Raw genomic sequence first — 288,358 nt, 5'->3', positions numbered from 1 at the left:
TAGATGTTTTCTTTAATTTGTATGTCTCATCTTCTCAATCTTTGCTTCCACTATTAATTTATTTTGTTGTTATTGTTTTATCAAAATCATTTAGTTGTATGTATTATTCTTATATTAAATATTTATCTGTTGAAACAATGATTTCTTTTTAGATTTTGATGCAAAATGGACTCACAATCTCTTAATGAGCCCTTTTTGGGTGGGTCTTTACAAATTAAGTTTCTAATAATATTATTATATAGCAGTTTTCTCTTCACAAATTGCATAGTAATTTTCTCTTAATGATGTAGACATGGTCTTCCCCTTATGCAAATTTAGATCCAAAGCAAATAGTATTTACACTTAAAAAATAAGTTGGTTTGCTTTGTTATCAAACTAATAAAAAGGCTACCATGAATATATTCATATTATCACAAATATTAGCCTTGCCAATATATTTTAGTTTTTTTCCTCTTTTCCAGCATATAAGTGCCATAAACTTGGATGCATGAGCAAAGTTTGGTAAAACACACGGATGAATGCCAAGCAAAGATGATGAAGATGGAAATACAGCAACAACCAGCAAGCATATATGCGTATATGCATCATTCAACTAGTTCCTTTTTATTTCCATATATTTCACAAAGTGTAAAAGTCCACCAGGGTACAAAATGTGAATAGAGAAAAAGAATACAATAATGACATACAATTTTTTGTGTTATTATTATTTTTCCTTAATGTATTTATCATGATGAAAATATATAAAAACAAAAACAAAAACAACAAATGCAGGGCCTACATATTATGTACTCAGGACTCGTAAGATTTTCTGATGTTGGGTGATGACTATGCATATTGGAGGCTGGAGCTTCATTTATGTTCAGTAGCCATAACAACAGGAGTGCTGGCATGCGAACCTGCTCTAGGGGGAGGCATGGCATGACCCGCAAACTTCATTCCATCAGTACAAGGTCAGCCTTTTTCAGGGATACGGCCGCATGAACTTGGTCCTGAAGGAGGGACAGGTCCTGAAAGCATAGATTTCAAAGGAACAATCCTTATCTTCATCCACTCTTCTTTCTCTCCATCAGGAACCCTACTCGCACTGCCGGGTTGGACACTCAGAATAAAAACAACTGCTGTGACAGCTAAAACAATGTTTAGAAATCTCATGATGATTTTGGTTGGGTTAAGCAAACATGAGATGATCAGATAGAGCAATATTTTTATGTGGGCAATATGCATATTGATGGAGGAGAACAATCACCGGTTATTTATACGAATGCAGCCAGTGGCATGACTAGAGTTCTTGGTAGTTTGGCTTAGTTGAAGGGGTTTTTTTTTACTCTTAGACTAAGGTGGTATTTGTTTTTTGACCGAATAGAAAAAATCAAAATATTTGGTTTTTTCTATTCAACTAAAAGTAAAATATTAACATCATCTAACATAACTAAATTGAACCTATTGATAACAAGTTCACTTTAATTATGTTGAATGATGTCAATAAATTACTTTTAACTATCTATTTAGCCAAAAAACAAACACCACTTAATAGAATTTAATTTACTCTAGGAGATTAGAAATTGAATAGGTCATAAAGAAAGAAAATATCTAGAATTACCCAAATGACTAGTTTTCTTGTGTAGTTAATTTAATTCCACATATGAATGCATCTTAAATCAATTACAAAGAAAATATATGATAATATGAATGCATCTTAAATCAATTAGAAGGAAAATATATGATAATCTTTCCAAGCTTTTTTAAAAATAGATACGAGAAATTAATCCATTCCCATTAATTTTAATTAATATTAAAGTATGTAATTTAGCTTGGTTAAATATCATTTGTTATCATTTCCGAGAAAAAGTTAGATAATTATCATTTTGGAGAGGAGGTTCCATTGTATAATTACATTTTTCTTCACCAACTTAAGCATACATGGCTTTCCTGTACCATATGAATTGCAGGAGGGGCTGCTAAAACTTATTTCATCAAAAATAATTTCCGAATTGTTAGCGTTAATCTATAGCAAAGTTAAGTATTAATTCAAAATTTTCTCACAGTTGCAAAGCACTCAATGGTAGAAATAAGGGTAGAGACAAATCTAGGTAGGTATGGTCTATGATGACTTTTGTCTTATATGATACGTACCATTGACTTTTGCCTTATAAATCAAGTTGTGGTAGGAACACGTTTGATTGAATTGCGGCATGAATGTTTGGGGCTTTTAGACGATATAATTCTATCAGATTCAAGTCATTGAACATAACTCTACTAACACGCATCAGCTTTTCGACCGTCAGGAGCCATGAGACGAAGTCCCTTCTATGTATATGCACATGTACCAACCCTCTTTATCGTGACTTTACCCATGTTGACATAGTTTAACGCATGCTCAAATTAGTAACTTAGGATGAAATTTAAGGCTTAAAGCTATATTATCTTGATAAATATGGTTAATTTGACCCATTATCCAACCGACTTTAGTTTTTAAATCAAAACGGTAATTTAACAATTACACTATTCGTGTACCATTAATTGGAAGGCTCTTCAAATCCCCTTCATAAAATCGAGAAATTAGTGATGTATCAAGATTTTACCAAAAAAAAAAAATAATAATCTAATATTTAAAAAAAATATAATAATTGAAAATTTATTTTCAAATCTATAATAAAAAATTATCTTTTGAAAAAACAATTACAAATTTTGAAATTATCTTCTAAAAATATATTTTTAAATAAATAACTTAATTTAGTCATAAACATAACCGGTTGTGAAACCAATCATATTGATTTAATTAAAACCTAGTTATTAAATGAATTGTTAGATGTATTATCCATTTAATAATTATATCATATTTTGATCCATATTTTTAACTCGTGTCATGTTATCCATACTTTTAACTCGATTATCAATGGTGTCATGTTTAGATTAACTTATTCAATAGAATGTTTGAATTTTGAAATTAATAACATGAATGTATCCCATCAGCACAAATTACAAATATTAGACAATTGTTTTTATTGCGATGTTACCATAAATCATATATAATTCACAAAGTTTTGAAACTTCAATCCATTTTTCATATATATAATATAACTTTATATTCTTAAAATGATCAGGTTTAGGTTTTTTTTTTTTCATTTTTTTCCAAATTAATATTTTATTTTAAGTAAATTTCCTTTTCCTTTACAATTTCCTTTTTCTAACTTCTTATATCTCAAACTACTATATTATTTTTAGTCACCAATGAACTAAATTCCTTCTTTTACAAGTTTCTTTTTCACTTCTTTTTATGCATCAATTTTGTGAAATCAAAGTTTGATTAATCTCGATTTTGATAATAACAAAACAAGATTTAGAACTAATTATTATATTTCAAGTGTGATTAGGCAAGACAATTTACAAAGTGACAATCACAAAGACGAATCAAGTCAAAGAAAAATAATGAAGAAAAAAAAGACATCAAAGATAAGTGTTTTTCAAGACCCAAGCTTCATAAGATCTCTTTGTAAGGTTGTTGGTGCACTAGCATTTTCATGCGTTACATTCTTTACTTATGCACCAAAATTATCCAAGAGTTATTTTGTTTTAAATTTTTAAAAATTTGATGATTTCATGTTTTTAATTAAAATCTTGTGTCAAATGTTTTCCAAACTTGTTTAAAATGTTTTAAGTTGAAAAAGTTAGTTATTGAGCCAAAAATGGCTCAACTAGTTGAACCGGATGAGGAACCGATCGACCCCCCAGCTCAATCGGTCAACCACCAGCTCAATCGATCGAGGGGTGCAAAAAATTTTCTCTCTCTTCTAGAACGGTTGTTCAATAGGTCAATGTGTGAACAGTAACCGGTCGAGGTCCAACGATCACCTGCCAAACATTAAATGCTAACAGCTAGTCAATCGGTCAACCCCCAACTCGATCAGTCGAACCCTCAACAGCTAGTTTGGCTTTTTTTTTCTCTATAAAAAGGCTTTAAATCTTCATTATTTATGAGTTTAACCTTTCCAAACATTTCTTGAATATATTTGAGCCTTGGAAGAGTATTTTTTAGTGCACCATTGTTCTAAAACTTGCATATCTTTAGTGCATCATTCAATCCTAGTTTTCTTGTATCATTTGAGCCTAAAGTTTTGTATTAGGATTTTATGAAATCATTTATAAATCTTTGAGAAGAAAAGTCTAAGTGTAAGGTATCACTTAGGGATTCTCAAGTGAGGAGTATCACTTGAGGGGTTGTTCAAGAAAAATGTATCTCTTGAGAAATGTAAAGAGTGCTTGAAGCCAAAAGTCCAAGATGGTGGATTGGAACCATAATCCAATTGTATTGCTTGAAGGATTAGTTTGAAAACTTTGAAATAGTGGAACCTCAAGCTTGAGATTGAAGCTAGAAGAAAGTAGATGTAGGCCGGGATACATCAAATCACTATAAAATCTTGTGTTTGTATTCTCTTTTCCCTACTCTTTTAATTTATATGCAATTGTCTTTATATTATTTTATTATATACTTACATATAATTGTCTCTTACATTCACATAGTTTGAATTTACAAAAAGAGACCATCACTCTTTTCACCCCCCCCCCCCCCCCCCCTCCTAGGGTGATTACCTTAGATTGGATTAGCCTAATTTTTCTAACAAATTTTATCATCCTCTATCTTCTTTTTGCTCCGTGGTATATCAAGTTCCATTACTGCAAGGATAGCAACAAAATCAGCAATCTAACTTATCTATAACAGAAGTAAAGAAAAAATTAATGATTCGCACCATCTCCAACACTGAATATTATTTCAAGATTTTATCATATTATATTTCATAAATCCTTGAGAAAAACATTTGTTCTCCTTTGAATAAATGGTAGTAAAGAGACCAAAATTTAAGTTGAAGACAAGAGAATGAATTATTACTGACGATAAGGTTTTCAAAGTTTTGGAAAATGTCAAACCATACGATTTGAATCTTGATAACCAACCTCAAAGCTTAACGATGAAGCATTTGAATTGGGTCTGAATCAACTTTTCAACCTTGTACCAAGTAAAGTTTTTCATGACAATGGAAAACAGGGAATGTTTGTTGTTGAACTAGAAGTCAAACCAGTACGCATTAGAGCAGGTTCATGGGAAGCTGCCCAAAAATTATGTACGCCAGAAGAATTTTTGTTCCTCTTCCACACTGTTGAACCTCATTTTCGGTCTTGTTAATTGTGGGGTAATTGAAATTGATCAGAAAAATAGGCGAGGGAAGGAAAAATAAATTGAAACCTTAAATGACTCTCTCCTCTCTCTCTCTCTCTCTCTTTCTCTCTCTCTCTAATTAATATGCAAGTAAATACATTATGACTATCCTGGACAAATACAGGGAATATAATTCAAAGGGTTGATCAGCCTTGATTTTGAAAATATAGCAATTAATACATTTTTTTTTCCACAAAACATCTCTCATAATTTTTGAGAAAAATATTAAAGTACTGATATTTCTTCATTTTAGTTCCTTCACTGTTATTTTTTATACTCGAAGAGACTATGAAAAGAAAATTGTATCCTCTCCTTCAGATGCAATGGCAAATCTCAAAATCTTCCTACAAATTAAATTGAAAATTAAATTTTTATTATATGACAAACAATTGAAGAAATTAAAGAGATATGAAGACTATGTAGTTCTTGTAATAGCAAACTTGGGTAATAACTCAAATTGCCGGCGTGCGCCCTGAATGTCAAATTAAGATGGTTGATGAGGATTGTAAAGCAGCAACTACCAGCAAAGATGGTTTCCAACTTATTCATTTATTCTCAATTTGTCCTAGTGTAAAAACCTGCACAAGGGTACGTACGTACCACATGTGAATAATAATCAAAATTACAAAATACGTACAATTGCCAGTATGTTCTTCATTATGTAAACAAACACACAAACTTTATCACAAGAATGACTAGATACACGACCTAATGAAAAGAATTTCTGATTTTGGGGGCTCCCATGGTGGAGCTTCATCTATATATATGTTCACTGTCCAGTAGCCATGACGAACGGAGGGGGAGGCTTGGCATGGCCTGCAAACTTCATTCCGTTATGGCAAGGTGGGGCGCCCTTTTCCGGGATATGGCTGCATGAACTGCTTCCAGAAGGAGGCACAGGACCTGATCTCAGAGATTGTAAAGGAACAAATCTTATCTTGATCCACTCTTCTTTCTCTCCATCAAGAACCCTACCAGCACTGTGTGGTTGGACGCCCAGAACAAGAACAAGTGATGTGACAGCTAAAGCAATGTTGAGAAACCTCATGATCTTTGACGGGTTAAGCAAAGAGGAGATGATCAAAGCAATATTTTTGTATGGACAAATTAATATGCATATACGGAAGAGAACGACCATCTCGGTTATTTATATGCATATATGCTCCTAATAGTATGACTGGAGTTTTCGGTAGTTGGGCTTGTTTGAAGGGTTTCTTTGACTGTTGACGACGTACTAATAGCGTTTTGCTTTTGAAGATTGAAAATTGAAGAGGTCATAGAGAAGAAACTACGTCTGAAATTACTTGATTACTGTGCACATGAGCATGCATCTTATGACCTTTTTGAACATCAAAAATTATGTGGAAAGGAAAATGATTTTGATGTTAAGTTGAAGAGTTGTCTTGGTTGTCCTTAATCATCATTTCCTTGAGGAGGGTTCACCATTAAACAAGCTGGCTAAATCTCCCTATTGAATTAGGTGAACATACTATTTGGTTAGAGTCATTTAATTAAAAAAATTAAGAAATATTTACAAACGAGGTTAGCATTAAATAAGAGTATATTGCCTGATCTAGGCATTTTAGAGGTTCTTTCTTATACCTTGAACTTCCTATAGGGCGCATTAGTTTTGAAAAATGGATGCATGGAGTGTCTTCACTTAAATAGGAGCGTTCTCATAAATTTTGAGGGAAAATGTAAGGGAAAGAAAATAGAGAGAATAGAAAGAAAAGGAAAAGTAAAACAAAAAATAAAAAATAAATTGAAAATTAATAAATTATTATTTTATGTTGTTTCAAATTCATTTGACTTATTTCAAAATTTTCATATTAATATTAAATAATAAAAAGAAACACATAAACTTCTAATCAATTTTAATTATGTTGGATTTTTTTCATATTTTTCACATAAAAAAGAAAACTAAATATGAGAAAATCATTTTCCTTACCATTTTCTTTCTATCCTTAATATTTTCCGGTAACCAAACATAATCTAAATGTTTGGCATTTGGGCTTAGTGCTTGTAAATGTAAAACTAGTTTTTATGCATATATAAATGTTTACTTGAGAACTCTTTTAGAAAATGTTCTAATCATTTTTGTTACATTTGAATAATGTTAACCTCATAAGCAAATTTTTGACAAAGTGGGAACATCAATGACAGGGCCACGAAGACCATTAATTTAAGATTTTTTTGAAAGATATTAGACTCTTAAATTCTTTTAAAACAATAGATTGTTTAAAGAATTAACCATCTAAACTCATTTAATCCTTTGGACCATAATATCCTAGTACGAAATTTCAAATAGATTGATTGAAAATAGAGAGGATCTGTTTGAAAATAGAGAGCAGCTTGGGTAGTACTTTTGAATCACTCGTATTTCTTAAAGTTGTAGGATGTTTTGGCTAGATTTAGACCCTTTGTTAATTTTACGTGTTAATACACTGATAATAAGATCAAAGAGTAAAATTTCACTCAATTTTGAATATGTTTGCATTAGGAAAGAATTTGGAAAATATAGAATAAATCTTGAGAGTTTTGTAATTTTTAAAACTCATTTGGCTAATGAAAAAAAACTGAGAAAATGAGTATCATTGTAGAATATTCTATTTTTAGCAAATCTAGAACCAATTTAGGTTGAAGCTTGGTTGATAGTCTTTTGGTAACCATTTCACTTAGTTATTAATCTTCAAGGTATTTAAATTTTATTAAGGTTGAAGTCATTTCAGAATGACAGAAAAAGGGGAGGAGTTCCCTTGTGTTATAAAAGTAGACATCCACCTCCTAAACTAATCATCCCAAAAAAAAAAAAGGGTTTTCATCCTTTTATAAATTTTTATGTTTTTTTTTTCTTAACTGAGAGAGATGTTGTAATTTTGTCTTCATAGTAGATATTTTTTCGATCTTGCCTTATAGAGGTTTCCCTCATAATTAAGAGGGTTTAATTACCATGTAAGTAATTTTACTCATTGTTTTATTTATCGCTCTATTTTATTTTTATTATTCTATTTTCAAATTATTATTGCGAGTAGAATCAGTTTCAAAGAACAAGTCACTAGGTACCTAACTTCGTGTTTTTCCATATTAGACCTATAGGATATGTATTTCATTTCCTTTATGTATTTTAGTTCTAATTTTGTCTTTAGGTATGTACCTCATCTTGTTAACCTTTGCTTTCAATCACTATTAATTTATTTTATTGTTGCTACTTTATCAACATTATTTAATAAAATGTATTTTTTAATACTAAATATTTTTCTGTTGAGACAAGAATTTCTTTTTAGATTTCAATTGGAGTGGACCTTGCCCTTTTTGGATAGGTCTTTACAAAATAAGTTCATGATGATATTACATAGTAATTAATTTTATCTTTATGAATTATATAGTAATTTTTTCTTAATAATGTAGACATGGTTTTCGGCTATGCGAATTTAGATCCAAAGCAAATAATATTTATACTAAAAAATAAGTTGTTTTGCTTTATTATCAAACTAATAAAAACACTACCATGAATACATCCATATTATCACAAATAATTAGCCTTGCCAATAGATTTTAGTTTGTTTCCTCTTCTCTAGGATATAAGTGCCATAAACTTGGATGCATGAGCAAAGTTTGGCAAAACACACGGATGAATGCCGAACAAAGATTATGAAAATTGAAGTACTGCAACAACCAGCAAGCCTATATGAGTACATGCATCATTCAACTTGTTCTTTTTTGTTTTTATATATATCACAAAGTGTAGAAGTCCACCAGGGTACAAACTGTGAATGGAGAAAAAGAATACACGAATGACATACAAGCAATTTGTGTTATTATTATTTTTTCTTAATTTATTTATCAGAAGGAAAATATATAAAAACAAAAAACACAAAAAAGGCCTACATACTTATGGTCTTATAAAAGTCCTAAAATACGTAGTTATGTGCCCAGGACTCGTAAGATTTTCTGATGTTGGTGATGAGCATGCATTGTGGAGGCTGGAGCTTCATTTATTTTCGGTAGTCTTGACAACCGGAGTGCTGGCATGCGAACGTGCTCTAGGGGGAGGCATGGCATGACCCGCAAACTTCATTCCGTTGGGGCAAGGTGGGCCATTTTCGGGGATGCGGGTGCATGAACTTGGTCCAGAGGGAGGCACAGGTCCAGCTCCAAGCATAGATTGCAAAGGAACAATCCTTATCTTCATCCACTCATCTTTCTGTCCATCAAGAACCCTACTAGCACTGAGGGGTTGGACACTCAGAATAAAAACAACTGCTGTGACAACCAAAACAATGTTGAGAAATCTCATGATGATCTTGGTTGGGTTAAGCAAAGAGGAGATGATCAGCTAGAGCAATATTTTTGTGTGGGCAATATGCAGATAGATGGAGGAGAACGATCACTAGTTATTTATATGCATGCAGCCAATGGCATGACCAGAGTTTTTGGTAGTTTGGCTTAATTGAAGAGTTTTTTTGACTCTTGACTAATAGAATTTTACTGTAGGAATTTAGAAATTGAATAGGTCATAAAGGAAGAAAATACCTAGAATTACCCAAATGGCTAGTTTTCTTGTGTAGTTAATTTAATTCCATATATGCGTGCATCTTAAATCAATTACAAAGAAAATATATGATACTCTCTCCAAGCTTTTTCAAAAATAGAGACGAGAAATTTTAATCAATTCTCATTAACTTTAACTAATAGTAAAGTATGTAATTTGGTTTGACTAAATATCCCTAGTTACCATTTCCACAAGAAAGTTAGACAATTATCATTTTGGAGACCGAGTTCTACCATATAATTACATTTTTTTCTCCAAATTAAGCAATGTTCGTAAAGCTTATTTGCATTATTAATTTGTAATTAACCTGTATTGGACAATGAAGAATGAAGAATCAATTTATGTGCTACAAGTGCAAGTGATATATATGGCCTTTCCTGTGGCATATTACTTGCATAAGGGGCTGCTAAAACTTATTTCATAAAAATTAATCATTTCAAAATTGTTAGCATTAATCTATAGCAAAGTATTTCAAATTTTCAGAGTTGTAAAGCACTTAGTAGGCAGGTATGGTCTACAAAGACTTTTGGTAGACCATAAATTTCAAATATACAGTACCCTTTACTTCATCTAAAGGCACTAATTTTGAACAAAGAATAAATTAAGTTATGGTAGGAACACGTTTCCTTCAATTGGGGCGTGAATGTTTGGGGTTCGGATGACATACGCCTAGCAGATTCAAGTCATTGAACGTAACTCTACTAACACGCATCAGCTTTTCCACCCTCAAGAGCCATGATACAAAGACCAATTCTATGTATATGTCCATGCACACGCACCAACCCTCTTTATTATGACTTCACCCCATGTTGACATAGTTTAACACTTTTTTTAGCCCAAATTAGTAACTTAATTAAGATGATATTCACCATCTTGATCATTTAAGGGAGGTCACATTTGCAAGCCCAAAATATTTGTCAATTACACTATTCTCATACCGTTAATTGGAAGGTTCTTCTTATCCTCCACTGAAAATATTTGGGATTTTTTATTTAAATAATAATATTATTATTATTTAAAAATATATATTAAAAAAACAGTATTTGTTAACACATTTGCAAAAATATGACATTTTTAAAAATTGTCTTTTTAAAAAACAATTTCTCTTTTCAAAAATTTAAAAAAAAAAAAAAAAAGATTTTCTTGTTGATGGATATCTTGTATTCCATCTCTTTTCTTTTTTCTTATTTATGGTAAAATCATTATTTTAAAATGGGAGATTGATATGAATATAATTTATAAATTTATATCAAGATCATTTCAATGGACAATTTTAATATTAGGAGTAATCTTTTAAACATATATATATAATTATTTTCAAATCTATAATAAGAAGTTATATATATATATATATATAATTATTTTCAAATCTATAATAAGAAGTTATCCTTCCAAGACACAAGTATTAAATTTTAAAATTATTTTTTAAAAAATAACTTTTAAGTTTAAAACTTACATTGAAATTATTGTTTCAAAAAATAAATTCCATAAATATAATTAGAGTGAGATTGTTACTTCAAGGTATAAAAGTGCAATTGGTATTTCATAAATTATCAAAGTTTCAAAATATTTTTTTCAATTGCTACCAATAAATATTTATCAAAGAGAGTAGTATAAATTATGAGTGACAAAGTTTGATATCTACGATTCTCAAACTTGGACATGCTATATTTTTCATGGGATTATATTGAGTATAATCATATTATGATTTGACCAAATTCGCATCAATTTATAACTCATTTAATAAATAAATTCTTTTTTGGTTATTCTGCATAAGAAGAATTTGATCTGACTTAACCTGTTTAATAATTATATTGATTAATATGATTATAATCAAAATCGATTTGTATTTGATTCGTATTAATTTTAATTTTAAAATAAATTAATAAACCACTTTAGTTATAAACATAAGGAGAGTTGGGAGATATTCATTTTGATTTAATTAAGACCAAATTATTAAATGAATCATACAACGTGTTACTCGTTTAACAATTACTTCATATTTGGGTTCATATTTTTAACAGGATTACTCTTCGTGTTGTATTTAGGTTAACTTAATACCTCAAGTATTTGAATTTTGAAATAACATGAACACACCCACCAACACAAATTACAAATATCAAAAATCATATTTATGATAATCTTACCCTATAAATCATATATAATTCACAAAATTTTGAAACTTCAATCCATTCTTTATATTTAATATAAATTGCTTCGTGATATATCAATTTCCACCATTGCAAGGACAGCACCAAAATCAATAATCTAACTTATTTAAAACAAAAGTGATGAAAAAATTATTCATACCATCTGCAACACTTGAATATTATTTCAAGAATTATCATATTATATTTCATAAATCCTTTAAAAAAATAAAATAAAAATAAAAAACATTTGTTCTTAAGAGTAAAAGGTAGTCAGGAGACCAAATTTGAGTTGATGAAGTCATGAAGAGGATGAATCATTACCGACGACAAGGTTTTCAAAGTTCTGGCAAATGTCAAACCATATTACTTGAATGTTGATAACCTTAAAGCTTACACGTTCAAGCATTTGAATAGGGTCTGAACCAATTTCACAGTGTTCTATACGTTCAAACCATGCTTTTTTCCTTATTTAAATCGAGCAATGTTTTCCATAACAATGGAAAACAAAGAAAGTTTGTTGTTGATCTAGTAGTCAAACCAGCGTGCATGAGAGCAGATTCATGGGAAGCTGCCCAAAAATTAAGTATTTCAGAAGAATTTTTGTTCCTTTTCCACACTGTTGAGCCTCATTTTCTGTCTCATCAACTGTGGCAGGAATTGAAATCGATCAGAAAAATAGGTAATCTCTCTCTCTCTCTCTCTCTCTCTCTACAAAACATCTCTAGTAATTTTTGAGAAAAATGTTAAAAGTCTTTGATTTTTCTTCATCTATCTCAGATCCTTCACTATAATTTTTTATATTGGAAGAGACTGAAAAGAAAATTGTATATAAACTCAAGTACTTTGCTAAATGCACCTTTTTTTTTTTTTCTTTTTGCTTCTTTGGTTCATAAGAAAATTTTCTCAAATTGTCAAATTCTTAAATGAATATTAAAACCATATTATTTGGTAAAAAAATAAAATAAATGATAACATTTTAAGTACTTTAAAAATGGATTATAATATTTTAAAAATAATGTTTAATTTAATTTAAAATAGATATTAAAATATAAAAAATAGACATAAAAGGAATGGATAATAATTTTTTAAATCAACGATACAATGATAAATTTTCAAAATAGTTATATTGATAATAAAAAACACAAATCAAGTATTTAAAATAATAATAATAATAATAATAATAATAATAATATTTTAATAGAAACTATAAATTTTATTTTGCTATTAAAATAAATAATAATATTTTACAAACTGATAATGGGTAGTGAATTCTTCATTTAAAATGAATTTTTTACAATTCATTTTTTTTTTAAATATGTACTTGTTTTGAGTTTAAACTATTTTTAAAAATTACTAGGTTTATTAATTGAAGAAAATAAAGGTAGTAGTTTTTTTCTTGATTTAGAATCTATTTTCCTAAAAAAAAAAATTATAATTATGTGCGGAGGATAAATTAGCATACTCATTTTGGACTAGTTTTGGTCCAAAAAATTATGATATTAATTAGTTGGCTTAGTTTTTTCATTCTAGACTATTTTAAAAAATTATTAACTTGGTTAATGAATCAAATATATTAAGTTTTGCTTGAATTTGAGTTGGTTTACCTCAAGAAAACATTTTTAAAAATATTATTATATGGAGAAGAGAAACCAAAATTGTCATTCTTGACTAATTTTGATATTAATTCACTCAAATTTTTATTTCCAACCCATTTTTAAAAGTTATTAGACATGTTGAACCTAAGCATTAATTAAGTATCATTTGATTTGAAGTTTATTATCGATTCATGCATGAACAAAAAGTATATAATACATACGTGTTTGCATTTACTCGTATCCAAATACAATTTTGCAAAAGAGTGGGTGATGTGATGAAATATAAGCTTAATACAAATGCAATGCAATAATTTTAAATAAATAGAAAGTAGAAAAAGAGGGGGGAAAGGTACAAATAGTAATTTTATCGTAATTTGATTGTCGCTTACATCCACTCCTAACTTCTTCCTTACCTTGAAAGTATTTCCATTAATTCAAAAGTCCCTTCAACAGAAGCTCTTCTACATCCTTATATACACTTAAGACTCAAGATTCTAGTAAACCATTACAACACACAAAGTGTTCTTCCAACATTGTAGATCACTCTCACTAGGAAATGAGGAAAGGACATATAGGTGATAAATTCAAGAGGTAACTATCATCAATTGAAGTGTAAAAATAAAATTGTTAAGTTCTAGTAGTGCAATCAATGAAGTATGCAAATAATGGAATAATTGCACTTTGAAGTTAAAGGTCTCTCACAATAATTGCAAATGAATAAATAAAACTTAAAAACCATTTATATCATGTTTGGGTAAAAACTAAGGGCGTTACTTGGGCGGACTCAACCCAACCCAACTTGATTTTAGGCAGGCTTGAGTGGCCTCTTTTGGAATTTGATTTCAGCTTGGGCGAGGACATCAAGCAACCCATATCCAATTTCAACCTGAATTGAGTTTTTAATAGTTTTAATTAAATATTTATAACATATTGTATGATATTATATAGTGGTGAAAGGTACACCAAGGCGCGAGGTGACACAGGCTGGTGTGTGCCTTGCCTATAGTCAGGTGTAGCTCATTCACAAAGGTGAGGCTTAGGCGCAAAAGGTGCGCACCTCGAGCCAAACACAAGGCACTTCCAAGGTGTGCACCAACTTTCCTTTTTTTTTTCTCTCTCCTTCTTTGGCTCCATATTTTCTGAACTAGTTTTAAAAAAATCAAGGCAAAACAACATTGTTTTGACTCCATATTTTTCTTTTAAACAACCCAAAATGACATCAATTTAACGAGGCTTTAAAAAAAATAAAAAAAAAATGCTCAAAATAAGTGCTTGATAGAGAGTAGAGACAAAGAAGAGGAGTGGTGTGTACCTACTGCACTCACGATGTCTTTTAGACATTTAAATTTTTATTTTCATATTTTTATTCATTTATTATGATGATGAATTGTGAAAGATGAAAAATACTTATTTATATAATTAATTTTTTTTTTACTTTTTAATTTATGATGAATTATATATGTTTATGATAATGAATTATCTATTTATTTATGATAATCTATTTATTATTGTAATTAAGTGAATACATTAGTAAAAAAAAATATTTATCTATTTATTGTGATATATTTATCTACCTATTATTATGATAACTAATTAATGACAATGAAGATAATAATTTTATAGATTTGGAGAGTGAGTGATGATTGATATATTTATCTACCTATTATTAGCAACTAGGCAAATTTTATAAACCGATGTTTTTGAATTTTGGATTGTAAACAAACATTTGAATATTAACAATTTCATATATTTATATTATAATTTTTTGCGAAAACTAGGAATTTGGAAATAGACCATGAATTCTTAGTTCACATGATTGGAGGTTTTTTTATGTTTTTTTGGTTGATTAAATAAAATTTTGGATAACATTTGATGATATGAACGTCTAGGACAAATTTTTTACATGTTATAATTTATTATATTATATATGTGATTTAAGATGCGCTTCACCAAGGCGCCTGCCTTGGGATATGCCTCGCGCCTAGGTCCTTAGGATGACTTCGTGCCTTAAATTTTATATTTTATTACGTAATTTGTAATATTTAAACTTTAATTAATTGTATGAATTTAATTAATACTTAAAAAAATTTATCTTATATAAAAACAGATAGATAAATTTCTTAAGTACTAGAATTAAGCAGTTTATTTATGGGCAAGCTTTCTTTTGGCTTACTAATATATTATACAATTTTTTGTATTTTTTATCTTAGTGTGACTTGACTAACCCACATCACCTGTCCAATCTGACCAACCCGAACTTGGGAAAAAGGTTTAAATTAAGATTAGGTTGGACAACTCAAGTTACAAATCAGGTTGAGTTGGGCTTCAAATATATCTGATTTATTCTTAAGTTACGACCTAACTTGGCAAAGTTGCACCTATATCATAAACTAGCCATTAGGTAGCAATACTTAATGAATCAATTAAGTACCCGATTAACCACCAAACTAACCATTAGTATTTAATGCATTTTATAGGTGACTGTTGCAAGCTAAACAACTTGACCAATCAGCCACCCGATCGACTAATCATTTGATTAGTCATTATCAAGAGAGCATTTTAGAGGCTTTAGGAAAATGGGTAATTAATTGACTCCCTAATCAATCGCTCAAGCAACTTTGATCAAAATATGACAAGCTTGAGTGTCCCAAGCAATTTGCATTTCCTGTACTTATGTGTAGCATTTTTAGAAAACCCTTAAGTTAAAATATATTATATATATATATATTTTAAGAAAGTTCTAGTTTTCAAAAATTTGTAAGATAGGCTTGGAGAAATATAGAATTTCATTAGCTTGCAAAAAATATTATACTTATTCATTCAACTCTTCATTTATATTTTTGAAAATCAATGTCCAGTAGGACAAAGTCAAAGGGGGTGAATGGGTGTGTTTAGAAATTAATATAAAAAGTGAAATTTATTAACCCATTTTTAAACCTACGAGATATTAGGGATAATTGATATAACTAAAATACTTAAATGATCAAACAAGTATGCAAAGGAAACAATAATTTTTTTAAGTGGAAAACTTTTATACTAACTGTGGAGATAAAAAATCACAGAGTCTAAGACCTCAAATCTAAATCTATTATATGAAATCAAGTCATACAAATTTATCTGATTGTTTTACCCTAAAGATTTACTCTTCAGCACTTATAACTTGATCAGCATTCGCAACGTGACAATCTCTAATTATTCTAGTGAATTCATCTTAACCTCACTAAAAGGATACAAGTCTTCAAACAACCCAAGATTCAGCATTATGAATCTTTCTTAAAAGATTGGGAATGGTAAGACAAGTGAAGTTGAATCTTTGTTGGTGTGTTCCAAAAAAAACACTTTTAGGTAGGGTCTATGTAGTAAAAAACCTAATGGAATTGGAATCAAATTAAAAATCATATTTTATTATTCAAAAATATTTTTATTTTAAAATTCTTAATTTAAAATTTTTTCCAAATCATTTTAATTCAATTAAAACTTCCAATTCAACTCTACCTTATCGGAAAAAACTAACTTGTCTTTACTCAACCCTTTTTAAACTTTCCTGCGACTTTCCAATTGAACGAACAACAACCTTGAATTTTTAATGAAAATCAAGTCACTATCTAAAAAGCTTTTTAAGCCAAAAAATAATTTAAACAAAATTGCCAACATGCAATGTAGACTCATTGTCCTTACAACTTTCATTAATGATTTTCTTTAAGCTCTTCCTTTTTCATTATGATTCATCTTACCTATACATTTAGTGAAAATCAGCAAATTCTAATCCTTTATTTTGTCAACATCAATATTCAATTGGTTAATTTCAAAAAAAAAAAAAAAACACTTGGGCTAATGACTAATGAGCTTTTGAGTTTTAAAATTACTAGATCCAATATAAAATCCAACACATCAAGTTTGGTCTGATTTGTAATCCGTTTATCTAATTAGAAATTTTAATTAGGATTAAGGAAAACTTATTAAAATTTAGGTATGACCAATAAATGCACATAAGTAATAGAATTTAGGTCTAATCATGTTTGGTCTGATTTGTAATCCATTCACCTAATCAGAAAATTTAAGGATTAAGAAAAACTTATTAGAATTTAGGAATGATCAGTAAATGTACATAAATATGTGTTATTTTTTGTTTACATATGTACTAATGTAGACCCTCAATTTTGTCCTCCTAGCACATGTCTTATTAGGTGTTTGTTCGATACTTTACAGAAATTCTTTAGTGGCCCATTACTACTCATGTACTCATCTTTCTGAGCCACCTCGGAGACTCTGGTTGAAGGATTTATCTGACCCCTTATTGTGACCCTTAGCAGCCCTAATTTAGACTTAGGCTTTTCCTTTCTTTTTAGGATAGCTTTTAGGTGCACTTTTAGGATAGCATACTTAGGCATGTTTAGGTCGCTTAGACAATGTCCCAATCACTTTAGGTCACTTAGGCACTATCCTAACCACCCTAACTCCACTTAGGCACTCTTGGCTCCTTAGGCCCATCTAGGTTTACTTAGGCCCACTTAGGCACACTTGGCCCAATAGGCACCACCTTTAGGCCCATCTAGGTTCACTAAAGCCCACTTAGGCACACTTGGCCCACCTAGGCCCACCTTAAGTACACTTGGGTCGCCTTGTAAGCATTCTTTGCCTGACTTGTATGGCTTATATAGTTCACATGATTTGCATTTTTAACACTTGCATGTGCTTGATTTATTATTTATTTATCTATTTATTTATTTAATTATTTGTTTAGCTATTTGTTTACTTTTATCTATTTATTTATTTTCAGAAAATTGCATGTGATCAATTATCTTATCTCTTTTTATGATTATTATTATTATTACTATTAAATGTTTTTATAAGTTATTTTTTATTTTTTATTTTTTATTTAATTGTGATGTATATAAAATAGAAAACCACTTTCCATGAAAATTAAAATACCACTTTCCAATAAAACACCACTTTCCATTACAAAAGAAAAAGGACTTTGTATATAAAAATAACACGTTGCCATATTGAAGGGGTTCGGGTTACTCATAGCTGCATTGGGAAAATTCTCTCTAAGGAATCACATCCGAGAGCATATGAAAGAAATATTAGAGGGGATTTTGGAAGGGGGGCATCTGGGTGGATATATGGACTGGATGCATTAGGAAAGCATCAGGCATCACCGAGGTTGCAGATTTCTTGGGACGGCTGCCACTCATGCAAAAAAAAGAAAGAAAAAATGCTTGATTCTTCAAGAGAGAGGATACACATGCGCATGGAGGATCACTTGCTACCATAAATATTAGTGGCTCATCCACAGCCTCACACACAGCCACACATATTGGAGAAGAAATAGCAAGCTGCTACTTCAAGATTTACCATGGGCAACCCGCGCACACCGTTTGGAGAAGATTTTTGGAAAGAGGATCACCAAGATTTTTTGACAAAGGAAAGTCTCCGCATTTGGGCTACCATCTCTAGAAAGAAGATCATGCTCTAAGGAAGAAGATCCACAGGCTACCATATGAAGACACAAATGATCCTCTACATAAGGATGATTTGGCGGTGGATCTTGGACTTTAGGTGGGGTATCTCAAAAAAAGAAACGCACCGCAACAATTCTGGATTCTTATAATGGGTTTCTATGTGTAGTTGATTTCTTTTATGGGTTTTATTCCCTCAAGCCCCCTCAAGAAACTAATCCTTTGGAACCCATCTACCTGACAATGCAACCATATTCCATGCCGTAGTTTTGTTGGTTACCAAAACTGTATGTATAGCTTTTTCTATGATCTTGATAGTGATGACTACAAGATTGTAAGGATTTTCACCTTTCTTGGTATGGACAGAACCGGAATCAATATTTTCACGCTGAAAACTAACAAATGGAGAACAGTTGAGGAGACTCATTCAAGTGTAATTGGATATTGGTCCGCAACTTATTTTAACAGGAATCTCCATTGGCTAGCATTCAAGTATGGAGAAGATGAACATAGTTCAATGGTTGCTTTTTCGTCTCAGAAATGAGAATTTCCAGGAGATGGAATTTCCAAGTCAACGTGTTGTCTTTGGTTTGAGGGTTTTAGGAAGACTCCTCTACGTGAATGGTTCACATACTAATGAACGAGTTGGGTGATGGGGTTGAGATGCCTCTTGGTGTTTATGGTGATATATATCATCATGGTTTTGGTTATCCATATAGAACTTATTCCCCACCAGGTTCACATGTTCCCACCATGGGACACGATGGTCAGTTGTATGGACCACAACATTACCAGTATTCTACTCCTTATTACCAACCTCAAGCTCCAAATGGTGGGCCTTATGCTCTCAACCAAGCCACTGCTTCCTAGGGGGATGTCTCTACTTCAGTTGCAGCCGACCAAGTTCCTTTATCTGTTGAAGCGGCTAAAAAGAATACAAACAATCTAGTAAACGATGGGAGTGTGAATGGAAATAATGGCCCAAAAGCACTTAGATCGAGCCACCAAAACTCATCTTTAAGTTCAAATGGTTCCTATGGAAGGCCATCGCTGCCAACAGGTGTTCCATCTTCAGGTTATCAGGATCCAATGTTTGGGTTTGATGGAACTAGATCATTGATCCCTTTGGCATATATGTTTTTCGATGGTCAATCCAAATATGTAGCGAGTGTGGGTTTCCCATCACCAGTTTCTCATGCCAACAACTTTCCATCTGGAAGGAATCAAAATTTTCGCCCTATTCCGCAATTGATGCATGCAAGGTCGGCATCTGGCTTGGGCCAAGCTTTTAGATTCATGAGTCGCATGTACCCAAACAAGAAGATGTATGACCAGTATAGGAATGCATTTCAGACAGGTTCTGGATTTGGATCTAATAGCTATGATTCAAGAACAAGTGGGTGTGGTTGGTTGACCGTTGATAGCAAGTACATAAACAAGAGTCGAGCCAATAGTGTCCTTGGCTATGGGAATAATTTATCTGGGAAAATACCTGATTTAATTAGGAACTGGACCAAACTTGACAAACTGTATCTTCTAGGCACATCAATGGAGGACAAACAGATTCACGCACAAACGAGATCCTATTCAAGGGGAGCACGCATTGCAAAACGAAAAGGAGACACAGCCACGTACTAAGGGAGACAACAGTCATGGTTATAGAGATTTCTTCAACTAGGTTTGTTGATAGCAAGCCTTGGCAATTGAATGGGCTGACTGGTTGAATCAAATCGGCTCAAATTAGGAAACAAATAGAGAAGACTTTATTTGGGTTCTGCTTATTTAGTACAATTTCTTTTGGATTTTCATGGTTATGACAGCTTTAAATTATCAGCTCAATAGATCTAAATTAGGGACCGTCAATGTTGCTTTATATAAGAAACTTTGGCATGCCTGTGCCGGCCTCTGGTTAATGTACCTCTTGAACAGGAATGTGTTTATTACTTTCCTCAAGGCCATATGCCTTCATTCAATCTACCATCTAAGATCCTATGCAGAGTAGTTAACGTTCACATTCGGGTTGAACTTGAAACTGATGAAGTTTATGCACAAGTTATATTATTGTCTGAACAAGACCAAAGCGAGATAACTTCTCTAGATCCTCCACTTCCTGAACCTCAAAGTTGCACTGTCCATTCATTTTGTTAGACACTTACTACTTCCAACACAAACACTCATGGGGGATTCTGAAATGGCTACAAATGTGACTAAAGAATTTCTATCAGTGATCCAAAAAATGAATGAGGTGTGAAAAACTACAGTTATGAGATCGATACTCCATTTATAACAAAATATCCCTAATTCACTTTCAACCCGAGCTCCATAAAGAAAAATGATAAGGTGATAAAGGCGAACCTCTAAAAAATCGTGAGAATGTGAAAACATGTCTTTCACCTTTTTGTAATGAAAATATCGGGTTGAAAATATAAATAAGCAAATCAACCAAAGAATGAAATACCGAGCCCATGATAGGTGAAAAATGTAAAGAAATTAGCCTAATCAATGAGCATATCCCAAAATGTCAAGCACGACAACAATCAACCGAAAGAATGTGTCAACTTAAGAAAAAAAGACTATTTGAAACCATAAAGAGAAAGTGTGTTAGACTCAACAAGCAATAAGAATAAACCAAAACCATACAACAAGGGGTAGTACAATTGATATTCAAACTCGCACCGATATCTAAGCATTCTCGATCAAAGACCAAAAGATAGAGTATTGGATCCAAACTGACTAAAGCAACCTTGAAGGCTCTTAGATGCACCCACATGTAGAAAGGGAAATCCTAATCAAAAGATCTAAGGCTCAACCTACAAGGTCAAGACAACTCTAAAAAGAAAAATGAGTGGACTTTAAAGGATCTCTAGCAGAAGCGATCATACCCTCCGGTGATCCGCAACCTCCTACACTCCTCCGAAGAGAAGAGCCCCTTCCATGCAAGGTGGTCATCACTTCTAAACATGCACTACCTCAACATCCTAGAGGGTTTCCTATGGTGAAAGATTTCACAACTCTCAGCACTCAGTTGTCAACTAAAGTGCATAGTGAGTGGTGTTGGTGCATTTAAAAATCCTATGAAGCTAAAGCAAAAAAAAAAACACACTGGTCACACAAATATCCATGAAACCTAGCTCTGGGCTATATAAGTCTTCAAATATCAGACTCCAATCAGCATCAGTATGTCCACCTCCTCTAGAATGCTCCCAAACATCGATATAGCCCATCATTAGACCCTACTCCTAACCACTAGCTCGGTCAAAGAAACAAGTACACACAAAGCCTGACATTTGCAAATGTAAGAATCGAAAGGAATGAAATGACCAAAACCAAAGGGTTGGAGGTAAGAGGATAGATGTGTGACCCATATAGACAAACAACATCACATAGAAGAAGACCAATCATGCACTAGCAATCATGCAAAGAAAAGGTATATCACTCATATCTACACACAAGCTAGGTAGAGATAAGATAAACAAAATTGGTATATAGCATAATGGAAAATATGTTGAGACAAACAAAATAATATACAACAAAGAGAATCAATCATGCCATGATGAATGAGATATACAAAAATGAGAATATACATGTCAAGGAAAGTAAGATAATCATACAATAAGAAGAGTCAATAAGCAAAAGCAGGTAAGAGAATCAATCGATATAATCAACATGTGAACATCTCTAAAGAACAATAATAACCAAACATACATCATAAAGAAGAAAATGGTAATCATGCAACACGTAGTCATACGAAACAGATACATGCAAACATAAGCAAATATATACGAACACACATGATAACAAGATTCAATGTATAATAAGGCACATGTAATATATATACAAAATAATCATCATGTCAACACTCATATACCTTAAAACATGCAAATATACAATAAAGGCACAATGAGGGGGTATCCACTAATCGATTAATCAAACGCCACATTTTCCTCAACTCGAGTTCAAGTTTGACCCTCTAAAATTCCCTAGTGGAGTCGCCATTTTGTGGACCTGCATTTTTCAAGTGCGTTTTCACTCAACGGCGAGGCTCGCTTTTTATTTATTTTGTGAAAATTTGATTTTTTGAAAAAAGACTAGGAGTCGCCGCTTGTTTTTATTTTATTTTTTTTAAGGGGAAAACAAAATAAGAAAAAAAAACCCTAAGTGTGACTCCTTATTTGGAAAAGACAATTTATGGAAAACCAAAGTCGGGTCTGGGGGTCAGGTTGCCTATTGGGAATGTACGGTGGTGAGCCATAGCACCCCTCTAAGCCCGTATACGTACAGCCTCTACTAAACGAATTAAAGGAATTATGATAATTAATTAATTAATTATAGATACCAAGAAAAATAATCAATGTACAAGTCATAATGAAAATCAATATACACAAAAATAATGATGAAATCTAATTACCAGAATACACAAAATAAATAACAAAAGAATTGTGCAAAATGATTTATTGAATTAAAAAAAATATTGAAAAAAAAATGTTTTCAAGAAATTTCATAGGATTTTATTAAAAAAACATTTTGAATTAATGATTTTAATTTATTTATCTACAAAAAAGAGTCGATTTATTTTCTCAATTTCATTTGAATTCAATTTTCAAAAAAAGTTATTTACACATATCGTATCAAAAGAATTTATTACAAAATTTCAATTTAGGCATAAAAATTATTTTTTGTTGTTTTTGTAAGAAAATAATGAATTTTTATAATTTTATTTATAGAAGTATTTCAATTTGTTTTCATTTAAGAAAAGTGACTTATACAAATTATTAAAAATATATATATAACTTTATTTGCAAAATAATTTTTAATTAAAAATTAATTTTTGGGACAATTTTATTTACAAAACAAATTTTGGACAATTTTTATTAAACAAAGAAATTTTTGGACAATTATTATTAAAAACAATTTTTCAAATTCTATTAAAAACAATTTTTTTTATTTTTCTAAAAGCATTTTTCTGAATTTTTATTAATGAAAAAATTCTTAATTAAGAAGAATATTTTAAAATTATTATTTTATTAAAACACATTTACTAAATTATTCATTTTATTTAAACAAAATTTATGATTTGTTCGATAGTCAATTGTGTACACACTCAATAAATATATACAAACAAATATTTATAAGAACTAATAAAAATAAAATCAAATAAAAGTGGGAAATAAAATGTGTACCCAAATATGCTTACAACAAACTCAATGTCTTCCTACAGCTTTTCGATTTCCACTTTCTTCCATGAAATTTCATGTACCACGTGTCATAAATTCGTACTCAGCCAACAGATTTGCAGAATGGATCCATGTAAAAACAAAAATAACTCAAAGTATAAATATCCAAAAATATGTAGATTCCAAAATAATTATTCAAGCCCAAATTCAAACTTCAAATTAGTCTTATAAATTTCACCAATTAAAAATTGGCTCAAATTAACAAATATAACCCAACAAAAATATCTCACATGTCATAGACCCTAATCTAAAATTTCCAAATTAATAACCAAAATATAAACTCAATTAATCAAACCCAAAACATGATAAATTAAAATAAATCTCATTAGGCCTAAATTTAATATCCCATAATCCAATGCCAATTTAATATGCAAACTTAAATCCACAACCAAAATCAACCCAATTTAATATGCAAACCCACATCCAAAATATATCACAATATTATATCTTATTCAAATTAAATAATTCAAATGAACACAACCATATAAATTATCAACTAATTTAACCCAAATTAACAAATTTCAAATTAATTCACCAACAATAAATTAGCTCAAATTTCATATTAATTCAACAATCCAAATTTCATAAACAACCATTAGTATTAAAATCAAAACAAGAAAAAATAAAATAAATCAAAATGAATTTACACTTTTTTTTGGAGACCATGCGGGAAAATTGGGGTTGGCAATGGTTGTGAGACTATTAATTCATTAAAAATAAAGATAAAAATAAAAATAGAATAAAATAAGCAAAGACAATGAGAGAGGGGGTATGAAGGGTGTCGGAAATGGAGATGGCGTCGACGGCGGCAGCTTGTCGACGATGACTGGCCAGCTATGGGTATGAAGATGGGTTTCACAGGAAACCAAAAGAAATAGAAAAAGAAAAAGAAATGGGAAAGGAAATAAAATGAAATGGAAGCAGGGAAGGTGTGTGGCAATGGGTGTGGTCGTGGAGGTTTTGTGGGGAGGAAGGAATGAGGGAAAGGGAGGAAGAGAGAAAAATAAAAATGGGGTTGTCAGGGTGGGAGATGTAAGTCTGGAAGTTGGAGGTGTGATGGAGTGGTTGTATTGTTGGAAGGAAGCCCAAAGAAGAAATGATGGAAGGAGGAGAGTAGAGAAAGTCTTCAAATTGATGAATGGTAGTTTTTCATTCATACTTTCATTTGTTCATGTACAGAGTATATATAGAGGGTAATCACCATTCTAAGAATGGAAAAGAATGATATAAGGAAAGAATAATATAAAGAAATAACAACTAATATCCTAATATCTCAACTTTCCTAATATCTCAATATTCTTAATATCTCAATATTCCTAATATCTCAACTTTCCTAATATCTAAACATTCCTAATATCCCAACACTGAATGACATAAGGAAATAATGATATAACGAAAGCATTCCTAATATCTCAACATGGTATCATTATTTCCTTATGTCATTCAGTGTTGGGATATTAGGAATGTTTAGATATTAGGAAAGTTGAGATATTAGGAATATTGAGATATTAAGAATATTGAGATATTAGGAAAGTTGAGATATTAGGATATTAGTTGTTATTTCCTTATATTATTCTTTCCTTGTATCATTCTTTCCCATTCTTAGAATGATGATTACCCTCTATATATACTTTGTACATGAACGAATGAAAGTATGAATGAAAAACTACCATTCATCAATTTGAAGATGGTATCAGAGCTTTTTTTTCTTCAGGATCATTTCCTGTAACTACCATGTCATCCACATATACGATAAGTGTCGTAATCTTACCATGTTGCTTTTTCAGGAACAAAGTGTGATCTGAATTACTTTGACGATAGCCAAAAGCTCTCATTGCCTTTGTGAACCTTCCAAACCATGCTCTTGGGGATTGCTTCAACCCATACAATGACTTCTTCAATTTGCACACCTTCTGACATTGCTTTTCTGACACCATGCATCCTGGTGGAAGATCCATATATACTTTTTCAGATAACTAGCCACGCAAAAAGGCATTTTTCACATCGAACTGTTGTAATAGCCAATCTAGGTTTGCAACTAAAGACAGTAATACTCGAACTGTGTTGATCTTAGCTACAGGTGCAAATGTCTTTGTGTAGTCAATTTCATAAGTTTGAGTGTACCCTTTTGCTACCAATCTTGCTTTAAATCATTCAATACTACCATCTGCCTTGTACTTCACAGTATAGATCCAATGACACCCAACTGGCTTCTTTCCTGGTGGACATTCTACGAGTTCCCATGTTTCATTCTTCTGCAATGATTTCATCTCTTCATTCATGGCTGCTTTCCACCTTGGATCAGCTAAGGCTTCCTGCACATTGTTATGAATAGTTACAGTAGATAATTGATTTACAAATGACTTATTTGATTCAGACAAACGATGGTTAGACACATAGTTGCTCATGGGATATTTGACTTTGGTAGACAATTCAGGTTCATATATGGGTTTAGGAATACCTCTATTATGACGGTGTGGTAACCGTTTCATGAATGGATCGGGTTCCAAATTAAGAACACCCTCAACAGACGACAATTTGTTTGGTATTTCAGTGAAGACATCTTCGGACCCAAATTGTTGACCACTCATATCCAACTCACCCGCTTCCTAGTTCACTAGTTCAGATTGTCCAGATTCCTCCTCCTCAGAGATATGATAATCATAATCGAGAGTCTGAATTTCCTTATGGTACTCCCCCTAAAGTTCAGACTCAGATGAAAAATACATCGAATCTTCATGAAACACCACATCCATTGTAATAAACATTCGTCGAGTTGGAGGATGGTAACATCGATATCCCTTTTTGTGCAATATATATCCAACAAACACACATTGCAATGCATGGGAAGTTAACTTGGTGTGTTGGTGTTTGTGTAGATGCACAAATGCCACGCAACCAAAAACACGAGGAGGTAGATTTGGGACGGTTGGGGCAACTATGGCATTAGTAAGAGCTTGGAAAGGTGTTTGGAAGTTAATTGAGCTGGAAGGTACCCAATTGATCAAGTATGCGGCAGATGTGATTGCTTCTCCCCAATAAGATATCGGTATTTTGCTGCTATCAAGGAAGCACGAACAACCTCTAACAAGTGCCGATTTTTCCGTTCAGCGACTCCATTTTGTTGGGGTGTATTGGAACAAGTAGTCTAATGAATGATGTCATGTCCTTCCAAATACTTTTGAAGATCAGAACTCTGATATTCTCCACCATTATCACTACGCAGAACCCGAACATTTGCATTGTACTGAGTTTCAATCATTTTATGAAATTTTTGAAACAACAAGTTCACTTCATCTTTGATCTTCATCAAGCATAACCATGTTATTCTGGTACAATCATCAATAAAAGTAACAAACCAACGCGAACCACTCAAAGTTGGGACTTTGGATGGGCCCCAAACATCATAATGTATAACCATAAAAGGAGACTGACTTTTATTCAAAATTAATGGAAATGAAGCACGATGGCTTTTAGCCAATTCACAAATATCACAACGGAAACCAAAAATATCACTCTTTGCAAAAAAACTAGGAAACAATTTTTTAAATAACCAAAGGAAGCATGTCCCAGACATCGATGCCACAACCAAATTTCAGACTTTTTCTTCTCCCCCTCAGATCCATCTGCCATCAAGACTTGTCGCAACTTATTTGAATCCTTTGACTGTAAGTCCAAATAATAGAGTTTTCCCCGCTTAACACCACAACCAATCGTCTGTCTTGTTTGGATGTCCTTAAAACACAAAATTCAGGCCAAAAAATGACAATACAAGATAAGGCTGCAATGATTTGAGAAACTGACAAAAGATTGTAATTTAAGGATGGAACAACTAAAATAGAATCCAAATTCAAAGTATCAGTAAGAGTTAAGGATCCTTCCCCAATGACTGGGGTTGTGTTACCATTAGCTGTGGAAACAATTTTTTGTGAGGAAAGTCTAAGGGGTGAGACCTGTCTAGAATCAAAAGTCATATGATCTGTAGCACCAAAATCAATTATCCATGCACTATTAATAACAGGTGTAAAAGTATTGTAGACCCTCAATTTTGTCTCTTTAGCACATGTCTTTAAAATTCATTTTCAATGCTCCACAATAGTTCCTTGGTGGCCCATGGCTACTCATACCACTTACCTTTTTCTGAGTCACCTCGGAGATTTTGGTTGAGGGATTATTTGATCCCTTATTGTGACCCTTGGCAGCCCTAATTTAGACTTAGGTTTTCTTGTTTTTTTTTAGGATAGCTTTTAGATAGACTTGGCTCATTAGGCACCACCCTAGGCCCACTTAGTCTCATCATAGGCTCGTTTAGGCACACTTGCCCATTTGGACATTTTTAGCATGACTTGTATGACTTGCATGGTTACATGGCTTTTGGGCTCGGCTTTTGTTTATTGGTTTATTTTTATTTTATTTTATTTTTTTTGTATTCCCGTCTACATTCTACTCTGGATTTTCTGGCTGTTTTCAAGAAGATATTCTTGCTGTTTGGTGTGGACGCTAAGGGCCACAGATTGATTTGTTGAGACCAATTTGCTTGCATATTTACGCTATTTTAATCTTCCTTTTAATGTCTTTGGTTCCATCTGAAAGCAATTTGAATATGAGTTTATCTTTGAATTTGATACTAGAGGTCCTGCCCTAGTCTATGTTCCATTCTCATTCTGAAATACCCACCCATTCCAAGCCTGTGGAAGTGGTGTGAAATAAGGCTTTGTAGACTTTTGCTTGTTCATTTTGTCGTCTTTCCCCTGTTTATTCTTTACTCTGTTTTCTTTTTTATTTATTTTTTATATTTTTCTTTTCTTTGTTATATGTTCCCGTGTATACCTTCTCGTGAGTCCTCTGTTGAAGTAGCTTGATGTTTGAGATGAAGAGAAGGCGTGCTCAGGTTATTGAGCGAATTGTTGAGGATAAGCTCGAACAAAAGAGGCCAATCCTTGTTCTGACTTAAGTGGTAGGTGTGTACGTATTTGGGAATTCCAAATTGGCAGAGGGCATTTCCTGAGTTTCTGGTAGATTCTGAAGTTCTTGGAATGAGTCTTAAGGAATTTTCAAGGCTTAAGAGAGAGATGAGTACTCAGGAGAAGGGGAATTTTCAGATAAAGGCGTCTAAGCACCAGATTGTGGTGGATCCGAAATATGCAGGGAAGACTTGGAATATTCTGGAATATGCAATCCATGAGATATGCAATCCTAATGACAGTTATACGCCCTGGCATGAGTAGTCCGGTTGCACTACAACTGGATGGTGTCAATGAGTTCGTTTCTTTTGTCACAGAAAGGATCGTCTACAACAGGGTGGCTGAATGCAAAAAATGATTTCAGAGAGTTAAGAACTTCCACTCACCGGATCTCTGTTTTATTCTTTCGTTTGTACATGTCCTATCGAAGCTTATACGAGCAGTCTATCAGCCTTGTGCCCCCAACTTCATCAAAAAGAAGAAAGATGTCTGCAGTAATGAGAGATTTCTATGTAGCACACACACTGGAAGGGATTGGGTGGAGAAAATTAATTGGACGGATCAAGGCTATTTTTCTTGGATTGTCCAACCTTCAGCTTCCCTTCCTAATATTATCGTTTGAGTATTAACTGCAGAACAATAATAAGCTAGTCCAAGAAAAGTTAACTGATGATGATGGCTTATTAGAGTTTCACGAAAAAAAAAAGCAGAAAGTGTAAAAGTTTTATTGCTATTTTGAGGGAAGAGACAATGGGCTTTACTGATTTCATGATGGGGTATGTCTCATTAGTGACCAAAAAAAAAAAAAAACAATAGTGTTTCTCCAGTTTTGATGATGCAACTTGTAAGGATACATGTGCCAAAGCTCTTCACGAAGATGATGCACGGGATTTGGATGTTTGTGCTGTGAATGAGAAAACATTGCCCAATGCCATTTGGTGGGTTCTTTGCTAAAATATTGATATTTGGTACACTCGTGCTGCAGAAGCCCTTGAAGAAGATGTTGTTTTAGCTTTGAAAAGAGTATTAGGAGAAGACACTTCAGAAGACAAGAAAACTGCGTCGTGTGCCCTTCATCAATTACTGAAAATTTTTCTAGTAGGTGATGTGCTCACAGGAAATACTCAGTGTTGTTTTGCTGTTCTCGCACTTGTGAATTCCTTAAATTCAATGGATTCTGATGGGACTGATGTTGCTGATGCTCTAGGAGTGGTTTCACTCTTGGCTGAGATGAAACAGAGTGTGAACTTCACTTTTTCTCTGTGGTCTGCTCGTGCTGAAAATCCTTCAAGCTTAAAACCCCTTGAGTGCTGCCTGGCCGAAAGACCTCATCTGGTGCAAGTTGAGGTAATAGAAATCCTATCTAGGATTTATGGGGATCAACTAGTTGTGCTTGGTGATCTTTTGGTTGTATAATCAAGACCCATTGGTTCATTTGCTAATAGAATAACGAATTCATCCAGTTTAGAAGAGTTAGAGAAACTGCCCTATTCATTTGTGTCGCAAAGGAACATAAACAGGCTACAATGGATGTACTTGATGTATCAAGATATTTAAGACCTCTTATATATGCTTTGGTTGATATGATGAAGCAGAATTCTAGTTGTTCCTCACTAGGAATTGAGGTGAGAATCCCTAGAGGATTTATGGAAAGAACTGCGTTTCAAGGAGGGATTGAGTTTGATGTTCCTGATCTAGCCATAGTCTCGGGAGGCGCTGTTGCTTTGAGGTTAATATCAATAATTTGTTCGTTTCATGCAAAGAGCAAAAATCACTGTGATGGAAGTTGTTGGACTTGAGGTCCTCTCTGACAAGCTTACAAGTTATGCTTCTAATCCACAAGTAGAGTTTAAGGATACTGAGGGTATATGGATTAGGGATTTGCTCCTGACTATTTTGTTCCGAGATTCAAACGTTGTTCTGGCCCCTGCAACCATGCGCATCATACCGTCACTTGCACTGAAGCCTGATGAAGTGATTGATAGATTCTTTGCTGCCCAAGCAATGGCAAGTCTTGTTTGTAATAGAAGCAGGGAAATAAATCTTACGATTGTAAATGCAGATGCAGTTGCTGGGTTAATAACTCTAATTGGTTACATAGAATCAGATATGCCTAACCTTGTTGCTTTATCTGAAGAGTTTTTGTTTGGTTCGGAAACTTGCCCAAGTTGTTCTTGAAAATCTTTTTGAAATTGAAGACATAAGAGTTGGTTCCACTGCTTGCAAATTTATACCTTTATTAATGGATCTTTTGAGACCAATTCCAGACAGATCAAGTGCCCCTCCAATTGCTGCTCAACTATTGACTGGTATTACAGATGGAAGTGATACCAACAAACTGATCATGGCTGAAGTTGGAGCATTGGATGCTCTAACCAAGTACTTGTCTTTGAGCCCTCAAGACTTTTCTGAAGCCACAGTGTCTGAGCTATTGAGAATACCTTTTAGCAATCTTGATCTTCTTCGTTAGGAAACATCAATCAGTTCCTTGAATCAACTAATAGTCGTGTTGTGTTTGGAGTCAAGAAATGCTAGATTCAGTGCTACTAGAGTTTCGCATGAGCTTTTCGATGCTAAGAATGTCAGAGATTTTGAGTTAGCTAGGCAGGCGGTTCAGCTCTTGATTAACGTGCTTAATGCTGCATCAGAGAGTGAGCAACAAGCTACTCTTGTTGTCTTAATCAAGTTGACTATGGGAAATTCATCAAAAAGCATCTTTGATGACGGACGTGGAAGGGAATCCCCTTGAGAGTCTTTGCAAAATTTTGTCATCTTCTACTTCATCCTCAGATCTAAAGGGAAATGTTGCACAACTCTGCTTTGCTTTGTTTAAATATTCCGAAAATTCGAGCTTCACCGATGGCCTCTGAGTGCATAAAACCCCTTGTATTGCTGGTGCAATCTGAGAACAGCACAGCTGTAGAATCTGGTGTTTATGCTTTTGAGAGATTGTTGGATGAGGCTACAGCTTCAGGGGACACAACAACAGATAATTTGATTCAGAAAACGATAAGAGGACAAACAAGTAAATGCACAATCCATAGTCATCTTTGCATCCTGGATGCCTCAACCCCATATTCAGATTGAATTACTGAGCAAGAAGCTAAGCGAAATGCAAATAATGCAGGACTTCCTAAAGCATGTCCTTATATATGCTCTAAAGATAGAAATAGGACTAATATTGAACACATGGCAGCAAGGTATTTACGATCTTGTAAGTGAAGCTACAAGAATTATTTTGTTTATCCTATTGGTAATATAAGAATCCAGAATTCAATTAAATGCTTGGTGGGAAGATTCAAATGAAGAAGTACGTGGTTCCTCTGAATGTCGTGAGAAATTAATCCAGTTGACAAGCACAGTTTTCTAGAATACGTCATCTACTTCAATATAGCAATATATAGCCAGCTTTGTCAAGATGACATGCCAATGGTGAAGAGATCTACTGCATCAAATCTGGGAAAGTTTGCTGCTACTATTGAAGCTGCTCATTCAAAGGCTGACACCATGTCAATATTTGAGGATCTGATACAAGATGATCAAGATTCTGTTAGGTTATTGGCTGTATAAAGTTGCACAATATTTTCGTAAAGAACTATCAGTTTGGGAGAATTGTACCCCTTTGCTGTACAACCACAACAAGTGGAGTTTGATTCACAGTAATGCTGGATGGATATTCCGGCAACCACAATTTATTTGCAGCCTTATGTACATCCTCATCGAGAAGTTAATAACCATGCTGATTGTCTTCGAGTTTCTCACCAGATGGGGGTCTTAAATCAGCTTCTGGCAAATTCTAATTCTTCACTAACCCATCAGCAGATCTGTGACAATGCTATTGGTGCTAATAGTGAAGAGGATATTCCATCCAATAATCGAAATTGCCTAATTCCAAAAGGTCTTTTGATCTTAGATGATACAATACCTGAAACAGTTCAAGCAGAACTTGTAGTTGTGGTTGTTGCTGTTGCTTCTGGTGCTGGCAGTAAAGATTGCATCCTTGAATCTGAAAGAATGACAAGATATGATAATCTTCAGTTCCTCTAACAGGATTCCAGAAACACAATGGGTTGAATCAGTCAAAATTCGAACCAATATATCCCCCTCCTCCGCTTTGTGCCGCATCGAAGAATCAAAATGCCATGTCTACCTAAAATAGGCATAGAAAAGAGAAGAGATCCTATTTAGGAACCAATTTTACTATATTCAGTCTGACAAGACAGCGAAACTGGTACTATGGTTCAGCCTGGTGATATTCCCATAATTTATGTTCGTGAATTGCTTGAGATAAAAAGGAAGTTCGACCATCAAAGGCCTACATCTCTTAGACTAAAATCTGGACCAAAACACCATGAATTATAGCTTGGAAAAATCAGTCCCTGATGAGATTACTACAAAAGGAAGGGTGATCAATCAAAGAAGGGGGAACATGGTAATTTGAGATTTGTGCATAGTGATCCCACCACACATTCAGACTTTGGAAAAGGAAGGGTGATCAATCAAAGAAGGGGGAACATGGTAATTTGAGATTTGTGCATAGTGATCCCACCACACATTCAGACTTTGGAAAAGGAGTCCGCGAAGAACTTTGAAATAGAATTTTTTTTTATAAAAATGAGAGAATGAATGTTCAAGTTGAAACGGATGTTGAGAAAATGCAGGCTACTGCTGTTAACCTTAACGACATTGGGAATGGGAATTTGTGCTCAGATAGGGATTACGAGAATGCTGCCTTCATATTTGGAGATAGAAACAAGGAGAGCACAACTTTAAACCCATGCTCGGAATAAACACCTGTTATCTGCCCAATCTAAGATGACTCCCCAGAATCTACAGAATTTGCACTCTCAATTACAAGGGGAATAGAAAGCTCTACCTTGGATTTGGAATTGGTCTCCAAACATTGGAATAGGCAGTGATGTCCAAACACAATTCAAAGAATAAAGCAAGGAAGTTAAAAAATTCTAATACAAAATTACAGCTGGAGAATTCTGATTTGCAAGTTTTGTTTTGAGGCAGAAGAAATAAAGAAACTGAACCATAGTTTGAGACACGGAAAATGGAGTTTTGTCAAAGAAATTGGGCAACTTCAAGCAGATCAATGTGTTGACGTGAAAAGACATAGACAACTCCCTGCACCACAAACTTGAGGAGGAAGTCAGGCTGCTAACAGATGAATATGAAGGTACAGAAAGGCTTGGGGAAAAGGAAATCGCCTTCATTTTCGACTAGGATCTATGATCACCCTCCAAAGCTGAAACCAATTGGGGAATTAATGCCAAAACTCTTGGAAGTAATTCTGAATGTAGGGGATTTCAAGGAATCAGAAAAGACCTGGGGAATGCAGTGATATAAGGAAGCCCCAGAAAGCGCCAAGAGAGAGAGCAGAATGTATTTGGGGATTCAACACCAGCGAGACAGTCTTAAATCTCATTCCCAGGCTCTACCTCACTTCATGACAACCTCGCTATACACACCTTCTCCTCTATTTGCTTCTTTGATTGGGAACTTACTGTTTTAAAATAATATACAACAAAGAGAATCAATCATACCAAGATGAATGAGATATACAAAAATGAGAATATACATGTCAAGGAAAGCAAGATAATCATACAACAAGAAAAGTCACTAAGCAAAAGCAGGTAAGAGAATCAATCGATATAATCAACATGTGAACATCTCTAAAGAACAATAATAACCAAACATATATCATAAAGAAAAAAAGGGTAATCATGCAACACACAGTCATACGAAATAAATGCACGTAAACATAAGCAAATATATACGAATACACATGATAACAAGATTCAATGTATAATAAGGCACATGTAATATATATATACAAAATAATCACCATGTCAACACTCATATACCTTAAAACATGCAAATATACAATAAAGGCATAATGAGGGGGTATCCACTAATCGATTAATCAAATGCCACATTTTCCTCAACTCGAGTTCAAGTTTAACCCTCTAAAATTCCCCAACGGAGTCACCATTTTGTGGACCTTTATTTTTCAAGTGCATTCTCACTCAACGGCGAGGCTCGCTTTTTATTTATTTGGTAAAATTTTGATTTTTTGAAAAAAAAACTAGGAGTCGTCACTTATTTTTGTTTTATTTTTTTAAGGGGAAAACAAAATAAGAAAGAAAACTCTAAGTGTGACTCCTTATTTGGAAAAGACAGTTTATGGAAAACCAAAGTCAGGTCTGAGGGTCAGGTTTCCTATTGGGAATGTACGGTGGTGAGTCGTAGCACCCCTCTAAGCCCGTATACATACGGCCTCTACTAAACGAATTAAGGGAATTGTGATAATTAATTAATTGATTATGGATACCAAGAAAAATAATCAATGTACAAGTCATAGTGAAAATCAATATACACAAAAATAATGATGAAATCTAATTACCAGAATACAAAAAATAAATAACAAAAGAATTATGCAAAATGATTTATTGAATTAAAAAAAATTATTGAAAAAAATAGTTTTCAAGAAATTTCAAAGGATATTATTAAAAATGATTTTAAATTAATGACTTCGATTTATTTATTTACAAAAAAATAGTCAATTTATTTTCTCAATATCATTTTAATTCAATTTTCAAAAAAAAGTTATTTACACATATCGTATTAAAAGAATTTATTACAAAATTTCAATTTGGGCATAAAAATTATTTTTACTTGCTTTTACTAGAAAATAATGAATTTTTATAATTTTATTATAGAAGTATTTCAATTTGTTTTCATTTAAGAAAAGTGACTTATACAAATTATTAAATATATATATATATATATATATATATATATATATATATATATATATATATATATATATATATATATATAACTTTATTTGCAAAAGAATTTTTCATTAAAAATTAATTTTTGGGACAATTTTATTTACAAAACAAATTTTGACAATTTTTATTAAATAAATAAATTTTTGGACAATTATTATTAAAAATAATATTTCAAATTCTATTAAAAACAATTTTTTATTTATTTTTCTAAAAACATTTTTCTGAATTTTTATTAATAAAAAACTTTTTTATATTAAGAAGAATATTTTAAAATTATTATTTTATTAAAACATATTTACTAAATTATTCCTTTTATTTAAAAAAAAATTCTTATTTGTTCGATAATCAATTCTGTACACACTCAATAAATATATACAAACGAATATTTACAAGAACTAATAAAAATAAAATCAAATAAAAGTGGGAAATAAAACGTGTACCCAAATAAGCTTACAACAAGCTCAATGTCTTCCTACAACTTTTCAATTTCCACTTTCTTCTACGAAATTTCATACACCACGTGTCATAAATTCGTACTCAGCCAATAGATTTGCATAATGGATCCATGCAAAAACAAAAATAACTCTAAGTGTAAATATTGAAAAATATGTAGAGTCCAAAATAATTATTCAAACCCAAATTCAAACTTTAAATTAGTCCTATAAATTTCATCAGTTAAAAATTGGCTCAAATTAACAAATATAACCCAACAAAAATATCTCACATGTCATAGATCCTAATCTAAAATTTTCAAATTAATAACCAAAATATAAGCTCAATTAATCAAACTCAAAACATGATAAATTAAAATAAATATCATTAAGCCTAAATTTAATATCTCATAATCCAATCCTAATTTAATATGCAAACTTAAATCCACAACCAAAATCAACCCAATTTAATATGCAAACCTACATCCAAAATATATCACAATATTATATCATATTCAAATTAAATAATTCAAATAAACACAACCATATAAATTATCAATTAATTTAACCCAAATTAACAAATTTCAAATTAATTCACCAACAATAAATTAGCACAAATTTCATATTAATTTACCAACAATAAATTAACTCAAATTTCATACTAATTAACAAAGCTCAAATTTCATATTAATTCAACAATCCAAATTTCATAAACAACCATTACTATTAAAATCAAAATAAGAAAAAATAAAATAAATCAAAATGAATTTACACTTTTTTTTTGAGACCATGAGGGAAAATTGGGGTTGGCAGTGGTTAGGAGACTATTAATTCATTAGAAATAAAGATAAAAATAAATAAATAAATAAATAAAGAGAATGAGAGAGGGGAGAATGAAGGGTGCCGGAAATGGAGATGGAGTCGCCAGTGGAGTCGCCAGCGGCAGCTTGTCGATGATGACTGGCCAGCTACGGGTATGAAGATGGGTTTCACGGGAAACCAAAAGAAATAGAAAAAGAAAAAGAAATGGGGAAGGAAATAAGAAGAAATGGAAGCAAGGAGAGTGTGTGGAAATGGGCTTTTTCAATGGGTGTGGCCGTGGAGGTTTTGTGGGGAGGAAGGAATGAGGGAAAGGGAGGAAGAGCGAAAAAGAAAAATGGGGTTGTCAGGGTGGGAGTGGTAAGTCTGGAAGTTGGAGGTGTGGTGGAGTGGTTGTGTAGCTGGAGGGGAACCCGAAGAAGAAATGATGGAGGGAAGAAAAAAAAGTGCAGAAATGATAGTAGAGAAAGATGATAAAAATCAAAAAATCAAAAAAAAAAAAAACTTGGAAGGGGATACGGGGAGTGGCTTAGACTCGTAGGAGAAGGAAATGGGTAAGGGGAGTAGGTGGAGTGGGTAGGATGAGGAGAAAGATCAAGAAAGAGGTGAGAGGAGAGAAAAAATAAAAATAAATAAATAAAAAAAATAAAAATATAATATAATAATAAGAATAACAAAAAAAAATAAAAATAAAATAATTTACAAAATAATAAAAACTAAGAATTAAAATGTGTAACTAGGCCAAACAATTCAGATATAATCGGGATTTAAATCTAAGGATAAAACTGATATCAATATTAATGTAAAAATAAAATTATAACAAATTTTGGGGTCTATAATAATATAATTATACATATTTTATATTCTTAAAATGATCATATTTAGATTTCTTTTTTCAAATTAATATTTTATTTTAAGTAAATTTCCTTTTCCTTTACAATTTCCCTTTTTTAACTTTTTATATTTCAAACTACTATATTATTTTTAGTCGCCAATTAACTAAATTCATTCTTTTACAAGTTTCTTTTTCAGTTCCTTTTATGCATCAATTTTATCATCTTCTATCTTTTTTTGCTCCATGGTATATCAATTTCCATTATTGCAAGGAGCTACAATAAAATCAGCAATCTAACTCATCTAAAACAGAAGTGAAGAAAAAATTAATTATTCACACCATCTCCAAGACTGAATATTATTTCAAGATTTATCATATTATATTTCATAAATCCTTTAAAAAAACTTTTGTTTTCCTTTGAATAAAAGGTAGTAAAGAGACCAAAATTTAAGTTGAAGACAAGAGAATGAATCATTACTGACGATAAGGTTTTCAAAGTTCTGACAAATGTCAAACCATACGATTTGAATCTTGATAACCAACCTCAAAGGTTAACGTTGAAGCATTTGAATTGGGTCTGAATCAACTTTTCAACCTTATAGAAGTAAAGTTTTCCATAACAATGGAAAACAGGGAATGTTTGTTGTTGAACTAGAAGTCAAACCAGTACGCATGAGAGCAGGTTCATGGGAAGCTGCCCAAAAATTATGTACTCCAGAAGAATTTTTGTTCCTCTTCCACACTGTTGAACCTCATTTTCGGTCTTATTAACTGTGGGGTAATTGAAATTGATCAGAAAAATAGGCGAGGGAAGGAAAAATAAATTTAAACCGTAAATGACTCTCTCTCTCTCTCTCTCTAATTAACGTGCAAGTAAATACATTATGGCTATCCTGGACAAATACAGGGAAAATAATTCAAAGGGTTGACTAACAGGGAAAATAATTCAAAGGGTTGACTCTCTCTCTCTCTCTCTCTCTCTCTCTAATATAGGAATTAATACATTTTTTTTTCCACAAAACATCTCTCATAATTTTTGAGAAATATATTAATATATTAATATTTCTTCATTTTAGTTCCTTCACTGTTATTTTTTATATTCGAAGAGACTATGAAAAGAAAATTGTATCCTCTCCTTCAGATGCAATGGCAAATCTCAAAATCTTCCTACAAATTAAATTGAAAATTAAATTTTTATTATATGACAAGCAACTGAAGAAATTAAATAGATATGCTAAATTAAGATGGTTGATGAGAATGGTAAAGCAGCAATTACCACCAAAGATGATTTCCAACTTGTTCATTTATTCTCAATTTGTCTTAGTGTAAAAACCGAGTTTTGGGTCAAAATGGCCCATTTTTGAAACTTAATGTTGAAAATGGGCACATTTTGAAACTATTGTTCAAAATGGCCTCTTTGATGCCACGTAGGCGCCACATCATTCAAAAATATTTTTTTTTTCGTCATTATAGTGAAAGCCGCAGTTGGGAAACGCGGCTTCATTTTTGCACTAAAGCCGCAGTTGGGAAATGCGGCTTCATTTTTGCACTAAAGCCGCAGTTGGGAAATGCGGCTTCATTTTTGTACTAAAGCCGCATTTGCCAAACGCGGCTTCATTTTTTAACTAAAGCATTTTTATTTAAATTTAAAATTTAATTAAAAAATTATTAAATTACAATTTATGAATGAAATTTAAAAATATACTTAAATAATAAATTATTTATATTTAAATTTAAAATTCTAGTATTACTTCAATAAACATAAATTGATAAATAGAAGATATTATAAATGAATGTTTTATTTATTAATAAATTAATAATCTTAAAATAATAAATTTATATAACATATAAATAATATATAAAATTGTATAATTTATTAATTTAAGATATTTAATTTGTTAATTTTTAAGATATTAATTTATTTATATTATGATAAATTTATCTTTATCGAAATAATAGTATAGTAGTTAATAACTGAGATTTCAATTATAATAATTTTTTTTTACTTTCCAATTTAATTAAAAACTATTAAATCACAATTTATTATTGAAATTTAAAAAATATACTTAATTAAAAATTATTTATTTATACTATTATTTCGATAAAGATAAATTTATCATAATATAAATAAATTAATATCTTAAAAATTAACAAATTAAATATCTTAAATTAATAAATTATACAATTTTATATATTATTTATATGTTATATAAATTTATTATTTAAGATTATTAATTTATAAATAAATAAAACATTCATTTATAATATCTTCTATTTATTAATTTATGTTTGTTGAAGTAATACTAGATTTTTAAGTTTAAATATAAATAATTTTTTATTTAAGTATATTTTTTAAATTTCAATCATAAATTATGATTTAATAGTTTTTAATTAAATTGGAAAGTAAAAAAAATATTATAATTGAAATCTCAGTTATTAACTACTATACTATTATTTCGATAAAGATAAATTTATCATAATATAAATAAATTAATATCTTAAAAATTAACAAATTAAATATCTTAAATTAATAAATTATATAATTTTATATATTATTTATATGTTATATAAATTTATTATTTTAAGATTATTAATTTATTAATAAATAAAACATTCATTTATAATATCTTCTATTTATCAATTTATGTTTGTTGAAGTAATACTAGAATTTTAAATTTAAATATAAATAATTTATTATTTAAGTATATTTTTAAATTTCATTCATAAATTGTAATTTAATAATTTTTTAATTAAATTTTAAATTTAAATAAAAATGAAGCCGCGTTTGGCAAATGCGGCTTTAGTACAAAATGAAGTCGCGTTTGCCAACTGCGGCTTTAGTGCAAAAATGAAGCCGCATTTCCCAACTGCGGCTTTAGTACAAAAATGAAGCCGCGTTCCCAACTGCGGCTTTAATGCAAAAATGAAGCCGCGTTTCCCAACTGCGGCTTTCACTATAATGATGAAAAAAAAATATTTTTTAATAATGTGGCTGGCGCCTACGTGGCATCAAAGAGGCCATTTTGAACAATAGTTTCAAAATGTGCCCATTTTCAACATTAAGTTTAAAAAATGGGCCATTTTGACCCAAAACTCGTAAAAACCTTCAGAAGGGTACGTACGTACCACATGTGAACAATAATCAAAATTACAAAATACGTACAATTGCCAGTATGTTCTTCATTATGTAAACAAACACACAAACTTTATCACAAGAATGACAAGATACACGACCTAATGAAAAGAATTTCTGATTTTGGGGGCTCCCATGGTGGAGCTTCATCTATATATATGTTCACTGTCCAGTAGCCATGACGAACGGAGGGGGAGGCTTGGCATGGCCTGCAAACTTCATTCCGTTATGGCAAGGTGGGGCGCCCTTTTCCGGGATATGGCTGCATGAACTGCTTCCAGAAGGAGGCACAGGACCTGAACTCAGAGATTGTAAAGGAACAAATCTTATCTTGATCCACTCTTCTTTCTCTCCATCAAGAACCCTACCAGCACTGTGTGGTTGGACGCCCAGAACAAGAACAAGTGCGGTGACAGCTAAAGCAATGTTGAGAAACCTCATGATCTTTGACGGGTTAAGCAAAGAGGAGATGATCAAAGCAATATTTTTGGATGGACAAATTAATATGCATATATGGAAGAGAACGACCATCTCGGTTATTTATATGAATATATGCTCCTAATAGTATGACTGGAGTTTTCGGTAGTTTGGCTTGTTTGAAGGGTTTCTTTGACTGTTGACGACGTACTAATAGCGTTTTGCTTTTGAAGATTGAAAATTGAAGAGGTCATAGAGAAGAAACTACGTCTGAAATTACTTGATTACTCACACATGAGCATGCATCTTATGACCTTTTTGAACATCAAAAATTATGTGGAAAGGAAAATGATTTTGATGTTAAGTTGAAGAGTTGTCTTGGTTGTCCTTAATCATCATTTCCTTGAGGAGGGTTCACCATTAAACAAGCTGGCTAAACCGATTATGAGCCACTCATTAGTCGGCTTGTTTAATTTTCTCCCTATTGAATTAGGTGAACATACTATTTGGTTAGAGTCATTTAATTAAAAAAATTAAGAAATATTTACAAACGAGGTTAGCATTAAATAAGAGTATATTGCCTGATCTAGGCATTTTAGAGGTTCTTTCTTACACCTTGAACTTCCTATAGGGGGCATTAGTTTTGAAAAGTGGATGCATGGAGTGTCTTCACTTAAATAGGAGCCTTCTCATAAATTTTGAAAGAAAATGTAGAGAAAAAAAAATAGAGAGAGTAGAAAGAAAAGGAAATTAAAGTAAAAGGAAAATAAAAAATAAATTTAAAATTAATAAATTATTATTTTATATTGTTTCAAATTCATTTGACTTATTTCAAATTTTTTATATAAATATTAAATAATAAAAAGAAATGCATAAAATTCTAATCAATTTTAATTATACTGGATTATTTTTTTTTTCATATTTTTCATATAAAAAAACTAAATATGAGAAAATTATTTTCTTTGTCATTTTCTTTCTATCCTTAATACTTTCCGGTAACCAAACATAATCTAAATGTTTGGGATTTGGGCTTAGTGCTTGTAAATGTAAAACTAGTTTTTATGCATATAAATGTTTACTTGAGAACTCTTTCAGAAAATGTTCTAATCATTTTTGTTACATTTGAATAATGTTAACCTCGTAAGCAAATTTTTGACAAAGTGGGAACATCAATGAGAGGGCCACGCAGACCATTTAAGATTTTTTTGAAAGATATTAGACTCTTAAATTCTTTTAAAATAATAGATTGTTTAAAGAATTAACCATCTAAATCTCATTTGATCCTTTAGACCATAACATCCTAGTACGAAATTTCAAATAGATTGATTGAAAATAGAGAGGATCTGTTTGAAAATAGAGAGCAGCTTAGGTGCTACTTTTGAATCACTTGTATTTCTTAAAGTTGTAGGATGTTTTGGCTAGATTTAGACCCTTTGTTAGTTTTACGTGTTAATACACTGATAATAAGATGAAAGAGTAAAATTTCACTCGATTTTGAATATGTTTGCATTAGGAAAGAATTTGGAAAATATAAATGGGTTCTCAATACTGTGTGAAGATAGTTTTAGATTCCCAAAATTTTAGGGTATATTATTTGGGTATGTTATAAGTTTATAAATTATATTTTTAGCAAATCTGGAACCGATTTAGGTTGAAGGTTGGTTGATGGTCTTTTGGTAACCATTTGACTTAGTTATTAATCTTCAAGGTATTTAGATTTTGTCAAGGTTGAAGTCATTTCACATAAGAATGAGAGAAAAGGGGGAGGAGTTCCCTTATATTATAAAAGTAGACCTCCACCCCCTATACTAATCATCCCAAAATAAAATTATAAATTTTTATATTTTTTTTTTCTTAACTGAGAGAGAGGTTGTAATTTTGTCTTCATAGTAGATATTTTTTCGATCTTGCCTTATGGAGGTTTCCCTCATAATTAAGAGGGTTTTACCATGTAAGTAATTTTACTCATTGTTTTATTTATTGCTCTATTTTATTTATATTATTCTATTTTCAATTATTATTGCGACTAGAATTAGTTTCAAAGAACAAGTCACTAGGTACCTAACTTCGTGTTTTTCCTTATTAGACCTATAGGATATGTATTTCATTTCCTTTACGTATTTTAGTTCTAATTTTGTCTTTAGGTATGTACCTCATCTTGTTAACCTTTGATTTTAGTCACTATTAATTTATTTTATTGTTGCTACTTTATCAACATTACTTAATAAAATGTATTTTTTAATACTAAATATTTGTCTGTTGAGACAAGAATTTCTTTTTAGATTTCGATCAAAGTGGACTCTGCCCTTTTTGGATAGGTCTTTACAAAATAAGTTCATGATGATATTACATAGTAATTAATTTTATTTTCATGAATTATGTAGTAATTTTTTCTTAATGATGTAGACATGGTTTTCGGCTATGCGAATTTAGATCCAAAGCAAATAATATTTATACTAAAAAATAAGTTGTTTTACTTTATTATCAAACTAATAAAAACAATACCATGAATATATCCATATTATCACAAATAATTAGCCTTGCCAATAGATTTTAGTTTGTTTCCTCTTCTCTAGGATATAAGTGCCATAAACTTGGATGAATGAGCAAAGTTTGGCAAAACACACGGATGAATGCCGAACAAAGATGATGAAAATGGAAGTACTGCAACAACCAGCAAGCATATATGAGTACATGCATCATTCAACTTCTTTTTTTTTTTTTTTTTTCTATATATATCACAAAGTGTAGAAGTCCACCAGAGTACAAACTGTGAATGGAGAAAAAGAATACACGAATGACATACGAGCAATTTGTGTTATTATTATTTTTTTTCTTAATTTATTTGTCAGAAGGAAAATCTATAAAAACAAAAAACACAAAAAAGGCCTACATATTCAGTTTATTGCTTATGGTCTTATAAAAGTCCTAAAATACGTAGTTATGTGCCCAGGACTCGTAAGATTTTCTGATGTTGGTGATGAGCATGCATAGTGGAGGCTGGAGCTTCATTTATTTTCGGTAGCCATGACAACCGGAGTGCTGGCATGCGAACGTGCTCTAGGGGGAGGCATGGCATGACCCGCAAACTTCATTCCATTGGGACAAGGTGGGCCATTTTCGGGGATACGGGTGCATGAACTTGGTCCAGAGGGAGGCACAGGTCCGGCTCCAAGCATAGATTGCAAAGGAACAATCCTTATCTTCATCCACCCATCTTTCTCTCCATCAAGAACCCTACTAGCACTGCGGGGTTGGACACTCAGAATAAAAACAACTGCTGTGACAGCCAAAACAATGTTGAGAAATCTCATGATGATCTTGGTTGGGTTAAGCAAAGAGGAGATGATCAGCTAGAGCAATATTTTTGTGTGGGCAATATGCAGATAGATGGAGGAGAACGATCATCAGTTATTTATATGCATGCAGCCAATGGCATGACCAGAGTTTTTGGTAGTTTGGCTTAATTGAAGGGTTTTTTTGACTCTTGACTAATAGAATTTTACTGTAGGAATTTAGAAATTGAATAGGTCATAAAGGAAGAAAATACCTAGAATTACCCAAATGGCTAGTTTTCTTGTGTAGTTAATTTAATTTCACATATGTGTGCATATTAAATCAATTACAAAGAAAATATATGATACTCTCTCCAAGCTTTTTAGAAAATAGATACGAGAAATTAATCCATTCCCATTAATTTTAACTAATAATAAAGTATGTAATTTCGCTTGATTAAATATCCTTAGTTATGATTTTCACGAGAAAGTTAGATAATTATCATTTTGGAGACCCGGTTCTACTATATAATCACATTTTTTTCACCAAATTATGCAATATTCGTAAAGCTTATTTACATTATTGATTTGTGATTAACCTGTATTGAACAATGAAGAATCAATTTATATGCTACAAGTGCAACTGATATATATGACCTTTCCTGTGGCATATTAATTGCTTAAGGGGCTGCTAAAACTTATTTCATAAAAATTAATCATTTCAAAATTGTTAGCGTTAATCTATAGCAAAGTATTTCAAATTTTCGGAGACTTAGTAGGCAGGTATGGTCTACGAAGACTTTTGTCTTATATACATTACCCTTTACTTCAACTAGAGGGCACTAATTCTGAACAAAGAATAAATTAAGCTATGGTAGGAACACGTTTCCTTGAATTGGGGCGTGAATGTAGATTCAAGTCATTGAGCGTAACTCTACAAACACGCATCAGCTTTTCCACCCTCAAGAGCCATGAGACAAAGACCCATTCTATGAATACGTCCATGCACACGTACCAACCCTCTTTATTATGACTTCACCCATGTTGACATAGTTTAACACTTTTTTGGGCTCAAATTAGTTACTTAATTAAGATGATATTCACCATCTTGATCATTTAAGGGAGGTCACATTTGCAAGCCCAAAAACCCTCCACACAAGATAGAGTACTTTAGATCAAAGAGTAATTTGGCAATTACACTATTCTCATACCATTGATTGGAAGGCTCTTCGTATCCTCAGCCTAAAATATCTGGGATTTTTTATTTAAATAATAATGATATTATTATTTAAAAATATATATTTAAAAAAAATAGTATTTTGTAACATATTTGCAAATACATGACATTTTTAAAAATCATTTTTTAAAAAAACTATTTCACTTGCACCACCATCATTTAAAAAATAAAAATAAAAAATTAAAGAAAAATGATTTTCTTGTTGATGGATATCTTGTATTTCATCTCTTTTCTTTTTTCATATTTCCAGTAAAATCATTATTTTAAAATGGGACATTGATATGAATATAATTTATAATTTTATATCAAGATCACTTCAATAGGAAATTTTAATATTAGGAGTAATCTTTTAATTATAAATAAATAAATAAATAAATATATATATAATTATATAATTTTAAAATTATTCTTTTTAATTACTTTTAAGCTTAAAACTTACATATTCCAATTATTGGTTCAAAAAATAAATTCCATAAATATAATTAGAGTGAGATTGTTACTTCAAGGTATAAAAGTGCAATTAGTATTTCATAAATTACCAAAGTTTCAAAATATTTTTTTCAATTGCTACCAATAAATATTTATCAAAGAGAGTAATATAAATTATGAGTGACAAAGTTTGATCTCTACAATTCTCAAACTTGGACATGCTATATTTTTCATGGGATTATATTGAATATAATCATATTTGATCAAATTCACATCAATTTATAACTCATTTAATAAATAGATTATTTTTTGGTTATTCTATATAAAAAGAATTTGATCTGACTTAACCTATTTAATAATTATATTGATTAATATGATTATAATCAAAATCGATTTGTATTTGATTCGTATAAAAGTCAATTTTAAAATAAATTAATAAATCACTTAAGTTATAAACATATTGAGAGTTGGGAGATATTCATTTTAATTTAATCAAGACCAAATTATTAAACGAATCATACTTTTCGTGTTGTATTTAGGTTAACTTAATACGTCAAGTATTTGAATTTTAAAATAACACGAACACACCCACCAACACAAATTACAAATATCAAAAATCATATTTATGATAATCTTACCCCATAAATCATATATAATTCACAAAATTTTGAAACTTCAATCCATTCTTTATATTTAATATAAATTGCTTCGTGATATATCAATTTCCACCATAGCAAGGATAGCACCAAAATCAATAATCTAACTTATTTAAAACAAAAGTGAAGAAAAAATTATACATACCATCTGCAACACTTGAATATTATTTCAAGAATTATCATATTATATTTCATAAATCCTTCAAAAAAAAAAAAAACATTTGTTCTTAGAGTAAAAGGTACTCAGGAGACCAAATTTGAGTTGACGAAGTCATGAAGAGGATGAATCATTACCGACGACAAGGTTTTCAAAGTTCTGGCAAATGTCAAACCATATTACTTGAATGTTGATAACCTTAAAGCTTATACGTTCAAGCATTTGAATAGGGTCTGAACCAATTTCACACTGTTCTATACGTTCAAACCATGCTTTTTTCCTTTTTTAAATCGAGCAATGTTTTCCATAACAATGGAAAACAAAGAAAGTTTGTTGATGATCTAGTAGTCAAACCAGCGTGCATGAGAGCAGATTCATGGGAAGCTGCCCAAAAATGAAGTATTCCAGAAGAATTTTTGTTCCTTTTCCACACTGTTGAGCCTCATTTTCTGTCTCATCAACTCTGGCAGGAATTGAAATTGATCAGAAAAATAGGTAAGGGAAGGAAACAAAAATTTAATCTCTCTCTCTCTCTCTCTACAAAACATCTCTAGTAATTTTTGAGAAAAATGTTAAAAGTGTTTGATATTTCTTCATCTTAGATCCTTCACTATAATTTTTTATATTGGAAGAGACTGAAAAGAAAATTGTATATAAACTCAAGTACTTTGCTAAATGCACCTTCTTCTTTTTTTTACTTTTTGCTTCTTTGGTTCATAAGAAAATTTTCTCAAATTGTCAAATTCTTAAATGAATATTAAAACCATATTATTTGGTCAAAAAAATAAATGATAACATTTTAAGTACTTTAAAAATGGATTATAATATTTTTAAAATAATGTTTAATTTAATTTAAAATAGATATTAAAATATAAAAAATAAACATAAAAGGAATGTATAATAATTTTTTAAATCAACGATGCAATGATAAATTTTCAAAATAGTTATATTGATAATAAAAAACACAAATCAAGTATTTAAAATAATAATAATAATAATAATAATAATAATATTTTAATAGAAACTATAAATTTTATTTTGCTATTAAAATAAATAATAATATTTTACAAACTGATAATGGGTAGTAAATTCTTCATTTAAAATGAATTCTTTACAATTCATTTTTTTAAATATGTAAATAAATGGAGCTTTTTCATTCCACATGGACATTTACTTCCTAACAACTAAAAATGTATTTTGCTCTATCTTGGTCTAGCTATCAATTATAGAGTTAATTATTGACCCAATTTTGAGTTTTAAACTATTTTTAAAAATTACTAGGCTTATTAATTGAAGAAAATAAAGGTAGTAGTTTTTTTCTTGATTTAGAATCTATTTTCCTCAAAAAAAAATCTAAAAAAAAATTATAATTATATGCGAAGGAGAAATTAGCTTACTCATTTTGGACTAGTTTGGTCCAAAAAATTATGATATTAATTAGTTGGCTTAATTTTTTCATTCTAGACTATTTTAAAAAATTATTAACTTGGTTAATGAATCAAATACATTAAGTTTTGCTTGAATTTGAGTTGGTTTACCTCAAGATAACATTTTTAAAAATATTATTATATGTAGAAGAGAAACCAAAATTGTCATTCTTGACTAATTTTGGGATTAATTCACTCAAATTTTTATTTCCAACCCATTTTTAAAAGTTATTAGACATGTTGAACCTAAGCATTAATTAAGTATCGGTTGATTTGAAGTTTATTATCGATTCATGCATGAACAAAAAGTATATAATACATATTTGTTTGCATTTACTCATATCCAAATACAATTTTTGCACAAGAGTGGGTGATCTGAAGAAATAAAAGCTTAATACAAATGCAATGCAATAATTTTAAATAAATAGAAAGTAGAAAAAGAGGAAAAAAAAAAAACTGCAAAATAGTAATTTTATCATAATTTGACGGTCGCTTACATCCACTCCTAACTTCTTCCTTACCTTGAAATTATTTCCATTAATTCAAAAGTCCCTTCAACAGAAGCTCTTCTAATAAACCATTACAACACACAAAGTGTTCTTCCAACATTGTAGATCACTTTCACTAGGAAATGAGGAAAGGACATATAGGTGATAAATTGAAGAGGTAACTATAATCAATTGAAGTGTAAAAATAAAATTGTTAAGTTCTAGTAGTGCAATCAATGAAGTTAAAACTCTCTCACAATAATTACAAATGAATAAATAAAACTTAAAAACCATTTATATCATGTTTGGGTAAAAACTAAGGGCGTTACTTGGGCGGATTCAACCCAACCCAACCCAACTTGATTTTAGGAAGGCTTGGGTGGCCTCTTTTGGAATTTGATTTCAGCTTGGGCGAGGACATCAAGCAACACAAATCCATCTTCAACCTGAATTGAGTTTTTAATAGTTTTAATTAAATATTTATAATATATTGTATGATATTATATAGTGGTGAAAGGTACACCAAGGCGAAAGGTGACTCAGGCTAGGGTGTGCCTCGCCTATAGTCAGGCGTTGTAATTTGTGATATTTTATATTTTATTATGTAATTTGTGATATTTAAACTTTAATTAATTGTATGAATTTAATTAATACTTAAAAATTTTATCTTATATAAAAACAGAGATTAATTTCTTAAGTATTAGAACTAAGTAATTTATTTATGGGCAAGCTTTCTTTTGGCTTACTAATATATTATACAATTTTTTTTGTATTTTTTCCTTAGTGTGACTTAACTAACCCACATCACCTGTCCAATCTGACAAACCCGAACTTGCGAAAAAGGTTTAAGTTAAGATTAGGTTGGACAACTCAAGTTACAAATCAGGTTGAGTTGGACTTGAAATAGATGTGATTTATTCTTAAGTTACGACCTAACTTGCCAAAGTTGCACCTTTATCATAAACTAGCCATTATGGAGCAACATTTAATGAATCAATCAAGTACCCGATTAACCACCAAACTAACCATTAGTATTTAATGCATTTTATGGGTGATTATTGCAAGCTAAACAACCTGACCAATCAGCCACCCGAACGACTAATCATTTGACTAGTCATTATCAAGAGAGCATTTTAGAGGCTTTAGGAAAATGGGTTATCGATTGACTCCCCAATCAATCGCTCAAGCAACTTTGATCAAAATATGACATGCTTGAGTGTCCCAAGCAATTTGCATTTCCTGTTCTTATGTGTAGCATTTTTAGAAAACCCTTGAGTTAAAATATATATATATATATTAAGAAATTCCTGGTTCTCAAAAATTTGTAAGATAGGGTTGGAAAAATATAGAATTTCATTAGCTTGCAAAAAATATTATACTTCTTCATTCAATTCTTCATTTATGCTTATGAACAATCAATGTCCAATCAATGTCCAGGAGGACAACAGCCAGGGTGAATGGGTGTATTTAAAAATTATAATATAAAGAATAAAATTTATTAACCCAATTTTAAACCTACTAGATATCAAGGGTAATTGACATAATTAAAATACTTAAATGATCAAACAAGTATGCAAGGGACACGAGAATTTTTTACATGGAAAACTTCTACATTAACTGTGGAGATAAAAAATCACGAAGTCTAAGACTTCAAATCTAAATCTACTATATGAATCAAGTCATACAGATTTATCTAATAGTTTTACCCTAAAAATTTACTTTCCAACACTTACAACTTGATTAAATTTTATGACGCGACAATTTCCAATTATTCTAATGAATACATCTTAACCTCACTAAAAGGATACAAGTCTTCAAAGAACCTAAGATTCAGCACTATGAATCTTTTTTAAGATATTGGGAATGGTAGGACAACCTAGGTTGAATCTCTCTCAATGTGTTTCAAAAAAAAATACATTTAGGTAGGGTTTATATAGTAAAAAAACCTAATGGGATTGGAATCAATTTAAAAATCATATTTTATTATTCGAAAATAATGTGTGTTACGTTTTGTTTCTGTATGTACTAACCCTGTTCAAGAATATACTATGTCTTATTCACTACATCAACTGTTAAGGAAATATTTTCCGTTCCTTTAATGAGTTTACTAATTCCTTCAAATTTTTTAACTAGGTAAACAAACTTCAAATCAAATAATCCTTAATACACCAAATTAGTTAATTGAGTCTAGTGATTTCTAAAAATAAGTTGGAACTAAAAAAAATTAAGTTAATACTAAAATTTCCCAAATCAAAATTAGTCTAAAATCATAATATAGGTTTCTCTTTTCTATGTGTTTTTAAAACTGTATCACTGATTAGAAAACCAACTAAGCAAAACTTAATGCATATGAGTCTAATAATTTTTAAAAGTAATTTACAACTAAAAAAATTGAGTTAATTAATATTAAATTTTCCTAGACTAAAACTAGTATAAAACAATAATGTCAATTTTTTCTTTGTACACAATTATATTTTTCTAAATTTTTTTAGTAAGAAAAATAACTCCAAAACAAACAAACTTGATGTATTGGATTCTTTAACCAACCTAATATATTTTTAAAATAATTTGAAACTCAAAGTTAAGTCAATTTATATTATAATTTGCTAAATTAGATAGATCATAATACATTTTCAGTTATTATGAAGTAATTGTCTAGTATAATAGAAAAAAAAACATAATTATTTATATATTTAAAAAATTAATTGTACTCGTTTTTATAATTTATTTTAAAATAAAATATGATTAAGAATTATTATTTTTAAGATATTATAATTTATTTTTAACCAAAATATAATTTATTGTTTTATTAAATATTAATATTCTTATTTTATAATTTATATTAAAATATTATTGTTCCTTCTAAAAAAAAATCCGTGTTGGTGAGTTTATAAAAATAGATGAGAAGAGCATTAAGGGCAAGTCATTGTATATGAATATGTAGGAGCGAGTATTTGCCATTGTGGAATGTGCAAATGCATTTATTCAATATTTTTAAAAAATAAAATAAAAAATAAAAGGGCATGAAAACATATTTTTCTAATTTATTCACATCAAGCCAAAGAATTTGAAAAGTCTTTTTCCCTTTTTGGTCTCACTTTTGTAGAGCTAAAGTCCATATTACCATGTACATCACATTTTTTGTTGTTAAAAAAATCTATATACCAATAGTGCAAAATTTCACAAACAAGTCTTCCAATCTAATTTAATTAATTTTCTCTTTTCTAGCATAAAAGTAAATCAAGTGACATAAACTTGATGAAACACATGAGCAAAGTGTCTCAAATTTCTATTAAGAATGTACTTCTTTTTCTAAAAGGAATATTACATAGGATATTTTCTAATTTTATATGTGATTGTAATTAGATTCTTTATCAAATAAGAAAAACTAGTGGGAATCTCTCTATAAATATTCTAAGTTATGAGAAGAAAAAATCATGAAAGTGAAATATGTGAGGAATAGTAAGAGACACGTAGTGAAGTAAGGAGGCTCATTAGGGTGTAAATATGAGAAAGAGTAAGAAACACCTAGTGGAGTAAAATGGCTCATGGTACATGATGGAGATACAAAGGGATCTAGTAATTATATCTATTTTGTCATTTATAATATTTTTTATTGTATAATATAATGTTTTCTCTCATTCGTGGAGGTAGGTATGATTGGTTGAACCAAGATTAAAATCTCGTGTACCTTTTGTGTGGTTTGTTTTATTTTTTATGTTATTCCTTTAATATGTTTACATTGACGCTTCTGGTGACATAGCAAGTGGTATCAAAGCATTAGTTGAAAGATATCTAGGAGAGCCTTGGTTGAAAATGCCTCAAACCTTATTTGAAGATTTTGGGATGAACAAAAAGATTATAGCACAAAAAAAAAAAATTACAAAAAGAATTTTAGTTGAAGGTCAAGGAAGAATGAGAAATACCTAGTAGAGAAAAATAACTCATGGTACATGTCACGACCTCACTCTTTACTCGATATTGTCTGATTCAGGGCTATAGTGGCGCACACACGGCCCTCCAATCGGCCCTGGCTTTGTTTCTTTATTATGCTTACACCCTTAAGAAAAAGTTTCAACAATGTGTTGTAAAAGCCTTTCATATATGGCTCTTCCTCATTCACTCCATGAGCGATGTAGGACACTACAATTCCCCCCTCCTCCAGAATGCCCAACGTCCTCATCGGCACCCTTCCAATTGGAGATCAACCTCTAATACCATTCTATCATAACCCCACTTTCCACCCAATATTGTCTGGTTCAGGGTTGCAATGGCGCACACACGGTCCACCAGTCTGCCCTAATTTTGCTTCTTTGTTAGGCTTATGCCCTCAAGAAAAGGCATTGATAGTGTGTTGTGAAAGCATTCTATATATGGATCTTCTACATTCACTCCCTCGACGATGTGAGACACTACAATAAAAATTTTGGACCATTTTTCAATTTGTGCATGTCATCCTTGCGTAGGGACTTCTCTACATCATTCCAATTTTATCGAATATTCTTTACGTCCTTGAGTTCTAAGGAGACAAAAATCAAAGCCTGGTGGATGAATAGGGACTGCATGATCAGAGCATGATTAACAACTTGATGATTTGAGGATTTGTTTAACCCTATAAGGGGTGTCTATTTGTTTGGGCCCACTATCCTATGCAACACAACAAGCACGTTGTGTCTACATAAGGGATGTTTGTGATATTTCACATCGGATATGAGAGAGTTTTTAACACTATATAAGTATAAACTCCTCTTAACCCTATAAACATGTTTTAAAGTTATAAGGGCTTCTTTAAGCCCAAAACGGATAATATCTACATGATTGGGTATAGGTAGTTACAAATGGTATCAAAGCTAATCTTCGACCCTAGTGTGAGGGTTTGTTTGGTCCCATGAGGGGTGTTTGTCTATTTGGCCCTACTATCCCATGAGACATAATGAGGATGTAGTGTCTACCTAGGAAGGTGTTTGTGATATTCCACATCAAATAAGAGATAAATTAGCTTTTGGTGTTATATAAGTATGGACTCCTCTTAACCTTGTAGATGTGTTTTAAAGTTGTGAGGGTCTTTTTGGGCCTAGAGCAAACAATATATATACAATTGGTATGGATCGTTACAATACAAAGTAAAAATACAAAGGGATTCAATAGTTGTATCTATTTTTTTTTTTTTTTTTTTTGTAATATTCTCTATCATATAATGAAACATTCTCTCTCATCTATAAAGGTATGCATAATTGGTCGAATCATGTTAAATTCTCATATACCTTTTGTGTGGTTTGCTTTATTTTTTGTATTCTTCCTTTAATATGTTTACATTAACACTTCCATTGACACAACAAGTGGTATTAGAGCTTCAATATACTCAACACTTGTGTAAGGCTAAAGTCCATATTACCATGTACATCACATTTTTTGTTGTCTAATAAAAAATGGATATACCATTAATGCAAAATATCACAAACAAAGTCTTACCGGTCAAATTTAATTAATCTTCTCTTTTCTAGCATAAAAGTAAATCAAGTGACATAAACTTGGATGAAATACATGAGCAAAAGTCTGGTAAAACACACCCATGAATGCAAAAGAAGGATGTGATGAGGACGGCAAATTAAGCAGCAAACAACCAGCAAATATGATACTAGTTTTTCTTTTTATTGTCATGGATCATAACACGTACAAACTTCATTAAGGTACAAAATGTGAGTAGTGGAAAACTATACACAAAATACCTACAAGTAATTCAATATGTAATTATACTATAATTTTTTCCACTCACTGTGGAAGCAAACACACAAACTTTATACAACTACAAAAGCGAAAAATGCATGGTCTGGATATTCAGTTTATTCCTAAGGTCTTAAAAAAGATACTTGTACATATATAATTCTGGGTTAATGACTTGTAAGAATTTTGAGGTTGGTGGTGGTCATGCATGGTGAGTTACTTCACCAAACGTTTAGTACTCAGTAGCCATGACAACCGGAGGACTGGGACTGTGGTGTGCACTAGGGGGAGGCATGGCATGACCTGCAAGCTTCCTTCCATTGGGGCAAGGTGGAGCATTTTCGGGGATATAGCTGCATGAACTTGGTCCCGAAGAAGGGACAGGACCTGAAAGCATAGATTGCAAAGGAACAATCCTCATCTTCATCCACTCTTCTTTCTCTCCATCAAGAACCCGAATAGCACTATGTGGTTTGACACTCAGAACAAAGACGAGGGCTGTGACAGCTAAAACAACGTTGAGAAACCTCATGATCGATCTTGGTTGGGTTAAGCTACCAAAGAGGGGATGAGACCAACAATTAAGTTGATCGGATAATAAGCATATGAGAGGTGAACTATCATAGGTTATATATATTTACATGTGTGATAGCTAGCTAGGTTTGAAGGGTGTTTTTGGCTCTTGGACATTAGGGTTTCGCTATAGGAAACTAGAAATTGAATGGGTCTAAAGGAAGAAACTACTTAGAATTAATTGAATGGGAAAATTATATTTCTAAGCAAGTAAAGTACCAAGTCATTTTTCTCATGTTCCCCACCAAGTTCATGCACAACAGCCGCCAAGATTCATTTCCAAAACACCCTTTCTACACGAAATTCATTTTCAAACCTTGTTAACACGAAAAATTCACAAGCCGCAATCTACTTCATATTTTGTAAGTCTAATATTGTTAGGTAGATTGACCAAATCTCCTCATTTGTGGGCCTTGATGTTAGGTTACATACGAAGTAGGAAAGCGTTTACTTGGGGGTCAATGTTAGGGGTCCTGGAGATTCTCAAGCTTTTACGAGACACGCTGAGAAAAAGAATTCAAATCTTGAGTCACATGCCTAACCCTTTAAATTTCCCATGGAGACAGAGACAAAGGGACTGGGTCCAAGTGGGGTATGCATGCAGACAAGTATGTGTGTGAAGCCATTTTCTTGGTTGATTCACGTGAACAACATATATAGACAACAAAGGAGGATTAGAATTTAGGTCTACTCGAAAATCATCCCCATCCTAAATCAAAGTCCTTTTTGATGAGTAAAGTTTGAAACCAACGTTAAAAAGAAAGAAGAAAAAAGCAAAACAAAATAAATTTGAAACACCGGAAAAAGAAGACTTTTTTCTTAATTTGCTTTGAGTAACATATGAACATAGTTTTTTTGTTCTTTTTTATTATTATGAATCATTATGGTTGTCAAATGTAAGACATGTATGCTAAATTGGAATGATAAATTCAATGGTATCGAGATGGTATCTAACAAAGATGTAATACGGGTTATTAAAACAGTATACATTCAAATAAATTTAATTAAGATATAAATAAATGAGATCAAATATAAACAATTGAAATTAAAGTATAAAAAATAAAAACTTAGATATATATATACAATGATATAAAATATGATATGTAAAATGTATAATTACTCTATATTTTTATATAATTATTTTTTTAAAACAATCATCAAAAAATAAAAATAATATAAAACAATTAAAATATATCCTTTCAAAATACTCTATTTTATGTTTTTAAAAACAAAAAATAAAAAATAATTTTTCAATGTCAAATATGTTTTCCCCTTATTTTATTTTGAAGAATAAAAAATTATTTTCAAAAACACTTACCAAACAAGCGAGTTTTAATTTTATGAAATGACATCTAAATTAATATTATGAAATATATTATTCAAAAGACTTGTTTACTACCTTGAAAAAACAAGAATTAAAGCCAATAGGAGTTTGCATACCTGCTTAAAGTTTAGAGGTTGATGTGATTCATATGGAAGCCGCCACAAAAAGTTCTTCCCAACCCACGTGACTCATCAAGATGTTAATATGAAAGCCATAAGGGATGCTTCCCATTAAAGTCATGTTTGGCGTCTTGTGGTGAAAATCACATCGTGTTATGGTTTTGCTTTAAATAATTTCTTTTTTTTTCTTTTTTCTTTTTTTTGGCTTCACCAAAAAGCTGAAATTAGAGTCAAAGTAATTATTTCAGAAAAGACAATATCAATATGATGCGTGTTTATTTAAATCTAATATAAATCAACTTCTTATGGATTGTAACTTGTAAGCCAACAAAAATTCCACAAAAAAATAATATTATTTTAACTTTCATGTTATACTTTTAAATTAATTTCTCTTAAAAAATATAAAGTAATATTAATTTTTACATGTAAAAAAATAAAGTGATTGTATGGAATTATTTATATTTTTAAATAGATTTAAAAATCATTATCTATTTTTTAATACCTTAATTTTGTTAAACAATTTTTAGAAATTATTATCTCTTTGAAATAAGTTTCAAAAAAAAATTATATCTTATATAATACTTACTATTATTTTTTATTTTTAAAATTTGAAAACAAAAATTGTGTCCAAACCACACCTTAACATTTTTAATGTTAATATTAATATTATTTTATTAAAATTATATCTTTTAATACAACCCATGGCCAAAGCCAAAAAAAAAAATTATTACAAATGTGGCATAAATTTGAAATCTAACTTATTTTACTTTAAAAATACTTTAATATATATGAAATCATATATATAATCATACACCATTTAAGTAATTAGAAAAATGTTTAGAAGATAAATTTTATACTAAATTCAAAAAGAATATACAACTCAATGGATAAAAGGACTACATTTGATTAAGAAAACACTTAGAAGTATTTATTTTTTTTCAGTTTTTACTAAAAATAATTTATTTTCAGACTTTAAATTATTTATTTTTCTTTTTCTTTTTTATAACTTATTATAAACTTTTTATTAAATAGAGAAAACTAAAATATTTAGTTTTTTTCTAAATAAAAATGTAACATATTAGTTTTTCTTTACTTTTTAATACTAAATAAAAATAAAATATTTTTAAAGCAAACAATCTAATACTTAATATTATTAAACATTATTTAATTTTAAGTTGTAATTAGAATTAAGTAAAATAAAATAAAATGAACATCATCTTAAAAAATATTTATTTTTTTAATTGAATAAAAAAGACAAAAAAAAAATATTTTATTTTTCCTATTCACTTAAAAATAACATGTTGATGTGAATCAGGACAACTACACTCAACGATAACAAATTCATTTTAATTATATTGATCATTAAACATAAATTACTTTTAACTTAATATAAAAAAAAAAGTCAAATTGACTAGTACGAAAATTTAATTAATCCCATATTAGACCTCTACGCCAAAACAAAGAGATCCTTTGTTACCTTCTTACAAGAAGATGATATATTTATTGGAAATGCATATATAAAATTATATAGGTTGTTTACTTTTGTTTGTAATAATAAATATGAAATATGAAATATAAAATATTTTTTCACGACATATAAAATAAGATACGTTAATGATTACTTGCCTGATGAAGAAAGGGCGGTGCCCATCTACATAAAGTATAAATTTTGTACTATATTATTATTGTAAAATTATATTTTAATTAATACTTAGATACACCGCCTCACATGCAATTTGTTCTCAGATGTGAATTAATAAATTAAAAGATAATTGAATATCACAAAGTATGATACCATATCGACTTTGTTTATTCCACAATTTTAAATTGAAGAAGAATAAATGTCGTGATATTGTTAGCATTTTGGACCACCACGGTAGAATAAGTCCCTGATTTTTGTCTCAAGTTGCAGACTCTCGCTCTCTCTCTCTCCTGACATCTGAGCAGTGAGCTGGAAACTTAGAAGCGTGTGGAGTTAGCATACCAAGAAAGGTATAACCTTGAGCCTCAAAGCCCTCTCTCTTCTCTTTTAATATTGTGTTTTGTGGAGTTATGGATACAATGTAACAGATAGGAGAGAAGGAAAGGGAGAAGAAAAGTAAAGTAGAGCAATTTGTAGCAGTGGGGGCAGTGCAGAGAAGATCAGAGGAAGGATGCAGCAACACCTTATGCAGATGCAGCCTATGATGGCAGGAAGCCATAACCTCAGCAGCATCACTACTGATCACATCCAACAGGTCTCTCTCTCTCTCCCCACATTTGTCTGTTTACTAGCCACTGTACCGCTTCCCTGTTCATGGGTATTTGTTTTTTCCATCTTTCTTGATTTTACTTGCATGGGTTTTATATTTAATCCATTTGTTTGGAATTTTTTGCTTGATTCATTCATGGGTCTGCTCTCGGCTGCTTCTTTATCCATTCGGTGATTGGATTGAAGAGGAAATATTTGGTCTTGTGGGTGGTTTGGTGGTCCAGGCTATTTCCATTGCTTATTAAACATGAGTTCATGGGTTTTATTTTTTTAGTTACTGTTCTTTGCTTCAGAGTTTGATGCTTCCCATATTCACTTTTTAATACTTGGTTTTCAACCTGTTCTCTTTTTTTTTTTTTTCCTACATCAATTTGAAGAGGTATATGTGGCTTTATCGTAATTTTGCTTGTTCTTGTAGTTCCTTTATGTGCTTTCTTTTAGGGATTTTGCATGTCTATGTTCTGTATTGTAGTTTCTGGGACCCTAACGGAATGATCAATATCAATAAGCCAGAAGGGATCTGTAATGGGGGTTGTTTTTGTATGTGTGTAAGTGTTTCTCTGAATACCAGAATGTCTTATCAATCACTCAACAAAAACAGAATCATTTTAAAAATTGAAGTGAAGGCGAGATCATATTCATGGACCTGGACCTAATTAGTTTCTAGGGCTTCATCAAACATGAAAGTAATTGATTACATCCCAGCTCTAAAATGAAAATGAAAATGAAAAATTTGTATAAAATAAAAATTAGGAGACGTTTGATTGCATGAAATTTGGAGCCTGGAATGGGAATTCTAGGTCCCAAATCCACTCCTTGGGTTCTGTATTGTCAGTGGGTTAGGAGCTGGATCTAAATTCCATAAACCCCAAATCAACAAGACATTTCCACACTGAAAGCAAGATTATTTTGAATAGCACATATAGTTTGCTTGTTAAATGCTGATCATAACAACTGGACCTACTGTTCTCCCTTCCAGTTATTCAAATCTTCCCTCATATTGCGATGATAGATTCCACAACAGATCTAATTGCTCTGGTAAGAGAGCCTGTCAAAGCCATCTTATCATTTGTTTGCCTATGGAAGAGGGTGGCTAGGGATTAGACATCTTATATAATGAATCAAACTCTTTTAGGCAAGTTAGTTTGGAGATTGCTATTTGATCGAGATGATAAAGAGTTGATTTGATAATGTGTTATTCGTGGAATGTGCACTATTTTAAGCTTGCACTAACTTGAAGTTACTGGTCAATGGCAGATCGTTCACCAACATAAACTTCTATTCATATTTTAATAATGTGACTAAAAATCTGCCCCCTGTCTATGGTTTTGAGTTTGAAACATTCATGAGCCTTAGATTGTGTTAATTATTTTTTATTTTTTTTGATAGGTCTTAGATTGTGTTAATTATTGAACACTTGGTATTTTAATTAATAAAATTCTTTTGCAAGTGTTAGTACAAAGTAATATCTGCAGCAGCATCCAAGGCCCTATAGATAATCCAGTTATGCGTGACTTCATGTTTTTTAAGTGATGCCCGATGGCAAGACAGACAACAGCTTTAAAAGTATCTTTGAGCATATGGAGAATTTCCTTTATGATTTCTTACTCTTAGAGCATGATATACGTTATGGGATTGGAGCCCAAATCCTAACAGGTTTGGCTTTGAGGAAAATTGGTTGTCCAATATGGCATCTGAGATTTAACCATCGCAGTTTATTGTGAAGAAAGAACATGGAAGCCCTTTGTATGTTCTTGTTCCAAAGCCCTTCATCCATGCATTTTGGATTTCAGGGATGCTTCCCTTGCTCTAATATATTGAACACGATATATGTATATACTGAACCAATTGCTATGCTGTAGATTAATTTTTATATTGTTATTGATTACCTTTTATATTATTGATTGTATAGGCTTATTCATGTTGTATGCTGGTTTTGTATGTGCAGTACTTAGATGAGAACAAGTCATTGATTTTGAAAATCCTTGAGAGCCAAAATTCAGGGAAACTCAGTGAATGTGCAGAGTAAGTGTCCCTTCATTTATTTTAATTGCTATAAGTTGCTCTTGGAATGTATATCTTTACCCATGAAGATGATGCTTCTCATTCAGCTGACACTGACTTTCTTTCCTTCTGTTTCTACTTCACATGGAAGAACATGATTGATTATGACAATTCTCCTGCAATTTGTCTCCATCTGTCCTTTTTTTGGATTTTTTTTCCATTGAAATACAAAAATTCAAGCTTTGCATTTCTTTTGTCATGCCTTATTTATGTGTTAAGGAAGTTCTTTTGTGATGGGTTTAGTTTTTCTTCATGTATATCATGATGCATCTACTTCTCACATTCCTTGTGTTAAAGTCTAATCAGCTGCACATCAGTTCATGAGCAGACATCCAAATCACTGCTAGTGTACATTTAGTCTGGAAGGTATCATCCTGGGATCCACAAAAATGTAGTCCCTGTGGTTTTCATCTCTATCACTTCAACTATCACAAACCTTGTTCCTAATGCACTTACCATCTGAACTTTACTAATTATGACAGAACAACACTTGAATCTAGGGCCTAAAATTTTGATATTGTGTGATAACTAACATAAAAGCATCATATTAGTAATTCGGATTGAATACATTAGTTAATATTGAGCTTATTGAAAAACCTAGGTGTAGTAGGGTAACACCCAGAGGGGGATGAATGAGTGGATTTAAAAATTTTCTTAAATGGGTGTATTGAACTTATTGATTTTGCAGATGTTTGTTGGAAATTCTTTTTTGATTGAAATTAGTGTGTGATGCTGAAAATTCAATCCTCCTATGTCGTCATTGTTGTTATTCATTATCCTTCTTTTGCAACAGAGGAATACTTAACTGAATTCCACATTACATGTAGGGGAGTGGCTTTTGCTTCCTATTTGGATGCACTTTATTCCTAGTTTTTTCATGATAATGTAGTGCTCAGCATTTGCTGCTGAAATGTTGTATGTCAGAAAATAAAATAAATTGTGGAAACTTAAAACTGTCAACCACCCAAAATGGTTGCAAGATTCCAAGGTTTCTTTTCTTTCCTTCAATCTTCTCAGCAGTCCAATGAAAATATTCTTTTCTTCCATTCAATGTCCAATCAAATATTTTGAGTAAATTTGTTTCCCCAATGTGGATGGAGAAACATGTTTCATTCTTTGAAAACCAGGAGAAGAGGAAAGAACAAAATCCTCTGGATGTTCTGAGTTCAACAGATGCAATTATATAGCTAAATGACACCCCATGTGGTTTAATTTCTGCTGCAATAGTTTACACAACTTTGCATGTGATTAGAATAGTATTGTCTCTCCAAAGAAATTCATTTCAAAGGAGTCCCTTAATTCTTATCTAATTTGGTAGGAACCAAGCAAGACTTCAGCGAAACCTTATGTACCTTGCTGCAATTGCTGATTGCCAACCACAACCGCCATCCCTGCAGGCTCAGGTAAAGTTGCTCATTTGCCAAATTTGTCTGTGCACTCTACATATAAGATGATATTAGTTTCATTTGTTATGGTGGGTATCTTGGCCCTCCCAATGTTAGATTCCTCTTGTTATATTGGAGGAATAGGCCTTTGTCATGTTGAGACAAATTTGTTGTTCTTTTCCTGAGTTCATAACTTCATATACAGAGGAAAATTAGGAGTATATATAAGCACCGAAGAACAGAAAGTGTATATATCACTTTTCACATAAGCAAAACTACCAAGTAGAGATACAAAAGTCACTCTTCACAATTGGCCGATACTTGCCAGTGCAACTCCCCTACCCCCACAATCCAACCAATAAGAACCCCGATGTGGTGAATTTGTGTGTGTGTGTTGGGGGGAGGAGGGGTGGGTGTTGGCAGCTGGTTTGTCCTCCTTCTTTGGTGTACAAAAGAAGTTCATTAATAGGCTCAAATGCAGGACCTTGATTGAGTTTGGTTAAATAACCCTACTAAACATGGGAATTTTCTGGTGATGTCACCCTCTAATGTTTGTAAATACAGAGGGAGCAAAGTGGGGGAAGTCCGTGTGGGCTCACCAATGAACTAGGGCACCCTCCCCCACCATATATTAATAATACTGGCACTAAAAAGAGATTGGTTTCAATATTCAGAAACTGGAGAAATAAGAAATATCCATATTTAAGGGCATTGCAGTAACTCTGCAGAACTGGTTGTTTAATTTCACCAGTAGGTGGTTGGTTATGACAATTACTTGTCTTTGGTGCGTGAGATTTAGCATTAAGCCTTATTAGGAGGTACAGGAAGTATTTCATTTGTTCATTGAAGTTTCTAATTCTGAATTGAGATGATTTGGGAAAGTAGGCTTCAATATACTACCCTAACTATGCCTGCAGGGGGGCAATTACTTTCTATTGTCACTACAAAATTCTTAAAAGTGTTTGTTTCTTTTGCAACAAGAATTCAATGGATGGAACAGAAACACAACAAAAAGGGAAACAAGGAAAATATGGTGGCAGTTAGGTTTTCTCAGCGTATTGATTACTTTTGAGATTTTGTTCTGCAGTTTTCCCCCAATATGGTCATGCAACCAGGAGTCAACTACATGCAGCACCAACAATCCCAACAGATGATGCCACAGTCACTAATGGCAGCCCGAGCACCGATGTTGTATGCTCAGCAGCATCCATATTTGGCATTGCAGCAGCAACAAGCTCTACAAAGCCAGCTTGGCATGAGCTCCACTGGAATGGGTGGAATCCACATGCTACAAAGTGAACCTAATGTTGGAGGGAATGGGACTGGAGCCTTTTCCGATCTTGGTCGCAGCATGACTGGGGAGGGCTTGTCGGCTGTGAGCAGGGGACTGGGTAGTGCAAGCAAGCAAGATGTGGGGAGTGTAGGCTCTGCGGAAGGTCGACGTGGCTACTTGGGAGGGCAAGGTGCAGATAAAGGAGAAGCTCTTTACTTTAAAAGTGCTGAAGAGAGGGACTGAGAGGTCAAAAAAATGCTCTGGTGTTTGGCCCCTTGTGTTTCTGAGAGGAGGTTTTGGTAATGACACACAAATCTAGTTAGCTAATGGAATTTTTGTCCTCATGACTAACGCCAATAGCGAATCTGAGGCCCTTTGGTCCCATAATGTATTAAGACATCTTGAAGACGACGGTATGTTGAGGGAATGATACGCTTAAATCTCTTCTTTTCTGCATAGTTCTGAAATCCCTTTCCATTTCCTGCTGCAAAGTAGAATTACATTGTTGAAACCATTTACACACTGGGCCTTGATGTAAAGGAGAGAAAAAAAATCAGTAAAACTGATTTTCATGTCATAAAACTGTCAATTCTCTGTGGGTCATAGCTGATACAAGATGTACCCCACTACAACCAATAATTTACTATCCACCTGTACACTGGCATTTACAAACATGATAACAGAACCAAGTAGCTGAATGCGGTAAAAATTACAGATGAATTGAGTAACTATAGGGAAGAATAACTGCAGTGCACACATAAGAGATGAGCATGAATCCAAGTCTATAAACAAATGGTGCTCGTAACTGCAGTTTTGAAATCTATGGGGTAATGGAAGGGTGACCTGGTGACTAGAGTTCTCCATGTCTTCTTCTTTGGGTGGTAGATTTGCATGAACATTGTTGCTGCTCTCTTATGCTGTCTTGACCTTCGGGTCTCTGTTAAATCAATTCCAGTCATATGGGTAATCACATATAGCTCCCCATCCAAGACAACAAAACCAAATGACATGTCCTGAGAAGCCTTTCTTGGTACACATGATTCCTTCAACCACCGATTTGATGTCATGCAGTATCTGTGGTGTTTTACATATGATTAAGTAAGAATCCCCATTCAATGAGCGCCAAAAGATGGAATATGTATTTGTATGTTGAATTGCAATTGGCGAAAAACATGAGAGCAAATTAAAACCAAAAGCAGTAGGTAGGCCCAAAAGGTTGCAGTCTTCCTACTTATTTCCCTCTTTACCCAATCCCTCTCAACAAGTTTGTTAGTATGATTTTAAGAAACAGTAACAAATAAAAATCTGCAAATGATCTATGAAGGCACAGACCTAGAAGGCTAGAGACCAAGTGGCTCAGCGAACTAGCTGCCCCAGAGGAGGGATTCCAGGCTCAAGTCTAAATGTACTAGTGGCACCAACAGTTGCGAGGATGCCTAAATGCTCACTGACTAGTACACAGACCTGTAAGCCAGGGTTACTTTCCTAAACCATTGGCTGCAAGCAAGCCTTGAAGACACTGGGCTCCCAACAGGTAGGGGGCTGAAGCACTAAGCTAAGAATAGGTTAATTGTATGCATTGGCCCCCAAAAAGAATCCTTCACACATCTAAAACAAACCAGCTATTGTTAGTTGAAGTTAACTAAAAGGAAAGGAAAGGGTATATCTTTCACAACACTTTCAAAAATAATTCTTAGAAAATAGTTTTTTATAACAATTTTCTTAAAAGCATTTTTCAATTGTTTTCAAGTACAAAATTATGTTTGAGAATTCAAATATGAAAAACAATTTTCTTAACGTATTCGCCATGAAGTTATTATACACTTATGTATAATGCATAAGTTTTCAAAATATTCTTAAATCTTTTCAATTGTTGCTCGGAACACTCTAAAAAAAACAATAAAAAACATTTGAAATTTGTTTTCTAAAATAATCTATTTTGAGAACAAATTTTGAAAAAATTATGTTCTGCCAAAATCTACCAAAAATGTTTCCAAAGTTCTAAATCTGTCTGCTTGGAACGTTTTCAAAAACAATTGTCTTAACTTATTCTCTCCAAGTGATGCTCAAAACTTCAATACAAAAAATAACTAAAAAACACCTAAAATCTGTTCTAAAAAATAAATCGTTGTTTATCTTCTGTCAAAAGTTGGAGAGAGAGTTTTCACTTTTGAAGAACTACTAAAGGAAGGCCGCTAAATAACCAACCCCGATGATCCAAGGGCATGTTTGGACATATCATGGAAATTGAATTGCTCTAATCATCAGCAATTTTACACATAAATCCATTGCCATAGCTTAGTCAGTGCAGAAAGTCGTCAACCTGATCATTTAAAATCAGAAGTGAACAGCATAAAATTAAAAAGCTACATAAAACGAGCCATTCGAGATACAGAAGAACATCAAGCATGCTCTGAGTAAATTGTTAGAGCTAAAGTTCATGGGAGATAGAACAAGCACAAGCATTCAAATGTGAATAAATCCAAAATCAAAATTGAAAGATTCACCTGAAAATCTCACTCCCATCAAGCATGAAAATTGCAGGCGCTCCCCCGACTTCATCATCCACAACCACAATTTTCCCAAGCCGCATCCTCTCCCCTGCCTCCCACATATCTCCAAGCTCCCTCCACTTCCCACCCTTCTTCAACTCCATCACTACAGCATCCCTATAATACTCATCCACCGGAAAAACACCTGAAACAGTCCGCGACTCCCCGTACCCCCCCATCACCCAAAACTCCTTCTCCTCTCCATTCCCAATCGAGAACCCAACACACCCTGCTCGGAATCGCGGCAACCCATCCAACGACACCCACTTATCCTTCTCCACATCGTACCTCTCCACTGAACTCATCCTACTCCCGGCTGCCCCGAACATCGTGTGCCGCGAACCGCCACCGGCGACTATGATTTGATCGGAATTTGGGAGTGCTACACACGCAAAGCTACCGCGCGGCGAGAGCATAGGTGAGAGGAGTTCCCATGAATAAGTGAGAAAGTTGAAGCGGAAAACTGAGGACGACGGCGACGGGCGGTCGAGAGGGAAGGAGCGGGTGTCAAAAAGAGAGCCACCAAGAACGTAGAGGTTGGGGCCGAGGGAAATGGAGGTGAAGTTGCAGAGGCCGTAGACATAGGGATTGATGGGAAGTGGTGGAAGCGGGCACCAAGCTAGGGTTTTGGGGTCAAACAGGAAGGGATTAGCGATAGCGGGGTCTTGAGGGAAGAGGCAGAGGAGTTGGGATTGGTGGTTGTTTTGGCGGAGGGAGATTAGGGTCTTAGAGGACAGGAATAGTTTCCATGATTTGCTGATGGATTTGAGGCGAGCAAGGCATGAGTATGGAATCATGGAGAGGATCAGAGCCGACACATCGTTCGGAAGCCCTGGAATTAAGGTTAGATTTAGGGTCAAAGTTAGGGTTAGGGCTAGGGTTTCATCAAGGGGTGGTGATGAAGATGAAGATACAGATGAAGTTGACGAAGAGGAAGATGAAGAGGAAGAGGAAGATGAAGAGGAAGACATCCCTCTCAAAAACCCACCAATCTGATCAGTTTCCACTCTGTAAGCAACTGAAACCTGAATCAATTCTCCCTCTCAAACTGTGATCATCTGATTCTAGATGTTTTTGGTAACAATTTCTTTCCGCTCAGTGAAACTGTGGATCAATTCGGTGTGTGAATTTTCTCTCTCAAAATCTCTGAGTATCTGAATCAATTCTCTTTTACTCCAATACCAAGTATGGATTTCCAGTGCTTTGATTCTCAGATAACACACTTTCTCTCGTTTTCTTCCTGGCGAAGATTACCCTTTTTCCAGGAAATTGTGAGGGAAAGAAAAAGAGTTAAAACAGCCTTTTTTTGGCCTAAAAGAATACATTTTTTTCTACACGTGGCATCATACGGAGGCGTGTCTGTACTGATGTCTTACCCGAAGAAAATTGCAAAAAGAGAATATAATTCAAAATAAAAATTATAAAATAATAATAATAATAACACAATAAAGAGATATTACTTTTGTCCACTCTTTACATCTTTTGTTGGGAAAATAGTATAAATTATTAAATATATTATTATAAATTTTATAATTTGGTAGTTATGGGTGACAGCTAAATGATAGAAGGAAGGAAGGCTTCAAATAATGTAGAATATGATTTTTTATAAATAAAAAATAAAAAAAAATTCGGTTATTTTTAAATATAATGCAACTTTTTATTTTATATTTTAAATTTAAATTATAAAAATTAATGAAATTCATAATAGGTCAATATATATAAATATTGACAATTTGGTAACTATTTATGCTTAATGAATTTTATATTGAAGAGAATTAATTTGATGAAATAATTCTTATATTTATGAATTTAAAGTTTGTTTGATAGTAATTTTAGGAAATATTTTTAATCTAAAAAACGTTTTTTTTTAAATAAAAATTAGGTATTTGGAAAATTTTAGGAAATGTTTTTAAAATTCTGAAAAATCGCTTTAACATTATTGAAAAATCATTTATAGTATTTTTTGAAAAAATACTTGATAATTGATTATTCTAAAAACACTTTTAGGAAAAACATTTCCAATTAAAAATACTTTGAGTAAAAATACTATTAAATACACTGTAAAAATGCTTTTGATAGTTTTTTGAAGAAGCGTTTCTAATTTTTTTAATACTTAAAAATTATTATCAAACATACTTTTAATCTTTTTCATGTTTTTGTTTGAAAAGTAATTCATTTTTTGACATAAATGTCTTTAATTATTTCAAGTATTTACATGTAAATTAAAAAAAATGATTATTTTTATAAAAATAATAATAATAAAGACATTTTTGTTAAAATATGGCCACAAAAAATTAAGGATTAAATTTTCAAAATTAAGCTTCGGATTACCATTTTACTCAAATAACCATTTTGAATACAAAGTATTTTGTATATATGGCATATATAAAAGAGGTTTTGATTTACTAATTTGAAAAAATATAGAAAAAAAACTTCAACTTTTCTAAATCAATTTTATCTTCATCCATTTAAAAATATTTTTAAATGCATGTACTTTTTTAAAAGTCAAATTTTTATTTCTTGAAATAACCTTTCATTTGTCAAGTTAATATCATCAATTGATAATTTATTTATTTATTTTAGCCTGAGAACATGTTAAAATAAGAAAATTTTAAAATTAAAACTACAATTAAAAAAATGTTTTAAACTAAAAATATAAAAACAAAATATTAACTTTCACTTTGCTAAATATTACTAGTATAAAATATAGATATTGAAAAAAAGTTGGAAATACAATGAATGTCAATATTTTATTTTTTAAAATTTTTTGTTTTAATTGTATTTAATTTTTAAGTATTTTAGTTTTAATTGTGTTTTTAATTTTACGAGCCCCCAAGGGGATTCCTCGTACCCAAATTCTCCACGTACGATGGGTCCAACGACCCCTTCGACCATATCATGCATTATCGACAGCTCATGACTCTCGATATAGGCAACGATGTATTGCTATGCAAAGTTTTCCTCGCCAGCCTACAAGGGCAGGCCCTCTCATGGTTTCACCGCCTACCTCCCAACTCTGTTGATAATTTCAGGGACCTTTCAGAAGCCTTCGTGGGACAATACCTATGTTCCGCTCGGCATAAGCAGAACATCAACACCCTGCAAAACATAAAAATGAAGGATAATGAGTCCTTGAGGGAATTCGTGAAGCGATTTGGTTAGGTCGTCCTACAAGTGGAGGCTTGTAGCATGGACGCTATCCTACACCCTATTTTTCGAGTCACTCGCTAAGAAGCCTCCTACCACGATGGACGACTTGTTTCGACGTGCGAACAAATACTCAATGCTCGAAGATGACGTGCGAGCAGCCACCCAGCAAGTCTTGGTTGCCAGACAGCCATCCAAAAGTAGTACAAAAAGAAGTGCCAAACTTCCGGACAGGCCAAGGCCATCCGATCGAAGGCAGGAAGGGTCACCCCTCACACCCTTTTTCCATATCCTACGAGAAGTTTCTCCCTATGATCCAAGGTATGTCTGATTTCAGGTGGCCTAGACCCCTCGGAACGGACCCCTCCAGAAGGGATCATAATAAAAAAATGCGCCTACCATAAGGAGCATGGCCACACAACGGAGACGTGCAGGAGCCTCCAGTATTTGGTCGAGAAACTTATAAAAGCTCAGATGTCGGAGGTAGAGACGCTTCCCAAAATCACAACTCCGGAGCCCCCACGGCTCCAACCGCCCCCAAGGCCATCATAAACTATATTAATGGAGGTCCATCGGATGAGGAGCATGACTCCAAACGAAAGAGACAGAGATTGTTGCGGGAAACATTAGTGCGTGAGCGTATCAATTCCATCCGGCCTGGGATAACTGGGGGGGGCCCTCGCCCCATAGACGGAACAATCATTTTCCCACCAGTGGACCCCACACGGATATTGCGGCCACACTGCGACGCCCTCATTTTGTCCCTGGAAATGGGAAACTGATATGGTGCAAGCATCGGTGATAAGCCACATGAGACACAGTTTAATTGATCTCGAGAACCCTGGGCAAATCTTGTCCGGGTTCAACGGAGCAGCTACTACTTCTTTGGGAGACATTGTGTTGTCAGTCCAAGTTGGCCCAATCACCCTCAACGTTCAATTTTCGGTGGTACAAGATTTATCGCCCTTCAACATTATCTTAGGGCGCACATGGCTGCACTACATGAACGTCATCCATTCCACGTATCATCAAATGGTAAGCTTCCTCACCGAGGATGGGCAAATCGACCTATACGGCAACCAGCTAGCCGCTCGCCAATGCTACCAGATAGCAAGAGAAGCAAGAACCAGCCAGGAGGATAAGCCCCTCCTTGAGTCCACCCACGCACTTGACCAATAGCAATCACTGTGTCCGGCGGAGAAAGATCTCCCGGTAGCGGATCCCTTGCAAACAATCCAAATTTCGGAAGAAGGTACTCACCTTACGTATACCAGTTCCCTCTTAACTCCTGAGGAGACCCGGAACATTCAAAACACCCTCCGATAAAACCATGACGTTTTCGCATGGGCGCATTCTGATATGAAGGGAATTCACCCCTCCATCGTCTCTCATAAACTTAACGTCTTCCCAACAGCAAAACCCATCCGGCAGAGGGTTAGATGTTTCCACCCGGACAAGCAAAAGATCATCCGAGATGAGATTGACAAGTTGCTGGAAGTCGGATTCATCAAAGAAGTAGAGTATCCAGACTGGTTAGCAAATGTAGTAGTGGTACCCAAAAAGGAAGGCAAATAACGGGTGTGCGTCGATTACACCAACCTCAATAATGCATGTCCAAAAGACAGTTTCCCTTTGCCACGAATAAATCAAATTGTGGATTCTACTGCTGGGCAAAGGATGTTCTCCTTCCTAGACGCTTTCTCCGGATACCACCAAATCCCCATGGCCCCGGATGACCAAGAGAAGACAGCCTTCATAACGCCACACGGACTTTATTGTTACAAAGTCATGTCGTTTGGCCTCAAGAACGCAGGCGCCACTTATCAAAGACTGATGACAAAGATCTTCAAACCTCTGGTTGGCCGCACAATGGAGGTATATATTGATGACATCGTTGTCAAAAGCAAAACACGAGAGAAACATACCCTCCACTTGCAGGAAGTCTTCCACCTTTTAAGGAAGTATGACATGAAGCTGAATCCTTCTAAATGTGCCTTTGGCGTAAGTGCTGGCAAATTCCTAAGATTTATGGTCAGCCAAAGGGGGATAGAGGTTAGCCCGGATCAAGTAAAGGCAGTCATGGAAACACCACCCCCAGGAATAAAAAGGAGTTACAGCGCCTCACAGGCAAACTCGTCGCGCTAGGACGCTTTATAGCCCGCTTCACTGATGAACTACGACTCTTCTTTTTGGTGATACGAAAAGCTGGAGCAAGCGGATGGACAGACAGCTATCAGAATGCCTTCGAAAAAAATCAAACATTGCCTCATGCAACCGCCCATTTTAAGCAGCCCCCTCCCTCGAGAAAAGTTGTATATGTACTTGGCTGTATCAGAATGGACAGTGAGCGCTGTTCTATTTCGTTGCCCCTCACTCAAAGAGCAGAAACCTATTTACTATGTTAGTAGAGCCTTGGCCGACGTAGAAACAAGGTATTCAAAAGTGGAATTAACGGCCTTGGCACTTCGAAGTGCCGCCCAGAAGTTTCGCCCTTACTTCCAACCCACCCGGTGGTCGTGCTAACCGACCAACCCCTTCGCAGCATACTGCACAAACCGGACCTAACCGGAAGAATGCTTCAATGGGCCATAGAGTTGAGCGAATTTGGAATTGAGTTCCAACCTAGGTTGTCCATAAAAGGCCAAGTGATGGTTGACTTCGTGCTGGAATACTCTCGAAGGCCTATCCAACACAATGAACCAAGTGAAAAAGAATGGTGGACTTTGCGGGTTGATGGAGCCTCACGATCATCCGACTCCGGAGTAGGGCTCCTGCTGCAATCCCCAACAGGAGAACATCTAGAGCAAGTCATCCGTCTGGGATTCCCCGCCTCTAACAATGAAGCGGAGTATGAGGCCATCCTATCCGGATTGGACCTCGCCCTCGCCTTATCCGTCTCCAGGCTTCGAGTCTATAGTGATTCCCAACTTGTGGTAAGGCACGTCCATAACGAATACGAAGCTAAAGATGAGCGCATGACGCGATACTTGACCAAAGTAAGGGATGCCTTACAACGCTTCACCGAATGGACAATCGAAAAAATCAGGCGAACAAAAAATGGGCGTGCAGATGCTCTGGCAGGCATAACCGCTTCCCTCCCCATCAAAGAAGCCATATTATTGCCTATATATGTCCAAGCCAACCCTTTCGTCGCGGAAGCCTCCACTTGCAATACCATTGAGGCAAACCAAACAGACGACAAAGGCTGGATGGAAGTCATCATAGAATATCTCTGGATAGGCACCCTACCCGAAGAACCCAAGCAGGCACACAAGATCCGGGTGCAAGCCGCTCGCTTCACCTTGATTGGGGGGACACCTATACAAGCGATCCTTTACAGGTCCCTACCTCAGATGCCTAAACAACTTAGAGGTACTGTATGTATTAGCGGAGTTGCATGAGGGGGTATGTGGAAATCATTCCGGCGGTCGATCCCTGGCGCATAGAGCCCATTCGCAAGGATATTATTGGCCCACGATGAAAAAGGATGCGGCAGCCTATGTTAAAAAATGTGACAAGTGTCAAAGGCATGCTCCCATACTGCATGTACCGTCAGAGACATTGAAACCAATTTCAGGCCCCTAGCCCTTCGCACAGTGGGGCATGGATATAGTAGGACCTCTACCAGCCGCAGCCGCCCAGAAAAAATTCATGCTCGTTGCCACGGATTATTTCAGTAAATGGGTGGAAGCTGAAGCCTACGCTACCATCAAAGACAAGGATGTCACCAAGTTCGTATGGAAAAACATCGTTTGCCGCTTTGGAATCCCCCAGACCATCATAGCGGACAACGGTCCACAGTTTGATAGCAAAAATTTTCAGAATTTCTGTTCGGAACTAAACATCCGGAATTCATACTCCACGCCGCGTTATCCTCAAAGTAATGGGCAAGCAGAGGCCACAAACAAGACTCTAATCACTGCCTTGAAGAAAAGGCTCGAGCAAGCCAAAAGAAAATGGGTAGAGGAGCTACCCGACATCCTATGGGTTTATCGAACCACACCCGGACGTTCGACAGGGAACACTCCATTCGCCCTCACATACGGTATGGACGCAATCATTCCTACTGAAATAGGGCTACCCACTATCCGAACCGAGGCAAGAAGGCAGGATGATGCAAATGCAAAGTTAGGAAGAAACTTGGACTGGGCAGACGAACTAAGAGAAACTACATCCATCCGGATGGCAGACTATCAACAAAGGGCATCAGCTCATTACAATCGCAAAGTAAAGCCCAGAAGCTTTAAAAATGGTACGCTGGTCCTTAGAAAAGTTTTCGAAAATACTGCTGATATAGGAGCAGGAAAGTTCCAAGCCAACTGGGAAGGCCCCTATATAGTATCTAAGGCAAGTGAAAGTGGAACTTATCATCTACAAAAGCTAGACGGAACCCCATTACTCAGACCATGGAATGTGTCCAATTTAAAGCAGTATTACCAATAAAAGAAAGAGACAAGTACAATTTGAATAAGTATGTTTTATTAATACTTGTAAAGTTGTATACAGAGAGTTCTCCGGACTACAAAATACAGGGAGAAGATAGCAGTAAAAAATCACAAAAAGAAAAAGCTCTCATTGGGAAGGCTTGCCGCACAGCTTCTCCTACTCACCCGGAGGAATCGAAGGGACGTCCCGCTTGATACCATGTTTTTTCATACAGCAACGGTAGCCGAAGAAATACATTTCGTCTACTTGCTTCTGGTAGTCCGCTTCGAGTTCCTCCCTTTCCGCAACAAACTCAGCCTTCAGCTCTTCTTTTTGCGCTGATAAACGCAACTGCAAATCTTCTCTCTACTTTTTCTCAATAGACACCTCTGTCCGGAGTTGCCTCACCTCCCCCCTCAGTTGGGCTATCTCGTCCTCCGCCTCATGCAGGCGGGCGTCCGTAGATTCCTCTCGACTCTTTGCCTCAACAAGCTCTACCCGAAGAACCTCGTTGTCCTCTCGAGCAGCGGATAAACTGGCTTTGGCCTGCTCCAGTCTCAAGCGCAGCTTCTCTTCATTCTTTTTGTGCTGAGAGACGAAGGTCTTCGTATAATCAGCAGTCCGCAGCAGGTCAAAAAAAAAATCACGTTGTTGAGCCATGCCGCGAATACCACTCACCAGCTGCAGAAAAACACACAAACAAGAAGAGCAAAGTTACAAACCATACGACAGACACATCAGTATGGCGAGAAAAATTAAACTATACCATTTCCACCGCTTCGAACATTTTTGCTAAAGGCATAGCAACATCCGAGCCGAATGGAATTCGTTTTAGCTTCTCTTCCAACTCCGCATAGCTGAAAGGGCTAGCGGAGATGCAAGCTGCATCATCAATAGGACTCCCCCCTAACGAGGCATTAGAGAGTGACTCCTCCTCCGGGTCCAGGGCCCCATCATTTTCGGTCAGCTGGGTCTCTCCGGGTGAACCCCCATCCTGGACCAGCACCGGGGCGGCTGGGTTCTTTTCTGCCACCTCCGTCTCACTACCCTCTGGGTGATCCTCTTGGACGGACGAGTAGCTGACTTCGATGGTTTCCAGAAAACGATCCTGAAGCCGCCCAATGAGTCCAGACTTCAAGTCACGCGCCGGACGCGACCTCCTTGTAGCTGACCCCTTCACCGGTACAAGAGCATGAGGGTTTGGCTCGCAAGGAGGCAAACCCTAACTTTCTGCCCCCATTTCTTCCGTTGGGGGTGCCGAATGAGGCAATGTTGCAGCATAAAAGGCTCCGGCTGCATCCGCATCCGGATGGGGAGAGTCGGGCTGATTTATTAAAGTCGCTTCCTCAGCCAGAAGAGCCAAACGTCCAGCCACTGACATTAAAGGCCCCGAATGGTTTAGACCCGCAAGATGACAGGAGCCGCTTGAAATAGAAGGTAAGACGGGGTGATCTGGCTCTCTTATTGTTATTTCCTTTACAAAAGTTGAAGGGGGTGCTACAAACTCCTTCGGGGGAGTTGGGACTTTTATTTCTTTCCCTTTATTCAGAACCAGCTTCCTCTTATTTTTCGTTGGAGCGCGAGCAGGTGGAGAGGACGTGGGCCGTTTGTCACCAGGAGCCTTCCGCAAAAGACCTTCTTGCATTTTCTTCTCCCGTTTGTTGAGACGGGCTTTGCATGACCCGACATCTGCCTTCCGCACCGCCGCGTAGAATGGAAGGTCTTTAAGAACAAAATGCTCCCCAGCCACCACCTCTTTGGGCAGCCGCCTCGGGAGAATGTTCAGCACGTACGGCTGGGGCTCCTGGGTGACTAAGCAGAGATTCTACGAGGACAGAAGCGTTTCACAACTCCGCTCGGCCGCCGCAATCTCGAAAAGCCTGTTCAAACGATCGAACGAGGCTTTCTCCACCCATTCCACCAGCTTCCCCCTTTTATCCTAACCTGCACTCAAGAAAGCAAAGTATGTCAGCCACCTAACAATGCTGACCTACACTCACAAACCACGGAAAGACAGGAAGTAATTTAGTCATACCTGGGACCTTCAACGACTGATTGGGAGCGAACGTCCTGTCCGGATGCACCGCCAAACCCGCCCATGAGCCCTTGACCAGCACATGTCCTTTGGTGGCCCCCTTGGTCGAATCAGGAAGGCTAGTCACCAACTGCAGGGATGGGAGGCTGGCGACAAAATTGAAGATGTCATTTTTCACTTTCTTGATCGAATAGATAAAGAGAACCTCCAATAGTGAGAGGTCCAAATTGAACAGCATGCCCAGAATGCTGCACCCCATCAACACCCGGACCATATTACGATGAATATACGTCGGGGGAATCTAGGTGAAGTGAAGAAACTCCTTGAACAACGACGGCAGGGAAAACCGGAGTCCAGCGTTGAACTGCTCCTTGGTAAAGAAAATAGCGTGATCTTCATTCTTCTCAGTCGACTCAGCCTCTCCATCAATAAAGTCAATAGACACACCGTTGGAGATGCAGAATCGTTCGCGGAACTCCTTCACACTCAACTTATCCACAGACTTCTCGGCATGAGCATCGCCGGATGAGCCAGATGAGGTAGCTTATTTGTTCGCAGACATTTTTTAGCTTGGGACGGAAATGGAATCTGCATGGAAGAAGGCCAACAATCAAACACAGCAACCCAACCCCACAAGCTTAACTCTACCACAAAAAAAGATCGACAACCCACAAAAAATATAGGAGGGCAACAGAAATCCTAAAACACACCCAAAACACAGACAAAAACCCCCCGAAAAAACCCTAGAAACCAATATCAACACTCAGTTGCAAGCAACTTGCCCAAGCAAGCCAAAAACAACCAAACAAAGCAGACACAACAAAAAGAAGACAAGAATAGCGCACGTACCGAGTGTAAACTGGAAAAATAGGGTTGAAAACCGCAAATGCAGTCACCGTCACGACGCGAATATTGTCGGTAAAAAACCCTAGAGCTTCACTCAAAAAACGAAGATACGCAGAAGATAGAAGAGAAAGCACTAAACAGGAGAAAAGCACAAAAGGAAAAATGCAAAGTGAGGGCTCAGTCTATTATTTATAGGGAGACAGCCCCTCGGTATCCCAAATGCTCAGCTAAGCCATCATTGAAGCAACACGCTACCTCGGAATACCCAAAGACGGTGGCTCATCATAAATACTCTTCTCTCTCTCTTCGTCCCCGCTCGCCACGTGGCCCAATGGGCGCAAAAAGTAACCTCAGTTTCAAAAACAATTATTTTTTAACCTGCCCATTCTACTCAGGCAAAATCAACAGGTTAAAAAGGGGGCATTGTAGGGACCCCTCACCCTGATGACACGTGGCACACATTTCTATCCGGATTATCCCCATCCGGATTTCCCCAAGAGTACACGTGGCGCGCTTCTCCTATCCGGACTTCTTAAAGGAGAAGCACACGACACTCACAAACATCACATCCGGACGACCGTCAAATCACATCCGAACAACCGACATAACCTATCCGAATATGTTTGTCTGGATCATTGACGGAAGTAAGCAAGTCTTGCACGTCATTCCAACAGCCTGCCATGGCCCACGTTCCGTCACCTACAAAGTGAAAGGACAGGAATGAAGTAACATCAAGTCACTTCCCACGATCTCTGACAACCGCGGCACCTCCCACGACTCTGTCAGTCGTTCGTAGGGTGATGATGGCCCTGCCACCACCTAGAGGCATCATTACAAGCCAAAATATCCCCCTACCATTAAAGAGGGAAACAAAGCTTCTGATACTATATATATGGACCTTCATGCAAGGAGGAAAGTAAGTTTTTTATACCTAGTAAAAGACCAACTGATTATTCTCTCTAACCATGGCTGACAAAACCATCGGAGGGTGTGTCCGGACGCCTTTTGTAGGAACGACTGAACCAGGAATCTATATTGGTTGAGATCGTGCGTCCATCCATTTGGCAACTACGTGGATCACCAGGGACGTGAGGCCTCAACACCATGCACATAGCCACCCTCATCCTTTCACTTTAGCACCTACTGAGTCCCTCGTACCCATTCCTCTCTCTAAATCTCCATCCATCACAACCACCATAACCACGCCATACTCACCTCATATTAATCTAATCCACCCTTCATTCCCCCGAGCCTGTCTCCACATCTGTCATCCCCACGACCTCTCCATCATTGACTTCATATATTCAAAGCCATCAGAAAAACCCTATTTGCCCTCTGTTGCGGCTTTAGAACGTCTCTCTCAAAGTCTCAAGATGCAAATCTTCGTCAAAACCCTTACCGAAAATACCTTTACTTAGGAAGTCATAAGCTCCGACGCCATTGACAACATGAAAGTGGAGATAAGAATAAGAGAGTGATGTCGAAACACCGTCCATCTTGCACCAGCTCACCAAAGGTTGTCCTTCGATCTCGATTGTCGTGGTGGGGGTTAGGTTCCTAGGCGACATCGACATTCCCATGACTTGCCACGTTAGCGGCACCTCAGTCGCTCTTCAGAAATCTACTGGAGCTCTTATGTTGTAGCTCCCACATCACCGGCGAGGAGGATGAGAGGCGGGCCCTCACTTTTATTCTTCCAGAAATGGCAACCCACTGGTGACATGTAAAGGATTTAAAAAAAATATGAAATGTGGCAATTCTAAGTGTCATGGGAATCACCATAAGTGGCATAAACACATGATAAAAATTGATTTCTATAAATTCTTTTTTTAAAACAATCCTTGAAGTCCCGGTTTTTTAGATAATTTCACGTCAAGTCCAATTTTCAAATGGCCACTAAAAATTCGTCTTTCCAAAAGTCCATTTTTAAAAATAAATAAATAAATAAATAATAATTAATTCTTCAAAATTCAATTCTCGGAATTATTTTCTAAAATCATAATTTTAAATTTAATTTTCCAAAGTTTCAAACTTTTAAATTCAATTTTTTCGAAATCCTAACTTCCGAATTTAATTTCTCATTTAAAAAATTCTCATGTTCGCGTCCATTTCTTTAATTATTTATTTCCGTTATCATTATTCTATTAATTTATTCATTTATTTATTTTAAAATTCCATCTTTAAACAATTTATCAAAATCCTGACTCCCGAATTAAATTTCCCATTTCAGAATTTTTAATGTTCACATTCATTTCTTTAATAATTTATTTTCGTTATTATTATTCTTTTTATTTATTCATTTTAAAATTCTATCTTCAAACAATTTTTCGAAATTCTTATCCCCAAACTTAATTTCCAATTTCTAAAATTCTAATTTTCACATTTATTTATTCAATCATCATGTTCGTTATTTATTTATTTCTAAAATTCCATCGAAATCCCAACTTCGGAATTTAATTTCTCATTTAAAAAATTCTCCTGTTCGCATCCATTTCTTTAATTATTTATTTCCGTTATCATTATTCTATTAATTTATTCATTTATTTATTTTAAAATTCCATCCTTAAACAATTTATCAAAATCCCGACTCCATAATTAAATTTCCCATTTCAGAATTTTTAATGTTCACATTCATTTATTTAATCATTTATTTTCGTTATTATTATTCTATTTATTTATTCATTTTAAAATTTTATCTTTAAACAAATTTTCGAAATTCTTATCTCCAAACTTAATTTCCAATTTCCAAAATTCTAATTTTCACATTTATTTATTTAATCATCATCATGTTCGTTATTATTTATTTATTTATTTATTTATTTCTAAAATTCCATCCCTAAATAATTTTTCAAAATTCCAATTTCCGAAATTAAGTTTCCAAGCTTCAAAAATTCTGATATTCATGTTCATTTGTTTAAATATTATTTTCGTTATTATTATTATTATTCCATATTTATTTATTTATTTATTTATTTTAAAATTTTCAATTCTTCAAAAATCTGACTTCCAAATTTAATTTTAAATCTCAAAAATTCCACTATTCACGTTCATTCGTTTAAATATTATTTTCGTTATTATTATTATTATTATTATTATTATTATTATTATTATTCTACATTTATTTATTTATTTCTTTTAAAAATTCTAATCATTAAAGTTCAATTCTTCAAAAATCTGACTTCCAAATTTAATTTTCAATCTAAAAAATTCCACTATTCACGTTCATTCGTTTAAATATTATTTTCGTTATTATTATCATTATTTCATTTATTTATTTGTTTATTTCCTTTAAAAATTTCAATCATTAAAGTTCAATTTTTCAAAATTCCATTTTCCAAATTTAATTTTCAATCTAAAAAATTTCACTATTCACGTTCATTTGTTTAAGTATTATTTTATTATTATTATTATTCCATTTATTTATTTATTTCTTTCTTTTAAAAAAAATCCATCTTTAAACAATTCTTAAAAAATATGACTTCCAAATATAATTTCCAATCTAAAAAATTCCACTATTCACATTCATTTGTTTAATGATTATTTTCGTTGTTATTATCATTATTATCTCATTCATTCATTTATTCATTTATTCATATATTTAAAATCTTATCTCTAAATAATTTCTCAAATTTTCAATCTCTAAATTCAATCTACAATCTCTAAAATTCTATTTTTCGCAATTATTTACCTAATCTTTATTATTTCATCATTATTATTATTTCATTCATTTATTTATTCACTTATTCATTTATTTAAAATTTCGTCTTTAAATAATTCTTCAAAATTCCGATTTCCAAATTTAGTTATCCGAAATTCTAATTTTTTAATTTTCGAACTTAATTTTCAGTTTCCAATATATGAATTATCGCATTAATTCTGTTACTTATTTATTATTATCGTTTTATTCATTTATTTCTAAAAATTCTGCATTCGAATGATTTCCAAGATTTCCAATTTTTATAATTCAATTTTCATAGTTTCTACTTCTCAAATAATTTTCAATTCTGATTTCTTTCAAAATTTAATTTCCAAAGTCCCAATTTTCGTAATTTAATTTTTTTAAATCCCAAACTCTCAAATAATTTTCAATTTTTCAATTTCTTTCAAATTAATTTCTAAAATTCTCATTCTTACATTTAATTTCTAATAATCCAATTTTCAAATAATCTCTAAAACTCTAATTTTTAAATAATTTCTAAGACTCCAATTTTCAAATAAATTCCAAATATCCAGTTTTCCCTCGAACAGTTTTAATTTATGTTCGATGATGCATGTGATATGCTTTATGCTTTTTATTGTACATAGACCCCATTTTTATGATAACGCATTGCTCGTTCGTGGCCCAGGTACGTACTACTCCCATTCTAGTCATTCTCTATGCATGTTTTGATTCTCATATGTACATGATCGATTTGAGTATCCATTAATTTTCCTATTGATTGACAGGTCAACTTCATTTTATTAGTAGAGACCCGACTTTATGGACATAGAGGGGTGCTACAGTCTTTACCGTACCTTCCCGATAAGTAACTTGACCCCCGAGCTCGATCCGGTTTTTCACATACCACTTTTTCCAAAATAAGGAGTCATACTTAGAGGTTTTTTTTCTTATTTTATTTACCCTTTTAAAAATAAAACAAAAATAAGTGGCGATTCCAAGTCATTTTTTTAATAAATAAAATCATTTTTAAATAAAAATCAAGCTCACCATCGAGTGGAAAACGTATGAGCAGAAATGCGAGGTCCACAGAAAGTATATGTATTTTAAAGTACTTTTAAATGAATCTAAAATAAAACTAATTTATAAATGTTGTGTTTCTTTTTCTATAGTTTTTCAAATAAGTGAATTAAAACTTTTTTTTTAAAAAAAAATTTATTTAAATATTTTAACTTGTCATTAAATAAGAAAATATATTTTATGATTTATTATTTTAGACCCTAGATTATTTTAATTTTCATTTTAAATAAATATTTATGTCCCATTATTTTTATTATTTTCAAAATAAATAAATTATATTAAAAATAAATAAATATTTATAAATTTGTTTTTTTTTTTTAATTACAAGCAAATTCTGATATTAAACAAATTAAATTTTGCAAAAGAAATTTTAAAATATTAAAAAGATAATAAAAAATAAAATCCTTAAAAATAAGCCAAGCAAAAAAAAAAAATGAAAAACAAAAATTTAATTGAAAAGACCCAATTATTCAACAAAGAGTCCTTTAGGCTTAAGAAAGGGCGTGAAAATGAAAATACCAAAAAGTGAGACCAAAAAAAAATAAGGACAAAAGTAAAACAAACCGATGAACAAAAATTCAGGCACAATGATGAGACAACAGAATCGATTGATATAAACGTGGAAAAAGATGAAAGCACAAGAGAACGACATCTAGGGATAAGAAAACTGGAAGATTGATTGTCCGACGTGGCGTTGAAAACTATTTTCAAATAAACCATGTTTGACTTTCCCCTTACTTTTCTTTAGCTTTTAAAATTAATTTGAAATTATTAAAAATTATCTCAAATTGTGTAAATTCCCTTCTTTCTTTTTTTAAGAATATAATATGAAACATTTTCAAAATTTTATTTTTCAGAGATGACGGTATAAAAAATATATGTAGTAGATAGAAATATAAAAAGGAGTGAGATACATGGTACGAGTGACGGTCCGTGATTCACGATATATATTCAAAAAATAAGAAACATGAAATGTTTTGAGATTCAATAATTATATTTTCCTATGCTCTATTCCATGAATATAATTATAATTTATCAATCAACCTTTGTGTGTATTGTTTAATCTTTGTGTCAATCTATTAATATGTTTGTAATAAAGTTGAATAAAACAATGCACATAAAAGAATTTTAATTCATTATATGATACAAAAAGCATATATAAAAAAAATTGACTTAGTAAAATTTGATCAATGTAGAAATCACAAGAAAGCGTATCAAATTTATAATTCATATATGTTCATCTCTTAAATAATATTATATAGAATATTTCCTATGTTAATATATATTATAAATGACAAAATCGAAACAACTATTCATTCCCAAAATACTCTATATTTTCTAACTATTTGTATCAATCTATAACCCTAAAAAACCAGGTCAAGTAGATAACACCCAGAGGGGGTGAATTGATGTATTTAAAAAAAATTAAATAAATGATGAGTTTTTAATCCAATTAAAACTGTGAGATATAAAGGATAATATATATGATCAAAGTAATCACAAAATCACATAAATAAATAATGAGACACGATAATTTTTTACATAAAAAACTCATATTAATAGAGGAGATAAAAGACCACAAAGTTTAAAACCTCTGATTTAAATCTACTATATGAGAACAAGTTTCATGTTTGGGACGAGGCAACCTCCAATTGCTTAATATTGAATACGCTTCAACTTTGTTAGAGGAATACGAGTTTTCAAACAACTCTCAATTCAATACTAAATTCAATGCTCGAATCCTTTCATGAGAGATTGGGAATGGTGTCGTTTGTCAAGCTTGCTCTTTGATAAAATTTATCAAATGGTGGGTTAATAGGGTGTATGCAATCATTTAGCATGTGATAAAATAAAAAAGTAATATATATATATATATATATATATATATATATATATATATATATATATATATATATATATATATATATATATATATATATTTATTTATTTTCTTTTCTTTTTAAGCAGCTCAACATGGTGTTATGTTATCCTTTTTGACCTTCTCTTGATGGAATTAGAATGATGGGAAAAAGGGTTAGGAAAGACCATGAGATGAGGTTTGGATCAAGAATAGAGAGATGTAACTTCGATTGATTTCACTAAAAGAGTGGAGCAGAATACTTGCGTTTCATATACATTCCCTATATTGCTTTCGGTGCAAAGCAAAATTATTGGATTTTTTTTCCTTTAATTTAGTGATTGAACAATATTTAATTTGTCATGAACCCCCGCTTGATTATGGAGTACATAGACTGTTTGGGAATATTTTTGAAATTAGTTCTTGAAAATGCTCATATAACATCTTTATAATAAAAGTTTATTTGTTAGAATTTGAAATATTATTAACTTATTTTTTATATATTTTAAATATTTCTTAAAAATATAATTTATCTATCATATTTTATTTAAATTATTTTTCATATTTTTATAATTAATTTTTAAAATGATAAACTAATTAGGTTACTCAATTTGGCGAGATATAATCATTCAATAGTTTTACATTGGCCCAAGGTGAATTGAATTAGGATAAGGTTGACAGTATGAAGAATCAAAATGCTAAATTTAATTTGATTTTTAAAGTATAGTGTCAACTATTACAATTAGTTTTCTTAAAGTATCTCTTTAATTTTGGGTTTGGGTCAAGATAAATTTGATTAAATTTCGAAATTGTCTTTTGAAAAAATGATTTTTAAAAATACAAATTTTAATTGAGGTTGTGGGTTTGAAAATAATTTTAAAATTGACTTATTTTGATAAATATTTTTTTTAAATGGATTTTTGTCAAAATGCCTACTATGGGCAACGTGGAACATGCGCTAAGATGGAGAACTTAAGTCAATGTCAAGAAATTTATTGACATTAATAGTCCAATATTAAAAAAATAATTACAAAAATACAATACTTTTTGACTAATTATTTTATTTTGATATATTTAAAATTGTCTTTTTTGAAAAAACAAATTCAAATTTTATAGTAAATAATTCAATTTTTATATTCAACATATATTTTTTTTTAAAGATAAGTTATACATAAAATCCAAATTATATTTTAATAGAATAATGCTTAAAAATATTTTAAAAATTTATAGCAAGAAGGCCTTTTTACGAAAGAACACCTTCCACAAATGGTAGATCCTACTTGGTAATTGTTTTCGAAAAAAAATTATTATTTTATGTTTTGTAAAGTAAAAATTTATTTAGGAACCTGAAATATTTTTAATCTATTTTTAATATATTTTAAAAATAATTTTATATCTAATACTTTATTTTTAATTATTTTACATGTTTATATAATTAATTTTTAAAACATCATAAAAATATAAGTGAAAAATAATCAAAACCAACTAAAAAATTGTTATATGAAAACATTATATTTTAATGAAAAACACATTTTAGTTGTCAAATATGTTTTATTGTTATTTTATTTTGGAATTGTTCTTAAAAAATAGTTTCCAAATAAAGCCTTAATATTTTCTCAATTTATTCTGTATATGGTTTTCATTTTCATTTTTATTTTTATTTTTTATAATTTGGATATTATTGGAATCAAATTATTTGGAGAAAGAAAACACATATTCTCACCTTATGTAATTAGGTGTATAACCCACTATCAACGACTCCCTGCAGAGTTTTTTCACTCCCCGCCAAAACAGAGAGAGAGAGCGAGAAACCAGAGAAAGTAGAGAGAGAACCACACAAATTCCCTGAGAAAATGGCGAATTTGAAGGGTTTTCGAACAATGTCACGTCCACAGACCAAATCAACCACAACTACAACCATCTTCATCTTCGATCAGTTCTTCACAAAATTCTTCTACCGCGATCAGCTTATCAAAACCATCGCATTAATAACTTGTTCCGGAATTTCATTTTCGGGGTTCGATTCCGAGTTACTGATTCTTCCAAAAGATGGGAGTTTCGCACCGGTTTGGACCAACTGCTGGAATTGTTCGAGTTGGTGATGGAAGAAGAAAAATTCAATGTAGCGGGCTTTCCGTTGAAAATTGAAATGGTATTTGGTGTTTCAGTATAGATTTACATTTTATTCTTCATTTTATTTGAGTGTTTTCAGCTTATAGCCTTGGTTTTTTGTTCTCGAATTCCACATGGACTACATATTAGCAAATTTTATTTAATTTTGGTGTATGTTCTTTGAATTTTCTTCTGCCTTATTAACTTTTAGGGAAATATACTGGAAATTTCGTAAACTTAGGGTGGAATTTTTAAAATGTACTACACACAAACACTTAGAGAATTACTGAAGAAGTATATGATTATAATTGATCAAGACATTTGATGGTTCAAGAAATGAAGGTGAGGACTAGCCGGCTTTCAGAGAGTTAGGCTTCTATGGGTATTGACATGTCAGTGTGCCGCCTGTATTATAGAAGAGAAAACTAGGAGCATTGTTAGTTTTATGAGGAATCTAGCAGCCAGAAAAACAGATAGATGTGTTTTTTTATCAGGATTAGTCAGAAGAGATGAGATCATGTGTTTGGTCCAAGATCATGAACTAGGGGAAGATCTTCACTCATTTTGAGGATATAAACATGTTAATAGGTATGTCAAGACCCCAAATTTTCGATAAAACTTGGGAACCAGTGGAAAAATATATTTTTCACTTTGCATATCTTTTTTACTGTGCTAAAGCTTTGGATGCTGCCTCTTTTATGAATTAGTCTACAATATCTGCTAAGTCCTGTGTGCTCCTAGTGAGAAAAGGATCCTCACTTTATAAGATTAAATGGGTGATGTTATGCCGCGACAGATTTGTTGTCAATTCTTGTAGTTTATCTTTTTCTGTTTGTTTTTTTCTTCCTTGTTTTGAAGGTTGATAACTTTGAATGAATTCTCTTCCTCCCACTTGTATTTTCTGCTCTATTCTGCAAGAAATTCCACTAATCATAAAAAAGGATTTCAAAACAGAAGTCACATATAACCACCATGCCATTTTTAGTCGATAAATATGCTCAATGACAAGCATATGCAATACAGTTGCAAGTAAAATTCCATCGTATATTTTTTTTAGTCTCAGTAAAAAATTCTAAAGCTTTTTCTTAAAAATGAAACTGAAAGTGCTTTCCAAATTTTAATTAATCGATCTTAGCTATAGCAACTGTGAATTATTTCAGAATATGACCATATAAAGAAATTTAAGAACACTAATGGACATTTATATTTTGAATTTACTTTCAACAACTTAAAGAGAGAAATAATCAAATCAGTAATGAAGGAAGCATAATCGCATTTAAAGAAGAAATCAATGATGTTTTGCTAATTTTGAATGGTGAAGAATGTGAAAAAATTTGAAACTAGGGACAAGGTTGATGCAGAGAATAATTTTGGATATGGTGCTTGCATTGACACCAACTGGACTTTTCCTAGAGCAAGGAATGAACACTACATACAGCAAGCTTAACCAAATAATGCAATAGGAATTAGTGGTTGTAATGATATACATCTCAAATACTCAACCTGATGTTGGGCTGTATTCCATAGATGTTAATAATAGTGAATATGTTGATAATATCAAAGATACTACTGATATTCTTAGATGTCTCAGCATTTTAATAAACATTTTAACGTTTTCAAATATCAGTTCAAATATCTATACATCTCTAGACATAGTTACATGCATGGTATTTTGATAGAAACTTAGAACACCACATAAGATTTTTGGTTTGTAAATTTTGAGGCTAATATATGAAACTTCAGGTGAGCTTCTTACCTATCACACACACACACACACACTTATATATATATATATATATATATATATATATATATTGATATCTGGCCATGTCAGTAAACATCTTGACAGTTTTGAACATCAGTTAGAATATCTATATATCTCTAGGCATAGAATATCTATACTTCTCTAGACATAGTTACATGCATGGATTTTGATAGAAACTTAGAACAATACATAGGATTTATGGTTTGTATATTTAGATGCTAATAGAAACTTCAGGTGAGGTTCTTACCTACTAGACATTTGTGCATGCATGCACACACAAATATTGTGAAAATTGTCAATTATGCAAGCATTTGCATTTGAGTATCAAAATTTTGCTATCTCATTTTATTTTTAGAAATGCATTCACATTTAAGAACTGTGTCTTCTGGAATTACCTACTGCTGCAGGGCACTTCAGTGAAGATCACTGTTGGTTCTCATGTTTGGGTTGAAGACTCGGCATTGGTTTGGATTGATGGACAAGTATCAAAGATTACTGGACAGGATGCTGAGATACAAACTAGTAATGAAAAGACGGTAAATAGTATTCTAATGATGTCAGATTATGTTCCTTTCAATCTAATGGTCTTTGCATCTGTTTCTTTTATGGGGCACTTCTTGGAGCATTTTCGATATTTGAACTTCCTTGGCTGTTTGGATTGCTTTCTTTTCCATGTGTTGGATGGATCTTTGTGCTACTTGTTTTGTCACTTACATGTAAATGGGTCAACCCCTTCCCTTTTCTATTCTAGGATATTCATTTTACAGATAAAGAAAAAAGGATGCCATGTTGACATGCCCTTCTAATGCGCGAACTCCTCAATTTCATGGGCATTTCCAAATAATCCTTAGATTGCCTATATGGTCAAGCTTTGCCTTGACTTATTTTTTCATATCCTGCTGGAAAGAACAAATAAACATCAATTCTATGCACACTTTACTGGCATCATGTCTAAAATCTGAAATACTAGAGTTCTGTTTGTTCATATATTCAATGGGGTAAGCCATATACAGGAACACAGTTCTTTGTGAAAACATATAACAACCATATAACCACTGAACACACCCAATGAATGGAGATAAAATAGCTAGCCACACCACATCAAATGGGAACATAGTTCTTTATGAAGGTACACTATCTAGCCAAAGCAAATCAAAAGGGAATATAGTTCTTTATGAAAGATTCTTGCATTTGAACTTCTTTCTTGGCTAGAACATTTGTTGCACAGTTCTCTCCCTACCCATCCAAACAGTCAATGCTCCAAGTGTTGCAAGTTGGTCTCTAATCTATTGCTTAAGGTACTTATATTTTTTTAAGAAACTAAGCCCCTTGAACTTGCTTAGGCAATTGCCACTTCCAAATTCCCCTCTACTTCACAATCGTCAAAGACTATTGGCCTCTTTCAAACTATCTAACAAAGATAAGATTCAACCTCAATATCGAAAACTTTCTATTAGAGAAAAATAAGGAAAGAAATTATGAGAATTATGGATGGTGCCCAAAATTATGGGTATTGTTATAAAGTTTGGAAAGATATATGTTGAAGTTGATTTGAGATTATTCTCATAGGATTCTTTGTATATTTTCAACTCTCTTTCATGAACACCTTGTTATGAAATGATACTCGCAACAATAATTTGAAAATAAAATAATAAAAAGAAAATAGAGCAAATAAATAAAACAATGGACAAAAGTACTTATATGGTAAAACCCTTCTAATTATGAGGGAAACTTTCATGGAGTAAGACTGAAAAAATATTCACTATGAAGACAAAATTATAACCTCTCTCTCAATTAGAGGGAGAAAATATAAAAGCTCATAGAAGGATGGAGACCTTTATTTATAACACAAGGAAGCTCCCCAATTTTTGTCTCTTAACCAACTTCAACCTTAACATTTTCCCGCTTAAAGTCATGTTGCTTACATTACTGTCAAGCCATAAGAGGATCTACACTAGTTGAATTGATTAGTATTAATTGGTTTTGTCAAGACATTCGTTAGATTGTCCTTCATATGAATCTTTTGTATATTCATGGTTCCTTCTTCCACCACTTCTTGAACAAAGTAATATTGAACTCTTATTTGCTTAGTCCTTGAATGAAAAATTGGATTTCTTACAATGTGTAAGGCACTCTATTTGTCATAGAATAGAGAAATCTTCTTTTGTTTGTGTCCAAGCACTTTTAATAACCTTTTTGATTTAGATAGCTGCCTTGCAAGCTTGTGTAGCTACCATGTACTTTACTTTTGTTATCGATAAAGCCACAACAATTTGGAGTTTTGAAACCCAACTCATAGCTCTTCCTGTAAGTGTGAACACATAGCCCAGAGTAGATTTTCTCTTATCGGGATCACCTGCAAAGTTTGAATTAATATAGTCTTTGACGATGAATTTTGATCCTCCAAACATAAGGTAGCATTTGTGGTTCCCTTGATGTATCCAAGGAGCCTCCTAACTATATTACAATGCTTTCTCCCTGGATTTGCTATGAACTGACTTACCGCTCCCGCTGCTTGTGCAATGTCTGGTCTTGTACAAATCATAGCAAAATTAAGCTACCCACTGTAGACGATATTGGGATTGAGCCCCTAAAAACAAGACATGATGTAACAAAGTTAGACTTGACTATCCCCTTGCAATTCCTTTTACGCATTGACATTAATTTGAACATTCAATCCGTATTTCTTACATTGTACATGACTTGGGTGCATTAAGAGTTATACAGAGGATACAAGTCATGGATTCCTTACAAGTAGATAAGTTGTCTACAATCAATTCATAAATTTGGGCAATCCAATGGAGATTGTAGTGCACTACCTCCTAATTGGAGGGATGACTTGTCTTGACTGTTGGGATGGGTTTCCCATGGTGAGTACACTAGTGAATGTGATGCATATTGGACAAGACCTACGGTGAGTTATCATGTAAGACTATCAGTTGTCATAAACTACTATATTACATGGACTCTCAACCTTGAAAGGATATTGAGATTGTGTTGAAATCAATAGGAGATCTTGACCTATGTTTGAAACCCTAAAGCAGTCATATATCTCTAAGGATTGAGTCACTGTTGATGGAAGCTGGTGGCAATAAGAATTCTCAATAGGAACACCATGATATCTCATGGGTTTGAGATAGCGTGTCCCATTGGGTGATCCAAAGGACATATGATCATGTTATTTGATCACATAATAAGTGAGACTTGTAACTCAAGGATTTGAGAGGTAATTGTAATCTTGATAGGCGATAGCACTACCTTGTTGGATTACAGACACCAATTCATAAGAAGTTTGCATGTAGTGGATAGTAGGTCATAGACTCGAGCTTTGTTTTGTTGTTATTTACATAGGTTATTGAAGTGCAGTTGATTATCGGTAATGAGATGTTGAATCAACTTTAGAGTTTGATTATGAGGGAATTGACATTCCTATGGGTCCCATTGGTCTCCGCTCTGAGTTCATATATCATGTTGATATAATTTATGAGGGTTGAATTGACTTTTCGTTCATTCTTGTGCATAAGGGCGTTTTGATAATTACATAAGGTTGCATGGGGGATAGTGAATAAGGTTTCTGAATTGGGCTAATTGATTAATTGAATGCCTTAGTATGGTTAATTAATTAATTAAGGCTTTTTTTAGGTTAGATTAAGTAACTCAAACCCATATGACTTAACCCAATAGGAGAAACCTATAAATACCCCTTTATAGGGTTAGAGTTTCCTAATGGTCTTTTGACTGTTGTCTTCCAGATCCAAAGAGAGTGAGAGTTTAGGCATCCACCCCTCTAAAGTCCACTCTTTGAAGTGCCATGGACATGGTTCGAGTCATTGGGTGGAAGACTTTGGATGTATGAGACCTCCAAAGCATTTAGGCATGTTCTTCACTATGAGAAGATTGATTTGGGAACATCCAGATCCAAGTATGAATTTCAAATCTCTAGATCTTTATTCTAAAATGGTTTTGAAGCCATTATTTTCTGCTACTTTAGATTTAGAGATCCCTAAGGATAGATACATGCACCCTACGAGAATCAGGGTATGGGAACGGAGTAGTCCGGGATTCCCAACATAATAACATATGCATATAGTGTTCAAGATAGTTCCATTAATTTCCCTTAATTACTAGGACTCATATTTAAGGATAATTTGTAATTCACATAAAGTAGGATAGAAATTGGATTACAATTATGCATGTTGAAGCGGCATAAAATTTTCTTCAAATAGTTTTTCTGTGAAAGCCAAATCTTATGCTTTGTCTACGTCAGTGAATTTGCATCCCTAGAATGTTGTTTACTGGTCCTAGATCCTTAATCTCAGATATCCTCATCAATTGTGCCTTTAATTCTCAGACTTGATCTTTGTTAGAGTTTGCAACCAACATATCATCCACATACAATAATAAGATGATAAAATCATCACCCTCAAACCTTTTGCAATATATATAATGGTCTGAATTAAGTTTGTTGTACCCAAGGCTTGAAATAAAAGAATCAAATCTCTTATGCCAACATCTCAATGCCTATTTTAGATCGTACAAAGATTTGGTTAACTTGCAAAACAAGTTCTCTTTCCCATTTTCTTTAAAATCTTCCAATTGGAGCATATAATTTTTTCTTTAAGCTCTCCATGAAGAAACACAATTTTCACATTTAATTGCTTAAGGTGTAAATCAAATCTAGCACACATAGTTAGGACTATCTGAATTGATGTAAGCCAAAAAACTGCAGAAAATATCTCATTGAAATCAACACCTTCTTTATGAGCATATTCTTTAACTATCAGCCTTGCACAATATTGCTCCACTTGGTCATTGCTATCACGTTTGATCTTATAGATCTACTTGTTTCCAATAGTTTTTCTTCTAGGTGGTAGTGACATAAGTTTCCATGTCTAGTTCTTATGTAAGGCTTCAACTTCCTTTTGCATTGCTGCCATCCATAAAGATGAATCTGAACTGTTTGTGGTCTCTTGATAATTTGAATACTCTCCATCTTTTGTAAGGAGACGGTATGAAACATTGGTTCCCATAACAAACTTTGAGTGCTAAGAAGGTTCTCTTCTTTCTTGGATTAACTGTTACACTTTAGGTGTCTCAGACTTGATTGGTACTTGTTTATTGTGTTTTGGAACTACTTAAGAAAATTTTGATTGTTCTTAGTTTGATTGTTTGTTTCCAATGAAATTTATAGTATCTGCATTTTTCTTTATTGTGTTATCTCCTTCTTCACTTTGTAGCATGTCTTCTACAAAGATGACATCTTTGTTGATCATAACCTTTATGACAGTGGGATCCCACAGGCAATACCCCTTACCCCATCACCATACCCCAAGAATATATATTTTCTAGATTTTGGATCCAACTTTGTTCTTTTTTGGTCATTATACATCACATAAGTAAGACACTTAAATATGTATAGGGAGGAATAGTTCGTTACCTTACCGGTCCACATCTCCATAGGTGTCTTCATTTCAATTGCTGTTAATGGAGACCTATTAATTATATATAACATGTGGTTTTGGTTGCTTTAACCTAGAATGTTTTCGACAGCCTTGTAGTCTTCAACATAACTTTCATTCTTTCTAGAAGAGTTTTATTTGTCCGCTCTACTACATTATTATGTTGTGGAGTGTGGGAAAACGTGAATTATGGTTGTAAATTAATGGCTTGTATTTTGCTATATAGTAATTATGCTAGTTTAGGAGAGTTTGTTTGTAACAGCCAGAATTCCTAGAATTAGGTTAATTTAGTTAGTTTCCTATTTTGTTAAAGTATCCCATAAATCATGGGATTTGATATAGCCTAGTAATTAGTTTCCTTTTCTATAGCTAGGATTTTTCTGTATAAAGCTAACACCAAATGTAGTTTTCTGAGAAGAATGAAAATGAAATTATTCCACAATTCTGCTCTCTCAATTTACGTCATGGAGTGTAAACAACAGTTTTCTATCGTTGTATGCCCTCTTGACTATAAAATGCATTAAACTCCTGAATACAAAATTCTCCTCCATTGTTTGTCCTCGAACATTTAATTTTCTTTCCCATTTCAAGCTCCCTCGTGCTTTAAAGGCTTAGATACTAGAAAAACATTTGACTTTCTCTTGATGGGGTATATCCAACATCTTTAGAAATAATCATCTACAAACAATACCAAATAGTTTGCATCTCCAAGAGATGTAATTGATAATTCCTAGACATCAGAATGAACTAAGTCTAGAATGCCTTTAATTTTTACTGTAGATTTACTCAATCTTAATCTATGTTGCTTATTGATAACATAATGATCATAGAATTGTAGACTTACAATTTTGAGTCTCAGAAGCAACTTTTGATTTAAGAGGGTTTTCAAGCCCTTTTATGATGTGTGACCAAGTTTATGATACTACATCTCTGCCAATTCTTCTCTAGAGTTTGCAACAAAAGTTTCCACCTCTTGATATGTCCTCTTATACAACATGTAGCAATCTTCTTTGCCTTCATCACTATAAGTGCACCTTTGATAACCTTCATGATTCCCCGTTTACCATGAAATTCATATCCAAGGTCATTCAATTGTCCCATTGATAGAAGATTCTTCTTTAAGTCCTTCACATGTTGTACCTTCGTAATGGTGCGAATCATGCCAACATTTATTTTTACTTTGATGGAGTCAATGTCAGCAATCTTCAAGGCATAATCATTACTCTCGTATGCATTAATCCTCCTCAAATAGGTTCATATTGGTGAAACTATTCTCTATGAGAAGTCATGTGCCATGTTACTGCTGAGTCAATTAACCAACCTTCAACAAATCTTTTTCTACCTCCTGCAACAGTTGTTACCTCGTTGTACAAGATGTCGTCTTCATCTGAAATACTTGCTACACAACTCTGAGTATTTGATGACACAAATTCTTTCCCTTTCATGTTTCTTTTGATCCCTCCTTTGTAATGCTAATACTCATTTTCCACGTGCCCTTGCTTTCCATAGTAATAACATTTAACTTTCTTTTTACCCTAAGACTTTGACATGTACTGGTTGTGACTCCCACTAGAACCGCATTCTCTTGATTTTCCTCTAAAAATAATCAGAGCCTCGGTTTGCTGAGAGGATCATATTCAACCTTCCTTGTTTTTGCGTTTGTATTCTTCCTTAAGTGTAGTAGCCACACCATCATTAAAGACTGACATTGTCCTCCAAACACAATTTGCCACATTTATGATGAGATGATCTTATGAATCAGGTAGACTTTGGAATAGAAGTTTGAAGAATTTCTGAATTCCTTTATTGATCCTTTAGGTACACACCATACACATATATATACACAACTGATTGAATAAGAAAAAATCAATCTAGCTTGATTCTCTCCTAAAATTAGGAAACTGAATCATCCTAAATGATCTCTCCTTCTTTATTCCTAAAATACTTTCCTAAATTAAAAAACCCTAACTTTGAATGCCAAATTTCAACACTCCCCCTCAAGCTGGAGAATATATATCATATAATCCCAGCTTGCAAGTTAAGTCTTCAAAGTTAGGCCTAGGTAAAGCTTTGGTGAGGATGTCTGCGGTTTGGTGCTTGGTAGGAACATAGTTCAATCTAACCGTCTCACTAGTCACCTTCTCTGTGATGAAGTGTCTGTCAATCTCAACGTGCTTGGTCCTGTCATGATGCACGGGGTTCTTTGCTATGCTTATAGCTGCCTGATTATCACACATCATCAGAATTGGAGATGAACTCGTTTGCCCCAGTTCACTAAGAACCCTTTTTATCCAAATCCCTTCACAGATTCCCTGTGCAAGAGCTCTGTACTCAGCTTCTGCACTACTTCTGGCTACAACTGATTGCTTCTTACTCCTCCAGGTAACAAGATTTCCCCAAACAAAAGAACAATATCCAGAAGTGGACCGCCTGTCAATGATGTTTCCTGCCCAATCCGCATCTGAGTATACTTCAGTGTCACGGTTCTCTGTCTTTCTGAAGAATAGACCTTTCCCTGGTGTCATTTTTAAATATCTAAGAATCCTGTAGACTGCTTCCATGTGTTCCTCAGTGGGCTGTGCATGAATTGACTTACAGCACTCACTGCAAAGCCAATATCTGGCCGAGTGTGTGAGAGATAAATCAAGCGCCCGACGAGCCGCTGATATCTCCCCCTATCTACCGGTGTACTTTCTTTCTCGATACCAAGTTTCTTCTGACTATCCATAGGAGTATCAATTGGTTTGCATCCAAGCATACCGGTCTCCTTAAGAAGATCGAGTATGTATTTTCTTTGAGAGACTACAATTCCCTTCCTTGATCTAGCCACTTCCATACCAAGGAAATATTTCAAATTTCCAAGGTCTTTAACTTCAAACTCCTCTGACAAATACTTCTTCAAATTCTGTAATTCCTCCATATCATTCCCAGATAGAATAATATCATCAACATAGACTATCAATATGGCCATTTTCCCGGCATGAGACTTCTTGACAAATAGAGTATGATCAGCCTGACCTTGTTTGTAGCCCAGCTTCAGGACTGCTTTTGTGAATCTATCAACCAGGCTCGGGAGATTGTTTAAGGCCGTACAAGGATTTTTGGAGTTTGCAAACCTGATTCTTTGCCATACTTCCTTCGAAACCAGGTGGTATTTCCATGTAGACTTCCTCTTCTAGGTCACCATTTAGAAACGCATTTTTTATGTCCAGTTGTTGCAAGCACCAATCTTGATTGACAGCCAATGAGAGAAGAATCCTGATAGTGTTCAGTTTTGCAACAGGAGCAAAAGTCTTCTGATAGTCTATCCCATAGGATTGCGTAAACCCTCTAGCTACCAAACGAGCCTTGAATCTCTCGACTGATCCATCCGCTTTGTATTTTATGGTGAAAATCCACTTGCACCCCACGGGCCTCTTCCCAACCGGCAAATCTGTGATAGTCCACGTCCCATTCTTCTCAAGTGCATCAATCTCATCTTGTACTGCCTTCTTCCATTCTGAAATTTTTAATGCCTCTTGTATTGTGTTGGGAACCTGAGTATCATCAGAGAAGTAGCAAATGCTCTGTAAGATGGTGATAGCCCTTCATATGTAACATAATTCCCAATTGGGTGATCTGTACATCTCCTAACACCCTTCCTCAATGCAATCGGCAGAGTAGAATCATCAATGCTGGGAATTAACACCTCTCCAGCCCTATCCTCACCTATGTTCTCTTCAGGAAGACTTGAATTGGAGTCAATATATTGGCCACATGTTGACTGTGATCCGTGCTCTAATTCCTGTCTTTTCCTCCTCCTGATGTAAACTTGTAAGTTCTCATTAGCAAGTTGTGGGGCTATAGGTTGAATAGGCATGGGAGACTGGATGGTCATAGGAGATGGCTGGACTGATGACGGTATGGGTGTGGACAACTCAGTGGGCGCGAATTGAAAAGGATTTGATGACTCTGAGTGAAAAGAAGGTACACCCTCAAGAAGAGACTCCCAAACTTGATGTTCATTCATGCTCTCCCCTGAACATGAGATTTGGGATAGAAGAATACATGTTCAAAGAAAGAGACGTCCATGGTGGTGTAAAATCTTTTGTTGGTTGGAGAATAGCATTTGTACCCTTTTTGGGTTGGAGAATACCCTAGGAAAATGCACTTATTCGCTCGAGGAGCAAATTTGCTACGATTTTGAGGATACACATGAATGAATGCCGTGCAACCAAATACTTTGAGTGGTAAATCAGAAGAGGCTACACGGGTGTGAGGAAATTGTTTTAAGAAAAGTTGACGTGGGGATTGAAAGGTAAGCACTCTGGATGGCATACGGTTAATCAAATAAGTAGCTGTGAGAATAGCTTCCCCCCAGAAATAGTTTGGAAACATTAGAGGAAAACATAAGGCACCGGGCAACCTCCAAGAGATGTCTATTCTTGCGTTCAGCCACCCCATTTTGTTGTGGGGTGTCAACGCAAGAACTTATGTGGATAATGCCGTGATTTTGAAGATAAGTACTGAGACTACTAGTAAAGTATTCCTTGCATTATCTGACTTGAGGACTTGAATTTTGGAATTGAATTGATTTTGAACCATAAGATGGAAGGTTTGAAAAATGTGTCCGACCTCTGACTTTTCTTTCATAAGGAAAACCCATGTTACCCGTGTATGATCATCAACGAATGTCACAAACCATCGAGTGCCAGAAATATTTTTTATCCGGGAGGGACCCCACACATCACTATGTACTAGAGAGAAAACAGTCGAAGGTTTGTATGGGATTTGAGGATAGACTGTTCGAGTATGCTTTGCAAACTGACAAATTTCACAGTGATAAGATGCTGGATTTTTATTGATAAATAATTTGGGAAACAATTTTGCAAGGTAAACAAAGCTAGGATGACCAAGGCGATAGTGTAACATTATAATCTCACTATCTTTATTGACCTTAGAATTTGACACAGAATTGAAAGACTCTAACATACTCTGAGACTGTACGCAACTTGCTTGAGAAACTTGGTTTGAGAATTGACCACATGAGAGGAGGTAGAGCCCGGAACACAGTTCAGCACTGCCAATCATCTTCCCCGATTTCAAGTCCTGAAAAACACACAAGTTTGGATAAAATTTAGTAACACATTGGAGATCACGGGCTAATTTGCTAATGGACAAAAGATTACAATCCAAGTTTGGAACATGGAGAACAGAGTCAAGATACAAGTCTTTAGTAAGTTTTATAGAACCTGTCCCGGCAATTTTTGACTTTGAACCATCAGCAATATGGACGGATGAATGACCATTACTTGGCTTGTAATTTTGAAGAATGGTAGCATCTCCTGTCATGTGATCAGAAGCACCTGTGTCCACTATCCACGACTTCATTCCTCCTCGATTAGCAGTGAAGGCTACACCGGTAGTACTGCCACTGCCAACCTGGCTTAATAGTTTCTGTAGCATCTCCATCTGCTCTTTGTTGAATGGACTAGGCTCGGGAACAGAGGTGCTCTCAGAGTTGGCAGCCACGTGTGCTCTGCCATCTCTGTCAGACCGTGGCTTTGGTTTCCAATCAGCTGGTTTGCCATGAAGCTTCCAGCAAGTCTCCTTATAATGGCCTGGTTTCTTACAATAATCACACCAAGGCCTATCCCGTTTCTGACGATCTCCACCACTACTATTAAATGACCGAGTCGCAAGGGCAGAGGCATCCAATGTTGGGGCAGGTTGCTCTTTGGATCCCATCATCACTTTCTTTCTACTTTCTTCACGCCTAACCTCTGAAAAAGCCTCCCTGAGACTTGGCAGGGGTTTAATGCCCATGATTCGGCCTCTAACATCATCCAATTCCCTGTTTAGTCCTAGGAAAAACTTGAACAGTCTCTTTTGTTCCACAATTTTCCTGTATGTTGCTGCATCATCAGGATATTTCCATGAGTGAGTCTCGAATAAGTCAAGGTGCTGCCAATACCTTGTGAGTGTGTTGTAATACTGAGTAACTGTCTGCTCTCCTTGGCGGAAGTCATGTAGGGCTGATTCAACCTGAAAAAGTTCTGAAATATTTTCAGAACTTGAGTAAGTTTCTTTGGCTGCATCCCATATGTCCTTTGCAGTCCTAAACAGCAAGAAATTTTCACCTATGTCATTATTCATGGAATTGATAAGCCATGACATGATCATGCTGTTTTCAATCTTCCACTTCCTGAAACCCGGTTCTGTAGTTTCTGGCATGACTGCTTCTCCAGTGAGGTACTCATCCTTTCCTTTACCGCAAATGAACAGCAACACAGATTGTGACCACTGTAAGTAGTTATGGCCATTTAATTTGTGTCCTGTGATGAGAATAGGAGAGGAATCACTACCACCAAGGTTTGGAATTTCAGATCTGCCTCCTAATTCTGGTGACGTGACGCTGGATACTTGTGATGATGCCATTCCGTATTTCGTCATGGACCGGAAAGGTAGAAGAACACTTCCCAAGGCACGTGCAGGGATTGGAGTTGAGGAAAAATAGCCGGAGGACGTCGGAAAAGCTGATCAGAGGGCTCGCGGAGGCAAAAAGACCCCAAAAGAGGCACGTGCAGGGCTTGGATGGCAGAAACAGGTACGTAGGGTGGCTGGTCGGCGTCAGGCGAGCTTGGAGTAGGAAGCGCGTCGCCGGAAAGTGGCTCACGCGCCCTCACGCGCCGGCGCGTGAGATGCAGTCACCGGCCGGAAAAACGCGCGTGGGCGGCGCGTGGATGGTTTTCTGGCTCCGGTGTTTTTGGAAAAGTTGTAGATCTCCTCCAGACGCTCCTTGCGGTGTGAAAAAAACCGTCGCCGGAAAAGTTCGCCGGAAAAGTTAGCCGGAAAAGTTCGTCGGAAAAGTTCGCCGGCGGTGAATGTTTTTCTGACGACGATTACCGACCGGAAAGCGTTTTCTCCCTTGGCTCTGAGAACAGGGACTGATGACCGGAATGAGAGATGGTCGGATTGAGAGATGGCTAGAGAGATTTGGCCGGAATGAATGATGGCCTGAATACGAGGTGGCCAGAAGGGATTAGGGTTTCAGAAAACTGGCTCTGATACCATGAAGAATTTCTGAATTCCTTTATTGATCCTTTAGGTACACACCATACACATATATATACACAACTGATTGAATAAGAAAAAATCAATCTAGCTTGATTCTCTCCTAAAATTAGGAAACTGAATCATCCTAAATGATCTCTCCTTCTTTATTCCTAAAATACTTTCCTAAATTAAAAAACCCTAACTTTGAATGCCAAATTTCAACAAAGTTCAACACGTTCTTTCTTTTCTATGTTATGCTCCATAGCTGATAATTGAGAGAATAGAGTTTTTAGGGTGTTGATGTGTTCAGTCATTGAAGTAGATTCTGACATTTGAAGACCGTATAGTCTTCTTTTCATGAAGATTTTGCTATACAGCAACTTGGCTTCATGTGGTTTTTTCAAAGTATCCCAAATTTCTTTTGTTGTCTTTAATTATGAGATGCTGACAATATATTATCTGCTATTGCTAAATACAAGCTTAAGACAGACATCCTCATCCATTTGCTCCCACTTTTGTCTTGAACATTTTCTAGCCTTTCACCAATTACTTTTAGGCAATTTTCCTTTCTTAAGATGACTTTCATTTTTCACAGCCCAAAATTGCTTGCATTGAACTTTTCCATTTCAAATTTGGCCGTTATTTGTTTCACTTTTACAGTGAACAGTAACCCATAATAGTAATAAGTACCTATGTGTTAAACACTAGGAAAGTCCTTAGGAAAGTGGATGAGTCATAATGGTCTTACTTAAAACCTGCTTTCCTTAGGCTCTTATTACTCGTTTGACATAACTTTCTTAGACATATACTAACCACACAAGTAACCACTTACTGTCTTAAACTTGGCTTTAATATCACTGTTATAAAATGATATCCGCAACGATAATTTGAAAATAGAATAATAAAAGGAAAATAAAGTAATAAATAAAACAATGAGCAAAAGTACTAATGTGGTAAAACCCTCTTAATTATGTTGAAGACTTCCATGGGGTAAGACTAGAAAAATATCCACTATGAAGACAAAATTATAACCTTTCTCTGAATTAGGAGGAGATAATATAAAAGCTTACAAAAGGATGGAAGCTTTTTTCTTTTTGGAATGGATAGTGGAGGAGGCTTCCTTTTATCGCACAAGGAAGCTCCCCCCCTTTTGTTTCCTAATCGATGTGGGATTACTTCAACCATAACACACCTATGAATGAATTTATTTCTTTTTTCTTATAGATGTATGCGCATTATTGAACCACATAAATTCTTTTTTCTTATGTGAATTATTTTTTCTACATGGTATCAAAGTAGTTATTTAGATTCAATTATATTTTTTGGTACATATTTTTTTATTGTTTCCAATAATAAAGAAAGAAATGGGTAATAAGTGAGTTAGAAATCAAGATTTTTATGGCGACAAGGAAAATGTCAAAGATGGCCTTCCTAGAGTAGTCCTTATAACAAATTTGGACATGCAAAAGATCGGTGTTGGATTTATTATTGATAAAGCCTCTGTTAGCACACCAGATATTTCTATCTTAGTTGAACAACTTGTCCAATGTCTTAAAAAGCTTCGGAAATCTAACACTGTAGTCTTTGACTCTTCTTTATTTACTCAAGTTTCAAATAATCTTCAGGCCTTCCTATCCTTACTTTCTAATAATGGAACTTGGGTTATCAATTTAGGTGCCACAAACCATACGACAAATAACCTAAATTTTTTATTAGGTTTTACATCAAAATCGAATACATCAATATTTCTTTCAAATGATGCTTCTATTTTCGTGCTTGGTAATGTTAAAATTAATTTCTTTAGTAATTATTCTAGTTTAGAAGTTCTCTATATTCCATTCCTTACTTAACTTGTATCCATTGGAAGATCACTAACATTTTAAATTGTGATATCATTTTTTATTCTTCATTTGTGGTATTTCAAGATTATAGCATGGGAAAAAATATTAGTGAAGATACTTGTTCTCATGGTTTGTACTCTCTTAAATAAATAGACAAAGCTTTACTTTTAGTATCCTCTCACAATAGTCTTGTCTGAAATAAGCATTTAGGTTACCTTTCTAGTATGTCTTCACTCATCTTTTTTCCTTTTATAGTTCTTGAGTCTCATACTAGTGAGGTTTGTCAATTTTTAAACAAACTCATCTCCTGTTGATTGTTTAACATCTAAATCTTTTGAGTTGATTCATTCATATTTGTTTATTTTTTGATAAATAAGTAAGGAATATATTATCAAAAGGCAAACATCCACAAAGCATACAGGTATACAAGGTAGCTAAAACCTCAAAAACAAGATAAGAAAAAAAAACCAAAAGCCTCACCAACCCTTAAGTGGATGCTAACCACTTCAAGAAGCCTATAAGAGAAAACAACTCCTCTCCAATATACAATCTAGCCCAACTCCATAAATTACAGACAAAAGAATTTTTGAGTTTTTGAATTGCTAAAGAACCCCCTTAAAGGCTAGCCTATTCCTCTCCTTCCAAACAATCCAAAAAATGCACAACGGGATGGATTTCCAAATCTTTTTTTTTTTTTTTTTTTTTCCCACAAAAGGGCCCCTCCAGCTAAATAAGACCTCCTTTATAGTTTCTGGAAAGACCCACTGAACACCAAACAAAACTAGGACGATTTCCCAAAGAACTCTAGCCACTATACAATGTATAAGAATATGATTTACAGTTTCTTCTTCACAAGCACACAAAAAACAACGATTAGGGAGTTGCCACCCTCTTTTTTGGAGCTTATCTAATGTAAGCACCTTCCCCCACGTAGCCTCCCAAGCAAAGAAAGCGACTTTGGTTGGAACTCTATCCACCCATATGCAATTCTTCGGGAAGGCGGTGTCATTGGGGTTGACCAATAAACTGTACACTTCCTTACCTCCAAACTGCCCGTTTCTTCTACCCTTCCAAGAGACTGAGTCATCCTCCAAAGTTAGCCTATAGCCCCTCAGGACATGGAGCAAATTTCCTACCAAATCCTATTCCCAATCATTAAAAGCTCTAAAGAATCTTAGATTCCAACCCCCCTGACTGAAATTCTGGTCCCAAACTTCCTCCACCGTGGCGTTCCTATGTGCAATCATGGCAAATAATTGTGGGAAACTTTGGGACAGCATTGTATGGCCGCACCAATGGTCAGTCCAGAATATGATTTTATTGCCATTTCCAACTGTGAACACTATATTTTCCTAGCACCAATCTGTTTTCTTCAAAATCTCCTTCCAAACCCCTACTCCAAACGCCTCATTAGCCTTATTTGTCCTCCAACCAAGGCCCTCTTGCCCATATTTCACCGAAATCACCTACTTCCAAAGATTTTCCTTGTCACAAGCAAATCTCCATATCCATTTGCCAAGCAAGGCCTTATTCAAGAGAGCTAGCTTCCTTAAGCCTAGCCCACCCTTCTCCTTATCTGCACAAACCACCTCCCAATTAACTAAGTGGGCTTTCCTCTCCAAGTTTCCCCCTCCCCAAAGAAAGTCTCTTTGTAATTTTTTCTAACCTTCTTGCTACTACCTTGGGCATTCAAAAAAGAGACATTTGATAAATGGGCATACTAGCCATCGTACTCTTTATGAGAGTGATTCTCTCGCCTTTGGAAATATATTGACGTTTCCAAATCGCAAGTCTCCTCCCCACTCTCTCTTCTACCCCATCCCACACAGAGATAGCCTTATTAGGAGTCCCTAAAGGCAGACCCAAATAAGAAGAAGACAAAGAACCCACCCTGCACCCTAACTCCACTGCCATCACATCAACCTCTTCCGCCTCACCAACTGGGAAGATTTCACTTTTGGCCAAATTGATCCTTAATCCTGACGCGGCTTCAAACCAAAATAAGGTCCAGCTCAAGTGAGTTAGGTACTCTTTCTTTGCCTCACAGAAAACAATTGTATCATCAACAAAAAAAAATGTGGGAAATATTCAAATCCGACCTTTTTCTTCCCCGGATTCTGCACCCTGAAAGGAAGCCCCCTTCAACAGCCCTCCTAATGAAAGCACTCAGCACTTCCATTCCCATAACAAAGAGGTAAGGAGATAGGGGGTCTCCTTGATGAAGCCCCTTGGTACTCGGAAAGAAGCCTGCTGGCACCCTATTAGCCAATACCGAAAATTTAGTTATAGAGATGCATTTCCACATCCATCCCAACCACTTTGACCCAAACCCCATCTTTTGCATAACCTTCATAAAAAACTGTCAGTTAATGCTGTCATAAGCTTTTTCGATATCCAATTTACATATAAGCCCTTTCTCTTTTCTTTTCTGCCATGAATCAATCACCTCGTTTGCTATTAGGGAGGCATCTAAAATCTGTCTACCCATCACAAAAGCATTCTGATCAGGGGAGACCACTCTTCTAATCACTTTCTTGAGCCTATTAGCTAGCATCTTAGCCATCAATTTATACAACCCCCCCAACAGACTTATAGGTCTAAAATCCCCAAGGTTCTCAGCCCCTCCTTTCTTTGGTATTAGAACCAGAAACGTGGTATTGAGGCTTTTTAAAAAGGAGCTTTGTTCATGGAACTCCTTAAACATTTCCATGACTTCCTCTTTTACAAATTCCCAACAATTTTGCCAAAAAGCCACTATGAAGCCATTTGGGCCTGAGGCTTTGTCTCCATTCATATCCTTCAAAGCAGAGTGGACGTTTTCCTCAAAGAAGGGAATTTCCAAGTTCTTAGCTTCTTGGTGGCTTATTTGATCTAACTGCAGCCTCCCAATATCAACCTTCCAGTCTGAATCTTCTGATAGCATCTGTTGGTAGGTGTTAACTACCCTTTCCCTCACTTCTTGCTTCTCTGACAGCCACACCCCATTTATCTTAATTTTGTCCAGGGAGTTATTTCTACGATGGGCATTTGCCATACGATGGAAAAAAACCCGTATTTCTGTCCCCTTCCCTTAACCATAATTCCTTTGAAAGCTGTCTCCAATGGACTTCTTCCAATGACACCCACTTTTTATAATTTTCCTTTGCTTCATTTTTTAATTATGTTTCTTCCTCTGACAGGCTTCTCTTGCTTTCCACCAGGTCCCAAAATTCCACTTGTTGAAGAACTGACATTTTATTGCATTCTAGCCTTTCAAACACATCCCTATTCCAAGATTTTATGTTTTGTTTAAGCTCCTTCAACTTTGCAGCCAACCTAAAGCTGACACTGCCTCTAACCACAATCCCCTGCCACCAACTCCGTAGGAGATCTATAAAACCCTCTACTTGCAACCCACAAGTATTATTTGTACACTCGTTGACAAATTTCCCAAGTTACTTGGCTTTATTTGTTGAAATTGAAAACATAGGATATTCATGTTTTTAAGGATTTTTGTAATATGGTTGCTAATCAGTTTGGTGGTTGCATCAAGATTCTTTGGTTTGATAAATGGTATACAATACCTAAAGGATTTTTTTTTCTACTAAATGTATAATGGTCAAAGGATTATACATAAAACCAATTATGTTAATACCCCCATGTAGCTGAAAGGAAAAATAGGCATCTTTAAAGAATACTAAATCCATTATGTTTCAGATGAATGTCCTAAAATAATATTGGTCTTATGTAGTTCTTATTGCCAGTTATTTGATAAATTGGCTCCCAAGTTGTATTCTTGGGTTATAAATCTACTCTAAAGATTCTTAAATCTCGAAAAATTTATATTTCTTGCTTGTAAGTTTTTGAAATCTTGTTGTTATGTACATGTTTCTCCAGTATATCTTGGTAAACTTGAACCACATGCCACAAAATACATTTTTTCTTGGTATTCTTCCACAAAAAAAAAGGGTACAAGTGTGTTGTGACCTTAGTAACTTGAAATTTGGTACTAAGGAGGTTTCAAGCCTGTTAGGGTCCCTAAATGGTTAGGGTTGATGTCGGGATGTGTGGTAAAGGCACAGTCCACATGGTCTCAGGTTTGATTCATGCTGCTGGTTGAATGCCTTAGATTACCAGGTGTTGGTTGTGACAAGCATGGTGGCACCTCGAGGTTTGGGCCCCCATGAAGATTTTGAAGGGCTCAACCATGGAAGGTTCCTTGGTTTCAATGTTATGATTCATCTTCTCATTATTGTCCCAATGTAGACCCATCTCTGAATTCCAATTTAGATTCAACTCCTATATAAGATAGTGAGTCAAATGTTAAGATGATATCCAACATTGTTGTACTCGAATCTCAATGCATTCAAGAAATCATGGATATTCAACATTCTCCTTTTAATATTGTTCAACAAGAATTCGTCATCCACTAGCCAATATCTCATTTATCATGTACATTTTCTCCTATTTAGAATTACTTGACTTATAGCAATGTATCTCAATCTTATTTTGCCTTCTTAAGCAAGATTTCTAAAATTAGTAACATATTCATAATGGAGAAAAATCATGAGAAAAGAACTTCAAGCACTTGATGAAAATACTACTTCAGATACTATCAAGTTAGGTAAACAAAAATAAAATTAACAGAATGTTGGTGGGTGTATAAAATCAAATATAATAGTAACAAACAATTAGTGGTATAAGGTGTATCTGATTGCGAAAACGAATACATTAAGTGTTCTCTTATCATTGGTAGGTAATCTTGATTTGCCACTACTTCAGATGGATTTTAAAGATGTTTTCTTGCATTTAGATTTGAAAGAAGTGTATACTAGGCTTCCACTAGGATATCCTCAAGAGTTTACAAAAGGTCCAATTGCAAGTTAATAAAGCTATTTATGGACTCATGCAATCACCCCAAGCCTGGTATACAAAGTTTAGCTCTGTTCTAATGAATAATGGTTTTCAAAGTGGTAAAACTTCTTTATCTTTATTAGTTAAAAAAGGTGCTTCTGGCATTATTATGGATTTGGTTAATGTTCATGATGCTAGCATTGCCAATGGAAGAAGTGATGATTAACAGACCCATAGCTCTCTCTCTATACAACATACACCAGCATTGATAGAGAAGGCTTTCCCCTTGCCTTCTAATCTGACAGTTCTCTTCAGTATTTATTTTTTTATAGGCAAAGAACCAAGAGGAAGTATTAACTTTGTACTCAACCTTTTCTTTCAAATAAGTTCACTAAAGCTAAAAGACCCTTGCCTCTTTAAATTAAGCAATGATAAAAAAGGTGGTTAGAAAAGAAGAACTACTATTCTTCTAACCGCAACAAGGATGAAGAGAAGCAACCTCTGCTATCTTTCAATTGTTTAAGTTTTGATTGGAGTGCTGATTCCAGGAAGCATCCCATCTAATGGAGTCCAAAACTGATTCTTGTGGTCCCTTAGATATGAGAAAGCTTGTAACATTTAGGGAAATATAGATATTAAGGATGTGGTCAGCATGGGATGAACCAGCAATCTACAAAATATTGGTTTGATGCTTTCCCTACTGAGTATTCCCATTGCTTATATTTCTCAAAATTCTACATTCTCAATTGGACAAATCGTCTTATTTTCTTGCCAATGTTTTATCATTTCTTCTTCAAAAAGCAATTTGTGTAAGGATTCCTATGGTCAGCCTCATTAAAGAATGGAAACAATAATATGTATTCCTTTGGTGTTCCTTTTTAGCTTCTTTCTCCCAAAAACTATTTCCTGTCAGAGTTCATATGTATACCTTTTTCCTCCACTTAATAAAAGCCTCATCCCATTTACTTCTGGTTGGCTACCTCAATCATTTCTTGTCATTGAGCTCTAGAGGCTTATCCTCCATTGCACAAAAGATGTATAAAAGCTACTGTTTGAAATGCATTACTTAGTTTTCTCACCCTTCATCGTTTTCTGCTTTAAAAAGGTGCTGCTTTTAATTAAAAATTTCACTACTTTGTTTCATCTCATATAATTAATATCAGTGCACTATCTTGCATAGGTTCATGGATGGGTCTGTGTCTAAGTGTTTGATCTTTTACAGAAGTTTTAAGATGAGTGGATTTGGCTAAGAGGGATCTGAATAATGGGTATATACACTTGGGTAGGACATAAAAAAGGAAAAATTAAAGAAAAATCAATTAAATATCAATAAAAAAACAAAGATATCTTTGATAAGAACTCTCCTTTTCTATTTTATCCTTATATTTTCTTTCTTATCCTAAATATTTTTATAAAAGTTCACTTCTAGTGCAATTTTTTTTTTTTTCAATATAGTTGTCTGTTATGCCAGTTTAAAATAAAAAACATAAATCCAAGAAAATCAAATAGCTAGATCCAAAGAAAAGTGGGAGTCTTCTATAAGGACCCCATACTCAGATCCATTACTTATTATGTCCACATGGGTATGCTCAGTGAAGTTGAAGGATCTGGGTATCATAGCCTCTGCAATAGGGGGGTTACATCCTTAAATCAAATCTAATGTTTGTCTTAATTTTGTAATGGGGCCTAATTTTCTAATTGGCATTTTCCTACTTTGATATTGGTCAGGTGGTTGCAAATTTATCAAAATTATATCCAAAAGAGATGGAGTTTCCTGCCCATGGAGTTGCTGACATGACTAAGCTTTCATATTTGCATGAGCCTGGAGTTCTGCAGAATTTGGCAATTAGATATGAACTCAGTCAAATCTATGTAAGATTGTTTCAGCTTCTGCTTTAAACCAGTTGATGTAACACCCAGCTGAGAGAAAAACATTAATTATTTCATCTATGATTAGTTCTATCATAACATATATCCTACCCTTTGACATCTTGGCAGACTTACACTGGAAATATTCTTATTGCCATCAATCCATTCCAAGGTCTTCCTCATTTATATGATACACACGCTATGGAAAAATACAAGGGAGCACCATTTGGAGAATTGAGCCCTCATGTTTTTGCCATTGCTGATGTTGCTTATAGGTCATCCAGCATTCTGTTTAGTTCTAAATTTTGCTTTCTTAAAGGATAAGGCAAATGGTTTAATAAATTTCTTGAAATTTGAACAGGGATATGGCCAATGAGGGGAAAGGCAACTCCATTCTGGTCAGTGGTGAAAGTGGGGCTGGTAAGACAGAAACCACTAAAATGCTTATGCGCTACCTTGCTTATTTGGGTGGCAATACTGTTACAGAAGGACGGTCTGTTGAACAAAAAGTTCTGGAAGTAAGTTTAGATAATTAAACTCTAACTTAATATTAACCAATCTTTTTTAATGTGAGGGCTTATGCTTAAGGCAAGACTCAATTAAAAGCCTCAAGGCTGAACTATAGTTGAAATGCCCCAAGACTTGTGGGCTGTGTATCCAATCCTAAGAAGCTGTGATACATGGATACTTTAATTTCAACCAAAATATCTGGGTCGACTAATTCTTCATGGGAATGGGTTTGGGATCCGTGCCTAACATGCTTGGGAACGGGTTTGGAATCCGTGTCTAACATGCTTGGATTGCATCAGATATGGATTTATCCTTTTATTTATTTATTTTTAATTTCTTTAATTTTTTTTTAATAGTGTCAATATAAGTTATTGGACTCTTATCTCTTCTTAATTTCTTTTTAAATCATAATAGATAATAACAATTATCTATCATCCTCATAAAAAATTATAGTAGATGATAACAAATAAAAATATATTAAATTCAAACTAATTTTATCAACTTAACTTGAGATAACAAGATTTTTTAAGTTAAATTAAGTCAATCTTAAAATAAATAAGTTAATTTGTATAAGAAAGTTTTCAACTTATACACTTATAAAAAAAGGGAAAGTTTTCAACTAATAAAGATCAAGTCAAAATCAATCATACATTTTCATAACAGTTCTTTACATTTAAATGTGCTCTTATTTAATTTCCTAATGCTTCTCTCAACGTCCTATTAAAATAAAAGATTCATCATAAATATGTTTCACATTTATAATTAAAGAAAATTTTCAATAATGTTTAACATTCAATTAAAACATATTCTAAACAGAGGCTAGAAAATAAATGGAATAGCACAATTGATTTATTGGAATGAACATCTAGTACATTTATAGCAAAAAACCTAACAACTAGATAGAATCTAGGCTAAATTAAATCCTTCGAAAATAGGAAACAACCAGAGAGAATCTAATCTAAACTAAATCCCTAGAAAATAAGAACCGGAAAATTCAAAGAGATGATGCTTCCTAATCACCTACTATTTTGAATTTAAAAAATAGAATATTAATAGAACTAAAACATAACAAACTCGATCCTAAACAATATTCTCTACACATATGATAATTAATGATGTATCCAAATACCTGCACCCATAATTGAGGTCCTTTTCATCTAGTGTCCTAAGATTTTGGGATGCAAAGGATTTGACACCTAGACACATACATGTGCCCGACACTCATACCCAAACCCATTTAACATAGTTAAGAAGTGTTGTTGGTTTCTAACATGACAAAAGTTTCTGATATAGTGACCTCCAAAAAATTAAGGTGTGAAAACTGTAGATTTTGGACATGGGCAGGAGCACAGGTCTAATTTTTGATAGGTTGTAAGGGTAAAAATACGGTTTTCCTTGTTATATAGCTCCTGCTCCAAGTTGTGAGGCAAATATGTGACACTTCTCTATTCCATAACTTCAAGTTGTAAGAAAAGATATGATTGTCCTCATTATATAGCTCCTGCTTCAAGTTGGTAGGTGGATATGTGACCCATGTCCCCATGTCTTAGTCATGGATGACATAGGTTCAAGGTGTGAGGTGAAAACATGAGCATGTCTTAGTCATTCTTTTTGTTTTGTTTGGTTGTTTTTCTTTTCACATTAGTTTTCTAAAACAAACACTATTTCTGTTTTCATTAAGGGCATGCCTATATCTATATGTGTGCGTGTGTATAACTATATATATATATATATATATATATATATATATATATATATATATCATATTGCCACAAAAGTTTCCAGGACACCAAGATTTAAAACTAAACAGCTTATACCTCTAGAAAATATGGGTGGTCCAAAAACCTACAAAAGCAGTGTTGAAACCATTTAAGGAAGGAAATGGAAAATATGCTGGAAATAAAGCTGTTGGCGACATCCTCTATGACTTGAAGCATTTTCTGTGATTCTTGACTGCTAGTGTTTTGTTTCCCTGCTAAACCATTGGTTGTTGAGCTTGTAGAATGAATCTGGCATAACCTAAGCTATTCTGAATCTATTCAGAATCCTCCCTGTATACCAGAGAGAAGGAACAATATATTAGAAGTTGATTGACAAAGTCAGAATCTGTCTATCAAATAACGTACCACTTAGAAATTGTTCCCTTCTTCAAAGGAGATGATTCTCTACAAGGATTTTTCATATAGTTTATATTGGACCTGTGGCATCGCATATCACTTGGGGAGGAGAAGCTCCTGACATCCATAAGGAGTGACTCCTTTGAGATGTGTGGACACATTTTAAAGCCATAAGGGCAGTGGACCTAAAGTGGACAAGATCCACATATGACAACAGGTCATGATACGTAGTATTAGAGTCAATCCTCAATCAGAATGTGCAGAGTCAAGAACCTCATGAGTCATGGGCCAATGGGGATGTTAGCCCTGAATAGGAGTATAGGAGGGTGAGTTGTGGCATCCCATTTTGCCTAAGGAGAAGAAATTCCTGGCATTCATAAGGAGTGATGACTCTGAAATATGTGGATATGTTTCAGACAATAACATGATAGTGGGTCATGACAAGACCTTAACATCATTTTAATGCACTATTTACTATAAAATATTCTCAAAGTTGTTCAAAACATTTGGGTCTTAAAGCCATTTTTTCTATTTCGTATTCAAGTATTGTAAAAGCAGACAATCTGATGTAGAAAGCTTTTGAAGTAGTTTGCCTACAATTTAAGAACCATTGGCTAACTTCATTTTTTAAGGTTTAAGGAGGGCAAGGTGGAACTAAGGCTAATAGATAGAATAAAGGGTAAGATTTTTGCTATGACGTAAGATTCTTATGGGCTGAATAAAAAGGAAAAGAGGGTGGTCATAGATCATGGGATTGGAATCAGAATCAGCAGCTGCACCTTCCATTTTGAAAGCTCCAATGACATAACCCGGTCCCATTAAAGGATGCATCTATTTTGTGGTTTTTGATAATCAAGGGTGAAGGAGAGGTATTTCTCTCTTTGTTGGAATTTTTGGATGGCAGGGGGGCTCTGAGGGTTTTAGTGTTAAGGCAGTGAGGCTAAACGTAGGGTGAGAGCTTGTGATCAAAGGGTAGGGTTTTAGGACTAAAATTAGGGTTTTTTTTGGGTGGGGGGGAGGGGCTGTGGCTGGATTTGTGTTTACAGTGTGCTCAACAGCAAAAGTAAAGAAAAAGGGTAGATAGATAAGCCTTCAGGCATCTCACCCGGTGGAGAAATTAATGGAGTTCCATTGTTGAAAGAGTATAAAATGCCAAAACCTACAGAGAATTGTTATTCATAGTGTTGTTAGTTGTCTACAATTTTTTGCTATATAGAGGTATGACCACCAAATTCCTTTACCCAAACAAATGGAAACTTTAAAAATGAGAAAATTTTGCAGAAGAAAGACTCATTGAACTCTAAATAAGATTAAAATTTGGGAAAAAAAACGAAATAAGAAGCTTATTCAAGTGTGACTTACAGAAACAAAAACTTCCTATAAGTTCTTCTATTCCTTTGCAAATTTTGGAAAATCTACTAAACAGGGAAAAGTTTTACAATAACTGAATAAAATCATTTTGATCCTAGAAACGAATAGAAATCAATAAATTATCAATATTAAATTGCCAAAGTACCCTTAAGTTATACAATATTCCGATTTCTCCAGATTCAAGAAGGAAAAACCAAGTAGGTTCAGCCATATGCTCCTGAAGTACTCCTCTATCATATAACTTTTTTGGTGGGACTTGGTAAATTTTGTGACCTTCGGGGTATTGGAAATTTTTGGATTGCCATCTTTATCTCATTTAACAAATATCGCTGCCAGGTTGTTATTTAGTTTTCCTAAATCTCTCTTCATCTTCTTAAAATCAATTAAATACCAGAAACAGGTTTTTGTGTCTTATGCCTCTCCTAAATGATAGTGTGATGAAATCTATACTATTGCATCACTTTTCAACATAGATTATTTGCATTCAGTTTCTAGGTTGGATCTATCTGAAGCTTTTGTTCTAATTGATATATGCAGTCAAATCCGGTTCTTGAAGCATTTGGCAATGCAAAAACTGTCAGAAATAACAATTCAAGGTGAGATGCTGTTCTCATCATGCTATAAGATAATTGGTTATGCTTATTCCTATTCCACTTCTAGTAAGCTATTGCACCTTTACATGTTGGATTTTTAAAGCTTTTGCCAGATAATGATTCATGCTTCCAGTTCCATGTAAGATAGCTACTAATATTTAATGGTTTTCTTGATCATCAAATTGGCATCTAATTTTATTTTGAGTTCCAAAGAAGATTTTCATGTAATGTGCCATTGCATTTATGTGTGGTCTGTTTGCATCTGTGAAGACACTGCTTTCTGCCTTCAATCTAATACAGCTGGTAATATTTATTGGGATTTCTAAATTGTTGCAATCTTCTTGTGCTTTTGAGTTCAATTGAAGATTTTCAGTGGGTGGACACAACTTTGACTACAGTATGATTTGGATGTTGTAGTCATTCTTCTAAGTTGCTAATAAGGTTGCATAAATGGATGTCATAGATATTTTTATTGATAGTTAAATTGATTTGACAAGATGAGCCAACTATTTTCTTTTTACATATATTAAATAGGTGCCATTTCTGAAATTCACTGCTGTTCTGCCCTTATTGATGTTTCTTATAAACATATTGGCGCAGCCGTTTTGGTAAATTTGTTGTGATTCAATTTGATAAGCATGGGCGAATATCAGGGGCAGCCATTAGAACTTATCTTCTTGAGAGATCTCGTGTTTGCCAAATTTCAGATCCTGAACGCAACTATCATTGTTTTTACCATCTTTGTGCAGCACCACCAGAGGTAGTTATCTTAACTTGATCATTTACTTTTGTACTGCATCCACTTGATTTGGAATGGATAAATTGTTAGCAACAATATTCTATTTAACAGTTGTCAAATTTTGTCAGGAAATCGAGAGATATAAGTTGGGAAATCCTAAATCATTTCACTACCTTAATCAATCAAATTGCCATGAACTTCTGGATGTAAATGATGCCCAGTATTATCTTGCTACTAGAAGAGCTATGGATATTGTTGGAATAAGTGAAAAGGAACAGGTATAGTCTTTGCTGTGGATGTAAATATGTTGACTGCAGATGCTCAATGTCTTTACAAAGTCAACTTTGAATAAGTTCTCTCTCTCTCTCTCTCAGGAGGCTATTTTCAGAGTTGTGGCTGCAATTCTTCATCTTGGTAATATTGATTTTGCTAAGGGGGAAGAAGTTGATTCATCAGTTTTGAAAGATGACAAAGCTAAATTCCATCTTCAAATGACTTCAGAACTTCTCATGTATGATTGGATGATATATTCATGGTTTACCATCTTCAATTTTCTTACGTTCTTTGCTATGTTAGTAACTATTTCCTTATTTCAGGTGTGATCCTCATGCATTGGAAGATGCACTATGTAAGCGAGTAATGGTCACCCCTGAAGAAGTTATCAAGAGAAGTCTTGATCCTCTTGGTGCTGCAGTTAGCAGGGATGGCTTAGCGAAGACAATATATTCTCGCTTGTTTGACTGGTAAGATTGTAACTTTTGTGTCAATGTTGTATTTCTTTGATTCATTATATATTCAAAATTTCAAATGGTTTTCTATTCTCCAGAATTAATACATTAAACTAATGTGCAGAAATGATGCTAAGGGTGCATGATTTTTTTTCTATGCAGGTTGGTGAATAAGATTAATTTCTCAATTGGGCAAGATCCTAATTCAAAATCTACGATTGGGGTCCTTGACATCTATGGTTTTGAAAGCTTCAAAACTAATAGGTAATGACTGATAAATTAGAGAGTAAGTTTTAATAATGATTTTAACTACTTATTAGGTTCATCAATTATTGTGATTTAATTTTTTAATATATCATGCTGCCCAGTTTTGAACAGTTCTGTATTAATTTCACAAATGAGAAGCTGCAACAACATTTTAACCAGGTGCCATGTTCAGTCATATTTAGCTATTTCAGCTTCAATTCAACTTTTGCAACTTCTAATTTTTGTTGTGATGATGTCATTCAGCATGTATTTAAGATGGAGCAAGAGGAGTACTCAAAAGAGGGAATTGACTGGAGCTACATAGAATTTATTGATAATCAAGATGTCTTGGATCTTATTGAAAAGGTTTATCCCCGTCTTCCTTTTTATTGATATGCTTAGTTTGGTTATTTTCTTTTTTGGTGGTCCTACTTTAAAGGATGGGAGCACATCTGCCCATATCAATGCCACAGGGGTTAGCACTGCTTACTAAATCAAAAGGCTATCAAACAGAACTTTATTTGACTCTAGCATTCTCCTGTAATTCCATGAGGAGATGACTTGGCTGCAAAGGCTGTCCTCTTTCTCATGGGAGGATGATTTAAGACATTATCAATGCGTTCTATTGTTCCTCTATGCAAAATTTCTATTTCTATATATAGCATATGAATAAATCATTATTTGCATATTTTTACATAACTGTAGAAGTTCAGTCCACACACCCAAGTCCCTGGCCCCCCCACATTTGTTCTTCTTGGACAAAGAGGCGATAACCATTGTAGAAAATAGGAAAATTTAGCCTTCAACTGTAACAGTAGTACCTTAAGTTTAGTTGAGTTTCAAGTTGAATGTATTTAAAATGAACCTTGAATCCTTTAACAGGTTTTTCCCTCAGTACTTTTGTTCCAGATCAGTACTAAACACCCTTTGAGACACTACATTTAAGATGCATATAATTTAGAAAAGTTTCCAATTTGCTTATTATTCTGCATTCACTAACTGAGTTTGCTTCTTTCATTCAAAAAATTCTTATCATTTAAATCTTTCATGGGACAATATTTTATTTCTGCTGGAAGACATCCTCCTTGTTTTCTAATGCCTCTTATACCATCCTTGTTGAGAGATTGCATATTCCTTGAAAGAAATATTGCCCAGAGGACTATATGGTCACTGACTTGGCCTCCTAAGACTTGGTCATCATTTTTCAAACTGTGATAATTCTTATAATATCCAATTGCCTCATAATTCATGTATCCTGGTTTTCTTTTATCATACAGTGATTACCAATTTGTCCGTTAAGCTATTAACCTTTTACTACATGGACTCCTGATTTATCTTCCATGCACGGATCTTTAATTCATACCAATTTTGCAGAAACCTGGAGGAATCATTGCCCTGCTTGATGAAGCTTGGTATGATAGAATTTCTTTGCCTTTACTGTAGTAATTTTTTCCTTCTTGGAAGGATCGTCTTCTTGGTTCAGTAGTATTGTCCTAGAGAATATCAAGTAAACAGCCAGATTTATGCTTCTTGGTTTAAAGGTGAACTGACTTTTTTTGCCTGCTCATTATACGAACTTCCTGTGTTTCCAGTATGTTTCCAAAGTCAACCCATGAGACATTTTCGAATAAGCTTTATCAGACATTCAAAGTTCACAAACGCTTTATCAAGCCAAAGTTGGCTCGCACAGATTTCACCATCGCTCATTATGCAGGAGAAGTGAGTCAATTCATGCTTCTTACTTTGGGATTAGTTCATGTGATGTGGGTGGTTGTTTCACTCAACACCTAATCATCTTCATTTTGCACATTTTTATTTCAGGTTCAATACCAGTCTGATCAATTTCTAGACAAAAACAAAGACTATGTTGTTCCTGAGCATCAGGACTTGTTAAGTGCCTCCAAATGTGGTTTTGTTGCAGGCCTTTTCCCTCTACTTTCTGAGGAGACAATGAAATCTTCGAAGTTTTCCTCTATTGGTTCTCATTTTAAGGTACCTGTTATTTTGGTAATTGTTGAGATTTTTATTGGAGTCTACCTCAGTAAATTAGTTGTTGGAAAAATTTGTGATCTAGTCATGCTATCAATTCATGCCATTGCTACTGCAACATGGTGAGATCTGATGTTTTGGTCTAACTGGTGCAGCTACAACTACAACATTTAATGGACACACTTAATTCCACACAACCTCATTACATTAGATGTGTGAAGCCCAACACTCTTTTAAAGCCTGCCATATTTGAGAATGCCAATGTCATGCAACAACTACGTTCTGGTGTGAGTATGATTTGTAGTTGTTTGTTGTAGTGTTATCCATTATCATTAGTATGATTGTGTTTTTAATGCTTGATCTTGTCATATAGGGCGTTCTAGAGGCAATTAGAATCAGTTGTGCTGGATATCCTACTCACAGGACATTTTCTGAATTTGTAAATCGGTTTCGTATTCTTTCTCCAGAGGTTTTGACAGAGAAGTTAGTATTAGTTTATGTTCTAAACTGAATACTGATTTTGGTCTTTTGTTCAACAGTTTGGTGCTTCGTAAAATTACAGTTTCTGCAGTTTTTTATTTTTTATGGTTATTTTCATATTTATGAAGTTATTGCATTTCTGGGCAGTCATGAAGAGAAGTTTGTATGTCAAAAGATTCTGGAAAAGTTGGGGTTTACCGGGTTTCAGGTAATACTGGGATTGCCCATACTTGTTATGACTAATCGTTTTTTGTTAACCCTTAAGTTAATACCTTAGTAGTGTCAGAAAACTCATTTGCTCCAGATACTTAAACATTGATCCCAATCAGAAATTGGTGGTACGCCCATATGTTTAACTTCAAGTGAACTCCTAATCCATTATTGATGTATGCTTGAAATAAGTTATAACTATAAAAGCTAACACACAGAAGGAAACAATAAAAAACACTGCTTTAATTTAATTCTGAATTTTAATTTTTCTTAAAAAAATGTTAACAGATGATTACAATCAGTCTTTATAGCTGACCACCCTTTATTCTAGGAAAACTAACTAGCTAAAAAATAGGAGAATAAATCCTATCCGAACCATAATAAATTGCATCTGAACCATTCGGCTTATAACAAGTAAATACCCTAACAAACTGATTTTCCTAATAGATTTTCTTACAAACTATATGCTCTTATTTAAATTTATTTGACATCAGCACATATATTTAACTTCAAGTGAACTCCTAAACTATTATTGATGTATGCTTGAAATAGTTATAGCTCTATGTGTGTATTTATTTGTCATGAATGTGTGTGTGTGCATGTATATATATATATATATATATATATATATATATATATATATATTTAACACAAGGAAGGTGAAAGGCCCAGACAACAAACAGCACATCTTTGCATGCCTCCCTCTACACAATCCAGCCTCTTCGCAAACAAAGAAAGCCCAACCTTCTTTGGAGGATTCCTATCAATGACAACCTTCCCTATATTGAAATCTAATATTTGCCATGAGTCATGACATCTGCTCAAATATTAGCTTCTCAACACGCATGGTAAAAGCCAATCTTTACATAGAAAAATTTTACGGAGATTTATCAAATCAAAATGCTGATGAGGGCCCTGTACATCTCCCCTATATCAAGTTTAAATGGGAATCAGACACTAGCTCAATCATTCCGAAGCCTTGCTCCAAAGCCAGTGTCAAACGTAAACGGTAGCCCAAAATTCTGCAATTACATTAAAAAACATGCCCAAATTTATTGAAAAAACCCATAATCCAAATCCCTTCCTCATTTCTAAACACTTCATCAGCTCCAGCCTCCACAGGATTAGCTTTGGAGCAACCATCAATATTAATCTTCACAAATCCCTCTAAGTCTGATCCAATTTGATTAGCAAATCTCCTCTCCTTACACACCACCTTATGCATCTCCTAGGCCTGATTTTTAATCCTTCCAACAGGATCATGAGAAAAATTCAATGAAATAAGAAAGAGATTACTTCTCCAAACCCAAACATGCCAGCAACACACTGAAAACAACATTCCATTCAATAGCCACTCCCAAATTTCTCATCCTCTCTCTCAAATTGCAATTCACCCAGTCCGCCATAGAACAGGAGAGGCAAAGATTGATTTTATTAGGAAAAATTAAAACTGATTGTACCTGTTTTATCCTAGACCAATCTCTTACAATGTGCTAGGCAGATTCCACAGCAGTTCCACAGCTGCTGCAATGTGCTACAGTGATCACCCCCTCCCAACTCTTCCATCATTTGATAAAATCTTTTGTTTCACCAGGAGCCATACAAACATTTTCTCTTGGACATAATTTTCAGTTTCCAAAGCATTCTCTGCTCCACCATCTGATTCTGCAACACAACAGGTCTATCCATATTAACAGAAAGCCTATAAGCAGATTTCAAGGAAAAATACCAGAATGTTTATATATTTGATCAATTTCGCATGTGCAAATGAATTTATCTACATAATGGAGTTATAAATGGCTTTGCAGATTGGAAATACAAAAGTTTTCCTGAGAGCTGGTCAGATGGCTGAGTTAGATGCACGAAGAGCAGAAGTACAGGGAAATGCAATTAAGATTATTCAAAGGCGGACTAGAACTCATATTGCTCGTAAACAGTATGTTGCTTTGCGGGTGGCGACTATTCATGCACAATCTCTATGGAGAGGTGAATCCATTAGAAAATGTTTGAAACATGAAACTTGTCCTTGCTAGTTATGCCTGTTTATGGAAGTACCTTGGCATTTTTTCTGCAATTTTTCAGCTGATGCATGGCCTAAAATCTCAATAAAATTGCAGAGATTTCACTAATGGTCTCTAATATCAAGCTACACCTAGAAAAGTCACACCTTTCATTTTTTTTACATTTCTCGATCAAAATATTGAAAAATATTTAGAAAATAGAGATATCGAAGGGTTTTTGGCTTGTAGAAACCATTTTTTAACAATATCAAGGAGATATTAATGACATCTTAGTTGACAGCTTGATTGCAAACAACTACACTTAGGGCTAGATTGCAATGAAATGTGTTTGTTGTTTTCTCACTGCTCTGATCATTTCAATCACTCATATTCTTCACTTCATAGTCAAATGACTCAAATTACATGTAGGAAATTTCCTATGCATCTTCCACGCTCACTCATTTTTCAAGATTCTAATCTTTTAATCTTCTCTGATTTCATTGTTGATGTTAATTAATCTGTAATAAATTAGTAAATAATTTGATGTGATTACTTGATATAATTGCTTTTCATGAATTGCCTTTGAGGCCTAGCTCAAGTGGTAAGGGGATTGTGGGAGATGCCAGGTAAGAAAAAGTACATAAAAAGTAACATCAATATGAAATGAATTATTATTGGATATATTTTAATTTAAATACATGAATTTAAGTTTAAGTATTTTAATATAGTAGGCTTAATTTAATTAGTTTTGTAAGATATTTTTGTGGTACTGTATTATTTTTGCTTATATATATGTTCATCAGTGTATGCTTTTTTAACCATGTGTACATTTTATTTTTAGTCATTTGATTTTGGATGATGCTTTGCTGTTTAAATTGACCCTTCTGAAAGTTTTATTGAACATTTCTATGTTTTAGTACTATTTTATGTTACTCTTTTTCAAACTAAACTAGAAGTCAGGAAATTGTCTATTTCTCAGTCGGTGTCTCCCCCTTTTCTGTACCCTTGATGTTGAGATTAGGACCTTGCTTACTTGAAAGATTTGATGACAGCTTTATATTGTTAGCTCATGTATGTAGTTTTGTTATCCTGGCACTCTTCAAGCTGCAATCAGCTTCTTATAGTTTACTTCTTATAATAATGTACAATTTCATGTTTTCATTGTTTATGACTTGTAGAAAAAGTTGCTTGCAAGTTATATGCACACATGAGGCAGGAGGGGGCTGCAATTAAAATTCAGAAGAATCTTCGTAGACACCTGGCCAGAAAGGTCTACACCAAACTCATGTCTTGTGCACTTGTCTTGCAGACAGGTTTACGAGCAATGGCTGCTCATGATGAATTCAGATATAGAAAGGAAACCAAGGCAGCAATTATCATTCAGGTTGTTATCTAGCCGTTTTTTTGCTTGAAGGATGTTGGCCTTTGTCTATTATATTCTGAAAGAACAAGCTTACTTGAAAATAATACTTGCAGGCCCGTTGGTGCTGTCATAGAGATTTTTCATACTATAAGAAACTCAAAAGAGCATCAATCATATCACAATGTGGATGGAGGGGGAGAATTGCCAGGAAAGAGCTGAGGCAACTAAGCATTGTGGGTATCGGTATTCTTTTGCTATCAAATTGAAGTAACTAGCTAATTTGATATTATCGATCTTTTGAAGAACCAGTTCAACAAATCACTAATTCCAGCCACTTGGGTTCACCCACCACTTTCCTCAAGTTTAAGTTGAACTTGTCTATTCCTAATACTTGTTCAAATTCTTGGTGAATCTTAGATTGCAGAAATTCTAGAGAGTGCTTATCTAAGCTGCAAGATTTTATCATTTAATTACTAAGTTGAAGGAAGGTGAGGATTGGAAAGCATTCTAGCACAATATTGATGACAAGAACTGCCATGATTAAACATGGTATATTGTGTGAAAAACTTCCCTAACTTGAATCTGCCATGTATTTTGAAGAGGACTAAACTCTACATGAATCTGTGTCCTGACCCATTTATTAAGTGCCTAGCCAAGAAACTAGAAATAAACCACAAATCCAGTAATTTCAAAAATATTAAAAATGATAGAACTTTGGTAGGTGGTTATTTTATTTTTAAAATTTTTATTGCAGTGGTTCTAGTTTGGTAGGTCAGAGGTCCAGTCTTTATTATTTCACAGGTTAATTGGCAAAAGTCCATGAGTCCTTCTCCTTCTCTCTCTGGGTATAGGTGTAGATCTCTTTTTCTCTCTCTCTCTGGATATAGGTGTCAATATTGCTACTTGAAAGGAGTTCTTATAAAACATCAAACCATTACCATCACTTCTATTGACGTATGATTGAATTACCTTCTCTTTCACACATTAGCCATCTCTCCTATTGACTACAATAACCATCTCTCTCTCTAGTTATAGTAGTTAATTTTTTTTACTTGAGGAGTTGTTACAAAACATCAAAATCCTTAACCATTTCTCCTGTTGACACTGCTAGATCGAGTTACCGTCTCTTTCACACATTTATCTTTACTGTTAAGTGTATTTTATTGTATTTAGGGCTCAGGTTTGGTGAAAACATTTGAACTGGCCCCTAAATACTTTGCTTTAGTAATATAGATATACAAATCCATATGCATTGTGTCCAGTAAGCAATTTGAAATGATGTACTAAATCAACTTTTCCAATTTTAATTTTGACAAGTCATGCATTATTTGTACCAGAAGAAATGAAAATATCGTGATAATATACAGTTCCTGCTGAACCTCTGTAGCTTGTTATACTCTCATTTCCATTTGCTAATTACATGTTCTAATCTGCATTTGCAATTTCTTCAGGCTGCTAAAGAAACAGGTGCACTCCAGGAAGCCAAAGCTAAGCTTGAAAAACAAGTGGAGGAGCTCACAAGAAGTTTGCAGTTGGAAAGACGTTTGAGGGTAATATATCATAATTCTAACTAAATATGAGGAATGTTGTTTCTTCTCATCCTGCAGTTTTAGGAAATATTCACTTCTCATTTCCAATTTTACCATTCTGTTTTGCCATTATAACTTAACCATTTCTAATTAGCTTATACCCTTAATCATCTCATTTCAATTTTACACTTCCTTTTTTTGAGTAGTTTGATCTAGTTTCTAAGTCATTTCCCTACCCCCACCCAAAGTCTAACCTGAAAGTAAAATGTAGACAAACATAGGTATGAAATGGACCTACAGAATATGGAAGAAAAAAACAGTCGGAGAAGATTGATATCATGTGCATGATGCCATAGCCTATTTATTGAATTAGTTCTACTCAAGAAAGTTATTCTAACCAATTGCATCTTGCCACATTGGCATCAAAAGAGAAGCACTAACCAAAAAATTTGAAGGAAATCATCTCGGACATGTCCATTAGGTTCAACATTCAGCCGGAAATAGAAAAATGAAAAGAACACAATCAGTTTATTTTTGGATTATTGGGTCCAACAAAATAAAACAAATTTAAGCAGGTTGAGTATAGATCTAAAATGTCAATGATTTGTTTCATCATGTTCCTATCATCTATGGTTGTAATCAATAAGTCTAAGGGCTTTACTGCAGGCTTTCTATCTTACCTTGCTTACTGGCCATTTAGTTGCAAGAAATAACTGAAAAATTTATAAAATAGTAAATATTAAACACTGTTAAGAGGGCTCAACAACTAACAGAGAAAAAGTAAGTTAAAATTTATAATTAAAGTTCAAAATAAGACCAAAGATTTTAAATTTTTGTTAGTATTGTATGAGATCTCTATTTTAGCGTTTTCTAAATTTATTTATTTGGGTGCTGTTTAGATACTTTTTGTTCTTACTGTGTTTAAAAATAGAAAACATAATTTTCAATTATGTTTTTGATTTTTATAATTATTAAACATGTTTTGTAACTCTAATTTTGTGTATTTTTTAAATGTTTGGTAATTATATAGCAAGGAAAAAAATGTTTTTGATGATTTTTTTATGAGAGTGCATGCACGTGTACATGAATCTTGTGTAGATAAGAATACAAGGACTAATAAAATGAAGTACACTACAAAATGTAATGTGGTTGTCTAATACATTATATTTACAATAGCTTGATGGTGATACTGATAGTGGTGTTGAGTTTGAAGAAGATATCATTAATAAACCTAAGCTGCTTGATATGTTTAGCTTCTAAAGAAGTTTAAAATCATGTGTACAGGCTGAACTGGAAGAAGCAAATGAACAGGAAATAACAAAGTTGCAACAATCCTTACGAGCTATGCGGAATGAAGTTGATCTAACAAATGCATTGCTTGTCAAGGAATGTGAGGCTGCTGAGAGGTCATTTGAAGAAGCACCTCCTATTATCAAAGAAACCCTCTCTCTTGTTGAAGATACTGACAAGATTAATAATCTATCTGCAGAGGTGGAAAAATTGAAGGTAATGCTGATGGGAGTACCTCTGTTTACATTTTTCATGTCTATTTGCTTACAAAGTTGTTGGATAACTTGTGCTTACAGTTTTGTTCAGTAGAATTGAGTCCACTACCTTGTATTATATGGCTATTCAAATGTGGCATAGTATTGCATTTTAAGTATCTTCATCATAGTTTCTTCACAAATTTACATTTTAAGTATCCATCGGATATAATATTACAACCTTTTAGAGGAAAAGAAGAAGAAGAAAAGAAAAGCAATAGAACTCTCACTGCATAAAAGGATGTGAAATTGAATATGCATCTGTCTTTCAAATAAGGAGTCTGAACAATTTTATAGGTATCTATACACAATAGAAAAAAGGAAAAAGGAATTAAATTTCTAAAATATCTACCCTAAAATCAAGAAATCAAAACAAATCAAGGAATCAAAATTACATGGAAAATACGGAAAAAAAAAAGTAATTTCCTAAATTTGAAAATCTGTTTACTATCAGCCTTTGACTTCCCTATTAATCCAATCGAAACTTGTTCCATTGCAAATAGTAGGAAAAGCATTATCAACAACAAAGGCCATACATAGAGGGATTCTTAACTGATTAGTCAACACTCCCTCTTAAGCTAGTGAATAGATCATCCATTTCCCATCTTACTCATGATAATATGGAATGTTTGACTTGGAAGTCCTTTTGTCAAGATATCTATTAATTGTCCTTCCATTAAAACATAGGGAGTGCAAATCAGACCATTATACAACTTCTCTTTGATAAAGTATATGTCAACTTTCACATGCTTTGTACGATCATGTCTGACAAGATTGTATGCAATATTAATAGCTGAGTTGTTGTCACAATACAACTTTATTGTGCCTTCCCATTTTACTTTAAAATCATCAAGATCAGTCTTCAACTAAAGAAGCTCACATATTCCCTATGACATGACCCTTGAACTTTGTCTCTACACTCAATTTAACCATAACTCCTTGCTTCTTAATTCTCCAAGTAACTGAGTTGACCTTTGATTTACAATACAATATCCTAATGCTGACCTTCAATCTACATTTGACCCCACCTAGTCTGTATTAGTATACATTTCCAAAATCAACTCCATACTCCTTTTAAATAGAATTCCCTTTCTAGGAATGAATTTCAAATATAGAAGAATTTTGTAGACTACTTCAAGATGACTTTCTTTGGTTAAATGCATAAATTGACTTGTGACACTCACAACATTAGCTATATCTGGTCTATATTGGATAAGTAAATCAGCTTTTCAACTAGCTTTTGATACATACTTTGGTCTACAAATGCCTCCTTAACATCACCAAGTTTGTGATTATGTTAAATAGCGGTGTCAACCGGCTTACATCCTAGCATCTTGGTTTCCCTTAATAGATCAAGAGCATAGTTCTGTTGTGATATAAAAATACTGCTCTTTGAATGAGTCATTTTGATGCCTAAGAAATACTTTAATCTCCTAAGATCTTTTATTTCAAACTCCATAGCTTGCACACATGGTTGTTATTGAAATTCTCATTAAATCCCAATGGAGCTTCCATATAGACTTCCTCCTCCAAATCACCATGTAAAAATACATTCTTGACATCAAATTGCTGCAAGGACTTATTGGCATCTAGATTTATGCACAATGGAAGCAATACTAATTTTTAAAATTTGATTCTTTAGAGTTAAAATATTGACCTTAGGTCTGGATGTTCCCAAACTTCAAATTCCAAGTATTGAAGGCGATCTTGAAGACCAAAGATTTTCCACCCAATCACTCTTGTCTTTTCTTTGGCACTAGAGTAGAGTGACTACTCTTATTGAGGGTTGGTGATTAGTGTTTCTATTGTATTACTCTCTACGGAAGATGAAAGAATAAAAGATCAAGTCTATTAGCCCAAAACCCTAAGAAAGTTCATATAGAACACTTGTGGGCTTTAGTGACTATTGACTAGGCCCATCATTGGTTGGTCACTTACTCTAGCCCACGGGTCTTATTTAATTAATTAACCCTAATGGGTTTCAATTAATTAAACACCCAAGTAGAGACCAAAAACATTTAATCGTAAGCACTTGTGCAAACTTGTGCTTATGCAAAAGCACTTAAGTGCTTAGGCTTTTTCAACCTTATGCACTCTTATGATTAAATAAAATTGCTTAAAAATATGTACCAACAAAAATTGTGAGCTCAAATGAGTACCATTAAGTTACTTATCAAAAAAAAAAGGGCACCATTAAGACCTATGGGATTTTCACTATGAAGGTTGCAGTTTTCTCTGCTCCAAGTAACACACCATTTCCATACTCCATATTAAGGTTTCTCAAAGCTCATCTTGCAAACACAAACCACTCAATCACATTGAGATTGGTATGATAGCTCAATGAGGCTTGTTTGTTGACTATTGAACAAAATAAATTTGGAAAAGTGAGTCTTCAGACTTTGTCATGCTACAAATTCCAAGTTCTCACCTTGCTTAGCTGAGGAATGCATGTTCCACTTGATTTCATCAAAGTCTATTATCGTGTCTTCCTACCACCATATGTTGAAAAGGTTAACATCATTCTATTGCCTACTGTTGAACTACCAATTTTTCCTAAAGTTTAAGCTTGTAGGATTTGGGCTTACAATGTATATCATGCATTCTAACACCCTCCCTCACTTGCAACCCCATACCTGCACATGGAGACACACACAAGCCCATAGGCAAACAACCTTAATCAACCTCTTTTGGGCTTACTAAATAAATTATAAATGTAAATATACAGTAGTGAGGTTCGAACACATGACCTCCCACCAAACGAAGCTTTGATACTGTGTTGAACTACTAATGTATATCATGCACTCTAACATCTACTTTTCTTATGATCATTCTTTCCAAGATTTGAAGTGTTTCCTCTATCTTCCTTTACATCTTGGTCCTCATAATGGTTAAGTGCCCATAAAAAAAGTAGCTCCATGTTTTATCTACAGATATATAAGGTGGCTTGAATTGGTGGATGGGTTTCAAGTTGTGATGATAATCATAAATGATAATGATTGCTATACCCTCAAGTTGACTTTGATCCATTCATTAAACAAGTTGAGAATTCTCAGCCTAAACCAAACCCACTCACACTATACTCAACCCTAAGCCAACTGTATGACTTACTAAATTTCCCCTTATCTCTATCTCTCTGCTTTTTAACTTTCCCAAATTACAAGGAACTAGACTTATTTTTTAATTAAAAGGAATTTTATGATTCACTGGAGTTCCATATAATCAAAATACTATTTTGATAGTTTGATGATGATCAACTGCTGCAATGTAATTTCAAAACTAGGATTGCTCATCATGCATTCTTTTATAAAAATGGCTATTGGCTTAGCATATCATGTGCAGTTTTTGGTGACGCATGAGCTCCATTTTTAACTTGTTACTTCAGTTTGCATGACTTATTTAATAAATATTCTTTTTATTTGTTAATTAATTTCCTTGTTTGGTTACTGTTTGACTTGGTTCTGTAGTGTCCATGTTTCTTTTTCTTTTAACAAGAAATCTGTATATCACAGGCTTTGCTGCAATCAGAAAAACAAAGAGCTGATGACTTTGAAAGGAAATTGGAAGAAGCCGAGGAATCCAGTGAAGCAAGACGCAAGAGGTTAGAAGAAACTGAGAGAAGAGTTCAGCAACTCCAGGAATCTTTGAACAGGTAGCATTAATATATAACCTGTTAAGACATTATTTCCTTTGATGTCCCAGTTGGATTTCATACATGTTAGATATGCTAGGTAGAACAGGAATTCTAACAAAATGGGCATTGACTATAAAACACACATTGAGCTTAACCCTAAATATCGATATTAGAACATTATTTTGCTCCGATTCCTACAGTGAGGTTTAGACTTCGTCTTTAGTTGATTCTCTTATTATAGGCAAACAAAAAGTCCATTCAAAGGTGCCTAACAAAAAAAATGGGCGCCCCATGTATATAGGGTTTACAAGTGGCACCAAAGAACAGAGAAAACACACACATCACCAACAAGCAACAAAACTATATCCTGTTATCGACAATTTAGACTATCTATGAAACCAGGAGTGCACATTAACTGATCCTAGTGGGACCTGATGCCAATCCCAAAGGGACTTCTCCTCCAGCTTTTGATGAATGCTCATCTTCATTGAAAGTTCATGGCTGTGCTTCTCCAAAATAACAAAGATAAGGAAAGGAGAGCCATTCACTAAATCTTCTTCCTTTGTTTGTCCAAGCTCCGAATCTTCTAGCCCAACAGAAGCTCCTTGGTTCTGGAAAAACCCATTGCATCCAGCAGTATTCAACTTCTTTAGCTGGTGTGCAAAAGGAAAAAAAAAAACTCCTTTTGGTTGAACATATATAAGTTTTGTATTTCAGTTTGACATCAACTTCGGTCATGGTTCTAATTTAAACCACCTTTGAAATATTTCTAGAACTAAGTAGACCATAACAAAAAATATGCCTGAATTTGTCAGCAAGAATGGCATGAGTCTTTTTTTTTTTTTTTTGAGATATCAAATCTTCATACCTTAAAAGCCAATAATTTTCCCATCATATATGACCTTGTATCATCACAATGGAAGTGATAGCCTTGGTCTGAGAAACTAAGGTAATTTTTTTTTATAGGAAACGACAAAGGAATATATTAAAAGAAAAAAGAAATACAAGAGAAGGATGAGAAATCCTTCCACCAAAGAAAACTAAACAACAAGAATACGAAAACAAGAAAATACAAAGTAAAAAAGAACAAACTCTCTAGACTAGACAAACCCAAAGGAATTACACGCCACTAGCCAATCAAGTTGTAACATAATAAGGGGAGTTCCCTTAAAAACCTGGGAACAAAAAGCCCAAAGAGAAGCAGGGAAATGAATAGAATCCCAAAGATTCTCTGAATTCCTTGCTTTATCCTCAAAAATCCTCGCATTTCTTTCCCTCCACACAACCCAAATTACAGCTATACAAGCATCTTGCCACAAAACTATCCCTCTCTTCGATAAACCAAAGCCATTGTAATTGATGGACAGCATGTCAGAAATGCTCCTTGGGGGAACCCAATCCATCTTGGCTAACTGAAATAATTTGTGCCATAACCCCATCGTCAAATAACAATGTAGGAAAAGATGATCAGCTGATTCTCCATGCCTCATGCACAACTTACAAATATCAGGACTAAGAGCTTTGTAGGGTCTTCTCAGTTGTACCTTGTCATTAGTATTTACCTTCTTGTGTGCCACCAACCAGACAAAGGACTTAACTTTGAAAGGGACTTGAGATTTCCAAACACACTTAGTAGGGAAAACTGGAGGAGAACCAGAACATTGGGATAAGGCAAGAAAGAAAGATTTGACTGTAAAAAGCCTTGAAGAAGATAAAGACCAGGATCTCGCATCTGGAACCGAAAATGACACATGTAGACAATCAAGTGACCGCATGAGACCTTCTAAATCTTTTATCTCAGGATCAGATAGGTTGCGTCGAAAGTTAAAGTTCCATGAAAAGGGATGAGTATGTCAAAATATTATGTGAATGGCCAACTACCTTGGCCTTGAGTTTTGTATATCATATATAGACTTTATAAGGATGCTATACATGGAAAGCAAATAAAAGCAAATAAATTCCCGCATGATTCTAGCCCTATACATGTAAACTATAATCTGTCAAATAATGTATACTAACTGGACAGAATAATAAATGGAGAAATAAGGAAACAATTGTGGGATAAAATAAGGAAAGAAGTGTGGACAGCAAAGCTGTCCTTTGACAGAGTAGATTCGAGAATTGAAGAAATAGGACTATTTTTATCCGTGACTACTCTAAATAGTCTTGGATATTGAGAACCCAAAGGTTGATCCCCCCACCACAAGTCTTCCCAGAACCGAATTCTTTCCCCATCTCCTACTACAAATCGAGTAAACTTGGAAAACTCCTGAAAGACTTGAGCAATAGCCTTCCAAGGACAACGATGTGACTATCTGACTATAGTGTTGGCATCCCATCCATTGGAGTGTGATCTGTAAATGCTTAGAATAACCTTATGCCATAGAGAAACTAAGGTAATTGCCAATGAGGTTAATCATACTGCTTGTTTTTTGTGCTACATTTTTTTTTTTTTTAAATCAGAAACAAACATATTTATGTCATTGGATGGAAAATATGTAGAAGGAGGAGCAGTCCTTCCAAGATTTACAACTGCTTATCAGAAATTAGAAACATATAGTGCTCTATGAAAGTAGAACTATCTGTACAGACTATAGGCAGAGAAAGCAATGAGGACACATTATAAAAGCTCTATGCACTCATGGAGGAAAAAAGTCTCCAACAAAAGAACTAAATCCTTTGTTCCTTGCTTGCTAACTGACCTTCAACTTCGTTAGCTGAACAAGAACCAAAGAAAAGGGGCATCTCACCTCACTAGCAACATCTACAATTTTGTGGAGTCAACTATCAAACTTCCATGAACCTGTTTTCTTATTAGAAACTCAAGAGATAACAAGAGAAAAATCTTCCTCTACAATTAAGTTGGATAGATACAAAGCTTTAGCCTGCATCAAATTCTCCAATAACACTAATATCTCTGCCTTGATAGCTAATCCCACTCCGAAATACTTTCAGCTTATAGTGTCTTCAAGGCACTATTACATGGGTTGTAATGGATCATGCCGGATTGCATCAGTGTCACGTCAAGGTAAGAGTATTCCAAAAGGTCCTTAACTTGAACATAACTCCTTTAATAATAAGTTAGAATCCTTTCACTAAGACACAATTAGATTCGGATAGGTAAACAACACTGTAGTGTAACTCATTCAACAAATAGGTTTGGTTAGGGTCTAGTCTTGTTCAAATTGAAAAGCATAGCCTGTTAAATTATGTCTTTCACTAAGACACAATTCAATTCAGATAGGAACCAACACCATAATGTAACTCATTAACAAATAGGTTTGGTTAGGGTCTAGTCTTGTTCAAATTGAAAAGCATAGCCTGTTAAATTATGTCTTTCACTAAGACACAATTCAATTCAGATAGGAACCAACACCATAATGTAACTCATTAACAAATAGGTTTGGTTAGGGTCTATTCTCGTTCAAATTGAAAAGCATAACCTGTTAAATTATGTGTCAACTTGACACAATTATGCCTTGTGGGACACAATTATGACTGTTTTAACCTGTTTAAAACTAAATCTAGGGAAATTGTAGTTTAACTTGCTTTATTAAATTGAAAATGTAATAGAATCATATGTAGAACTATTAGTGAAGGTTTTTTTTTGAATTTCTAATAATACATAATTGTATGAGCTAAACAAGTCATTTATGATTTTGGGAGATAAGTGTGTCAACTTGATGCAATAGTTAAACAAGTGAAAATGCATTGAAGTCCCTAACTACAAATTTGACTCATTCATAAATGGATTAGGAAGGTCGAACACAATTATGAGATAAAACATAATTAATATGCAATCCAAAGATTCCAAACCTTGAAAAATGGTGTCATTTCTGTTTTCTGATTTTGTTAGGATTGTCACCTTACAGGGGGTTTTTTTATGAAAAATTTCCAGTAGCTTTTGTTTGGGGAAGAATATCCTTGTGCATGGCTTCATTACCCAAGAATTAGTAAAAATTTTGCTACTCTATCCATACAGTAAAAAAGTGAAAGAGGGTCAAAGTTATTTATCAACATGTGAGAATATTTCTAGGATAAGGTAGAACAAAGAATAATTTTGAGGCTTGTATTGATGGAGCTGATTGGTGATAAACTGGTGGATAATATCTTGTTTGATCTGTTTGGGAACTTGAGGAGTGCCCATCATGTTGTATGATGGATTGGATGGAGTGATTCGTTATAAAATTGCCACTTGACATTGAACTGGGGATAGATTTTGGAACAGTAGGCTAGGATACAACTTAGAACAAACTACTGTATTTCACTCAATCTCAATGAAAAAATGTGAAAGGAATCTCATGCTAAACTGGATCGATATAGATAAAGAAACTTGCTTAAGAAAATAGGATTTCTCTATTTACTATATAATAATTATTTTTGTCTTTAAGAGGCTACTAGGAAAGGCAAAGTAGCGGTGATTGATGGGAAACACACATGTGCACACATATATTGATCATGCAGTTTGCAATATTGTATGGTTTTGAGATGGGACATATCATTATTGGTTTGTTTAATCATCTTGTGATTGTGAGTACAAACTTTCTAAGATGAGCCTTTCTAAATTACAAAAGTTGGTTGAATAGGCACCAAATACTTTCCTAGTTCAGAAGAATGAGATTTCAACATGCAAAGGCTACTAATCTAAACTATGTTTGGTTTCTGGAAAATTTGAGGAAAAGAAAATAGAGAGGAAAGGTAGAAGGAAAGAAAAAGTGAAGGAAAATAAAAAATAGATTTAAAATTAATAAGTTAATTTTTATATGCTGCTTTAAACTCATTTCATTTATTTTTTTTCTTGTGATGGAGGTTATAATTTGGCTTATGGCATGTTTGGTGCTAGGAATTAGGGTGGGAATTTAGTGAATAATTGCCACCACAATCACTTAGATTCCAATATTATCTTCACAAATCCCTTGATTCTGCTGGACTGCAACTACACTGCCACCACCTTCAACTTTGACTCCTTCCAGATGCTGATTTTGCCACCATGGCCAAATTTTGTTTAGTTTACTTGTTAATACCGCCATTGCAACTACCCCAAATCAAAACTAACATACCATGATTTTTAGCAACCTCGCTACTATCATCTTTGACAATCATTGACACTTTTAACTTAAGCAGTGCCATAACTACCCTCACCTCCATTAAAGCATATCACTGTCGCTATCCGACAGTCACCTCCATTATAACATTGCCATCATTGTTATTATTTTCAACAGCCATAATCATCATCACCATCACTCTCACTGCTTCCAGTGACTCGTAACCATTACTACCGCTACAGATAACCCATAACAACCATTATTACCTCCATGTTTGTTGGCAGAATCACCCACTTCCACTTTTGTTTCTGATCAATGATGCTTCAATAAGCTTTCACCAGAAACATCACCACCAAAAATTTCCAACCAGATGCCACTGTCCCCTGCCAGAACACCACCACAGTTACATTAATTTTCAACATTTTATCAGCGCAACCCCTATCATCACCATTGCTGTCATCATTTTAATCCATCATGATTGCCATCAAAAGTATCATCATTACCTCTAAACTTTAGCAACTTGTTACCATGAATACCAATACAAAGCCACACCTTATTGTTCACAGCCACACCATATTGTTCCTATTCTTCAATCTGGAAATTCTTCCAAGAATTTCAGTTTTCCAAATATATATATAATTCAAAATTTGGTGCAAGAAAAATGGACCGGGTGATGTAACAGCTTTGTAGAGACATGATTGAGTAACAATAAAAGGGACCATCTTCTAGAATTTGTTAATTTTTTTTAGAGAAAATACCAAGGGCTAGACATCTAAAGTGTTGTTGATTCCATGGGAGAGCCTCGACAGTAGCTCTTACCCCACAATCTTGTTGAAAATACACCAAATAAACCACAAAAAGAAAAAAGGGAAATAAGAAAGAAGAACTTAACTGTCTTTGTTGATAGATGTCTAAAAGAAAATTTCAAGAACAAAAAAAATGCTCATTGACTGAGGAAAAATTACATGAATAAGGGTGACTATCCTACTATAGTAGTGTGTTGAATTCTAGGAATACAATCTATTCATTATGCAATTTGCAGTAGTGTGCTGATTCCTAGGAATACACTTTGGTCAATGATTTATCAATATGAACTAAAGATTGTGAGATAATCAATGCAGATATGAATGACCATCATCCTTGGTGTATTCATCATAAAATCATAGAAGAATCATAATCTATGAAGTCATCTGAATTCACAAAGCTTTAGCTGGTTCATGATTTCCATAGGGTTTCAGCTCTGATACCAAATGAAAAGTGGGCATATAGACCACAAAGAACAGCATTTTCTAGACCTTGTTGATTTTCTTAGAGAAAATACTAAGAATTAGGCATCTAAATTCTTGTTGATTTGATAGAATACCAAGAACAATAGGAACAAAGAAGAACTTGCTGTTTTCCTTGATAGAATTTTGAAAAAAAAAAATTATTGATAAATAATAATGAACATCTTCCAATCTTCACCATATTAAGTATTCATTGACTCTCATCATACAGATAATAGGAAAAGGATTGCAATCCTACTTGTTTTAGCTAATCATGAACCGTAAAAATCTAAGAAACCTAAAATAATAAGACGTCCAAAACATAGGAAACCTAGAAAATATAAGAAATCTAAAAGAAATGGAAATTGTAAAAAGAAAAGCCCTATCTTCATTTGCCAGGACTGTACCATTGGGAAAACCAAGAAAGGATAAGGACACTTAGAAAGTAAGCAATGAATGCAGTTAGCATGATCAACATTACAATATCTACAAACTTGCAAAAATCTGTAAAATGAAAATCACAAATGATAAAGTATTTGGTACAGTAAAAAAGATGCTGACTTGTATTGGAAGAAGTTTCTTAAGAAGTACAAAATAAAGATCGCACAGGATATTTTGGAGGAAGAAGAAACCTCCTTGATGGAGACCATGGGTATTTCTATTTTTACATCTGGTAATGAAGGTGAAAGGAGCTTCTTTAAGGATGATTAGTGGGGCTGGATTTGGCCTAGACATTAGTTTCTTGAACTTTTTGCTTGTTTTCTTAAGCTTTTTTCACTCACGCACATGATAGCACACATTCATAGTATGACCAATAAGCTTGATCTCTCAATGATTTGTCTGGCTGTGGATATCACAATGTCTTTGTAAAAATACCACAACTAATCAAGGTTGTTTATGTAAGACAAAAAAGAACACATGGTAATCAGAAAAAAAGAGCACATGTCTGGAGAATCCAACTTCAGGAATGTAGAAGACTCAAGAATGGCTGAAAGACCTGAACCAGAAAGTGAGTTGCTGGAGAATTGGTTCACCAGATCATTGTTTCGAGCACTGTAATTGTGAGTCCACAATAAATTGCATGTGAATGTTAACTTACACAATCAGAGATTTATGAACTTAGTGATAATTTTTAAATGTCTCTCACTTGGTGAGATTGATTATTTAGCAGGTATACTAACTAATTCAGGGATCCTGTCCCCCTAAAGATATTTACAAGTAATTAAGAGTTACGATTTACAAGTATATAAACAACTTCAACTTAAAAAATTTCTGCATGTCATTTGGCTGATACTAGGTATGATTTAGTGTGTCTCAGGATGATATACAGCATGTCAGAACAGGTCTCAGCGCTGAAAATGATCTTGCATACGTCGTCAAACTCGAGTTCAACATCAGGGTCTATTGCTAGATATGACCGGGGTGATGTTGTTTCTTCTACCTCTGATGCTACATCCACTGCCTCTGATTTTACTTTTCCAACCCCTGTTCCAAGTTCAGTGACTTACTCTTCTTTCCATCCGGATGCTCTCCAGATGATTGTTCAGGATCTTTCAGTAACTGAAATTTCAGGTCAGTTTACTTTTCCTTGTCTAACTGTGCACTTCGATTCTTTCACAACTAAGCACATCATTGATCGACATGTTTAACCGCTTGACATCAAATTCTAGAAGGTGCAAATGTACGAAGTTCTCTTAAAATAACCACTGTTACAAATGAGGACCTTCTAAAGTACTGTTGGTTTTGTTTAAATAGGACATGTTGCAAATAACTTCATTTGTTTTTTTCTTGATGGTTTCCTTCTGCAGGATCTGAACACTGGGAAAGCGATCGGGAGGGGGCATTCGATGACTTTTTTTGATCTTTCTGTTTCTTATGGTAAATCGTCACATTACCACTAGCCAAGGTAGTCTAATAAATCATGGACCTTCTGGCATTGGGCACCCCAAAGTATAATGGATTAGATACATGCTGTGTACCAGATGGTCAATGGACAAGAACAGCAACAAATATCAATGGGTTCCAGAACTGAAATGAGAGGTAAGGAAATTGCAGGGGGTGGTGGCAGTCGGGTGTAAAGATACCGGATGAATTGAGATTGTAGGGCTCCCATTCAAGCTCTGGTCGTCACCTTCCTCAACTACAATCTCCTTCATCATCCCTGTCCCGCTTCTGCAATTATCTCTGCATCCTTCTCAATTCAAACTCATCGAAACAATGAAGTGATGACCCTTGGTGTTGGGGAGGCCATAGCTCAGTTTTGTTGGACAATCTAAACCCCATAACCGTAATGTGAAAAATGTAGGTACTAGTTTCAAAACTTAAGCATAGAAATCACGGACTAGGCACTGGATGTGGCAGATTTTTTGTGTACTTTGATTAATAATCTTATATATCTTATATAATGTGAAAGTTTTTGGCAGTGGGTATCTTTTGAAATTTTAAGTAGCATTACAGGATGAGATTTTAGACGATATTTACCAAAAAAAATTATGGTAAGTAGAAAAGATAAAGGAGTAATGCAAATTGTAATTAAAAGAAATGTAACAATTTCCACTTTGTGTAACTTCTCTGATTTCGTCTTGATAAGTTAATGGACATTGACTTGATCTTAAAAATAATTGTAGATTTGATTATCAGTGGACATGTCTCCTTCAATCCTTCTCTTTCCACCTAAAAATCCTAATTATTTTCTCCTCTCTTCCCCACTTTCTTCTTTTTCTCTTATGATTATTATTATTAAGAAAGGGTAGAAGATGGGGGAAGAACAGAGAAAATGGAGAGGAAAGGATTAAGGATTTTCTTCACGGATGACTTGAGGTCCAAGAAGGGAGCAGCCAAGTAATTTGGAGTTGGAAAATCTAAATGGGTGAACATTTAGAATTTTCTTATGTTTATTTTTGAAAATTTTGAAAAAATAAAATAAAGAACAAAAGGAGAAAGGGTAGAAAATGGTGCCGAATAGAGAAAATGGAGAAAGGTAAAAGGAATTTTCTCAGGATGAGTGATTTGAGGTCGAAGAAAGGAGTTTCATTTGATCTTTTGTTAAGAGTTGGAAAATATGAATGTGTGAACATTTAGAATTTTCCGATGTTTATTTTTTAAAATCTTCAAAAGCAAATAGAAAATAAAGGAGAAAACAATAAACAATGTTTTCAGAATTAGATCGGTAATTGAATTGGAAAATTTATCGACTCATAGTTCACTAATTGGACTGCGGTCGAACTGATAACATCATAAATAATAATTTATATATTATATGAAATTTTAAATAATTATAAGAAATTAAAATGATATATAATTAAAAATTTTAATAATATTCATTTTTATATTTGATAAAGAAATATAAATATATTAACATTTTAAATTTTATTAAATAGAACATTTATAATATTTAAATATAAAGATATATTTAAAATGAAAAAAATTATAATATTTAATTTTATTTGCATGTTTTTTGTATTTTATTATTATATTAATTAATTTATATTATTTTTTAATTACATTACATAATTATTATAAAAATAAATGTGAAAGTGTTTTATACTTTTATACAATAAAAATTTGAAAATATAATACAATAAAAAAATTTCATACCTTAATGGTTAAATTTTTATACCCAAGGGTCCTAGCTTAATGTCACGGACTTAGTCGTTCACTAAGCTCGTACGGCACTTCGACAAGTCAAGACGCTTGATCTTGCTAAGTCAGCCTTGTTCCCCCCCCCCCCCCCCAATGCTTAGCTCGCTCAGCTAAGACACTCGCGACTCAAAAGCTTAAGAAGCTTGGTAGGCAACTCTTGAAAGAATGAAAGCTTTCACTAACTCAAGGAAACCTTTACAAGTGCTTGGATGCTCACTTGCTTGGTTATGAAGTGATTTGGGTGGTGCCTTGGCCAAATGAGGCCCTCACCTATTTATAGGCACCAAGGGAACTCTCTGGAACCTTGGAGGGTTCCTTACAAATCAAGAATATTCTAGAACATCCTACCCTATTCTATGTACAAGAATATACAAGAGATTCCTATAATCTTCTAGAAAGCCTTGGACTCCTCTCATACCTTCCACCATAATGTAGAGATGTGTGGACATCTCTAGGCATCTCTAGAACCTTCCACACTCTTCCCACCAATGGCTTAGTGTAGATGGCTCCAGGAGTCTCCAGAAGCTTCTCTCCTCCTATATAAGCAAATGGGGAGGGTCATTTGAAGCATCCTGTGACACTTTCCCCCACCTATGTCGTCGATGTCCTCGTCGTTGCCTCTTTCTGAAACCTCTCGATGTGTTTCCAAAACCTCCTCAAGGCATCCACATGTTCCCAGCTTGCCTGCCTCTTAGGTAGTCCTTTCCATTGGACTAGATACTCTATCACAGGAGGGACCCTTTGTCTCCTGGTGACCCGTTCAGCCAGGATGTTCTTCACCTCCTTCTCCCGTGAGGCTCCAGATGGATGCAGACCCGTGCGCTTTCGATGCTTAGAGTGCTGCTTCCTCTTACCCATTGAGTTCACCTTTCCCTTGGTGACCTCTTCCATGTGTGTGCGGGCTACCTCAGCTCGCTCCCCTTTTTCCTCCTTTACTCGCACCCCTGCTAGTAAGGAGGTCTTAGGCGTACTAGGCTTTGGGTTGAATTGGAGGGCACCTAGTAGCTGCATTGAGCCCATATGTGCTTCGTCCTCCTGCTCACTCTCCTCGATCATGGCACTAAGCGCCTTCCTCTTTGGACAATCCCGTGCCCAATGTGGTCCGTCACATAGGAAGCATTTGATTTTAGGCGTGAACTCCTTCCTTTCCGCCTTACCCCTTCCTTCTTGGATGTTAGGCGTCTTGTCTGATCCCTTTTTAGGAGCATTGTGGTCCCTTGGAACCTCGTCTCCCCCACCCATGGTGTGGCTATCCTTAAAAGACTCAACCTTGGAGAAGTCTCCCCTCTTATAATCCGTTAAAGACTCTGCTACTGCCATGGCAGTGGCTAAGTCTTGAACACCTCGACGCCTCAATTCCTGCTCGACCCACCCTTGCAGGTTATCCATGAAGTTGAATAACAATTCCTCCTCAGTCATGTTAGGAATCTCAAGCATGAGCGAAGAGAATTCCTTGACATAGTCACGTATTGAACCTGTGTGCTTGAGACGCCTCATGTTTTTCCTAGCCAGGTAAGCCACGTCCTCGGGGTAGAACTGCCTCTTAATCTCCCTCTTGAAGTCCTCCCACGTCTCTATGGTGCAAATGTCTTTCTCCATATCGGCAAACCTTCGACGCCACCATAGAGTAGTTGTGTCAGTAAGGTAGAGGGTCGCAGTTCTCACCTTAACCGCCTCATCCGTCAATGCGATAGCCTCAAAGTATCGCTTCATATGCCATAAGAAGTTATCCAACTCTTTGGCATCCCGTTTGCCACTAAACCCATGTGGCTTCGGCATCTCCACCCTAGATGCCTCCTATGTGCCCATGACCCGTGCCGACACAGCAGCCTTGTAGATGGCCAACTCCTGCCTAACCTCCTGGTCTCGGGACTCCATTCGAGTGGCCAAGGCCTCCATCCTTGACTCCATGCTAGCAAGCATGCTCAAGACCTTTCCTTGGAAGGACATGAACTCCTCGTGTGACACTGGCTGAACTTGTGAGACTTGCACCCCCTCACGAAGGTCTTGGATCTGCTCCCTTAGATCCTCTAAGCCCTTCTCCATGCCTTGCTCGATCAAGTCCAACCCCTCCCGAGTGTCCGCCATGGCTAGCTCCACCTTGGCTAGCCTTGCCTCCATGTTGGCAACGACATCACGAGATTTATCCTTCTTGCCCCTGCCCCGTGCAGTAGGCTCGGTCTCCCTCCCACGGGTTTGCTCGCTAGTCTCCTCCACGTTAGAGCCCGACATGCTTCCTTTGATATGCCCACCTCTTAACCGCGCTCCGATACCACTTGTCACGGACTTAGTCGTTCACTAAACTCGTGCGGCACTTAGACAAGTCAAGACGCTTGATCTTGCTAAGTCAACCTTGTTCCTCCCCCCCCCCCCCCCCCCCCCCCCCCCCCCCCTCCCCAATGCTTAGCTCGCTCGGCTAAGACACTCGCAACTCAAAAGCTTAAGAAGCTTGGTAGGCAACTCTTGAAAGAATGGAAGCTTTCACTAACTCAAGGAAACCTTTACAAGTGCTTGGATGCTCACTTGCTTGTTTAGGAAGTGATTTGGGTGGTGCCTTGGCCAAATGAGGCTCTCACCTATTTATAGGCACCAAGGGAACTCTCTGGAACCTTGGAGGGTTCCTTACAAATCAAGAATATTCTAGAACATCCTACCCTATTCTATGTACAACCCTATGTACAAGAATATACAAGAGATTCCTATAATCTTCTAGAAAGCCTTGGACTCCTCTCATACCTTCCACCATAATGTAGAGATGTGTGGACATCTCTAGGCATCTCTAGAACCTTCCACACTCTTCCCACCAATGGCTTAGTGTAGATGGCTCCAGGAGTCTCCAGAAGCTTCTCTCCTCCTATATAAGTAAATGGGGAGGATCATTTGAAGCATCCTGTGACATTAAGCTCTTCAACTTGCAAAATTGGACTTGATGACAAATGGGTCGGATGGGCTCCTCATAGAGTGATCTGATTCCCTAAATAGGAAACGTTGTTTTGGTGCAAAATGCATCAAAACGTTTTTTTGTCTTTAAAAAAGAAAAAAGAAAAAATAAAAAAAGGTTGAATGATCCCATTTGAAGGGAATCGGCTAGTTCATTCGATTCAGCGGTCCAATCGTCGATTCAATTCTGATTCAACCCTTGGTCAGCTCAATTAACTGGATCAAACTAGAACTGTAATCGATCGGTGGTCGGATCGAATCGAAACTATGACCGGCAAGTCTGATCCGATTTTTAAAACCATGGAAAAAAGAGTAGAAGAGTGAGAAGAAGAGAAAATGGAAAAGAAAGGGTTAAGGATTTCCTTAGAGAAGAGTAACCAAATAATTTCATTCGATCTTTTGTTATAGTTGAAAAATCTAAATGGTTGAACATTTAGAATTATCCTGTATTTATTTTTGAAACTTTTGAAAAGAAAATAGAGAACAAAAATATAAAGAAAGAAAAGAAAGTAAGAAAATTATTTTTTTTCTTTTTGTTCTTCATGAAAAAATTAAAAGGAAGAAACTTAAATTATTGAAAAATATATTTTCCTGAACTTTACAAAAGAAAAAAATCTTTAAACAGTTTTTCCTTATATTTCTTTTTGTGATATCTAAATACAAAAAATTTATATATTTTGCAAGTATTTTTAATTTCCTTAATACTTTTTAAAGATGATATATAACCTTAAAAAAAACATATATCAAATATAGTTATTAATTTTCTCTTTACATTCATATAAAATATTAGTTTTGATACATATATCAATAACTCGATTTTACAAATATGTCGGGATATATTAAAAAATATTGATAGATATTTTGACACAAAATATTGATGAATGATGATTATAAAGTATGTTAAGAAGATAACAATTTTTTATATTTCACATATATTTTTATTTGGATTAATTTCATTTTACTTTCTTTTGAGGTTTTGGCTAAATACATTTAGTTCCTACAAGTGTAAAATTTCATCATGCACCTCTCTCATTTTGAATAAGAGGTGAGATAATGAAAATAAGAAATAAAAATAATAAAAAGGTTATTTGATAAAATTTGGAATATATAGGGATTAGATGTGGAGCATGTATCATGTTACAAAACGTTGTTAGTTTTCATTCCCAATTCCAAATTGTTGGAGCATGAGGGCTTGGTTCATAGGATTTTTTATAATTGTACGGTGAATTTAAAATTAATTTTTTAAAATATAGTATAGTAAAAAATATTACCAAATCTATGATATTTTTGCTACTTTAAAATGTCTCTTGAAAATACACCTTTCATCATTTTTATATCAATGATATACGTTAAAAGAAAATTGAATTTACACTGAAGATGTCTCTTGAAGAGACACCTTCCATAATTTTTATATTTAACACATGTTAAAAAAATTTTGAATTTACATTAAAAGTGTCTTTTCAAAAGATATTTTTTATAATTTTACAAAATCAAATTATATTTAAAGTGTCTTTTAAAGAGATATTTTTTACAATTTTCATATCAATTGCATAGTAAAAAAAAAATTGAATTTATACTAAAGATGTTTTCTTAACACACACTTTTTACAATTTCACAAAATTAAATTTCTATTAAAAGTGTCTCTTGAAAAAACACCTTCAACAATTCTTGTATCAATCATCCATTGAAATAATTCAATTTATACTAAAAATGTATTTTCAAAATATATCTTCCATAATTCTATAAAATTAAATTTATATTGAAAGGTTTTCCTTCAAGAGACACTTTTAATATAAATTTAATTTTTTTGATAGGCGATTAATATAAAAACTGTGGAAAGTGTTTCTTCAAAAAACATATTTATAATAAATTCAATTTTATGGAATTGTAGAGATGCCTTCAATATAAATTCATTTTTTTTTTCACTGTATGACTTATATGAAAATTATCGAAGATGTCTCTTCAAAAGATAATTTTGATTTTATAGTATTGTGAAAATGATATTTTTTTAGTATAAATTCAATTTTTTTAACGTATATGACTAATAAAAAAAATATCAAAAAATATCTTTTAAATATACATATTTAACATAAATTCAATTTTATGAAATTATGAAAGAACTCTCTTCAAGAGGTACATTAATTATAAATTTAATTTTTTTTAACATGTAATATTGATATGAAAAATAGGGAAGATATCTCTTTGACTTTTCAAAGCGGTGGTAAAAAATATCATAGATTTGAAAATATCTTTACAAGTATCATATTTTAATAATTTTTTTTCAAAGTACTATTTTTTAATAATTATTTTTTAAAACAGCCGTACAAGTTAAAAAAAGCCCTTAGTTCATGATGATCCTTTTGGTGGACATCTCTTCAGTACCGAAAGAAGCCTAATGTGTTGGGGGTGTGGGCAGTTTTTTCAGAAGCAAGTTAGGCCCATCACATGAACAACGACCGATGAGATGTTGACCTGTTTGAAAAGACAAGGGTCAGCCTTTGTGGGCGATAAATGAAGAAAATTACGGGAGGCAGAAACTAGGAAAGAAAGAGAAGTGAAAGATTAATTAAATTATAAAAAGAGACTTTTAAATTTCAGTTTTCTATTCTTTATTTTTTTTACTTCGTTTCACGGGTTTAAGTCTAAAATAATCCATTTATTGAAAAAAATGATAAAAATAGCACTCATTTCAAAATATTTGTCAAATTAATTTTTTGTATTCACATAGAATTTTCCTTTTTAAGTATAAAAAACTATCGTTGATAATTGTGATTTTAAAATTTTTAAAAATATTCTTAAAACCACAATCAGAAACTGTGGTTTTATAATTTTTCTTTAAATTAGTAACTATGATTTCAAAATTATTTTTAATACAGGTCCGTTTTAATAGTATTATGATTTTAATATTATTTTTAAAATATTTTTTATTATAATAATCATAAAAAAATATATTTTTTGTCGTAATAACTATAAAACCACAGTGTATGACAATGGTTTTAAAGTTCTTTAAAACCACAATTAGAGGGAACTCATGTAATCATAACTAAAAAAATATGAGATTTTAAAACTTTATTTTTTTTATTTTTAATTTTAGTATAAATTATGGATGTACCAAAATTTCTTAACGATATACCAAATTTTTTTAAAGTTCATTTCTAACAAATTTCCTTAAATAAATATTTTATTTAACATAAATATATAAATTTTTATGGGAATGCATGTAAGACAAATTCTTTTATCAAAATTTCAAGAAAAATGTGAAAAAATAAAGATATATATATAATTTTAAAACAGTCGTAACAAAAAATTTTATTAAGAATAATTTGCACAAAAAAATAATTTTAAATTGACAATGAAAAATGGTAAGAAATTTTCCCCACTTATAAATAAACTTTTTTACAATGAAAAATTTAAAATAGTTTGTGACTGCGATTTTAAAGAAAATTGTAAAACTACCGTCTGTGATTGTGATTTTTATGATATTTTTAAAATTACAGTTACTAACTATGGTTTTATGATTATCATGACAAAAAATATTTTTTTTATGGTTATTATGATAAAGAATATTTTTAAAATAATATTAAAATCACAATATTATTAAAATGAACGTGGATTAAAAATAATTTTGAAACCACAGTTAGGAACTATGGTTTTAAGGAAAATTGTAAAATCACAGTTTGTAACTGTGGTTTTAAGGATATTTTTGAAACTCTTAAAACCACAGTTACCAACTGTGGTTTTTTACACTTAAAAAAAAAAAAATCTATGTGAATGCTTACGTGAATACAAAAGATTAGTTTGACAAATATTTTGAAATAGGTACTATTCTTATAATTTTTTTTCAACAAATGGATTATTTTGGACTTAAACTCTCGTTTCACTTGTATCATAAGTCTTGCATGTTTAGCACATTGTAAACTTAGTCCAATATTTAACATATTGGATGTTTATGTTGTTGAAATTATTGAAAATATAAGGATTATTGTGATTAGGGTTTTGAGTATGTTCTGAACACGATTTTTTTCGGCTTAAGTATTTATGATTTAATTAGAAGCAGTCGTTTGATACTTAGAATATAATGATAGTGATAGTGGCATTTCAACTCACAAAAAATGATAAATCAAAATAATGTTTTGTATTGTTTATAATAATGGCTTGAGCGTTGTAAAATTACGTACTTGTTACTCATAATTTATTAGAATAAAATTTCAAATTTGAAAATGAATTAAAATAATGAACAATTGTGTTTTGGACCCAGTTGAGCTCAAAAATTAAGATTTGGCTCATAAAAGTTATATAATTGATAGGAATGATATAAAATGTGAAGAAACCAATATACCCTTCAAAACTATTTTGAGTATTTTCTATTACAATATTTGACAAACTTTTTTATCTTAATTTTTTTAAAATAATTATTCTGAAAATTTATTATTTTTAGAAAACTAATTTTTTAAAAAAATATTAAAAAAATAATTTTGACATATTTTTAGTTAGTTTTTACATACATAATTTTAAATATATATATTTTCTAAGATGTTTGATTTTTAAATAATAATAATAATAATTTATTTTTATTTTTTTGGAAAAGAGTGTATTTTTTTTCAAATCACTAAATTAAATTAAATTATATTAAGGTTTACAAAAGGAATAAAATTTAAATTAATGTTTTTTTACTCTTTTTTTCATAATCAATAAAGATCATTTTTAGAAAGATAAAAAATTTATATCATTCTTCTCAATTTTCCCACGTTCTCTAGGTCTTGAACTGAAATAGTGAACTTATATGGACCAAAACTTAATTTTTTGGTCCAACTAAGTCCAAAACACAATTATCCCTTAAAATAAAACACCGGACATAATTAAAATGAAATACCATATTTAAGAATGACTTCAATAGGAAGAAGGGACTTAGAATGAATGACATGCCATAAAAGGGGTTCTCTGGATATAGTGACTTTAAAACATCAAACACGTAGGTTGGAAGGGTGATATCTTTGGACATTTGACATCTTTTTTAAAAAACATGTCTTTTTTTATAAAATAAAAAAAAAAGAATAAGTGTCTTATCACTTTGATCATAATTTTCCATTCACTTAAACAGTTTTAAGTCATTTTCTTAAAACCATTTCATCTAATTAATCTTTATACTACAAAAGGCTTTAATGTTGCTTGTTTATGTTAAACTACACTGGAGGGTCAAGAGAGCTAGCAGTCTACCCGACTGAGGGGCTCAGTCATGCGACTGAAGGGTAGAGTTAAGATTCGACGATTCTATTAAGGTGTCTGTGAGTTAGCTTTGCTAAAAATTTCTCTTTCTACTCTTGCTTAATTTGTTTATGTTTCATCCAAATAATATAAATTTTATTAAGAAAAAATATTTATGCTTTGTTTGATAACTGTTTTTAAAAATAATTCTAAAAAATAGTTTTTAAAAATTATTTTCTTATTTTTATAGAACAAAAGTATGTCTAAAAATTTAAACTGTTTTTAATATTTTTAAATATATTTTAAAAATAAATTTTATATTTAGGGTTTTATTTTTAATTATTCAAGATTTTTGTATAATTATTTCTCAAAATAACCCTAAAAAAATAAGTTAAAATAATTAAAAGATGTTATTTAAAAATATTATATGTTCTATTCTTAAAAATAAAAAAATAAAAAATAAATTTTGGTGGTTAAATATATTTTTTATATTTTTTTTTTTAAAATAAAAATTTATTTTAAAAAATAGTTGCAAACAAACCCTAAATATTCTGAAAATTTTCTTCAAATTCTCACGTGCGATTTGTCTATTTAAATTGTAGATCATTTCACTTCTAGTATTTATTATGTGTCTATATATTTATATGCAGGCATTCTTGTTTTTCCCCAGTTGAATCTCCCTTAGATGAGGCAAGCCAAGTTACAACCTGACATACATTTGGCCAAGTAAATTAAAACCAGATATAGTATTAGACGTCTGCGAGTGAGTATGCTCTCAATGGGATGTTCACTTATGCTTCAGCATATATGCCACTTTCTTATTTCATTTCACCTAAGCTAACCCCCACTCTTCAATATCAGATCAGTATCAGCGGTGCAGTCACGGTGAGTTCCGACATCTCTCTCTACTGTCTAAAAATTTGAGAGATGGGTTCATTTCTTTTCTTCTCTTCCCTTCTTGATCTTATATGCATTTGAGCTTGAATGGAGAAGAATCCTTTGACTTTGAGCAGTGGCCAAGTCAAAGCCACGAGGGAGTGTAACAGGTTGATCAGCTTAGACTATGGTGCTTCACGGCCTCCAAAATCCTATCCATGTAGCTTCTGCAGGAGAGAATTCAGTTCCGCTCAAGCTCTTGGGGGTCATATGAATGTTCACAGAAGAGATAGAGCCTGGTTGAGACACTCACTCCCTTGGGCTTCTCAGTATAATAACCCTAACCCTAGTTTCTCATCACCACATTCAGCTAAATTCCTGCAGTTCAATCTCGCTGTTCCCTCACTTCCTCCATCTTTCTCTGCTTTCTCTTCATCACCATCCTCAGCCTCTACTGATGAAGAGAATTATGGAGATACCAAGGAGGAGGAGAAGAAGAGCAGCAAAAGAGCTTTTGTTGGGCTTGGAAAAGTAGAGAGTTTCATGCAAGAAGATGAGGTTAAAATTTTGAAAAGGGAGAAGCGTATTAGGTCAGATCCAAAGGAGAATTTGGACTTGGAGCTCCGACTTGGGTACTCCAATAATAATTAGGTGCTTTTTTTTCTTTTTTTTTTTTACTTTGTGTAACTTTTAGCTTCTTGCACTCCTCATCTTGCCGTTTACTACACAATTCGTTTGGCAACCAAGAATATATGGAAGAAAAGAAAAGAAAAGAAAAGAAAAGAAAAGAAAATTTGGAACCTTACAACTCCAAATTTTCTTTTATTTTCAGGAGACCCCTTGAAAAGCTTATATTCGAAGATAGCTTTACACATGTATACCAAGTTGCTAACAGATCAATACCATTGTATGTTTATCCACAGAGCACTTTTTCTTTTTAGGGTTTTGCCCTAGGTAATGCAAACCCTTTTTCTTTTCTTTTTTTTTGAAAATTTTTTGGGTGTGTTTTTCTCTTTCTCCTTTTGTCATTCTTCTTGGGAAAGGAGTTAGCAACAAGGAGCATAAAATTTTGGACCGGAAAACTTTTATTATTCCTAAGGATGCACCCTGCACCAATTGTTACATAGGTTTAGCTTAGTGCTTACCAAGTCAAATGGCAATTGAAAAAAGCAATTTTAAAATTACAATAGGGTTGGCCTGCATATATGTTTATGCATTTTATATTGATACAATAGATAAATAATTTAATTCAAACATATCATATGATTCAATAAAAATAATACTACTATTTTAGTTTATTTCTATCCACATTATCCATGTCTTTTTATCAATGTAATTTGCTCATTTATATGCATGCAACTCTACATTTATTTATGATGTATTAATAAACCCTAAACTACCTCAATATGAAGATTGACAACTTTAAAGTCAGCAATTAATTGCTTAAGTTTTAAATCAAGACATCCATAGTTAGTAGTCTATATATTATTATGAATTATCAAGTACTATTTTTCTGTTTCCCAGTAATTCTAGAAGAATTACTCTACTTCTAAGTCAAAAATATTCGAGACAGAAAAAAATTAATTTAACCTTTAATGAGATGTCGTCCATTGCTTTCTTTCACAAGTAAATTCTCACATTAAAATCGCGTATGAATCATACGATGATATATAATAATTCACTTTCAATTATGTAAATATTGTCCACTTTGAGTTTAAAATGCCTCACAACTTTCAAATGTGTGACGCATCTACATAGTAAATTCCCACTTTAAAATCACAAATGAATCAATTAAGGATATGTAACAATTCACTCTTAATTATGTAAATAATATGTATTTTGAATCTAAAAATTATCACAACTTTCAAATGTGTTTACATAATTAAAAAAAGTTCATACATATATAACTCTAGAAAAACAAATTTCTATCCAAATGTCACAATCACTTTTTATACAAACATGATGTACTCATCATATCATATAGGATTACGAAGTTAAAGAAACAAATACTTTTTATGAGATCAAACAAGCTTTGACGTCAAGATCAAGGATAAGTTCCAATTCTATTTTACTGTTTGTAATGATCTATTTTGAATAATATAAATATTATCTACTCTGATAGAGAGTAAAAGATATCTACATGAAGTGGGTTGTTCATCGGCAAGCAATTGAATTTGCAATTCGGCCTGAAATGATCTCTCTCCTTGGTGTGTACCAAAGTGACGTAGCAAAAGGATAAAGAAGCCAGGTTGGAAACATATGAGCCATTTAATATTGAAGACCAAGAAATAAAAATATGAAAGAAAGCAACACTAGCAACATATAGTAAATGATAGATGTCTTATACATCTCAATGACATCATTGCTATTGAATCATCCAAGGAAAATGTTTCTCTTTCCGTCTTTTTTTTTTATCTTCTTATACAGGAAGTGACTAGATGAACAATTTTTTATAATATTTTTTCTTTACTTTTCATGTTTTCTCCTTCTTCTCCTTAATCATGAAAGAAGATGATTAATCATGTCTGCTCAAGTAATGAGTAGAAAATTTTAATTAATATTATCTTAGAAGATCATGTGCTTATGCAAATCATAGTACCTCTCCACTCCAGAGAGTCACATGCACGGTAAGATTTTTTTCTATCTTTTTTCATCACAACAAAATATTTATCATTATCTTCTTAATCTAAAAACTTAATTATTACAAGACTACACAAAGCAGTGAAAGAAAATATCATCTTGCTTAGTCCCTTCAAGATATGAGTAGAAAATCCATTAGCATATCTCCGAGGATCACATGCTGATCAATCAAGTGATCATACCACCCTAGAGTCACATCTACGGTAAGATTTATCTATCCTTTTTCATCAAAACAAAATTTCTATCATTAATCTTCTTAATCTCTAAACTATTATTACAAAACAACACAAGGCAGGGAAAGAAAAATTATTTTGCTTAATGTAATCTTTCTTTCCTTTAAATTGAATCTCTCCAAGAAAAGTCAAAATCCGGGGTGGTACAATTGAGAACAACTTCTATCATTTGATGGGTATGCAGAAGAGAGGGATTTGTCAAAAACATAAAAGAGAGAGTACATTGGTACAAATTGTCTTGTCAAATTAAATTTTTCCCAAATTATCATCTTTTGCATGTTCCCAATATTTGTTTGGGTCTCAATGACATTATGGCCCTTTCCCTAATAGGAAATAATTAATTATATACTTTGGTGGGTCCTCACCCCCAAAAGCATTCTTAAAAAAAGGGACATTTAGGGTGTACCCCACCTCCCAAACACTCTATTTTTGTGAAAGATTGAAGAGGGCATGGCCTAAAGGTTAGGCCATGTCCTCCTCATGCTCATTTATTCCGGTCAGCTGCTCCATTTCAGTGGGCCTCCAATTGGGCCAAGGTGTTGGGCTTTTCCAGCCCATATTGGTTGAGTTGAGTGAGTTGGTTACTAGATCTTGATGGAGTACTTTTTCAAAAAGATATGATGTATAAATATTTTCAATTTTATAAATTGCAATTATATTGCTCAAAGAATCAAACATAATCCGTGGGGGCAATTGATTTATTTATTTATCTTACACTTTTGGACTTTCAAAAAGTTTGACTATGGAGAGTCACCTGAGCTGGCTCATTCAATGTACCACATCAGGCCAACTAGTCGAATAATTTGGGCTTCAAAAAATTTGTATTTTTATGAAATTCTACAGTTGAAATGGGCCGGCTCTTTCTAAGCCAAAGAAGAAAGAGGCCCACCTTTACTGTTCTTAATTGGGTGTTAAGATCATTTAGTTTCCAAGATGGTATAAGAAAACCACAAAAGATTTGGACGTTTTTTCCTGTTTGTTATCTGGCTGAAGTGCCTATCATATGACTCCAAGTCTCATATTGTTCAAAGCATTCTGTTTGGTTACTAGGAAAATGAAAGAAGAGAAAACAACCATTAAAACAATTTTGTTTTATTTTAGTGGATCATTATGAGGAATTAATCCACCTTCTAATCTATGTACACAAGATAATCATAAGGCGAAGACATGATTTGGTAGAGAAAATAAAGATCACGTCAAAATCAACACTTTCTTATATGCTGTAAAGAATTCTCAAACTGCTACACCTTGAGACAACCACACCAAAACAATTTTCCTTTAGTTAATGACCCCTACCTTCTGTCTGCTCATTCTTTTGAACTACTTCATGGAAAATTCAAATATATTAAGAGAGAGAAGGGGAGAGTAGGGATGGCAACGGTTGGGGACCCATCCCAACCCTATCCCATTTATTCAAAATCATTTTCATTTTCATCCCATTAAAAAAATTAAGTAGGACAGGATAGGGCGATGGTGCACGAGGGTATGCGAATTTCCATACCCACCCATTTAACTTTTTTTTGAATTTTTTTTTTTAAATTTTATAAAAAGAATTTAATTACATTAAAATAAAAATATTTTATAAATAATTAAAATATGATAATTTTTTATAACTTATTTTATTGAAATTTTATTATTATTATTATTATTATTATTATTATTATATTAAAAATAAGAAAATTAAAGTTAAATTAAATTAATTTTATATATAATCAAGATAGGGCAAGGTGGGACAATGCAATACCCAAATCTATTTTGGATTTTTTTTTTTTTTTAATCTTAAATTCACCCCCAATCCATTTATTTAAATTTCAAATGGACGGAACGGGTATCTGAAAAAACCTATCACATTGTCATCTTTAATGGAGAGTTGGATGAGAAGATATACTCATCCACATATTTTAAAATTCAATTTTTAAAAAATGATATTACTCTAACTTTTGTCGTTCCAATAAATTAAGCAAACCAAATCCAAAACGTACACATGAAACAGTATATATATATATATATAATCATTTATAATGAGCTATTTTAAGATTAAAATCAATGTCAATGAAGTCATTATTAACTGTATTTACGATACGAAAATTGTCGGCTGCCAAATATATACTTTCTTTTCCTCCTCTCTAGGCAGGCAGATTAGCCAAATAATTCTAATTTACAATCAGAATCAGTAGTTTACAATTCCTAATGTGCCCATGATCTTGTTTATAAGATGTTGATTGTGATGAGGTGTGACATAAGGATGCAGTATTTTCGTATAGCTGTGGCGTAGAAAGCACTTCAAACCGTATTGCAAGACAAGAACAAAATCCAAAGATTTAATGTTTTTAATTTGCTCGTTTCATTTCATGTGGGAAGGTTCCTACATCTTTCCTTAGAATGTGATAAATACCAAGCTAGGGTTCTAGAATAGAATACAACTCATTCGTCAGCAATTTTATTAGTATTATTATAGCTATTTGCTTACAAATGAAGAAGTGGGTTTCATCATATATAATTACCCAAGAAAAATAATACTTTTCTCTAACCAATTCTCGGAATTACTCCCCGAAATAGACAAAATCTCATATGCTTGATGGAAGCACCCTTTATTTAATTGCATGTGACCGATTGATTGGTTATTTATTGATCAAGACTATAACGGAGAAAAATTCGCCTTAAACCCTAACCTTAAACCTAGTGTGAATGGATGATGCAAATGCAACATGTACTATTATTTTTACCGGTTTTATTATCATTATCTTACATGACATGTGATTGGACGTGGAAAAAGGTAGCGAGAATACATTGAATGTATTGAACCACTTTGTGGTAGTGAAAGAATGGTAAAAATTGTGACAAAAGTGATTATGTGACTAATATTTTCTAGTGTGAAAATTGTTACGAGGTATTATAAACATGTAGGTAAAAGACAAAGTGAAGACCACGTTAGGAAAACCAAAGGTAGATGAAAGCTACACGAGAGACAAATCTGCATTGAGAAAATGATAAACAAATGTGTAGGGTACAAATGGATCCACTAGCAGCCGGCTAAAAGAATGCCTCTCCTAGCAAAAGTCTAAGACTTTGTCTCCCTCATCAAACACACCCTTAACTCAATGGCAATGCCTATGTCCTTTAATTGTCTCTCTTCTCTATCACCCTTTACACCTCTGCCTCTTTATAATACATAGTACCTCTCCCTTTTCTCAGAAACCCTAGAATTTTCTCTATTGATCCAGCCATGGAATCAGGCCCTCGTGAGGAAGCTAGGAATTCAAGCGAAGAAACGGAGAGACCGGAGCAAGAGGAGGATGAGGATATGATCACTGGCCCGTCCTATGATTGTGTGTTTTGCAAGAGAGGCTTCACCACAGCACAAGCCCTAGGTGGACACATGAATATCCATAGAAAAGATAGAGCCAAGGCCAAGCCTCCTTCATCAGTACTTCCCAAAAAACCTGAAGAAAATTTCGTGAATTCTGGCTTCTGCGTCTCAATCTTAAGCTACAAGCCGCCCAACTCCACAGCTCCTGAGGCACAGATAAATTATCAAGAGTATATTCTGGCATCCACATCTCCTGCAAGGGACCCTATTGATGATTTTCGTGCTGAGAAGCAAGAGACTCTGAACGTATGCAAAGAGGATTGGCGCACGTGTCTGAGCTTGCAGGTTGGTCCGTCTTGTGCATATGATAGTAAAGAGAAGGGACAAGAAGAGAAGCAAGAAGATGAACTGGATTTGGAGCTTCGACTTGGTCACAATCCCTAGTATGTTATTTTATAAGCTTAAGAAATAGTCTGATATTTGTTATATTCAAATATATATATATATACATATGTGGGTTGTTTATAATCCTCTATGTTTCTTATATGAGAAGCTATCAATAGTTTTTTGGTTACAATAAAAGGTTATGTTTAGGCCTATCTTCTGTGGCAGTCTTCTATCTTCTGTGGCAGTCTTATTGGGCAGACATGGAAGAAAAATGCCCTTTTTTTCTGGAGTTCAGAAGAGGGAGAAGATGATTGAGAAACAAACTTATGATCAGTTCCCAAGTCATCAGTTATTTTGTTTCCTCCTTCAAATGTCTAACCCTAGATCCACTCATGTTACATTGATCCTGTAATAACATATATAAATTCTTTTGAAGTGTTCTTGATCTTTTCTTTTTCTTTTCAGATTGTGCTAGATGAATTAAAGTAAAGAAAACTGGCATGCCACTTATTTGTAATGATTTAGAAGTAAATCAATTATTCAATTAGAATGTCAGCTAGTTAAGGAGATTTAGAGCTTGACTGAATTACCTATCAAATTATCAAACAAATTAATCCCAGTTAGGTATTTAGTTAAAGAAAATGGGACAAAGGAAGAGGCTTAATCCTTCTTAGATTTCTTATATGTCCCATTTAGTTAAAGAAATCATTGTCGAAGTTTTTTGTTTAAGCTCATATATAGGGGTGTTTAGCTGCATCAGTTCTATATATGCTGGTCGATGAACTAAACCATGAAAATGTGACCCAAATAAGCTTCCTCATAGATGGATCGACATTGCTTTCGGGTTTGGAGGAGTAGGGGATATAGTGAACTTGAATGAAAGCATCGACATATGCAAAATGCATGTCCTTAGTGAAATCCCTTGTAAAGTTTGATATAAATGCATCTAACCATCATTGATTTCAAATTTTATCGGTTAACATTCTTATAAATTTAGTTTGTTTATAAAATTTATTTCATCTTAGAAAGATTTTAAGTAAAAAGATATTAGATAAACGTGTTTAATAATTTCTAAAATTATAACACATCTATCTAATGTCTTTTTTTTTTTACCTAAAATCATTCTAAGAAATAAATTTAATAAATAGAATAAATTTATAGGAATGCTGTTGACGAAATTCAAAACCAATAGTGGTTTATGCGTTTACACTAAACCTAAGTATGTGTAAATGAGATTAACCAAAAAAATCCAAAAGAACATAAAATCATATTTTAAATGTTGCAATTAATAAAGAATGAAAATGAAAAATCACTTTCATTTTCATTCACTTATGCATTTGAATTATCTTTTATACCCATTAATTAGAATTAACGAGAACAAAAAATTTATTAGTATAAAAACTAAATCTACACTTCCTATAATTGTGATTCATTTCTTCTCGATGACATTGTGATTTTCTTTTATTCCTATCTTATTTTCATTCTTATTCAGACATACCAAACTTCTTAGTTTCATTCCTACTCTACCATACCAAACACAACCTAAATCCCTTCATTTCTCATCATTATCATAACTTGTATACCATAAAAATTTAAATTTCCTTCAAATGGTTCAGTAATGAAGCAACCTCAAATGGGTAGACTCATGATAGTAGTTTAATTCTAAAAGAATTATTTTCTACATATGCTTTTCCATCTAACTGTCTCATCTGTTTGTTTTTTCTGCATATGTATATATGTACTGTAAATTGGCAATTAATTTTCAAATTGAAATGAAAAGGCATCATTGTTGTACATCAGCTTATGTGTACTCTCTTAATTTTCTTATGGTAGGAGAACATCAAGCTGAGCTAGCATAGCTGTTATGATGTTTGAAAAGAGTAGATTCTGAGAATGTTCATCATAAAGGTCCAAGAAAGACTAATTAATTTCTCAGTACGTATGTTTGAGAATGTTCATCATAGAGGTAGTGAGAATAGTTTCAATGCATAAAGCGAACTATACATATGATTTATAATTAACTAACTTCTGTTTGCGAGTCCTGCAGCTGAAAATGGTCTCATCTTTCCTCACTAGGCCGGCCTGCACCATAGTTTGTCTTTCTCCCTCCACTTTTCAGTTGGAGAATGTAGAACAAGATTCACAAAATCAAACGTTTGTTAGGTCATGAAATACTATGAATAACAATCCATGGAACCAACATGCTTTTCATGGATTTAAGTAGAATATAATAATATTCATATCGTTTAGTGAATCGGTTATCGTGTGTCAATTTGCATAACACGAATCATATAGATTACCATAACCAATATTTATCAATCTGATTATTATAAATAAGTTATAAAACGTTATTTAAAACTTAGATTATATTCGGGTTTATATTTTTTGTTCGTTTACTATTGCTGTCGTGTTTAAATTAACCTATTTAATTGAGTATTTAAGTTTTGACACAACGAACATAACTAACCTACCAACATGACATAAACATAACCCATAAACACGAATTATCGCCGATACATGATTAAATACCTGGTGAGAGGCCAAAAATTCACTTACCTCCATCTAGCTACAGCGCATGCCTAGAAGCCAAACCATGGTGTATACCATTTACACTTACGAGGAAACAGTTGCAATTAAAATGTGATAATATTACTTTTTTTTTTTTTCCTAAAATGTAATCAACCTTACACCCACATAAGGAAATATGTTATTAGGTTTCTGATCAACAAAAATCAGCCATTCTATTTTGTACAAACGTACGTGGCATTAGGCACTGGAGCCTGTCGTTATTGACCCAATAATGGAGAAGTCCAGCACGACTGAATTAAAGAAAGAACCGAATTTTGTAAAGGGAAGATTAATTGTGACTGTTGTGTTATATATAAATAGGTGGGAAAGTATGAAAGACCTTTTGACTTGGTCTTGTAGTACTGGCGAAAGAACAGATGTCAGCTTGGCATGCTTATATGGTTGTTTTGGCCTGCAATGGAGCTTATGCTTTTGGGAAGAGTATGACCAATATTAATAATGGAAAAGTTTTATGACTTTTATCTATATTCTAAAAGGGAGGCCAGTCCACAGCCCTACATCACCTCGTTAAGAAGAGCAGCAAGGACCTGGAACTTTGTTTAATAGGGGAGGTAATGGATACTGCCTCTATATTTGAAAAGCCAATACAATATTTTGATTTCAAAGCCCATGACTCGTATATGTCCTGTGATGGAAGAGAAGGGAAGGAGATGAGGCGTGAGTGTGGTTGTGGGTTATGTCATGACTCATGACTAGGCTCCAACCACCAACCAAAAAAAAACACGTGAGAAAAAATTCTTAAATGGAACAAAGTATAAAATAAAAAAATAAAAAAATAATAAAAAAATAAAAAAAAGTTTTTTCTTACACAAGTCACAAAATATGAAAATACGAATCTTATTAAAATAATTTCAATTTTATGTATTTTCAAATAAAAAAAATGTGCTCTTCGACATAAAAGTGTACAAAATTTTAATTATTTTTCAATAAATATATTAAATTTAAATTTTGCAAAATTTTGATTCCCACATATATATGTGTGTTTTTTTAAACACAATTTTCCCAAGGGTCAAGCTGCAATTTAATGCCGGAGAAGGCAACTACTAGGCAGGATGCATCAGCATCAATGAATAATGATAACCTCTACTTGTCTCGCGGCACTTGGCCAAAGCAAGAGGTACATTGGATTCCGTTAATTAATATCAAGATTGAAAAAATTAGACAAACAAGCACCAGTGGTCTAGTGGTAGAATAGTACCCTGCCACGGTACAGACCCGGGTTCGATTCCCGGCTGGTGCAATCAAGCCTTTTTCCAACTCTGTCAATTGGTAAGAAGATTTATTTTGGCATCCTTTTTCCAACTCTGCCAATTGGCAAGATGATTTATTTTGCCCCCAACTATCTGTATAAATTCAGTCAGGAATTCTAAACGTGTAAAACGAGAAGCCAAAGGTGTGCAAAAGACCTTTGGTTATTTGCAGTTCTTGTCCATATATATATTTACCCAGAAAGTGCACAGCCAATGTAATGGTAAGCCCCACTGATATACATAATTAAGAGGATCAAATTGCTGAGATCAGGCTAGGGGTAAGCCCAGAGTGCACACCATTCTAACTTCGACTAAACTCAAACAAACCGGTAACTGGTGTAAATAGAACAAGGCCTGTCCCTTTTGGGCTCTGCATGACCTAACTGGCCCAAAGAAATACACCCAAAAGTTATAAACCGGAAAGGTGAGGATGATGTTTCCGTCCAAACTGCAGGTATGCTCCAATGGCATATAAACTAGTAAACTACTACCTGCTTTGTGCATGATGCATCCAATACCCATCTAATACATTGAAACAGTTTTTTTACACAAACTCTCTCAAATCGGAGTATCTTACATGCAGTAAAAACAGATGGAAAAGTCTCCCCAGTTCTAACAGAAAGCTAGCAGCTGTATCACATCCACCATAGGTTTTTCACCTAGTGAGATAGTATATGATTAGAAAAATAACCACGAATGATGCCACAAGTGTAAACATCCTCCGGCTTGATCTTGTCTCAAATACCTGAGAACAAACAAACTCATCATGCCCAGCCAATATACAGCATGTGTTCCACCAAAAACAGTAAACTAAACATTTTGGAGAAGAATACAGGTTATCATGATCATACCATTTTAAATCGATCCATAGTTCCTGATAGGATTCCCCTTGAAGCGTCCATATCATTGCCCTTAATAACAAAATCAATCCACATGAGATGGTATAAACAACACAGAAAAAATGGGTTTTATAACTGCAGCACACATACCACTCGATCCAGCATGCGGTTATGACTCTCAACCTCCTCATGTATATCACCTGTCAACTGTTAAAATGACAGAGCAAAATGTATTAACATTCACCTGGGCAATTATAGATATCATTAATGCAGCTCAAAACTTTAAAGCTTCATTCAGATCTTAAAGAATTTAAGGGAAGGGGAAAAAAAAGGAATGAATCTTGAATTCTCTTATTTGCTTTGATATAGAAAATATGAAAGAAAATTAAAGCCAAGAAATTTATCTAAAAATTAATCCATTTTCAAAGTTTTAATTCTCCATATTAAATAGGAATGAAATTGGAGAAAGATCAGAGAAAATATTTTATTGATTTCAAACCTTTTTTTCCTTGTCCTTCCTTCTCCTTTCTCTCATCTTTGCCCCCATATTTTGTCATCTTAATCCATCCTTAAAGATGCACAAATGCATCTTCTTATATTAAAGGATGTGAACTGAATCAGGCATAAACTTAAGTTGCAAAAATGGTCATGCTATAATTCAATTCAAAACAGTGAAAAGTCAAGAAAATATACTGCAATATTAGTGCACAAAGTAAAAGAAACAAAAAAAGAAAACTTTGTTTTCAGTAACACTACAACGTCCTAATTGGATAGAAAGAAGTGCAGCCTCTAGAGTGCAGAGGAAGGTAACAGAGAAAGTGGTGATGATATTGAAAAAGCACTCACTAAAGATGAAGACACTTCTAATGCTCAAATGGTCCATCAAAAGTTCATAGCTCATATTGAGTAAACTTTCTAGAGAACTTAAAAAACCCTTGAGAAGCAGGCAACCAAACATTGCCATTGCTAGAATTTCACCAGATGAAGGAGGTTGCTCCAAATTTCCAAATAAAATTGAAATAACAAAGCACCTTTCATGTTCTTTAGAATAATGGACTTGCAAAGATAGTCAATTTGGTTGCCTGGAAGATGGAGAAAAATCAAGTTCCTAAAAAGCCATGTCAACCCAAATAGTTGCAATTTCAAGAGGCTTTTTTTTCCCTTTTTTATTGATTCTCCACCTTCTCAGTAATCAAAAAGAAAATAAACAAACTGAACCAAAAAAAAAAAAAAATGTGAAACTCTTATCTAATTTATTAGTATTGTCTAAGCACAAAGATCAGTCAGGATCACAGATTCACCAAGAATTACCATCTTACAAGCCAATTTGAACTTACTCGCTTCAGCAGATTAACTCTATCTTGCAGTCCATCCACTGCTCTTTCATTATCATGCTCATCTATTTCATGGGAGGAGTAGGAAGATGAGGCCCTGATACCACCCTCCTCAATGCCATCAAAAAGGGCAATTCTATTGCCACGGTAATCCCTGTATGGAAAGAAAAACAAGATCTCCAATAAATTGCAAAGAGGTGGAAATCAGATAGAAAGAAGAGCTGTCAAACTAACAACATGGATAAGCCAACATTACCATGGTTTATTTTCATCCTGTGGTTCAAGAAACTGAAACAATTATAAATAGATTAACTTTCAATAGAAGTTTGTGTCTTTCCAGCATTGCAAGATGCAGACAGCCTTTTCAAATTGATAAGACGAATCTCAAAAATGATGAATGATACAGTTTCCCATTTCCATCTCTACATGTGCATTCATATTTTCATTTTGTGTGGAATAACTAAGACCATGTGCATCCAGCTATCAATGATAAACTTGCGATACACATATATTTCATAATATCCAACAACTGAAGTCTAGAAATTTTTTTTTTTGACAGGCAAATAAGAGGATGTATTAGAAAAGCCTAGAAAGGCGAAAAGAGTACACACAAAGTATACAAGCAACGCCCAAGGAGCTAGGCCAAAAAGAAAAACCTTTCTTCTATCTAGACAAAAGCCATTCTATAAAGTCAAACAAGGACAAAGAATGAGTCTCTAAATATACCCTACCCCAATTCACAAAAGTGTACAAAAAAGAGAGTTTTAGAGCTTGGTCGGTACATTCATTGTCATTGAACACTCTTTCATTTCTCTCCCTCCATAATGTCCACATTAAACAAAGGGAAGCAGCCCTCCAAGCTTTTTCCTTTCCCTTACTCACAGAAGCACCATGCCAAGCTACACGCGCGCAGGTGGGGTTGAGGGTGATGTCGCTACACGCGCGGGTAAGCGCGTGGAGGAAGTGGTGGAAGGCGCGAGGCTCGAGACTCACTTGCAGGCTGCTGATGGGACAAGGGAGCAGATAGGTGGGTCGGGTTCCCTTTGGGCTCGGTCCCAAGGCCCAAAAGGGTCGGGTCTGGGGGACCAAGAAGGTGTGCCTGGGAGGCTTGGGCTTTCTGGGCCTCTTCAGGGCCTTGACTTGGGTGGTAGGCCCGACAGGTCTGAATCGCCTAAGGCCGGGCCGAGTTCCAGTGGGCCGTCGTCATCAGAAGGGCCTTCGTTTTTAGAGGGTATTAGGCCATTGGAGTCCGTTAAGGCGGGTGGGCTATCTGGGAGGGAAGAGTGTCTTGATCCAGTTGGAGTGGCCTTGCCTCTTGTGTGGGCTGGCCCAAGTCAACTGAAGGAGTCAGATGCTGAAGGCTTCCCGTTCTGGGATTATGATGGCAGGCGAAGGCAAGAGGAAATGGAGCCCTGTCCAGCGGAAAAGTCAAGGACCGACTGCGCCCTAATTGAAGAAGCGTCGAGGTACGGGTGTGTTCCTATCCCTTGTGACTTAATGGCATCTGCGCCCTCTCCTTCTTCTATCCTCTTTTTTGGTCGAACCCCGTTGGGGGATTTTTGCGACATTTCTGGGGATGATAGGTTAACCTATTTGAAAGAAACTCCCTTACGTATGCTTCCCCCCTTGGGTCCCTCAGAAGAGGAAAATGCTTACCGATGGGATTTGAGGGAGGGCCCAAGCGCCAGCAAGGTGAGCAGTGGTAAGGAGTTGAGTCTAGCCATGCCATGTGATGGAAAGGGATGGGAGGAGGAAAATTGGGAGGAAAGTGAGTTGGCCAAATTTAGCAAGTTCTTGGGATTCTCTACAAAAGGTATGGAGAAAGAAATTTTGGAGTTTCTGGTTAAAATCCGTGAGAGAAGGGAAAAGGTCCATAGTAAAAACCTTTTAGAAAAATCCAAGTTTGAAAGGGAATTGAAAAGGTTGGAATGCTCTATTAACTACGAGGGGGAAAGAAGCAAAAGAGTGGGATGTTAGCAGGAGGGTGTCAGATTATGGTGGTAAAATGAAGCTTAGAATCTTGAGCTGGAATGTTCGGGGAGCTAACGATAGCTCAAAAAGAAAGGTAATCAAGGCTTTGATAAGGAGTCAAAGAGTGGATTTGTTCTGTCTCCAGGAGACCAAGATCCAAGCAATGACAGAGGGGCTGGTGCGAAGCTTAGGCACTAGCAGGTTTCTTAATTGGGGTACTCTGGATGCCCAGGGGACCGCGGGAGGGATTCTGATCTGCTGGGATAAGAGGACCTTGGAATTAATGGAAATGGAAGTGGGGAGCTTCTCAATTTCTTGTAGGATGAGGAATGTGGAAGACGGACTAGTCTGGATGTTTACTGGGGTTTATGGGCCATTTTCTAAAGAGGACAGGGAGTGGATGTGGGAGGAAATAGGAGCAATCCGAGGCATTTGGGAGGACCCATGGTGCATAGGGGGTGACTTCAATGTCACCCTGTCAATGAGGGAAAGAAGTAATCAGGGGAGATTAACGAGTGCAATGAGGAGGTTTGCTCAAGTGGTGGATGATTTAGAACTCATTGATCTTCCTCTACAAGGAGGGATGCTTACTTGGAGTGGGGGGAGGAATAATCAGGCATGGGCCAGATTGGATAGATTCCTGGTGACCCAGAGTTGGCTTGACCACTTCAGTGAGATTGTGCAATGTAGGCTGCCCAGACCGATATCAGATCACTTTCCTATTGTGCTGAAGGGGGGAGGGTTGAGGAGAGGTTCGTTCCCGTTTAGGTTTGAAAATATGTGGCTTAAAGCTGGCGGATTCACGGATCTTCTGAGGGGTTGGTGGCAAGAATTGAGGTTAGAGGGAGGGCTAGTGTCAGACTAGCCACTAAAATGAAGGTGCTGAAGCATAAGATTAAAGTGTGGAATAGAGAGGTGTTTGGTAGGCTGGAAATTAATAAGAACTTAGCCATGCAACAAGTGGAATTTTGGGACGGGGTGGAAAGGGAAAGGAGCTTGTCTACAGATGAAACTGAACTGAAAAAAAAAGCTAAGGACTCTTTTAAAAAATGGGTCTTACTGGAGGAGACACACTGGAGACAATTGTCAAGGGAATTGTAGCTTAAGGAGGGAGATAGAAACACTGGATTCTTCCATAGGATGGCCAATGCTCATCGAAGGAACAATTCTATGGATAGAATAAAAGTTAATGGAGTTTGGATGACGGAGGAGCAGGAGATGAGGGAGGGAATAGTGAGTGCTTTTCAGCAGGTGCTTTCTGAAGAACCTGGCTGGAGGGCGGATATTGAGGGGGTGCACTTTAAATGTCTTAGTTCTAGTGAAGCTGATTCTCTGGAGGTGCAATTTACTGAAGAGGAAATTTACGCAGTCTTAATGGGTATGAATGGGGATAAAGCTCCGGGCCCGGATGGGTTTACAATTGCTTTTTGGCAATCAAGCTGGGAGTTAGTGAAGGAGGAGATTATGGAACTGTTTAGAGAATTCTATGTCCAGCGTTCTTTTGCCAACAGCCTTAACTCCACCTTTATAGTCCTCATTCCTAAGAAAGGAGGGGCTGAAGATTTGGGTGATTTCAGGCCAATCAGCTTGTTAGGGAGCTTGTACAAGTTGTTGGCTAAGGTGTTGGCGAATAGGTTAAAGAAAGTGTTAGATAAGGTGGTGTCCGGGGACCAAAACGCCTTTGTGAGGGGCAAACAGATCTTGGATGCGTCTCTTATTGCCAATGAGGTGATCGATTTTTGGCAAAAGAGAAACGAGAAAGGGCTGATCTGTAAATTGGACATTGAGAAAGCCTATGATAGCATTAATTGGAACTTTCTCATGAAAATTCTGGTCAAAATGGGTTTTGGGTCGCGGTGGGTGGAGTGGATTTGGTGGTGCATCTCAACCGCCAAATTTTCAGTCATGATCAATGGGGTGTCGGCTGGTTTCTTTTCAAATTCTAAGGGGCTAAGACAAGGAGATCCCCTTTCCCCGTATCTTTTTGTGTTGGGAATGGAAGTTCTTAGTATTCTAATTAGAAGGGCGGTTGAAGGGGGCTTCGTATTAGGCTGCAGAATGCGGGGGAGAGGGAAAGAGGAGATGATAGTTTCCCACCTACTCTTTGCTGATGACACGATCATTTTTTGTGAAGCTAGCAAAGAGCAAGTGTCCGCTCTAAGCCGGATTTTGGCTTGGTTTGAGGCGGCTTCCGGTCTTAGAATTAATCTTGATAAAAGTGTCCTAATTCCAGTTGGTGAGGTGGAAGACATTGAGGAGCTAGCTGTGGAACTTGGCTGTAAAGTGGGAGTGCTGCCCACTGTTTATTTAGGGCTGCCTCTTGGAGCTCATCACAAAGCTGCCTCCATTTGGGATGGGGTGGAAGAGAGAATGAGAAAGAGATTAGCTCAGTGGAAAAAACAGTATATTTCAAAGGGAGGGCGTATCACCTTAATCAAATGCACTATGGCCAGCCTTCCTATCTACAATATGTCCCTTTTTCGTATGCCGAAAAGTGTTGTAAAGAGGCTTGAAAAACTACAAAGGGACTTTCTTTGGGGAGGGGGCAGCTTGGAGAGGAAGGTCCATTTAATTAAGTGGGAGGTGGTGTGCACTAGAAGGGAGAAGGGTGGCCTTGGCATTCGGAAGATTGACTCCTTGAACAAAGCTTTGTTGGGCAAATGGGTTTGGAGATTTGCAGTTGAAAAGGATAATCTTTGGAGGTTAATGATTGGGGTGAAATATGGTCAGGAAGAGCTTGGGTGGAGAACCAAAGAAGCCCGGGGTACTTATGAAGTGGGGGTTTGGAAGGAGATTATGAAGGAAGCCAAGTGGTGTTGGGAAAATACAAAGTTTAAGGTAGGGAAAGGGACTAGAGTGAAATTCTGGTCTGATCAGTGGTGTGGGAATGAGAGGCTGTCCCATTCTTTTCCCCTATTGCATGACATGGCGGTCAACAGGAATGCAACGGTTAATGAGATGTGGGATCATAGCAGTGGTTCAGGAGGTTGGAATCTTAGATTCCATAGAGACTTTAATGATTGGGAGCTGGACTTGATTAGAGGATTGCTTATTATGCTCAGGGACTTCAAAATATCTTCAGAAGAGGACGTGGTGCTTTGGAAAGGGGGGGCCATGGGAGGTACGGGGTGAAGGATGCCTACAACAAGCTGGTTGTTATCAATGCTTGTGACTTTCCGTATAGAGGCGTTTGGGTGGATAAGGTCCCAACCAAAGTGGCGTTTTTTGCTTGGGAAGCCGCGTGGGGGAAGATTCTTACCTTGGATAGGCTTCAAAAACGGGGATGGCAATTCCCTAACCGATGTTTTTTGTGTGGTTGTGAAGAGGAGAGTGTAAATCACATTCTTTTGCATTGTATAGTGGTAAGGGCCTTATGGGAAATTATTTTTGCCCTAGTGAGGGTTCAGTGGGTGTTCCCAGAGTTGGTGAAAGAGGCGTTATTCAGTTGGAAGGGCCCCTTTGTGGGGAAAAAGAGGAAAAAAATTTGGAATTTTATACCGTTGTGTATTTTTTGGACGGTATGGAAGGAAATAAATAAGTTAGCTTTCAAGGGAGGGGTGTTAAATATACAGAAACTCAAAAATTCTTTTGTTTGTACCTTGTGGAGTTGGGCTAGGGTGTATATTGGAGAGGAGTCCTCTTCACTCTTAGGTTTTTTGGAGTGGCTAGCGGCCACTTAGGGAGGGTAAGGGTGCTTGTTTTTTTCGAGTTTTTTGAGGCAGATTGTATACGTCCTGTATGCTTGGTGGCCTTTGCCCTTTTATATATTCATGATATTTATCAAAAAAAAAAAACATGCACATAAAAATGCTTGGCTATGATCTTGGAGCCCCTATAACACTGAGCTTTCAAATAAATCACTGAACCTTGACGAATCATAGCATGGCCTTCAACATCAAACAATTTTGAATAATTAAAAAGGCAAAGACAGCCACCATAGGCAGCATCATATGTATGATTCCTGTGATTTGATACAGGAGACCACAAGCAATTGAAATTGTACAAAATAATAAGCCCAAAATTCAGTCAATAGAATAAAAATAGATAGCACTCAAAGAATCAGCTAAATAAAGTGAAAATCAGGTTTCCTTATATCACACATGAAAATCTTCCTATGATGAATCTGTCAATATACTAAAAGGAATCACTCATAAAATTGAATAAATTGGAAAAAGAAAATCGATTCATGATAATTAAAACACTTATCATTAACAAACCTTCTGGAATTCATGGATTGAGATCACAGATTCCCCTCGTCCGCCTATTCGAATAGCAACCTCAGCCCTCGGACTTGTGATTTGTGTGTCTATTCTCAATTTCCAAACAATCCATCAAAATTAAGACAAAGGCCGATTGAATAGAGATATAGCAACAAAAATTCAAGAAAAAAATGAGGAAAAACAAAGAAACATCAATTTGGATCTGGTATTTTTATGCGATTCCGATGTTAGGGTTCATTTATGAGATGGTAACTAGATTGCCCAAAAAACTCCGTTTAATTCAATTTTAGAGATGAAAAAATACAGTGAGAAAAATCAGATCTGGGAGAGAAAGAGTGGGAAAATGACGAAAGAAGAGGAAAGTAAGGAAAGAAAATTGTTACCTTTGGAGGGAAGGTGAGAATCCCCACAACAAGGACAGGACCATGAAGATGAAGAGCTGGTATTAATACTTGGGCTCCAACTCGGTCGGGTCGGTATTCGACCCAATTACAATAACTTTCAATTATATTTTAAATTTTTATAAATATTAAACTTCTTTGATGGTTCTAATTTTTTTGTTCTTAAGATAAAATTATTTATAAAAAAAACATTTTTGATAATTCTTTTCATGAATTTGAGATTCCGTTTGTTGTGTTACGACTTCCGAATAATCCGTTTGATAACAATTTTAGAAGTATTTTTAGTCTCAAAAGTGTCTTTTAAAAAAAAAAATTAGGTATTTGATAAAATTTACAAAAATATTTTTACAAATTTGAAAAATCGCTCATAGCATTTTTTTAGAGAGACACTTAGAGTGCGTTTGGTTATAATTTTGACAAGTGTTTATAGTTTTTCTAATACTTGAAAAATAAAAAATTTCAAGTAATAAAAAAATTAGAAATACTTTTCAAAATTACTATCAAATATACTCTTATAATTTGTTTTATAATTATTTTAAAAAGCGATTCTAATGTTTTTAATACTTAAAAAAAAATTAAAGTATTCAAAAAACTAAAAACGCTTCTAAGAATCGCTGTAAAACACACTAGTGTATTTGAAAATAATTATAGGAAGCGTTTCTAACTTTTTTTAATACTCGAAAAATAAAAAATTTCAAGTTTAAAAAATGTTAAAAGCACTTTATAAAATCACTACCAGACGGGTTCTTAGAATGCCTTTGGGAGTGATTCCATAAAACATTTATAATATTTCTAACATTTGAATGATAAAAAATTTTAAGTAATAAAAATATTAAAAGTGTTTTCTAGAATCACTACCAATGGACTCTTAATAAGTAATTTGCCCCAAAAATACTTTTAAGATAAAATACTTCGAGTATAAACATTATCAAACGTACTCGATACAATAAAAAAATTTACAGTTCAAGGTATAGATGCAAAAAAAAAAGAATAAGAGACATTTGGTGGTGTAAGAGAAATCATAAATCAAAGTATAAATATAAAACGATGAATAATTAGTTGTTAACTGTTTAGATTTTTATAATATTTTATTTCACATAGTGGAATATTATCTCTTATCCATAATGATTGATTGAACTACATTAAAATTCCATACAAAGGTACATGAATGATTTTATTTTTGTATTATTCCATGGATGTATTCACATTAAAGCTTCCATTTACATCAAGACATCAAGTCGTTAGACAAATACACATATTATATGAGATGATGTTACATTTTAGTGTGTACAACATATCTATCTCTTTCATTATATTCATGCATTAAAACCATTGATTTCTAAATGTGATTCAACAACCTTTTTAAGTACATGGGTAAATAGGTGACACCTAACCTTAAATGAAACTTTCTTTACATATACAAACTAAGTAAATTTTCTTCTATTTATTTTTCAAATTTACTAAAATTGATAAAGACTCGATGGAATTTGTTTTTTTTTTTGACTTTTTGCTGAAAATAATTTCTTTTCAGAATTTAGGTTGTTTGTTTTTATTTTTATTTTTTTATAACTTATTATAAACTTTTTACTAAATAGAGAAAGTCAAAGGTGGTGTTTGTTTTTTTAGTTTTTTGCTGAAAGTAGTTTGTTTTCAGAATTTAGGTTATTCGTTTTTTTACTTTTTCATGACTTATTATAAATTTTTTACTAAATAAAAAAAAACCAAAATATATAATTCTTTTAAATAAAAAAAATAACATATTGGTTTTTTTTTTTTTTACTTTTTAATACTTAATATAAATAAAATACTATAAAAACAAACAATCTAATATTTAATATTATTACACATTAAAGTTCTATTTAGAATTAAGTAAAAAAAAAACAAACACCACCTTAGAGGGTGTTTGTTTTTTTTACTTTTTGTTGAAAATTTTTTCATGACTTATTATAAACTTTTTAGTAAATAAAAAAAGACAAAATATGTAACTTATTCTAAATAAAAAAAAGAACATATTGATTTTTTTTTTTAATACTTAGTAGAAATAAAATACTACAAAAACAAACAACCTAATATTTAATACTATTAAGCATTAAAGTTCTATTTAGAATTAAATAAAAAAACAAACACCACCTCATATTTAGAATATTTTTCAAATTATATGCCTTTGATAATAATACAATTGTAAACCATACACCACTTATAAAGTCCAATTTACATTTATTAATTGATTGATACATTAATTTGATAATAATACAAACAAAATTAAAATCGATAAAGACAATATCACATCAAACACAAATATTAACCATCATACCACCCAACAACAATTAAACACAACTACTAACTATAGTAAAAAGCTAACTTTAAATCAAACTATGTTAAGACTTAAAAGAGTATATTTGACAATAATTTAAAAAAATATTTATAGTATAAACAAATGTTTTTGAAATAAAAAATAAAAAGCAAGCATTTAACAAAATTTAGAAAATACTTTTCAAATTTTGAAAAATCACTTGCAGTACTTTTTGTATAAATATTTGATCAATGATTATTCAAAAAGCACTTTTAAAAAAATATTTAACTAAATGCATTTCAAATAAAATGCTTTCAAATGCAATATAATTCCAATCAACAAATAAAAATTTTCTAGGTAAACCAATAACTATAACTATAATGGATACCCAATGATGTCATCTATCATCTCATTTTATTGTCCAAATTGAAAATCATGAAGATACGTTAATTAAGAGTATTTTTGGTATGAAAAATGTGTAAAATATTTTGTATTTTTATAAATAGTATAGATAAGCTATTTAAGTTTTTTTTTTTTAAAGGCTTCTTAAATATATATTTTAAGGCTATTGATCCATCATATCATATAAGCTTGAATCGGACATCTAATTGCTTTGATTTGAATTATTCAAATGATGCCTTATAATGACAATCAAACCTATTTCTAGATTATTATTTTCCATTTTTAAAAACTAACTGATAAGTGGATCCATCGTTTAATTATTAAATAAAACATCTTTATATTATAAAAGTCGAAATAAAAGTTTTGTTGCAACTTTTTTTTTCCACTATTTTTAACCTTTTTTAAAAAAAAAAAATTTTAAAACATACTAATTTTATTATTACTATAAATGTAAAAAAATTAAGACTAAGGTGGTGTTTATTTTTTTGATTTTTTGTTGAATACAATTTGTTTTTAGAATTTATGTTGTTTTTTCTACTTTTTTATGATTTATTATAAATTTTTTACTAAATAGAAAAAACCAAAATATGTAACTTTTAATAAATAGAAAAAATAAATAATATATTGGATTTTCTTTATTTTTTAATACTTAATAGAAATAAAATACTATAAAAACAAACAACCTAATATTTAACACTATTAAACATTAAAGTTCTATTTAAAATTAAGTAAAAAAATAAACACCATCTTATATTTTTTTTTCACTATTTATAAATGCTTCTCCTTTTATACTTAGCCTTGATACATTATGGAAGAAAATTATGATTAAAGTACATACATTTTTTATTTTAATTTTATAAGAGTTGGAAATCTTAATTGAATAAGATTATTATTTTAGTTTTCAAAATTCAATAAATAATAAAATATGTTTGTTTATTAATTAATAAAAAATAAACTAAATTAAATATAATTATATTCATTATGATTAATTAATTACTTTTTATTTAATATCTATTTTTTATTCAAAATATTAATATTAGAAGATATGTATAAACATGTCATAATCCTTCTATTTCAATATTTTAAATCCCTCACTATATAGCCGAGTTCATATTTGAATTTACTAATTAGAAAAAAGGAAAATAAATTTATAAGAAAAATATAAAAAATAAATAATAGATTTATTAATTTTTCTAAGACTTAATTTTAATTTTGAATAAAGATAAATAATAATAATAATAAATATAGAAAATAAATAAATAATTTATTCATTTGTAAGAAGCTTTTTTCCAATTTTGATATAGATTGTGCATCATTAAATTACAATTTGAAATATTTATTTTAAATAAATAAAATTTAATCTTATTTTTTATTCAAGAAAATAGATATGATTTTACATATTAATATAATCATATAATAAATATAAGTGTTTTAAAATAAAATATATTCAAACACAACCTTAAAAAAAAAATGAAAATGATTTTTTTTATAAATATTTATTAAATAATTAAAGTTAAATTATAAAAAAAAAAAAAAAAAAAAAAGGCTATTAACGAACGGTTCACGGGCCTCGGAAGTCGGAACAACCTTCGTACTCAGGGGAAATTTTGAATATAGAATGCTTCTTTTATATTTACATACCACAATCCAAAAACAATTAAATCGTTTTCTATTTCTTGGGCCCAAATCTATCGTTTCTAGTTGGCCCAGCCCAATTAAGAGATGAAATGAACAAAACAACCTCAGAATTTGACGTACTTACAATTCCATCCTCGTCAAGCAACCGCTTTTCTTCTGTTGTCTCTCCGCCGCGTCGCAGCCGCTTGAGAAAAATGTACGGACATCACTGCTGTTTCTCTCTCTAGAAATGGCCAATCGAAGCATCATGCGTCTCTTCCACAGCATCTGTAGGTCCCTTTCTCTCTGTCTCTCTCTCTCTCTTTCTAGGGTTTGAGAAATGATTTAACCTTAAATCTATGGTTCAATCCTGAAGAGCTCCAGAATTTGTTGTTTTGATTTTGGTTTCTTTGTTTTTTTTTTGTGTGTTTTTTACTGTTCAGATAGTAGCACACATTTGCCAAAGAAACAGGACCTTTATCAGAGGTTTGTGTATGGTGTCTTGAATCGATGTCAGTCACAATGGTCAAAAGTAGGGGAGAAGGTGGAAAACAATGAGGCGAGGGAGGCGAAGAAGGATTTGAAATTGCCTGTGAGGGCTGAAGTGGGGAAGAGGGCAGAGCATGAATCTAGGCTCAGCAAATGTAATTCGGATGACGACGATTTGAGTGATAGTAAATGGAGATTAGAGCTAGCTTGGCTCAGCAAGGCTCTTGAGCCTGCGTTGCAGTTGTGTAGGTGGGCTTTGCCAACAGGTTGGTTTGTTTCAGTTCATGGGTGGCTGTATCAAATTACCGCGATACGATTGTGGATGAATTGAATTGATTTGGTTTTGATTTTTGATTGAAGCTTCTATTTGAAGTTCCCTTTTTTTTTTTTTTTTCTTTTTTGAAATGCAAAGGTCCATTGTTTTTGGACCATAATTTATTCAAGTGACGATTTTGGAATCCAATGCCAACAACCCTTTTTACCCTATACTTGCCATGTTCATTAAAATTATTGTTCTTGAATGGGTCACTAGCAGCTGCATGTATATGCAGATCCAACACTGTGGTAGTGAATGAAAAAGTCAGGGAGAAATTTGGTAGAAAATTCTTGAATTTTTGTATGCCCTGAAAAATGTTGTGAGGTGTTATGAAATGGTTGTTTTTTTTTTTTTCTGCTTTCCATAAAGGAGGGACACTTGCTTCAGAAATTTTCTTGGTTGAGGGGCACTTGGGGCTTTGGAAAATTGCTGTATTTGGTTTTTTATATGGTGTAGATAGGGGTTGAGGCTTTTTTTTCCACGTTGTTATTCATTTTTCCATCTGTTTATTTCTTGGTGCTCCTTGTATGATTCTTGTGTATATGTTTCTTGGGGGTCTCTAAAAGCACTACATCATGGTTTCTGCCCAGTGGCAGTGGAGTCTAATGTAATATAGAAATTTGCAGGAGACGGAGAGGGAGTTGGAAATAAATCTCCACCCAGCGGCCGATCTCTTACAGAGATCATTGCAAGCATTCAACGAAGTAAGCTTGGAATACAGGATTGGAGCCTGAGTGACATTACAGTTGGCTTATTTCTCATTTATCTTCATCAAGCATCTGCCAAAACATGGGAGGATGTTAAGGGTGTTCAAATCTGCTCTGATTCAATAGTAATTACTAAAAACCTTTTTGGACACTGAATGAAATGCATAACAGTTTTCTATCAATTTTATATAGAATGCTGTTCTCTAATCTTGAGTCGTTACCCCTACTGTGAGACAGAGTTCTTATTAGGGTAATGCTTTTGTGCTTTAGGTCCAAAATCTCATTTACCACACTGAGTTAGCCAAAGGAGCTTATAAGGATAATGCTGCAAGTCTAGCAAGATACAGCATGCTTCGAGAAAGCAATGTTCTGAAATTTGTCAAGAATTCCAGTGTGATGAGGCCTGGATATTACATAGGAATTGATACTCGTAAAAAACTTGTAATACTTGGAATTCGTGGAACTCATACGGTCTACGACCTTATCACTGACGTTGTTACTTCAAGTGATGGAGAAGTCTCATTTGAAGGCTATTCAACCCACTTTGGCACAGCTGAAGCTGCCCGTTGGTTCCTTAATCATGAGATGGGAACCATAAGGAAGTGCTTGGAGAAATATGAGGTGGATAAGATATCATCTTATCTGTTTTTGGATCTTGAAATTCTATCTCAGGCATCTTATTTTCCTTTTTCAACAAGTTCCTTATGATTGTTGTAGTTAGTCTAATTCATCTACAGGGATTTAGGTTGAGGTTGGTGGGTCATTCCCTTGGTGGTGCTACAGCTTCTTTGCTAGCAATTATGCTTCATAAGAAGTCGCGTGAGGAACTTGGATTTAGTCCTGATATTGTTTCTGCAATTGGATTTGCAACTTCACCTTGTGTGTCTAAAGAACTTGCTGAAAGCTGCTCTGACTATGTCACAACTGTTGTAGTGCAGGTGGGTGAATGCCCTTGATATTCTATTCAAACTAGCTCTCCAAAAGAAGCATTTCTTTTTCAAAAATGACCTCAGCTTGTTAATGTGTTTCTTTTATTTATTTATTTATCTATTTCTGGTGCTTCTCTTATCCCCTTTCATTTTTTCCCTTATTTGCAGGATGATATAATTCCTAGACTAAGTGTAGCTTCTTTGATGAGGCTGAGGAATGAAATTGCTCAAACAGATTGGTAAGTAAATATTAGTGTTTATGCAGCCAATATTTCCCCTATTTAGATTATGTTATAATGTGAATAATCCAATATATTATACGTCTAAGCTGCAATAATGGTAAGTAAATACTAGTATTTATGCAGCCAATATTTCCCTTATTTAGATTATGTTGTAATGTAAATAATCCAATATATTATATGTCTAAGTTGCAATAATGTTTTTCTTTTAAATCTAGACTGGCTAGAAGTTTTTGAGGATGCATATTTCCATTTATGAACCTAAAAGGTAAATCCTTAATTCAGTAAGACTCTCTGTATATTGGCAAATAAACAAACCAATGAAGGTTTTGGTGGACAAAAGCAATTTAAGCTCCAAAAAAAAATAGAATCAATTGCATTGTCATTTGCATTGAATAATATTCTTGTACTATTAGAATGCTAGAAACCCTTGGGATTTTCTTTGCCAAATGTGTTAAAGAGTTACAGAAAGTTGACATTCCTGCTGTTTGGATATGTGAATGTTGAGTTTGATCCTTTAGAGGATATTTTGGAAGCCATTGGTTTGGTATATTCTGTTGAGAGGTTTAGCAAGCACTCTGCAAATTGGAAGAGGGATATCTCTTATTAGGCCATGATATCACATTGATATGGTATATGCTTGCGAATCTTCTCATATTTTTAGTTATATTCTACAACATGCATATTACTCACGAATGGACAATGTAATTGCTAACCATTTACTTCTTGGCATATTGACAATAGTTTGTTTTATTGTTGGAATCATAGTTGTTAAAAACTTACGGTACACGATATAATATAACGATACGATACATTTTTTTATGGAAATCGATACGTATGACAATCTGTATCTTATTTTAAAGCGTATCTTCTGATACATGATATTATGATACAACGATACAACAATACATGCATCTTCAACTATTTTCTATAATTTTTTTTTTAAAAATCAAATTAATTTTTTAAAAAGAATTTATTATATTAATTGTTTAAAATATTCTAAAAGATTATAAATTCATTGTAAAAAGGAGAAATAGGTAAAATAATCTTATATAAAAACCTACATTCTTGTTGCCAAATGCCATATTAGAAGTAAAGAAATTTATTTTTACAATGAATATTGGAGAATTTTCACTTGAATTGTTTGAATGTTGATGATGAAACTGTTGGTGATTAGTGAATAAAATTTTTAACTTAATATGTTAATTTTTTTTTATTTCTTTTTTGGTAGAAAAGGAAGGGGTGACAAACTTGAAAAGTTGGAACTTTGAAGATGACACATAAAGGTGCATGTATATATATATATATTAACAACACAATAATTGCATATGGCTAGTTAGAATTTGAAATTAAAAATCATAGATAAAAATTGAAGAAGTTTATTTTTGTGGATTATGTCATGAATCTATATATTAAAGTTATATTTTGTTAATTTGAACTTGTCAAAACTTTAACATGCAATGTTTTTACATGATATAATATAGTTTAACTCTTTAGATCCTATTGTCTTCCATAAAGTTGGTTATATTACTCTATACTTTATACTTTTAATAGATATGCACACATATACATACATTTTTTATTTATTTATTTTCACTATATAAAAAAACTTACGATATACGATATGATACGATGCACGATACAGAAAAATAGAAAAAATGATACACAATATGTTTTATGAGTTAACAACTATGGTTGGAACTGACTCAGCAATGTTGGGGTGGTTTGGTAATAATGGGAAGGGCGTTATGAATTTTTTCCTTTTTGTTTTTTCTCAGGATGACTGTCTTAGAGAAAGAAGACTGGAGAAGTGTCATAGGTTTGGTTACAAATGCAAAGCAGGTTGTGACTTCGGTGCAAGATGTAGCTAGTAAACTTGCTGATTACGCCAAGTTCAGGAGTATGACAGGTTCTTCTGGTGAGCCCCGCCCTGCTCTTGCTAAGAAGCAAGAAAGTTTTATTCTATCTAATCTGATGACTGATTAATCTACCAACTTTTTTTAAAACCTGATCTTGTGCTTCAGAAATGAAGTTCGTCTAGAATATATCTATATCCATTTATCTATCTACACACACACACACACATATATAGCATGGATATTGATACAAGACACGTACATGACACAGAGAACACAATAGATACAAGAGAGAGAGAAAACCCAAAATCTAGGATATGAATACACTTGGGTATCCATCACATAGGAACATCCATGTAAAGGAACTAGCTTTGGGAGCAGATTTTAATTTCAAAATTTACTCCCATGTGCTAATCCGTTTAGTTGCCTTGTTCAATCTTCCCTTTGTGAAGCCTAGTTACCGATTTTATAATAGTCATGCCTCCACACAATGTTGGACCAAATTGCATCAGTATTTGTTTTAGCTAATAAGGGAATATTCTTAATGAATTGGATCATATGTTTTTTTTTTACATTGGCAAGAAGGTCACCAAAATATTGGACCATAGATTCATTGATTAGTGATATAAGCTCAAATGCTTGTTTTCTACTGAATTGTCAAAGTATTCATATTCCTCATGGAATGCCTCTGTTTTCGTCTCTGCAAACAGACACGCGCTTTGGAAAGGAATCTGCCACCACTCCCAGTATATCATCAACCTCCAAGAGAACTGCAGAGAATTCTGCTGTTGTTAGAAAGGAAGCAGCTGCCACTAAAGTGCCTGAGGAGTTGTTTGTACCAGGGACTGTGTACTATCTGAAGAGGAATGTGGAAACTCAAAGTAGCAGCAGCAGCAGTAGCAATAGCGAAGGTAGGGAATTTTTTACACTCCACAGGCGGCATCCTGGTGAACATTTCCAGAGGATAGTGCTCTCAAGCAACTTAATCTCAGCCCACAAATGTGATAGCCATTATTATGCACTCAGAGATGTACTGAAAGGTTTACCTCTGTCCCCTGATGAAGGTAGTTTTTAGTTGATGGATACAAAATGTTTTTGCGATTTCATTGGCCCCTCACATCCTACAGTGCCTACGACGAAGGGTGTGTGAAAATGTCTTAATAGATGTAATTCTTGGATCAGAATTAATAAGGTGATAATTTTAAGAAATCATCAATTTTTCTGCTTGGAGTTTCATCTGATATTGTTCTAATGTTGTGCTCTGTTTTGTGAATCCCCTTGAATTCCAGGAAACCTGGTTTTTGAAGGGAAATCCGCCTCATTATTATTACTACAAACCTGTCATAAGAATGTTTTTTCTTTTTCTGTGAAATTGCTTCTTTGATTCTGCTGCTCCATCCCTCCCTGGTCAGTTTTGGTTTGCATCCTTATTGACTTCAAATGCTGGAGCCTTCTCCTGTGTTGCATATATTACTCAGAAATCTCCCAATGCTTGTTCAATTGGCTAATGGCTGGAGCACCAAGGACCTAGCTTGGACCTAATCTTTAAGCCATCCCTGGCCCCTGCCCTGAACTCCTTTGTCTTTGCAGTCAGCCTTATTTTCCCTTTCTTATCTTCTTTCATGGAGTGCTCTTCTTTAAATTCCATTGTTACAACATCCTGTCAAAGGCGTTAAGAATTAATGTTTATGAAATCATGACCTGTATTTTGAAGCTAGTAATCTTTTAGAGGTGTTTTCAATTATTTTCAAAATCAAAATTTTATTTGGAAATTTAAATATGAAAAATGGTTCAAAGTTCACAAAAGATTCTTCATATTTTCAATTGTTTCACAAAATGCTCTACAAAAATACAAACCAAACAAACCCTGAAATTTTCTTGACAGCCTTCCCAAACAAACTCAAAACTTTTCCTAGTAGCCTTTTTCTTTTACGTGTGGACTGGACTGGTCTGGTGGAATGAAGTCAAGAAGAAATTGACAACCCCTAAATTTCCGCAAAAGACACATTCCAAACTTATATTATAAGAAAAAATGTAAAATAAACTCAGGTAATCCAAATGCAAGCATAAATAATGATGAAGCTCCCCCACCACCCCACCACCCCACCACCATTAAAGGGCAGATTAGCCTAAAACCCTAGGTAACAAATTGGCTCTATTAGCCCCCCTTTAGGCCCTTAGGCCCTTAGGCCCTTAGGCCCTTAGCCCTTTAGCCCCTAGGGTCCATGGCATCAGGGCAAAAGTAGAATCCACGCTTGGGCATGGGAGGGTTTCAACCATTTAACCAATTCAAAGAAAACAATAGCTGTTGTCTGTATCACAGTTGTGATTCTGACGTATTTCCATAACTTTCCTACATTTTGGCATCGCTTTCTTAAATGGCTTGGCCTCCTTATACTATGTGATCCCACAAGTAGAGATTCAGTCAGCCATTCTTGATTTCTATATTAGGGTTTCTTTCATTCTTTGACCAGGATCAAACTTCAATCATGGAAATCAGTGTGATGCCCTCCAAATCTTAACTCATTTATATTTAGACAAACTTGTAATATTTGTACTATCATCTATTCTAGAAATTACTGTAACCGGGATAAAAAATACTTCCAAGAATTATTTTTTCATGTTTGATTTATTATATATATGCAAAATAAAATAAAAAAAATCTAAAAATACAGTTTGTTAATTTTAAATATAATTTTATTTCATTCATTCGCATTTTTCCCTCTAATTTAAGAAATCAAGAAGTTGGAAAAGAAGTTTATATTTTATTATTGATTTTATATTTGTGGGATAAATTATATATATATATTTTTTAGTATTTCCTTTGATAATCGTAAGTTGATATATGAATTATACATATCTCATGGATTACAAATTTATCTTTCTTATTTATATATTTTTTAAAAATATTTTATATTACTTTTTTTGCAAAACAACAAGGACCTGTTTAGTAATTATTTTCTAAAACAATTTATATCTAATATTTTATTTTTAATTATTCTATATATTTGTATAATTCATTTTTAAAACAACTCTCAGAAAATAACTAAAATATGTTCTCAATTTCGTTTTTTAATAACAAAAAATAGAAAATAGTTTATGGTTATCAAACTTGTTTTCTTATTTTTTTCGTTTTGGAGAACAAAAATCTGTTTTCGAAAATAATTGCCAAATAGACCTTAAGGTTTTGATTTGAAAACAAATTTTTTTTAAATATATGGATACTAATATTTTATTTAATTATATAATTTTTTTTATATATGTAATAGCATAATATAATATTTTTTGTTTATGAATTTAATAAAAAAAAACAAAAATACTTAATAAATTATCGATTAAAACAATTTTCAAATAATACTAAACATCAAATATATTCACATTTCTTTTCCGTAGTAAAGATTAGGATTTAATATAATTTATATTTTAAATGAAACACAATATATTTTATATTCCATTATTTATTTTCACAAAATAAACATGAGTATCACAGTATCTAATGATATCATATTCCACTAAAAATAATAATTTATAATATCGACTAATAAACCCCAGTTTTAAGTGCTTTAATATATAAGCAGATACGACAATGAAAAAAAGAATCGAATAAAAAGAGCTTAGAAGCATAAAGACTATTCTTTGTCGATAACTTTTCTTATCCTAAAGTTCCAATGGTGTCAACAAAGCCAATAATAAAACCAAAGAAAGGGCAAAGAAAATGTCCAACATCAATGGTGTTAGTAACCATATATATATATGATGATCATATAGTCCGAGACAGGCCGTGCTTTTTAAACGCATTGCCAGCCCATTACCCAATAAATAATGCAAACTTTTTGCCAAATAACAAAACCATATGTACTTCAAAAGTGAAATCAATTAATTACTTTAAGATTAATCCTTCCGAATTCATAAATATTAATGGGTGAATGGTGGGGTTCGAAAAACTTGTTTGATTTCAATTTGAACTTGACACTCATAATGCAGATTTGCGTATTGAGACAAGGTTGTAGCCCGTAGGCCCATTCCTTGGCTATCATTGCAAGGTATTCTTTGGTCAAAGAGCTCTTTCTTTTTTCCTCTTTCTTTTTTAAGTTTTTTTGGGAGCTTCTCCCAAGTTGTCTCCACATGTGATTTGATTTCCTGGCTTTAGCCAGTCGTGTAAGTCAGTTCTCTAGTTTCTTCTTCATCAACCCACCAAAACCCTAAAAAAATATTGTATGTAACCCACCGCAACCCTAAAAAATACAAGTAAGCTTCCACTATTTATCCTCTTGAAATGACACCCCCACTGTCTCTGCATGGAGTTGAGACTGATTAAAGATTATGCATATGCATCTCTTCCCCTATATTGTGGTTTGGACTTTGAAAAAATGCCTCCCAATCAAACTACACCGAATAAAAATATAGAATTATAAAATTCCATATAGTATTTACCCTTGAAAGCGAAGCATTCCAGCCGTGTCTCTCCCTCTTCAAGCAACAACGTATTTCGTTGTCATTCATGTCGTTGGGGTCGAAACCGATGATTCAACATGTTATCCGCAGACTAGGGTTTTGAATTCTATGCATGTATGTATTGATTAATTAATAATTGGGTTATGATCAGGGTAAAGAGTTTATATTAATATGGCTTACGCCATGATTGTATTGAGTAAAGAATGATAGGAAGAAGACGAAGAGGGAGGAGGGGTAGCTTCTAGTCTTCTAGATTGAGAAGATGGATTATGAATAAAGAATTATTGAAGGGGTAGACGGTAGATGTAAGGCAATCATCCATGCACGTGCACAGGCCCCATATGCAACCTTGGTGTCGGCTTGACCAGTCGTGGGACGCCTCGGATCATAGTCAGATGTCTTCATCATTCTCCAACACCATCTTTGTCCACACACCCGTTTTCCCTCTGGTTTTTCTGAGGAAACATGTGACATTTTTCTCCTTTTTCAAATTTCGTTTTCGTTTCTTCCTCTTTTTCCTACTTTTAATCGCTACACTTGTTTTCATATTAATGTTTGTGTCTCGTTTCATCAAATTAATGAACGCTGTCAGGACTGAAGAGAGAAGGCATTAATTTTCCCTTGAATTTAAAGAATTTTTTTTTTTAATATAAAAAGCTTTCTATTTCCTTAATTGTTTTTGGTGTTTGGTAAACCAACTTAATTGACTTAATAATTTAATTTTAATCATTAGATAGATCAAGTATATTTAATAAAATAACATAATATAACTTAAAGTCAAAAATATTTTTAAATAATAAATAAAAATAATTAGCTTATTTTTAAATCCATATCTCCATTTTACTTTTCCACTCTCACTGTTTTAATAACCTCAATGATCTCTTTTCCTATTTCATAATCTTCATTATTATTTGACCTCCATTGCTCAAATTTTAATTTATGACAATAAATACATTAATTTGATGATTTAAAATAAAATTTAAATTTATTTTATCAAACAACCTTAATACTTAAAATAAAAATTAAGTAATAAATTTTAACTCAATAATTTAAGTATAACTTAAGTTATTAAGCAATAAATATTAAGTTTTATGAAACACCCTCTTTATCTGCTAACTAAAAACTAAAATAAAAATCAATGTTAATATCATGATTTCTTTTAATAAATAAAAAATTACTTTATATAATATTTTATGACTTCCATAACAAACTAATTTTTAATTCAAAATCTCTTTTAATGAAATTAATCAAGGTTATTTTATTAAATTCAACATTAAAATGTAAATTAAAGAATATTTTTAATAATTTTTTAATCTCTATCTCACATAAAACATTTTTTTTTATAAAAGGCTTAAAAGCAAAAAATATATATATATATCAAAATAAATTATATATGTAATTTTTATTATATGAAGGTTGTTTATTTGAATATTGGTATTATTTCATTCTTTATTTTATTTCACATTAAAAATAAATAAAAAGAAAATTTAATTTCATGCTTTTATTATATTTTATATTTATATTTTTTAATTTTTTGTTAATAATAAAAAATAATTAATATAAAAAGAGTTGGTATAAAAGTTGAAGTGGATGCCAATGAGAAAGGGTTGAAATTATAACCTTCCCTCATGGGACAAAACCTACATAAATATCATCTAATGGGCAGAATTTCAAATCTCTTTATTTTAAACTTAATAAAAAAATAATTAAATTAAAAAATATATGGGAAATTTTGTGATTATTTAATGAGAAATAGTGATAGTATAAGCGGAACGGGTGAAGCCAGGTGGGTCCAAAAATACCAAACTATATAAAGGAGACCTTTATTTTGTCGTTTAGGGGGCGGTGACGTGGACATTGGTCGCTAGTGGGACCCGCACTGTAAATAATAATGCACCCGTGCGGCGTGTCACTGTCAGCTGATGACGTCACTAGCGTGTCTTCCTAATGGTCACGTGCACGCCAATCCCGATGAACAATAACGGCTCTGACTCAGCTTTATTTTATTTTATTTTATTAGTATTTTTAATATATTTTTTTTATTGGGATGCTTTGTATTTAGGATTTATTTATTGTGGGGATAATGTTTTGGAACCCAAGAGAAAACGGTGTCGTTTTGGGGTTGGCAGGAATCTGGGGAAGTGTCCTGTGGTGGCAATCGATTAGTTGAAAGGGCAAATACACGAAATCCAGGAAGCATAAGACTTGTTGCTCTTCCCTCTCTTTATTTATTTATTTTTTTACACAAGTAAACAAAATGTTTGCTCCATCACCACCTTTTTCCTTTATTTTTATTTTTTAAATTAATATACTTACTTAAGATTTTTCATTTTTACTTCAAATTTTAATAAATTGATACATTTATTAGACAATATTATTTAGATCTATTGTATTACTAGATTTTGATTCTTCCAAAAATCATTTTTTCATGTACAATGAATGATTTCATCAAAACAACAAAATTTAAAATTCTACCCATAGATTTCAAGTTCTTAATTCCTTTTATTAAAATAAAAAAAATTAAAGTTCCCATATATTCGTAAGTTAAAAAGGGAGAGAAAAAGTGGAAAAGTGCATGATGGGCTTTCTTTTTTAATTCACTAGGACGTGCCATTCCACTTTAAATTTCCTTTTTCCAACTTACAAATTTGTAGCCATTTTAAAACACATTTAATCCAGAATTTAAAACATGTAAGCAAATACAAACCACTTCCAAACCCCTAGAGTTTGGAAAAAGAAAAAATCCAAAAAAAAAAAAAAAAAAAAACCTTAGAATATGTGTGGAGAAAGAAGGGAATCAGATGAATGGAGATAAAATCTGAAAAAGAATAGTATAGAAGCCGACAGCTCTCTTACATGCTTTCACCAAACATATACATAATAAACCCCGTACACTTGAAGTAACATGCCTAGCACTTGAAGAATTCATGATGGAGATGAGATGGTGGTGGGTCAAACTTATGTGCTGGATCTCCTTACAACCAAAAACAAATTCATCGAAACAAGCTGGTTGTTGTATGTGGTGGAATCCAAGCAAAAGGTGGAGAAGTGAAAACTCTTACCTTTTTTTTTTCCTCTTGCATGGGCAGTTCCATTTTCATGAACCTTACATGTGGTTTGTTTCCCAAATGATTGAATGTCAAGACATCGATGTGATATTTCTTTCTTTCTAATCACATCATTTTACATGAATGCATTCATCATTATCCATGAAACTTAGTTTTTTTTTTTCTAATATAATCTAAGGACGATAAGTACCACGGTCCCGATCAAACATTAATTACCATTTTCCATTAAGATTAGCCACTAATACGATGATTAATTAGAACCCCATATCGATTTCATGTTGTGCCCAATGTTTTACTTGTATATTAGTTCTTGAGTATTCATATAATTACTTTGATGACTAGGGTTAAACTTATGGTTGAGTTCTACCCGTGGAAAATTTTGTCATGTTTAAACCAAGGGCTGCTTGCTTAAAATATTAATTAATGGACCACCCTCTTGTATAGGTGTTTATCCTATCTTCACACTTTGTTTAATCGGTGTTTCCTCATTATTAAAATTCACCAAGTAAGACTGGACTAATATCAAAACACCCTTATTCACATTGAGTAGCCAATAATTGGCGATAATCCATTGAAAAACCTTGATAATATTTTTATTTTAAATGATTTTTTAATTTTTAAAAAATATTTTTTTAATTTTGTAAAACTTCTTATTCTTCTTTTAGAAACATTTTTTTTTATATACTAAAAGTGTATTTTAAAATCATTGGCATACTCCTTCTAACTGTGAGTTCCAAATAGGTGCTCATATTCAGTAATCTATCTTCTTAAACTTCCAAATTTTGTTAATAAGCACTATGGAAGACTCAACTTTTTGTGCAAAAGTATTAATTAAGTTCTTAGAACTTGTAAAGATTAATAAAAAGCCAATTTTAGGGGTGCCCAAAAAGGATCAACTCTCTGTGACCTAAAATATTTCTCTTCTGGCCATTAAACTAAGGAACAGGCACAAAAACAATGCCTATGAAGCTAGATAATTTTGGATGGCTGACGAAGCGGATGCTATGGAGAAGGAGGATGATGAAGCAGTGTTCAGGTGGGTTAAAAAAGGAAAAAAAGAAAAAAAAAAACCCATTAAAAGTACCTTTGGAATGCAAAAAAGCCTGTCGACTAGGGGCATTTTATTTTTATAATAAAGTTTAAACAAAGTTTATGTAAATAAATTTAAGGTATGCTCTTTTTTATAAGATTAGTTGAACCCCTCCTACATTATTGTCTAGAGGAGATTATTTTAATAATTCCATTAATTAACATGCCTTCCTGTCTCCAAAATCTCTCTTCCTTTTAATGCTCAAGTGGCCAACAATACACATGGCTGAAAACCATTCTCATGGTGGGATAATGGCTGCCAGGGAGGTCGATGCCATGCAATAACCCCTGTTGAGACGTCCGACCATGTCGACCAATACCTATCTATGGGTTAGCCTAGTCACCATTTTATGTTTAGGCGGTGTTTGGCATTGTGATTTACATTTGTAATTTTTTAGTAAGGTGATTTTGACAGAAGATCTGCCTAGACAAGAAAAAAGTCGCAATTGAATATGCTAACAACATATGAGTTTAGTATTCTTCATTTGAGCTCTTCTACATATGCATCTCTTCTACATATGCATCTCAAAAATGAGAGAGTTTTTTTTTTTTTTTTTCCTCTTTTTCTTTTTCCCCTTCTTTGCATAAGTCATAGGCAGCTTAAGGCTTATAAAAAATTAAGCCAAACGCAGCCTGAGGGCTTATCACTTCCATTATGGAATTATTAACCTTAAATAGAGTTATATGAGAGAGAGAGAGAGAGAATTGTGGTGTGGTGGGGGGCCGCCGGGTTGTGAAGTTGGGGGGTCATTATTAGGGTTGGAAGTGGGGCCTAAGTGCATATTTGGGCCAGGTCTACATGTTGGTGCCTATGTGTAACACAAGAAAGTGATTGAAAGTGATTAATGATTATATATAAGATTAGTTAATGATAATAATACAGTATTGCTCGACAAGTTGTGACCTCCAAGACTTAAACAAATCAACGACTAGAAAGGAGAAATCTCTCTCTCCCCCCCTCTCTCTCTCTGCCTCTCTGTCTCTCTCTCTCTCGCATTCTCAATTGTGCTTCCCGTAGTCTAGTGTTCTATTCCAGTGTCACTATCTTTTGTTTCATTCATTTTTAGAATATGCTTCTTTTCTTCTGTCTTTTTTGTTCCATTTCGAATTTTGATTATCTGTACACAAAAAGAGTATTATGGATCCCATAACCCCAGTCCACTATTTCATGTTTAACCCCCCCTACAACATATTCGATCCATAAAGGGACTGATTGGATGATCATGGGTGTCTCTCATGCTTATCATAATATTTGTGCCTCATTTCCATCTAGTGGGGGCAAAACTTTGCCCTCAAAAAAGGGTTGTAGAGCAGGGCACTGATTCAAAGATATTATTGTTTTCTAAGAACCCAATAACTTCTTAGTTCTATTTTCAATCAATTTTGTAAGTTTTGGGGTTGATCATCTAGGACTTTTAGACTGAATTTGTCTATTTGTGGTCCATTTTAAATTCATTAATACATCGGAACCTGCCTTGGTTTTCACTCTTTTATTTCATAATTGATGACTTGCTTACAGTCTACAGATATATGTGGTGGAATTTCTTGACTTCTTGTCAATTATAATTATATAGACTCCAATCTTTTTTATGGGTTTTCTGTATTTTTGTGAGTTCCAAGAATGTGTGTATAATTGATCTTTGTATTTCAAACATCATTTTGCTCTCAAACTATTTGATGATATATCAGTTATTCTTACTGAAAACCTGAATTTTTTGTCTTATAGTTTCTTTTTTTTTTTTGAAGGAAATAGGATTCAAACCATGATCATCCACCCCATTGTTCAAATAAGAAACCACATCACTACTTACTATTACATATGATGTTGAGAGATTACCATCTGATTGCATAAGTTTGTTTTTTTCTTTCTTTCTTTCTTTCTTTCAAAATTTGACATGTCCTTCAACTTCATTGCAATTCAATTATTGGGTATGTTATGTTATATACCAATTTTCATGAATGAATCCCCTCCTAGGGTCAATTACCAGTTAATCAAGCACTAAATGTAGTTGCAGTTATCACATATAAGGACCATGTAGATTCAAAAGATGAGCAAGAATTGATCAATCATCAAGCATATAGAAATGGGTTGGTTTATGCTACCTGTTTTGTCGTTTAAGGATGTTGAACGGAATCTGAAATGGGAGTATAAAAATTTAGGATAGGAGGTGAAAAGAGAGTATATTATAAAGGAAAAACAATGAAATCTGTACCCCAATAAGGGAACCACATGTAATTAAGTATTCATTATAATATGATCCACCTCCCTCCTCCCCCAGTGTTTATAAACATGGTGATAATGTGCTTGGCAATGAGCTCAGAAGGCAGGTATACCACAAATCACCCTCCAAAAGGATTGTCAAGATGACTGGTTCTGGTTCTCCTTGTGGAGCCTGCAAGTTTTTGAGGAGAAAATGTGTGAGGGGTTGTGTTTTTGCTCCTTATTTCTGCCATGAACAAGGCGCTGCCCACTTTGCTGCAATTCATAAGGTTTTTGGTGCAAGCAATGTGTCCAAACTCCTCGGTCACCTACCGGTGAGTGACAGGTGTGAAGCTGCGGTTACCATTGCTTATGAAGCTCAAGCCAGACTTCAAGATCCCATCTATGGATGTGTCTCACACATTTTTGCCCTCCAGCAGCAGGTTTACTACACCTAAGAACATTGCACTGATTAAATTGCTAATAGAAACCCTAATTTCGTGTTAATTCTTGGTTTAACCGGTGTTTTTTGTTTTCGATTTTGCAGGTTGTTAATCTACAAGCACAGCTAGCTTCTCTGAAGGAGCAAGCAGCTCAAAGCCTTTTCAATGGGTCCAGTGCTGGAAACCTCAATGAGAAATTCTTTGGGAAACTTCCTTCTTACCAGCAAGACTTTCAGAGTTGGTTTCAGTTGGAGAATTTGAACACAGTGCCACAGTTTGATCCAAACCTCACCGGTAATTCGGAAACCATGCCGTATTCCCAAAGTGGGTTCGTGGACCCTAGCCCTATGGAGAATTATAAAAATTCAATGTTCCCGGAGGAAAATGTCTCCTTCGCCAGTTTCGAAGAGGCTTCTCATTCCATGGCTTCTCTGGACATGCAAGGAAACAGAAGGAAATGGGCTTACCAAGATGATGCTGACGAACTCCAGTCAGTGGCCTTTGGCTATATCCGGCATTCATGAGGGAAATTTGGAGTTGGAAACATATCATGGATCGGTGAAGACGATTTCGTCAATTTTGAATTGCTACTGCATATATACTCTTGAACATGAACTTTTGCTGCTCTAAAATAAGCTAGGAAACCTAGAATTATATGTTGATAGAATTGAAGGCCCTACAATATAATCTACCCTATGATTGTTTTTCTTATATCTTGTGTAACCTAGCTTGGAAATGGATAGAATAATAGTGTAATTCTCTGACAAAACCAGAGAAAATCGGGTTTTGTTTTTGAGTTAATTAGCTTTGTTTAGTGTCTAAGTTTTTGACCTAATAAAGACTCTTTAGGCACCTAGTTTGCTTTTATTCCAAACTTTCCCTTCATATGCTTGTGTCAGAGGAAAATATTTCCCATCTTCCAAATGGGGTTTTGCCCTAAAACCGCAGCAGTGAAAATTCTACCAACAATTAATTAACCCCATCATTAGACACTTAATCTAGCCAAGTAAATCTTCATGATTTTGGCTGAGTAATCTCAATGCTCTCTACCTCTTCTTGTATCTTCAACAAAATAACTAAGATATATACTAGGGCATGGAGATCTCTCTCTCTCCCTCTCTCTCTCTCTCTGTCTCTATATTTCTTTACCCTATTGGTGCAACTTGTTTCTCAATCTGACCTTCTAGTGGAGGAAGTTTCAGTATGTTCTCACGGAAGAAGTTCTGCCATTTTCACAGCTTTTGCTTCTTGTCTAGGATCACTACCAATATTTTAAGGTCACTGTGTAGATACTAGTACTACTCCATGGGTAGTTTAAGCTATAGATGATGATCAGATTTGGGTACATTTAAGTTTAAGAAAGCGAACATCTGCAGTGTTGTCTCACGTTTGAATCATTAACATGAGTAGTTTGTACCCCATTATCAAGGAAGCCTACGATCCCGAGGAGACTAAAATATCCCTTCTTCCATTTTTTAGGGCAAACCTAACTTCAATCTTCATCCATGCACCCTGCTACTTTTTCTTTAGCTCTTGATTGCTTGAAAATATGTATTTACGAGGATTGAGCTCACAGATCCCGAGAAGGAAAGCTTCAAAAAACAAAGTGTTTCTACTTCCTAAAGGTTCTGAAATTTAAACTTTCATACCTTATATCAGTTCTTCTCTAGATTTATTGATCTTCTGTTAGGTACTTGAGGCTGAATATTAATTAGCCCTAGCTGGAAATTTTTTTAACTATGTAGAGCAGCTTACTGGTAGGGATTTAAGTTTCCTTTTCATCCAGATTCAATGCTATGTTCACTGTCAATCCAACAATAGGTTGCCAGAATCAATGAGGAAATGCTCTTCAAGAACTTTCAGTCAGATGCATAAAACTTCTACTGTAGACATCTTTGGTTGAGCTGCATTCTTCTAAGGCATCATATGCAAATGATTGTTGTTGATTTGTGAGGAAAATGATTTCATTCTAATATTTGACGTAAGTGATGAATAAAACCACTTGGTTTGGTACTGTTTTTACTTCAAGGAACATGACTAAATCTTGTTTTGATTAACCAGAATCTTGAATCTCCACTTAACTTTATGGGTGAGTTTGAAGTAGTACTCAACTTCAGTCTTGTAACCCATCTAGCTGCTTCTTGTTCTACCACTTCGAAAACTTGTATGAAGTCTCCTTAAAAGTTTTGGGGAAACCCACTTCTGGGTTGAGCTTTTACACAACAGAGATGCAAGATTTTGAAGTTAGCTTCATTTTTCATGACAGTTCTTATCATTTTGACAGGGCTGCCAACATGCATTTGTTTCACTTAAACCAGGTGACATCTTAATCCTAATTGTTATGTTTCTCAGCAGTCACTGTGGATTTACCTTAGTTTGGTTGGGATTGTGAGTCATTTTATGTGGCTGTGTTTTTTTGCTCCTATGCTGCATATATCCCCATGCCATGTCGCTTCAAAAGTTTCAACCATTAGAAAAGAGAGAGAGAGAGAGAGAGAGAGAGAGAGAGAGAGAGGGCATGTGAACCCCAGTCAGTGAGACATAATGAAGAGAACAATAAAGAAAATCTTCCCTACTTGAGTATTCATTTTCCAAAAGTATAGCAGATAAAACTTCTAGGGTTTATGAATATATGTGTTTGTGTACATGCCCAGACTGCACATTGAATGCTTGTCTATGTATGCTGAATTTTCATGAGCTTAGCTGCACGTACAAGTTCTTATCCTCTCCCATTCCACCCTTCATTCTCAAAACCATATTTGTCAAATGAACTAGGTGCATTTTTTGAATCCACTAGCTGCCTTCATTTTTTAAGTCAAGTCAATCTTGTTTCTCATAGAATTTGCACATTTTTGTAAGAGAAATGTCACCTCATTTTGAGATTGAGCTAAATTAATGATTGTATTTAAAAAAAAAAAAAAAATTCTCCCTAGGTATCAAGTCGATCTATAAAAGATATAATATAGGTTGTTGAAAATATATGATAAAATTTAGACTATTATATAATAGTACAAATAAATGAAATTAGATACGAACATGTGATACAAAATATAAAAGAATGATATCAAAATATTAAATAACGGACCTAAATTTTGATATAAAACAATAAAATCTAAAATATATACATGTCATGGTTTTTTTTTATTATTATTAGGTTTGTATTTTGGAACTCTACCTTTTAAAATTTTCTCTTTAATTTCTTTTTATTCTTGAAAAAACTAGAAAGTACTTGATGCTAAATCCATTTAAAGGGCCCAGCGGAATAAAATAATACCATGCTTGTCAGGCCCAGCTTTGCTACCACCAAGTCGGTCCATTTATAGGCAAATGGTCTTGGCCCACGTGGTCATTTCTGGTCCATGTGGAATTCCTGAGAAAATTGAAGAAGAAATGCAATTACAGACAATAAAGCCGCAAGCGCGATGGAGAATTAATAACGTACCTAACCAAGAATGGAGCATAAATTGGGGCAGGAAAGTGGTCGCTGTAGTGGTGCCCTTTTGTTAGTAGAAAACCCAAATGGGAGGCCACATATGACCTACTCAGGTCTCCTCTTCCCCAAACTCCTGTCACATCTAGCCCTAATCAAACAAACATTCCATCCATTCTTCATGTGTTTTTCCTTCCCTCTTCCACACAAATGTACTCATCGATGCTAGATTAAAGGGATTTATTTTGGAAATTATTAGGGCCAGCGAAGATTGATATAATTAGAATTCGACACATTTTTCACTGATTGGTTAATCGTTTTTAGATTAAATTTGTATTTTTTTTTATTGATTCATATAACACGAATAATCATATTGATTAACATGTTTATAAATACAACCCGTAAAATCTTATTTGACTCATTTAAAAGATCAATTGAATTATTAACTTAAATAAAATGTAATTCGGCTCTATTATTACACGGGTTGTACGATATACTATTTATTCAATAATTAAATGGTAATTGAGTGGATATCGTGTTTGAATTAATTCATTTGATTAGAAAATACTACCTTTCTAAATTATTCTTCTATTATTTTTTATCTTTTTAAAAATCGATATAAATTTGTTCATATGAATTCAACCTTGACAATCTATAAATATTTCCTTTTTATATACATCAAAATATTGAGTTGATGTTAGCATCGGAGATTTGTTGTATCAACTATCAAGTTGCAAAAATAGTAATGACAATTTTTTTGACATGTCATCCAAAATAAATATTGAGACACTGTACACATCAGGACATTGCCCACATCATCGCATTTTTAAATATTCTTTTTACAGGCTGTCGCAGCCGAAATTTATTCAGTTTTATCACAAAATACAAAATCAAAAATAATTTTAAAAGAGGCAGCTGTTACTTGTAAGGACAAAACATGCTGTCTGATTCATACCACAGATGGACGGACGAGATTAAACTTGGGTGTGCAAATTCAACGGTCAAATCTTGTTAGAGTTGCAACCCCACTATGGGACGTATGCCAGACTCTTCTTGCTTTTTATAATGCTTTACTTCCACCATTTGACTTCTTTGTTTTAACCTAACCCAAAAAAAAAATTATATTACAAACCAAAGCACGTGGCAATTTTTGTTTTAATTAAAAGTCATTATTAAAAATCAAATTTAAAGAAAAATTTGAATTTTTTCTTCAATTTGAAAAATATTTAACTTTTATTTTCTTCAATTTTAAAAAAGCAAAAAAAATAAAATTTATGATAGTTTTTAAAAACTATTTTTTATTGTTTTATAAAACAAAATTCTAAAACGTAATTGTTTTTAATTTATTTTAGATATTTAAAAAATAAATTTTATATTTAATATTTTATTTTTAATTATTTATATAATTACTTTTTAAAACAACCGTTTAGAAAATAAGTGATATCAATAAAAGATATTATATAAAAATACTTTATTTTTTATTTTTAAAAATAGAAAATTGAAAATAATTTTTTAATTATTAAATATGTTTTTTTTATATTGATTGACAAAAAACTGTTCGAAAATATTTGTAATTTAAGAAAAAATCATCCAAATGTTTTTATAGTTATATTAGACTCATAATTAATATATAAATAGAGGATAAATTTTTAAAAAAATACAAATTCTATCAAAATATGGTTCAAAAAATGGATATTTCTTGAATATAATCTCTTATTAAACCAACATATTCTATTTTCTTATATAGGAAAAGGGAACACAATAACAATCCATCTTCTTGCAAGGTTACCTAACTTTTCTAGAAAGATCGTTACTATAATTCTACTACAAATGATTAAATTTTGAAAGTCAAGATCAATTTCAAAAAATCATCATCTAAAAATAAAAAAACACAATGCTTTTTACTATTTGTAATTAGATTATATATTTTAATAATAAGATAGATAAGATTAGTTTCATTTATCTCTTTTAAAGTTGATTAAATATATCTAATTCCAATTAATTTAAAATTTCATTAAATATCTTTTCTGTCCTTTTCATTTAAACCATGTTGGGTTTTCGAAAATTGATTTTCTCATATTTAGTTTTACCATGAAAAATATGAAAGAAAGTTAAATATAATTAAAATTATTAAAATATATATATTTTAAATTTATTTAATCTTTATATAAAATTAAAAAAATGAAAAAAAAAATGTTTAAAATAGTATATTAAAATAATTGATTAACTTTAAATCTATTTCTTATTTTCCTTTAAATTTTTCGAGAACGAAACATAGTTTTATTATTTTCATTCATTTTCCCTTTTACTTAAAATAAGAGAAATATTTAACAAAAATTTTAATCATTAAAAATAATTTATATTTAATCTAATCTTGAGACAATATAAATGAAATTAAATTGATATAAAAATAAAGTTAAAAAGATGAATCTTATTCTTTTTGTCATTTTTTTTTCTTCTTTTAATCATTATTCTCTCCCAATGTTTATTAATGACCAAAAATGAACTTTACACTTGGAAATTGGAATACATAAATTTTAATAATTACATATTGAAAATAACACAAACACTTGCCATGAAAGAACATGCATGAACAAGACAGTGTAGAAAGAGAAGATTGGGGAGAAAAAGAGAACAACAAAACAAAGTGTTGGTCACATCTCCAACAGACATAGCATGCAATCCCCCTCCTTTAAGAGGAAGAGTGGCACAAGGCAAATGCCCTTCTTTCTCTCTTTTGAGTTCCTTTTTCTTTTCTTTTCTTTCTTTTTCTCTTTTTTTTTTTTTTTTTGGGTTTCATGCTTACATTTCTCTTTTAATGCCAAAAAGTTCACTATTTCTAATTTTTGTCCTTTTTTTCTTGTTTGTTATTTCACTTTTTGAGAGACCTTTATTTTTCCCCTTCAACTCACATTCAACTCATATCATTATCAACTCATTTAATTAAATAATTAAGAATGGGGTCATTGAATAATTACTTGCTTAAGTGCAATTCATGGAGTCAATTGTGGGAATGCTCATAATGGATTCTTTCTAGACTTTTTTAATATGTGTTTGTTCTTTCTTATTGTTTATTGCTACAAAAAAAGTCACTAGCGTGCGGCTTCATTAGATTAGTCCTAATATTGTTTTTAATACCATAGCCAAAGAATCATAAATGAGGCTTGACTACCATTATTTAATCTTTTTTTTTTTAATTTTAAATATTCTTCCTAAGTGTTATTCATGTCACACCCAAATAAAATTTAGATACTATTGGTGAAATAATTATCATAAGGGTTCAATAGAATAATGAAAACCCAAATTCTTATCCCCTAAAGTAAAAAATATATATACATAAATTATATGATTATTATATGTGAAGCAAGTTGATTATTTTAATGTTTTTAGACTATAGTATTTTTATTAAAAACGTGTTTAGAGAATATCGACTAATGTTGGAAAATGACGAAAAAAATAAAGACAATTGCTTTTATATAACAAAATTTTATTAAGGCCATGTTTGGATGCATTTCTTGATTTTCTGCTTTTGAAAGCAAAAAATGGACAATATATACAAACAACACCTTAACAATTGTTTAAGCCATTTTTTAATTTTTTTTTTTTCAAATCTAAAGAGCCAATTGAGATGATTTTCTAGAGAATCATTTAGTGGGTGATCATTTTTTTATCATATAATACATTACCAAGAACGCTACTTTAATTTATATCTAATCACGACGCAATTCTCTGTATAAGCATGTATAATGAAATCATTATCAAATGACTTAAAAACGTTTTAGTTAGAATTATTTTTCTTAAACTTTATTAGACACAAGTTTTACCAAAAACGAAAAAACTACCTCTAAATATTTTTAATATTATTAAAAAAAGTTGGATCATATTATAAAGGGGGATTCTTCCACTCAAAGCAACCTCTCATTCTCATTATAAATTGCATAATCTTAAGATTTTATATTATAAATTTGGAGATCAATTTTAATATTTGATGATCAACCCATTTGTGTGAAATATAAAAGAGTACCATGTTTAGAAAAGTCTAGGCAAGAGGATTTTATTCTCTGACAATGTGATGCATCTCTTGTTAAACAAATGAAAAAAATAATAAAAAAATACAAGCAACCAATTGCACAAAGGTATTGGGCTATTGGGTAATTGGCTTAGCATTATGTATGATTTGGATAACCAAAAAGATTTTGCTTGTTAAATAGGTTTTTGGCATTAGAAGTTGCCAAAGCTACTAGCTCATGATGTAGGCCTATGCATTCAATCAAGGAGACATTTTGTCCATTCATTTGCATACAAACCCATATGGAGCCCTTATTAAAATTTCAAAAAAAGGGTACTAATGTTGTTAGGTAAACCTACTTCATAGAACATATGCCCTAGACAAGTGGGTCCTTTTGGTACCCCTCTCAAGGGTGTATGTGCCTTTAAACTACAATGATAGCATTTACCTCTTCTCTAATCCCCATTTAGTGAGATCGGGAATTTTTTTCAACCATACACATCATTTTACCCTTCAGGGGACTTGAGGCCACCAACCCTTTAAAGAAAAGAAAAATTAATTACTCACATAATTAAAATTTTCCCACACGGGAAAGGACAGTGGTGGGTTCAAGTGTGTGCATTTTTTTTAACATGAAAGTGACCCACATTCCAAGGGTGCTCTTTTGAAATGTCAAAAGGGGTTATCTCTATTATTATTATTATAATTATAATTATCATCATTGTTGATGTTGTAGTTGGTGCAATTCAGCTCAAGATTGAAACGAAGGGAAAAATGCCTAACATGGGCTTAGAAAATTAGACTAAAGTTTCCCAGATACTCTCTCTATTTACATACACCATTTGGGCATGGACCAAATTCATCTAAAGAGATGAGAAAAAGAAAGGAGGGACATGAGGAAGAAGACCATCAGTTTCTCATCATTCTGAGGGCCAGTTCTTGAAGCTCACCCAGGTCATTGTGGGGTGGCCTTTTCCTAGAGCAAGTTTGGAATGAAAATTCATCTCTACTTTGGATATCTTGCATTGCCATTCCATCACTGTTGTGATCAATCGATTCCAGTGAGCACTGCGGCGATACTGAGTTCATGTAACCTGGAAAATTCTGAAAGGAAGGCGCTCCTGAAACATTTCCCTGCCATTGATTCTCTAAATTCCCCGTGTTGTTGGCCAGTTGAGCCTTCAGCTGCATCAGCTGAGCTTGCAAGCATGCTACCTGTTGAAGAGAAAAACACATACAAAAAAAAAAAAAAGGTCTGTTATATGGATAGAAGAATCACAAAAGAAAAAAAAGAAGAAAGTTTTATATATATTTTTTTCATGTAAAAAATATATATGCCCATAAGGGGAAATTTTAATAGGATAGTGGTATGGAAGTGGGGTGAGTGAAAGAAATGGATATTGAATGTAGAAGAGGGGGGTGAAAGAAGATGAGGGGTACCTGCTGCTGCAAGGCGAAGATGTGGGCGACGCAGCCATAGACGGGATCTCTAATCCGGGCTTGAGCTTCATAAGCGATGGTGACGACGGCCTCACAGCGATCAGCCACCGGCACATGCAACAACAGCTTGGACACATTGCTGGCACCAAACACCTTGTGAATTGCGGCAAACCGAGCCGGGCCTTGCTCCGAGCAGAAATAAGGCGCAAAAACGCAGTCAGCTGCACACTTCCTCCGCAGGAACTTGCATGCACCACAAGGGGAGCCACTTGCAGAGGCCATGATAAATAAAGAAGAAAGAGAGAGAGAGAGAGAGAGAAAGAGAGAGAGGGGGTTTGAGAGATTGAGGGAAGACAGCGAGCTATAATGAAAATAAAAGGGGGGGAGGGAAGCACACGAGCAGACTAGGAAACGGTGCAATTGGAGTATGAGGGGGGTGGGGATGGGGGTGGGTAAGGAGATGTCTATTGTCTAGAGTGGAGGGAGAGGGGCTTTAGAGTTGAGGGACATAAAGGGGTCTTATAAGGGGTCTCAATGGGGGACATGGAAGGTCTGTGTGTAGGGTTCTAAGGGGACATTTTTTTAATGGTTTTTATGCATTATGCCTCTGTTTTTTTTTCTTTATTGTGTTAGACCAAGCTTACATGACTCACATTCATCTTCAAAAATATTACTTCCTTCTCCCTCCCCTTTTCTTTTTATTTTATTTTTTAAATATTGTATATACTTTAGTCTATGAGTTTGATAAGAGGGCTTAAATTTTTAATTTCTCCGCCGAACGCCGCACGTTGGGACTGCTGCTATTTGTTGTTTTGTGCCACTCCTAACACACTGCCACCTGCCGGTGTTCGCTTACCCACACCCAATCTTGACTTTCATTAATAAGTGAATTGAGAGTTGATGGGAGCTTCTCGGTGAAGAAAGGGGAGATGGGGCTTAGCCCTTTTTCTGGTTTTGAGTTGGGAATTGGAAATCGAATGAAGATTGAGAGGTGGTCATGAAGTTAGTGTTTGTTTCTGCAGAAAAGAGTAGTTCTCTCGTGTAAAATGCTCCATTTATTACATAAGGACAAGCCAGATTTAACAGAAACTCATCTGCAAAATGGTTGGGAATATGCCCCTCCCTTTTGCTAGAAGACATGGTTGAACCAGCAGGCAGGGCCCCTTAATCTGACCCTAATACTTTCATGCATACAACACATCCCTTTTTCAACATCATCATTACATTGAGCTCATTTACAACAGCATGATTTCCCTGATTCCGTTTTCACTTTATGCTAGAGAAAAAGAGTCACTATTACTAGAACTAATTTCTATTCTAATCAGTCATCCCCAAAGGTAGATGCTAGAGGCATTTCTGTCCATAATTGTTTAGAATAGAGAGGGGAGGAGAGACGCGAAGGTGGAAGAACAGCCACGTCCGGAAAACCAAAAGAGAAATCAAAGAAACAGAAAAAAAAAAAAAAAAAAATTGAAGGGTGAAAGCAGCCAGCCACAATACACAACAGCATGGGTAGAGGGGTATCGTCAGCTTTAACAAAGGAAAATGGCTGTTTGCACAAAAAGGGTGTTGGCATGTTCTACTTCTTACCTCAGCTCCACCACTGCTTCTCACATCTTTCTTTCTTCCCATTTCCCACCTCCTTCCCCCCTTCCTCCCCACACCATCCATCGGAATTATTTATCATTCCGTGCATCCAACCCTGACATCATCAACGTCTGATAGGTGCCAATCAACAGCATCACCCCCTGCACATGGCACACATGCACTCCACTCCCTCCCCCAAAGATTTTTCTGCAACCTAAGCCTTACGAGACCCAACTTCCTTTTCCCCCCCATCACTGCCAAAGTTAACAGCATTTGAATCAGATTATTGATTCAGCCCACAGATCATCATCCAATGATTAGTTCTCGAAATATATATTTGACCACTATTGCACTTCCATTTTGTTAGTGCTTGAGAAATCTAGAAAAATCAATGTTTCAAGACACTAGCTCACGGTGAGGCTTAATCAAAATATCAAATGCACTATAACCCAGAATTTGCTGAGAATGGGGGGCTTCATATTATCTCCGTAACTTACAGAAGTTATTTACACATCCAAAATTCACAAGTTGACAGATCTCTGGCAAATCCCAAAATGAGATCTTAGCAGAACTGGAACAATTATCACCAAATCCAAAATGGGGTAAATATTGGGTGAAATTTTGTTACAAAACACCAACCATGCAACGGCAGGGTGAGCAACCCAGCCCACAAAAAGAAACGAGAATCACGCAAGTAGGAAAACAGCAGACACTATTTACACAGCAGCGCCATTATATGCTTCTTCAAGACACCACTTGCCAGCCATTTACCTGTTCCTTCACCTCTTGTGATGAAACCTCACCTTCAACAAGAACTGCATCTTAACCTGTTCAAGATATAAACCTTGAAGCTCAGTAACAAGCCAAGCGGACATGTATTGTTCTCACAAAGCATAATTAAAGAAACTGCAGTGATTAGACTTAGGATAAATAGTAATAGAAAAAATTATCTTATCTATGAGCATTTTAGAGTTATTAGTGGTGCCAGAACATCTCCACCACATAAACCAAGAAATAAGTTTTGGTGCATCTACAACAAACAGTTAAAAATTTCCACATTTCTTCTGGATGTGCATGTGCATCATTCAACAAAACAAGAAAAGAAAAGCCACTATTTGGATGTGTTCATAATTCCTAATTTGTTTTTATTTCAACCAATACCAGCAAGATGATAAAGCAACTATGATTTTGTAGCAGTTGTATGCTGATTACTTTAGGAACTTGTTAAAAAGCATGCTACATGCTTTGGTAACTAGCTAGTACTTATTGAAATCAGTAAATATACGTTACTATAAGTTACAATAAAATGAAACAAAACCAGCCATATTCTCCAGACAAATTATCTCACATTATTGCAATTTCAATTATACTAGTAAACATCTTCTTGTCAAAATATAGAAACAGAAGTATGGAAAAATGATCAATTATGTCACAAGCCAATAAATGAAAATGACAGTTAATAGAATGAAAATGTAAACTATCACTTACTTGAGCTGTGTTATAAACAATGTACTCATTATACATCAACTCAGTGGACTTGACATTTGACGGCACTGGCTTGCCACAAGGCACAACCACTTCATCCCTCCACTTTACATACTCTGAATCCTGAGGTTTCTTCTTGCCAAGTCCTTTTGTAGAGTGCTTTCCTTCAGGAGGCTTATCCATATACTAAATGAAGGTGGAACCAAAAAAGAGTCAATGAGGGAGGATTGAGGATCAACAAAAGAATGGCATGGTCGACACCATCAAATGCATGTGAGAGTTCACACGCATACTAAATTTACCAATACTATTCATGCCCATTTCAATGAGTGCACACATTTGAAGGCAACATCAATATGTACATACGCAAATCCATGCAGGAGTGCTAAACACAAACTGATGCACATGCAAGGGCATGAGCATGCACATGTGACTTCATGAGTATGCACATGCGAGTCCATGAATCCAATGCTTATCGATAGACTCACCATGGCCTTCCTCAGTTCATAAACCTCTCCCAAGGCAACTTCACTCAGAAGCATCAAACCAACTGGATTTTTCCTATCAGTATAGCAATACTGAGCACTCTTACTGACCAGGTCAGCAAAGTAAACCCCCTTGCCAAACTACAATAAATAAGATTGCAATGATTAATGAGTACGCTTGTGTGTTTTAAAATGAAAATGAACTACAGTAAAGAAGATTGAATGACTTATGATCTGTGTACAAAATGAAAGAGGGAGAGAGAGAAAGACCATATAGCCAGTTGCTGGAGCTTCAGGAGGAGCTATTCTCAGTCCTTGACTAAGTATACCCACAAAGTTTGTCAACCGGGAACCTGTTGAGGACAAAATCTTCAGCTTCATTTTAGTTTCATTTTAATTTCAGTTCCTTTTTTCTTTTATTTTATTTTTGAAAAGAAATAGAACTCAGAAAAAGGTGGCAAACAATTTATTTAATTTCAGTTCAGCATTTACTTCTGTTCTCATGTCGTTGAAGCCACAGAAAATTCAAAAACTTTACTGAAAATAAAACTTGGAGCAAATAGAGCCACTTATATTACACAGTAACACAATAGAGGACATTTCAGAGTAAATTAATCACTTACCATGCCAGAGGAGCATCCTGTTTTGAAGCTTTCCTCGATAAGAAGCAAACTTATCAAATTCTCCTTCCCTTTCAAGTGAAAAAACCTCTTCCAGTTCAAGAGTCCAATCCTGAAGATATCACAAAACTCAGAAAATACATCTGTTTTTTATTTTTAAAAATAAAAACAAAAAATGGAAACAATATTCATTGCAAGCACAGAGTATGTTCAGTATTTTAGGTATCAAAAAATAGACCCACCATATGTGTAGGGGCATGGGTAGTAAGAAGATACTTCTCAATCAGTCGATACTCTTCACTATCATGGGGAAGTGGAGCAATATCACAACAGAGTTTCTTGTATTTGTCATCAAGGGAGTCATCACTGTCAACATCAAAACCCACTAATCTAGAAGCTATCTCAATGTCCTGCAGAGCTTCCAACATTTTCACCTATCATGGAAGCATAAATAGAAAACAATGTCATGTTACAAACACACAAGGCAGGCAAAATTTTGCTCTATTGATCAATTACAAACTTAATGCTTGTCAAATATTTATCAGCAAACCAATGTCTTCAGTACTTTTTAACCCTGATTTCCTATCACCTGGGAAGCACTAAACTAATCCTGTATTTTTGGATCCTTGCTTTTTAATTGACAACTTACAGGCTCACACTAATTACAAATGAGCATCTTGAAATGTGAACATTAGAGAACTAATAAATTATTACAACTGGTACCAGCTAATCAGATCAAAAGGAAAAGAAGATAGAGATTATCCTAAAACAACAATACTAACAAAGAACATAAAGACAAAACAATTAACAAGAAAGTGGTACACACAACATAGCTTGATTACTTGTCACAAGTGATGCACCAAAGAGAAACAAACTTGGGAATGTGCAAAAACATGGAAGATGTATTTAAATGTAGCATCCAGTACCTTAGACTTGAAATCATCTTCATCCCTAATTACATGTGGATGAATGGAAGGAATCACAGTGAAAAACCGATTGCTGGCATCAACAATCAGGCTTTCTTTGAAAGAGGGATCATGAGCATTACTATTTAATAGATTTTGAATCTCTGTTAATGCCTCAAAACCTGAAAAAGATAAAAAAGGAAAGGATGGGAAAGGGGAAAAAAACAGAGCAGTGAGAGTGTAACATAAGCCACTAAAAAAAATTTATTCCACATTCTGCATTATAAATTTTGAGAAGAAACTGGTGAAACAGGTCAAGATGGGGTGGGCTTGGGCCCTCTTGGTTGGGTTTTGGGTGGGCTTGGGCTGCTCCTAGCCAGGCCCTAGCAGGCCTGAGCCCAATTTATCAGTAAATAAAATTAGACATACTAATAAAAGTAATTCAAACCTTAGCCAGACACCAACTTTTTGCAAGGATTCATACCCTATCCCATACATACTATTGATGAATCTCTTTTGGCCTTTAATGAGCAGGCCAGGCTCATGCCAGCCCATGGTTCAAGCCCAGGCTTAAAAAACCAGCCAAAGCCCAGCCCTAGAGTCATCCAGATGGGCTTGGACCAGACTTAGGTGCAGGCTGGGTAGGCTTTGGCCCAATTTTTTTGGGCCAGATTAGGCTGCACTTTGGGCCTATGGGCCAAATTTACATCCCTAAAGGTGATGGATCCACAAAATAAAAGAAAATTTCAGAGAGACGTACCCTTCTGTATGTTACTTTTACTCAGCTTTCCAAGTGGCATTTCTGACATATTAATTTCAAATTCCATCATGGCAGATCTGCAAGACTTATTTCAGTATTTCAGATACAATTTTCTAGGAATAAATCCCAAAAGAGAAAAGACAAAGATAATTTGCAATAACCTGTATGTTTCCACATTAAAGAGCATCTTCATCAATTCTACTACTTGAGGAGCTAGCTGGCTGGTCACATTGGATAGATTGTTCTTCTTTGAAACCTGCTTATTGACCCCGTAATCCTATAAAATCCAATATTTGGATATGATTAAAAGAAACGTTAATCCAAGAAAGGTGTTTCACATTTGATAAATGGAATTTGAGAAGAAAAATGAACAATACAATATCCAATGGGAAGAATCTTCCAGGTTGCTTCTGAAAATTTTGCTTTCGTTCCCACGCCTCCCATGGATTCCCAGTCTTCTCAAGAAATAAACGCTTAAATTCCTGAATTGCATCAGATTTTGGCATCTCGTCCAGTTTGTTTCCACCAATTTTATCATTCCCAACTCGGCCCCATTTACGGAAGACATAACAATTTGACCCCCTATCCTCTTGAATGATCTGAAGGATATAGTAACTTCACATAGCAGACAGATAATGGTTAACAGAAATGGTGAAGGCAGAATAACAATTAACTAGGTCAGTTAATTCATATATAAAAAACACAGTCAAGAATCAATTGAGATATAGAAATGGACTAAAAATTTAAAAGATAAAAATTATTGGGTGTGCACAAATCTTATGTACTTATATGGCAAGAACCATAAGCTAATATTTATATAGTCAAGAACCATAATTTCCAATACCAAAACTGAGATATTATTTGCCATTGAATTTAAGCCTCAAGGTCGAAGTCCAAACCTTTTGCCAGATTTCTTCTCTTCTACCAATGTTCTCTATTTTCTGGATTAAATTTCTGTCTCCTGGTTATTCATCTTCATAAGGACCTAAATATGAACTCTTCCTGTAATGAAATCCCACTCTTTCACCCCCCTCTTTAACCATCTTCTCTGTTTTGCTATAAAAAGATATTATGCAAAAAAATTTAGAGATGTTCCACAAAACAATTAGAACAGACCATAGAACCCTAGACCAAGCTCAAATAAACCCTCACAACCATCTTGGCCTTCTCAAAACTTTCCCTTGATTGGTTAAATATAAACAATTTTTCTCAAGTCTCAACCTGAGAAACATCCTACATCAATTTTGCCATTATAATACTGAAAAGTGGTTTTTCAAAAGATCTAGTTCCTACAGTTCAAGAAGCACTAACAAGGACAGGAATGGCAATAGGAGATATGAAAGGAGAGCCAAACTAAGGTTCTCTTCATTCAAAGTGCCCCCTAAAGAACATACTCGTGCGTTTGATCCTAAAAAAAGCAATATGGTTACATGCATATGCAAGTATGCATGCAACAATCTACACTTCACAGGATCTCATCATAGACAATGATACTTCATATCCTAATTACCAAAATCCTTTTGCCCAAAAATGAGATCAGCATGCTGAAGAACTTGCTTCCCAAACTAACCAAAGATATTCAAGTATTTGTGAAGGGTTATTGCTAATGAATGCCTGCTCTTATCAGACAAAAGATATTCGCTAATGAATGCTTGCTCTTATCAGACAAAAGATATTCCTACTGTGTTTCAGTAACACTTGAGATATGTAGGTATTTGTAACACCACTTATCATTTCAATTTCTCATATATTTTCTCAACCCCCTGAATACATTCTGGCACAGTATTTCAAGATAAATCACCAGAGGTTTCCAAATGAAATTATCAAAAAGCTGTTTTAGCATAAGGTCCATAACATATTTCCACTACCTTTTTCAACCTCAGTTTCCACTTCCTAATGCCATCACTCCTACCTTCTAAACTAGGGAGAGTCCTGCACCCTTATTTGAACACCTTAAAGCCTCTATGATAGGAGGTCCAAAACTGTGTATCAGAGACTTGATGCTCATATTCCTCAAACCTATGGTTGTTATAAACTGGATGTACGAATGAGGGTGAATATACCACAAAAGGACTATGAGAGGCTCTATTGGATTCACTATGAATTCTATTAATACATACTTCATCAAAGCTAGATCCTTATGGAGACATGCACATTCCACATTCTTTTTTATTGAAGACATGCACATTCTATGTAGGAGATGCATTTCCAGTTCATATCTACTTTCTATTGCAGGAACATATTTTACACCTGTGCTGGCATTTAATGAAGCAAAGAAATCTTTAAGCATTCAATATGCTTACATCTGCAAGATAAGATCACTAAGACCCAGAGTTACCTTGTCCAAATCAATAGCAGACGTGGTTGAAAGAAGTATTTAGGAACTCTGCTAATAAACCTAAGGAAATATGATAAATAAGAACTTGTAGGTTATGACACTTAAAGACCATGTCCCATTATGGCGTTTCCTCTCCATGCACATGGCTAGTGGTTTTTCCAAGTTTTGTGCACCTAGAATTTTTCTTTGATGAATAAAACACTAGTCAGTACATAAATGCAGTGTTATTTCATAGGGTTTTTGCTTTTTTGGTTACATGGAATCTAACCTATAACCTCCCCACCGCAAACACCTGCCTCTTGAGTGTCAAGCCTTCACTTGAACCTCATGGGAAGGCTCCTTCAGCACCACTTATCCCCATTAAATCTTATAGAAAAAAAATTGGCTCCTAACAATTTATTTAGAGGAAACCTGTAGGCCAAGAACCAAAAAAGGATGTATCAAGTCCACAGATTAGCATAGAATAACACTGAAAGATGCACGGTGGTTTTAAATCCAGGAAAGGCTACCAAAAATATGTTGAAATGCTGGAAAGAAAAATGGAATAAACTAAATCCACCTGTTAACACCAGTTGACAGGTCAGACATATTCAAAGTTGTATTATAGATGCTTTTCCCATCCTCAAGGATATGACCTGAATCTTGCAGGCCAGAAGCTTCGTGCACAGCACTTCTCCCTTTAACTTTAACTGTGACCATGCTAGAGGTCTCCCCACTGGCTTCAATTTTGTATTTATCAAATGGAAGCTTCTTCTGGCTTTTGAAACAGTCAACCAAATAATCCTCCCTTAGAACAGGCAATTTCATTTTCCTGGTAGGATAAAAAATTCGATATCAAATGAAAATGCCTTGAGACGAGCAGATAAATAACCAAGACCATATATTTAGTGGATGCTTTACCTTGCCCTCCTCATCTTTGCATCTTCAGCATCCAGCATTCCACCCACCACAAAGCAGTTAGTATCTGCAATGTAATTTGAAAAGTAAGAATCAGTTACACAATGCTTCTCAATTTGAAGTAATAGTGGTATTCAAGAATACACAAGCATTTACAGTCAAAACTCGGTACGCATCAAACATGCCTTCTTTTATCTTGGCATGAAAAGATCCACCCACCCCCTCAATTTTGCTCTTCCATTCTCCCTGCAGAATGGCGCAATATATCAAAATTAAACATTAAAACAAAAAGGGAAAAAGAAAAGAAAACATTCAGCTAAGAGGCAGCAACAACTGTTGCCAAGAATTTTCACTGAAGTGAAGGGTATAGAAATTTAAAATTGTAAAGAAAAACATACCACACATTGCTTGGAATATCCAGCAATAGCAACTCTCAAATCTGATAAATTTTCACTCTTTGATGACTGAGATGGGCTAGCAGCTTGTTTTCCACAAGACATATTGGATGATTGTGGAGGCATTACTCGAACTGGTTTCTTTCCCTTTTGTGATTTAAACCACTGAAAACAAACACATAAAGCTAGTCATAATTTGCATATATTGATGTTTTACATGAGCTTAGGCTGAATACCTTGCGAAGATACTGATTACTTGTTTCTTCAGGGATTTTCCACTTTCCTTTAATACGCTCAGGCTCAACAGTGGAGTAAGAACACTTGCTCCATGCAGACAGGTAGCCTTGGCAGCGGTACATGCCTCCGGAATAACGAAGACTACTGGAACAAAGCGGGCAGTGGCCAAGTGCTCCAAACAGCATGCCATCAGCGCTTAACAGGAAATACGGCAACAGAATGTCAGGTTCCAAAACTTCAACTTTTATAATGTAAAAAGCAGCACTTCTGCACTCATTTATCTCCAAACTTATCTGTCAAGGGCACTAATGAAGCACTGCCCATCATCAGGAAAGCAAGCAAAAAAGATTTTTCTTTTAGAAATTATTCATGGTATTTTGCTCTAAAACAACAAATCATTAAGAACAAAATATCCTTGACAATAAAAATAGCACTTCTGCATGTCACATGCTAAGGTTCATGCATCACAGAATTTACCAGCGGTCTCGCAAATCAAGTTCTGATCCTGTTGAATCTTGACCATTAGCTTCAAGCATCTCTCGCAACTCTGCTGTTGTCACATGCTTTTTAAGATCATCCTTTAAAGCCCAAATTTCTTTAGATTGAGCCTCAAGCTTCCTTTCTAGATCAGATGTCTTTTGGTTTTCCGCCTCCATGTTGTTAGCATTCTTTTGTGATGCTGCCTTTCTCACTGAAACATCTCCTTCAGTTTTCACAATTTTTGACTTCTGATCACCAGTACCATCTTTTTTACGTTTACCACCCTTGGATGTTGATTGTTCATCATCCTTTATGCCCTTAACTTTTGTGCCTGAAATAATAAATATTTTACCAGAAAGTAACAAATGAAGCATGTTGTCACAAAAAAAAAAAAGAAAGAAAGAAAAGAAGGGACCATATAAAATAACAAACAAACTGTATACCAATTTCTGCAGCAGAAGGAGACTTTTTGATAAGGGCACAAACAGTTTCCTGATCAGAACTTGAAAGGCCATCCCATCCAGACAGCTTCTCAATTAGGGTAGATGGCGACATTTCCAAGAAACAGTTGGCATGGTGCCATGCCAAACCCTTAGCACCTTGACCGTCAGGTTTGGAGGATATACGAACCTAGCAATGAAATGACACTGCTATCAAGGCAAATAATCAAACAGCATCTTACTAGTCATGATGCATCATCTTAATTACCCAAATGAAATAGATCTTCATTTGGATAACTAAAGAGATAGGTACAATGTTATCATCAACCACACTGCATGGATGACAAAATCAAGCACAACCTGACAAAATCTTCCAATTACTTTTTTTCAAACAAAGAAAAACCACGATCTGAAAATGAAGCATAAAAGGTGCCTCTTATCTTTAAAATTTCTTACTATGCCTAGCACAAATTATACAATTAATGCTTGACTTCCATAAGCTCCTAAAATCCAATCTCGAAAATCCACATTCTTAACTGCAGGTTCTTCTCTTAGAATCCCACACTTATTAAAACATATGCTTGTAAGAAAAAAGAAAGATTATAAAATGAATAATCTTCTTCTCTTAGAATCTTACAGTTATTAAAACATATGCTTGTAAGGAAAAAGCAAATATTTAAACCGAATAATCAAAAGGTATTCAAATATTCTTTTTTTCCTTTTTTCTTTTGTCAGCGTAACAAGATATAGTTGCTTCCCAAAGCATCAGTGAATCTCCAAAAATAAATTTCAAAGGAATGGACACCTTAATTAAGGTACCTTGCAAGCTGTCAGCTGGATTAATCAGAAGGCCCTTTCAGTTGCTAGGAATTGGTTAAAATATGTTGTTGCAATGATGCAATGGCAGAAAGAATCAACAGAAGAATATGCTTTAAAAGCAGGTTATCAAAATCAGAAACAGCAACCAGTAGAACAAATAAATACACTCACTGTGCTCAAATTCCAGAGACCAATTCATTAATCCCCCAATAATATCTGCACCATCTTTTGCTGTCAAAACATTGACCTACTCAACCTCAACCCCTTTTTGGGGACATGAGGCAAAAGAGTTAAGACATATGATCCAAAAATGTCTTATCTGCCCAAACATCTACTTGATTTCTATATGGTAATGCATATAACAAACCAAATGCAAATGTCCCCCACCATCAACTTTAACAACATGTCTTACATGATAGTTTATTTTTATTACACCGTGCAATTCAAAGTATTCAGAGTATGAACCTTCCCAACAGCTATGTCATGAAAGCAAAAACACAAGTAAAGAAACATAATAGCCCACCTCTCCTTTCATAATCTTCTGACTGCAACGCTTGCAAGTAGCACGAGAAGTTTGTGAAACCTCAATACCACATTCAGCAACAGCAGAAGCAACATCTTTAGCAGTATTCTTTGATGGTCCACCACTCTCTACATATTTTCTGATCATCTGCTGATCATCCCATCTTAGTTGCTCTATGCCTTCAACATCATCAAGGCTAAAAGCAGAATATGGGCATAGAACTCGATCACTATGTGAGCAAAAAAATTATAGTATCTTTCTTATCCAATGAACAATGAGAACACATACGATTTTATTTGGTTAGCCTTCTTCAATATGCAACCAGCATGGTTCCACATCTGATTCAAAAAAAACCAAATACAAACCAAGTTTCATCAATGAAAACAATATATTATAAGCCCTTAGGCAACATTAAAGATAAATATACAGTCACTAATCACATCAAGAGGACACCTAAACAATTAAGAAGTCTTTCTACCACTAAAAGTATATAACTGCAACATGGTATCTGCCATTCATTCAGGATCTGTACAATGACCCTAAATTCTATACATCCTGTAGTATTGGTATACAGTACCATCCTATATAAAAGGTCAAAGCAGGGATCGTACATTCTTTGTTATTATTATTATTATTATTATTTTGCTTGTTTAAACAACATAAGAGTATTATTAATGCCTGATCAAAACACATACCCACTTCACAAAAAGAGTCTCAAGTCACCATATCAAACCATCATTACACCATAGTTGCTTCTTTATTTTATTATATGGAAAAAAAAAAATATCTTGAATAAAAAATTAAACTGCTGAAACAATAAGATAAGTAGTAGAATAACCAAGGATCTACATTTATCAAAGAAAAAAGGATGGCTCCAACCTAGCATTGAACACATAGATGCTTTATCATAGTAATTCCTTACTATATATCAGGTCTTCCACTCGTTGACATTTGTATCACTATCATTAGCAGTTATGACAAATAAGATTAGTATAATACCAATCCTAGAGTTCAAAAAACTGAGAGAAAACTTGTGGGCCGTTTGGTAGCAGAAACAAAAATAATTTTCTGTGAAACCCGGCCTTTTCTGAGAGAAAAACAATGATTTTAAGGGGCCCCTTCATTGTTTTCAGAACATCTCTTGCAAATGGATCAATGTTTGGGAACGTCAAAATGTTACTTCACATTCTCATTGTTTTCGTTTACAGAAATAAGATTCCTTTACCAAAAAGGGCATGCATTTTGGTAAGGCTTTTCCTGTAAACAGGTAAAAATCCATTTTACCGAGTAATTCCCATTTTCGGAAACAGAAAACCCTTGTCGTCCCCAAAACCCCATACCCGAGAACCATCAAACCACAATAACCCCATCATCCAAATCATTCAAAACCCAAGAGATAAAAACCAAACCCCGAATGCAAAAGGGAAAACGAGTAAGAAACTGGAGAAGAAGAAGGAAAAAAAAAAAAAGAGGGGGGAAGGGAGGAGGGAATGAGGAGTTACAGGCATGAAGCCGTCGAATTGGCTGGCTTGAACCATCTTGCCGAGCCGGAACTTCTCTTTATCAATGGGGGTCTTGCAGGTTTTACAGGAGGACCTGGATGACTTGGCGTACTCCGCTTTCCATGGCTTTGGAGGGTTCGCCATTACTGTTTTCTTCTCTCTCACACACTCACTCTCTGCGGAATATTGAATCTCGATGCTTCGCTTGAAAGCCTTGTTGAACCCCCTGGACACGTGTGGCTTCGTGCATTAGGTGGTTTTCTTGCTGCGTGTCTCTCACCGTCCCTCGTACACCTTTTTATTCCTTTTGGGCCGTGGGAGACTAAAAATAAGCCCATTTGAATATTAGATTTAAAAGGATGAGATAATATTTTATATTAAAAAATAAATAAATAATTTATATAATCATTGACATTTTTATTTATGTATTTTTTATTTAAAAGGCATTAGATATTAGATAGAAATTAAAAATTTATTAAAAGATGGCGGACATTCTTGCAATTTACCTTTTTAATATCCTTTTTAATTAATAATCATTTCTTTATTCAACTGGGCTGGGCCATGGGTGTTAAAAATGTGGCAATTGACATTATGATGTCCAAGGCCCGGCCCAGCCCATCAACCCACTTATGTGGGTTAAAAAACTATCTCCACGCAGTTCAAATGTTCAATGTTCGTTTTCAAGTTTTTGAATATACGATTTTTTTTTTTTCACTCTAGCCAAGCGTTTTCTGAGGGAAAATGTTTGGTCCCTCAAATTTTCCCTTACATTTAAGGTTATGTTTGGTCCGGAAAATCTGAGGGAAAATGTAAGGAAAAGAAAATATAAAGCAAAAGTAAAAAAAAAAATGAAGAAAAATAAAAATAGATTAAACATCAATAAATTATTTATATTTGTTACTTCAAACTCATTTTATTTATTTTAATTCATGGATATAAAAATTAAATAATTTAAACATATATAAAATTTTAATTAATTTTAATTATATTTGATTTTCTTTTATATTTTTCATAAGACAACCAAATATGAAAAAATCATTTTCTTTTATATTTTTTTTTATTTCTTTAGTATTTTCCGGAACCAAACACAACCTAAAAGTCTATTTGGAATATTTTTAAAACATTTATTAAAAACTAATTGTTTACCATCACTCTTAAAAAATAATTTTCTTTCAAAAGTTTGTTATATTTTCTATTCACTCTAGACATTTTCTTTTTCATAATCCTATTTATTTTTCTTTCTTCTATATTTTTTTTTTCATAATTTAGATTTATTCATTTGAATATCAAAATTCTTGGACCATCAACAAATTAACGTATATTCATAAATTTCTAATGGTTTAACCTAAAAAATTAAATAAACTAACCCTATTCTAAATTCAAATCTTCTAAATAATTTTTAAAGGATTTAACACTAATTAAGGAATTTAAAATAATAATTTAAGACTTAAAATTTTACCAATAAAAAATTTAGGTGTTGTGTGTTTTTTTTACTTTATTATAAAAAGAACTTTAATTCTTAATAGTGATAAGTAATAGGTTGTATGTTTTTGTGATATCTTATTTTTATTTTAGTTTTTTATATTCAACAAAAAGTTTATAACATGTTATAAAAAAATTAAAAAATAAAAAAAAAATAAAAAAATTAAAAACTTAAAGTTTGAAAGTAAATTCTTTTAAACAAAAAATTAAAAAAACAAACACCCTCTTAATCTTTAAACCCTAAATATCCAAAATTTCAAATTCTATGTTACACTTCTAATCTTCATGTAAAGTGAATTTTTTGAATAAAAAAAAAAGAAAGCTTTTTAATAAATTTTGGAAAACTCCTTTTAATAATCTTGTAAAAAGAAAAGTCTTTTAAAAAGGTAAAATTCTTTTTTTCAAGCAAAATTGTAAAATGTTAAAGTAAAATTATTTTTCAGATAAAGATTTTAATTTATTTTTAAATGCAGAATTCTTTTTTTTAAAATAAAGTTAAAAAAAATAATTAATAAAAGCTAAGCTTAAATTCCCTCTTTAAAATAAAATTGTCAAAAATCATATTTTTAAATAAATTTGTAAAAGACCCTTTTTTAGATATATAACTTTGTAAATGACTTTTTAAATTTTTTTTATAAAATTTGATAGGGATCTTTTTAGTTTTTATCCATAAAATTTGAGGAAAATCATTTTGTTATGAAAGTTAAATAAAATTCTTTTATTTTACACAAAATTGTAAAAATGCAAAATTATTTTTTAAAGCAAAATTTTAAAGTTCTTTTTTTAAAAAATAAAAATAAAATTGGGATACTTTTTGTGTATGAAATTATGAAAAGTTGAATAAAAATCATTGAAACTTTTTTAAATAAATTTTTATTCAAACACTCCTTTTAATAAAAATAAATGTAAAAAAAAAAACATTTTTTTGAAAATAAAATTGAATGTCAAATAAGTTAAAACTTTCTTTGTAAATAAAAAAAAATGAAAATAATTGATTTGAAATATGTAAATAAATTTAATTTTGAAATTTCTTAAAAATATATTGTAATCTTTAAAACAATCAAATATTTCTTTTATTCAGCTTAATAAATTAATTTATGAAATTCTCATACCAAATAATTTATAATCTTATAATATAATATAATTTTTGCTATATCTTTTTGTATATTGATTTGTATCATTTTTTTTTTCAGTATAATTTATTAACTGATATAGTTCAATTTATTTTTTAAGGTTTAGAAGAGTGTTACCCTGTAATACCTTCTCAACAAATAACCCAACCTCGAATTTAGACTCATTTTTGGCTTTAAAAATAAATAAAAATCACTTTATGGTTTTATTTAATAAATCATGATTGAAACACACATGAAAAATACGACTTTTCTTTTTCTTAAGCTATGTTACTATTAAAAAAGGGAAGATGGTGCCAAAACGAAACTTGATCAAGCAATCAAATTTATACTCCAAAATTCAGCCCAAAGGACCAGTAAAGTTGTTTAATTTTAAGGAAACATCTCTTTATGGTATGACAAAGAACAACAAAGGGGAAATGAACTCCCTCAGAGTATATAAATAACTAATGTTAACTAACCTCGTAAGTTTCTGCTGGCATAGGAAGCTGTCCTTCAGTTCATGATTGAACATGTTAAAATGTCCTACCCCTCGGTGCAAAGCCAAAAACGACGCCATTAACTTTATCTCATGAAGATCATTCCTTCAGTGACTAGCAGATGGTTAGCCAGATTGATGCGAGGTGGAGAACCTGTAAGAGTTTATTGTACCTGCGGCGTCTGCATGAAGAGGTACTGCATGGAATGCATTTGATGAGAGTCATTTCTCCTGAAAATCAAATCAAAGTTTTCTTATGATGATTGGTTTTAGGTCAGTTTCTGATTTGCATACCTCAAAGGATTTGCCAGATCTTTCAGATTCCAGCATGGTGAGAGCAACTTCACAACTCTGTGAGACGATAGGCTCAGGATCCTTGGCGAACTCCTCAAGAAGTGCCACGCTATGTTCATCTGTGCAACCAAGATTTTAACTTAATTCCAAGGCTATAACACTTTTTAAAAAAATAAAATTCTTAAACGACACAGGTCCAGTATTAGGAGCACTCGTATTTGTTTTTTTTGTTTTTTTACTTAGTAAATTTAATAATCAAAGAACAAGCAATCGAATAGTTGCTAGAGACAATTCCAAAGAACTCCAAACCGTCCTCTTCCTTTGAACATAATTCGATTCAACAAAAATCAATTATCTCAATAAGGGACAATCATTTCCTTTATATTCTTAGGAGCTTATTTTCAGAAAATAGTCTAATCACCGATGAATTCCATCTGATCCCGTCTTTTACTAATATTGTGCATTCATCAAGCTATCATAACAGTCATAAATGATGGACATTCATCAAATGGTATTGATCCATAGTTCTCCAAAATTGTTCTGTTTAAACACATATATTCTAGCATCACATTCTACTGTTGACCAAAATTCATTCCTCCCTCTTAGTTAATCATGGTAAGAGAATTAGGAGAATGCATTAAAAAAAATGCTGCGGCTTTACCTGCAATAGAGCCAAGAGCCTCAGCTGCTTCATGTCTAACCATCGGGTGTTCATTCACATTCCTCAGTATATTGGAAAGTGCAGCCGAAGCAGCTTTGTCTTGCAATTGGCCCAAAACATAAGCAACCTATAAACGAACACCGATATGCAAAGGTGAAAAGTGGCAGGTGGTGCAAGCAAAAACATGTCAGAACTATACATGCTGAAACCTAAAACCTTTTAAGGCTATGCTTGGTTCTCAGAAAATTTGAGAGAATGAAAATAGAGAGAAAAAATAGATGAAAAGAAAAATAAAAAATAGAAACCCTATTGAACTGAAAAGTACTGTTTCATATTACCTCAACACCCATAACACAAAAATAAATGAGCTAGATATAATATAAAATTATAATTCTAGACACACACACTAAACCAACAACAGCATCAGTTCCATCGATCCTAAGCAAACTTGCAGCAAGGGATCTTTAGTCTCAAACTGCAGTTCGAATTAAGATAAAAGTAAACCCATTGTTGAATGATCAGTCATAACCCAGAAAATGAAAATCATAGCTTAGAAAATGAAAGTCCAATCCAAACTTTGATACCCTCACATTACTCAAGTGAGCTACCATTTGTTTATGAATATGTTAGTTGCACAGTAGTAATTAACTTTAAGTATGAGACAATTGTTAAAAACACACATCTAATGATTGTAGAAACCATAGCAGAAAAATCACGTATGTGGTAGAAAATGTGTTTTTCCTACATGCTGTATATTGTTTATTCTTTTTTTTTTTTAATCAGAAACAACCAATTCATTGTATTTACTGTTCAGATGAATAGTAACAGCTATTAAAACAAGGTTTATATGCGTTATAAGAAGTCACAAGTTGAACCTAAGGGTGTATCTCTCCAACATTGAAATGCCAGTTTCCTGACTAGAGAATGAAAATATCAAATGATAGCGTTGCCAAACATCCACTAAAAGAACCATATTCATAGAAGCTACATACACAGCAGTGAAAATTTAACAGACCTCATGACGCAGAAGAGCACTGTTTGCACACAAAGAATCAACAATCGCAGATACAGCTTCATCTCCACCTTGGTTCCGAAGTGCAAAAAGAGCTGCATACCGCTCATACATGCCTTTTTCTTCATCCAAAAGCACTTCCCTTTAAATTGGTGAAAATCAGTTAAAAATCCAAAACAAACACAGGTGATAAAAGCTTGTATTTGTTACTTATTTACAGACAAACCTAAGTTGGTCTACAGAAGAACAAGAAGAAGCAGGTGCAGCAGGGTCAACTGATAAAAAAGGTGATGCTTCTACTATGGACATTCCATCATTGCCAACAACATTCTTCACTTCCTCAATTCGCCTGAGAGCCAATTCACAAGTTTCTCGGACCTCCTGAGCTGGATCTACAACCAAGCTATTCTTTAGAAGGGGAACATTACTCTCTAAACCAATAGCACCAAGCGCTTCTGCTGCCTGGACATTCATAACAAACATCGACAATTGACAAAAACAGCAGGCAGAATCCTGGAAGAAATTTTTTTTTAGATCAGCATTACCTCATGGCGAACGATGGGATGCAAAGAAAAATCATTAAGAACTGCCTCTAAAGCAGGAACAGCATCAACATCTTGCATTTGACCCAAGGCAAATGCAGCTTCATGTGCCAACAAGTTTGAAGAATCTCTTGTTGCTGCAACAAAAGGGAAAACATGTACAACTACCGCATAACTAACAAGAAAAGTAACCATTGATGGAACCCTTTGAGAAAAGCTTAATACACTTCATCTATAAAGGCATAAATAATGTATACAATATAAGTCTTTCTCTTTCTTCCATCTCTCAACATCACTTAATGCATAAAAAGTATCATATTGATATGAATTCCTAAAAGGAATCATCTTCAGACGATTTATACTAGCACCAGCATGTGATAACCATACAAGATCCAAGTTATAGTTCTCCACCACAAAAACCTTTTAAGTTGTTCACCACTGAAAACAAAATGAAGTTTGCGCAGAGATCTAATTTTGTGATAGAATTTACTCAAGCATTTTCAGTAGCCACATCACAGGATGAAAAAATGAAACAATTGCAATGAAAAGCAAAATTGAGGCCTCGGTAGCAACACAATATGGGAAGAACCTGCCAACCAGCCTCTGTACATTTATAGATTCCCCCTAATTATGATGGTGGGATCATGAAAAAGTGCTATTCGAATTATAATGGGTCAAATAGCTGATATCAGAACAAAGCCTTTGAATGTTCTAGGTTTGAGTAGGTCTATGTATTCTCAGTTAAGTTTCTTCTAGGACATCCTTCATGCATATTATTATGTCCTAGAGGTCTTCACAGTTTTGAAGTGTCTTTGTGTTGCTTTTCTCCTTGTCTTGGTTCTCAATTCTTTGTTTAGTTCATTGGTATCTTCTTATATTTGTCCGCTCTCTGTTTTAATCATGGTTTAAGTGTCTATGAAGGTGATTTCTTATCCTTCTTGCAAATGGTTATTTTGTTTTATAATGATCTTAAAATGCTTTAAGACATAAAAATGTCCTTGTATTGATTTATGAGCTTACTTATGAGTTGCTTATGATTTTGATTTACTTGGATAAGCTGCAAGATGTTAATACCAAATCTTTTGAGTGACTAATAGCTTGGGGAGTGGCTCGTGTTTACGTGAAAGCTAATAAATGGTTCCTAAATTCCAAATGTAGGCCTATACCTCTTCAATGTGCCTTAAAGATTGAGTACAGGTGCTTGAATCCCCTAGAGTGTTTGTGTTTGCATCTCTTTATTGTTTCCCTCTCGTAAAGGTTAAAAAAAAGTAAAAAGAATATTATGTGTTTCCCAGAATGGTTGTGAAGCCTTAACAATGTTTCAAGTGTTGAAAAACCTCCATTGCAAAAGTTAGACATCCATGGTGTTGAAAATGGTCACCTTAGGCATCCATGTTGACGGATGATTGATCAACTATTTAATGTTTCAGACTTACATTGGATAAATCACGTTTCGATCACAACTTATAACATTTCATTTTTTCTGAACGGAACTATGCTGTTGAATTAAACTATTTAAACTCATTTCCAGATAAGGGGTTTACAATTGAGAGAATGTGGGTTGCCTCCTTGAGCTTCAAATCCTTTTCAAAATTCAAAATTGCTTGTTTATATGGAAAGTTAGTGGGTTTTGAGCTGAATTTTTTTTTCAACTGAGAAAGTTCCCTCAAAATGGGTAGATTCAGTGTTGTTTCCATCTCTACTCTCATATTCATCATTTTTTCGGGTAAGTCAAATATCTTCTTGTGTCAAAAATCAAGAAGAGGCTAGGATCATGTTTGGAGGTGATTCCAACTGGGTTCCACATGAAGATGGTGGGAAGCTGAATCTCCTAGGATACTAGACAAGCAGTTTGAATGAGGATTGGAGGTTTAGGGTTAGGTAAAACCTTGTATTCAATATATTCGTCATAATGGATGTTGTGATTGTGATTGGCCCATAGTTTTTTATAACTTTGAAGATTTCCCACATAATATCCTTGTGTCTTTGACTCTCTAGTCTCTTTTAATTTCTATTTCTATTCAGCTATAGCATGAGTTTCATATTTGTCAATAAATCATTATTTTCTATGTTGGGAGAGTATTGATTTCATTTGCTTGTGGCTTGCATTGAAAACTACTTGGGAGAGTGTTGTTTCATTGTGCATGTGATTTGTGCTTTTGCTGTAAAAAAAAAATGAGAAAAGGATAAAACAGGGGATGATAACAATTGTGGGTCACTTTTAGAAAATTTTAGAAGGCACCTACTCACATCCTCTCTAGGTGCTTATCCAGACAATTCATTTACCTAAGGAATAACTGAAAAGGGAAGCATAATATTGCAACAATCATTTATATGATGATGAATCTTTAATAGATTTGCTTAAGAACATTCACAAGGCTCTGCATATTTTAGGCACATGACTCTATGGTTGAGTTGCAATCTAATATCATAATGCACAAACTGAAGGTATTATCAGGCTATCAACAAAATCGTTACAGTAACCCAGACCAATTATTAAGAAGAAGGCAGATGCAATTGATGGAACAAAATTGGATTTATTGGCATCCAAAACAACTTGCTTAAGCTGTCGAATTGTCTTGGGGGAAATGGGTTTAATGGGTTTAACTCAAACTTCAAATTCCAAATTAACTGGCGTGCAAAGCAAGCAAACACTGAATTCCCCAATTCCATGCAACCAAACACAGCCTTAGAGCTCCTAATAAAATCTATATTAAACAATTAAATTATAAAAATTAAAAATAAAAAACCCTAATTGAAAGCCATCTTCAACGCGAATTCAGAAAAGATAACACCCACAAATTCAAACGCATAATTAAACACCCCAACCGTTGTATAATGGAAACGAACCGAGAATGAGCGCTTGACGAGGAGCAGGGCCACGGAGGTTGCGAAGAGAGAAGAGGGCTCTGAATCGCTCCGATATCGGCTGTGTGGGGTCGATCAAACGGTCACAGAGGAACTTCTCGGTTTCGGGGGAGACAGAGAATGAATTATCACAAGAAGCCATTCTAAATAATTTTGGGGTTCCGCCTCTGGGTCAAAGAATCGGAGAGAGTGAGTCTTGAAAAACTGCCTCACTCTCCCTTTCTCAAAACCTAGTCACAGTCCAATATAGTTGTTCAAGTTTTCCAACAGCATCTTTATTATTATATTCTTCATTCCAGCTTTTGACCCCAAAGCCTCATGCTACCTTCTTCCTCCTGGTCTTTTTTTAAAAAAAAAAATATATATATATATATAAAGGTTAAATACACTTGACCGTTGAAAGTGTTTTTACACTTTGTTCTTTCGTAATCAAAACCAAACATTTAACTTATTAAATACTAACAATTTACCATGATAAAAACTATTGATAAAATTATAAAAATGATTGATTTTTTTTTTTTTTCGTACTTTGACATAAACACTAATATAAAATTAGGTAAAATCAACTTTAAATCAAAAATCTTGAAGTGAAATTTCCTAATTGTCTTCGGGATATAATAACTATCAATTTTGATTTTTTATTTTAAAGAGATGTTTATATGATTATTTATAATTTCATATGTAACCGCCAAGTGTTATAATGTGTGAAACAAGTAATCCTAAAAATAATTCTCTCTTTTAAACCTTGCATGTAAATCATTAAAATATCTAAGGGTATTTATATAAAAAATGAGTTACTAATCAATTTAAAACACGGGAGAAGTTAGATGTATCAATTTGGTATCATTTCATCCTTTTAATCCATAAATTAATTCTTAGATTTATGTCACCATACTCAAGAAATTTGATGCTTATTAAAATTTAATTTTACAATGAATTCACTCTAAAATTTAGTAATTCAAACAAATTTTAATTCTTACAAAACATTCATATTAAATTTATATTTGTAACTTTATAAGCATCCACATGAATTTTCAAGAACTAAAATACAATTTCTATTTTTATTCCTCTAGACTATACTATTTTTGGTCATTATTAATTATTAAAATAATATAACTTTATTTATAGAAATCATTGCTCCATATTTTTTTTTTAACATTTTATCAATAACTCTGCCAATTTAATTAAATTTTTAATAATTTACCATGTATGATATTATTAGACAAAAAGAAAAACAATTTCTTTTAATAAAGAATATTTACATGAATTAATTAAAAAATAAAATAAAATAAAAATAAAAATAAAAATAAAAACCCTTCTAAGATCTTATTAAAGTTTTATAAAGGTAAGTAATTCAATTTTATATGGTTGAAGTGCTTCAAGGATTGTGCATATACTATTTATTGATAGATTTATTTAGAAAGCTTATTTGTTAATTGTTATTGTAATTTTACTATATTTAATATAGCAATTAAAACACCATTTGCTAATATAGATTGAGAACTTTAAATCATATTTTATTTTTAATAAGTATTTTATTTATTTTTTAAATAATAAGAATTAAATGTGGCTTTGAAAATAATGAAAAAGATTGTATAGAAAATTTTCCTACTTAAAGAATAGATATTTGTATTGAAATTTATCTTGACACACAAATTTGAGTATTCTTGCAAAGATAATTAAAACAATAGAGAAAATATGCAAATAAAAAATTTGTATTAAAACAATTGTGGGGTAGAGTCTCTACTTACAAATATATATATATATATATATATTATTCTTGATTTGATTATAATTCAAATGATGATGGGAGAGTGTTTTCTTGGAGTTGAAGATTAATAGAGGGTTTAGAGTGGTTTGTTCTCGAATGGCTTTGTTGAATAGTAAAAAATATGTGTAGTACTTTTGTAATTTCTTAGACTTGTATGATGTTTTACAAAACTTCTTTTTTCTTTTTATAAAACATCTTTTTTTTGTGAAGTACTTGTTGCGATCCTCTCAATTGAAGAAAGTTATCATCGTTTATAGGTGAAGTTAGAGAATTAGATTAAGAATCCTTAAGATTTGAACGTGTAATTCAAATAATTTGGTTTTTTAATTTTAGTAACTTGACTCCTTTATTTAGAAATTTGACAACAAGAGAATATTTATTATTATTTTTCTTTTGACTTCAATTATCAACAAAAGAATATTTATTTTTAATTCTCTTTTAATAATTTTATTTTGCAAGACTTCATTTTTTTAATCTTTCAAATTTTGCCATATGTCGCCTTTGAATTATATGTCTCATGTCCAATGTGTAAAACTCATCACTTGTTATGCCCAAACCTTGTTGAGATAAGGAGCCACAAATTTGAAGACTAGTGGTAATTTAATCTACTAAAATTTTTTATATCTATAAATGTCCCCACTTAAAGACTCATCATGTACATGTGTTATCATATGAACGAGGTGGGTCTTAAAGTTGGTTTTCCAATCTTCAATCTTTTTCTTTGAATATTTTTTTTTTCAAAGAAATATTTTAATACGAAATTTTCTTATTTCAAAATATGTTTCCTACTTTTCCCAACACTACTTTGTTTTTTTGCTCTTTGATTTTTTTTAAATCAATACCAAAATTCTTAAAAATTACCTTATAGACAAGTTATAGCCCTAACATAGAATGGTTTCATATTTTCGACATTTAAATGTTAAAGTCCTCATTCATGGGAATTGAATTTGGCTTAGATGCATAATGATGTCTAACTTTTTAACATTTAGTTAAAACTAAAACCATATTTAACACCCAGGTAGATAAGTCATAACCTTGATGCGAAGTGGTATTGTACTTTTGATGCCTAATATAGCTTAAGTGTTAAAATCTTCACTCATGCGAATTGACTTTGTTTGAACACACAATGGTTTCTTATTTTTTTAATACTTAGTTAAAATTGAAACCATATTTAACACATATGTAGACACGTTATAATATTGTCACAAAACATTGTTGCATTTTCAACACTTAATGTGACTTAAGTGCTAAAATCTTCACTTATATAAATTGGTTTGACTTTAATGCATAGTGGTGTCCAACTTTTTAACACTTAATTAAAATTAAAATCATATTTAACGTTTTATGTAGGCCAAGCCATAACCTTGATGCAAAGTTATGTTGCATTTTCACTACTTAATGCAATTTAAGTACTAAAGTCTTTGTTAGTGTTAATTAGTTTGGCTTGGATACACAATGATGTCCAACTTTTTAACAATTAATTAAAATTGGAATCATATTTAACACTTATATAGACAAGTCATAAACTTGACATAGAGCAGTATTGTATTTTTTACACTTAATGAGATTTAAGTATTAAAGTTCTTACTCATATGAATTGGTTTGACTTGGATGCACAATAATCTCACTTAATTAAAATTAAATCAATATTTAACATCCATGTAGACAAGTCCTAACCTCGATGCTAAGAAGTGTTATATTTTTAGCACTTAAGCCCTATTAAATGTAAAAAATACAACACCACTACATGTCAAGATTATGACTTGTATATATGGGTGTTAAATGTAATTCTAATTTTAATTAAGTGTTAAAAATTGAACACTACTATGCATTCAAACAAAGTCAATTCATACGAGTAAAGACTTTAACACTTAAATCATATTAAGTACTAAAAATACAATATTGCTCTACATCAATGTTGTGACTTGTCCACATGAGTGTTAAACATGGTTCCAATTTTAATTAAGTATTAAAAAATTGGATACCACTGTACATCCAAGTTAAACTAATTCGCATAAGTAAAGACTTTAACACTTAAATTACATTAAGTGTGGAAAATACAACGCTATTCTACATCAAAGTTATGACTAGTCTACATGAGTGTTAAATAAGGTTCCAATTTTAAAAAAAAAAGTTTTAAAAAGTTGGACATTACTATGCATTCAAACCAAGTTAATTCGTATAAGTGAAGACTTTAACACTTAAGGTGCATTAAGAGTCGAAAATATAACATTGCTTCACATCAATGTTATGACTTGTCTACATGGATGTTAAATATGGTTTCATTTTTAATTAAGTGTTAAAATTGGACACCATTGTGCATCCAAATCAAGCCAATTCGCATGAGTGAAAACTTTAACACTTAAGTTGTTTTAAGTAACGAAAATACATCACTTTGCATCAAGGTTATGAATAATTTACATATGTGTCAAATGTGATTTCAATTTTAGTTAAGTATTAAAAATTAGCTACCACTAAGCATTTAAGTCAAGTCAATTCGAATGAGTGAAGACTTTATTTCTTAGAATGCATTTGGAAGTGATTCTAGAAAGCGTTTGTAGCATTTCTAACACTTGAATGATAAAAATTTTCAATTATTAAAAATATTAAAAGCGCTTCCTAAAATCACTATCAAATAGACTCTTAAATGCTGAAAATGCAATATCGCTTCTTGTAAAGACTACAACTTGTCTACACAAAGGTCAAACTTTAAATATTCAATTTTTTTTATATATTTAAGTTTCTTAAAAAAAAAAAAATTGTTATGAATGTTGAGGTAATATTTGAAGAATTTTGATATATATATATATAAATATTTTAAAGAAGGCTACTTGAAAGCAAATTTATTTCTACAAACAATGGAGATTACATATGCATTTGAGTTTGATGATGGTGAGCTTACTTCTTCCACAAGAAAAAAAAAAAAGATTAAAAAAAAGGTAAAAATATGTTTAGAAAAAGGAGACAAAAAGTTTTAAAAATAAAAATAAAAAGAGAGAATAAAAATAATAAAGTAGTTAGAAAGGAGAGAGAGAGAGAGAGAAAAAAAAAAGAGAGAGCAAAGGAAAGTTGAGAGTGATTAAAAAAATGGAATAAGACTTACGAGTTGGAGATGTATGATTAAGCATGGAGATGCAATCCATCGAGGGTGAAAGAAATCCCACAAAATTTAAGTTGAGTCTCTCTAATTAATGTTTTCTTTATATAAAAAAATATGGAAGACAAATTGGAATGAAAGATACTTATGAAAAAAAAAGTAAAGTTTATTCAAATAAGAAACCTTCCCTATTAACACAAGTATTTATTTGATATCAAGAAGAATGAAAGGAAGAAAATAAACTAATGAACAAATGCAAAATACTACACAATATTCTTCATCATTCAACACTAATGAACAAAATCATTCAAGAACAAACTTCCGTTGATTAATCTTTAACTGAAAAAAGACTCTCAAATATATATAAATATTTGTAAGGAATATAAAAAACCTAAAATCTTACTTGTGAAATAATAAGTAGTGGGGTAACATCCAAAGGGGTGAATAGGTGATTTTTAAAAATTTTAACATAAGCATTGAAAATTTCAATCCAAAATAATACTTTGAGAGGGTAAAATATTCATAATCAATCAACCACAAATGAGACAATGGATTTTTAAGTGAAAAACTACAAGTTAGAGATTTCAAATCAACAATTTATTATATGAGAAAATAGTTCGATAGATGCTACTGACTTACTTTCCAAAACTTACACTACAATTCACGTCCACCACATAACACATTATGTGCTCCAATGGATTTTGCCTCAACGCTTGGGGTATTCATATCTCTTTAACGACCAATGAATAAAAAACCAAACGTATTTAGAAGTTTTAAATTAGGCATAAAAAAATTATAACTTAAAAGTTTGCATTCCCATTTGAGTGAATTCTTCTAATATACAAATATAAGAGAAATCGTTGTGGACTTATCAATTTAGAAATAATAGTTTATCAAAACAATAATTTAGAAACTTAATTTTAAAAAGATTTGAAAATATTTCAAATTTTAAATTAAAAAATATTTGGAAATATTTTTCTTTTAAAATTCTAATTTAAATTATTTTCCAAATTCATTTAAAGATTTGAAAAGATTATCTTTTTTAAATTCTCAATTTTTTTTTTCAAATTAATTTTATTTCAAAATTTTAGAAGTTTATTCTACGCCCTTTCGAACATTATTATCAAATAACATAACCATATTTACCTATTTAATTTGGACTTTATTCTAATATTCAAAGGAGTATAAATCACAAGAAAGTATACATAGTTTTAAATTAGGATGTTTAGAACAAAATTATCAACTTAATCTAAATAACCTAATGCACTAACAGAATATTATCACACAAATTGTAGGTCAGAATTATTTTAATATAAAAATGTTGAAAAAAAAAAAGAAGAATAATTTCAAAGTGTAAAAATCTCAACAACACTTCATATAAAACAACAAAGAAAAGAAACATATTTTGAGATAAAATTCATTTGAAGCCACACTTATTGAAATTAGTTTTTAATTAATTTAAAAAATTATCCTATGTTTTATTTTTAAAATTTTGATTTATTATTGTTTTCATAAAGGAAATAATTTCCGTCTAAGCTAAGTATTTCAAAAATTAATTTACTAAAAAAATACCAACGAAAAGGTATTAATTATTATAGTCTTTTAAATTTTTCTTATTTTTATGAAAATAGAAAAATAAAAAATAATTATCTTTTAAAATGCTGCCCCGGATAAATCTTATACATATTTTAAAACCAAATGGAGAACAGAAAGGCGAAAGTGAACGGGCTAGCTGGACCTAGAGCCCACAGCGTAGAATAATACAGTTTGGGCCACGTACAGAGTCTGCGCATGAATCTTCTTATTGGGCTGGCTGGAGGCCCAATAGAGCTTCCATAGCCTTCTAGAACCAAAGGAGGTCAGTTTCGATATTATATAAAAGTCTGGGGGGTTATTTGATATTTGAGGTTTAGTGTTCGCTTATAAGTACTGCGCTAGGGTTTCGTAGAGCGTCTCGGACGGATCTGGCTGAACTCTCTCGCTTTCTTCGCAAGGCGAAAATGCTAGGCAGCCGTCAACATTGTCGACTCGCCCTTGGTTACTAATTTCGATTATTTTCTTTTGATTTGATTTCTTGGTGATGTTTTTGTGTTTTTGTTTTCGGAAACCTTTGGTTAGATTAATTTCTTTTTGTTTGATTTCATTTTTTGGTTAGCTTTTTGTGTTTTGTTTTCGAAAACCTTTTTGTTTTTTATGTAGAAGGAGAATGAAAGGATGATTATATGTTTCCCTATTGGTTTGATCGCCGAGATGATGGCGAATCTTTTGTATTAGCTCTATCTGATTATTCTCTTTATTTTTTCGTTCTTGATTTTTTTTTTTTCTGAAAAATGGGAATGCAATTAGATTTAAAAGACAGTATTTGAGGGTGGATCATGAATGCCATTCGTCAGATTGGCCAGATGTAATAGCTTTTTCGCAATAGTAATCCTCTGGTAATACAGAAGATTATTGTTATTATTTTGTTTTTTAGTTTTAATTTTTTTAAGGAGGAGAGAATGATATGATGAATGAATTTGTTTCCCTATTGGTTTGATCGCCGGGATGATGGCGACAAATAGTATTAGCTCTATCTGATCATTCTGTTCCTCCCTCTTACGATTTTTCAATGTCTTAAATGTTAATAAATCGGCTACATTTTTTATCTTCTTCGTTTCAAAAACCTAATCGAGCTTTTCGGTCTTCTTTCGTTTTCATCAATTATTTTTATTTTTATTTTTTTGATCACATCCATCCATTTTTGTCTGGGTTTTTTTTTTTTTTTGGGAGAATTATGTTTTAGGGTAAATGATTCCCAAATTAACAAATAACTCAACTCAATAATATGAAATAGTAATGGACAAAAATACCCTTTAAGAACACATATAAAATATTTTATAAAATTAAGTTAAATAATTTTTTTTTAAAAATACTAAATTAAATAAAAGTGATTTTCAAAAATATTAAATTAAATTTTTTTTTCAAAAATATTAAATTAAATAAATTTATTTTAAAAAAATATTAAATTAAATAATTTTTTTAAATAGTTAAATAATTTTTTTCAATAATTTTTTTTTAAAAATATTAAATTAAATAAAAGTGGTTTTCAAAAATATTAAATTAAATATTTTTTTTTCAAAAATATTAAATTATTATTTTTAAAAAATATTAAATTACATAAAAAATATTAATTTTTTTCTCAAAATCAACAAAAGGCATTTTTGGAAATATTGAAAGATAATATCTTTCAATTCAATTTTCATACTTTCATTGAGTCTTGAGCTCAATTCGAAGAGTTATACGGACCTTTTGTTTTTGTTAGTTTAGGGGTTCATCTACCCCTAAAACATAACATAATTCTCCTTTTTTTTTTTTTTTTTTATCACATCCATATGTAACAGCCAAATTTCATCCCTTATCCGAGTTATATATATATATATATATTTCGAAAAATACTGTATGCATTATTATTTGTTTCTTTATTCTCAAAGTTTCATTCAAAGTTTTTATCTTTTCTGATCAATTTTGTGTACGATTATTTGTATGCTATCAATATTTTCCTAAAGTTCAGCTATTAAAGATAGCCTTCAAGCAGACCCGGCCTATTTATTAATCATTTAGATTATTATTTAAAATGAGAATTGGAATAAAAAAATTTATTATCAAAAATTAAATCTTCCTCTTCATAAAGTTTTAATTCTTCCTTTTAGTGGTATGGTAATTCCCGATATTTTAATTCTACTCTATTTTTATTACCATTTTCGCTCGCAGTTGTTTAAAATGCTAAATAGAAATTTAAATAGACCGGAGAAGTTGTAGGCAAGCGAGGGCATTAATGGCATGTGCTAGATGGTCCCATTAATCTTTGTATATCATTACCTCTTTGTATGGAGGGTATGTCTTCTTCATTAGTTCCTCTGATGTTCAGTACTCCACTCCTCCATTTGCTTGCATGCGTGTGAACTCAAAGGGTATGTGAAATGCCCACTATTATTGCAATGCCCATGCATGCGAACAAAGGGTAGGCGTTTGGAATACTGGTGAAAGTAAATCTATTGGGCATGCCCTTCATCTTTCTAAACATGGCCGGTGCTTCTTTTACATAATCATGAATTACAAGCCCAAGAGGTTGTTTCCTTAAAAATAACCTTTAAGGGATTTGCCAAATGTCATGGACTTAGTGATTCCTAAGTTCACTTGTTGGTTCAAACCGTTTAATGTTATTAAGTTAAAAAGTTAGGAAGGCACAAGAATGCTTTACAACTTTAGCAACGCTCTCAAATGCTTGATGTATTGCTCAAATGAAATCAAACCCTATTTATAAGCCATATGAAATCGTACTCTATTTATAAGCATGAGTGAGTTTGTGAAAAATTGATTTTAAAAAAAGTTGGGAGTTTATCACTTATTTTTGTTTATTTTTTAAATAAAGGACAAAATATGAAATAAAATCTTAATAGTGACTCATTTTGAAAGGAAAAACATATTTATGAAGAATTGATTTTAGGTATGAGGGTAAGTTACTTATTAGGAAAGTAGTACTATGGTAGCATTTCTTTAAACCTTAAAAAGGTTCTACTAATTAACTAGAAGGAATTAAGACAATTGATTAATAAATTTATTTATAAGAGATATCAGTAACTCTTTAGAAATCTCTACCCTTTCCCTTATATTCCATCTTTGTGCAAAGATTTGCAGAGGTCTTAAACTTCTAAAATCTTCTACACTCCTCCGATAGTGGAGGCATAGATGCCTCAAGGTGCTTCCAAAAGCTTCTTACCCCTTATATAAGCTCAAGGAGTTGTGACACTAAGCTTTCACAATTGGTATGAGGTCCTACACTTAGTATACATGTTAGTTAGTGCAAACCCATATAGAGGTATTTTCTTTCTTAAGCCAACATAGAGATGTATTTCCTTTCATAAGTCAAGTACTCAACTGGTAAGAAATTTGTGAGAAATTAGAATTAGAATCATAATAGGTTATTAGAGTCCTAGTAGATTTTGGATTTCTTAGAGAAGTTTATAAATAGGTTAATCAATATAAATCAAAGGAATAAATTTGATGAATAATATTATACTTTCTTTCATTGCAAGGTTGCAACCCTCAATGGTGAGACTTCATTGATTTTCTTTTAGGTGAGACTCCTAGAAGGCCTTAGTGAGACTCTTAAGGTTTTCCATCTTTTCTTCATTGTTTATTCTTTCTCTCTATTTCTTATCTTATAATTTTCTTTATCATAAAATTTATTCCTTGTTCCTTTCCTTACATCCTAAAAATAAAACCCTAGCCCGCCTACCCTTGATGTAGGACAACCCTTACCTAAACTGAATAAGTGAATGAATTAAACACTAATTAAAGCAAATCAAAAATCAAATCCTTAACACATGATCAATTATTTTTATGAACTAAAATTTTATAAAAGCAACTCAAAAATCAAAACCGGCATGGTCCCCTTTCCATGAGTGTCTTCTGCACCTTCTCGTTGACTCCACCTACAAGGAAAAACCACTTACCAGCTTGGAGAGAGCTAGCAAGCATCTATGTGTTGCTGAGTTACCTTCCCAAAGATATTCTCCATTCATTCCTTCTTTCTAAAACGCTAAATGATCCTTCATTCCAAAAAAATGCTTAACCTTCCTTATCCATGACCTCTATGTCATTCAAATATCAGACTACAGAATTTCACAGAAACATGCTCAGAATTCTCCAGAATGTGCACCAATTTCTCTCTAAAAATGTGCTCCAAAATCTCCATTTGACCAATTTATGATAAAAAAAATAATAGTAAAAGTAATAATAATAATAATAATAAATAAAAAAACATTTAAACAAAATTATTATATTATTAAGGACAAGTATTACGAAAATGTGACAAAATGATATGAAAATAAAATAAATGAGGAAATAGACAAGATAATAAATAAAATAAACAAAATATGCAACTTCATAATAAACGAGCTATGCAAGTCATGCAAAAATTCCCTGAAAGGTAACCTAAGTAGGCCTAAGGTGCCTAATGAGCCAAGTGTATCTAAATTGGCCTAAGGTGCCTAAGTGAGCCTAAGGTGTATCTAAACGGGCCTAAGGTGCATCTAAACGAGCCTAGGGTGCCTAAGATAGTGCCTAATGGGACAAGTGTGCCTAAATGGGCTTAGGGTGTCTAAGTGGGCCTAGGGTGGTGCCTAATAGGCCAAGTGTGTTTAAATGGACTTAAGGTGGTGCCTAATGGGTCAAGTGTACCTAAATGGGCTTAGGATGCCTAAGTGAGCCTAAGTTTAATTTAGGGTTGTCAAGAGCCACAATGGGGTTAGATAAATCCCTCAACCAAAGTCTTCAAGGTGGCTTAAAGAAAGATAGGCTACATGAGAAGTAATGGACCACCAGAGAATTGCTGTGAAGTACCGAACAAATAGCTAATAGGACATGTGCTAGGAAAACAAAATAGGGGGTCTACAATTACATAAAAAAATTATAAATAAATAAATATTATATAAAATTTTATAATTCATTTAATAAAAAAAAAATTATGAAAATTTTATTTAGGAAAATAAAAAAGAAATTAAATTAAATTAAAGATAAGTTCCAACAATGAAAAAAAATTCAAATTTTAACAGTTGGGGTGTATTTAATGAAAAGAAAAAACATCATTTAATTAAAAATAGCATTAGGTTTAGGCACGCCCAAAATGGCAGAAGGGTGGGTCCCCTTCAAACTACCATTTCTTTCTAGCGGGAACAAAAAACCTAGCAAAAGTAGATAGAACGTGAGTGCATAACCTATCACATTTTCACTATTCTGATTACTTTACTAAATAAAACCAGGAAGGCTCATATAAATCATTGTCAAAGGTCTCTCCAAACTAATCAAAATTAGGCTCTCTCATTTCTTTAATAATAATAATAGGGTGCTAAATGGAAATGGAGTCATTTCATTCTATTTTCCACATTACCTAGATCCGCAAAAGCCAAAGAGATGCCTAGTATAGGGAATAAAAGACTAGACAGAAGTGGGAAAACGACTCAGCACATCTAGAAAATTTGGTGAAGGACGGATAGCTGAACATACTGAACTGATTAGGATTGAAAACTATCGATACTTCTCCTTACAAACATAGCAGAAAAGAGTCAAAGGTAGATTTATGACTTTAACTGGCCTGCGTCTTTTCAAAGTTGGAAATTGTGGGAGGGTGAGGGCCAGTCGGCCAAAGCCCCCCCTTCGAACGAGCTGGATGATGAGTATTTTACCTCTTCTTTCTGAGGGAAAACTTGGGTTGCTCACCCACATGGAGTATGGAGCATGATGCCAAAGAAACCCAAAGAAATAATTATAGGTGAGCAGTCAATTTGGAAAATTCTAGAACCCAATTTTGAAGAATATAAAAATGACTTTGATTAAAACTCTTGAGAAAATTGCATTTTAAACAGACAGACAACACATGATATGAAGTGCTACTTATAGAAACACTTTCCTTTCTTTTTCTTATTTTTCTCTTATATTGCTAGTTTGCTACTTAGAGAAACACTAGAATAAAAAAAATTCAAAAAACCCATCATTTTCTTTTCTTTAAGAGTGAAAACTCAGAGCTCCAAGTCTTATCATAGCGCAGTGGGACCACTACTCAGTGTGTGTATATAATTTCCCAAAAGCTTACTTAAACCCACTCAATATGTAGCAAGATTACCTCCTTAATTTCCACATCCGTTGATTGCATCTAATATATCATCGTGTGTTTATTATTTATCTTCCAACCTACCTTTACCATTTACCACATCTACCAAATTATCTCAACCTAAGAGTGCAAAGTTATCTTCAGCCACCAAGGGAATGGCAGATATAGGTGTCCAAGCTTTGTGATCATCATAAAACACCAAAGAAAATTAGCAAGACTAGCTAGATAGATTATAAGCCCCAACGAATCAATTTTTTAAAAATAAAATAAAATAATTTTGGTGATGATCATATAGAAAACCTTAAATATTGCCTTGGGCTGTTTTGGGTGTAGTCAGAAAGATAGATCCCACAAAAGGTTCCCCACTTTTGTGCTTACTAAACATGGTTAGATTGAAATTGAACTTTAGTTTTTTTTTATAAATAAATTGTATCTAGGTTGCTGCAAACCATATCAACATTGGTTGCCAAAATAGTTTCAATATCAGCAGCCTACAAACATTAATTATCAATGACTTTTTTTCTTTTATTTGGGTAGCGAAGATAGAACTCTACAATGTAGCTCTTGATTGCTGTTTACAATGAATATTGTAAGTAAAAGCATGGAATTAAATAATTAATTCATAGGTTCCTTCAAACACTTCTTATTGAAGCCTAGAATACTAGTTTCACGCTGGACATGAGCCTAGGTGTTTTGGCTCATGGAAGACATGATTGAGGCCTGCCCATGATCCCAACATTAATTGGTTGCAGCAGACAGTACTAGTGTTAGAACCATGGTATTAATTGGCCATAACAGATTACAACACCTCTAAGACACTCAAGTTTATGAACACAGACCACCTTTGAACTAGATGTGATATATATATCCACATCAAATTGGCCAAAAAGTTTATAGATTTGTATTTTCTTCTGACACACTTTGAAATGACATTATTTTTAACACGACACTCCATTTTGACCTTTGTAACTGGATATCCTAAACTATCTGGCATTCCACTTGTACCCTTGGTTGGTAGGCTATGCACTGGTTTGGTGGACCTTTATTTTTATTGTAGTTCTAGATTTGGAGCCTGCAGCCTGATTCCAATCGGGCCAAGCCCATATCTTTTGGACCTGGGGCCTTCCCTAACCCTTGACTGCCCAACAACTGAGATTCAAACCCAAGCCTACCAGAGAAACTTTTAAAACCCGTCTCTTCCAAACACGTCATTTATTTGCCAGTTGTTCCCCTCTTAATGCTGCTTAGAAAATCCCCCATTCTGTAGCTTTCTCAACTGTTGTAGCCTCACTTGTCTTCTCCTTGGCATACGAACACAACACGTCCATATCTACAGAATGCAGAGGCTGCACCTTCTTTCCCACCCTTGTGCTGGTGTGTGAGCCACCCATCATATTAACCCTAACATCCATCTCACCATGCTCGCTGCTACATCTTCTTAGCACAACTAGCCAAAAACAAGGTGTCATTTCTCACCACAATTGAAAGGAGAAGCTGGACCTACCTACTACAACTTGCAGCACACCATGCATATTGCTTCTAGAACTAAATTGATATTTGAGAGAAGAAGAAAAAAAACAGAAATTCATGCTATGATGGAAAACTAGCATGCTGCTAGCCCCACCCACCCAAATATGATCAAACTACAACACAAAGCAAGCCATTCCTCTTCCAACTGGTGTTGCAAACCACTACTCCCTCTTTCCTCTCCACCGTCCAAACGAAAAAATCCAATGGCAGTAGGATTAAATGGTACAACAAGTAGTCATTCAAAGTGGAGAAAAAAAAAAACAGAGTAGAATACAACAATTGCCTGTAACATCCTATCAAGTCAAGGAAAAACAATAACAAAAATGCATTGTATTTATTTGGGATACCATCTCCCTGATTTCGTCATCCCAACATAATTTTCCCATCTATGAAACAATTATATCAGATATTTGGAACAATGAAAACTTTTCCATTTTTCTTCATCCGTACTAATCTATTCAAATATGAGGAAAACAACATTAGTTGAGAGAGAGATTTACCTGTAACTCTATGATTCTCTATTGTAGATTTTGACAATGGTGCCCTTCCATGGAAGTTAGGCATGGCCATTCTAACGGATTAAGGCATTTTAGTGGTGGACTTTAGTGAGAGCTCTAGGGTTTCGGGGTTTGTTGAGTTGGGAAATGGTGGAAGAAATGTTCGGCGGGTACTCGTAGAAAGGGAAAAACTTTTAATTAATATATATTCGGAACATATATATATATATACTATTATTTAATGTCACCTGATATAAGCGCCAATGTAAAATATCACAACTATGACACTGCTATAAAGTGTCATGGCATAACTAGTTATTCTTATAAAGGCCACATCATGCAATGATACTTTAAATAAGCGCCATGAAATAAAAAAAACTACTGTAAAAAATGACCCTTTTGAAAAGCGCCATTATATATCCCAATATAACGATACTTTATGAAAGCGCCAAGGATTAAAGCGTCATAATTTTCTATTTTTGTAGTAGTGAATTTAGTTCAAGGTTTAAATTAAAAGTGTGAAATCAAGGTTTGGTTAATCTCGATTTTGATAATAACAAAATAAAATTTGGAACTAATGATTATATTTTAAGTGTGATTAGACAAGAAGATTTTCAAAGTGGCAATCACAAAGACAAAATCAAGCCAAAGAGAAATCAATAAGAAGAAGAATAACTCAAAGAAAAGCGTTTTTCAAGACCTAAGCTGTATAAGATTTCTTTGTAAGATTGTTGGTGCACTAGGTTTTTCATGCATTACATTATTTATTTATGTACTAAAATCATTCAAGAGTTATTTTGTTTTAAATATTTTAAAATCGGATAATTTCCTGTTTTTAACTAAAACTTTGTGTCAAATGCTCAACTAGTTGAACCAGATGAGGAACCGGTTGAACCAGATGAGGAACTGGTCGACCTGTTCAACTTAATCGATAAACTTGTTTAGCTCAACCGGTCAAGGGGTGCAAAAACCTTCTCTCTATTTCAAAATGTTTGTTCAACCGATCGAGGTTGGACCTCAACGATCAAAGGATAAAATTTTAAAATAAAATCCAAATAGGTAAATCTTTAGTAACAATTGTTGGGTGTTATTTGGTAGAAAATTTTTTGGATACTGATTCGGTACATATTGAACTTATAATCAGTAATACAAATATATAAAACCATAATACAAGCAAACAAGATCAATTACACATGAATAAGATCAAAGTACAAATAAATGTACCATAAGATAAAGTGATGAAATATATATATACATATATATTGTTGTGCCAAAACTTTAGATTAAGAACACAAAGATAAAACAATCACACATATGATACACGAGGTTTTAATGCGGTTCAACCAATTATGCCTAAGTCCATGGATGATGGAGAATCATTCTACTATACAATGAAGAATATTACAGAAGACAAAACTAGATATAATTATTGGGTTTCTGAAACATCCCATGTTTTCCCATTCTTTGTATCTATACCCTACCACGAGCCATCTCGGTCCATGGGGGTCTCCCATTTTTCCTCACATCTCCATCCACCCTTGTATTGTTTTTGCAGCCATCAAACATCTTTATTTTCCTCTCATAACCAAGATTTTGTATAGAGATATTTCCAATAATTTTCCTTATTATATAAGGAAATCTAATATTACAATAATATATCAACTTAGGAATATTTTATACAATATTATTTACAAAAAGGAATATTTACTAATTAGGAATTTTGGACACTTTCCAACAATCTTCACCTTGTACCAAATTCCATGAAGTCAATCTTCAATCTCTCTATGACATGGGTTCTTTGTATCATATCCCCATGAGAGGGCAATGGACTCCACCTTTAACTGAAATTCCTTTTGTCTTTATCTTGTACATTGCATAATCTTTTGTTATTCCAGAAATCTTCAACTTGAAGTTTTGATACAAGTTTGTCGTGCCAACAGAAGCTTTAATGCAAACAACATTAGATCAAAAACACAAAGATAAAACAATAATACATACGGTACATGAGGTTTTAACATAGTTTGACCAATCATGCCTACATCCACAGATGAGAGATGATCATTTCATTATATAATATAAAACATTACAGATGACAAAACTAGATACAACTATTAGGTTTACGAAATATCTTATATTTATCTACTCTTTGTATTTATACCCTATCACGAGCCATTTCGCTTCACCAGGTATTTCTCGTTCTTCCTCACATCTCTATCTATCTTATATAGTCTCTACAGACCCATCTCTATCTCATGACTTTTTTCTCTCATAACTTAGAATATTTATAAAGATATTTCAAACAACTTTCCTCATTCTATAAGAAAATCTAATATTACAATAATATATCAACTTAGGAAATATTCTATACAATAAATTTTTACAAAAATGAATCTTTACTAATTAAAAATTGAGAACACTTCCTATATGTATATGTATATGGATTGATCTTGTTTTTTAAGAAGTGTCAATTCGATATTGTAGTAAGGCCTTTTTGGTATTTGGGTAGTAGTTAGCCTTCTTAAGCATGTTAATTTCTTACTTTTAACAGAGAAATGGGTTTGATTTTAGCTCCTAAAAGTATCAAAATCCCATGCTTTGCAATATAATGAATGCAGCTGAAATGTTTGGTCAGGTGTCTGTTCTAAGATTTGTTTGCAGGCTTAATTCCTATAGATTTTAATCTCAAGGAAATGAAAAAACCACCAACCACATGTCAACACACATCCTATTTTTTATTCTTAAAATAAAAAAAATAGTTGTACTTTTATATAAGATATAAGATCTTAAAATAAGTTTGAAACAAATTTAAAATTTTTTAAAGTGATATGTAAAGAAAAAAGGTAAAATTCATATGAACGGTGACCAAATTAGTTATATTATAAATATATAATTTATATTTTATTAAAATTAAAAATAAATTTAAGAAATTATATATATAATTAAAATATTTAATAATATTTTATTTTTATATATTATATGCTAAATCAAATGATAAAAATAAATAAAAATGTATTAAATAAAAAATGTATAATATTTAAATATGAAGATATATTTAAAATGAAAAGAAAATTATAATATTTAATTTTATTTGCATATATATGTATTTTATTATTTTAAAATTTTAAATTATTATATTATTTTCACATTTATTATTAATAATCATTATAAAAATAAGCGTGGATGTAAAATATTTATAACATTAAAATATAAAAATATACTATGATGCCATCGAAGGAGTTGTATAGCTCAATGGTCCTTTCTCATTTTGTCAATCATAGGCCCTGTAAAATGGTTGGTAGGCCAGATCTATAGTTTCCAATATCGGAATATTACAAACTACATGTGCGGTGAAAAATGGATGGTGGGCCACATTTATTGTACACATAAAATGATTTCCAATGGTTGGTGGGTTTGGATGTAAGAAACTTTAGGCCTAATGAAAACAAGCCCATCAATGTTTGGGTCAAATAATGGTTGATTTGGTCCGGTTCGATGGTCCAATTACCAGAATTAGCGACGTTTCAGCTCATTAACGATCCATTTGACCCAATCAGAACGGGAGGTGAGACGAAATGGGCCGTCTCAAATAGAAGTGTCCAAAACGGATATCGTCTAGGTAGAGAAAATACAAATGAAAGGGTAGATGAGATATGAGAGAGAGAGAGAGAGAAGAGGCAACAAGAGCCTTGTAAAAAGTCCTAGCCCCTAGGCCAGCCCCCCACCCATGAGAAACCAACCTCCAGGGAAGGAATCCTTTAGCTTCAACACAGTTAGGTCTGACCTACAGAAGGTGACAAACCTCAGCTTGTAATTGTACTAACGATTTCTCTTTTTTTAACCGGTAGAGAGGAGAACGAAATGGAATACGTACAAATTCTATTGAAAGACGAGCCACAACGATCTTCAAATCCAAACTTTTTAACTTTGTATGAATAGTTCCTTTATAATCTTTATGTTCAAACTACTGGGCATATGGAGAGATGGGAGTTGACAAAGATGACTGCAGACAACAAGTCTTAATTCCTTCTTAATATGCATGCATGCATACAAAATCATGGACGTTTTGTTTGGATGAAACAATATTGATTCTGGATTAACAAGATGACATATGGTTTGATAATATGAATGTGTTGCCCTGGTTGATGAGGGAGCAGCAGCAATGGCTGTCAGACCAAAATTTATATGATTTCCGGTCCTGATCTATTGTACTTAAGAATTCTGTTTCTTTAGGTGGGAGATTGTCGAGGCGTGTGTGTACTGGCATTGATATGAAAACTAGGAGTAGAAAAGGGTAAGGGACTGGGGAGGTCCACCAATATAAAGAAACAAGGAGGATCTTTGGTGTTAGGGGAGCCCCTTTCCTAGCCTGGTCTACTCAACACGTGTTGTCAAGAATCGTCTGCACTAATCATCAAATCAAAGTCTGTCTTCAGATCCTCAAGTTGGCCCTCACCCACCCACATGTTAAGGGGAGAGGGGTTGAGGCTAGAGCCAGGGTTAGGGTAACCTTTTTGAGAGGTATAGATAGGGGCCAGGCCCCCTCCTGACTCCTGAGTGACGTTGAGGTTGAGGAGGGAAGGGAAGGGGAATCCACCCATTATCGCTGAAAATCTTGTGGAGAGCGGTCCCCTCCCATGGGTCTCAGGAAAGCCAGAAACCTCTCCTAGATAAATTCCATATCAACTCAGTACCCCTTTTGGTGGAAAGCTACATCTCGAGAACTCTTGACAGCAATAAATGTACATTCCCACAACAGCAAAGACAAATACCACCATATTAGAGAGGCCTTAATCACCGGGTGGATTGCAGACTAAGCTCCAGTGGCAGCCACCATCCACCATGAAATAAGGGAGTTTTATAAGCTAAATTTGGGCAAGGGAAAATGAAAACAAGTGAGGCTGACTTGTAAAAGCTGCCTCTCCTATTATAAATGTTTGTTTGCAGCCGATGCTGGGGAAGCTAGTTCATTTCGGGAAGTTGTGGTCCAGAAACGACAAGCGGTTTCAGAGAAGACTTTAGCCCTTTTCGTGAGCGGTTATATAGAAAGGTTGGGAGCCCCCACCCCACCGTCTGATGACCCGGCTTTGTCCTTATTAGCTTTCGTTTTGTTCAATTAAAAAATAATTTTGTAGCAACGTCCGAAAGACTTACCAGCGTGGGCGCATCGTCACCTCAGCCGTTTGTCCCCACTCTATTTCTTTATCTCCCTTTGTATATTTTACACTGCTGGGGATGACAAAGAGTCTCTGAGGTCATCTCTTCCGGCTTCCAAACTCGAGCATCTCCTTCTCTTGAGTTTGAATGGTCGCCAAGAAGAGACTCCATACAATGGAAGTTGCTGGAGAATCTCTCATTGAGAATGGAGCATATTTTAATAGAGCTATAGAAGTGAAGAAGTTTGATGAAACCAAAGCTGGAGTTAAAGGGCTTGTGGACTCTGGTGTGGAGAAGATTCCCAGATTCTTCATCCACCCACCGGAGAACTTGCAGAGGTCTCTGTCTGAAACTGGTGGGACTAGTTTTCAGGTTCCAGTGATAGATTTCAGGGGCCTGGATATGGGTCAAAGAGCAGAGATTGTGAGAGCAATTCGCAAAGCTTCAGAGACATGGGGCTTCTTCCAGATGGTTAATCATGGAATTCCAATTACCATCATAGAAGAGGTGTTGGAAGGAGTGAGACGATTCCATGAGCAGCCGCAGGAGATGAAGATGGAGTGGTACTCACGGGACTCGAAGCAACCAGTGAAGTATTACTGCAACGGGGACCTCCATGTATCAAATGCTGCAAACTGGAGGGACTCCATATCCTGTGAGTTCCCGGATGGAACTCTGGACCCCGAAGCTTTGCCTCGTGTATGCAGGTTAGTTCCCTTGGACTCAACGCCCACGAATAGCCCAAGTAATTCCCTTGGACTCTTGTTTGTTACTAACTTTTCCTGCAGAAAGGAGATAACAGCGTACATCAAATGCATGGCTGAACTGAAGGAGATGATGGGTCAATTACTATCTGAGGCTCTGGGGCTGAGCAGTGACCACCTTAAGCAGATGGGATGTACGGAGACTCAAACATTGGTGTGCCACTATTACCCAGGTTGTCCCCAGCCAGACTTGACTCTAGGTGCTACCAAGCATTCAGACCCGAGTTTTATAACTATTCTTCTGCAAGACAACATTGGTGGCCTACAGGTTCTTCATCAGAATCAGTGGGTGGATGTACCACCTGTACATGGAGCTCTGGTGGCAAACCTTGGGGATTTCATGCAGGTACAACTCTGAGCTGCTAGCTCTGTATACTTACATTTTGCTACTCCTAGCTAAAGCTACCTTTTTCTTTTCTCTGTTTGTGTTGGTCAGCTTATCACCAATGACAAGTTCAAGAGCGTGGAGCATAGAGTACTGGCTAGACAGGTTGGACCGAGGATATCAGCTGCATGTTTTTTCTATCCGAGTACTATCAATACGTATAAGCCTTATGGGCCAATAAAGGAGTTTCTATCGGACAATAATCCGCCAATCTACAGGGAAACTCATGTCAATGAATATTTAGCCTATTACAGGTCCAAAGGATTGGATGGTACATCAGCCCTTCCTCATTTTAAGCTATGATGAATGAATGCTAGTAATTTGTGTGGGGTTGATTATGGTGTGAAGTGCTTTCAAATTATGTCCAATCTGTATTAGTACGGCTGTTAATTTACTCTATTGTTATGATGGATCATGTTTCTGTATGAGCTCTAATTTTATATTACATCTCAAGGTTTCGAGAAATGGTGTAAATGTTAAAAACTGTAAAAGACGACCCCAAAACCATCGCAATAACTGATGAAGATACTGAAACACTACACAAAGCACTCTGGATTATTAAACACCAAACTTCCAAACAATGACAGAGTAAAAAATTGGGCACGGAAAGAAAAAGAGCAGGAAAAAAAAATTGGCATCTCCACACTTCTTAGAGAAACAAACGGAACTCTTTACAGAAATATCGGTTTGGTGGTGGGTGTGGAGATCATACAAACACGCATTGTGGACCAGGAACTCCCATCAAAAGCACAAATGACTCTGGATATTGTACACAGGTGGCCCACATCCTTCTCCAAAAGTTGAGCAGCCATAGCTGGTTACATTGTAGGCTTGGGTTGCAAAATCTGCACAAGTGACCACAAGATATCCATTCTTCGCATGTTTCTGCTGTTCTGCCCCTGAAACAATTTACACATGACCACAAGAAGTAACTAAATAAAAGTATGGTGGATAATGATAGTGGCACTAGTGGCTGATATTCTAAAATGTAGCCCATGTAAATGCAGATACCAGGAAGATGAGCTTTGTTTGGTTTTTTTTGAGAAGCACATGACAGGAATAACATTAATGACACAATTTAAATAATTTAATTGAAAATACAGAGCTACAACAGCCAAAGTGGAGTTTGGAAGAAGTTAATACAATCTATGGTTAGCATCTTTTAAATGCATTTCTGTGACATGACATGCTTTTTCATTGGACCAATCCAGGTGATAATAGTCTCTGTGTGGAAGAAGATTGTGTTCCTAACCAGATACTTTATCCACAAATCATGCTCCTACCTCAACCACAAAACATATCCATGTCTTCTCGCCACGGGCCTCTGTCACACCTTTTAAGATTGTCAGACCCAAGCTTCTGATGGCTTCAGCTATCTCAAGAAAACGGCTGCATTCCTCACACACCATCTGCACAGCAAACAAGAAAATTTGAAAGATTGAGACTAATTCAATGCAAAGTAGGGCAATCATATGTGTTGCCTGTGAAGGATTTAGGGACTGTCATTCCCCATCTTCTTTTTGAATGGCTGCCTTCAGTGCACTTGTTTTTTATTTTTTGTGCTGCCTACTTATTTCTGCAGGGAACTTCCTATTCCTGCCTTCCTGCTCCAATAATCTGTTTCTGATTAAAAATTGATCATATTGCAAAATTTCAACCTATCAGACCAGTACATACCTCTACAACCATCTGACCGTCCATGTTAAGATTCTCTACTATTATAGGACAAACCTTCATATGGCTTCCCACCTCCACTGCCCAGCTTGAACCCTGTTCATAATTAGAGGAGCCTAGCACACCTGTTTCCTTGCTATGCAACTGCAAATTCAGTAATACAATGTAAATTGGCAGGAAAATGATAATTGAAGCCAATCTTTCTTATAGTTAGTGGATAATTTCCAATTCCATAACAGAATGTCAATTATTAATCTGCAGAAGTTATCCTAAAACGACGGCTTGAAAAGAAAGAATCTACTACTAAATGCCAGCAATGTATAATAACAATTATTTTTCCAGTTAATAGATGAATAAAATTCAGTGTAGTTGCATATGCAAGTACCAAAGTTTTGGACAGAGGAACACCAAAAAGAATGCTGACAATAGCTGATATAGGTTACTAGGAAAAGTACAACTTCTAGTTTCTGACTCTTAATATGGGATGGTGGTTAAGTCCCTTATCCACAAGGCTTGTTCAATTGGAACAAAAAATTGGATGCTTGCTTTTTACCTTTGATTCAGCACATTTGTTTAGCTTGTCAGCATGTTTCGTGATGCTCTGCAGAAATAGCATGTGCTTGATTGTGCGCTCCAGCAGTGAATCAATACTGCACTGTTCAATTATCTTGAAATTCTCAGCACATATGAAGGTAAGAGATTACATGAAAAAATTTGCAAGCCATCATAATTCGAAAACTCGGCAGGGAGAATGGATTGCATGAGAGATACCTTTGACCCATTTGGCACAAGCTCTCTCAGCTCCTTTATACGATCTTGAATTAATTGTCTGTCCCTTGGCCTAGGCCTACAACTTTCACCAGGTCTAGCCCTCTTTTTGTTGACCTTAGATGGTTCTGCAGACCGCTCCAACTGCTCACTACATGAACTTGGACAAATTGATGAAATCCCCTGCGGAGATGTTACACCACATACCTCTGATGATTTCAAGCAGTTTTGTGTCTCTTCTACAAGAGAGGACTGATCGATTGAATAACCTGCTGAAGTAACAGTATGTATAGTATGGCTAGAAGGCTCTGGAATTTTTTCAGTTGTCAACAGAGATTGCATTGACTGACAGAATGATTTCTCACTTTTAACATCACTACCACTTTGGCAAACTTTAGCTACCACTGCCTCTAGAAGATTCTCCGATCCAGAATCTGACGTCAATTGGCTGCTGCTCATCCCCTCTGGCAACTCAATAGTTGTCTCGGTTTCAGCCTTCTCTGTTTCCCAATCACAATAGTTGCTCTGTTTCAGAAAAGCTGGACCTAATGCTTCATGCAGCTCACTACCAGCAGAGAACCTTAAAGATGTATATGATGTGTCCACATGACTCAATTCTGATGGGAACTCCAACTTCTTTTCCAAATTTTTTTGGAGTTGCATATCTGAAGGATCCGGTAAGTGCAATACCCCATTTTCATGACAATTGACACCATGAAGCTTAATTCTATTACAATCCACAGAATCAAAGAAACCAAAAGGGAAGCATGCAAAATCTACTTGAGACTTATCGGCTGCAAGTGCAGTGCTACATGAATTAATATTCTCCATAAAGGAATTGTATGGATATGAGGTGTCATTGTGTTCAGAACTCACATCCGCATCCCTCCAACCACTAGCTTCTTCACGCTTTGTGTTACTAATCAGTTTCATTTGCACTTGTTTCTGACCCTCCAAAACAAAGTTTTCAGATCTTGGCTGAAGAAATTTGGTGCTTTCATCACTCTGTGATGAGGATAATTCAAGCCCTCCATCCTTATTGAACATGTTTACTGCCCTGTTCTGATGGATAGCAGGCAGCTGAAAAATGAAAGAACTATCATTGTGTTTCCCAAAAATTGGGAACATAGGAGACCATACATTTGGCCTTTCTTTGTGTATGCCTTTATCTAGATTGAATAGGCTATCAGGGACTATATCTGAAGCAGAACCTCTTGTAGATATATCTGACTGAGCAAAAGAAGAGCACCATAAATGCTGGCATACTATAATAGTTAACATGAATGGCACGCATGCACACTGACACACACTCACACACACATGCCTGCATACAGTTATCAGAAGCAGAACTTGTAGATATGTTTGGCTGAGAAAAACAAGAGCACCATAAATGCTGGCATACTATAATACTTAGCATGAGTTGATGTGCATGCACTAACCATACAGAGAGAGAGAGAGAGAGAGAGAGAGAGAGGTGAGGTACCATAGCTAAAGAGCTCTTCATACTACATTGAATAGGATGCGGAATATAAGCCACTGAAGAATCTTGAAGTGCAAAGAAGACATCTTTGATGCGAGACACCAGCTTCAAATCCTCAACAACCTGCTTTCCTCAAGTGAAGGAAAGAACAGAAAAGTAGGTTTAAATGATGCATAGATTATGACTTAAGAAACTTGAGGTTGTATGTCGCATTGCAGAGATCCATTATAACAAAATTAATGCATACATTTAAAAGTTCTATTCTAACAAAGGGAGATATTGCATAAGACCAAGCACAAAGTATGGTAATAAACTCGATACTAGAAATAAAAGCAATGTTGAAAACTTGGAGCAACAAATGCAAACATTCGTCTTTAATAAGTAGCCACACTGCCAACCAAAAAAGGTGAGGTGAAAATTTGTGGTGCATAGCAACTATTTAGTTGTTTAACTAATCAACGATTGGAAGATTGCTCATCAACTCATGCAAATCGAGTAAAAGCTCTCGCTTTCTAGTGGTGTCCACACTGCCAGCTGCTTGGGATATTACACTTACAGGTTCCATTCCCATAAGGCTTTTTCAACTGTTTTAGTGAACCAGGCAACAATGTGACATGGTCCACATAGTAATAAGTTTGTTGTCATCAGTACCATATTCTAGAACAGATGTCAGACGTTCCAAAAATTGATTCTTGAAGCCTCATACAAATATACTTCATTTTGTAATCTGATTTGAAAGTTGAACAATTCTCAAGCAGGATATTATTTAAATGTAACCAGATCACCTTTACAGTATGTTAAGTTTACTGACATAGGATGTTATGGATGCTTGCAATCGTCGCTTTTATCAATTATCATACACCCACTTCAAAATACTGGAGAAGCAACAGATAAGTGCATTGCATTTCAGAAAAGTTATTAAAAAAAAAAAAAAAAAAAATGGATCCAACAACAAATCAGATTTCAAAAATGAGCTACCATGCATGATTTGTCAATGCAACAAATGGCTAGAAATGATCTTACTTGCTGTAAAGAGCCAAGCTGTACAACTCCATGTGGAACAACAGCCACAACAACAATGGTCTGCACAACAAAGGAAAATGGTTTTTGTCAACAGAATGTCTCTGTACAGTTAAGACAAATGCCAAGTATAAGGCAAAACAAACTAAATGTAGTAGAAAAGGTTCCCTAATCTAAGAATTTTATCTTGAATTGTATAGCCATCAATCCATTATTTATGAATCAATAAGAGAAGTCCTAAACTTTTTCCTATTGAGTAAAGAACTTCGAAGAAATGATGGAATGTATTCAATCACTAAGGTGAATGAACAAAACCATGGAAATAAACATCAGGAGTAGAAATTGTTTATAAATCATCATATCGATGCGAATATGACAAAATCTAATGCAATTCTAACTGTCCAAGGCAGTAAATTCACTTTTGACATTAAAAAAAAGGCACTACTTGGGTGCGAAAATGACAGTATGTTGACCCAAACCTACCAAAAGTTGCATCCCTTGCACAACCCTAATCCCCACAGTGATGCCTCGAAAAGAAAAAGGAGCATCTCAATAGATAAAACTTTCACTACAGAGACTAAAATGCAACTACGTGCAACTACATAATATTCTTACCATTGAAAGGCCATCATCTGATGGGTTCAGCATCAACTGTGTATGTGTAAGGTGGCTACCAATCATAAATCTAATATTTGCAGGTTGATAATGAGTAAGAAGGATGCACAAAAAAAAAACAAGGAGAATTTTCAAGATAAACATATTTGACATGAACAGCTCCAAGAGGTGAAAGAATGAAAGGACAGCCAAATCAAATAGCATAAACATCTAAGAGAGATGGGAAACAACATCACCAGTGAGAAGTAGTACAGGTATCTAAAATGCTGGTGGAGGACAAGGTGGAGGTGTTGAGGGTAGAAAAGGATATAAATGAGTTAGATTTAAAAGATTAGAATGGAGGTAAAAATGGGAATGAAAGAGTTCCAGTTCAAATTCAACTAGTTTAGAAAAGGCATTACAGATTTATGGTGACCAGGAGGACATTAAAAAGGCAACTAGTTAAATCCACTACTCTTCTGATTCTCAGTTCAAGGATTAAAATAGGTTCACAATAAGCAGCTTTCATCATGCTGGCCTATGCCACAGCCTGTAGCCCAAATGTAGATTAAATGCATCTGAAATAAATGTAGTGAAAACCACCAAATGACCATAATAATTCAATAGATCATTCTTCTTTACTATTAGTGGAAGTGTATTAACATCAGCCCATAAGGGCCAGTAATTAGATTGGCTACTTTTGTTTTTTTTCCATATCCTGACAATAACCATAAAAATGCCCCTAAAAAACCGTTTGCTAGCCTGTGCATATGAATGTCTCCATATGATATCATTCATCACAACAAATAAAATAAATTACAGAGAGAAAACATACCTTAATCCCAGCTGAAAACTGTGCTTGCCACCCATCACAGTACTGGAAATCAACCAAAAATCATGAATAAGAAAGAAAAAAATTGCAAATAATCGGTGCAGTAATAGAACCTAATCCATTTTCCAGTGTAATCACCTCAAATGATGAAGAGGAATTAGTTGTATGCTTATCTGAAAAAATCCACTGATGCTTTCCAGTAACTGCCACCTGTCCAACAATCCTGTTCAACAAAGGACTAATGTGAAAACTACAACAGAAGGTCTTTCCTGGACTTGAATTGTTTTGAATTTGAACTATTACCCCCAATGAGAACAGTATAGACAGGTAATGAACCTGTAAGCATAATTGGACGAGAATGATAATTGATAAAAGATATTTTATAATTTTAAATCTGCCCAATTAATGCTGACTTGAGTAAGGAGATGTAATTGGAAAAGAGAGTGATATGATGCAAGACTGCATAAACACCGATATATAGGTGATAACTTCTAATGACAATGGATAATTTCCATTACGTAAAACTTTCTTCCCACCAAACTATACGGTCCCAGTCAAGCTATTGTACTATGGCAGGTGAAAGATAAATCAGTTAAGAGACATACCCTTCCCCTAGAGAATACACATGATATGACATCTTTGCCACAGCCAACCCAAGAGCATCATGTGAATAGTGCCCATCATGCAAGGTGTCTGGTGTCTTGCTGAAGCACTTATCCTCCAAAGGATCATGTTGGTCATGGTTGTCATAGTAAGCATCCTCCCAAGTCAACACCCTGCAAGAAATTCCATATGCCAAAATGAAAAAGACAGGAATATTGTAAGATGTTTAACTCCTGAAAAGGCCTAACTCCTAATCTCAATGCTCAACCACAACAAAAAATTCTTCCAACATGCATGCACACACAAGAATAAACCATGTTAACATTCAATTCCATGAATAAATTATTATACACAATAATAAGTAGACAAACTTGAATCCCTTCAGGTGGAGACATGATGCAGGTACCATCTAAAATCACAGACAAGCCTAATAACTACAATTGCACCTTCCATTTGACAAGCCAGATCCAATTGAAGTATTCTTTCACCAGTATAGACATTATAGCACCCATACATTTTCTTTGGAAACAAAATTATAATTAGAAGATATACTAGCTCTAATCCATCCCAAAATTTTACATATACCTAGATGTATAACACATGATCATCAACTTGCAAGCCTCAAATTCCAGACTTGAAATATGCAATTTACAAGCCATATTCTTGCAACTGAAATCTATTTGTAGTAAATAAATAAGAACACATAAATTAAAACATTACAGTTATCATAGAAAGAGGTTTTGAATTCATGAATTGAAATCAAAATTCTCATTCGCAGTATATTGGATTAGCCAAATTTATGACCAAATTTTGAGAAACCCCACACTTCTCAATCTTTTCAATGACCCAATCGAATTCCCTTCAATGTCAACAGAATTTCCTAATAACTGGTTCAGATTTCCAGAAAAATATAATGTTGTGTTTTCCATTTTTTTGTTCATGAACTTTGAAATAACCAATTAACCTAACCTAGTACAATTATTTGCCGAGTAAAGTTGAGCTTTATCTAGAACTACAAGTTTCTTCTCTTTCTGAAATAATCAACTCAATTAAATCCAGTACAATTATTTGCTGAATCAATCAACCTTTTTAATTTCCTAAAAACCCAAACAATGAAACATCTAAAACCAGAATTCCCTTTCCAAGCCATTAAATCAGGCAAAACTATTGGCTGAGTTCGTTGCTTTTCATTTTCTTAAAAAGCACACAACTAAACATCTAAAACTACAATTTCTACTCCTTTTAATATAATCAACTCAGTCAATCTAGCACAATTATTGAAAGAGTTAGTCAAGCTTTGCATTTTCTTAGAGATCAAAGCACAAAACCCAAAGCACCAATACCCTTGTTTTTCTTATCCTGTTTTCTCAACTAGGAAACGAAGTGTATATGCATGAAAGACATGAAAAAGGGCTAGAAGATAAGAGAAGCAAAGAATCAACTTACATGCGAGCCCGATGTTTGAGTTTCCAAAAGACGGCGTACTTCCACTCAGTATTGAAACAGAGGCTTCTCAGCGTTTGCTGCAAGTCAGTAGCCATCTCTTCACCCCCTCAAAATCCTAATACGCCCCTAAAATTTCCTTCAATTGGGTCAACCAAACCTCCAAAAAAAAAAGCTTAATTTCCTGCGATTTCCATCTGCCCCTAGCTCCCCCTGTAAGATCCTCTACCCGCCTGCTTAATCCGCAACCCAGCTCGCCGCTTTATTGGCGGTCCTACCGTCGGCAGGAGCAGCCGATCCATCACCCCCCTCCCTCCTTCCCCCCCTCTACCCAAAAACCTAAACTCAATTCACTCAAAATCGCTCAAACAACTGAAATCACGATACCGACAATCAAGATTTCGACACAGAGCAACAACAAGATACAGTTTCCACACTCAGCCATTAGATTGTCCGGACACTGTTCCTCTTTTCCACCACAGTCTGTAGCGAAATGTAGGGAGCACAACAATGCGAAGACTAGCTTATATCGAACGACATGGAGGATGAAAATCCGAGCTCCAGGGAGATCAACTTACGAAGAAGTCACAAAATTGAATTGAATAGATGAATGAAAGTTTCAGATGGGAACAAAAAGCATTGCCAAGTGGTGCCCTAGTGCATCAAGAGTGGAATTCGACGCCTTGGCTGAGTGAGAAATGAGAAGCAGAGATGAATTCAGAGGTGTGAGCCACATGTGGTGCCATTATAGAGAGAGAAAGAAGAGAGAGAAAGCACCTAAAAGGGAGGCTAGAGAGAGAAGTAGAAAGAAAAGCCTCAAAGCTTTTCTTTTGCTATGTAGAGAGAGAAAGCAGAGCAAGCCGTTTGCTTTTGAGAGAGAGAGAGATGGAGATGGTGAATAAAATTATAAAAGAGCTATTTTTTGTTTGATACCTGGCTTATATATAGCTGTTATATGCTGCGCCAGGTTTCTATCTTACGCAGGATGCCCCCAGTACGCACCCCCTCAATGGACGTTCCTCCATTATCCTCCTGCCCATCATGCTTACTCTATAATTCACTTCTCTTCTGCGGCTTGTCGTCACTCGCCACCCACTAATTCCCCACTTAAATTACGAAATCGCCACTAAACTCCACTCCTCACTTGTTACTCCTTTTATCCTACGCACCATGCTCACCTTAGCATCCCCCTCCCCCACTCCCACGGCCTACGCTTCACTTTAGACCTTCACCTCTGCCTTTGTAAAACAGAAGCACCCCCCCACTAGAAGTCACACGACAGTGAGTTTATTTATCCTTCACATCATGCTTACTTTAGAAACCCCCATTAAATTACAAAATTACCCAACAGTAGCTGATTTGGAGGGAGAGGGAGAGGGAGAAAGAGTATTATTAATGGAAAGGAGAGAAGACAAAATTTTAAAATAATAAAAAAAAACCCAATAGTTGCTAATTTGGAAGGGGAGAGAGAGAGAGACACACACAGGGCCAAAGGAAGATGAGTGGCCTGAGAATCTGAGATGGGGAGAGGGGGAGAGAGAGACTTATTAATGGAATGGAAAGAAAAATTTCAAATTTTTTTTTTTTTTAAAAAAAAAGAAGAAAGTAAAGAAAAGAAAGAAAGAAAGAGAGAGAGTGAAAAACCATTCAATTCAAGCGAGTCATTGATGGCAAACAGCATAATGTCAATGTTAGGGAAAATGCTTCTTATCCTCTTTCAAAATCAATGAACTTACCCTTCACAAGCCCTTTTCAAACAATGATTCTACTGCTAAAAGTTGTGACACCCTACACCTCAATTACCATTGTCCCCCCTTTTTTTTCTCTTTGTGCATTCATATTGATCTCTTCCTCCTCCCCCTCCTCCTATATCTGCCCTCCAAGTGTGCCCATCAAGTGGCATTCAATTGCTATGATTGGACCATTTGGAACCACCATAATGCTCACATTTAATTTCATTCCACCTCTCTCTCCCCCAAATCCTCCTTTCCCTTTACTCATGGGGGCTCATAACATGTCTTGTTTTGTTTATTCTCCTTGTGCCTCACCAGCTCTACATCTTCTTTCAGATCCCATGATTCCAACTTACACCATACCATCCCATTTTCATGGATTTATTAATTTCTACTCATTTTCTCCTTTTTTTTTTTTTTAGCCTTTCTCTTTGGGAGCAGGTTGATTATTTTTTCTTTTCAATAAATTTTTTTTCCTACCCATCACAACAAACAATGAAAAGTAAAGTAGGGAGGAAGAGGGAAGAGGAAAGCAAAATGATCACATGATCAATCATCCAAGAGATCCCATTGATTAACAACCTTACTTTAATTGAAAAAGATTCAATTTGTCGGAAAGTAATAGAAAGAAATTTCACCTAGTTTTATAATAAGTATTTTTTTCTTTTATATATGGGTCAATGACGTTGATCTTTTTATTTGTTTTATCATTTTTACATATTTTTCTCGTTTTGATCATTTCATTTCAAATGTTAGAGTTTTTAGGTCAAACCAGTCATCTACAAATTTAACCAGAAGTACCCATATAAAAATAATTTAAGACAAACTATATCTTATTATTTTCTTAGGTGTTGAAAAGATTTTTAAATCAATGTTGATGATTTAGCAAGGTTAATTATCTTTTAAGGAATTAATGGGCATTAGGGTTCATTGAATGAAGTCAAAACATACTTAATTATGCATGAAGAAGCTATAAGTAGTGATGCAAATGATAAGTCATTTTCCCATACATAAAAGAAAACAGGGAAAGGAATGAGTAGTATCATGAATGCAAAGAGACAAAGGACAATCATATCTTCTCTTTGCTTCCTCCATTCTCCATTCTCTAATAAAATGCAAAAAAATAAAAAAAATAAATAAAAAATCAAAACCCTAATTGAATATACCCATTACTTAATCAGATGGTCTCATTACCATATGAGGTAAGTCTTATGTAAGGTTGCAAAATATAAAGCTAATGCATTTTTATATTAGGGTTTCAATATTAATACATTTAGATTCCAACCCTAGCTACCCTTGATCATTAATCTCTATCATCTCTCTCTCTCTCTCTCTCATATATATTCATTGGAAACCAATATCACCTAAGTAGATTTTGTAGCTTACCTTTTTACTAACATGTAATCTCTAGAGAGAGACACCATAGTCTCCCTAGTCATGAGTGAGGGTTTGATATCTCTCCCCAAAGTCAATATAGATGGGCTTGAAAATGGATACCTATTTGATTGTATATGTGACACTAGTGGCCATTACCTAAATAAACTATGCTATATAATTAGTAAAAGAAATCGCAGATCCATGATCATCAACTCTATCAATTGGGTCTCCTTGTAATAAGAATGAGAATGAGACCCGAAAATACCGTTGAACCTTTCATTAGAAAGCTCCTTGAGAGCCCATCCTTACTGGGGTTTTCTGTTTCATAAAGAAAGGATTAGGGTTTAGTCACCTCATCATTCCCACAACAAGTCTACGGACATATATATACACATATATAGAAAGAGAGAGGGAGAGAGAGAGAAGGAGAATCCAATGATGAATAGCACTGTAAAGATACAAGAATCAAATGATTTTCCATCTTATAAGATAGTCCAAAGAATTTTAGAAGCAAGGTCACGTAGTAATCAACTGATATATATGGCCATCAAATCAAGATCAGCCCACCACAAACATATATTAATTTGCAGTGTACGTGAACTCAAAATTCAAAGAAATTTTCTCCTACTTCCATGAAAGTCCATGGTCTTTTTAGGGCTGCTGATGCTACTGCCGTGGGTACGAAATAGCAGTAAAATGAAAGCAAACCATTGCTTCTACATGAAATATAGTGATTATCAACATTACAACAACTGTCATTCTCTGCCATTTTTCCTGTATCAGATCATTATTACACTAAGTGAAGACTTATGCTTCTAATCAGTATACATATTATGAAGCAATCCCATTATATATCAGAATGTAATGAAGTTTTATTATTACTGTAAGCAATAATCAGATGGAGTGGCTGTGAATGATGGAATTATTGTAACGAAAAAAGTCAAAAAATGGAGTGTTTTAGAATACTGGAAAGTGCTTTTCTACCTACCATGGAAGGCACAAACTAAGTGTTTGTAACCACAAGAAATTCTGGGAGGATTTGGTGCTTAATCCAATTGATACTAGGAAGATAATAAAGGTGTTTTAGTGGCATTTGTGGGATATTTAATTAATAAACTATATATTTAAAGAAGGGGTTAGAGGCCATCAATGAAAAGCTTTTCTTTTCCCCCCCTTTTTTTTTTCCTCTTCTGTTTGGCTCTCCAGAAAGTGAATCATGTCCACCATTTTAGTAGGAAAAGATCCGCATCAATTAAAGTTTTAGGTTGTAGCTGAAGTGCTTTACACTTGTATATATCACTGGCTAACTTGGATTTGATCACCTTTCACATACTGTAGAGCTGGAGAGAGACTCTAGTCCCATTCTCACCTGTTTCCATTATAAATTCTTGATGGGTTTTATTTATTTATTAAATGTTTTTTATTTTGGAATGGAAATTTACATTTTTTTTCCCACTCTTAATGTCACAAATTGAGGTAAAAATTATATTTTCTAAATAATGAAATATTCTATTAAATTAGGAAAATGTTGAGTTCATACCCACTTGTCACTTTTTATTTTTTATTTTTATCCTATTCAAATTCTTATTACACATGTTTATATCAAATTGGGATTAAGAAGGGAATTTTGAAATTAAAATGCTCTAACATTTAAAAGTCATTTTTCTACACATTCATTCATATATTTAAATAAAGTTTTATTTGAGGTAACTTCCTATTTTTAGCTTTAATAAAAAATTGAAGTAAACTAAAGTCATAATTTTTAAAAATTAATATTAATATTGTAAAATTTTTATTAAATATAAAAACTTTTTATACAAGTCAAAATAATTTTTTTAAAAAAAATAATAAGTCTGTTAGGTAATTATTTTCAAAAATAGTACTTAAAAATAATTTTTAAGAACACTTTTATGATATTTTATAGAAATAAAAATATGTTTGTAAACTTGAAATGTTTTTAACATGTTTTTTAATATTTTTAAATATATTTTAAAAATAAATTTTATATCTAATGCTTTATTTTTAACATTTTATATATTTGTATAATTATTTTTTAAACAATTCTAAAAAAAGGTAAAAATATGAAAATAAAATAGAAAACAATTTTTACTTATCAAACATATTTTCTTTATTTTTTTATTATGAAGAATTTTACCTGAAAACAGTTCTCAAATTGCCTATTATATTTTTCTAATTTTCATATTAACCTATTTAAGGTCATAAACCCTTTGAACCAAATTATGCAAGCAAGCAAGAACTCTTAATGAGCTTAAAAAAAGAGTTTTTATTTCTCAAAAATCGATCCAATCCAAACAGGACTTAAAATTGAAAGAGACCATTTCCAATAATAACAAAATTATTATTCTTATTACTAAAAAAAATAAAAACTATGATAATAAAAGGGGTCATTCATTAGAAAACAAGTCTCTTTACATGACCAAAAAAATTATACACTCTAAAGGAAAAACTAACATTGACAGATGATGAACTAATTTGGTGCAAGTGTAAAGTAATTTAATAATATTTGAAAACTGCAGCACTCAATGAATTTACATGACCAAAAAAAAAGCTGGGCATGATGTGGAATTCACTAAGAAGATAGATAATGGGCATTAATTTTTGTCACAACACTCAAAAAAAGAAAAAAAAAAAAGGAAGCTCAAACACCCATAATGATTTGATATTGAATTCACTCTATAGAGAGAATCCAGAAACAAATTCATGGGTCTCCACAACAGTCAATTAAGCAGCCAGCTGGTTACTTTGTCACTGTATTCTTTGATGATGATGATGATGGAGTATCTATTATTATGGAAATTAATGAAAAAGGAGAAATATTGTGCAATCTTTTCCATGTCCAATTGGACCATGTAACCTTAATTTATTCGTCACTGCAAGCATAAAGAGGGACAAGAATGGTAGATGGACCCATGAAAAAGGTTACCAGAAGAAATTTTGGTTTTTTAATTTAATTTTATTTAATTTAATTTTTTTACATTTATTTTTATTTCTTTTTAAAGATGTGAAAGGGGAACCAAATCATGTATTATTTATGTAATAATTATGATGGACCAAGTCCAAGCTCTGTTGGCCTTGTTGAGGTAACAAGGGATTGGATGGGATGGGAGACATTGAAATATTTTTATTTATCAAAATAATGAAATAGGATGAATTTAATTTATTTTAAAGGAGGACTTATATTAAGTTATTCACCTCCACTTATTTTCATTCATTTTTATCTTTATTTTTTTTTCTCGTTATAATATCCATAAATAATTAATAAATACCTCTTTTTTTTTTATTTAAAAAAGTCATTATTTTTTAAAGTAAATCAGAAAGAGTTGTTACATTTTATCGAGGAGTTATTATCATTTTATGTTTATAAAAATAAAAAATAAGATAGTATTTGGTATATTATTTTTAATTTTAAATAGAACTTAAAACTAAATAGTGTTAAGTATTAAATTGTTTATTTTTGTAATATTTTATTTTTATTATAGATTAAAAGTTAAAAAAACCAATATATTACTTTTTTTATTTAGAAAAAGGTAAATATTTTGATTTTTTCTATTTGATAAAAAATTTATAATAAGTCATTGAAAAGTAAAAAAACAAATAATGTAAAATTTGAAAGTAAATTGTTTTTAGTCAAAAGTTAAAAAAACAAACATCTTCTAAAAAAATATATCTAAACAATGCCTAAATTAATTTTAGTAATAATCAATTGATATCATGGCTAAAACCCCGAGAAACATTACACAATATATCATTTACGACTTAATAGTAATTAGGAATCAAAGAAAAAAAAAGAGAGAGAAAAACAAATTACTTTTTTTTTTTGTTTTTTTGCTTTTGATTTTTATGAAAATGGTTTGGAATTTGATTGAATTGATGAAGAGAAGTTGAATTAATGTCCCATTTTTCAGGTATATTGCAATGATAAGATGGAATTGACTCCTGTTGAGAAAAAGCAAAAGATAAAAACGAGAATGTGATTCGCATGAAGGGCCAAAGTCAGACTATTCCAAAAACTCAAAAGCTCAGAGTATGAATAAATGCCAACTGCTCAATGCTCAATGCTCATAATCATATTCATAGATTGTAAGAGAGAGAGGCAGTGGAAAAAGGCTTGTGAATGTAAGCGCTTTTTTTTTTTATCTTTTGTCAACTTTATTCATAGGGAGAGCAGAGTCAAACCAATGGTGGGCTAAGTGGCTCCTTTTCCAGTGTGCAATCACCTTATTAACTTGGTGCCACACTGCAATCATGTCATATTTTAAAAATTATTTTTATATTTACTATTTTATTTTTAATAATTCTACATATTTATATAATTATTTTTTAAAACAATTCTTATAAAATAAGTGAAAATAATTATTTTATGAAATAAAAATAAAAAAACAGATTTGTGGTTATCAAATGTGTTTTTATGCTTTTTTTTGTTGTTAAATAGAGTAGTAAGATTTGCTTATAAACAAAACTGTTATATAATATTTTATAAAATAAATATTTATAAATAATTTTTATATGTAGTAAATCTATATAATTATTTTTAAAATAATTGAAAACGGTCATGTTTTATAAAAACATTTTATTTTTTGTTTTAAAAAAAGAAAATTGTTTTCTATTTATTAGTTTTTTTTTTTATTATTATTAGACATGTTTTCTTCTTATTATTTTTTTTTTGAGAACAGATTGTTTTCAAAAATAGTTATAAATTAGACTTCGATTTAATTATTTTTTTAAAAAAATTAATGGAAGTAAAAAGAATCTGAAACAATTTTATCCTGTAAAAATTAGTAAAATAAAATAGGAAAAATAGCCGAGGGCCACAAGTGGCTTATTTCCAAATGACCTTGTTGAATGGATGAAGTTTCTAGAGTTTTTCTCTGATTTTTGAATTTTCTTCCCCCTTCTCTTGATGGAAGACACTTCTATTTATGGGTGTAGATAGGGAATTTAAATTTCAAATTCCCTAATTTTATTTGCTTAATTCAAGGGATTTAGCTCCTTAATTTTAGCAAATTTTCTTCTCTGGGAGGTTTTATCAACAAGATAATAATAATAATAATAATAATAATATTATTATTATTATTATTATTATTATCCTTTTTATAGTTGGAGATTTGAGAAACTTATACATAAGAGGATATATATATATATATATATATATATATATTTTTTTTTTTTTAAAGATCGAATTAGTGATAATTTAATCCACTATTTTTTTATATGTCTACAATAACTATCGTCTTCTTTTTTTTAAATAAAAAAATTACTTTCTTTAATGTACTCCCTAGCCATCCATAAGAGGGACAAATTTTAGGGACCGTCTCTATATGGGTAAATAAGTAGATTGTTTTTTTAAAACTCTCATTTGAAAAAAAAAAAAAGAAGACAAAGTGGATACTATTATTATTATTTTATTATAACTAAATCTTAAACATACAATTTTTTTTATTAAATTTTAATTAATTTCTAACCCAAGAAAAATGGAGAATAACACTCGTGGACGTGTTACTTCATTCATGTGGAATAAATGTTAAGATATGTGGAGTCTAACTATGATCTTAATAATAAGAGTATTTTAAGTTGAGGTATTTTGGGGATTTTATATATGTAATTTAGTTACTTTATTTATATTATGTTTAAGGTAACCAACTTTAAGAGAAAATTTTATTTTTGAGGTATTGAGAGATAAAAAAACATAGAGAGAAAAATCTAGAAAGTGAGACATTTTGGGATTCTCTTGTATTTTTTTCATCATAGTGACATACATAACTCCCATATTGAAAATGACTATAAATCTCATGTGTTCTTGTATTTCATTTTCGACATTGATTTATTGTCGTTTTTGTAACTTCCAATAAGGAATGAAAGTAAAGAATGTATCCACTAAAATTTGGAGAACGAAATTCTAAAAATGGAAAATTTGCTTTTAAGGAAACGATTTCTCATTTGGTCTTTTACAAAAATGGGTGTTAGCCATTCACCATCACCCATTCGTCTCTTCTCCTTACCATCACTACCAAAATTAGCAAATGGATTTTTTTTTTCTTCTGACTTTTATAATTAAAAAGCCCATCTTAAAAATTATATTTATTCCCAATTAAAATAAATTAAAAATTAGAAAATATAAATATAAAATATTAGCACAATTACTTACATTTTATTTTTTATTTTTTATAAATATTTGTGCAATTAAATATTTAATTTCATTTGTTATGTTTATATATTTTAGACCTTTTCCCCCTACTCCATTTCATAAAGTTTAATAATGAATCATTAATGAGTTGAAATTAAACAATAACATGATGATTATAACACCAAAAAAAAAAAAAAAACCAAAATATCTAAAAAATAATTATCGAACATTCAATCTTTATCGGTAAAAGTATATAAAAACATTTACACTCATGGATGAAAGTAGCAACAATAGAACCAAAGTATTAAAAATATTGGATTAGACATTAAAGATTGGACAAAGTATAAATAAGAGTGTGTTTGACAATGATTTTGGTTTTTCAAACACTTGAAATTTTTTATTTTTCAAATATTAGAAATATTAAAAATACTTTTCAAAATCACTATCAAACGTACTCTAAATAAGATAAAAGTAGAAAATAATGACCCTTAAATGCGCATGTGACATAATTTGATTGACTGACATTTTTTTTAGTATAATAAAATCCCTATAAAATAATATTTTTGAGACCAAAAGAAATTATTATTTGAAGGGATTTATTGATAAACGAATAACTTATTAATTTATTGATAAATAAATATTTATTAATTTATAAAAAGTATTATGCTTCTATTAAATAATATATGGGCATGTATGATTTGTAAATTTAAAAATAATAGATCTAATAAAAAGTTAATGCATAAAAACCTAAGATATGTTTTAAAAAACAAGAGATGATTATTAATTGTAAATAATAATAAAAAATTTTAAAAAAAGAAGTGTAATGTTAAAACTTAATATCTTAAAAGATAAAAAGGTGTTAAGTATACAATAATTCAATGAGTGAATTAAGAAATAGGAATTCAATGAGTGAATTAAGAAATAGGAATTATAAGAAATTACTTAATACATACTATATATATATATATATATATATATATATATATATATATATAATCATCAATTATTAATTTATATTTTTGGGGTTATAAAATATTATTATTTTATATATTTATTGAGATTATTAATTTAGTACACTAACCCGAGTTGGGATCAAAATATTTTATTTTTTTATTTGAGTGAAGTTATTAATTTATTGAAGTTTTACTATAGGTAAATCTTGGATATTGCAGTCGGACAAAAATTGGTATCAATATCGAAAACCTATCTAATGGACGGTCATAGTGAACTTTTGGATTTAGATTTATTGGATTTTTTAGACCAAATACTGATGTAACATGCATGAAAATTGAGTAGAAATTATTGAACAATATCACAATAATTATCAACAACATAAGGGCAAGATTTTGATGGTGTCACCTTGCACATAAGCTTCTAACAATTAGTACAATCAAGTATCAAATTTTTACTTCTTCCTTCCACCAAAACCAACTCATTTCCATGTCTTCCAACTGCAGACAAAGCAGTATTATCCTTCTTCCCAAACAAGTGATGTACATACCTGTCACCTTATCTCTGGCCTGCATGCATGAAAAAGCATCAACACCAGCCTTGAGGCCATCTATTTGCAGGGTCCCATCTGGGGAACCATCTCTTTTTCTTCGGGTTTGAACCCAAGGCAGCAGCATTCTCCTTGTGTGGCGCCCGCATCAGCTTTGAGAAAAAGCCTTTTCTTCTGCCATGGCTTGGTGTTGGGGGATATGCGGGCTTAGGGGTTGGAGTTTTAGGCAAGTAGATGAAACCATCATCCTCAGCTGGAAATATTTCATCACGAGTCCGAATACTATTGAGCTTTAGGTACCTCTGCTCGAGGGACTCCTTGGGGATGTCTCTTGCCAACAAGGGAGATGCACCACCCCAGTTGTTGGTGCCCAAAGATGGGTGTTGGGGTGTTCTGAATTCCACTAGTTCTCTTTGCCTCATCTCCTTTTGCTTTCCACTCCTCGCGATCGGCTTTTCCAGTACTATACTAGCATCTTTGGAATCTTGGTACTGTATATATAAATGGGATAATGTTTCCAAGAAACCTCATTGTATTATGCTCCAAAGTTGGAAGAGTACTATAACAATGGCTTACAGGCATCTCCCATTGTGTTAATATCCACAAATGTCCTTGGACAACCTCTAGCCAGTTGGAGCAGAATCCTTGACCCCATGGGGCAAAGGATGCATCCATGGTTAAGTCGTCATCTACAATGGAATGGAACCACACATATGAGTACATAGATATTTAATTGAAATCATTAATGGGCATACTTCAGAGATTAGAAATTAGTCCCATGGCCTTAACCTTGGGGATTCTGTAATTCAGCAGGAAGATGAAGGACAGAAATTGAAACAAGTCGCCATCAGTTGGCCAAAAAGTCTTGTTGCAGACAAAAGGGGGCGGTTAATACAAGAACTTGGGTGATGTTAACATCCATTTCTTTTGTAAAAAAGAAATGTTCAGATGCCAACTAAATGGAGGAAACGAACTCATCGCCTGCCTAGTTGGTTGGCCTTTCTTGATTCTGCAACTTCATAGCATTTGTTTACAGATCATAAACTTTTATTGATAACTGATGGCAAAGAAAATGAATAGATTTCTACATTGAGTTCTAATTCCCAAATTGAATCAAATCCTGAGAACTGGTAAACCAAAAAGAAAAAAGAAAAAAAGAAAGAAAAAAAATAGAATCACCTTTATAGGAATAAATTCAGAGGAGTTATCGTTCAGCTAATTTATGCAGAAGGAAAAAAAACTTCGGTGACTTGGACTACATCACACTTAAAAAAGGGTACTTTTGAGTTTCAATTTGCTAATATATTCTCAAATAGTCGTTCCAAAGTGGCAAGATTGCGCGTTCTGTCTGCACAAAAGAATTGAGGGAGAGCAAAAAGAGCAAGAAGTTCCAATTCCCCTGACAACAAGTGCCTTTGTACACACCATCAAGCAATATGCTAGAAGCAGATACCTCACCCCTCTGCACAAAGCAATCGAAGGATAAAACAGATTCTTGTAATATATATCATAACCAAACAAGCATTTTTTTTATAATATTAATCGACTAATATTCCTAGTCTCAAGCCATAGAAGTTCACAATAATAAGATGTATCATAACCTATGTATAAAAATGAGGTTTGACCAACAACTCTCAGGGCACAGTCATGCAGTCTCTTGAGTAATTGCATTAACTCAAACATTTCACAGTTTCACTCTAGTCATGGCGGCCAACCATACAAATTTATTGATTCCTTGATCATTCTGACAGGCATTTCTCCAGTCCAGCCACACATGGGAAATGTGGCAAGAATGGTGCATGCCAATTGCAAGAAAAAGAATGTGGACTTCTCTTTTTATCCTTTGTCTGTTCTCTTTCAGATACTTCGTTTGACTCTGAACTGTCAAATTATTTAGGTACTATCAAATCTGATAAAGAAGAACATGATGCTCCACCACGTGCAATAAACATTAGGACGCACGCTAACTCTTTCATTCACCTCTGTTAGTATATATAGGTGCATAACTCGTATATATGCAAAATTCACAAAGAAGAAAGAAGTAAAATGGATTCAGACTCAAGAGCTGCCCCTGAGGTGTGTGCATTTGGAGTGATCTGTAGGAGGTTCAAGCCACATCTTCTCATGGTTCTTGTTCACACCTGTTATACTATTCTCTATTTCACAGCAGAGGCTGCCTTTAACCATGGGTTGAATCCTCATGTTATGGTGACTTATCGACATTTCATTGGTGGTTTAGTGATGTTTCCTTTTGCCTATGTACTTGAAAGGTACTTTCTTCTCTAGCTGTGCTTGTATCGATCTGTGTGCTTTCAGTAATCTTACCATGAATCAAGACTCATCCAATTCTCAACCAAGTATCAAGGAAAAACCTAAACCACATACTCATTCTACTTGTACTCTCTTGGGTGAGTTTGACATGCTTATGCCCATAAGCCCTGAAACACAAATATTCAATGCAATCGATATTCCATGCTATACATGGGAGATGCAGTCTAATTGCAATATATAGTTGAGAGTAGACCAGCATATTTTCTGGTCTCAGTTCATGATAATAAAAACACATTTTCGTCTACTATTTTTATTTTCACCCTATTTTCATATCAGTATTGGAGAAGAGAGTCCTATGATAAAGCTTTCATGTTTTATGGCAGGTTTATCATTTGATATTTGTTTATGTTTCCTTGCAGGAAAGTAAGGCCAAAGCTGACGTTAGTCTTGTTTGCAGAGATATTTGTGCTTTCTCTTTTTGGGTAGGATATCTGGGTGCTACTTTCAGCATAACATAAAAGAGATAGTGAGTTTTTCAGTTCATCTAACAAAGGAAAAACACTGACTGTTCCTCTCCCCCGTGAAAACAGGATTGGCTTAACTCTTAACATGTACTTTGCAAGCTTGACATACACCTCGCCAACCTTTCTAGCGTCGATGGTTAACACCATTGCATCCTTGACTTTTGTAATGGCAATTATTCTCAGGTGAGATTTTGACTCCCAGTCTTACTTGATTTCAGAATTTCTAGTCATTACTCGAAAGAAACCATCGAATTCTAATTTCTATTTCATTCCATGCAGACTGGAACACCTTGATATTAGAAACCCTAGAGGATTAGCCAAAATCCTTGGGACCTTATTTTCCTTGGTGGGGGTCATGATCATGACATCTTGCAAAGGACCTGTAATAAGAAACTTGAGCAGCCCTCTAATCCACATCGGAAGAAATAATATGCATGAGAACTGGACGAAAGGGTCGATTCTAACAGTAGCAAGTTGCATAACATGGTCTATTTGGTACATTATGCAGGTAAATTACTCTTCAACTAGCACTTTCTATTGCACTATTGTCCAGATTGGGACATGGATCAACATATCCCCACTACAAAAACTTGCAAACCAACTATAGATGAGACTGCAGGAAATAGAACAGAATAAAAAAATGTCTCACAAAGATGTTGGTATTCTTAAGCTAATAAGACCATGGAAGCAATACAGTAGAGCAGAAACACACAAGCTTCTAACCATTCAACATTCATGAGCAAATTAGGATACATGATAATGATTAAAACTCACTCACAAGGGCATAAAAATAAAGAGTACAGCATAAATTCAGAAGGAAGAAAAAGTACCTAATTAAGAATTTCCCTTCCAAGAACAAATGATGCAGAGTACAAATGTGAATTCTGTAGGCATTTACTATGAAGAGATATCCTGCACCACTGTCAATTACTACATGGATGAACTTTATCGGAGGAGCACAATCAGCTGTCATTGCAGTAATCATGCAACATAAACCAGAAGCATGGTCATTTTCAGTCAGCATCCAATTGTGGTCCACCATTTATGCCGTAAGTAAGGTCATGAGTGGATTTTAGATTTATATATACAATCTAAAGCTATTGAACAATTCTAATTCATACTTGATAATGCCAGGGAGTGGTGTGCTCGGGTATAATGATCTTCCTTTTACTATGGTGCACTAAACAAAAAGGGCCAGTCTTTGTGACCATGTTTAATCCCCTTTCAACAATAATGGTGGCATTTACAGCATACTTTGTTCTTGGCGAAAAGCTGTATACGGGCAGGTAAGAAGGTTTATCCAACTTTTAGAAGCATTGCACACACATATGCCTTGTTTTTATTGTTCTAAAGGAGTCTTTCCGCTCATTCAGCATCGTGGGAGCAGTTATCGCTATCATTGGTTTATACTTGCTGTTGTGGGGCAAAGAGATTGATCAACAAGTTGGGGTGAAGTCCCAAGAGCAATCCAATTTAACTTCCGAGGAGCAGAAGGAACCAACCCAGATTGCGACTTCACCATAGGGGAGGATACTACTATTGAATCAGGGTGGGAACCTAAACATAAACTTCACCATCGGATCATAACATCAAGTTTTGAATTAATAAGCCTAACTCTATCGCCATGAGTGATTTATCTAAAAGTTTTCTCTGATTTTTTTCTTTCAAAAGCGTATCTTCCTGATTCTGATATAGCTTATGTATGATGTCAAAAGAGGGCAGCCATCCGCGTAACAATAGGTCAAATTTTGCTACATCTTATAGAAATTCCAATGGAATTTGAATACTAGTGCCTCGACAACCCAATCAATAAATATTGTGATGTTTACCCAGTCCATAACTATCTAATGATGCAGAATAAACTGAATCGAAAAGGGAAAAGGCACAGAAAGTTTTCAGATGTAATTTGTGGGTAGCCCTTGAACCCCATGATTTTCCCAAGACAGACAAATCCGGTGCCAGTTCTTGGTGCTTGACAAGCAAGACACCATGTTTCGGGCCTTAGACCTAGTGGGCAATATGGTTGAATGGTGACAGGTTCTTTTGTTGATGGTAGCATTACACAAAAGCCACATTACTCCCACATTTTCACATAAAACGTGGCAGACAAATCATTCAAAAAGCATAGTCACAGCTTCAATTCGAATCGTTTAATGGTATTATAAATTCAATGAGCTTACATAATTGTATACTTGATGCTGCTCAAATTGACTGGAATTGGAGCTCTTCTAGTTGGATCTTGCCACCAGAATGTCAAGAACAGTCAACTAGAAGAGTTGTACAGTAGAGAAAAGGAAAAAAGATACAAAAAGACGGAACACGAATTGAATGTTGGATGAGGCAAGGAATAAAATAAATATCTACAAATGGCACAATGTACAGAGGGAGCTTGTGAACCGTCCATATGTTTCAAGCACTAATTTGCAACAGCTGAATTTTACTCGAGACTTCTTTCACTTTGCTTCCATTAGTCTTTGTCGAATCGACTCAGGACTTGATGTCTTCTTGATGCTGCAAAAGAATAGATGATAACATCAAACACCACTGAAAAGTATCCTTTCACCTTTTATGGGTGGAACTGGAGACAGAGAAATTCCTTTTGCTTTCTTGTAATATTACCAATATAACCTTTATCTGGTTATTTAGAAGCAGATAGATATCTATCTACATTCTCAAATTGCCATATTAAATGAATACAGGTTTGCATTCACAGGAACATATGGCACAAAGATGACTGAAAAGGCTCACCATAATAGCAAGTCCCCACTAGATGCCAATTTCTCAGAAATCCATTCTGGAACTAGTTCTTGTAGCAACTTAAGCTGTTCTTCAACTTCTCCTGCAAATAACAATCAAGAGGATTTAGCTTGGATAAAGCTTATGTAATGTTGAGTCTGGAAAGGACTAAAGCTTACTTCTATCAACAATATCACAATGGCTTGCAAGTATCTTGTGCATAAGCTCCTCTTTTGTGATAATGGAGCGATTGATTGACTGAAATAAGAAATGAATCATGTTGAAGAGCTTAGGTAGACCAACGATCATCTCTCGCCTCCTCTTTGCTTGTGAGATGGCTGGATCCTGCTCTTCTATTGCCTTTCTCTCTTTCTCCCTTATCTGCAAAAGAGGCAATAAGGTTAACTTTTTGATTGAAATCACGCAATCAACATGATCACAAGCCTTCTTGTGCCGTAACCTTAATATATTCATCTCTAACAAGATGTCAAAAAGACAAGATCATGATAGAGCTTATAAAATTGTTTTCATCAAAACCACAACCTTATATTAAGATTGCCTTGATTTCAACCCCTCCCCCAAAAAACCCCTCAAATTGTTTATTAGCACAAGAAACTTCCCTTCCTCGACCAAATTCTCAGATTCTCAAAAATAAAAGAAAATATTTTTCCGTTTGCTCATTTGTTTGCAGGAAGCTTTACAGAAAAATAGTCTGGCAATTCACACCTCTGTTTCTTTTCCTTTTTCCATTTTTCTAAAATCCATATCATACACTATTTCAACACTATTCTAGCAGAGGCACACTAATAAATGCCTTGAAACAAATGAATTTAAAAATTGGTGAACTTCGAATAGTAAATATAAGAGTTTCATCTCAGCAGTTTATAATATTTTAGGAATGAATTTAGAAATACCAATATATGCTGATTAAGGAGTCAATCATAGGGAGCTTATGCAGTGCGTACCGATTCCAGAAGATTCTCAGGAAGAATGTCAAGAATATCGTTATCAACTGACAAGCTCCCTTTCTCGTTTACTTCTTCCTTAATCTCCGCACCCTTCACAGGAGTGTCAAATTTCAATGACCTGGAACGGGCTGGACGTCTAACTAACTTGTTTGGTGAATTGCTGGAATCATCATGCGGACTCATAAGACATCTCTTTGGTGGCTGCAATGAAGGTGTCATTGTCATCAACCTGGCTGGACTAAAAGCAAGTTTGGCAGGGGTCACTTGAATGTCAGGGGTTTTCATGGAACAAAAATCTTGATTGTCTGTAGAATCTGTCTTTTTCAATGGAGTTGCAGGTGGGTGAGACAATGGTAAATGAGCCGGAGATGAAGATTTAACAGGGGATGGCGCAACAGTAGCAACAACTTCCTCATTGGAGGAACTTTTGTTAAGGTATGGATCATGAACTGGAAGATCTGAAAGTTGGAGAGAAAAGTTTGCTGGCTTTTTATTACTGTTCTCTGCTTCACCTGAAATTTTCTGTGAAAAGCGCCTCTGGAAGCATCGAGACAAATGGGATGCTACTGCTTGTGGCTGTTCCATTAGCACATCACAAGATGTCTCCGCTGGCAACGAAGAGTAGGAATCTTTGATCATGTTTGAATGAAGATCTTGCTTTGACTGACTGAATGGCTCTGGAAGTGTTTCCTCTGGAATTTCATCTCCCTAGATGCAAAAATAGCATTGCTCAGTAAAATGCAAACATGAAAGGCAAGAAACAATTGAACCAAATGTAAAACCACTAAATGGCTTTGCAGAGTGAAAGCACTGAACGAAAAAATGAAACATCCAACATGAAATACAGAAATTTGAAAATGGCCATACCTCGGGATGGGCTTTAGCAAAATCCAAAAGCCGTGCTCGAAATATTTTCCTCAAATGAGAATTTCCACTTTCTAATTTTGAGTTCTCTATCCCATCAACATCCAGTGTAATAAGGAGATCTGGTTTCATACAACTGGTTCGCTCATCAAGCATCAGAACCTTCTTTATCACGATAGCCTCAGGCAAAATGTACTTCAATTGAGCTAAGTTGCCATGTGAGAATCTCCTAAAAATCATAACAAAAAAGAGAGAAATTACAGTGATCAATCTCCAGGCCGCAACAGTACAAATACCTGAATATAAATGCTTCATTCGACTAGCAGGAAAAAAAATAGTTTGACTCCAAACGAAAACCTGAGTCTAAATTTATGAAATCAAAACCAACAGAAGAATAAGACCCCATTTTCATCTTGTTATCCTCCCTTATCGTCATTTTTTTCATGAACCAAACAGCGAATTGTAGAAAACCCAGATTCCAATCTTTAATCAGAACCAAAAACAAAACCAAGTACCATCTGCTATATACTCAGTTTTAAATAAAAACAAAACATACAACTAAAAAGCATAAATTTAACCCACAATCTGCTATATACTCGATATATAAATAAAAAAACCCAAAAAAATTCATTCCTGTATCTTCTTTTCCTCAAATTTTTCATCTACTAAACAAGAAATAACATGAACCATTAACTCAATCCACAATGCAAAACCAAATACCTATCGGTTAAACACTCAATTTTCGGGCATATATTCGTAAATGTCGACATTGAACCCTTCAATCGCAGCAACCGAATTGAGCTATCCAAGCTATCAAAAAATTGAGCCAACATCTCATACCTGTAGAATACATCCAAAAAAATTTAATAAATTTCCTCCTAATATCCATGAACAAAAAATGCTGATAATAATAACTATAATAAAAACAAAATTCTTCAATGTTTCTCAAAATTCACAGAATCTTACTTTTCTGGTAGCTTCATAGAGCGGTTCACATTCTTCTGTCTCGAAGGCGACGCAACAGGATCCACCGATGCGGTCCGAGCAGATCCCACCGGAGCGGTTCGAGCGGATTGGACTGCAGCTGACTTTGTGAGGGTAGTGGCCATTTGTTTCACTTCTTTAATGGAGAGTGCGACGGAGCCATTTCGACCTCGGCGCGGGGGAGGGCGGGCTTCTCGGGGGTTTTGGAGCTCCATGGATCGTGATCTGGAGCTTTGGTTTGATCTACCTTCGAGCTTGACTTTGCGATCTTCTTCGACTTGAAGGGATTGAATGCTGAAGCGGACATTGTGGTTTGTGGAGAGTAGAAACAGTAGAGTTGCAGAGAGGCAGTAAGGATTTGCAGGTGGTGGCGGAGAAGACGAAGGTATACTAGGGTTTTTGGCGCGAAACCTACTGACGTGTGCGCTGCCAGGTCAGATTTCCCGCCACAGAATTCCCGGGGTTTCTCTGGGCCGTTCAATGGAATTGCCAAGCCCCTCCTCGTCCTGCCCATTGTCGAGCCGGACCAGCCCATTTTGTGAATAGATGGGGCCCATTACGTGTAGGTTGTAAGCCCAAACCAGACCAACTGGACTTCAGTCCATTTTCCTGATATTTTCATTGGGCTCTCTGTAGAATATCGACCCAGTCTATTTTCGATATGATTTCATCGGGCCATCTATTTTATTGGCTCCAATCCATATTGGGATTTTGGATGAGCGTAAGATGGTTTAGTAGATATCAGCCTTTTTCGGATTTATTTTTGTTTGAAAAAAAGTAAAAAATAAATTAATGAAATAATAATAAAAATAATAAATAAATAAAAGAGAAAAAAGTAAATCTAAATTCTAATTTCCAGAATATTTTAAATTTTTAAAAAGGATTTTTTCACTTGAGGTGATCAATTAATTTTCAAAATATTTTCTTTAAAAAATTATATTAAATAAACACGAGTAATCCACTTTTAAAAAATATAAATAAATCATGTCAGAAAGTGCACGTATGGTAACCTTAAAAAAGTTTGATTGAACATTTAGCGTTGAAGAAATTCTCTCGAGATTTTAGAAGAATTAAGAAGAATAAAAAAGGAAAAAAAAATTATAAATGATTGATAATAAATAGGAAAGAAGTCTATGAAAATAGGAAGAGTTTGAAGAGGAAACTACACCCTAGGCCCAACAACATAGTACCATCCTACAAAAAACAAATCCAACCCCAAATCAAAGATGGGATTGGGGGGTGAGCCTAACTCTCAAAGGGGTACATAACCTTTCTTGTATATCAATTGTTATCATATCGTCGGTTAAGTAATAAAACCACTGTTCCACCTTGGGTTTGGTTTGGAGTTTTGGAAATTCTGATTGAGAGGGGAGAGGAGTGGGCAAATTGACGTTTCCATCTTCACGTTTCCTTTCGTGTATAATATATATGGGGAGAGAATAGAGATGGCTAAAACTCCTCAGAAATTATTAAAAAATCTCTGAAAATTCCTCTTTCGTCCACGCAATTCCCTCTCTCTTGGGTTTTGCCCTTTTTCTTTAATTTCTTTCATTCTTCTTGTTTCGGTCTCTGAAGGCAGCCCCAACCCCCCTTCCGTTCTCCGTACCAATTCCTCTGATTTCCCCCGATTTGATTGTCTTTCTGGTCGCAATTCTCATCTGGGTTTTTGCCAATTTCGACTTTCTTTGATTGTCGCCGCTCAACCCCACCTTTCCTTTTAGGGGTTGCAGGTAAATTTTTCTTTTCCTGCACCTGGGTCTTTTTTTTTCTTTTTTTTTTCTGTGCAAAATTGAAATTGGTCGTCATGTGATTGGGTTGAACTGTTTTATGGGTATTTGGGGTTTACTTGTAGTGATCAAAACTAGCTCCTTCATTTAGCTAGTCGTGATCGTAATCTTCATGGTCTCAATCATATGACAACGATAATCACTATATGTTTTTCTTTATAATGCCCTATTCTTACGATACAGATGTCAATTCCAATCATTTTCAATGATTGAATAGTTGAATAATGACACTTCCTTTTCGTTGCCACTTTGTGGGTCTTAATTTATGTGCAGTTCAGTTGACTGGGTTCTGGGATTGGTGAAGTTATGTTTGTGTGCAGAGGCTTTGATTGCATTGGTGTTTCTGGGGAATTGCAAAGCTGAACCCTATTTATTGCATTGCTTATGCCCAACTGGTTAGTGAGAAAGCTAACTTTGAGCTGGATTTTCCAAGTTGAATTCAGTTGGTATCTGTTTTAGTCAGAAGTCTTTAGTTTCAATGTGATTAGTTTATGGAGAAAGGTAGTTCTTAGTGATTAGTAGCAGTTGCAGGTGAGTATTGATAAATACTTTGTTTGACTTCAAGATGCTTTTGACATTTAGGTGTGTTGGCTACTAGTAAATGGAGTGAGTTTAAGGGTTCCAGGGGGAGTTAATCTGAAAAAAAGTGAGGTGTTAAGACCGTATTATGCATTTATTTGAATCACTTGGAAAGTGAAAATCGGATTTCAAATATGGTTGATTATGCTCATATGAAGGTCATAGAGGTGTTGCGGAATAGAGAAGTCCACTTACTATGCAAAGGAAAATTTCTTAGTAACTTGTATTACTACTGTTTCTTTCCTAAATAATTCTGATAATGGATAAATTGTTTGACGCTTAACTGTTTAACTTAGTAACATCACAATGTTACACATCATTCGATTTGTAGAGAGGGGCTTTAATTGTTGTGTCTATTTTCCTGGTTAAGGTTACATGGTTAATCAAAATGAACTGCTGGCCTGGGATGTGAGGTGTGGCTGACATATCAATGATTATTGTTCTTGGTAAATTGCTCATTTAGTTTAGATTCAGTTGTTGCAAATGAGTGCTTTATTGACACTCTTTCACCACATTCCTTTAGCAGTTGTCTGTTATGTAGTAATAACATTTGAGTGAATCTAAGTTCATCCTCTTTCTTATTGGGAGTAGTGCACCAAATTACTTTAGCAATCATCTGTACTGCTGACATGGAAAAGATTAAAATTCCCTGAGGGCTTTATTAACAAATACAGGCTTTTCAATGCATTTTCTTTTCACTTTATCATTTCAAGGTGGTTTCTGATTCTCGAGATGCAGCATAAATAAAAGCCTGAAGAGATCAATACTATTCCCTAGCTGTTGGATTTACATTCTATGTTCCATTGTGGAGTGAGCAAGTCTTAAAAGAAAAGAATATCAATTTGGTAGTCATTGCTGTTAACAAAATAATTTGAGAGTGTTTCACCACCTAATGTGCAAATTTTATTATATCAGTTATTGAACCACAACCCTATGTGCACCTGCTGTGGGTTTGCTAGTTTTGTTGTTAACACTTCATCTTTTTTTGCAGCATGCACTAAGTTTTGTTTGTTTATATACAATTCTCTCCTGGCTATTATCCGTGATTCTGTGTAACTGCTTCTACCTTTTAAGGTACATGTTATATTATAAAAGGGAGTAATCTGATTCTCTCTCTTTTTTCCAGCGTGTTGCTTTGACCATTCAAGCTGTTTGGGGAATGGACTGGCTGCTTTTGCCTACTGTTGTTGTTTGTGAATGATGTTCAGAGGGCAAAAGGGTGCTAATGCACTTAGCATATTTAAATGGAAGTGGCACGGTGAATCATCTTTGACCACAGGATTGCTAAACGATGTGCCTCCTGAGATTGAATTATCTGACTATCGAAGGATACCAAGTCCTGGTAGTGACAGCCCTTCTGGACTTCTTAATGGTGAGAGCAGGAATGTGGAACCAATCACTGATTTAGACCTGTTCTTTGAAAGGCTTTACAACTATTATTGTGAGAAAGGCCTTTGGTGCATTATCATAAAATGGATAGTTGAGCTCCTGAGCCTGGGTTTCACCATATGTTTCTCAGCATTTTTTCTATTATTTGTTGATTGGAATGGGCTTCGCAATGCAAAATGTGGGATGGATGCAGTTGAATCTGGAATTAAGCCCTGTGATCTTTCTAAGGAAGCGCTTCATCAACATCCATTAACCCCCTTCACACTTTCAAAAGCTATTATTGTTGGATATTTGGGCTTATTTTCTGTCTATTGGATCTTCTGTTTTTTGAGATTTTTTGCACAATTAAAGGAGACTCTGGGAATACGTCACTTCTATTACAACAGGTGAATTTGAACTTGATCTAAAATTCAATGTTGTGTAAACATTATCAAATTATTTTTGGGAGTCTTTATAAGCTGATTTTAGAAGCAATCTTAAAGAACAATGAGCAACTTTGTTATCATTTTGCAGCCTCCATGTCACTGACAATGAGATTCAAACGATTCCATGGGCATCAATTCTTGAAAAGGTTGTTCAGTCACAAAGTTCACAACAACTTTGTGTGGTTAAGGACCTTTCTGCTCATGATGTGGTGATGCGATTGATGCGGAAGGAGAATTACTTAATTGGAATGCTCAACAAGGGAGTTCTCGCTTTTCCAATATCTCGTTGGGTCCCAGGTGCTGGCCCGACTGTTAAATTTGGCTCAAATGGAGTGCAGCATCATCTGATACTGACAAAGACCCTTGAATGGACCTTGAATTGGTGCATACTGCAGAGCATGTTTGATAGGTATTTTTCTTTTTATTTATATCAGTCATGTTTTTTATTTTATTATTATTATTGAATTTTTATGATTATTGCTATTTTGAAACTACCTTAAACTTCTGTCCATGTCAAACCACTTGTCTAGACTTGTTTGACACCAACTCGGGCATTTCCAATGTACCACCATGATTTACAAGTGTCTGGAACATGTATTACACCCACAGAAGTCATAAAATTTATTCTTTTCTTTTCTTCATACTTTGGGGCACTGTTTTCGCGTCTCCTCTTTATATATATTCTTTTTGATCTTACCTATCAAAAAAAAATTATTCTTTTCTTCATTTTTTGTTAAGCTACAATGTGTTGGTTCTTAGAGACACATGTTTATACCATGGCGACACATTTATACTTGCTTTTTCAACACTAGGTTTTAACAATTCTTCCACATACACACAAAATTTGGTAAGCTCATATATTCAATAAAGGCACTGCCACAGATGCTAAAACATATGTAGCTGAATCCTCAATTCTAAACTTGAGGAAGTTGTTGGATAATTTGGATTCACAGGCTGAGTGAAACAAATAGTGCATTTTTTCTGCCTCATCTTTCTCTCTTTCACATCATTAGGTTTTCAAGTAATGAATTTCTATTCACATTGAAGCAGCCATATTGTTAATGGTTTTGTTTCTGGAATCCTACCAAGCTTCAAATCCATCTACCACCATCTAGGTCATTCTTCTAAAATAGTAGATTGTGATAGAAAATCATGACTAGTGGTGTTGCAAAGGGAGTTCCTTAAGTATATATCCATGTGGACATGGCTTGTATAATTTTTTTTTTTAATATTATAAATATCTTTTTTCAAGCACTTGGTGATGTCAAATTCTTCTTTTTCTTTTTCTTCTTTTTAATTTTTAATTTTTTTTATAGGTAAAGATAGGTATATATATAAATTAGTAATAGAAAAAGGTACACCATGGTACACATGACATGTACAAGGACCACCTAAAGCAAGGCCTCAAAAGAAAGAGCACTAAAAACAAAGGCATTGAGCCTTTACTTAGGTATATTCTAATCCAAGCTGAAAGATTGCAAAGGAATGAGAGTTTTATCATTTGGTCATTCTGTTCTTTATCTTTAAAAGCTCTTTGATTGTGTTTCCGCTAAATTGTCCAAAAAATGCAAAAGGGGGCAACTTTTCACACTTTTTTCTTCTTGTTCTTTATGGATATAAATCCATGTGGCTTCTTTAATATATATGCATGTGGCTTTTGCAAATATATGTTTTTCATTATTATAAATCTGCATTTTGAGGATGCTAATTTTTTTTTAATGGATATAAATCCATGTGACTTTAGCAAGTATATATTTTTATTGCGCCTATAAAGGGGCTGTGCTCCCTCCCCATTTTTTTTTGATGGCTAATTGTCCTTGTACTTTACTACTTGTTCATTCTTCTTTGATAGGCAACATAAAAGAAAATGTATAAAGAAGTGTCCAACAAACAGGGGGCATAACCCATGAACACATGATGTACACAAGTCACCCAAAAAGAAGGAAAAGGCTATACAAGCCCAATTCAGCTATCACAATTAGGCACTAATTAGCCAACCCCCATATTATCTACAACATCAACAAAGGAGAGTTTTAAGTTCTCCTTAATCCAATTACGCACATGTACAGGATAGGAGCAAACTTTTACAGTAAAGGTAAACTGGCCTTCAAATATTCTATGGTTACACTCTTTCCAGAGAGTCTAAAAGAGACACAAAGAGATCAAAACTACTACACCAATTGAATATAATATCTCTAATCAAATTAGAAAGAATCCAAACACACCAAGCAAAGTGAAAACTAAAAGACCATAGTCTCAAAGCTCTGTTTGCAATGTAGGATCATGTTCTTAGTTGACTTGAGTCTTGTTTACTAAGGCAACTCTGCTTTACCATAGAACAGTCTTGCTTAGTAAGTTGATCAGATGTGAGAATTTTTTTTCAAGTTGTCTCCCAAATAGAGAAACAAACCTTAGATTGCACCTTTGAATCCAAAATCCCTTTAGCAGGAAAAAGAGATGATCTCATAATATCAAACATTTGTAATAAGAGTATACTGAGGAAAAAGGCCTTTCTTTGAAGTCTTCCAAACCAACTTGTCCACTTTCCCAACCTCAACAAAGGGCTCAATATGTGTTTAAGAGATTCCACCAGATTTACCTCTCAATCAAAATAAATTTATTCTAAATGTGGGGTTCCAACAGTTCCCTTCCCAATACTCAGGAACACAAGCCTCTTTATGGACTGCCAAAACAAACAACCCAGGTAAAATATCTTTGAAAGGCCTACCCCCATACCAAATGTCATGCTAAAACTTGATTCCAAAACTATTACCAACTGAAAAGTGTGTTTTTGAGTCCCCCACCCCACCCCTCCTAATGGCTTTCCATATGCTTGTCCCATAAGCTTCTTTACTGAGCAACAGCTCCTGTCATCTTTCCATACTTTCCTATGATTACTTTTGTCTAAAAAAAAATCACCCTCAATTACAAATCTCCAAGGCTACTTACAACCCTGGCCATGGTCAGAGGCTCAAGGCTCTTAATGCCCAAACCCTATAAACACATACACGACCACTTAATAAGATGAATTTTACTCTCTAAATTGTCACCTTTCATTGAAGGTACACCTGGATCTTCTCTAGATCACTTACACCATGCTAGGATTACAGAAACTGACATATAATAGATTCACGGGTTAGAAAGAGTGCTCCTCTGGAAAGTCATCCTTCTCCCTTTAGATAAAAGCTGCTCCTTCCAGAATTCCAGTGCTGAATTTTTCCTCAACAGAAGCCCACAGTGGGGTAGCCTTGAATGGAGCATGCAAAGGTAATCCTAAATACTTAGAAGGAAGACTTCTCAACCTGCAATCCAACTGACTGGCCAATTAGGTGAATGAAAATGAGGTGCTTTAAAAGTTAATACAGAAGACACTCAATTAGGTGAATGAACTACAGGACAGGTGACATCATTGAAGGATGTCTTAGGAATATATCATTTTTTTTTTTAATAGGTAGGAATATATCATTGCTACCCACAATTTTTTTGGCTTAATTTGTTTAGGACTTCATCTTCTAACTCTGTATATGCTGTCTTGAGGGTTCCTTTTTGGAGATAGGCAGGAAGGCCCCAACCTCTTTATTAGATTTTATAGAATGGGTGGGCTCTTCTTTTTATAGTGGTTTTGTAGCTACTATAGCTGATTTTTGTTTCACTTGTATACTTCCGGTATACTGTATTTGCCACTTTAGTTTGGCATCCTTTTTGTAGTCATTAATATACATACTCTTATTTGCCTATCAAAAAAAAATCTTCTAACATACTGGTTCCAGGTCCCAGGTTCCAATCCCAGGAAAGGAGAGTTGCATTAGGTTGGCAGCTAGTTTAGAACCTGTTTGTCAAATTCTTTTGAACACAAATATTCCAAAATTTTGGTCTAATGTGATGGTGTTCCAATGAAGGAATTTTGTCTGATGGGCAGAATGGTTGAAAGGGAACTAACTCCAATTTGTTGCAGTAGGCTTTCTTGATTTGAGCTGTTACCTGCATTTGTCAACTGTCTTCTTTTGAATGGCATTACATTGTTCCATATTGCTTACTCGTACATATGATGCAATCTGGAAACTTTGCAGTGAACTATTGGATAGTTCACTGTAAAGAAATTTAGTTATGGCAGAAAGCTAGAAATGGTCCTTTATGTAACCACTTGAACAGAAAGAATAAAAAGAAATATGCTGAATGCTGTTTAAGATTGATGAACAATTTCTGATCTTAGTATACACTGTTTCTGCAGAAACTTTTGTGTTCGAAGGGACTTTGTTTCTAATCCTAAAACATTGAAGAAAAGGCTTATGGTTGTTGGGATTGTGATGCTTCTCCTTTCTCCGTTTCTTGTCATATTCATTCTGGTGTTTCGCTTCTTGAGGCATGCTGAACAGTTTTATAATCATCCAACCACAGCATCATCTCGGAGATGGTCAAATTTGTCAAAGTGGATCTTTAGGGAATTCAATGAGGTATTATTCTTTCTTTTTTAATTCGAAATTTGTGGTATAATAGGTGAAAACAGATTATTTTTCCCTGAAATAACAATAAGGCAGATTGTATCTGATGGCTGTACCTGAGATTAGGAGGGACATAATTAGCCCGTTCGGAAAACTCATTTATGAAGTATTCAAGTTCTATTCCAACACTCATGAATTATTTATGTTAACATTTCTCCAGAAAGGAATATATTTTGATTGCTAGTGGGTAATTTCCTGCTGTTATGAGTGTCTTCAAAGAGTATAAATTAAATCATTTATTTTTTGCCATCTCCACTGGCTTGAGATAGATTATTACTGTTAATGATTTCTTTTCCTAGCCCCTAGGCCTTAGCACAGTTGGTAAGAGTGGGGAGAATGGGCTGGTTGGCTACTGATGACAAAGGTCTTGTTCTCTTTCCACATGCTATTTTTTCTTTGGAGAATGTAGGTTAGTCAAGTTCTTTTGTTGGTGATCTTCTTTAGCAGAGTCTGAACAAGATATCAAATTAATACTTATAAAAATAAAAAAGTAAAAAAGAAAAATAAAAACAAGATATCAAATTAATTTCTATATGTGAACCTGACTATATTTAAGTGAATTACAATCTACCACAACTTATCCAAATATAGAAAATTAGATCTACTAAAAATTTTATTATGTGCATCTTACCAACTGCACATGTATAGTTTATTAATAGGAAACTGGGGAAACCTTTATTAGTGATGAATAAAACCGAGACCAGGAGGTGGGCCCATCTGCAGAAGCCAAGCAAAAGAAGCCGCAAAACAAGAATCATGAAGCATAAATAAACAACTCTCAAGCTTTGTTTAACAAACCCATACCAAAAATTTTCTCCCCTTTATGTTCATTATTAATCCTTTGTTTAACAAACCCAAAACTACTAAGGCCCATTAAACCTAATTTGCTAAAATAGATGCCTATTAAATTCTGAAGATGTCATAAGGCTTAATAATTAGCAAAATTAGAAATCAGACATAGCACTTCTGACACTAATTCTGATCCATAGGATTATTTCTGAATAAATAAAAGAAAATGTCTGTGAAGCTTCCACTTATCTCTTCTGCTTTCTCCTTTAAATAGCATCTCTTTTGTCAGAGGGTAATTAAGTATAGTCTATGTACTCAAATGTATATTTTTTGGCAGCTCCATTTGGTGTAAAGCCAAGAGAATTTGGGGTGTGGTGTCTCCATGCACTCTCAAGGGCTTGGATGCAGAGTGTGTTAAAAACTTCAATGAAAAATCTGCTTCAAGTGAGTTGAAGGACCCAATAAGGAAAGAAATGACATCAGGCACCCTGGATTGATCCAGTTCTAATAGATGTTAACTTTGTGGATTGATCCTAGCAATGCTTGGATTGGTCCAAGAGCTTGCTTCTGGTCTACTTTGACTGAAATTTATTTCTAATTCAAGATTAAATTAAGAAATCTTCTAGAACACATTTGATTTTCCAAAAATAAAAAGTAAGGTCTGTAAGTCACCCATCTTAAGGTTACTCTGAATGGTAGTTGCTGATTTTTCAATGTGTAAAGTAAAGTCTATAAGTCACCCATCTTAAGGTTACTCTGAATGATAGTTGCTGATTTTTCAATGTGTAAACTCAAACAAGCTTTCTGAATTTTGAGAGGCTCAGACTGGATGGACCTGTGATTTCATGGAGACCTAAATGAACACATTTTACAGACTCTTGATAAGGAATTTTCTGGTACTCTTTGGTACAAAATCCTAGCAAATGTATCTTAGAAGAATTTACTTTATTTTTGAGCTAGACATGTCTTCATATTTTTATTTCAAAGTTAAATTGATTCGTTTTTCATCTTTTATCCTAAGAAAAGAGAAGAAAAGGGTGAGAGGTATCATTGAATTTGCATGCAGGCATGTGGTGACTTCATGGAAAAAATGCTGAAGGTTAGGTCCATTACCAGTCCACCCTCCCAAAACCTGGAAAAATGGGATCATAGTGATACAAAAAATTGGTGAATCTAGCTTGGTTATTAGGTAAGGTAGGGCTATCCCTGCCCAATTCAATTAAATTTCAATTTTTGTAGTAAAAGGCAAATTCATATAATCCAAAAATATATAGGCTAATTCCCATGTTATAGCAAGTTCTTGTTTAATATTTTACTCATCCCCAAGCCCTTTATTATTATTATTATTATTATTATTATTATTGATAAACAACAAGAGCAAGTTCTTGTTTAAAAATTGTGTTTTCCCTCCATGTTAGGCCTCTTTTCTTTGTTAGCTGGTTTCAAGCTGATAATTATCATTATTAAGAGAAGTTTTCAAGTACTCGAATATTCCTTCTTTATATGCCTACACTGTATATATATGATTCACATATCCTACTAATATCCTATCATTTCTGTACTTCAGGTGGACCATTTGTTCAAGCATCGGATCAACAGCAGTGTAGTACATGCTTCTGATTATCTAAAGCAATTTCCATCACCTATTATATCCATTATTGCGAAGTTCATCTCTTTTGTCTTTGGGGGTTTTGCTGCTGTTTTGATTTTCATTGCATTTTTGGAGGAATCTCTGCTAGAAGGCCATGTAATGTATTTTCATTAAGATTGTGTATATTAAGCCACATGCATAATATGTTAATTAACATATAAGGTAATTATTCTTTTTCCTTATTTCTAATGGTAAAATGCAGATATTTGGTCGCAACTTGTTTTGGTATGCTGCTGTTTTTGGAACTATAACAGCTATTAGCCGGGCTGCTGTAACAGATGAGCTTCTGGTCCTTGATCCAGAAGGGGCAATGTCTTTGGTGGTCCAACATTCACACTATTTGCCAAAAAGATGGCGTGGAAAAGAGAATTCTGAGTTGGTCAGAATGGAATTTGAAACCTTGTTTCAGGTAATCCTGTTGGCATAGATTCTTACTGTTCTCTCTCTTTTGGTGGAGGGGGGTTGGTGTTGATTTTACCTCATGCTTTTACCAAACTGGGATTGCCATGAGTAGCCTAGTGGGAAACCTGGATCTTTCCCCTTCTGTGGTTGGTGCCCCTGTTGATCTCAAAGTTGTCCAGAGAAGTAGCATTCTTCAACATCTGCAAAGAAATTAGATTTGTGTTTTTTAAACTGACATTGTTGAGAAAATTGGTAAATTTTGATTGAGCTACCACAGTTCTTATCCTTTTTCATGTATTTAGTAATTGGGGTTCACAGTACCGAACATTCATTTTCTTTTTGGTAATTACCTTAGATCTCAGTCTAATTAGTGATTATGTATTTTTATTTGTGTTTGAATTTGTTACTGATTAGTCTTATTTTTCACAGAAATTTAGTTCTAGAATTGGGATTTCCTAGAATTGCTAAAAATAAAATGTAGTTTTGGTTATGTATGCAAATTGGTGAACCATACTCTTAGTAACTGCTGCCTTGTTTTGTCCTCGTTGATCCATGAGCCCACCACTTCTGGAGATGGTTTTGTCCTACCTAGGGCGCTGTGGTTAGTCAGGATTTGTATTTTGATGAGCTGTCTTTCATGAAATCAGGAATTATGTTTTGGATAATTCGGCTAAAATCAGGACCAGTTTTTCCCCTTCCCTTTTTCTGTCTTTATTTCTTTCCACTCTATACCTTATAAATATCGTTCAATCACTTCTTGTGCTTATGGTTTTTTGAATTTTCGTGATGCAGTATACTGGAATGATGTTACTGGAGGAGATTGCATCAATTTTTCTTACTCCTTGCTTGCTCTTATTTGTTGTTCCAAAGGTGGTTATTCAGCATATTTCATAGACTAAGTATCTGATATCTTTTTCTGCGCTGTACTTTCTATTTCTGTTCTGAACTGATAAACCCTGTGTTAATTTTGCAGCGGGTGGATGACATTTTGCAGTTCATTGAAGATTTCACAGTTCATGTTGAAGGTGTTGGTCATGTTTGCAGGTTTTAGTTTTCTTCCATCTCTTCTATTTTTATTTTTAAATTCTCTGTATTGGCATAATTAAGTGGATAATTTTCTTCTGCAAACATGATTTGGTTTCATTCTGTTTTCACATTGAAAAAGATCAAAAATTTAATTATGCCAATTTCTCTCATGGCAGTTTTAGCGTCTTTGATTTCCAAAACCATGGAAATAGCAATTATGGTTCACCACATAATTCATCTCGATCTCAGAGGAGTTCTCAGGGTAAAATGGAGAAATCATTCTTGAGGTATGATTTAGAAATTGCATTCTATAAAAGCATTGTTCTCATAATAGTGGTTATAGATGCTTCTAATTCTTCTTGTATTTTTCTAGGTTGCTTCTACATCTGAGCTATTTGTTAGATACAAATGGTTTCCATGGAAATCTGAACTGTATATCTCTTGCACTGCTTCTCACATTGGATCTTCTTATTTCACATGCAGCTTTCAAAGCAGTTACCCTTCATGGGAACCAGATGCCCAGGGAAAGCAGTTCCTGTCAACACTTAGAACTTTTAGGGAAGAAAAGTTGCAAGGCCATGGGACTAGACCTGCATTTTCACCTCCTAGAATCTGGCGAGGGAGCCCAAATTTGAGAGGCCAAATTGACAGAAATGGTTTATTCTTGAGAGAAATGCTGCAGAATAGTCCTAGAATTGGATATCAGTCAGGTTCTCTCTGGCTGATCGACGCAGATCAAAAGAGTCATCCATATCTTCTTGATTGGTATTATACCTCCAGACCTCACGCAGAAAATGGTAACTCAAATGATATTCCTAGAGTACCTTATGAAGTGGCTGAAGAACATCCTAAAGATTTTTGGATGCCTTCCAACTTCAATCAAAGGGAAGTGAGATATGATGGAGAGTTTTGGCACCGCCAATTTGATGATCGGTCACAAAGTCATCTGGAAGCTTCTACCTCAGGACCTTTCTTCCGGGAAAGTGTATTGCAGCATCATGACTCGGGTCATGTGTCCCACCCTACCAAGAGCCGTTGGTGGGCTAGAAGTAGCCCACGTGGTGTAGACCCCCAGGCAAGTTTTCTTGAGCCTCCTGATTTCAACCAGCACACCCCATACAACCATCATGATAATTTATCAGATAAAAGTCTCGAGGGGCAAGGGCAAGACTTAGACTGGAGGAAGTCTCACAAATCACTGGACCATGAACAACACTTGGAATGGAGGAAGTCTCACAAGTCACCAGACCATGAACAACAACAATTGGACTGGAGGGAACCTCACAAGTCACTGGATCATGAACAACACTTTGACTGGAGGGACTCTCACAATTCGCTGGGCCAAGAACAACAAGTAGACTGGAGGAATTCTCACAAGACATTGGATGAAGATCACCATGGAGACCAGTATAGTTCTCACAAGTCACCGGATGAGGAATTGTTTGACTGGAGGAACCCCAACAAGCTATTATCCCGTACCACTTTCATGGACTTTGATGTAGGAGATTATACACTTCATTTTGATGATATTTATAGAAGGCCCCCTGATGATGCAATGCATGAGAATTCAGAACCCTGGAGCTCTTGATTCATCCAATTTCATTCAAGTCAGTTTCCTTCTAGTCTGTTCCCAGGTTATTGCATTCAGATATTTAGAATGTGAATGGGTTTCCAAGATTCTGATCTATGTTATCGTTACAGGAAACACTGTATTCTTTGGTGTACATAATTCATTATGAGGTTAGATTTGGAACAGGCCTCAGCTCAATTTGGAAGGTGGCCAACAGTCCAAAAAGTCACCTTCAGGCATTCAGTATCTGTTGACATTCACTATGTTTATTCCAATTCACATAGTATTAATTTGTTTTTACTATCGAGTATCAATGTCTTTGGGTTTGATTTACGTATCCATGCTTGAGTTCAATGGAGATCGGAGCTTATGCTCAAGTCTGTTATATGGTAAACAAGAGTGGGGGCTGTACTCCCTACTTCATTTAACATGTCTTTCAGCCATAATCTCTCCTTCACAGCCTGCAATCCCTGCTTCAATCGTTTGAGAGAGCAACAATCAATTGAAGGTGGTTGGCTTTCCAGCTAATTACTTGGCCCCAAGCAATAAAAACAAAACCAGTCAATGACCTTCTCTTTCGTATCGAGGTCACCTATGAAGCCAGGATCAACATAACCTTCAATTACTCCACCTGAAAATGTATCATTTCCATATGCTAAAACCAAGGGAAGTTGTTGTTCCCTTGAGGTATCTGACCATACATTTCACCGAATCCCATGGATATTCCCTAAATTACTCGTATATCTGCTCACTAAGTTCACTGAGTATGTCATGTCAGGTCTTGTACAAGCCATGGTATACATAAGACTCCCCGCTGCATTTTGAGAATGGGCACTGCAGCCATATAACTTTTGTCTTCATCTGGTTGAGGCGAGTTGCAAGTGATGCACTGCTGGCTTAAGGGGAGCTTCCATAGGAGTCTGAACAACTTTACAATCCCTCATTCCAAAAGTTTCCAGTATTGTCATTGTGCAATCCCTCTGAGAAAGAAACAATTTCCTTCTAAGTCCTTTTTTCTTAATCTCTGGTTCTTAGGATTTTCTTAGCCGGACTAAGGTTCTTACTCTCGTTGATTTTCTCAATGTCCTTGTTGATCAAGAGCACATCATCAACATGTAACAGTAGGTAGGAGAAAATACATGCAACTATCATATCTTTTATACCATTGTCTTGGCACCTGCTTCAGACCATACAATGATTTCTTATCAATAAACACACATGATCTTCAAGTCCTTTGATCAGAAACTCTCCGACTTTTCCATTAGAACTATCTTCTCCTCAAGATCGTCATGCAAGAACGCAGTCTTAATATCCATATGTTCTAATTCCAGGTCATATTGTGCTACCGTACACTATGAACATACATGCTATTTTACATCACTTTAATGAACATAGCCTGCTGAACCATACACAATTAAGTTTTCTTGTATTGCTTTTGGATTATTGTTGAAGGGCACCTGTTAATTGGATGGCATGGTTGAATACTTGTGGGGTGTAACATGGAAAAAACTACGCTGAAGGAGGTAAGAACTTGCGGAGAAAATTTCTTTCATTATCAATAAGCAACGGGGATACAAGTAGCTTTTCTCTCTAAACAATACACCCATGACCTGCCTTTACATCACATCAATGGGCCAAAGTTGCTACCCAAAAGAGCAAGCCAAAATGGGCTTAAAAGAACCTTAACCTCTATGAGCGGACTAAGGGCCTAGCCCAATAACATCCACGAGAAAAGGGAAAAATTAATATCATTATAAAGAACATAAAACAATATTACACTCTCAGAGCTCTCTAATCCCAAAAACTTTACTTTTCACTTGGTAAAATAAATCCTCTTTGATTACAACCATTTCCAAGTCTACTTCCCCATTTATAATGGACTTGACCATAATAGAAAGCCATATTGGACTAAGGCTATTTTTTAGGGTAAACAAATGTAGATAGGAAAACAAATTGGGATGGACTGGGCCATGAAGATTGGATCAGGCCTAGGTCGACATTGAGCCCAAGATAAAATCCGAATCAAACGACACCGTTCTCCCAACCTCTCCCAAGTCTCACCGAAACAGAGGGGCCAGTGAGACAAAGGGTTTCTCAAGGGTTTTGGCCACTCAGGGAATCCGCCATGAGACGAGCTTCGTCGAAGCTTGTATCACACCTCTCCTATTACAGAAACCTTACTCCTCTTCTTTCCAGAAATTACATCTCGGAACTCTCTCCATCTATATCCACCAATGATCACGTTTCATCATTATTATCGTCGTCATCCAACCACATCAGACCCTGCAAAAAAACCAGTGGTTTGCTACTCTCAAAGGGCAAATCCGACCCATTTCAGACAAACCCATCTCGAAATCTCAATACCCAGAGTGAAACTCCCCCGCAAATCTCCTCAAGACAGAGAAAAATCAAAGAAAGATCGCAGCTTGAGGAGACTTTTGAGTCTGCAACCTCAACTGAGTCAATGCTAAAAGCATTTCAAGAAATGGAGTCATCTTTTGATGAGAAAGAGCTTGGGTTGGCTTCCTTGAAACTTGGCCTCAAAATGGACCAGGAAGGTGAGGACCCTGAAAAGACTCTGGTTTTTGCTAATAGAGCTTTAAAGGCTTTAGATAAAAATGACAAACCTTCTTTACTTGTTGCCATGGCGTTACAATTAATGGGTTCTGCTAATTATAGCTTAAAAAGGTTTAATGACAGTTTGGGGTACCTTAATAGAGCCAATAGGGTATTGGCTAGGTTAGAGGAGGAGGGTTCTTGTAGTGTTGATGATATTAGGCCGGTGCTTCATGCCGTCCAGCTTGAGTTGGCAAATGTGAAGACTGCCGTGGGGAGGAGAGAGGAAGCTCTTGTGAATCTCACCAAATGTTTGGAAATAAAGGAAATGACTTTGGAGAAAGATAGCAAGGAATTGGGTGCAGCATATCGGAATTTGGCTGAAGCGCACACTGCAGTTCTGAATTTTAAGGAAGCACTGCCATTTTGTTTGAAGGCGTTGGAGATACATAAGAAACAATTGGGACATAATTCAGTAGAGGTGGCACATGATAGGCGACTTCTTGGGGTTGTTTATACTGGGTTGGAAGAGCACCAGAAGGCATTGGAACAGAATGAGTTATCACAGAAGGTTTTGAAGAATTGGGGTCTTAGTTCTGAACTACTACGTGCGGAGATTGATGCTGCAAATATGCAGATTGCATTGGGGAAGTTTGATGAAGCCATAAATACTTTGAAGGGTGTTGTTCAGCGGACTGATAAAGAGAGTGAGAATCGAGCACTGGTTTTTATTTGTATGGCAAAAGCCTTGTGTAATCAGGAGAAGTTTGCAGACTCAAAGAGGTGCTTAGAGATTGCCTGTGGAGTTCTTGATAAGAGAGAAATGGTGTCTCCTGTTGAAGTTGCTGAGGCGTACATGGAGATATCAATGCAGTATGAGACTATGAATGAATTTGAAACTGCAATTTCATTGTTGAAGAGAACTCTGGCCATGCTTGAGAAGCTCCCGCAAGAACAGCACTCAGAAGGAAGTGTTTCTGCAAGAATAGGATGGTTGCTTCTATTGACAGGTAAGGTGGCGCAGGCCATTCCCTACTTGGAGAGTGCTGCAGAAAGGTTGAAAGAGAGCTTTGGTTCAAAGCACTTTGGGGTGGGGTACATTTACAACAATTTGGGGGCAGCATATTTAGAACTTGATAGACCTCAGTCAGCTGCACAGATGTTTGCAGTTGCAAAGGACATTATGGATGTCTCACTTGGCCCTCATCATGCGGATTCAATTGAGGCATGCCAGAACCTTTCAAAAGCATATGGTGCCATGGGAAGGTATGGATGATTTGCCACAGTTCTTTTTTCATTTTCGGTTTATGATGCTAGTTCATTATCTTACAATTGTTGAAATTATGTTAGTTCTATAAATGTGTCTGTCTATTTATTAATGTGATGTTTTTATGTTGATTATAGTTGATTCCTACCCTAAGGCTACCTCTAGGGAATATAACTCACCTTGGAATGAAATATGTACCTTTTATTTCATATTTGTTTATACTTCTTTAGTCACTATGTCTTTTCCTGTAACTAATGGTCTAGTATTGAAAAAAGTCCTAGGTTGCTTTCTCGCTGAACTTGTCTTTCTGTTTCATTGCATCTGAAACAGTTTTCGACTTGGATGTGCGATACATATCTGTATAACATGGTGGTTGAAGTGAAGAAACACTGGAATAATTCGGGATAGTTCTGGAATTTATTCATCTTATTGGACATCTATGTTCTAGGATATACTGGGTTATAATTCATTCCTGTCAATGTGGTATTTCCTTAACATGAGTGGTCAACTTATCATCAAAAGTAAAACGAAAAAGGTTTTGAATGATTAAATATTTGTTAGTGTTTTAACTTCTAAAAATTCACATAGACAGTCCCAAGTGCAAGATGTCTTGTGGTAAGAGGTAGGCCAACATAAAGCTCATGCACACACATCATTAACTTGATTACGTTGTGCTTATGTACTCATAGCATTTACCCTCTCACAATTCAAAATCACTACTTATGAGAAACAAAATTCAAAATTTTAGAGGTCTATGAGCAAAGTCTCTTTGAAAGAGGTTTAAACACCACTTTCTTGGTCTTAATTTCTAAAAAAGGTGGAACAAAAAATTTGAAGGATTTTAGGCTTATTCGCTTGGTGGGGGGCTTGTACTAATTATTAACAAGGGTGTTAGCTGATAGACTCAATAAAGTGATGGGTAGAGTGGTCTCCGACTCTCAAAACATCTTCGTTGAGTGTAGACAAATTTTAGACACTGTTCTTATTGCAAATAATTTCTAGATTGAAAATATCTTCTAACAGTGTTTTATGCAAACTTCACTAAGAGGGCTTTATTTATTTATTTATTTATTTTTAAGGCAATAAAAGAGAATATATTAATAGTGCCTTAAAAAGAGCCAACAATGTACACACGATGTATACAATGTGTACCAAAAGGCAAAACAAGGACATTGAGAAGGCTTATAATCATTTAGACTAGGGATTCCTACATGTAGTCATGGAGAAAATAGGTTTTGAATGTGGATTGGATGGATTAAGTGGTATATCTCTATGGTTAGGTTCTCAATACTCATTATTGGTGCTCATATCAACTTCTTTCAAAGGTCAAGGACGTTGGGGCCAAGGGGCCATTTTTTCCCCTATTTATTCGTTATGGTGGCTCTCAATTATCTTTTAAAGAAAGCTTGGGAGGAGGCTTTCTTCTCGAGTTTTAAGGTGGGAAGTAGGGGCAATGTGGTGGTGGAAGTATCTCACCTATTGTTTGCTAAGATACTCCCATTTTTTGTGAGACATGCAAAGATCAAATGTTCATCTTAGTTGAATTTTAATATGGTTTGAGGCAATTTATGGGTTGAGAATTAAACTGGAAAAGAGTGATTTAATTCCACTAGCGGGTGTTACTATTGAAGAGGAATTGGTAGTTGCATTAGCAGATAGAGTAGGGGTGCTCCTTTCTACTTATCTAGGTCTCCTTTTGGGAGCTTCCTACAAATCTGTTCTTTTTCCATAAGGCTCTTCTTGGAAAGTGGTATTAGAGGTTTGCATTGGAGAGGGACCTTTTATGGAAGCAGGTTATCATTGGGAAACTTGGGGAAGAAGGAGGGATGATGTTCTCTTAAGGCAAGGAAAGGGAATGATGAAGGATTGTAGAAGGCAGTAAATTAAAGACATTGAGATTTCAAAAGTAAAATTTATTTTATTGTGAGCAACTACATGGTGTGGCGATTCATCTTTGATTGTTTCTTTCCCTTCATTGTATGCTATATCTTAAACAATGCTTGGGTAGCAAATGCATGGGAGCACGTTGACAAGGAAGGGGACTAGCATTGTATTCCTTGCTTCTCAAGAGAACTCTATAATTGGGAGTTAGATGGTGTTGAAGTGTTTCTTTTGAGATTGCAATGAAAATGGAAATCAATAAAGAGGGATGATGAAGATGGGATGGATTGGATAGTTTAATGAGCAGCAAAATTTTTAATTAATTCTATTATTCTTAGTTGGAGCATAAGAGATCAAAGCCTTTTTGGTGGATGTTATTTGGAATCAATGGGTTCCAACAAAAGTGAGCTTTTTCGCTTGGGAAGTAGGTTGGAAAGGAATTTTGACAATGGATTGGTTAAACAGGAGAGGATGGACTTTGGTGAGTATATGTTTTATGTGCAAAGATGAGGATGAATCTATGGAGCACATCCTCCTTCATTTTGCTGGAGCAAAAATCCTATGGAAGCTGGTCTTCTTCTTGTTTGGAATGTGGTATAGATGCTAAATTCTTCGGTAAAAACAACCCTTTTAAGTTGGCATAGATCCTTCGTTAGTAAGTAGCGGAAGAAAGCATGGAAAGTTGCTTCTTTGCGTTTATTTTGGATTATTTGGAAAGAGAGAAATTGAAGGTCTTTTAACAATGTAGAGCCTTTAGATCAAGAACTTAAAACCCTTTTTATGAGTAAATATTTCGAAGTGGTTTAAAGGGGGTTTAGAGGAGGTGTCCATGTCTATGGTAGATTTTGTTGATTGGTAAGGTTACAAGTAAGGGGAAGGAGTATTTTTTGCTTCTCTCTTCTTGTTCTTTGCCTTTTGGTGTCCCTATATACATCTTATGTACTTCTGTGTGCCCATTTGCTAGGTGTTTTTAATATATTTCTTTGTTTTCCTTAAAAGAGAAAGTAGATGAGGATCTTAGGCATTGTTCCATAAAAAACAAAAGATAATACAAGAGAAGTTTCTCATCAAAATGGAAATAAAATGAAAGTTGATTTTTTGTTACATTTACAAGTTTTTTAGCTAGATATTATTTTGTTGGTGAGAATGGTCGGTTCTTAGCAGGTGCTGAGTTCACAGTCAAAAATTTGAATTTGTGCCAAGAGATCTTCTTGTTCTCCCCACCTTTGGATAAATGTCACTGTCTGTCACCAAAGGACTTTCACAACAGATGACTGATGAGGCCCTTTAGTTTCTTGATGCATTTATACTATGCTGAGAAATTGGAAGGACCAGGACCATGTCTGACTAGTGTTCTTATTTCCATATTTTATGCAGTATCTTCCTCAGGAATGTTACATAATTTGCACTTATTTTCCATGTTCTTCCCATGGCTTGTGGCTGGTTGCTATAAGATTCTTGCTCCTTGTACATCCACATGAAGGGCTAATCTTAGGAATGATCATGAGGCATTCCATGTTAGAGAAAGGAAATCTTGAATAGAATGGAATTCTTGAATAGCCAATTTTATGAAGCTGCTTGTAGAAGTAAATAACAAATAATTACCTATGATGACCAGTTCTTTTGAAGATTTGAATTGAACAGGATTTTATCTACTTTGCCCTTACATTGTTAGTTTAGTTTCCACTTGATCCTGACCCAATTGTTTCCTCAGTGACATGGTTTTGAGTATGGATTTTCATGGATTTTCCTTACTTTGCAATTTAGGGAAAATTGGTGCAGGAAAAATATCGGATCCTCAAAAACCAAGCTCATGTTAGGCAATAGGCGATAACATGGCTTCTCCTGACCTTCCTTTTGGGACTTCTTTGTTATGTTGTATTTTGTATGTATTGAAACTTCTTGCCTTGCTGACTGCTGGTTTGTTAAATAGTCTTTCTTGGAGTTGCTTATAATGGCAGCTCTTAGATTAAATTGTCGATTAGCAGGATCTCATTGATCCTAGCTTCCTAGCTGTAGAAAGCCACTTTGGATGGAGTTGGAAATCTCGAGTGGGTCTCACCAGGATTTTCTGGTGTTAAATATTTACAGGTAGAATGATTCACTAGGAGTGAACTTAGATGGCTGACTGTTCAGAACCACCACATTCTATGTTCACCCATAGGGCCTAATCTATAAGGGTGTAAAGCCTCTGCAGTGACCATTAACCTTTCCATCTTGCTGAGTTCCCCCCATAAGGTGGGAAACTTTACTTCTAATTGAATAACTAAGTCGTTTTTAATTTGGCTTGTGTTCACAAATGTATGGGGGTGGTCCTAGAGGTGTGTTGGTTGGTTTTGAGATTCTAGCTACTCATGAGATAAAATGGTCTTTCTTATGATTGACATTCATCACTTCATGTTTAAGAGGATTTTGGAATAATTTATTTGGGCCAAGTTGTTTATACATCATGGAATTGCTTTCTTTGTGGGTTTCTGCTTCAACCAGTTGCTCAACTCTGCTTCTTTCTTGTATTTTTATTCATTACCTTTCCAAATCCTGCCTTTTATCCTTGCAACAAGATTTGGAATATTGTGTTGCTAAGTAGATCAGCATTCCTAGACAGAGCCTAAAAATGGTTGCTCGAGGAAATTCTCCAACTTAATGTTAATCTGGGCAGAGAACTTGAACTAGAATTATATATCTGAAGTACTTAAATGAAGCCACATGCTGAGCTGTGTGGGTGCATCTTAGTTCTTTATGTGGGTAGTCACCATTCAATCATTTAAACCAAATAAAATCTGTGATAAAAGAATGTCGACATGGGTTTTTGCTGTTGTGGGTAGAAATGTGTAACCTGAAATTTTATTGTTTTCATTGTATAGCTATGTGCTTGCAATTGAGTTCCAGCAGCGAGTGATTGATGCGTGGGAAGGCCATGGGCCGAGTGGTTATGAAGAACTCAGAGAAGCCCAAAGGATTCTCACAGAACTAAAGAAGAAAGCTCGTGGTGCAACCTCAAATGAGCTTATTACAAAGGCCTTGCCTTTGCCCCACTCTACTGGGTCTGCCCCAACCAGAAATTTGCCATCTGATGTTCCAGTTGATGAAAAGCGATCGAATGTAATTTAGCATACTCTTTTTATGAACTGACCTACTGCATAGTGAAGCACATTGATGCAAAATTGAGTTTTCTCCTGGCTACGGCATAGATTATCGGTTTGGTTATTTTGGTATCTTTGTAATACATATAATAATGTAGCTACTGGCTTAGCATCCATGAAGGTGCCTAAGCAGATACCCATAAATTTTGCTATTCTTTGATATCCATTTTGGGGAAACCTAAACAACTTCTTTACCAGGTGTTGACTTGTTTTCATCCTCATCAGACTCACCTTATCCTACACTCTTGCTGTTTGCTCAGTTTATCAGAGAAACAATTTTGTGGCATTCCAACCATATGACAACCTAATTTAAACTGTACTTGGGGGATTGATATTTTGAGTAATTTACAAGAACCGGCTATGTTTGGTTCTCAGAAAATTTGAAGGAAAATGCAAAGG

General features: G+C 33.9%; 18 protein-coding genes and 4 non-coding genes across 29 annotated transcripts; 14 read left to right on the top strand and 8 right to left on the bottom strand.

Moving 5' to 3' along the window:
• Positions 1-53,699: 53,699 nt before the first annotated feature.
• On the bottom strand, positions 53,700-53,797 carry LOC117919475. Its single transcript, XR_004652072.1, has one exon. It is a non-coding gene; the product is annotated as a U6 spliceosomal RNA (small nuclear RNA).
• Positions 53,798-58,912: 5,115 nt separating this feature from the next.
• On the top strand, positions 58,913-64,445 carry LOC117918336 (GRF1-interacting factor 1-like). Of its 2 annotated transcripts, none has more exons than XM_034834904.1 (5): positions 58,913-59,011; positions 59,090-59,256; positions 61,219-61,295; positions 62,653-62,737; positions 63,807-64,445. In XM_034834904.1, the coding sequence occupies exons 2-5, from the start codon at positions 59,173-59,175 to the stop codon at positions 64,233-64,235; spliced, it is 675 nt and encodes a 224-aa protein (XP_034690795.1). In that variant the 5' UTR covers positions 58,913-59,011; positions 59,090-59,172; the 3' UTR covers positions 64,236-64,445. The 2 variants fall into 2 exon arrangements, with proteins under 2 accessions (XP_034690795.1, XP_034690796.1); XM_034834905.1 differs by having other exon boundaries at positions 58,919-59,011; positions 59,102-59,256.
• Positions 64,446-64,536: 91 nt separating this feature from the next.
• Positions 64,537-67,810, bottom strand: LOC117918335 (F-box/kelch-repeat protein OR23). Its single transcript, XM_034834903.1, has 2 exons — positions 66,500-67,810; positions 64,537-65,066 (listed from the first exon to the last, which is right to left on the bottom strand). Exons 1-2 carry the CDS (start codon positions 67,513-67,515, stop codon positions 64,775-64,777), a joined length of 1,308 nt encoding a protein of 435 aa, XP_034690794.1. The 5' UTR covers positions 67,516-67,810; the 3' UTR covers positions 64,537-64,774.
• Positions 67,811-70,474: 2,664 nt separating this feature from the next.
• Positions 70,475-70,870, top strand: LOC117918188. Its single transcript, XM_034834700.1, has one exon. The coding sequence runs from the start codon at positions 70,475-70,477 to the stop codon at positions 70,868-70,870; it is 396 nt and encodes a 131-aa protein (XP_034690591.1).
• Positions 70,871-85,386: 14,516 nt separating this feature from the next.
• LOC117919391 (myosin-11-like) lies at positions 85,387-136,289 on the top strand. Of its 2 annotated transcripts, XM_034836574.1 has the most exons (27): positions 85,387-85,745; positions 87,878-88,006; positions 108,367-108,510; positions 108,637-108,782; positions 108,869-109,025; positions 113,043-113,101; positions 113,699-113,858; positions 113,966-114,115; positions 114,212-114,348; positions 114,434-114,580; positions 114,728-114,829; positions 114,934-114,991; positions 115,076-115,177; positions 116,186-116,223; positions 116,404-116,530; positions 116,633-116,803; positions 116,956-117,087; positions 117,174-117,283; positions 117,428-117,488; positions 119,299-119,476; positions 120,669-120,874; positions 120,967-121,086; positions 122,305-122,403; positions 123,667-123,888; positions 127,436-127,575; positions 135,186-135,439; positions 135,676-136,289. In XM_034836574.1, exons 1-27 carry the CDS (start codon positions 85,695-85,697, stop codon positions 135,726-135,728), a joined length of 3,453 nt encoding a protein of 1,150 aa, XP_034692465.1. In that variant the 5' UTR covers positions 85,387-85,694; the 3' UTR covers positions 135,729-136,289. The 2 variants fall into 2 exon arrangements, with proteins under 2 accessions (XP_034692465.1, XP_034692467.1); XM_034836576.1 differs by lacking the exon at positions 135,676-136,289 and having other exon boundaries at positions 135,176-135,372.
• Positions 136,290-146,638: 10,349 nt separating this feature from the next.
• On the top strand, positions 146,639-147,181 carry LOC117918187 (transcriptional regulator SUPERMAN-like). The gene has a single exon (XM_034834699.1). The coding sequence runs from the start codon at positions 146,639-146,641 to the stop codon at positions 147,179-147,181; it is 543 nt and encodes a 180-aa protein (XP_034690590.1).
• A 5,338-nt stretch (positions 147,182-152,519) lies between these two features.
• Positions 152,520-154,952, top strand: LOC117919027 (transcriptional regulator SUPERMAN-like). Its single transcript, XM_034836049.1, has 2 exons — positions 152,520-153,156; positions 154,934-154,952. Coding segments are annotated over exons 1-2 (528 nt in total). The 5' UTR covers positions 152,520-152,629; the 3' UTR covers positions 154,935-154,952.
• Positions 154,953-156,858: 1,906 nt separating this feature from the next.
• On the top strand, positions 156,859-156,929 carry TRNAG-GCC. Its single transcript has one exon. It is a non-coding gene; the product is annotated as a tRNA-Gly (tRNA).
• Positions 156,930-157,155: 226 nt separating this feature from the next.
• On the bottom strand, positions 157,156-165,771 carry LOC117918760 (bet1-like SNARE 1-1). Its single transcript, XM_034835647.1, has 6 exons — positions 165,687-165,771; positions 165,301-165,389; positions 159,116-159,266; positions 157,929-157,985; positions 157,791-157,850; positions 157,156-157,684 (listed from the first exon to the last, which is right to left on the bottom strand). Exons 2-6 carry the CDS (start codon positions 165,312-165,314, stop codon positions 157,595-157,597), a joined length of 372 nt encoding a protein of 123 aa, XP_034691538.1. The 5' UTR covers positions 165,315-165,389; positions 165,687-165,771; the 3' UTR covers positions 157,156-157,594.
• Positions 165,772-170,178: 4,407 nt separating this feature from the next.
• LOC117917364 lies at positions 170,179-175,916 on the top strand. The gene is made up of 8 exons (XM_034833608.1): positions 170,179-170,306; positions 170,460-170,771; positions 171,448-171,653; positions 171,799-172,149; positions 172,266-172,466; positions 172,626-172,696; positions 174,475-174,614; positions 175,263-175,916. Exons 1-8 carry the CDS (start codon positions 170,267-170,269, stop codon positions 175,625-175,627), a joined length of 1,686 nt encoding a protein of 561 aa, XP_034689499.1. The 5' UTR covers positions 170,179-170,266; the 3' UTR covers positions 175,628-175,916.
• A 9,587-nt stretch (positions 175,917-185,503) lies between these two features.
• LOC117919151 (LOB domain-containing protein 29-like) lies at positions 185,504-186,681 on the top strand. Its single transcript, XM_034836247.1, has 2 exons — positions 185,504-185,807; positions 185,912-186,681. Exons 1-2 carry the CDS (start codon positions 185,529-185,531, stop codon positions 186,329-186,331), a joined length of 699 nt encoding a protein of 232 aa, XP_034692138.1. The 5' UTR covers positions 185,504-185,528; the 3' UTR covers positions 186,332-186,681.
• A 7,322-nt stretch (positions 186,682-194,003) lies between these two features.
• Positions 194,004-195,281, bottom strand: LOC117918959 (LOB domain-containing protein 16-like). Its single transcript, XM_034835956.1, has 2 exons — positions 194,687-195,281; positions 194,004-194,461 (listed from the first exon to the last, which is right to left on the bottom strand). Exons 1-2 carry the CDS (start codon positions 194,966-194,968, stop codon positions 194,156-194,158), a joined length of 588 nt encoding a protein of 195 aa, XP_034691847.1. The 5' UTR covers positions 194,969-195,281; the 3' UTR covers positions 194,004-194,155.
• A 1,420-nt stretch (positions 195,282-196,701) lies between these two features.
• LOC117918709 (poly [ADP-ribose] polymerase 1) lies at positions 196,702-208,353 on the bottom strand. Its single transcript, XM_034835551.1, has 20 exons — positions 208,160-208,353; positions 206,946-206,995; positions 206,658-206,853; positions 205,319-205,505; positions 204,873-205,206; positions 204,395-204,590; positions 204,162-204,323; positions 203,949-204,009; positions 203,767-203,830; positions 203,426-203,677; positions 200,906-201,143; positions 200,690-200,805; positions 200,529-200,605; positions 199,790-199,950; positions 199,106-199,297; positions 198,867-198,975; positions 198,514-198,596; positions 198,247-198,384; positions 197,762-197,944; positions 196,702-197,100 (listed from the first exon to the last, which is right to left on the bottom strand). Exons 1-20 carry the CDS (start codon positions 208,301-208,303, stop codon positions 197,053-197,055), a joined length of 2,991 nt encoding a protein of 996 aa, XP_034691442.1. The 5' UTR covers positions 208,304-208,353; the 3' UTR covers positions 196,702-197,052.
• A 2,709-nt stretch (positions 208,354-211,062) lies between these two features.
• Positions 211,063-216,885, bottom strand: LOC117917297 (deoxyhypusine hydroxylase-B). The gene is made up of 7 exons (XM_034833520.1): positions 216,609-216,885; positions 213,762-213,895; positions 213,443-213,678; positions 213,220-213,358; positions 212,205-212,331; positions 211,544-211,662; positions 211,063-211,446 (listed from the first exon to the last, which is right to left on the bottom strand). Exons 1-7 carry the CDS (start codon positions 216,766-216,768, stop codon positions 211,414-211,416), a joined length of 948 nt encoding a protein of 315 aa, XP_034689411.1. The 5' UTR covers positions 216,769-216,885; the 3' UTR covers positions 211,063-211,413.
• A 6,813-nt stretch (positions 216,886-223,698) lies between these two features.
• On the top strand, positions 223,699-223,784 carry LOC117919490. Its single transcript, XR_004652086.1, has one exon. It is a non-coding gene; the product is annotated as a small nucleolar RNA Z102/R77 (small nucleolar RNA).
• A 206-nt stretch (positions 223,785-223,990) lies between these two features.
• Positions 223,991-224,077, top strand: LOC117919489. Its single transcript, XR_004652085.1, has one exon. It is a non-coding gene; the product is annotated as a small nucleolar RNA Z102/R77 (small nucleolar RNA).
• A 12,304-nt stretch (positions 224,078-236,381) lies between these two features.
• LOC117918273 (1-aminocyclopropane-1-carboxylate oxidase homolog 1-like) lies at positions 236,382-237,900 on the top strand. The gene is made up of 3 exons (XM_034834786.1): positions 236,382-237,033; positions 237,115-237,436; positions 237,527-237,900. Exons 1-3 carry the CDS (start codon positions 236,474-236,476, stop codon positions 237,776-237,778), a joined length of 1,134 nt encoding a protein of 377 aa, XP_034690677.1. The 5' UTR covers positions 236,382-236,473; the 3' UTR covers positions 237,779-237,900.
• Positions 237,901-237,995: 95 nt separating this feature from the next.
• Positions 237,996-247,241, bottom strand: LOC117918272 (transcription factor EMB1444). Of its 4 annotated transcripts, none has more exons than XM_034834782.1 (11): positions 245,893-247,232; positions 244,449-244,619; positions 243,982-244,066; positions 243,847-243,888; positions 242,421-242,480; positions 241,401-241,523; positions 239,921-241,147; positions 239,703-239,804; positions 239,153-239,293; positions 238,759-238,884; positions 237,996-238,374 (listed from the first exon to the last, which is right to left on the bottom strand). In XM_034834782.1, the coding sequence occupies exons 1-11, from the start codon at positions 245,985-245,987 to the stop codon at positions 238,294-238,296; spliced, it is 2,253 nt and encodes a 750-aa protein (XP_034690673.1). In that variant the 5' UTR covers positions 245,988-247,232; the 3' UTR covers positions 237,996-238,293. The 4 variants fall into 4 exon arrangements, with proteins under 4 accessions (XP_034690673.1, XP_034690675.1, XP_034690674.1 ...); XM_034834784.1 differs by having other exon boundaries at positions 239,921-240,997; positions 245,893-247,126; XM_034834783.1 differs by having other exon boundaries at positions 241,401-241,520; positions 245,893-247,126.
• Positions 247,242-258,691: 11,450 nt separating this feature from the next.
• Positions 258,692-261,265, top strand: LOC117918186 (WAT1-related protein At2g39510-like). The gene is made up of 7 exons (XM_034834698.1): positions 258,692-258,915; positions 259,336-259,398; positions 259,507-259,623; positions 259,720-259,948; positions 260,331-260,489; positions 260,575-260,726; positions 260,814-261,265. Exons 1-7 carry the CDS (start codon positions 258,692-258,694, stop codon positions 260,962-260,964), a joined length of 1,095 nt encoding a protein of 364 aa, XP_034690589.1. The 3' UTR covers positions 260,965-261,265.
• A 286-nt stretch (positions 261,266-261,551) lies between these two features.
• On the bottom strand, positions 261,552-265,370 carry LOC117917564 (CDT1-like protein a, chloroplastic). Its single transcript, XM_034833879.1, has 7 exons — positions 264,975-265,370; positions 264,729-264,848; positions 264,012-264,237; positions 263,142-263,852; positions 262,356-262,557; positions 262,189-262,279; positions 261,552-261,951 (listed from the first exon to the last, which is right to left on the bottom strand). The coding sequence occupies exons 1-7, from the start codon at positions 265,205-265,207 to the stop codon at positions 261,894-261,896; spliced, it is 1,641 nt and encodes a 546-aa protein (XP_034689770.1). The 5' UTR covers positions 265,208-265,370; the 3' UTR covers positions 261,552-261,893.
• Positions 265,371-266,253: 883 nt separating this feature from the next.
• Positions 266,254-279,412, top strand: LOC117917534 (autophagy-related protein 9). Of its 3 annotated transcripts, none has more exons than XM_034833846.1 (11): positions 266,254-266,722; positions 268,485-269,133; positions 269,261-269,581; positions 273,404-273,626; positions 276,031-276,210; positions 276,317-276,523; positions 277,309-277,386; positions 277,490-277,560; positions 277,719-277,829; positions 278,026-279,149; positions 279,244-279,412. In XM_034833846.1, exons 2-10 carry the CDS (start codon positions 268,556-268,558, stop codon positions 279,128-279,130), a joined length of 2,874 nt encoding a protein of 957 aa, XP_034689737.1. In that variant the 5' UTR covers positions 266,254-266,722; positions 268,485-268,555; the 3' UTR covers positions 279,131-279,149; positions 279,244-279,412. The 3 variants fall into 3 exon arrangements, with proteins under 3 accessions (XP_034689737.1, XP_034689736.1, XP_034689735.1); XM_034833845.1 differs by adding an exon at positions 267,053-267,174 and having other exon boundaries at positions 278,026-279,412; XM_034833844.1 differs by having other exon boundaries at positions 278,026-279,412.
• Positions 279,413-279,512: 100 nt separating this feature from the next.
• LOC117917535 (protein KINESIN LIGHT CHAIN-RELATED 1) lies at positions 279,513-288,156 on the top strand. Its single transcript, XM_034833847.1, has 2 exons — positions 279,513-282,934; positions 287,681-288,156. Exons 1-2 carry the CDS (start codon positions 281,238-281,240, stop codon positions 287,925-287,927), a joined length of 1,944 nt encoding a protein of 647 aa, XP_034689738.1. The 5' UTR covers positions 279,513-281,237; the 3' UTR covers positions 287,928-288,156.
• The last annotated feature ends 202 nt before the right edge of the window (positions 288,157-288,358 follow it).

The sequence above is a fragment of the Vitis riparia genome, chromosome 7, assembly GCF_004353265.1.
Source record: "Vitis riparia cultivar Riparia Gloire de Montpellier isolate 1030 chromosome 7, EGFV_Vit.rip_1.0, whole genome shotgun sequence".
NCBI lineage: Eukaryota > Viridiplantae > Streptophyta > Magnoliopsida > Vitales > Vitaceae > Vitis > Vitis riparia.
This window is presented reverse-complemented; position numbering and strand designations above follow the sequence as displayed.

Coding starts and splice junctions, on each gene's coding strand:
- LOC117918336 (XM_034834904.1), top strand. CDS start 59,173: ATGCAGCAACACCTTATGCAGATGCAGCCTATGATGGCAGGAAGCCAT. Junction 59,257..61,218: donor CTACTGATCACATCCAACAG/GTCTCTCTCTCT, acceptor TTGTATGTGCAG/TACTTAGATGAGAACAAGTC. Junction 62,738..63,806: donor CGCCATCCCTGCAGGCTCAG/GTAAAGTTGCTC, acceptor TTTGTTCTGCAG/TTTTCCCCCAATATGGTCAT.
- LOC117918335 (XM_034834903.1), bottom strand. CDS start 67,515: ATGTCTTCCTCTTCATCTTCCTCTTCCTCTTCATCTTCCTCTTCGTCA. Junction 65,067..66,499: donor GATGGGAGTGAGATTTTCAG/GTGAATCTTTCA, acceptor AAAACACCACAG/ATACTGCATGACATCAAATC.
- LOC117918188 (XM_034834700.1), top strand. CDS start 70,475: ATGGTGCAAGCATCGGTGATAAGCCACATGAGACACAGTTTAATTGAT.
- LOC117919391 (XM_034836574.1), top strand. CDS start 85,695: ATGGAAGAAGAAAAATTCAATGTAGCGGGCTTTCCGTTGAAAATTGAA. Junction 88,007..108,366: donor AAACTAGTAATGAAAAGACG/GTAAATAGTATT, acceptor GATATTGGTCAG/GTGGTTGCAAATTTATCAAA. Junction 108,783..108,868: donor ATTGCTGATGTTGCTTATAG/GTCATCCAGCAT, acceptor AAATTTGAACAG/GGATATGGCCAATGAGGGGA.
- LOC117918187 (XM_034834699.1), top strand. CDS start 146,639: ATGGAGAAGAATCCTTTGACTTTGAGCAGTGGCCAAGTCAAAGCCACG.
- LOC117919027 (XM_034836049.1), top strand. CDS start 152,630: ATGGAATCAGGCCCTCGTGAGGAAGCTAGGAATTCAAGCGAAGAAACG.
- LOC117918760 (XM_034835647.1), bottom strand. Junction 157,851..157,928: donor ACCGCATGCTGGATCGAGTG/GTATGTGTGCTG, acceptor TTTGTTATTAAG/GGCAATGATATGGACGCTTC. Junction 157,685..157,790: donor CTATGGATCGATTTAAAATG/GTATGATCATGA, acceptor GTTTGTTCTCAG/GTATTTGAGACAAGATCAAG.
- LOC117917364 (XM_034833608.1), top strand. CDS start 170,267: ATGGCCAATCGAAGCATCATGCGTCTCTTCCACAGCATCT. Junction 171,654..171,798: donor AAATCTGCTCTGATTCAATA/GTAATTACTAAA, acceptor TTTGTGCTTTAG/GTCCAAAATCTCATTTACCA. Junction 172,467..172,625: donor TCACAACTGTTGTAGTGCAG/GTGGGTGAATGC, acceptor CCTTATTTGCAG/GATGATATAATTCCTAGACT.
- LOC117919151 (XM_034836247.1), top strand. CDS start 185,529: ATGACTGGTTCTGGTTCTCCTTGTGGAGCCTGCAAGTTTTTGAGGAGA. Junction 185,808..185,911: donor TTTTTGCCCTCCAGCAGCAG/GTTTACTACACC, acceptor TCGATTTTGCAG/GTTGTTAATCTACAAGCACA.
- LOC117918959 (XM_034835956.1), bottom strand. CDS start 194,968: ATGGCCTCTGCAAGTGGCTCCCCTTGTGGTGCATGCAAGTTCCTGCGG. Junction 194,462..194,686: donor TCTTCGCCTTGCAGCAGCAG/GTACCCCTCATC, acceptor TCTCTTCAACAG/GTAGCATGCTTGCAAGCTCA.
- LOC117918709 (XM_034835551.1), bottom strand. CDS start 208,303: ATGGCGAACCCTCCAAAGCCATGGAAAGCGGAGTACGCCAAGTCATCC. Junction 198,597..198,866: donor CAGGATGCTCCTCTGGCATG/GTAAGTGATTAA, acceptor TGTCCTCAACAG/GTTCCCGGTTGACAAACTTT. Junction 197,101..197,761: donor TTGTTTATAACACAGCTCAA/GTAAGTGATAGT, acceptor TATCTTGAACAG/GTTAAGATGCAGTTCTTGTT.
- LOC117917297 (XM_034833520.1), bottom strand. CDS start 216,768: ATGGCTTCTTGTGATAATTCATTCTCTGTCTCCCCCGAAACCGAGAAG. Junction 213,679..213,761: donor ATCCCATCGTTCGCCATGAG/GTAATGCTGATC, acceptor ATGAATGTCCAG/GCAGCAGAAGCGCTTGGTGC. Junction 211,447..211,543: donor GATCTGGCAAATCCTTTGAG/GTATGCAAATCA, acceptor CATTCCATGCAG/TACCTCTTCATGCAGACGCC.
- LOC117918273 (XM_034834786.1), top strand. CDS start 236,474: ATGGTCGCCAAGAAGAGACTCCATACAATGGAAGTTGCTGGAGAATCT. Junction 237,034..237,114: donor GCTTTGCCTCGTGTATGCAG/GTTAGTTCCCTT, acceptor CTTTTCCTGCAG/AAAGGAGATAACAGCGTACA. Junction 237,437..237,526: donor ACCTTGGGGATTTCATGCAG/GTACAACTCTGA, acceptor TGTGTTGGTCAG/CTTATCACCAATGACAAGTT.
- LOC117918272 (XM_034834782.1), bottom strand. CDS start 245,987: ATGGCTACTGACTTGCAGCAAACGCTGAGAAGCCTCTGTTTCAATACT. Junction 242,481..243,846: donor AGTTTTCAGCTGGGATTAAG/GTATGTTTTCTC, acceptor TTTGTTGTGCAG/ACCATTGTTGTTGTGGCTGT. Junction 241,524..242,420: donor AGCTTGGCTCTTTACAGCAA/GTAAGATCATTT, acceptor ACTTGAGGAAAG/CAGGTTGTTGAGGATTTGAA.
- LOC117918186 (XM_034834698.1), top strand. CDS start 258,692: ATGGATTCAGACTCAAGAGCTGCCCCTGAGGTGTGTGCATTTGGAGTG. Junction 259,949..260,330: donor CTATTTGGTACATTATGCAG/GTAAATTACTCT, acceptor TGAATTCTGTAG/GCATTTACTATGAAGAGATA. Junction 260,727..260,813: donor GAAAAGCTGTATACGGGCAG/GTAAGAAGGTTT, acceptor CCGCTCATTCAG/CATCGTGGGAGCAGTTATCG.
- LOC117917564 (XM_034833879.1), bottom strand. CDS start 265,207: ATGGAGCTCCAAAACCCCCGAGAAGCCCGCCCTCCCCCGCGCCGAGGT. Junction 264,849..264,974: donor TCTATGAAGCTACCAGAAAA/GTAAGATTCTGT, acceptor TGTATTCTACAG/GTATGAGATGTTGGCTCAAT. Junction 264,238..264,728: donor ATTGAGTGTTTAACCGATAG/GTATTTGGTTTT, acceptor TATGATTTTTAG/GAGATTCTCACATGGCAACT.
- LOC117917534 (XM_034833846.1), top strand. CDS start 268,556: ATGATGTTCAGAGGGCAAAAGGGTGCTAATGCACTTAGCATATTTAAA. Junction 276,211..276,316: donor AATCTCTGCTAGAAGGCCAT/GTAATGTATTTT, acceptor GGTAAAATGCAG/ATATTTGGTCGCAACTTGTT. Junction 276,524..277,308: donor AATTTGAAACCTTGTTTCAG/GTAATCCTGTTG, acceptor TTCGTGATGCAG/TATACTGGAATGATGTTACT.
- LOC117917535 (XM_034833847.1), top strand. CDS start 281,238: ATGAGACGAGCTTCGTCGAAGCTTGTATCACACCTCTCCTATTACAGA. Junction 282,935..287,680: donor GCATATGGTGCCATGGGAAG/GTATGGATGATT, acceptor TTCATTGTATAG/CTATGTGCTTGCAATTGAGT.